Source organism: Vanellus vanellus (genome assembly GCF_965231255.1).
Source record: "Vanellus vanellus genome assembly, chromosome: 5".
NCBI classification, from domain to species: domain Eukaryota; kingdom Metazoa; phylum Chordata; class Aves; order Charadriiformes; family Charadriidae; genus Vanellus; species Vanellus vanellus.
In genome coordinates this window covers 71,044,967-71,325,355 of record NC_138910.1, presented here as the reverse complement: position 1 = coordinate 71,325,355, position 280,389 = coordinate 71,044,967, and the positions used below count along the sequence as shown (strand labels likewise).

Here is a 280,389-nt window from a genome sequence, read left to right as displayed (position 1 = left end):
TCTAAGGGCCTCCTGTGATTGTGGCGAGGGAGAGGGGGGAATTTCGGTTTCTCCATGCACGCCCTGGCCCGTTTCCAGGCTCCGGTTTAAGGCTGCAGCAGGCCCCGGTGGGCTCCTTCCTTCGCAGCCCCTGGTAGTGGCTGTTGCTTTTCCTCTGGGGTGGGTTTGCAGCTTGACAGACCAGGCCCTGAGAACGCTGCGATGAGGAGAGCCTGCCTGGCATCCCGCAGCCGCGTCACACCTGCGTGGGTTGGCCACGCCACAGCCAGGCAACAGGGGAGCCAGCAGCCCTCCCAAGCCAAAGTGATCTGAGGGCTCTGGCGAGATCACCTCTCTGTTAAGAGCAAGTTTTCCTAGCGTAGTTGGACAGTGTGCCCATCTGTGCTATACAACTCTTGTGCATATTTTTCTTTCATCATACACTGTTTGAAAGCCCCACCTTCCTGTGTGGGTGGATGCTGCTAACTAAAATAGTTAGCAAGGCCTCTGTGCTGATAATCCTTTCTCCATCCCCATCTGAAAGTGTGTGTTATTTGCAGCTTGTCCCCTACCAATACATTTGCCACATTGGAGACCAAGACTCACATTTGGATCTCCTTACCCTAATCTTCATAGCAGGCTAACATAATCTTTATAGTGCAACATTTTCTAAGCATTAGTCCTGTGTTTTATGAAGTCTCAGGACACCAGATCTGCAAGTTCTTGGGGTCAGAACTACTTCAGATATACGAACTTTTTTCTTTGTGGAGTTCCCTTCTGTCTTCTAGAAATGCAAGAGTTGTTTCTTATCGTATCCGAGCCCTCTGTAGGAGGAGGGCAGAAGGATCCTGTGTCTTATTTAGAATTAAGTGCTGTTCTCTCTAGGTCTCCCTGTATTTCCTGCTTATGAAGTTGAACCAGCCTACTAACTGTTTTTTCTTGAACTAAGTTGTTCTCACACAAAATCTGGTTTTGCATATCTACTCAGATCATTGAATCGCTCACTCGGTCTGTGAATTGACTAAAGCAGGACAAAGAGCTCCAGCAGGAGCAGATCAATAAGCTAGAAGGGTGTGAAGGTAAAGGCACTGTAACTGAAGCACGGAGCCTCTTACGCAGATCCCTTCTTGTCCAGGTTGCTGAGGTCCTGTTGAAGAAAAAACAGGCTGTGAGTGTAGCGCCATCTCTGTGCTAAACAAGTGGAGCACAAAATGTTGGATCCAAGGCAGGAAGGGCTTTTTCATTTCTTCCTTTGCCTTTTCTTTAGTGATCTGAAAATATGAGAATCACCTTTGCTTCCCAGAAGAGAAAACGGATAGTGGAAAACAACTTGAACAAGTTGAAGTGATTTCTTGGAGGGCCATGACCAAGCTTGGTCTAGGGTCAGGTATCCTCACATGGAGCCCTTTGCTGAAACCCTCGTGATGCACAATATTTAGTCAGCTGGCCAAGTTGCTTTTGAGGTTGGTTAGTTCAAATATTTGAATTTTTAATATGCTTCTTGTTTGTCTTCCTCAATATCGTGGTCCAGGAAAACAGGGTTTCTGTGGTCTGCTGAGCATACAGCATAGTGGCAGAGGGGAATTCTTGGGCTACTGCTGTACTCTGCCTCTGTCTGGGATTGGTATGGGACTGAACCTTGAAACCATCTTACTGGGTGTTCCTTGATCCTATTCTTATCCCTTCTGTCCCAGCAACTGAAGAGCTAGGCTGGGACCTTAATGCTTCCTGCCTTTCCCATTTGCTGTTACAGAGGATGCTGAGTGATTGCAGAGCAGCACTTAGAGCAGTTTGGAGGCCTTGCTGAGGAGGACAGAGAAGTTGAAAGCTGAATGCCATAATTAGTAACAGCAAGTGCTTCACCAGCATCATGGAGATCGTGCATCTTATTTGTATCCTGGTGCCAACAGTCCACGAGAAATGAATGAGAGAGTGCTGAGACCTTTGTAGATTCAGGGGTGGTGCAGGGGAGGTACTGGAGGAAAATGTAACCTTTCCCACTTTCGTTAAACAATGAAAAACTACTGTGACAAAATGATGAATGTGTGAGGAAAGAGTTGGAACAACTGCAGCATTAAGTCAGGGAGTGGTGGTGTGTTCTGCTCTTCAAATGGTCTGAACTGTGATTCTGCACGGAACAACCTGTTGCTGCCCAAGTGGTCTAACAGAAACAGCCCCTGGTGGGAAGCACAGTAATTTTCGTTATAGTTGAGGATCTGTGTTCAGGAAAACAAAACCAGGCAACACTGCTGACCAGGCAGCACTGGAGGTGAAGTAAAGAATACACAGGGCTGTCAAGCTGTGACTCGATGCTGTGCTCTGGGAGAGCTGTGGGAGGAGAACATGCGTGGGGTTGCCTGCAACCTCTGAATTCACCCTTTGCCTTGGGAGAGCTGTGGGTGGATATAGTTCTGTAAGGTTTTTCCTGGCAATAGAGAGATGGAAAATCAGGTGCAGAATGTAGTTTAGCCATGGCCTTTTTCTTGGTCTGTGTGACGTCAAGTTGCTTTACCGCACAGGTCGACAAGAGGAAGAATTGTTGAACAAAATGTCTGCAACTGGTTAAATTAACGGAACTCAAAGTTGACACTGCAAGGTGGGCTGCTTTATAGTCACAGCTCTTCCATCCAAAAGACACACTGGATGTTTTGATGGCCAGTGACAGAAGTACTGTTGGAAAGAGCAAGCTTTGCTACTGGGATCTTTGGAGGAGGACTGAGTGTTCAAACTGATGTACGGAGAGTTTACTGTGAATAGTAGCCAGACTGAAAAATACTGTTGCTGCCTGCAACAGAGGAATTATTTTTATTAAATATTGTAGTACCACTAGAAGGCTTTGCCTGAGACAGCCAGTGTGCAAGGTGCTCTGCAGGCACATTTCCTGCCTCAGAAGCTTGCTGAAACAGCAAGAGGCCTTTCTGTTCCATTGCTGAATGATGGAGGGCAGTTAGAAAGGTATGTTCAAAATATGTATGAGTGGGGGAAAAGATAAGTCTTTGTATGTATTCTGATGTAACAGGTCCTACTGCAGCCAGAATTAAATCAATAATTTTTTTTAGTTGTTGCAGAAGTGGATGACCTTTGCAAAACAGAGAATCAGAAAAGACTTGATGGGAGAAGAATAGGGAATGGACAGAGTGGAGGGGTAAAGGTTGAGATGAGAGTAGGGCTAACAACTGGCCTGTATCTTTTGCATCAAGCAGCATGTTACCATTCTTCTGGAAACCTCCTGCTGTGGGAGGATACTTGCACAGCCAGGGCTTGTAATCTGCTTCCCAAGGGAAGGTGGAAGCACACTCTCAACTTCTCTGTAGAGTAAAGTGATCACTGTGGGCAAAATACTGCTATTCTACCTGTAGCAAAACTTTAATTCCTGCAGAGGAGGGCTAGTATGAGGAAGAGATTACAAATGATGCCAGGTCGGGTGTCACTGTGATCCAGAAGAATATAAAGAAACAGAGTGTTACTTTTGGTGCTGGAAACATGTTCACCGATGCTGTCATGTTATATGTCCAGCTCTCTCCTTTTTCTCAGTTCTGGCCTCATCTGTACACGATGTTTCTGCAGGGTTTAATGGTGGTGTGGTGGGGGGGGCTGCTTCTGGGAAATGCTTGGAAGTGATTGTCCCCTCTTTCTCAAGTGTTAGATCTGCCGAGCAGCCACAAAGCACAATCTTCCAGTTTAGACAAACTCTGGATGGAAATGTGGAGCACCCAGCAGAAGCTTGGTCACATCAGCTAGAGGAGATATACACCTTCAGGAAATTTTGGGGATGCCCAGGTCTGTGCATGCCACATAAGAGCTGCTGCAGGGGCAAGTGCAGCTCTTGGGTTTCAAGGGGATTAACTGCTTGGGACCTGCAGGAGTGTGTCACAGGAGGGTGCTGCTGGCTGGTGGATGTTCAAAGCTCCAGCAGGACAGCTCTTGCTGTTGCAGCTCACTCTCACAGGGGCTGGATTGGTAAACTCAGAGGTGCTGGGGACTGATCTCTCATCTTGCTGTTCTAGTTTGCCAGCTGTTCTTTATACCTGCCTCGATAGAATATTTGTCTCGTGGGGCACAGTTCGTCTCCATGACTAGTATGGTACTGGCTTTACTGATGATGGAGGTAGTAGATTTGTCAGCTTTGTGAGGTGAGGTCTGTTTAAATCTGGAACTGGCAAAGCTTGAAGCTGGTATGGCTTAAGGGTCTGCCCTCTCCTGGAGATGCAGGCAAGGTGTTCAGTCCTTCTGAGACAACCAGTGAAGAGGGTGAAATGGCAGCCTCTCTTACTAAGACATTTGCATACTGAGAGTTAGCACCTTCAGCTTTGCTTTTAGGATATAACGCCCATGTGGGCGTTGAGAATGGGTACCTGCTGTTTCCTTCCCAGCTGTCCCTGGAGCTGAGCTGGCAGGGTCTGAGTGAGCTCATGGCTTCTGTGAGCCATCTCATCAGCCTTGTTTAATCAGGATTGTTGCTGTCTCCTACCCAAGCAGGGCAGGACAGTGGTGGACTCCACATTCTCTCCTGGTTGGACAGTACTTTACTTGCTTTTTGCTGAAATGACTGGAAATAATAATCAGTGCCTCCAAGAAGAGGTGCTCATTTGAATTGCCTAAGCTCTAATTCTTTCCCAGCTTCCCCAGTCACCCTCACTTTCCTTTCTCACCATGCTCGGCTGGTGGGAACTAGCTTTGCTTGTGCCTCTAACCTCCGCTAGCTTGGCCCTTGCTCTCCCCCCACCCCTACCCGAGGGCTCTGACCTGTTCCCTGGAGAGAAATGAGTGACGTTGGAGCTTCCTTGTTGAAGATCCTTAGATCTTTCTGGCTCTGTTTAATTGTATCCTCTGTTCAACCCCAGCTGCCCTCAGACAGCTGCCAGATGTCCTAACTGTCACAGGTTTAGCTGAGGATTCATGTCACTGTTCCCAGCATTCGCTTCCCCATACAGCTTTGTGCTCCAGTGAAACAGCATCCAGAGAATATGCATCGCTCCTCTGGGGGAAGGCAGTGATGTCTCTGTGAGGTGTCTGTGTTCCAGGTATGGTGGTTTGTTTTGTTTTGTTTTGTTTGGTTTGGGTTTTTTTATTATTAGGAAAAACACAACACTTCCATTCATCTCCCTTAGGCTAATGTTGATGTCACATGGGCTACAGCGTGATTTGGTGTCATCATAAAGTATTCTTACAGAAAGAATCTTTCATTCTCTGTGTTCTCCAGAACAGTAAATAAGAATCACCAAGCCACAATGTTGTACTGCTTATAACATAAGGGACTTTCCTTCTGCTTTCCATCCACAGCTCCTGAAACCTTTTTCTGACCCCGTTAAAGAACTATTGCTCTGCATTAGGTAGGAACCCGAGAGAGAGAGTCACACAAATTGTTTGAAGACTCATGGCAATTTGGTAACTGAAATGGAGTTAAAGGGTATCTTAATTCCTTGTCTGTTTTTCTGATCTTCCTCCCTCTTGACCATAAGCATATTAATGTCTGTCTTTATTAGTGGAGAAGTATTGGTGGACACTGAGTATAGAGGTCAATGTAGCTCTATTATTAGGTTTTCTTTGATAGCGGATATTGTATCAACTTGGTGAGATGTTTTCAATAATGGAACTTCATTGCAGTTCCCCTGTAATTAAATATCGATTCCCTATTTCTTTCTCTAAAAGCCTAAGGCCTTCCCTTATTATGTCACTCTCCCACCTATTGTCAAGCTGTGTTTTCATGAGATGTGTTTGTGCTGTCAACATCAGCTTAAAATGTGCCTACCCCTCTGCTTTTTCCTGCACTGGCCTCACAGCACATTGCCTCCTGAGTTTCTGCCACTGCAATTGTTGGCATGCTGTAAATCCGATCAGGGAGCCGAGCTGGTTCTAACAAGTGAATCATTGTTTTGGGTTGGGTTTTTTTTTGTTGTTTTTGTTTTTGTTTTTGTTTTTTTCCTAAAGTGGTGTGCTTCACAGTGCTGCTGCAGGAGAAAATTGTGCTGGCACAACTGAGATAACAATGTGAACACAGCTAGGTGGGGAGGCAGAGGTTCTGCTGCCAGACTGTTCATCTGCTGAAAACACAACTGAATTGCTCAGCAGAACTGCCTTCTGCTGCTACGTGGTGTGACTTTGACAGAAACCCCGTCGAAGTGGTTCCCACCCCATCCCCACCCCCAATAATTGTTCCAGTAGGCATTGCTAAGCTTAAGGGACTGTCAGTGTTATCCTTTTGCTTCAATTTCTACAGTTTCTGACCTGAAGGATCAAGTAAAAAAAAAGTCTGTTCTTGAAGGAGGTGCCATCTGCTGAGCCTGCAGGGAAAGACAGTGATCATAGGAACTATTCCCCACTTACTCCAATGTTACCAACACTCTGGGACATGGTATTCCAACCTCCCTTTGGTTTAGAGATCCCATGGTCAGGTCAAGTGTCCTGTTGTCCCTTTTCCAACAAACTGGCCCCTGTATTGGAAGGGTTTGGCATTGAGACTGTAGCTTTGAGCAGAAATGAGCTGGACGATTCTTTGTGTTTTAAACCTGCATGATTTGGAGTTGGTTGGAGCTGTTGGTGTCAAAGACAGATGAAATCCAGTGCCTGAACATTTTTGCCAATGTGTTTTCCTGCCTAGGTTTGCATATCATGGAACCTGTTTTCTGCTGCCTTGTGCCACTGCTTGCACTCATGCAAGAATAAATGCTATTAAATCAGAATAGCAGCAGTTTCTCCACATGGTAAGAGGTGTCACAAAAGGTAGACAGTGGAGGCTTAGGCTCAGCAAGGTCATTCTTGAACTTTTGAACTAACCTGCTGCTCGCTTATTTTCTTTTAAAGAGAAGTAAGAGCTAGCTGAGAGAGGCAGAGTGGCTTTGCCCATCTTTGTGTGAGATTTCCACCTCAGAGTTCGGCCTCAGAGGCTTCAGCTCTGATGAGCTTTCCAGCACCACAGAGATCAAGGTGCCTGAAGGTAAGTGTGGCTGGTTCCTGCACCCTCAGGATCTGAACACCCTACCTGGGTTTTCCACAGTGATGCAGATGACAGAGGTCTGCCGAACCTATTTATGACTGCTCTTCAGGGCATTCCAGAGGTCATATGGATAACTTGATTTGAGGCACTTGTCCCCAGTTTTACTGGTAGGGGTGAGTATTAGGCACCTAAAGGCAGGAAGGCAGTACAATTTGGAGTAGTGGCCTAGCACGTGGGCCACAGTTAAAACTTCGCTCTGAGAGCACTATTGCTACACCAGGGCAGAGGTAGCATGTGTGTGCCTGTCTGTTCTTTCATCCTCCCTCCCCGTCTAGTGTCAGGGTAATGTAAAACTGCATGTGAGGGCCAATTATGATACTTATCACTTCCTCTGACAGTGCCAAGGTACCACTTTTTAATGTGGCTCCATTTTTGTTTGGGTGTTGACACACAGCCAGTGAGATTAGGAAGGTGAAAATTGCTCTCTTCAAGAAGGCTCGTCTCTCAGCCTCTTTATCCTTTTGGATTTATGCCTTGCTTTTAGGATATAAAACCCCCTTGTGTTTGCATTAACACTTAGCATTAAAGGAAATCAGGAACAAAGGGCTAATGTTCCTTTAAAAGAAAAAATTCGTGCCCTACTTTAGTAAGATGCTTAAGATTCTTGTGAATGGAGGCTGTAAGGCATATTAAACTGCCCTGTGTTCTGTTTTTCCAATTTACTAATCCTGCTGATTCAGACTTTACTAGCAAACCTGCTACAATTAACTGCTTTGTAGATGCAGTCGTAACATGTCAGGTTGCTGTTAGGGCGATGCCTAAGGAGTCTTCATGTCCTGTCAAAGGGTTAAGTTTTTCTCTTTAACATTTATTCTGAGGCACATGGCAGGGAGGGACTCCTTTATAGAGCTTTACTGATCAAATGCTCAAGCAGTACTCCTCATTTTATAGGAAGAACCTAGTTACCTGTTGCTTAGTATTAGTAGTAAACATTTATATTATAGTAGCATCAGAAACCCTGACCAATACTGCAGTAGGGGCACCCAGTAGCTGTATTGGCAGAACACTTGGAACGATGATTCACTTATATGGGCACCTATTTTTATTTGAGCTTATGTAGCTTGTGACGATGCTTGTTGGTATTTCTCTGTTTCAGTAGAAGATGAATGAGGATGTTTTTGTATCAGAGTTTGACATGGATTGCAGTCCACACTGAACCAGTAGTGTTGGAGGGGCTAGGCATAGGCTGTCATTTGTTCTTAGGGCTGGCGTATGGGATAAGGAAGCTGGGGAAGGCTAATTCCTTGTTCTGTTGGTGTAGATTATAAAGATATCTCCATGCTGTGTTTTGAGCTGGAGGAGAGCAGCACTGGAGAAGAGGCTAGAAACAGCTGGAGTGGGTGACCTCAGCAGTGACCTGTCTGACAGCCTGCCTGAACTAAAGCTGCATGACCTTTAATGTTAACTAAAAGATACCCTTTTTACTGTAGGGAACAAATACAAGATGGAAAGGATATTGACTTCCCTTGGAAGCCAAGCTCGTCTTCTTGACTTGTTTGTTACCTGGATTTACCAGAACTGGAAGCTATGATGAGGTGCGTGGTTGACCCAAGGGAAGTGACTCAAGGAAGGGAAACAGCCATTTTGGTAAATCATTTACAGACCTGCCCAGTCCCACACTCTACCTGCGACTGGAACTGTTGGCTGTCATCTCCTGCACTCTTGCTTAGACCTACACCTTATACCTTTACAACACAGCTCTGGGTATTCTGTTCTTTCACCCTGGGTGACAGACACTGATGGAGGGCCTGATTTGTGGTGCCTCAATCAGCTTTTGCAGGCGCTGGCTGGCTTGCAGAGGGAGACAAGCTGTGGTGCTTGTCTGCAATGGGGGGGTTTCCTCTAAGGTCAGAGAATTCCTAGCTGCAGCCCTTTGCTTCAGCCCTCTCCCCTATTCTGGGATGGGATGTACGATCCTGTCTTGGATGGACCAGAACAAATTGAAAGAATTTTGTGTGTTGTCTCTACTAATGCCTTCAAATGTTTTTTTCCCCAAATATACTCCATGTTTTGGGTTATATTGGATATTGTTTTAACTGTTGGCTAGCTAAAACTCTGGGATATATAGCAGGGCTTAGATTGTGCCATTTAGGGAGACTCTATACATAGCAAGAACAGAACAGATATGGACTGACCATAAATATACCCTGTCTGACAAGACCCAATATGGAGCAGCTGACTTGACAAGTGCTGGTAAATTGCTTCCTCCTCTGTGGCTCAAAACAGGCTAAGAAATCTTGTTCTTTGAACAGAAACTTCCATGACCACCATAAAGGGGAGGTTTCTGGGTTTGTTTTATGAAAATAAAGTACCACAGTGGCAAAAAAGGGGTCTTGTGAAATTTCCTAATGTGGTTTGATTTTTTTATTCCATTTTCCTCTGAGAAAACTTAATTTTAGAATTGCTAGCTGGTGAAGGAGAAGGGAAGAGGTGAATGAACGACACTGGGTTCAGAAAGCCTTGGCGTATGGGGAAAGAGGACAACTGCCTATTTGATGGTGAAGGCTTTGTAGTCTAGCAGATGGGATAGTGCAGGAGATAGATCTGTGGCATTCTCTTTGCTGCCTACTTCTCAGTCAATACAAAGGAGCTTGGGATGTGGCACAGAGTAAGGGATGCTCTAAAGGGGGCCCAGAAGAGCTTCGTTTGGACTGGTTTGAAAAGCAGGCAGAGACTGGTAGTGCTGAGAGTAGCAGTAGGAGTCAACAAGTGAGGGCTTGAGCACAAAACAAGACAGGACACAGTGGGGAAGGCTGCTCCTGTAACCTTCACCTCATCCAGTTGCATGAACTGTGGGTTTTGCTTTGAAGATAAGTCTGAGATCACTTAGTTTTTCCTCTCAAGGGAACACCTTCTCCCCAGAGTTCAACTCTGCTTCTTAGAGTGGACCTAAATGTGTGAACAGCCATTGGTAGATAATGGTTAGGATATAAAAGCCTGCTTGAGTGGCTTGGAGCTGACTGGAGCTGAGCTGGAAAGTGACTTAATGCACCCAAGAAACAGACTGAGCAGGATGCAAGTGACCAATTCTCTATCACTCAGTGTCGGCCACCAGGTTACTCTGTAAAACAATGGAACCTGTTTTCCCAGTGCTTCTCTCAGCCCTTTTTGAAAACAGGTTCCCTTTCTGCTAGCCAGCCGCAAATAGTATTGTGCACCATTGCCTTCCATCTACAAATATTGAGATCCTTTAAAAAAAGTAGGCTAAAATTCTTATCCTGCCCCCAAGCTCATCAGCAGGGAAACTGAAGCAATGATCATGTTAGTGGCTTGGTCTGCCTGTGTGATCAGAAAGCATAGCCAGGATTAGCACAGAGGAAAACTTGGCTAATTTTGAAGTTGTCCCCAGTAAAACCCTTCTCAGTCAGAATCAAATGAGTGCCTAAATCTGGCTGAAAGGCATGTTCCAGAACCCATGAGCCTTGTCTTGTTCCAAAGCAGAACCTGTAATTTAGCATCAAAAGCTTCTGGAATTCGGACATAACAGCAATTTTTTAAGAAAATACTGAACAGGGCTGTCTGCTCATCCCTCTTCCTGCAGGTCCCAAGAAAGACCAGTGTGAAAGGGAACACTCTAATGCTTCTGAGAGTCATCCTGTGGCAACTGATGTGTCTAATTTCAGAGCAAAAGTGCTTCTGAAGGAGAGAGGATTAAAACAGGGGAGGGAAGTTACCCTGCGGGAGATTGTCAACAGATGTTCCATTATGGTTCAAAGAGCGCTAGCAAAAGGCTTCTGCTGCAGGGATATATTAATTCTGGGCAGTTCATCACAGGGAGACCTGTTTTATGACTGGGAGGATACCTCTGGTAACTTAGTTCTTTATTTGAACTGTGGGTGGGGGATTGGGTCTACCTGTAAAAAGAGTGGGAGCTGAACAGTAGGAACAAACACTTATTTTCTTGCAGCTGTGACCACTGTCCGTCTGATCAAGATCATGCTGGTTTTGTGGTTCAGGGAGTTATTTGGCTGATGGGTCTTTCAAAAGAAAAATTATTGCAGAGGAACTGAGGCTAACCATTGTTAAACTGCTAGTGCACGTGAAGCAGACCTGTGTTGAGTATGTCTTTTAAGTATATTTATTAGACAGGAAGTGGGAACAAGCACAAGGAAGGCTGTGCAGGCTGGCAAGCAGATGAACGCATCCATCCCTTTGTCTTTAAAATGCACAAATCAACAAGTTTAACACTGTCTAACACCCTATCTATGCTTCCTTCATGTAGTAGTTAATGATTGCTTATGAAAGCTTACTAATGTTGCAGAATCAGCTATGGTGGGGGATCTAGTTTGTAAGCCATTTGTCACCAGCCACAATTAGAAGGTCCTTTTCTGGGCAGGTCTAAGTGATTTACCTTCTGAGACTGTTTTTAAGTTGTGCTTTGGTTTAAGGTTGATTTTTCTCAGATCCGTGAGAAAACACGTCCCCTGCAACATTAAAACAGGGAAGAGTTTTCATTCAAATGTGTTTGGATGGGGAAGTTTGAAGACCTTGATTATCTTTCAAAGTTCTGGGGGACTTAAAAAGAAAAAACAAACACAAATGGTTTGGGGGGCCTAATACTGGTGGACACTTTTGTATTAGCAGACTTTGCTTATCATTTAGCCACATATGAGTAGGACCACAGATCGGGCTGTTTTATGGACAGGAAATGCATGATTTCTTTTTAATTTGTGGGGGATGGAAGGGAGGATTGGAGACAAGATCCCTCTCTCACTTCGATATGCAGTGAAGCAGAGGTAGCAATTAGATGGGAACATGCCTGGCAGAGGCTCAGGAGGTACACTTAGAAAAACTCTCCCCCTTCCCCCATGACAAATCCACATTTATACTGAATTGAATGTTGTCATAGAAAGATGAGTATAAATAATGTGGAGGCATGCAGCCTCCTGTTTCATTCCTAGGTGTTTGGGAAATGACAGTGAGCATTCTTCTGGGTATGAGAAGAACATTGCTTGGCTACTGGCTAAAAGCTTCCCCAGTTATGCCTCATTTTGTAGCCTTCATTACTGGAAGTTTACTGCTCTGCCTTCCTGGCTTGCTTCTGCGCTCCTGCTCCCTGGATCAGTGCAATGCCTTTTTCATTCTGCTTTAAGTGGTAGCGAGCACAGGGGACCATTATCCATGGGAAAGCCTTGTGGGGTTATTGGTCTTACCAGATCCACACGCTGCCTTGTCCACTCCAATGCTTCTCATGGTGGTTTCTCTGTCCCTGAACACTGTCTGTAGCCTTATTTACAGACTTGCAGTGTGACATGACACAGTGTCCAAAGCTAAACTACAGGCACTGAGCCATGAAGGACAACTGAGTGGGCAGAGAACTGGCATGTAGCACAGGTGGCCCTGCCCTTGGCACAGCAGCTTTAGCACCGTCACTTTTCAGCTGCTCAAATCCCCTTCCCTTCAAAACATGAATTTGGAGAGGGGAAGGCAGAGAAAGCAGGTGGATCTCAAACTCCACTTTTCTTTTATCTAGGTTTCTTTCCCTCCTATTTAGCTTTAAACATGATATGATTGAATCTTGTCCTCTTGCTAATTAATAATTTAATTGTACCTTAGACTAGGAGGCATTAAAACTAAACTTCATCAAAAGCGAGAGTTGTGTTCAAAGGGACGTGCAGAAATTGGCAACAGTTGTTTTCTGGTTCTGTCAGTTTGCTTTGCTGGATGGGAAAGATGGAGCCCATACAACTGGCCCATGGTCCATCTCCAAACCTCCCACCTCAGAGATTGCATCACTTCGCTGGGAGGTCAGAGCTTGGCTGGGGCAAAAGCAGTAAGCTTCGTGCCTCCTGAGGGTGGCTGCCTGCACAAGCCTGTCCTGCCGCTGCCTCTGCAGCTAACACAGATCTGCTCTGTGCTACCTCTCTAACAAGGCAGCTCAGCAGTTTGTTCTGCAAAGAATGAATCAGCTCTGAGTGGGGTGGTGGCAAAAAGGCAGAACAGAGGAAACTCCAACATAAACCACCAGAATAATGCTGACTTCAGACACGAGAAGACTGGCTTAGTTGTAGCATGTTTGTTCCGTTACTTAGTTCTTCTGACTTGTATGGTTGTATGTTGGGACAGGACTGAAATCTCTGCATGGTTTAGAGTTCACCCCCAAGTCATCGGATTACTCAGCAAGCACTTTGTTAGGCTAAGAAGTCTTTATTTGCTGTCCCCTTGCTCTAGATCTTCCAAGGAGTTGCTTTTCTATATTAATTGTGGGAACTCTTTCAAAAACAGCATAAGCCCAATGACCAAGTAGTTTCACTCACCATATTTTGCTTTTGCAGTAGAAAAATCTTGTAACACAAACAGTCTATGATATGAGCTGGATGATTTTGCCCAAATATTGTAACAGCTAGGAGAGACTATTAGCTCAGAAGAGACTCTTACCAGGTCTGTAGCAAGAGCTGGGATTTTGAAATAAACATGAGCGCTTACCTCTCTGTGGTTCTGAGCTCCAAAGGGAAGAGTTCAAAACAGATACAAAGCAAACCAAAAAGCACTACGTGCCTTTCAATTTGCTTTGTCTTCTGTACTATAGAAAGAAGCATGACACATGATGCTACTTAGGTTTGGATTAGGCTGGCTTTCAGGATATTTCTGTAAATAGAGTTTGGGGTTACAGTCGACAACAGATGAGAATAAGGCTATCTTCAATCAGAGGCAAAGGAAGAGAGTCTAAAGGTGTAACCACATGTAAAGGTCTCATGTGGTTCTCTAAGACAGATTCCATCTGATTTGACCTTATAGAATTTAATCTCCGTCAACCCAGACAGGGAATGACCCTGACAAGAAACAACACAAGCAGGTGGTGGTGTCCTTCTGAGTCCTCAGAGCTATGGTATATAGCTGTCTGGCATTTTCACTAGTATCAGCTCCGAGAGTCTTCCTACTCAAACTGCTGCTTTTTATCGATCACAGGATTCATTGTGATCTACAAAAGCTTTTCAGTTAGATGTTTGCAATGAAAATACGAGGACTGGGACACCTTTGGCATTTGTAACTTTATTGCAGAAAAAAAACCAATCCACTATTAACATATTTTACAAAGAAAGTTGCACTTTGGTGTTGGGCGAGTTTTCTTCCTCACCCCTTTCCCCTGGACAGTGATGCATGGGAAACTAGAACAACCAGCCCCTACCCTTTCGGTTGAATGCAGAGACACCTCCCAGCTATGCCAGCCTGCACCAGTTCCAGCCAGGATGGAGTTCTATTTTCCACCACTAACTTGCCTCTCTTTGTGCCAAAAAAACAGTAGCACCCTGCCCTCCGGCAGGGGAAACAAGTCTGTAGCTAGGGAGATTGCTCCATTGTGCAGACAATGCGTGATACAAAAGCTTTGGAGTTGTGACAATTGCCCTTTAGTTTTCATGCAATAATAGCAGGAGAGAACTAACCCTTCTTCCCTATTTTACTGGTCATCCTTACAATAAACAGATGCAAGGCCAAAGCCAACAGCTGAACCCAAACTGCACTGCAGCCATTTGTCAGCCACTTTGGAAGTAGTAATGCAGGAGGAAGGAGGAACTACCGCCTTACCCAGTTCATCTATTTGACCCAGACCGTTCTGCTCCATCTTTGGGCTTTGCAGATAATTTGAGCCCTGCTGATGGGGAATTCCCCTTTCCCTGCTAAGACAAGCAATAACAGCACTGGAAAAAAACAAAGGTACTTTTGCTAGCGAGGCCTGGTATCTGCCCTTTGTGAGGTCAGTGAGTGTTGCTACTGAAAGGAGAGACTGAGGCTTGTAAGAGCAACGTGGTAGATAATCTCTAGCCCTTGCTGTATCCTGAGGGAGCAACTGGCTTAGTCGAAAATTAAACACTCTAGAGAAGGTGTGTGTTTCTTTTTACCTGCAGTCAAATGTGAAAAGAGGAGCAGGTGTTAATTACATGAAGACTCACATGAAGCACATTCCGGTCTTTCTGAGGTGAGGGCACCTGAAGATCCTCAGACTTACACTCAGAGGCTCTGGTCCATGGGTATCCTTGAAGGACCTCAAGAGCCTTGGATGCAGTCTACAGCAGTGATATTTTGAGGCGAAAGTGCAGAATCTAATCAGCCTAAAACCTAGAAAGGAAAGGGGAGGAAGGCACCTACATCCAGGATCTGTCCTCAACGACAAGACACCAGCTGGCTCAAAGGCCAACATCAGAAGGTAAAGGACCTTTGACCTTGCATTAGCAGAGGAGGGAGAGTGCCGTACTGGTTTTGTACAACAACTTTCAGCAACCAGATGCTAGCAGCAAAATGGGAGGTACCTGAGGAAAGGCATGTATCAATCCAGGCAGGGAAATGGACTGAAACACTTACTGAGCCTGGGCAAGGAGTTTCTGGGAGACCCAGTTTCCTAATTTTGGAGACACCAAATTAGTGTGTCTAATTGGCAATAGACTGAGTCCTATCAAGCCCTGTTAAACTAAAATTACGTTGATTTTCCTCCCAGCAACTTCAAAGCAACATCAAGTAGCAAGGGCACTTCTCCAGTGGCCACAAAACTGTTTTCCCTGGTTAAAGAGAAAAGGTATGCATGTAGGAAGGAGGCAGAGCAGTCTGTTGTCCTCCTGGTAGGTGTTTCAGGATGGGCAGTGCCAATCTCAGGACTAAAGCTGAAACAGGAACAAAAAAAGTGCAAGAAAAAAAACAAAATAAACAACCTTAAAAATACAGAACAAGAGGGAGCCCAAGAGAACTGATCTCCACATCCTTGGCTCCCTCAGAAAACAGCAGTCTCCTTTGCTAGCACTGTGCTGACACCACCAGTGTTAAGAGCTCTTGTATGGATCGCTTGCCCACCTCCTTTGAAAGCAGCAGCTGCCAAGAGGCACAGAAGAGATCCATGCAGAACGTAATGGCAAAGGTTGTCTTTGCTAATTGGTCACCACACTAAAAGGAGGCACCTCTTCAGGGCATTGTTTCGAGGAGAGCCTGGAGGAAAGGGCCAGATGTGCGCTCTGATTCTCAGCGTAAAAACTTCAACATTGAACTATTTAAAATGTCTAAAACCAAAAGCCATCTGAAAAGGATCTTTCAGTTGTGTGCAAATCACAGCCCCTCATTCCTCAGCAGATCGTCTGGGGCCAAGTCCTCAAGGCCTTCTCCTCTGGGAAGTTCAGCCAGCCAGGCAGAGGACAGCCTGGTTGCCTAGTAGCTGTAGAGTGAGAGAGGGGTGTCCTCCATCATGTCATCCTAGAAGCAGAGAATATGAGATGTTTGAACAACGGCATACTGTCCCAGCCTGGAAGACTGCTGTGCAGGTAGCACAGCCATCTCACCCACACTGTCACAGTGTGGCCATCTGCTCAGCAATCCACCCAAATGCTGTCCTTGTGCAATTCCTGGATCTTTGGACTGTTGCTCTCCCTCCTGCTGCAGCATTTGGAGAGAAGAGGTGTATTCAGGAAGAGCCTGCCTGCTGCAGGGATGTGGAAAATCCTGTCTGTAGAAAACTCCACTCAGCTTCAAACAGCATCATCTTGCTAGCTAGCTGCAGAAGGGAATCGGTATTCCTCTGTCCCAGAAAGCACAGTGAGTTAGCTGCAGCTTCCTCAGAGCTAATGCAGCCTCTGAAACCCTCATATGTTTTTATATCCCCAAAGGGTCAAACACAGACAGACAGACAGACAACCTCCCTGGAACAGACCACAGAATCTGCTTTGTCATAGTCACAAAGCAAATATATCAGAATACGGGAGGAGAGGCGAGGAAGATGTTGTTTCAGGGAAAGTTTGGATGGAGGTCCCCTTTCTCTCTCTATTTAACCTCTTAGCATTCCCCTGCAGAGTGAGGGGAAGGCAGAGAGCTTGTTTAGTGGTCAACCTTGGGACTTGCTTTCTCGATTCAAACTCTGGATGGAAGGAGAGGGACCTAAGAGGGAACAGGAGTTGTGATCAGCATTCTTACTGCTGCAAATACCCAAAGCATTGTTAATGTAGTAGAAGGAGAACTGCAAAGCAGCCAGTGGCAGCCAGACCATGTCAGGCTGGAGTGAAGACATTACTCACCATGGGTAGGTCCTGCAAGCGCCGGAACTCCATGCGGCTGTTGTGCTGGCGGTATCTCAAGAAGCCCACCAGGCCTAGGATGCCCACCGTGACAATGAAGACGGAGATCACAGTGATTACCAAGGGATCAGCCCTCGTTTTACCAGCCAAAGGAGAACTGGGTAGCTCTGCAAGGATACCAAGGGAATGAGGCCAAAGGAGAGCCTTCAAGGGCTGGAGTAGCAAAGGCCTTTCTTCTCTGGTTTTGCTCAGTACAACCGAGAAGAAATTTGAGGTACCCCCAACCATTTGCCATGTTTTGTGAGATCAGGGACAAAACCAGAGCATTTACCTGGATTTTCGTCATCAGCAGCATCCAACACAGAAGCTTTCTCGTGGATGGGCTCTAATGGCTGCTCCAATGCAGATGTGCTGGCGGGCATGGCAGCTGTGCTGATAGTGGTGGAGATGGTCACAAGGGGTCTCGCTGTCATGGTACTGGAGGCAGTAGCAGGGGATGTGCTCTCTACGGTGGAGATGGGAGCAGAGGAGGTTCTGGGCTCCATGGTGCTCTCTTCTGTGGCTCCTGCAGGGCTCGTTCCTGGCCTGGTGTCAGACCTTGCTGCTGTGGTCTGCCCATCAGAAGGTCCCAGCTGAGAGCTGTTAGATGTTGCTGCAAGATAGGAAGAAGCAGTTATGTCAAAGGATAAAGTGCAAGTGCAGTGTTGTGTGGGACTGGATGAGGTAGAAGCAGGGCTGTAAGGAAGATTGCTGTGACTATAGGAAGAACAGCTTATTGACAACCCTTTGGAAAACAAGCACGTCCTATAGCACAGCCACAGCTGTGCCATGCTGTGAGCCACAGTGCTTAGAAAGTCCTTTTGGTTTTCATGTGCGCCAATCTGCAATGTCAGCCAACCTCAGCTGGGGCCACAAGGCCTGTTCTCTGGGGACAGAGGGCAAGCAGAGAAGCCTCAAAAAGCTCTGCAAAGATCTGGGGATCACCCCAGAGCTGGAGACTGGGAAAGGTCTCTCATCCCTCCTTATGGGAAGCACAAAGGGGGCTGCCCAGGGACTGTGTAGCAGCATCCCCTGAGGCTGTGTCTGTGCATCACAGAGCCGCAGGACCTCATGACACAGACCATGAAGGATGCAGTTGTGCATGAACACCATGCAAATCAATGGTCAATCAATATCTGCTTTGCATCAGGGGTGTGTGACAGCCTGGCAGGCTCCTAAGTGGGTGAGACTGGGATCGCAGACCCTATAGCCAGTCTCCACACTGCCCAGGGGGATCTGAAGGTAGGGTAGGGGTTCCCATGGTTGCCCAGGGATAGATGAGCCTACCTCCATGTCAAGGGAGAGCACACTGCCCCATTCTACAGGCAGCAAGGAAGGCTCCTGTCGAGCCCCCAGCCCTGGTGCAGGAGCAGCCCAGCTGGGCAGCACTGCTGAAGCACATTTGTTCGAATGAGATATACAAAGGACTTCCCTGCACATAATCAATGTCCTCATCAGAAAGCAGCCAGCACAATTAATTCCATAATTAATGGGGTTTGTAAAGAGGATGCTGAACTAACAGTACCTCTGCAAGTTAGTCCCACTGAATTGGTTGTGCTTAAGGGCTCATTCCCTTTTTACTCCTCTCTGGAGTTCCCATGAGAGTTCACAGAAGTTCCAAGGTTGTGCGTTCGTGGGGCAGGACTTTTTGCATGGACAGGAAAGGCAAAACCTTACCCGGCACACTGTTCAGAGGAGGCGTTGGGGTTGCACTGCTAGTGTCATCCATTTCTTCAGTTGTGCTGAAAGGCTCTACGACTTCATGGTTGGGCTGGTTTTCTTCCAGAGTACTGGCAGTCGGGGTAGGGGAGGGGATTTCAGTGCTGCTGTTGACTGACAAGCTTATGTTGTCATGCTCACGCTGTGTAACCGTGACGTCCCCAGGACTGGCAGTTGTGAAAGTCTGCAGTCTCTCTGCATTGGTGCCTACTGTGGGGGTGGTAGGGATGGAAACGTGCTCCATCTCTGTAGCATGGGCTCCAGTGGCATTGAGTGTTGCAGCAGTCAAGTTTTTCTCCAGGGTTGTGTCGGGAATGGCAGTAGTCACTGGACTGAAGTCAGAGGCTTCCCTTGGCTGATGCGAGGTTAGCACTGTGCTAAGAAAAGGTGATGGTGTTGCCGAGGTCTCTGCTGCGTTCTGTCCCTCTCCTATGGAACAGAGTTAAGAAATGCTGAGAAGTTTGTCAGAAATGCTACACTGAGAGAAGAAACAGAGAGGGAGGCCAGGAACTGAACCTCTCCATCCCCTTAACTCCAAATCCAGCACAGGTTCACACTTGGGGAAGGGGTTCAAATAGCTCCTTTGTCTTCCTGGCCTCTCTGAGGTAGGGACCTGCTCTAGGGGACCTGCCTTTACCCTCCTTCCCCTCAAGCCCTGTGCTCCTGTTCTATGGGGTCAGCATCACTAACCCCTCTGCCCTGGAGCACCTCTTAAACTTTTTTAGAGGATTTGGTTTTTCTAAAAGTACCACCTGAGACCTGAATCTGTGAGAAACTTAGATAAGTCTTCCTTGGTTCCTTAAGAAAGAATCAGAAGTGGTGCAGAAAAAATACAAGTGGGGAAAAAGTGGAAGTAGATCCTCTTATCTTCCCTGGCCCAATGAAGTATAGAAAAGTAATGTTTAAAAAGTCCGTGGCTGGCAAGGGTAAAGCATGCATTGTTAGTCATCTTAGTAGTAGCATGGTCTTGCTGCTAGAGGGAAAGGTAAAATAAGCAAGAGAGTACTACAGCTAACAGAGCTGGTGGTGTACTTTGGGAGCCGCCTTCATGAGCTATTTATGAACACATCACCACCATAAAGTGTGACTGTTGTCATAGAAATGGGGAGCTACTCAGCCTCCCACTACAGAAAACAGGGCCAGCTTCCTGCAGTGAACAAGGATCCCCCCGGATCCACAGCCACTAGACGGTGTGACAGCATGCGGGAGGAGGAAAACCACAAGGCTCTTACACTGCCTGTTCATAAACATGGATCCTGTAAGGGGTTTTTAGGGTGAAAACAGGAAGAAAACAGAGAAATGTAGCCACATCAGGATGGACCCTCCAGACAATTTAAAAACATCCCATGGTCAATATTTTGAGGATTTCTGTTCAAGTTTCTACCCAAGCCACAGAGGTGTGATGAGCCAACTATGGAAAAAAAAAATGTACTAAAGAAAATCCATCTTCATGCCCACTCTTTCCACAGTGGAGAAGCATCCGAGGCAGATGCCGTAACCAAGAAACACTCATCCACCAACAAAACAGCCCACTCTCATACTAAGACTCTGGGAAAATCTCAGCAGTTTTAAAAGCTCTTCAGAACGGACCTAGTTATCAGAGCTCTTCTCCAGCTACTTAACAGGCCCTAAAAAAAAAATACACAATACATCTCCCTCATGAGATCTTCACAGTACCCCAACCAGCTGGAGAATTCAAAACCTCGAAGCAGCCTGACAGAGCTGTGCTTCCCCATCCCGGGGCCCCCGTCCCTGGAGGGTTCCCGTGGGGGATGCACAAGCAGGCAGCACAACCCTGCTCGGCACGTTTGGAGAACAAGCTCTCAAGGGGAACCCCAGCTGGGGCAACTTAAACACGAAGACCGAAGGCGTAAGCAATGCTCCCTTTGGCCTCTCCTAGATCCAGCTGTCTGTAGCCAGAATGTGCCTCTAAACAAAGCAAGCGGCTCTCTGAAATGGAGCTAAGGCGTAGGATACACTTACACCAGTAACACCTGGAAGGAAAAGAGCTGTTTCCCAGGACCAGGCACCAAAGCTCACAGCTTTTCATGTGACAATTTCCAGCTCTGAATCCAGCACTGCTATTCAGCGTGCTGCCCACTGGGTGAGATCCCAGCAGCTCCGGAGCCTGTGCTGGGCAACACTGAAGGGTCCTGGCTGGGCATTGGCAGATACTCGCTCTGTAAACACCCGACTACCTGCTCATACACAGCAAGAGACACACACAGAGCTGCACTGTCACTGTGGAGTAAACAGGAAAGGTGGTGGCCAGGTGCCCAGCCAGCAGCGAGCCTGGCTACGTGCTGCTTTGAATAGCTGGCCTGTGCCCGGGGCAGCCTCCCACAGGGTGGCAAGTTGTGATCAGGGTCATGCCGAAGAAATATTCGGGGAGAGCTGGCTTGCACAAAGACCTGAGGTTGAGCCAGTTTCTGATTCGGAAAGGAAAGCCAGGGGGAAGGTTGATGAGCCAGGGTCCTACGTGCCAGGGCACCTCCCTGCAGTGTCAGGAGCTGGCATCCCTGCCAGGAGGGTTTGTGGGGACAAGCAGCTCCCCCCACCCTGCGAATAAGGATGAGCTGCACACACAGTTCCCCACTGTCTGCAAGAAGGAGGGCTAGTGGGAGTAATATTTCCCTAAGCTCTTCCCTCTGTAAGTAGCCACAGGGCTCCTTCCCGCAGAATTGCCCAGTGTCCGTGACCGCCAAGGAAGCAGTGCCTGGGCAGACGGGGTGCTCTGGCCCCGTGTCCTACAGAAATATAGCAGGGCATTGCAGAAAGGCTTGTGCTGTAGCGGCAGCCAGCCTGGGTCTGGCGTAACACAGCACTCCGGTGTGTAAAACCTGGTTTGGAGAGAATTGCAGAAGAGATGCTAAAATTGGCAAGTATGGCACAGGATGGGGAAAGGCTGGCACAGCAGGTGTTCATGTCACCTGGTTTCACACATCATCCAACCCAGCACAGCTCAGCACACCCAGCACAGGAAACAAAGGAGAGCCTGAAAAAAGGGAGAGCCTAAACCAGGCTAACAAAGACTCAAGCCATTAAGAGATGATGGTGGGAAGATAGAGAACAAGGCAAGAGCCATAAAATGGGCAAGGAAACAAAGGACAGTGAGTAAATCCTGATCACTCGGGGACAGACAGACAAAGGATCACCATCACTGTCAGCCCCTAAGGGTTAAGGGCTCATCCAAAGCCAGCACACAGTCACCAAGCAAAGCACCTGTGGAAATACTAGATAGGTGCAACTTGGTGCTGGTGAGTATGTGGGTGTTAAAAGCGCAAGCACTAATGACTTTTACTTCGGTTTTGTTCTAAAATAAAAATACCACCCCCTTGCATTAAGATTTGCTACGTTGTCGCTGCAATGCCACAACTTTGTTTCCCACGGTTTTCTCACCAAAACAGGTACCTACCGCAACCTGTTCCCACCCAGCTCCAGTGCAAACCCCGCAGTACAGGGGAGGGGGCGAGAGCACGGCCCTGCTGCGAAGCCACTTCAGCTGGCTGGGCTGGATGAGACCCAGCAAACCCCATGACAGCTGTGATCCTCCAGGGTCCATCACCCGCTGTGGTTTGCTCTGGATCCTTGGTGCCCGACAGGTTGGAAAATGCCCAGCTCCAGCGCTGTCGCTGCTGCTGCTCCAGTCGCTGAGCGATGATGTTTTTAGCTGTTTATCAGTTACTTATAGAGACGCAGGTCAGAGCTCGTTACTCTGACGTCTTCCTGGAGGAGCTCTGCTTCCTGCACCACATGCCAGGGAGGCTGTGGCTGCATTGCCTAAGGCATCACCCTCATCAGCTCCTGCAGACAAGAGGGAACCATGCCCCTCTTGTCTCCGATGGAAAGGGAAGGAGTTTTAGTGTGGATGCTTCACCATCCCAGGGATCCTCCAAGGCCTGACAGGTGCAGCACCCCAAGACAGCTGCTGAAGGTGCAGTCACCCTTGGATCTCTAATAAAGCAACTACAACCGTACTGCAAGTGAAGAAGGACCAGCTGCAAGCAAGGGCTCTGATAATAGCAGCATCTCTGTTTCCCTGACAGGAAACCAAGGGTGGGTTTGCTTCGGTTATGCTGTGGTGCAGAGCTGGCTGGTGGTCCCCTGGCTACAGCTCCACGTCTGTGCTAACCACCAGGCTCAGTCTGCGCGTGGTGAGAACCAGCGATCTCAGACCACATTAGGGCAGGGCTGGTGGATTTGGAGCGGCAGCTCCCATCAGACAGCGCTGACTGCAGTGACCTCTGTCTGGGAAACAAGAGGGGTGAAGGAAGAGAGCAGCCCCAAGGGAAGAGGGATGCAGCCAGCGGAGAAGCCCCTGCCTTGGACAAGGGTGGGAAACGCTCTCTGCTCCAAGAGGGAAGGGAGGCCCACAGCTTCGGCCCCTCTCCAACGCTGCATGATGACACTGAGGGACCTCTGCTCATCAACTTGAGCTCCCACCAGCTCCAGAGCAGACATGTTTTAAATATGCCATAACGGAGAGGAGTCAAGGAAGCCAGCTCTGCAGGAGACAGGGCCATTCCTGCTTTGTGCTCCCAGCCCAAGTTTCAGGGCTGGGGCCAAGCGAGGGGCTGAAGAAGGTTTGCAGAACCAGTCAGGGCAGCCATGCAGAGTGGGGATGTCTCCTCCATCCTCTGCCACAGCAACCACCCCACCATCTGTTTGTTTCTCAGAATAAAACAGAACAGCGGGACAGAGCATGGCCTCAGCTGGACCAGCCTGCGGACAAGTTCTTGCCTCAACCATCCTGCTCCAGTCCCAGCAGCATCCTGTGTATCCTCCTATCTCAGCCAGAAACAGCGGCCTCAGCTCCTCGAGGGTCAACACAAACCCCACTCCAATCCATGGCCTTTACCACCATTTCTAAAATCCTTTGGGTGAGATGTAGGACAGCCACAGAAGGTAAGGAAGCCAGGGGCAGGCTGGCTGCCGGGGCTCAAGGGCAAGCAGGGCAGCGGGGTGCAGGCTGCAGTCACTGCTGGAAGAGGCGTACGCACAGCCAGGCGAGAGCTGAGCGCAAAATGAGAAAGGATCCACCCGGATTTCAGAAGCGCCAGTGGGAGCAGGACTCCCTGGTGCTGATGTATCTTCCTGCGCAGGCTGTCACTGTCTGCGGGTAGCACCTCACTTAAATCATCTTCCTACAGAATGCATGTCAAACCACTGCTCTGATTCATTGAAAAGGCACCCAAACCCTTCTAAAATGCTATTTTTGTGCTCTAACTGAATACAATTTCCATTTAAGTGTAACAGCTTAAGTCACAAACAACCTAGTAAAATGCAAAGTTAATAGTATGTTCAAAAAGTAACAGCATAAGCTGTGACTTACATGTATTTAAGCAATTATATTATATCCTCTTGCTTAGCAAAGTACTCCATTAAGTGTAGAAATTATCTTTTGTTGCCAGTTATTACATTTTTATGGTTACCAACCAACGGTAATTAAACAACCTCTTCAAGGAAAAGGAGTTTGAGTATAAATGCAAATAGAACCAAGTAGTGGGATTTAAAACCAAGGCTCTTAATTTTATTTAAAAGCAGAACTGGAGTAGCTGCTGATTAGATACCAGCCCAGCCTGACCTCTTTTCCTTGACTCAGAACTTGGAAGAAAAAGAAAACCAACAAGTGGCAGAAGAGATTTCTGGAGCCCTTCAGACCGGTGCCAGATGCATCCAGGGATGCTGTAGAGCAAACACCCTCATCGTGACGAAATGAGGCTCAGAGACACAGATCTGGTACAAAGGGTAACTTCTTTGTAAACTCAGGCTCCAGTTTGGTACCTTGCAGGACCTCGATGGAGGCAGGATGCCACTGGGCTGCATTTGCCACAGGCTCCAGCGCTCTCCCTGCCAGGGCTGATGCTGGTACCGTCCCCATCCCTGTCCTGGCAGAGAGGCTGAACTGGCTCCGTCTGCTGCGAGGATTCTGGGCGTGCAGTGCAGAGACAGACTGGACCTCACAGCCCACTCGGGAACCACAGCGGAGCTCTTGTGTGGCAGCGAGTTAATTCACCGCACCCCACATGGCCTCTGCATGCTGAACCGTGCAGGCAGCAAAACTGGGAGGGGGCTGAACTGGGGGTGCCGAGTGGCCCTGGAAAGCTGCCAGGCCAGGCACACTGCAAAGCAAGGGCTGCGGTAAGGGACAGGAATAGAAACTGGGTCTCCTGACAAGCTCCTTCCAGCCCCATAGGCAGGTGACCATGAGCTGAGCACGAGACAGGGCTCAGATTAGATATGGGGCACTGAGCGAGCACAGCGCTGGGGAGGGACAGCTCAGCGTCCAGCCTCTGGGCAGGCAGGAGGACGCTTCCCCGGGGCATCTGCAGATGCCCGGCCTCAAGCTTGAACCCCTGGGGAGCAAAAAAGGGAGCTAGGAGTGTGCCAGTGCTACCGCCTGATTTGGTGGCACTGCATTTGGGATGGGGACAACCAGCTGATGGTGGCATAGCAGAGCCAGGCAGAGCAACTGTTGTGAGAACAGAGATGCGCAGCCCTGGAAAAAGCGCCATAAATGCCACACATGGGTTCTTCAGTACTAGGAGAAGACATAAAGCAGCACAGACATGTCCAGAGCATGCAGGGGTGCCAGAGCCTGAGCCAGGGAGGGGGACAGTGCCAGCCTGAGCGCCTGCCTGCAGGATGCAGCACCCCAGGGTGGCACGCTATGCCCAGCCCTGCCAGGCGAGCCCTTCCCCACCCAGCCGGGGTAGGGAGAGATGCAAGAAACTGTGCTTTCCCACAGGTTTGCATGAAGCCTCATAACCGATCCCCCATTTAGAGGTGAGGGGGTGTATCCCAAATTCCCGTGGCAGGGCAAAAAGGGGAGAGCAGGCTGTCTTGCTCATCCACCACTGTCACACCAGCCAGTTATTTTCCACTGGCTGTGTGCAGCTACAAAGCACCCTCCTTGGCAAGAAGGTGCCCAGGAAGCTCCTACATTGTTTGGTTTGTTCCTCAGTGAAGGAATTGAGCTGTGATGAAGACCCTCTTTGTCCAGAGGCTGCTGGGGACACACATGGCACCCAAAACCTGGGAAGCCTGCCCTTCTCTGGGGCACTGTAACCCCACTAATAGAGCAACAGCAGGGAGTTCTGGCATCAGCCAGCCCTCGCCCTGCTTAGCTTGGGAGTCACAGCTGCAGTGGAGAAATCACTCATGCCATTAAGAGAAAATTAATTAGCTAGTTGCCTTAATAGAAGCCCCATGTCAGCAGGGAACCTGGTCTCCAGTGCAGCGTGGCACGAGCTGGGAGGAATCTGGACATCAGGAAATCTGCCCAGCCCCGAACAGCCCCCAGGACCTTCCAGCTGTGAGGCTGCTGGTTTCGTGGACTGTGGGGCTTGGAGGACGCATCCTGCCCTGAGCAGCCACAGTTTGGGTCATGCAGGGTGAGCCTGTGTCCTGGCCCTGCCCTGAGTGGCCCTACAGGGCTCAGGATGTGGCCCCAGACCTGGGTGATGCTGAGCCTTGTGAGAGCTGCCCCACAGAGCGTGGTGGGGACGAAGGCAGCCAGCATCACCGCAAGGTGGCCCTGTGGAAAACCCTACAGCAAGAACTGCATCTGCCCACCCAGAGGGTCTCAGTGGAAAGGAACGAGGGAGAGAGGCTCCTGTGTTTTGGATCATCCCTGCTCCCAGAGGGATGGGGCCAAGGGAGCAGAACGTGGTGAGTGCTTTTCCCCTGCCCAGCAGGTCAAGCCTTGGAAGGGCAGCAGGGAGCCAAGATCCACCCCACACCTGGGACTGGGGGAAGAGCACATACAGAAATGGCATCGAAGACTGATGGCATGACACAACAGGCTGGGCAGAGTGCAGGGTCCGTGGTTACCCTACACATCTGGAGGTACCACCCCAAGGAGAGGACTGAGCTGTGGCTCAATTCTGGGTGCAGGAGAGCTGGAGCCATCCAGCCAAGGTGGGGTTGGGTCCACCCTCCCTTGCCCTGGGCAAACAAGGGGAAAAAAATCACGGCAAATTGGCTGCAGGGCTCTGCAAACAGACACACTGCCCGTCTGTGTGCGCAGCCCCGGGCGCCACAGATGGGGCTTTATGCCCTCATGCCGGTCCTGGCCCTGTGCTGTCCCCGCCACTCGCGAGGCAGCTCGGCACAGGAGGGGGAGGCAGCAAAATGCCCAGACCAAAACTACTCGGGGGTTTTATTTGTAAGACTAATGGTGCTGGAGGAAGTGGATTTCCGCAGGCGGCAAAGAAAGGCTGCATTGAGAGCCTGGGGTGGGCAGAGCACGGGGGACGCAGCAGCCCGAGCCCCTCTGTAGCCCTGCAGCAAACCCGGCCAGGGAGCGGGAGCAGGCGCTGCCGATCAGAAGGGGGCAAAGGGGATCTGTGCCAGAAGCAGGGCAGAGACCAGCTCGTGGAGCTGGGACAAGTCCGGCTTTGGACAGGTTTGTCTAGGGACTGTCGACTTGGGGGCCAATCTGCAGACAAACCTCTCCCTTCCCCCATCACTGTCCTGCTGGGATTCTCTGGTGTCTCATTAAGGGTTGTGCTTGCCATGGGGCATTTTTTAATTGGTGGTATCTCTTCCATGCCATCTATTTTCACAAAACATTTGCTCTCTCAACTGTAGCTGAAATTAGCTGGCGGATCGAAAAGCCATGAGGACAAGGGCCAGGCCAGCTGCATAGGTGCCACTTCCTGAGGCTGTGAGAGAACTTTGGGATTGGGACACTAAGCATGAAAGATCCCAGGAAAAGCCCAGTGCAACCACAATTCTAGTACATTCCAGCAATTTGAGTCTTGTACTTTGCACAGAGAGGGCTCTTACAAGCCAGCTGGGGCAGGGGACTCCCCGGGGATACCCCAGTGTGCCAAGGGCAAGAACCGATTCGAGACACTGAGACACGGGGCCAACACAGCCAGCAGCAGCCCCAAGCTCGAGCTCCTCCTCCTCCTCCTCTCGGCGATGGAAATCCTGAGTCGTTCCTCTGCCAGTGGCGGGTCACCTCCCCGCACCCCACCGCGCAGCGTTACCCAAGGCTTTGCCCACATAAAGGGGGTTGGTTTAGGACGGTTTCCCCATGCTCAGCCTCAAACCCAGGCAAACCGCATCCAGCGCCCAAAACCTCAGCCTGAGCGCTGCTCTCGCTGCCGGGGCTCAGCCCTGCAGGCATCTATGCTGGGGTTTTACCAGCCCAATTAGTTACTAGAAACTGATTTTCTGTGTGTCCCCCCTCGATCTCTGTTGCTGCCGCCACCGTGCTGCGATCTGACCAGGGTCTGGCCGCGTGGGTTTGTTTTTTTTTGTTTGTTTTTTGTTTTTTTTTTGTCTCAGCTGCAAAGAAGAGGAAACACGTTTGCTTCCCCAGCCTCTGGCAAGCCCCTAAATGCCAGCTCAGACTTTGTCACTGCCAGGGTCACGGGGGATGGCGGCAGCCCCCCGACTCGGGGCGCGCTCCCAGCCACGCGGCGGGGCTCGGTGGCGTGTCGGCAGACGGGGCTGTCAGCGCCACGCTGCAGACTGCGCCTGCCCACGTGGGGACATGTTGCTCGTGGAGCAGAGCCGAAATACAGCCCAAGAGATGCTACCGGGGGCCGGGGTCTGGCTCCTGCTCCGTCCCGGACACCGGCATCGCCTTCTCTCCCGCAGCACGACGGGACGGCCGCCCTGTGCCTGCAGGGAGGCGGCACAGCTCGGGCTTTGTCCGGGGTCCCCTCGGTGGGAAGCTCCGCAGCGGCTCGGAGGCACCCAAGAGCTGCAGGGGGGGAGCCGAGGAGGGGGGGGGGGGGCTCGCAGGGCTGGATGGCTGCTGGTGGGCGAGTGCCTCCGGGCTCGCTGCTCCCCTCCCCGCGCATCCCCTCGCGTTCCCCGCCGGGCCGGGGAGGTGAAACCGGCCCGGCTCCGCTGGCGGGGGAGCAGCGCCCGCGGGACCGGCGCTGCCTGCAGCTGCCTTGTATGGGCAAGGCCGGGGCGGGCGGCCTCGCTGTTGCCGTGAGCGCGGGGCTCGCCCGGCCGTGTACCCCCTCTCCGAGCATCTCTGGGGGCCCTTACCTGCGCGCCCGCCGGGGCCGCGGCCACTTCGCCCGAGTTTCGGGGCCAGGCCCGGGGCGCTGCTCCCCGCAGGTTTCCGTCTCCGGCGGAGGGATCCCCAGCCACTCTTTCCCCCCCGAGTCCCACCGGCGGCCGGAGGAGCCCGGGCCCCGGCGCTGCCCCGACGGCTGCCCCCGGCGCTCGGCTCCCCGCCGCGGAGAGACCGGCGGGACCACCCCCAGTCGCCCCCCCCCCCGGCTCCGGTACCCCTCGGGAGGCCGCCCCCGGTACCTGGCAGGGCGCAGAGCAGGCAGCAGGCAACGGCGAGGCGGAGCAGGACGCGCCGGGTCCCCTCCATGCTGGCCCGATCCGCGCTGGCTCCGCCGGCGGCACCGGGGCGGCGCCGGGGCGGGACGGCGGGCGGGGCGGGGCGGGCGGCACGTGGTCCGGCCCCGGCCCCGGAGGCGCGGGGCGGGGGACGCTGCCACCTCCCACACTCCCGGCACCCCCCGCATCCCCGTCCGGTCCGCTCCCGGCACCCCCGATCCGGCCCCGTACCGTCCCCGCCTCTCCCGGTCCGGTACACAGCATCTCCGTTTCGGGCAGAGCACTCCCGGGGCCGGTCCCGGTTCGGTCCCCAGCACCCTCGGTTCGGTTAGGCACCGCCCCCAACGTCGCCTCTTAGTCCCCCGCACCCCCGGTTAGGGCAGGGCACTCTTGGCCCAGTCCCGCACCGATCCCGGCGTCCTCGGACTGGTCAGCCCTGGTTCGGGCAGGGCACTGCTAGTCCAGTCCTTCCCTGTCCCCGGCATACCTGGTTCAGTCCTGCACCACCCTGCCACCCCATGCTGGTCCAAGTGATCCCAGTCCAGGCCCTCACCATCCTCCAATCTAGTCTCTGGCACCCCCAGTTGAGCCTTGCACCCCCACTTCTGCCTCTTACAAGGATGGGGACAGTGGCCAAGCCCAACATGAGCCGTCGTCCTGGGACCCCAGCACTGTTTCGGGGTGCCTGGGTCCATGGGCACAGCCAGGTGTGGAGCTGCTCTAAGCACCCCTGGATGCTGCCCTGGCCAGGGCTGAGCTGGGTGCTCAAGATGCCATGGCTGTTTTTTCAGGGCATCCTGCAGCCTGTGGGGTGCCCCTGTGCCCCAGATCCCTCCCAGCCTCCGGGGGCTGGCCAGCACTATCCAGGCATTGTGAGGGCTGAACCAGCAGCCATCCATCCTTCAGAAAGCCTGATCATTCTCTTCTGGTTGCCATTTCTGAAGAAGAACCCCCATTATGAAGCTGGTGGTGGCCCCAGATGCCTGGCCAGTCATCCTGTGCCTGGCCAGTCATCCTGTGCCTGGCTGCTCTCTGGAAGGACTAAAACTCCCCCTCCAAATCCCTTGTCATGGTGCTTCCTCCCCAACCCCAGCCCCAGCCTCATGTGGTGCAGCTGGCATGTGCCCTCCTGTCCTGCCCCATCAGCTCTCACAGAAACAATGGGAAAGTTTGGGGCTCCTCTGGTCTGGGAAGGTGCCCTTTGCCCATCAGGTGCAAAGAACATGGATCCTTGGAGGCATCCGAGGGCCCCACGTCATGGCATGGTCCTTGCTGACCCTCTCTCAGGCTGCTTTGGCAGAGGTGGGGCTGTGGGTCCCCTCCTCCATCCCGATACCTGTGTCTGCAGCACCATGGGACAGAGGAAGAAGGTGGAACCAGCTATTTTTCTTCCCTGAGAGGTCTTGCCTTCCTTCTTCAGTATGGAGTTCCTTGGTAGCTCCTGCCCTCAGTTCAGAGGCAGGTAGAAGAGAACAGAGTTGATGTGATGCAGAACCGATCACGTCTTTTGCCGGCTCTTAAAGAAAATAAATCTCAGCCCCTCATTGGAAGTGTGTTTCTAGCTGCTTGCTACTTATTGCCACCAAAACTGGATGTACCATTTTCTGGCATCCTGTTAAGGCAGAAGTAATCGGGCTTTTACAAATTTCCCAGTTCTAAGGGGAATTATTTTAAGCATATTTACAACTTTTTGGTAAAAGAGTCTTCTGCTCCCCTCCAGACACCACAGGGCTGCCTGGCAGAGCAAAGCCTCCTTTGCACCAGACAGGCTTGGGCTCTTGTTGCCACAGTGTGCACCATTTGACCCAGCACCTCAGACCCCGCCAAATCTCATCAGTGAGTGACCAGGGCATTTCCACCCCCCCACCCTGGCACCCATCTCTGGGGAGGACATGAGCTCCAGGGGACGTCGGTGCTGCTGGCTGCCACCATGCTTCCATGAGCGTATCCGATGCCTGCAAGCTTCTGACTCACTTCTCTCCTCTGAAGATGCTGAAACGATATCCATCTCAGCTGGCTTATAGATAGCGGCTCTCAGTTGTCAAGGTTACCGGTCCCTCTGCCTTAATTAAGTGTATAGACATGGCACAGTGTATCTTCAACAGCTGGGGGACAAGGAGAGCATTGGGCTGGCACTCCCCAAGGGGTTTGTGACCAGCACAATAAACCTGGGCAGATGAGCCCCCCTGCAGGTCACTGCTATTACTTTAGCTGATCTCCACACATTAGGACTATGATTAACACACTAATGAGGCACCTTTGGCTCTCATTAAGTGAGCAAAAATATTCCCCTCAGATACTAGGCAGCAGCCCCCTATGTCCGTGCGGGCTATAGAGGGGCTCTGACTTGCTCAGGGGGTAGCCGCCCCGGGCTGCTCCCGAGGAGGACTGAAAACACCCTTGCAAACCCATGCAGTGTGTAGACCAGACGAGTCTGGGTAGCAACGAGAGTTGAGGACTTTTAGAGTAACTTCTGAAAGAAAGTTTCGTGCTCAAAAAACACGGCATCGACTTCTGCCAGCGTCACGCTCTCCCTTGCAGTGGCTTTATTTAGCTCCTGTCCTTTTGTTTCTGGCTGGCGGCCAAAGCATGGAGCAGGCCAGAGATGATAATGTTGATTATGTTAATTTAATAGGAAGAAGCAGATAATAGAAAACAAGTGAGTGGAAAATAGTGGTAGCAAAAGGGCTGAGGGGAAGTGAGGGTATAGGTAGAAGGGAGGGAGGGAGGGAGATGTTGGCCCTGGGAGAGATGCGTAAGCTCAGTGCTTGGGCTGTGTCCCCCAGCCCAGGGTATGACATGGGTTGAGCATCCCCTGAATGAGCAGAGCAGCGACGCAGCTTTGGTCCCACTGCCACGTTCACCCCAGTGCGGCCCTGCGTAATCTGAAGAGCGATCCCCTCTTTCACACAGCCCAGAGGTGAGTGGTTGAAGCGGCGGGAGCCCTGGGCAGAGGGACGGCAGGTGTGGCCACCAATGCTGGGACGTGGGTGGTTCACCTGGGCTTTGGGGTCATGTGAATCATCCCATTTCTCATGCTTCAGCTTCTCTGCCCTTCGCCACTGGGCACTGGGAGCACCACTGGTGCACCTCGCACCCTGCCCTTGCAGGGAGCCCAGTGGGTCCCAGCCTTCACTGTGCCACCTTGCAAACCCACTTTTTCAGGAGGGCTGAGCGTGATCAGAGTTGGTCTTGGGGCAGATGAGCCAATATGTCACCCCCAGACAGCTGTGCTCTCATTCTCCAGAAGTACTTCACTGCAGGATGGAGAGAGAGGCTGCTCTTAAAGGGGGACGACTTGGCACTTGAAGGGATTTTTAGTTCTCAAGGGAGCTGGTAGCCAACTGGCTGGAGCGGAAGAGCTAATCCAAGGTGAGTCATTCCCCCCCCCCCAGGTTAAAACATTAAAACATTTTTTTATGAAAGGCAAATTAAATTCCACAAGTCAGAGCCAAGAAAAAAAGAATTTATCAAAGGGCAGAAGATGCTACTGGGTGACTTGCAGTCAGACAGAGAGAGCATTTGCTCAGCAGCCTGGGATATTACATCTCCTCCGTCGCTCCTCCGATGCAAAGAACACTGCCATTCATCTATTTTTAATAACAGTGACGCAGGCAGCGAACCTGACTTCAAGGCTGGGAGCTTGTCTTCTTCCCCCCGCGTATCTGTCCTGACTCATCTTCCTTTCCAAGGGCCCTTCACAGCTTTGTAACCCAGCGAAGGAAGAAAGGAAAAACAAAACCCAAGAAAAAAAAGCAGATCAGACAACAAAGCATTGGAGACAGAGAACTGTTCTGGGAGAGGAATAATAAACACTGGGACTTGGCTGGCTCAGGGAGCCAGGGAAAATTAAGGCACTGGGAGATCTGAATGTATACAGGGTCATGCTGGTCCAAGAGTGGTATCTCTCAGGCAGCCGCGCAGGGATCCGGCAGCAGTGGGATGCTTGTAGGTCTTGAAGCTCTGCAGCAAGCCCAGGCTGGAGGAAGCAGGGGCAGAACTGAGGGTGCCCGAGCACAGGATGGCCACAGGGACACACGTGCTGAAGAGCTCTGCTGTGGCAGAGGTCTCTGATTTCAGTGTCACAATGGGTCTCTGCGCCGTTGTAATTGCAGAGGTAAGGGCAGCAAGTGTGAGGAGTGCAACCAGAGGAGGGGTGGCTGCTGTGCAGCCCTGGGAAGTGAAAAAGTGTGCTTTGATCCCAGAGGGGAGTTAGCTTAGCAGGGAAGTGAGGACGGTGCACAAGGTAATGCAGGGACACTGGGCCTTGGCATGGGGCAGGAGAGGTGGGACTGATGGCCATGTGGGCTGGTGGCCTGGATCCTTAATAGGACTGTGTGGTCTCTTTGGACCTCCATCACAGTCCAAGCTAGCACAAGTCCATATTTCTGCATTCTGGTGGGTGTTACTGTGAATATATCTTTGTCAGATGTTTAAGGTTTTCCCCTACAAAATTGGTATTTTGGTATCAAACAAGCCAAAAGCTCAGGGGATGCTGAGAGGAGCTGTGCCCCAGGCCTGCCCTGAACACTGGGGTCTCACCCTTTGCTCCTCAGCTCCTGAGAGCCGGAGCATGGTCTGACGGGCTCTCCCCAGGGCTGAAGCTGCCCAGACACAGTGACACAGGGTCAGTTCTGCCTCACCGTCCTGGTGCTTGCACGGCCTCACGGCTGGGAGCATTGTGGAGCAAGCTGGCCAGCTCTGCGCCGCTCCATGCCCGCTGTACCACCAGAAGCTTGGCTATAGCCATGCCATGTCATGGTTGCAGTGTGGACATGCTCTGAATTGAAGCCAGGGCAGCAGATGGCCGTGACGAGCAGGCAGGGGAGCACAAGACCATGGCACCAGTCACGGCAGGGCAGCTGCCTAAATGGGAATATCCACCTGCCCCAGCACAAGCCCCCTCTGGTTCCCGAGGCAGGGTGTCTGGTGCTGCTGCCAGCCTCCTGCCTGGGCTCTGCACAGCCTCCTGGAAGATGAACGTGGAAGATGCTCTGGCAGTCCCACGGTTGCCAGATCTCATGCAGAGATGCACGGTGCCAGGTTTGGGCTGAGGCGGCAGCATAGCTTTGTGCACAAGGACATGCTGGTTGCCTTGTCTGCTCCAGTGGTGAGACAGAATCGTTAACCCTGTTCGTCATCAGCAGGCATGTAAATCCTCATCCAGAGGACAGCATGCAGGCAAACCCTGTGGAACCCTCCTTGCTGCCAGGAGGATGGTCATGACATGACAAGGAGCATGTGGTCCAAGTGCCACCCCAGCTGTGCCTTCCACTGCTCAGAGCAGTGGGAAATGCCCTCTCACCCATGAGCAAACCTCACCTTAGTCTGCAGAGGCCACCTGCAAGGCTGGCTGAGGGAGGTGTGGGTGGGAGGATGCTCCTCCAGGGGAGCCCCGTAAAGAGGCTTTTCAAAATCTAAGGGGTTTGGTGTGTGACTGAAAGCCTCAAGGGATCATTTTTCATGGCTGTCCTGTTAAATATTCACCGAGGACAGTGCAGGAAAAAGAACAGCGTTGACATTAGACAAAAGCAAATTCCAGGCGGTCCCGCTGAGACCCTCTCCTCTGGCTCCTGTGACATGACTCCAGATCTCCACTGGTGTAAATCAGAGCAGAATTTGACCAATCCTATCTAAAGAAGATGTTTTTCCTCTACAGTTTTCATTACATAAAGTTTTTCATGGGTTAAATCACTGAAATGCCCTATCTCATTACAGTACTGTGAAGTCAAACCTCTGTCTTGGTCCCCTGGGAGGGGAGAGAGACAGTCCTTGTGGCCTGACACTAATTTTGAAGCCCACAAAACCTCTCTGTTGGGGAAAACACCTGCTCTGCTACAGTGGAGGAAACTTGCGTGGCTACATTGCAGCATCTTTCTCCTTGGGAAGGAGAAATGTCCTGAACTTCTCTGCCTCCGGGGCATTTCCAAAGCCCAGAGGAAGGGAATTCCCCCTCCTGCCTGCTCTCACCCAACTTCTCTCATGTCTATTTTTATTGCCACCCTTCGAGTTAATGATTTTGCCAAACCGGTTACATTTAAAAAGCCAAAGTGATCTGTCTGGGGAGGAGAGTCAGAGTGAGAGCAGAGAGGAGCAAACCGCAAGCCACAGAGCTGTTTTCTGGAGTGGCTGATCTTTGCACGTGGCAGGAACCTCGGGGGCAGCTGGAGGAGAGGGGAATACTTACAGGCTGTGTGACCCTTCTGGGATGCAAGAGAGAGATCGTTAGAATGAAGTACGCTGTGACATCTGCAAGACTTTGCCTTTGATGACTCTCTTTGATGAGTCTTCTAATGCAACGTTCATTTTCCTCTCTCCGGGAAACAGAGGAAGACTAGAAAAGCCAGGCGTATTCTGCAGATTTTAAGGCCGCAGATTTTAAGGCCACTGATTTGTTCGTGTACTTCTGCCAGCTGTGAGGAGGGACGGGGGACTTTCTCAGACAAAGGTTCTGCTGTTGATGTACATACACACGTGGTTACCAGCAAAACACATGTTTTTCCGCTTTCAAAACGTAGGCCTTGCCTTTGAGATAAAGCCATAGGAGGCATCATAAGACTATCTTATTTCCGTCTCAAACCAGAGGTCATGAATGACCCACATCACAGGACCTCATGCAATGTTATATGAAACACAGTATGAGTGTTTCCAACTGAGATGTAACTTTACTGAATCGCGCTGGCATATTTTAATGATGTTACTTTGCACCAGCCCATGGAATAAATGCTTATTTCTGGATATTAGCAGTAAGACATTTGCAGGCCAAAACCAGAGACAACGAATATCTTGTTTGGGAAGCAGAAAAGAGGCGAAATTTGTGATGGGGAACTGGGGAGAGAGAATTCATTTGCTTTAGCGCTGGGATTAGCTCCCAAAAGGAGAAGTAATAAAAACCTACCACCAGATGTCATCTTGAAGCTAACGAATAGCTTCCAAACCAGCAGGGACGAGGGGAACCCTGAGACGGAGCGGGAAGGCACGGGGGTTTCTTTAACTGGGAACCAAGCCGCAGGGATCACCAGACCCTGGCGTAGCGAACGACTGCGGGGACGCGGGTGTTCCAGGGATGGCTTTGAAAAGTGTCTTAAACTTGCTTGGATAAATCCCAGCCAAACGCACAGCATTGAAATTTGACTTAAAAAAAAAAAAAAAGTTCTAAAAACTTACTTTTGATGAAAAGCGCAATTCTGGAGCTAAGTTCTGCTTGAGTGTCAGAGAGCAGAAGACACTGATGGATCTGAATAGTTCCATCTGCTTTGTCACTGATTAAAATATGATCATAACTGTTTAATGGCTTAATTACAAAAGCTTTGCTGCACCCTGTCTTTGAGCTGTCTTTAGAATAGATATTTGCATACGGTTGATATTTAGCATTTGGGAGTGTGGGAAAATTTTCTGTGCAGGAAATTGAGAAGGAAAATTAAGAAAACAGGATATTTTTCCTTCACGCAAAATACTTTTAATCTATTACCTGTGCAGAAATTATTACTTTTTCTTTTTTTGCAGTTAAATTTACAGAGAAAGTTTCACTGTAGACTTGGGTGAAATTCTGAGACTGAATTAAATCAATCAATTGCAGAGTAGAGATTTTAATCCAACCGTAAGGGCAAATCTCCGCTCAGTATTACTTGTACAGTTGGTGCTGATGTTTCCAACATCAAACACCCTCAAACACATTTTGGATCAAGCTGAAAAGATTAGACGTAAACTTAATAACAAAGGATAATGAGAAAACCTATTAGTAATATGGTATGGCAAGGTTCAGCAATGTGTTCTTGTCTGAGACCTTTTTTAGTTATAACTCCACTGGTTTTAACTGTTTGGGATACAGTAATTCTATCCAAGACTCTACAGCAAATGAACTTTGTTTTTTGAAGAGTTTCAGTAAAAATAGCTCAGCCTTTGCCAAGGATGAGGTCAGGGAAAAAAAATCAATCCCTTGCCAATGTAAAACAAAACTAAAACCCCCTTACAACCACTTAATGAGATGTTCTAGTCCTGCCGTGCTTTGGAATGGATACTTGAAGTTTGGCAGTGTGTCCTGTCAGGAAGAAAGGTATCTTTTTCTATACCTGTTACAAGCTGCCTACATGTGGATAAGCTATCGTTTGAAAAACACCAGTTTATATGTGAAAATCACAGACTTATTACAGCTTGGCAGCCAAAACCTCAGAAAATTTGAAATGCATTAAGCAGGCTACAGGCATGGACTCAAGGGGCTGAGCAGGATGTTCTCTGCAGTGTGCTCCTCTGCTGTGACTGACTCCACGAATCTAAAGGAAAAGTTCAATAGATTGTCTGTATTTATTGATGATGCTGTGTGGTTGGTTGTGGGTTTTTGTTTTTGTTTTTTTTTTTTTTTTTTTGCTTTGCTTTTTTGTGCCCATACTTGGATACCTTCTGGGTTTTTTTGTTTTGTTTTATTTTTCCTTATTCCCTTAAACTGGTGTAAGCTTTGTTGGAGTCTGACCTAACTTATTAGATATGTTCACAATAATGGCAATCTCAATTTCTTGTATTTTAGGCTCCAACAAGAGTAGGGAAGACAGCAAATTACCTAAGATGTGAGCAGTCATCCCTTAGCAAAATAAAACCTTGTTTTCAAAATGGACTGAAGTAAGCGGAATTCAATAGCAGGATTTCCACGCTTGGAGCGCGCTGAAGACTTTGATGGTGGCTCTGGAGGAGAAGGGCCCGTCTCCCAGATAGGAAGAGTTTGTACCTCTTCCTACAGAGCCCTGATAAGTGCCTTTTCCAGACTAACTCGTCTCGATGACTTCACATGTGAGAAAATTGGCTCTGGTTTCTTCTCCGAGGTGTTCAAGGTGTGTGTTTAGTTCTTTCTGCTCTTCACGTTGATTGCTTCACGTTTGGTGCTGAGAATGTACATGAGAGTGTACATGAGTAATGGCAGAAGTACTTTTCACCAAAATTGTGACAGCTGGAGGGAAGAAGAGACCAGAACAAGGGATGAATCCTGTGGGAAACGCTAGCAGGGGGACAGGTAATTAAGGGTAATTACAGCAGAGATGCCGTCACGGAGCCCAATTACGGTGACTTTAAAGCCGGGTGTCGCTCGTAGGCCCCAGGTGCGCGGCGAGGCCCCGCGGGCCGCCCCTCTCCAACGGGACGGAGGGTTCTGCGCTTCCTGGACAGACAGTGGGTCCCCGGCCGCTGGCGCACCCACCCACCCCCCGCCCCGCTTCAGCGGTGAGGGGCCGCCGGCTCCCCTAGGCTCCCCTCGGCGCCCCGGGTCCCCGTCACTATGGCACCCGCGCGCGGTCTGCCGCCACCCTCCACGCCTGCCGGGGTGTCCGTTCCGCTGACAGCTTCACGCCGTTCGCTGCCCATAAGCGTACGGGGATTGGCTTGTCTGCCCGTCCGTCACCACGCGCACCACAATTCTACTGGCTAACTCTCTTATTGATAGCCCGCCCTCAAAGGCTTGACCAGTAAAAGCGAGGCGCCCCTAGCAACGCCCCTCGCTCTTTTCTGCCACTGGCTCCCGCTCTTGTCTCGGGAGTTGTTGTCGCTCGTATGGTTGGTCAAACTGCCTGCCTCTCAAGTGGCTTATGACCAATTAGAAAGGGACACTCACGTGGACTACCTGCGCGTCCCTCAGCCTGGCTTCCCTTTCTCCATTGGCCGATTGCCGCCGTCCATCCAGCCTCTCCTGGCGTCGATTGGCTGCTAGGGAGAGGCGGTTTCTGGCCGGGTGCCTCCCCTGCTCTGTGGGCGGTTCGGTGGCGGCGCTCGGCGGGGGCGGGAGGACGCGTGAGGCGGAGGAGGCGGGGGCGGTGGGAGGAGGAGGAGGAGCCGTGGCGATCACGGCCCCGGGTCCCGCAGCTGGGTTCCCTCCTCACATGGGGCCCCCTCGCTTGCCGCAGTGGCGGGGTAGACCCTCGCTGGGTTGCTGAGCGGCCGGAGGTTGGCCGCGGGTAGGGTATGCGGCCATGAGAGCCCGCGCCGCCCGCAGGCCCTGCTGGCGCTGCCGCTCAGGTAACGGCCGGCGCGCGCGCAGCGGCGGCGGGGGGCAGACGGGGGTGCCCGCGCTTCTGCCGGGGAGGCGGCTACGGGGACGGTCCGTGCGGGTATGTGTGGGGGGGTCACCCCCTGATAGGCGCGGGGGGGGTCGCGCTCTGGGGAACGGCACTCACTCTTATAGCGGAGGGGGGTCCCGCCGTTCCCCCCCCGCCCCCTCGACCGGGCAGCGCGGCGAGTGATGCGTTTGGGTGAGCAGGTGTACGCGTTCAGTCCGGGGGCGAGGTGTGAGGGGGAGCGGGTGCTTGCAGGACACCTAAGCACCCGCTTAGGCGGGTGAAAGCCGGCTGCGGAAACCCGTGCCCTGATCCGGGGGCAAGGGTCTGCTTGAATGCGGTTAGGATCTTTGCCCAGCCACATGGGGATTACCTTGGAAATGGTCACTTTGCCAAGAGGTGTGAAAGCTTGGCTCGGGTTCTGCTATTTTAAGTGCTATAGCCTGTAAGAATATATGAATCATGTTTTAATGACAGGCTCGGCTGTTCAGGTGTATGTGCATATATGTTTGCTTTATAGCCTTCAGATGAAAGGTGCTGTATAAATGCAGATCGCTCTTAATATTGCATTGCTTTGATGGTGGGAACTGTATTTGCTTTAAGTATGGTGGACTTTCCACCTATTCTGAGAGATGGTGACCTTGATAGTTGAAAGCTAAAATTTCAAGAGTACTGAACAAGTAAATTTATACCTTTTTGTTTGTCCCCCTAAAAAAGACAGCTAGTATTTATGCTAATTTGTGAGAAGCATTTATACCTCGACTGAAATTATTATTATTCTTTTTAGTAGAGATCAGAGTTCTAGCATACTTTGTCTGCAAAATCAACAGACCTACAGTTCTATGGACTTAATTAGGCAGCGGAATTTACAACCAAAGATAAGATTTTTTTTTTTTTTTTACGAGAAACTCTGATATGCCCAGTGGACTAGCCATAAACCTTTCCATTTAGTCATCATCTTTGGAAATTATTGTTGCATACTATATCCTGATAGGCCAATAAAAATGTCATTTTCTGACTCTTGCAGGAGTATACTGTACAGCTGTAGACAGGGCTGTGTAATTGTGTGTTTTGGTTTGTCTTCATGTAAAACTTGCATGCAAAACATGAGTACCTTGAACTGAAGGCAGAGGGGTGTGTTCCCTGTACCTGGTGGGAAGTGTGTGCTCTCCTATGTTTTTTTTTTTTTGCTTGGAATTTGTTTTGTGCTGTTTCATTAGGATGAACAGCTAGGAGTGGGACCGGAGCAGAAGATAGGAACTGAGCAATCGTTGCTTTGGTGCTTAATATTTTTGTGACTGTGGAAGGAGAAAGTTGATCCAGATGAGGTGTTCTGGTGGCATAGGACTCCTGGAACCTAGTTATACCCTCCAATTCTGTACATTTGCTTTTGCCATTGTAATTCTTTATGCAAATGATTTCACAAATTCATGAAAGAAATGCAGGGTTAAAAGAGGGGACTGTTGCTTCTGTCTGCTGCAGAAAAGAATGAAGCTTGTGGTTCACTTGCATCATAGGTTCCCTTTCTGTATTCTTCCTATAGCTGAGAACCATGCGTTTACACGATGGCAAAGGTTTTTTACTGTACGCTCACATCATGGTATCTTGCAGTCTGGCACAAAAATAAGTGCTCTTCTAGGCAAGATCAAAAAATAGTCAATGTTCGTAGATTATTTTTTTTTTTAAGCCTTTTTCCTGCTTACTAGTTTCCTAATGTATTCATTTGAAGTTGTGTATTTTTCAGTAAGTACATCTAATAATTGGGAACTCTGTCACACTGGCTCCATCTGTTGTCTGTTGCCGAGTTCTCTTGCTGACTTAGATAGTAAGCTTCTTTTTGCATGGTCCTGTCACTTTTTCTTAAGTTGAACACATTTCTGGTAGTGGCTAAGCCACTTTTTTGTATGATTGTTCCATTGATTGCACTAGAAAACTGTAATAGCTCTTGCAACTAGGGGTGGAATTCGTTGAGATAACTTTGCTTTTGAAGGCTGACTGTACACTCCAGGTCTGTTCGCTCACAAACTGTGAGTTACATGTTTGCCCTTGGTACCCAGGGTCCTTCAGATTGAGATGTACATACTGGTGGACTTAATGTCTCCAATACCTTAACAACAACAGATTTGGGAAGCCTTGTTCTTGCTTCAAAAATTCATAAATAAATTAGTCAAGACTGTGGTGCTGTTCTGTTTGTGCAGCCGGTACCTGAAGTAAACGTGGTACTGGCTGTTTCACTGTAACATGAAACCTGTAATGCGGACTGGTGTTTCAGCTGTATTTTAAGGGTAGATTACAGAATGTGTTTTAAATATTTGTGGAGATGATACTTTTAGTTGGAAAATAGAAATATGGACTGCCTTGTGTGATGATGTATAAATGTAAGATTGTGTCCAAGAGTGGTCAGTCAGGTATGAAATTCAGGCTGCTTACTTTATCTTCATCCCTCTTTCAAGCATTCTTCTCTTTTCTTACCTTTCCTGTGCTGGATTGTCTCACTGGCTGCACTGAAACAACAGAAAGTTGCTTCCTGTCTCCTGTGAACCTTCCGCAGTGCTAACAGAGCTGTCAGCCCTCGGTCATAAACCTGGCAGAGAAGCTGAGGGGGAAATTCCTTGATTAGTGAGATGTTACAATACCTGTTGGTATTGGAAGGTTTTGATTCCCTTTGTTTTTCTCAAGAGCTAAGCAAATGTCAGCCTGCTGACACCTGGAAGGCATGAGCTGCTTCTTGGTGTCTTTACTGAGCTCTGCTTTGTTAGGCAAACATAATATATTAAAATTATCCATTTGAAGCAGCAGCTGTGTATTGTGCATGATCTACTTGAGTGATTATTTAACTCTAACGATGCTCTGTAACTAGGGTAGAGTCTGTCTGTGCTGTGGATTGGGATGACTAAAACCAGACTAGGAGAGGAATGGATTTTTGTAAGGTCCTTCTGTAGAGGTTTAGTTTTTTATAATTGGACCCTAGAAACTGTTGGCAATTATACTATGGGCATAAGGATCAAGTGGTTTTCTGCTTGTGGGTTTTTAATATCCTCCTCCCCCACCCGCCCAGTTATGTTTGTCTTCTAAACATGTGCCAGAATTTATGTCTATGGTTGATGCAAATATTTTTAAACCTACAACCTTGGCCCTCAATCCTGAGCTCTGCAGTAAGTTAATGGCTAGTCTCTCTTACTGTTTTCAAACTTGGCTGCAGTCACAAAATAAATGAACTGTTTGTTTCAGCTTAGCCTCTTATGGAGTTTTGTTTGCATTATAAAACCAGGGTGCAGTTTAGTAGATTTCCAGTTTCTGGAGTTGTGTAGTAGGGCTAATGCGGGTCTCTTCTGGGGAATGTCAGCCCTTGTGGGAAGCTTATGCTGTGGCAGTACTGGCTAGAGCTAGGAATTACCCCCTACAGGGGAGATGACATTAAAGCGAAATGTTACCTAAGTGAAAATATAAAATGTTGGGATTTTCATGTTCGAGTGCGGTGTCGTAGCTAACACTATAAACTGGAGCCTAAGACTTATCTGGTACAAGTAGTCAAAAAGACTTCAGCTTCAGGATGAGCTGGGCCAAACACAGTGCAAGCTCTGGTACTTGTAGATCTTTTTTCTGTAAATATTTGATAATATCTTTCTCCCAAAGAAAGGTAAGTTATGGACAAACTAAGTAACTTTCCTCTGTTAGGAAAGCGGATGACAGCAGTTGAGAGCAAAATTGTGGAATGCCTGGTTCTCTTTACCTGTTTAGTTTGATTTCTTGTTTTTCATTGCCAAACTTTTTTTTTTTTTTTTTTTCCTCTCTAGGCTAATGACCACAAAGTCAATTCAGTCTTTGGAAGATTTTGTTCTTTACATTCCTTTGAAGCTTTTATGAAATTTGCACGATACGACAGTGAATTCTTTTTTCCTTTTTTTTCCCATCAAGTTACTATTTTGTTGAGTGACACTTGCCAACATAATTCCTTCATGTTTTTGTAGTGCTGGGTTTTGAAGTTACATCAGACTATGAGTTTAAACAGTTAATTCCTGGCAAATGACTTATGTCAAAGCTTTGGCATCTTGTTCTTCAGAAAACCTTTTCAAATTAATAACATGCATCCACCAGATTTATTGCTTTCCAGGCTGAATGCCTAGCGACAGTCTTCTGTGTCTAAAAATGGTTGTTGTTGTTAAGGCCATCTTTTAGGAAATTGTGAGTTTGACATTTGAGTGCACATATGCACATATTTATAAAGATGCTGGTGACAGAAAAAGTCTTAGTAATGAATTGAAATGTCTTTGGAAGGATCTTATTTTATACCCTGAGGCATTAAAAGGATGCTGCTGAAGTTGAGAAGCTTTGCCCATTTTTGTCTGTGAAGGATAAAATGTTAAGTACTGGCTAATATATGTCACCTGCTAGTTTTACATTGATGTGTGGGGTATAACTTGATGTGCTATTGTGGGGTTTCCATCTTTAAATATTTGCAGGCTTAGGCATTGGTTTTGAAAGCCAAACCTCCAATTAACCAAATAAATGCTGATAATATTTGTATTTATAGTCATTTCTACAGTTCAAAAATCAATGCATTCATGCAGTGAAGAAACTGATCTTATAATTAGTATTAACATGATTTTTTTTTTTTCTTCAAGGTTTGTTTTTTAAACCAAGAAATTAGGATGTGGTAGGGCATGAAACATTCTGAAATTGTGCTTTTCAGTAATGTAGTAAATGGATGAGTAGGGGAGGTATGCATTTTGAGATACATATTTCTAAAAGATTTCTGTCATAGCAGAGTGGAGGATGTTTTTCTTGTGTAAGGGTGCCAGAAAGGCTGCGAATTTATCAGGAAATTATTTTCAGAGTGTTTAGTGTCTTTTTTTTAACTGGCTGTTGAGCACAGCTTAAGAGTTTTTAAGCTGAACTTTAATATGAAAAAAAATACGCAACAACCTTTTAGTTGGTTGCAGGATTTGCAGAATAGTCTTGGATTCTGTTCGGTGCACTTTAATTAACCATACAAGGTAGTAAATTAAAGTACCTCAGACTGACTTGACAGTCAATTAAATCTTGGTTGATTTCATTGAGAATGTGATCATTAGTATAATTGGCCAAAATGACAGGAGGCCCACTTGGAATTGTGCCCACTTGAAATTTTCCTCTAATTCTGTGTATGCAATCCTGGGCAGAATACTAGACAAATAGAGCTCTATCCTAATAACTTCCAAGGATTTCATGTAGCTGTCTGGAAAGAAGGCAAACTCTAGCAGGCAAAAATGAAGGAATGGGTTACTTGGGAATCCAGATGGCAAAACCTTTTGGGGTTTATGTTGTGTGAAGTACTTTGAATCTCTTCTTTCATTGTGGGATTTGTGTAGAGTTTTGCAGAGTTCACCATGTGATTTCAATCAAAAGGATGTGTATGTATAAGGGTGATTTTTTTATGTTGTTGTTGTTAAATAGATTGAGAGACTTTGAGAGCTGATCTTTTGTTAACAGTATCTGGATACTTAAAACAGGCTTTTCCTCCTGTTTAAGATAGCTTACCTAACTTGGTATCTTCCTCTAGTTAAGACAACAGCAGTCTTCCTTTTTTTTTTTTTTTTTTTTTTTTTCCTTCTAGCATATATCTTGCTTTGCCTGAGAACTTGAACTTGCAGTCCTGATTTACAAGTTGCTTTATTTGCTGGGGCTGCAGTGCAGATGTGTTGTTTCACTAGATTTAGCAGGAGTGTCTACAAGCTCCAGGGTCCACTTCATATGGCATTACTGTGATACTGGAGTGTCAGACTGTGCATTTCTGGGGCAATGCTTGCTTCCTTCATTGGAAGGTGTCTAATGTGTGTGGGTACTACTCTCATTCAAATAAGTTTTAAAAAATTGTTTCTTCAATTATAGCAGATTTTCTGGTCAGTCTCCAAAGATACTTGTGTCTCCTGTTCCAGAAAATGAATTGTTAACACCGTGGTTTCCCGTCTGTCCTCCTTCCATAGCCAGTTCTTTCTTTATCTCCTTGAAAAGTAACCAAAAGTTAGCTTGTCCCTTTCAGATCAAAAGGAATTATTTAAGCATGCCTTGGAAATTCCTGGGCATCTTCTCTATAGCTGAGGAGGTTCTTTGGGCTATTTTTTTCCGCTGGGGAGATATAACAGGCTTTATCTTCCCATGGTGCTTCTGAACCATTTCCAGACCCTCAAGGCTCATGGGGCAAGAATATGAGGTCAGAAATTGGATCCTGATCTTCTGTGTGGCAGTCGGCCACACCATAACATTAGACTATGTAGTACTATCATTTGAAAAGTACTGTAAGCTCACGCATGTGGGAGTCTGCATATAAAATTCTGTACGAATACCATGACGTGGGATTTGATGGAGATTAAATTTTCTTAATCAGGCCCTGGTAAGATTCTCTTATATCCACCTCTGCCCAAGTTTCATTTAGAGAGGTAAGTGTTAAGATGTTTGAAATAAACAGCCTTGAAAAATACAGGGTTGTTAGGTTTGGGTTTTTTTTTTAGTTTCTTTCTTTATTGGAGAGGACAACCTCAAATTAATTCCACGCAGTTCAACTTACTTCTGCCTTAGAACTTCAACTTAGTTCTGCCTTACTTCTGAAGGCAGGGAAGGACTATGTGTTTTCCTGATCTGTTGGCACAGAGCATCTCTAAAAGATACACTGCATACAAAGCATGGGTATAGCAGCACTACTATATATTCAGAGGACAGCTGGTGTGCCTCTGTTTTTGAGATGCTCTTCAAATTTAGTGTATTGTTCAGGTTCTGTACATCTGTGTAAACAGAAGTATAATTGCCTGGCCTGCTCCCTGCTTTGTGATTATTTTGTCTGCTTTTTTTTTTTTTTATAATTTTATTGTTTCCTTCCCCTCCCTCCAGTTTTTCCTTCACCCTCAGAAAAAAAAAAAAAAAAAGAGAAATCTATCCTCTTTGTGACTGCTCACTTTGTTCATGTTTTGTAGGGGCTCAACAAATTGCTGTAAATGAACAGTTAAGTGTGGAAAAGATGAATAACCTGCTGAGTCTAAGGCTTAAAGGAAAAAAAAAAAAGTAGGCCACCTGTCAGGTTTGCCAGTCCAAGCTGAATTTGATGGGCTCCAGAGTCATCCTGATTACTTCATCATCCTCTTAAAAATAAAAAAAAATTCCCTTACTGTTGTTCCCCCCCCTTTTTTTTTCTTTTCTCCTACTTGGCAAATGTACCTTATTTCCTGTGTTTTCAGTTGAACTGAAATTAAAATAGCTTTAAAAAATGTGTTTGTGAGGAGAATTGTTCTGTCAGCTTCTTATGAAAATACTTTGTTTTTGTAGCAGGACTGTTGATGTTTTTATAAATTTGGGGGGTAGCTGTTTAGTGGATATAAACTTGTCTTCTTACCAGTTAAGGAGTTGGTCTTGGAACACTCATAGGTGGAAGCTTTAAAAACAAAGGTTTTGGTGCTCCAGCTACTGTTATTGACAGCTAATAATTTTCCTTATGTCAACTGAAAGGTGATCTGTATTTTTAAAGTTAGGTATCCTCTGTTCAGTCCCCAATGTGAAACGGTTTCTTGCAATAGCAGTAGATTGGTCACCAACTACTGCTGAAGTAGAGTAGAACGTTACATTTTGTGGGTTTCCTCCTGCTTAGTTGCTTGCTTTAGCAACCAGAACTTAAGTAAAAAAGAAAGGGAGGGGTGAGGAGGGAATGGAAGTTGTTGCCAGTTAAATTTTTACTTCTAACCCTATTCATCTTGTAATAGCCAGAGCACAGGGTATTTCCATGAATCTAAAGGAAAAGTTCAATAGATTGTCTGTATTTATTGATGATGCTGTGTGGTTGGTTGTGGTTTGTGGGTTGTTTTTTTTTTTGCTTTGCTTTTTTGTGCCCATACTTGGATACCTTCTGGGTTTTTTTGTTTTGTTTTATTTTTCCTTATTCCCTTAAACTGGTGTAAGCTTTGTTGGAGTCTGACCTAACTTATTAGATATGTTCATAATAATGGCAATCTCAATTTCTTGTATTTTAGGCTCCAACAAGAGTAGAGAAGACAGCAAATTACCTAAGATGTGAGCAGTCGTCCCTTAGCAAAATAAAACCTTGTTTTCAAAATGGACCGAAGTAAGCGGAATTCAATAGCAGGATTTCCACCACGCTTGGAGCGCGCTGAAGACTTTGATGGTGGCGCTGGAGGAGAAGGGCCCGTCTCCCAGATAGGAAGAGTTTGTACCTCTTCCTACAGAGCCCTGATAAGTGCCTTTTCCAGACTGACTCGTCTCGATGACTTCACATGTGAGAAAATTGGCTCTGGTTTCTTCTCCGAGGTGTTCAAGGTGTGTGTTTAGTTCTTTCTGCTCTTCACGTTGATTGCTTCATGTTTGGTGCTGAGAAGTACTTTTCACTGAAGTAAACTGTTCTTGTATTTGCTTTACTCAGGATGAGTGAACGGTGGAGAACTTGCATGACTCAAATATTTCCTCTGTCACTCTTCCAGTTGTTTTTTATCACTTGTAATTTACTTGGGAAGTTGCAGAGGCTATTTGGGAGAAACAGTAAAATCTAAAAAAAAAATATTTTTTTTTGGTCTCTGCTGTGTATTTTCACATTCATGGAGTGGATTAAATACCAATGGCTATTGGTTCTTCCATATGTAAGCGTGAATGTCTTTAATTTAGCTAGTTTATTAGTTTTCACGGAATCACGGAGTTTCAGAGTTGGAAGGGACCTCTAGAGATCATCTAGTCCAACTCCCCTGCTAAAGCAGGATTGCCCAGAGCACATTACTCAGGACTGCATCCAGGTGGATCTTGAAAATCTCCAGAGAAGGGGACTCCACAAACTCCCTGGGCAGCCTGTGGCAGTGCTCTGTCATGCTCACCGTAAAGGAGTTTTTCCGTGTATTTGAATGGAACTTCCTATGTTCTAACTTGTGCCCATTGCCCCTTGTCCTGTTGCTGGGAACCACTGAAAAGAGCCTGGCTCCATCCTCCTTCAACCCACCCTTTAGATACTTGTAAGTATTAATAAGGTCTCCCCTTGGCCTTCTCTTCTCCAGGCTAAAGAGTCCCAGCTCTTTCAGCCTTTCCTCATAAGGAAGATGCTCCAATCCCTAATCATCTTAGTTCCCCTTTGCTGGACTTGCTCCAGCAGTTCCCTGTCCCTCTTGAACTGGGGAGCCCAAAACTGGACTCAGTATTCGAGTTGTGGCCTCACCAGTGCAGAGTAGAGGGGAAGAATGACCTCCTTCGACCCACTGGCCACACTCTTCCCTATGCAGCCCAGGATTCCATTGGCCTTTTTGGCAACAAGGGCACATTGCTGGGCCATGGATAATTTACTGTCTACCACAACCCCCAGATCCTTCTCCTCCAAGCTACTTCCCAGCCAGTCCGCCCCTAACCTATACTGGTGCCCAGCATTCTTCCTCCCCAGGTGCAGGACCTTGCACTTGCTTTTGTTGAACCTCATTAAGTTCTCCTCTGCCCAGCTCTCCAGCCCGTCCAGGTCATGCTGGATGGCAGCACGGCCCTCTGGGGTGTCAGCCACCCCACCCAGTTTGGTATCATCAGCGAACTTGCTGAGGATATACTCTGTCCCCTCATCCAGGTCATTAATGAATATATTGAACAAAATTGGACCAAGTCTTGACCCCCGGGGGACACCACTGGTTACAGGCCTCCAACTAGACTCTGTGCCACTGATCACGACCCTCTGAGTTCTGTCCCGCAGCCAACTCTCAATCCACCTCGCTGTCGCCTCATCTAGCCCATACTTCCTCAGCTTCCTAATGAGGATGTTATGGGAGACAGTGTCAAAAGCCTTGCTAAAGTCAAGGTAGATGATATCTATGACTCTCCCCTCATCCAGCCAACCAGTTATAACATCATAGAAAGCTATCAGATTGGTCAAGCATTATTTACCCTTGGTAAATCCATGTTGACCACTTCCAATAACTTCCTGTTCCTCAACCTGTTTGGAGAGGACATCCAGAATGAGTCGCTCCATTACTTCCCTGGGTCCTCCTTCTTGCCTTTTTTGAAGATCGGAGTGATGTCAGCCTTCCTCCAGTCCTCAGGCACCTCTCCTGTTCTCCATGACCTTTCAAAGACAATGGAGAGTGGTCTAGCAATAACATCTGCCAGCTCTCTCAGCACTTGCGGGTGCATCCCGTCAGGGCCATGGACTTATGAATGTCCAGCTTGGCCAAGTGGTCTCCGACCCGGTCCTTCTCAACTGAGGGAAAATCTTCCTCTCTCCAGACCTTCCCCCTTGCCTCCAGAGTATGGGATTCATGAGGGACAGCTTTAGCAGTGAAGACCGAAGAAAAGAAGGCATTCAGTAACTCTGCCTTCTCTGTGTCTTCCCCCACTAGGGCACCCATCTCATTCGTCAGTGGGCCTACGTTTTCCCTAGTCTTCCTTTTTCTATTGATATACTGAAAGAATCTCTTCTTATTGTCTTTAACTGCAGTGGCCAAGCTGAGTTCTGATTGAGCTTTGGCCCTTCTAATTTTCCCCCTACATAGCTTTGTTATATCTTGATAGCCCTCATAAGTTGCCAATCCCCTTTTCCAGAGAATGTAAGCTTTCCTTTTTTTCCTGAGGTCCACCCAAAGCTCTCTATTTAGCCAGGCTGGTCTTCTTCCCTGTCTGCTCTTTTTTCGAGACGGGGGATGGCCTTCTCCTGCGCTTCTGAGAGCACCTGCTTGAAGTATGCCCAGCCTTCCTGGGCACCTTTGCTCTCTAGTTTTGTGGGATCGTACTTATTCCTTTGGTAGTCTTTGCCTCCCAACACTAGATGCATGTCTTAGGAGATTTACACGTGATTACTGAATTTGAAACCACAAAATTTATTGCACTGAAGTTACAATACAATTAGCTGCTCTTCTGTTTCCTTTGCTGCTTGTTATGCCATGCCTCTAACTCAAGTAATCAGAGATTGGTTTGAAGTAAATACTATGAATGAGAAAATCTGATGTTGTCAGTGACTTGCTGTGATGAATCTGGGAAGTGGATAAGATCTTTGTAAAGCAATTTGTGAAACCATAGAGGCAACCCCAGTTTTATAGCGCTGGTGATATTTCTGCTGTTCTGACTATTCTTGTAAGGGTTATTGTAGAGGAATAGGACATTGAGTTGACTTCCAGGCTTTCAGGCATTGCAAAAATAATTCGTTTCCTTGTCCTAGTTCCTGACTCTAAATGAAGTCACCCTCCAAGTTATTTCCATTTCAGTGAAATGCCAGAAAACTTTATCTCACAGTATATTATGTCCATTCCATGACACTTCATGTGGTCTTTTATTTAAAAAGTTAAACAAAAAAACTCTTATGTTCACAGCAATAAAGCTGGATATGTGAATTAGAAAATGAAAATTATTTTTATGTTGCTTTAATACCCAAAGGCATTAATTGTGTAAAAGCAAGTAACTTCTTAGTTTTTTCTGTTTAGCTAGATATATGAAATTTAATTTCCACTGACACAAGTTTTTAATTTTTTCAAATGGGTGGACCTGAAGAATTTTATTTGGGGTGTGTAGGAGTCTTGGTACAAGTCAGTTCTCTATAAAGCTACCTTGTATACCAATTGAAAACAAGGTTTTGGGTTGTGTTTTTTTTTTTGTTTGTTTTTTTGTTTGTTTTTTTTCTTCTTATTTTCCTGTTTGGAAAACTTTCTGTAATGCACTTTGTAGCAAATGTCTTTGTATCCAGACGTTTCTTAATGTGAAATGAACTGATTTTTAAAGTTCTGTGTGCCACTTGAACTCATCTTTACAGCTTTTATGGTGAAGCTGCTGTGAAGCGTATAAGGGTACCAATAGACGTGGGTCATGTCTAAGTAATTGGGGAACAACAGACCTTGGTTTGCTTTTGTGAATTTCAGAATTCGTGTTTTGGAGTAGTTTTGTCTTAGGTTTATCTCATTGTTGCTGATTAGACATTGTGTCTTTGCGTATTCTGTAAATTCAGGATTTAGTCCTCTTTAATACTTGGATTTTACGGTGCTTAGGTTACAAGTTTATCCCGTAGTGGTATTGCCAATCATATTGATGTGTGAACTTCAAAAAGTTTTGTAGTCAAATAGCTACATACTTTGTGAATAGACTTACTAGGTGACACAGCTATAATATTCTACTATGGATTAGTGAGGAACAGCATGGAGAAGCACCATGAGGTAAGGTGCTTGCATGTCCAGCAGAAAGGCACGGTATTATTGATCGTTAGGAAACAAAAGTAAGTGGGAGAAAAAGTGGCTAAAAGTAAAGGTAATTTTCCAGCATTTATAGTAATTGATTTTTTAAGAATATTTTAAGAGAGCACTTGGGTTTAGTCAGGTACTGGCATACAGAGGTAAACAGCCGTTTGAGAACTTGATTGAGTTAAATCCCTGATACCCAATTTACCTTCCCGTGCATAAATAAGTCTGCTAACTCTTTAAAAACCTTCCCCTGCCATTCCCCCTTTCAGTAAACTAAACTAGACATCACATGGTGTCAGTCTGCAACCAGTGGCATTACTCTGAGACCCATGGTAGTAGGCTGAGTATCTAGTGTCTGTTTTCCCAGAAACAACCACAGACCTCCTGCAGGGACACAATGAGTGATAAAGCCTTTTCTTTCACATCAGTTTCCAACAAGGTCTCGCTTCAGTTTTGGCACAAAGGGGTGAGAATGCATTACGACCTTATCTTAGATGCAGTTCCATACTCACTTAAGCAGGTTTCTGTTCTGCTAGTTTATCAGCCTGACCACCTCTGTCATTAATCCTGCTGTGCTGATGATCAGATTTCATGCAAGAACCTTGATGTGCTTCCAGGAAGGAGAGCCTCATGGTTTGACACAGTTAAAGTTCAGTCTGCAGGCTCCCAGCTAAATGATTGAACTTGAGAAAAATCCAGGATAGTAGTTCTAAACTTACTGTGTAAGTAACTTTACAAGGGCAAAATTAACAAAGGTGTCTCCAAAAACCCCATGTCTCCAGATATTTTTCAATTATGTATTTGTCTGTTGTTATGTGAGTATCATACCTTGGGTTTGCTTGGACTGTTTTGTTGGTTTGGGATTTTTGTTTTGCTATGTAACTGACAATTGTTTTCAGTGAGTTCTTCCCCTCCACCCTTTTCTGTGGAAACTCCTTTTTAAATATCTGTGACAGTGGATAGAAGTTGCCTTCTCTTAACTTGGGAATAGGAGTACGTTACAGCTTAGATGTATACATTAATGGTCATATGTGGTATGAATGATCTTTTAGCATTTCTAGTGCACCTTTATTCATACACAAACTTTGGGTTTTATTCATCATAAAGTATTAAACTAGCATTTTGATTTTGTTAGCATCACCATAACAATTCAAATTCTTGTTCACCTGAATACTAAGTGTTATAGAAACTAGTTTAGAAAAACTGAACTTTGTCAAACTATTAGCAGTCTAGTTTGAAGCTGACTGACTAGTGCCTGTTCTAATTTTCAATGGCAAGTGCATCACGCTGAGGTTTGCTTTTGAGATTGAGCTAGGCAAAGACTGTTTATGTAACAATGCCCAGCCCTGATCCCAAACCTCTAAATTCCTAGCTGGGAAGGAGCTGATGGAGATGGAGCTCTAAGTAATTGTGGGGGAGATAAGCATCATACTGAAAAAAAAAAATACTGTATTAGGAAACAAATACTATTCATTGTAAAATGTGTATGTTGGAACAGCAGTCAGGCTAAAATTGAGGTTCTCTTTCTATTCAAAACATATCTTCAGCTTCAAAGCCAGTACTAAATATTCAAGTTGCTAGAAAATTCCTTCAGGTGTTCTTGTTGGCTCTGCATTCTGTAGCTGAACGTTGATGGAGACTGGAAATATCTCGACACTTTGGCTGAATGTTAAATATTGACTATTTGCAGTTTATTATTCATGTATACATGAAAACAGGGATCATTAATCCAATATAGAATTGTGTAAATTCAGTGTCCTGTGTGTTTGCATGTTGGGAAGGTCATGTTGCTGGACAGGTGTGATCACTGGGGAATTTGAAGGTTTTAACTGTTGAGGAATGGTGAAGTCTTCTGATATCCAGGGAAGAATTAATGGTTTTGTCTTCGGCAGTTCTGGATGCTAAAGTAGTTGTTTCACTGCAGACAGTTCTCCTGCTGTTTTAAATATGCCTAGCTATCTAGTTAGCAGTACTATCAAGATAATTCAGGAGGAAGAAAACAATTTTATGTTTGGGTCACTGATTAGTTCTGTAGTGCCGGGACTCCTTGCTGCTATTGTAATGATGGGCTGTTGAAAGCTCCACCATCTCCAGTAGTTAGGGAGTTGACATATGTATAACAGGGAGAAAAATAATTTCTGTTTGTCGGGGAACTTGTTCTGACAAAACTGCTAAAGCTAGTGCAGCCTTCCAAAGATTATCTTTGGGACAGGCAGGGATCAAATTTGCAGACGGGACTCAAGTCAACAGGGCCATGGTCTTGACCACCTTGAACTGTGGTTTTTACCTTGTAGGAGTCAAAAGATTCACTATTTGAAGTTAATCATCAGAGGAAAAAAAATTCCATCTTACGAAATATTATAAGCAATATGTCAGTATAATTTGTCTTAACCATAGATCTGAGAAAGTTATTCCTGTGAGCAGGGAAAAGGTGCGTAACACCTTAAAAAAATCAGTTAATAAAATACTTGTTTGATGGTGGATGGGCAAAGATGAGCCTATGAATATAAGATGTATAAGACACAATGCAAAATAAACTACTTTTTAGAGCCAGAATATTAAGCACTTGAGCATGGGCGCTTCTAAAGAAAAATTTTGAGATGAAAATCAGCCCTCCCATTTCGGCATACTTACTGAAAGCACTAAGCACTCAGTTTATGATCTCCTGTAACTTGAGATGCTTTCTGCAGTACTTCTGGCTACACAGTTTTTCTGGGTTTTCACTTGTGAAGCAAATTTTACCTACTGATCCCTGCTCGGTTAAAGGCTCTTTTTTTTTTTTTTTTTTTTTTTTTTTCTTGTTGCCCCCCCTCTGCAAGCATTTCTTAATTTTGTCATGATCATTTTGAATTCTAATCCTGTCTCAGAAGTGCTTGGCCTTCCTACACTCCCTCATTTAACTTCAGGCAGGTTCCTCCAGAATCCTACTTGACAATCTTAGCAGTTTACTTTTGAAACGCTAGTTACTACTTTGATTATGGTTTTACTTTGCTACTTTATAGTATTTCGTTCTAAATGACATTTGTCTGACTTATTTAGGAAGATGCCATGTAAGTTGCATCAAAGCCATATGAAAAACAAGATACGATGAATCTTGGTGCTGATATAGCGTGGATACCCTTGAGAAACAAATGCTGGAAATACATTGGTGCTGTTCTGTGATGTGTGGACTCCATAGCCTATGGAATTAGCGATCTCCAGGTGCAAGGCCAAGTCTGAATACAAAGAGAAGGCATCATACTTTTGGTTGACTTAACAAGATTGGTGGTGTGTGCAAAGGGGTCAGCATCCTCAGGGCATTCATGCTGTATGTACTTATGCTGTAAGGCCTCCTAGTTGAATACCCTGGAATGATGGTCCGCAGTTCATCAATTGGTTGTTAGTCTTTGTTTTGTATGGTCAAATTTATGTGCTCTGAGTTTCAAAAGTGCTGACTGATCAGGGAAGGCGTGCCTGTTTAAGTACATGCCTTATGCCTGAGGCTAGGATCCTGTTTCTCGTATTTATTTAACGTCTTTGAGGTGCCTTAAAGATAAGCAGCATGCAGCTGTCTGATGTGAAAGGAGAAACAGGGCTGATATGGAGTTGTGCTTATGAGGGGTAGTGTGAAGAACACTTATGTATAATTTTTTTCTGTCAAATATGTGTAATGTACTTAGGATAAAAATGGTAGTTCTGTTGCCTCTAATCTACACTATCTAGTATCGTTTATGTTTTGTATTGTTTATGGTACTATGTCTTTCAGGCACATTTTCATGCTGGTGGGCTTGATCTCTGGAAGAACTGGTAGATCTGAGAGATACTACTGATCTGGCTTTCCCAAAGTGACTCATGGAGAGCTGTCTTTTGTGCTTTATGACTTGATTACCATTCTGCTTGATTAACATCTCTGTCTATAATTTTACAGGCCTTGAGGAGTCCACTGCAGAACTGTTTGATGTTAAACAGTAGTCACTTTCTTCTTTTGGCCTCTGACCTAGGTTTGACAGAACTTGCTAACTAGAATAAACAATGCAGAGTAAGAACAGTACAATAGACTAAATGAGGGGCTAACTCATAGGACATCTCACACAAAGGTTGCGAGAATAGGCAGGTCACTTGACTGGAAAAAAAATTAAATATTTTCTGTCTTGGTTGGCATGAATATCTATTTTCATGTTATACTTTGCCAATTATGTCTCATGGTTAAACTATATGTTTAAAAATAAAGGCATAATGGACTTCTCAAACAGTTAAGGCTTGGAGGAGTTATTAGGTCATACACACTGACACATAATCAAAGGTCATTATATTTTACAGGTAACTGGTATTTTGTCTACAGCATATATTGGCACCATATACTACACAGTTTGATTTTTGCACCCTCCCTCTGCTGCTGTTATTGCTTTTTTAATTATGTTCTGAACTGAAGACTTCAGAGACAGGGTCATGGATTCCACTGCTCAGTGTGTAATCTCACTGTTGTAAATTTGTATCTATCTTGAAGTCTCTGGACCTGCTAGTCCACCCAGTTGGTCTTTATATTGTTTTGGCTGAGCCAATGTCTTTTTTAGTACCTCTTCTTTCCTCCCTATAAAACTAAAAAAAAAAAAAAAAAAAAAGGGTTTTGACCCTTTTGGTATGTTAACTAGTCCCAATTTCTGTCTTTTTCCTTTTCCCACCCCTACTCTGGGAATTACCTAGTTCTTGCAATATAGGTTTAAGTCGTTTCAACATCACCTCCAACATTTTTCTCTTTTTTTAAAGTGGACATCCTAACTCAGAATGCACTAGTTTTGTTCTTAAAAATGTCATGTAAAAACTCTCTTTTTGCTTTGCGTCACGCACTTTTATAATGCACACCACTTGTTGTCATAGCACATTAGTACCTTACGTTTAATGGGTGAGGGTCTCCTGTTCTGTACCCTTCGGTCCTTGTCTGTAGTGAAGTTTTTCATTTGAGTATGTTAATTTTTGCTCAAGATGGACCTAAGATATGAAGTGGCCTTCACTATTTAGTGAAATAATGCCAATGGGGTAATGCTACAAACTTAGAAGTTTCCAATTTTTCTGAGGGGCGACATCCATCAGTGAGCTGGAAGTGAATGCAGAATATTGAGTAACAGGAGGCCTAGCTCAGTTCCTCTGGAAGCATTGTTAAAAGACTTCCCTATCTTACGCTGCTTTGTCACGTACAACTGCATCTTGAGCTATCATTAGCCAGTCTTTAATCTAGTTGTAGTGGGTTGTGGCACGAAGTCAGATGTCTTACAGAAGTCTGTGTGTTCATGTATGTATATTGCTATTTTGAAACATTTATACAATTAGCTTAAATCTTACCACCTAATTTTAAAATTAATGTAAAGCTGGGAAGGGATGTTATGACAACCATTACAGTATCCTTAGCCGAGCCAGGCTCAAATATATGTGATTTGTTCTTGGCAGCTATTTTCGACCTGCCCTTTAAACACTCATTATAGAAGATTCTAGAACCTCCTTTGGTGTATCCAGGCCATATTTTTTTTTTTTTTTTTTTACTATCCTTTTATAGCTAGAACTTCCCAGTTTGAGTTGTTTCTACAGCTGGTCCTGTCTGTTTGCTTATTGACTCTACTAGCAACTCATTACTGACAGAGGGTTCAGTTTTCTTGTGGCATTTAGTGATATATCATGTCAACGGAGGCCTTCTTCCAGAAGTAAAATGTCTGTGAATATGTGGAAGAAGGGAAGGAGATATCTGAGTAGTTTTATAAATGAGCATGCAGAGAAGGGAATGCCAATTCAGATTAAAAGGAGAGGATGACTGCAAAAAGGACACGGAAAAGGTGTGGAAAAAATGGCAAGAGAATCTAAATTCAAGGCAAGGGAGCTGCTGCTTGGTTTTCAGCCCATGCTCAGCAAAATCCCACTGGAGAAGGTGTTGGAAACCAGTGGCTCAAAGTTTGCAGGAAGTACTTCCCAGAAGTGGAATCTTTATTAACTTAGGTTTTGACAGATAAGCACCACTGCAATATCTGACAAATATTTGAATGTTTGTCAACGTGTTTTAAATCTAAATGCAAGTCTGTGCATTATTGCCAGTCTTTGCAGGATGGCTGGGAATAGAGCTGGTATGGAGCTCCCTCCTGCAGGACAAGGCCACAGCATGCTCCCAGGACTCTACAAGCAAGTTCTTAACTGTCTCCTCTGTGTGCACCTGTTTGCTGCATAAATGGGATGTCAGTCTTCAGGACTGTCAAACCAATACCTTTCCTTCTGAATTCTTTTAAGGGGAAAGGGGTTAGATGTCAGCATAAATCAAGGAGATTCTGGGCATTCCAACTGGAGAGAAGCTTTTCTTAATCCTAGCATTCCCTCTTGATTATTATTTCAAAACTTTCAACATAAACACTGAAAAAGTTTGTTTCTTTGTTAATACCAAACTAAGGGATGAATTTGGCTCTTAGTACAACTCTGGCTTTTGCTTTTGAACAGTTTACTCGCTTTGTCACCAGATTTCAGGCCAAAATTATGTTCTTCAAGGTGACAGTAGTATCTGCATAAAATCACTTAATTGGGCAGAATGCCTGCGTGTTTTTTTATGTAGAGGACAATAGAAAGACTAACTGTGTGTAGGTGCTTTTCTTTATGGTAGCTATTGTATGAGAGATTTAGTGTTGCTGGAACTGTAGCTTGGTTAACACTGTGTGTGTGTGAACTTGTATTGTGTCCCCAGACTTACAGTGTAGTAACTAGTTCTTGCCTAGTAGGCATAACTGCTTTCTCTAAGTTTTGCTTACATCGAGCTTTGCCATTTTTATTACTGTTTAGGCCTTCCTACCACACTGTACATCTTTGTGTTTTTATTTGCTTTGTAGATTTGTGGAGTCAAAAGCATAGGGTTGGAAAAGACTTCATGTCATCTTGCTCTTCATCCTTTTGTCCCAGGGCAAAAGCAGCTTTATCTGTCATTCTTCATGAACATCTCCTTAACCTGTTCTTTAAAGCTTATAGTAGAGTTTACTGCAATGGAAGATCTTCACTCCCAGGTATCTCTGAGGAATCAATTTTATTGAGCAACAGAGGAGTGATTGCATCATAAGCCACACTGGCCTGAAAAACCTCCAACAGTAGATTAAGCTACTCTGACTTCCTGTGAAGGTGATGTGCACGGACAGCCCCTTCATCTGATTGAGCTGGGAGGGCAGAAGCTCTTGGCAGAGGGATGGTAAAGATCTACTGAGGAAGTGAGAAAGCATCTGGAAGATTTGCTTTCCTCATACCTTCTATTTAGGATGAATGTCATTTTGTCATAACGAACAAAATAGTAACACTGTCAATTTAGAAATTTGAAGTACAAAAAAAAATATCTTTCTGCGTAACTCTTAAGGAAGTATTTCTGTTATTCAGGTTATTCTGAAGGCAGCACTGAAGTAGAAGTCAGCTGATAATGTGAAATTTCACAGGAAACCTGAAGTCTGTCTCCTGTTTTTTCTTTGTCCTTACTGCTTCAGTTTCAAAGTTTTCTAATGTGTTGTTTTGAACATTGAGTGTAAGGTTTGCATTAGGGAAGGATCCTCTTTGATTGCCTCTGGAATTAGCAGCCTGAGCAGGGGCATGAACAAGTAAATGTAGGTGTTCTTCAAAAACTATGTAAAACGTTAGAGGTGAGATCACACAGGATCCTTGATATTTGTGGGACTATTGATGGGCTTAAAAGGTATTTTATTTTAGTTACCCTATGAAGTATTTGTAGGATATTGTCTAGTTGTAGGTATTAAATACTTTTTCAACATTGGATATTTGACTTTTCTAAAGCTGGAGAACATTTGGTCTCAACACATGGGGAAAAATAAACAATAAAAATTGGTTTAATAACTAGAAAAGTGATTCAGTGAATGAGTTCAGTCTTAATGTGTTTAATGTATAAAGGCTGGTGTCATTACAGTGCATAAACGATCTTATAATGAGAAAACAGTTGTTTGAAGGTACTTTTTAGCATAGTGAAAAAAGGGCATAATAAGGTCCCATGGCTAGGAGCTGTAATAATAATTGTGCTTATTTTGAAAAATTAAATGGCTGTGAGAACAGCCTCACCAACCAGAAATTGTCTTCTCTCTCTCCTGTTGGTACATTGGTGATATTTGTAGCCATCCTGTTTTTCTAGAATGTTCTTGATTAAGCGTGGCAAGTTGTTGAGAAACTTACAGCTACCACCAATTTAAGGCCACCAGTTTTGGAAACTAATGGTCTAGACAATTGAATTTTATTTTTTTATTTTTTACTGAAGTGTTTGGGTTTTTTCTCCTTGAGATTGCTGTTGCTAAATCAGGCAAAATGAGATACTTCAGGCTCTGCTTATGACATATAGTGTTGGAAGTCCTCCTAAGTTGGAAAATGAGTAGGGAATGAGTAAGTAGATTATTCTGCATATTGGTTATGCAGATCTAATATTTGGTCTTGTAGGCATGGGGAATATACCTTGTCACTGAGAAATGACACCCACTTGAGCAGTGCGTGTCTTCCCTCACCCAGGTGTGGTGTATTGTTCCTCTTCTAAATTTCTTCTTTCGTTCTGTTGCAGAGGGATAAAGCCATCACAGTTGTTGCTTCCCTCCCTGTGTGATGTGATGCCTGTTAGAAAGACAGACAGCAAATCTTCTTGTCCACACATGCCTTTTAGTCTCATTTCTTATTTCAATGGGATTCAATTTTAAGCTGAAAATCTTCCCTTTTTAACTAGTGGAGGAAACTCCTTCACCTTGCTCAAGATGAGAGAAGCGATATATTTGGGGCTTAAGGTCTCTTATGTGAAGTTACAATGTTAAAATACACCACTAATTGTTCACTTAGGAATACAATCACTCTGTGTATTGCATAAACTGGCCAAGAAGGCTAGAATAACTTTTAACTTGATTTCAAGCTCTTGAGTTATATCAACTAGATGATTCTAATCACTCTCTTCTATTCTGATACTTGTCAGGAGCAGGAAGAAGCACCGTTCTGGAACTGAGATAAGGCATAAATCCTGAGGGTGTTGGTGCTTTCTTAGTCAAAGTAGAAGTCTTCTACTTTAGATTTGTCTCACACTGATGTGTGAATTATCAGCCTTTTGGAACCCTTCTACTGGCTGCTAAGATGATTTGTATGGTAAGCACTAAAACAGTCTTCCTCTTGCTAATGATTTTTTGGTTATTGAGATGCCAAGTCGCTGTCATCCTAGTCCTTGTCACTTAATTAGCCAATGCTTTTATAGGGCATAGGCTGTGGGTAGGAGTAGTAATAGGCCTTATTCCAATGGTTTATTAATACAGGAGTTCAAAACCTCATCTGCATTTATTATTCTTTATGGATTGCACAATTGGGGCAAAATACTCAGTTCATCCCCACTCGTGTGAGTATCATTAAAATTCAGAATTACCTGTCTGACTTGCAGGGCACTCTTACTCTTACACTTATGAGAATTGAGAATGCTTTGAAATACAAACTACAAGGGAGGGCTAGTTCACATTTGTTATCTGAAATGTCCTGATTTTTATTTACTTATTTTCTGGCTAGAAATCTTAAGACGTGCATGTAATAATCACCTTATAACATCAGGTGAGGAAACAATGGGAGTGACTCAAAAGCTGCTACCAGGTAGTAGTTCTAATGAAAGCCTTGCCTTTTGTAGTGGTGTTGAAAAACTTTAAGAAATTTTCAAAATCATGTTTCCGTGATACCGTTTCCTACAGCCCTACTTGGCATCACTACAAGTAAAGCCTAAAACTATACTGAGTGAAGCAAAGTAACAAACAAGGGCAAGAGAGTTTCTCTTACAGTATATTTCACTTTCTCTGGTTTGGTCAGCCAGCTTCTCTGCTGAAGAAAGAAATCTTTGGAAAATATGGCAGAACTATCATTATATCCTGCAAATGAAAGATTTTCTTTAGTAAAAAGCCAGAACAAAAATCACTGAAACAAATATGATGCTTAAAGAATACTCAGTCCAAAAAAAAGAATGTAAAGTAATGTAAAGTTGTTCATTTTGAAATGTAGTTATCACCTGTTTGGAAACTTGGCCCCTTCTGACTCTTGTTAAGCAGCTGATATGTTGAATGTCTGAGGTAAGTCTTTGTTGTCCTCACAACTAGTGAGAATGCTCGCAAATTCTGTCAACAATAAGATACTCTTATACTGTAACAAGTGGGATCTTGCAATAAGAGATAACCCTCTGGCTGGATTTTGTGTTTAGTCCAGTGACTTCTGTAGTTCAGAGTCCTTTGGGCCTTTGATTTTTCTTCTGGAAGAAAAGTTGTGCCAATCTGAGTATCATTGTGCAGTTTCCCAGGGGCAAAGCAGGTGGCAAGATTCCCTTGGCACAGAAATGTTTGTGGGCTTTTTTGTCCTGTTTTCCATAATAATTTCTCAAGCACAGTTAAATGATCTGTTTAGTTTTCTGTTCTGGATGGAGATGTGCTGGGTTGGCAGCTCTGGGATTTTCTGTGTTTTGCCAGCTGGCAGACATGCACATTTGTGTAAGCTCATTCATAGCTGATACTGAGAGACAGGTGCTGATTTACTGTTCTTCAAATAACTGTGCTGGCATATGTCCAGTATTAACATGACTGCGCCCAGAGAACAGAGTGCATCACTTAAGATCATTGTGACACACCTCTCTGAACACTTATTTACTGGTTTTGGGACGGGGGGCAAAGTTAAATATATTTCAGTGATGGATTTCTCTGCCTGTGGCTGGAGACTGTGTGTGATGGTAATACACAAAAGTGCAAATTATTATTGATGGCAGTAACAGAAAAGAGATGTTGTTTACAGCCTTAGATCCATAGGGAATACTTCCTCATAGCCCCTCAGTAGCCATTGGTAATGATTAGAGAGAGGAACTCCAAAGTCTGCGTGATACAGTTTCTGTTAGTCTTGACTTCTCCAGTTGTTGGGAGTTCTGTATGCAAGTCATGCAAGATGTCCTTTATCTAGTAGGTGCTCAATCCATTCTCTGCCCAGACTGTATTTGTGCTTGGAATTGTCCCGACCTTGCACTTGGTCTTGTTGAACTTCATGGGTTCACACAGGCCCACCTCTCAATCCAGGTTCTTCTGGATGGCATCCCTTCCCTCCAGTCAACAGACTGCTCCACACAGCTTGGTGTCGTCAGCAAACTTGCTGAGGGTGCACTCAATCGCAACATCCATGTCACTGACAAAGATGTTAAATAGCACTGGTCCCAGTACCAGCACCTGAGGAACACCACTTGTCACTGCTTGCCACTTGGACATCGAGCCATTGACCGCAACTCATTGAGTGCAGCCATCCAGCCAATTCCCTATCTGCCGAGTGGTCCATCTGTCAAATCCATGTCTCTCCAATTTAGAGACAAGGACGTCATGTGGGACAGTGTCAAATGCCTTGCAGAAGTCCAGGTAGATGATGTCAGTTGCTCTTCTCTTATTCACCAATTCTGTAATGCTGTTGTAGGAGACCACCACACGATTTGCCCTTATTGAAGCCGCATTGGCTGTCACCAGTCACTTCCTTATTTTCCATGTGTCTTAGCAGAGTTTCCAGGAGGATCTGCTCCATGATCTTTTGGGCACACAGGTGAGACTGACAGGCCTGTATTACCCTGGATCTTCCTCTTTTTTTTTTTCCCCTTTCTAAAAATGGGTGTTATGTTTCCCCTTTTCCAGTCAGTGAGAACTTCAGCAGACTGCCACAACTTCTCAAACATGACGGATAGTGGCTTAGCAATTTCATCTGCCAGTTCCCTCAGGACCCATGGATGAATCTCATCAGGTCCTTGTGAGCTTCCTCTGCCTGGGAGTTGCCACGGCTGCTGGCCCGATCTTGCTGTGCTTGTCACAGCCTGAGAGCGTATCGGGGCGGCTGCATGGTCCTTTGTGTAGGCAGCAGCAACAGGCACTGCTCTGCACGGGTGGAGCCTTCTGTTTGATGGTCTTGTTGGATTAGGGGTTGAGGAGAGGACAGAGCTGTGAAACATCCGCTGGAGTAATCGATACTGAGACAGCATTGCTTTGTTAACTAATCCGTCGCTGACAATATGTCTAACCCTGAGTCACTAATGACAGTTTGCAACTTTCCCATCAGCTGCCTGCAGTTGTGTCGTGCAAATCCAATCCTTGTGCTTCCTAGCCTTTGCTGACAATGAGGAGACACATAAGAAATTGCATGGTATATTTAATTTGCTACTTTTTTTACTAGAACTTAATTCTTAAGAAGAGCAGTTCCATGAAGGCTTAAATAACAAGAAACTATTTAGAACTTTTCTTTTGGCTATAGCCTGAAAGTTATTAAATGTAGCAATTTATAAAAACTTAAGTATTCCCACCTAAGGAAAACATAGCTCCTCTGTACTCCCTGCTCTCTTCTTATTTGTGGTTGTGGTCAAGTCCTAGTGCTGCAACTGTGATTATAGTAGCAATAGCTGTTTGCCAGCGAGCTCTGTTCTGAAATGTGACATTGGCTTCCTTACTCATGCATGGTAACATTTGAAAGATTTATAAAGGAAAGGTAAGAAAACTATTTCTGCATAAAATAAAACATTCTCTCAAGGTTCCCATACAGATAATGAAAACGAACCAAACAAATGTGTTTGAATAGCGATGATGACATCATTGGTACAGTGGGGGGGACTGCATGCTCAGCACCAAATTGTAAAAGACCGAAGGTGCATTTACATCTCAGGAAAACTCAGCCTGAAGTGTGTTTTGCTTCAAAAAGATCTGCAGATGATGTAAATACTGTCATCTTTCATACAAGATAAACCCGTAGTAACATGGGAAATATTTAACCATAGGTGTTACAAATTCAATAAGAAAATAAGGACACAGATACAGTATCTGATTATGTATTATCCTTGGATGTTACAATAGTCATTTGCAGATGTCAAACTTCCAGTTTCCCTGGTAGGTAGATAGCAATATCACCTCCATTTTATAGACACAGTTAAAGAGGGAATGAAAGTAAGTGAAGTAGCATGCCCAGGGCTGTTCAGTGAGCTGATGATAGCTAACATTAAAAATGAAGAATAAGCTCCCAGTTCTGTACTTTAAACTCAACATTTCTTTTCCTTTCCAGAATATGACATTAGACTTGGGTATAAAGTACATACTTGAGCTATATTCTGAGGTTGTGGTATAACAATGTTCTGCATTTTCTTGCCTAGTACTTAAGAGGTGAGTCCATGTTCCTTCTCCTGGATTGCAAAGGAAATTTTATATGGTTACATTCTGCTGAACTGGCTACAAAATCAGTCAACTTCCCCACCCGAGCTGTGCCTGTTTATATCTCATCTCAAACTGTGGAACAATAGTCCTCTGATTAATTTGTGCTTTCTCTCAAAATAAGACTGTAGTCTCTTTTTGCCTTTATGATTTGATTGAGATCAAGTTAAGGGCAGATAGATATGCACAGATTCCTATCAGTAAATGGTTTATTTAAAATAAATGAATGCTGCATTTTGGGCCCTAGTTCTACATTACAGTGGGCCATGAAGAAAAACAAAATACAAAAGAAAAAATGAGGGGGGTTTGGCACACAAATGGATTTACAAAGTATCAGTGGTACTGCTGTCTCACTAATTGTAAATTCACTTTAGTTTGGAAAAAAAAAATTGGAGAACTCATTTGATTGTAGGTTTGGAGCATGCTGTAGTAATTGAACTTGCTTACTTTGCTGAACTGGTGATGCTAGAAGTTACTAAAGTTATTGAAGTAGGATCTTTGTTTGATGACCAATACCAAGCCTTTGTACTAAAGGGAAAATGGTAAAGGCTCCGACTTTTTCTGTGTATTTCTCACCACTGTTTTTAGTAATAGCAATTCAGGAGTATAGTCACAATTACTGTCAGGTATTTGAAAGGTTTTGGGTTTTGTTTTGTGCTGAGTTTCTGTACATCTTCTGAACCTGTGCTAAAGTTCTTGTAACTCATGCTGACTAGTTTTGTTTGGCAAAGTTTTGTTACATTTGGCAGGCTTCTCTCTTGCTACAAGAAGTTAGAGTGTAGTGACATTATATTCCACTACTATGAAAACAACCACAACCCATCTGACTCCCTAGCATCAACATAGCAGCTTAATATTATCTGGACTGATGTATTTCTTTAAGCTTCTATATGTCACTGCACATTTTCCTAGTGACATGAGATTTTTGACTTGATATAAACATCACTGCTATGAATATGTGTATCTGACTGTGGGTACATTTTAATGTCTAGAAAAACATTCGAGATTCCATTTTTACAAATGGTGTGCTCTGAACTGAAGAACAGGTTTGTCTTCTCGATTAAAGGGAGCTTTCTTCAGTCATTGAGTTATGCTGTATAGCATAGTTAGTGCAAATCAGCCTAGAAAGGTAACTAAGGTAATGTCTTCATCTCTTGTATCACAAGAGAAAATACTCACAAATCAGATGAAGACACTTAGACTGTTACAGGAAAAGAGGTTGATAGAGATGGCATAGATAAGTAAAAAGTCACTTGACCTTTGCATGGTATGTCACTAAATGAAGGCTGCAGGCTGATTGTGGAGGAAACATTGAATTGGTGACTGTAAGCTTGGTGAGCTGGTATAAGTAAAAATAATATATGCAGCATTTTTGTGGGTAATAGTGAGCTCAGAAACAGGAATCAAACTCAGGGAAGGTCATATATTTGGACTAGAGGGGGCTACTTTCAAATGATACTTTGGACACATGGCACAAAAGGTGAAGGTGAATGGCCAGATGAAGACTGAGGTGTGTAAAAGAATGAAGAAAGAATTGATGTGGGTGCTGGAGATAAAGAGGCAACATGATTTTATGCAGTAGGCTGTATAAGATCTGTAAATGTAATTAAGCATTGAGGCTGAATACCAGAAGAGGAAAAGGTAAGGAAAAACTGGAAAGCAATTAAATGCAGTTTTGGAAGAAAAGAGTGACAAAATACTTCCAAATTGTCATTATATAGTTGGAAAATAATGAAAATGCAGTGAAAAACTAGGGGCAAAATTGAAAGTTGTATTGGCGGATTTATAGCATCAATACTAGGAAATGTTCTTCAAATGCTCATTGCAAGCACACCTGGAAGGGTACAGTTAATAGTAAAGATCAAAAAGGCCTTGTGAAACATGAAATCAGACTACATTTCAGCTGTTGCTTAAATGCTCCTCCCCCTTCAGTCCAGGTGAAAAGTGGAAGTAATATAAAGGTTTGGATTTTCAGAAAGCCCTGACATATCTATATGACTTAAATAATAATTTAAATGATATTTAGGGAGTTTTAGTAATAAAGAATTCTGTAGCTAAGAAGCAAGCTGAAAATTAAACCCACCAATTTTTGCAGGATATTCCTCATGTGAGCTCCATACAGCATTTATATAGCAACTAGTTCTTTTAAATGTGAGCCCTGCTCAATCACTTTTACAAGATTTCCTTCAGATATATTACTATTTCTGCTCCTGGATCCATGACTTCCTCTACTTCTTACTTTCTTCTAAAGGAAGGGATAAGGTCCAGGATCAGAACATGGCTTGGAGACACAGTGAGCAGGCAGGCCATGCAGCTAGCCATAGCCAGGTCAAAGTACTTACAAAGTACTTTGATCCTGGAAGAATCAGAGTGCAAAGGGACAGTTTAACTGCCTGCCAGCAGTAAAACAGGGAGGCAATATCTGGTTTCTGTGACCCCAGAGATGGAGACACATAGGTAAGCAGACTGAGAAGTCAGGAGTGTGTGCAAAGCAGCATGGGAAAGCAGCTGTAGGATTGTCAGAATATTTCTAAGCAGACACACAATCATCCAGACATCACTGAAAGGTTACTTGCTCTGATATGCAAGGAACCCTAATTAATAATAATGTCAACAGCTTTAAAAGCTTTACAGCAATTTGCTAGTTGCATCAGTGACAGGTTTGAATTGCATGAGTGAGTCCCTGTTTATGTTGAGTATACAGGCAATGTATGTACAAACTGCCCTGTAAACAGGTGTTAAATTGGATCAGCAATATTTCCAGAATATTTACTAGTTTTCCTTCTGGAGCTGTCAGGTGGTTGAAACATCACTTCCATGCTTTCGTTGCACAGAGGTGGCCTGAAAGAAGATGAAGGAGTAAAACTGAACAGTTTGGCAGGGTTTTGGCAAGGGATGCCAAAATAGACCCAAATTTTTTCTAGGGTATGACTGACAGGTAAGTAGGCACAGAGGGTGGTTAACTGATAGCTCCTATGTAGATGATCTGGAGCTTGTCTGTTCCCTGTTGGCAGACCGTTCTTGCCACAGAAACCCTGTTTGCCAGCAGTGCTTCACAGGAGAGAACACAATTAGCCTTATGTATATTCCAAGTGATTAGCATTATGTTCTGTAATATATTAAATGGTATTTAATTTTATTCATAATATTGGGTATTGTCCTCTTGAGAAGAGGACACCTTCACTTCTGCTTATCCCTCCCTGCTTCAAAGGTAGCTAGCAGGAGAGGAAGAGTCCCTGTTTTCCTGCCTCTCCTTTTGTTTGATTAGGTAATTAGCTGTTTGATCAGAGTCAGCAGGAATACATTCTCCAACATCAGAACAGTATACAGACGTTCAAATAAAATAGCTGGTGTTACCTCACAGTGTCCCTTTAAGTGAAACAGAGCATAGCGCAGTGTTGGGTGTTGTTTAGAGACAGGTTACATGGGTAGATGCTAGAGATCTGAGCTACTTCCAAGCATGGGGAAAATGATTTTATAAAACAAACAAAAGAAAAACCCTCAGACCATACCACAGAACCTTGTTCAGTCTATCAAGACTGAGAAGACTCCAGGAATATCCTTCTGAAATGGAGGATGAAAACTTTTGTCTTTGCAAAATCTGCTCAGAGTTCTCTGGATGTGGAGTTAGTATGGTGGACAGTCAGACCTTTGAGAAGCAGTTGCTAATGACTTCCTCTTGCGTATCAGACCTGAAAAACCAGGAAGCATGCAGGACACAGCGCCCCAGCACTTACCCATCCTCTCTTCTGAGGTTTCCCTAGCTCAAGAAGAGCAGTCAGAACAAGGAAAAGGCAAAGAACAAGGAAGAAGGTCCTATGATAGAGTCTACTTTTACCTCAGAGTTGAGGCAAAAAGACTTGAGATTTTGGCATGGAACTGAGAGAATTATAGAAATAAGCAGGAAATTAAGAGGTAGGTAGCAGAGTTAATGAGAAGGCAAATACTGTTTAAGACCACACTCCATCTGAGTTCCTGCTCACCTTCTACCTCTATTCATTCCCTGTTGGCAGACCTTGAAGCTTCTGTGTGTGTGTAAAGATGATTTCTGAGGAAGCTCTGTTGAGAGCATCTCTCTGCCTCTAGGAGTCAAGTTCCTTCAAATTCTTTCCTATTCCCTGCAAACCCCAAATTACTCTACCACAACACCCAAGATTCCTAACCCTCCTCCCAGAGGAAGTGTGCTGATTTAGCTGCATGTATAGATTCAAAGCTTACAAATTGTTCTTTTTTCTTAATTTAGATTTGCATTGTTTGAACAAATCTTCCTTTCTTAAGTGTATGAAAGCATTTTTAAATTTTTTTGTTCCTCAGCCAAAGCATTACTGCTAATAAAACTAGTGTATAACTAAAATATGCATTTTAAGGTCTGTATATAGACATTGACCTGTCCAGCTTAGCTTGTTCATTCAAATTGGCTGGGTATGCAAAAGCTGCGTAAAATTAAAAATTAATGGAAGCACAATAGACACAAGAAACCTGACAAGTAACAATAAACCACATCAACTTAACATGCAATCATCCTGCTTAAAACCAATCGGCATGCCAAACAGGCAAGACGGGTTGTGCGCAGAAGGATTCTAGATTATCTTGTTATAATGCACTAAAGCTGTAGTTCAACCAGTTTTATTTTAAGGCCAGTTTTCCCACTGAAAGGAGGAGCCCCATGCTTATGAACTCAGCTCTCAGTGCTGGTTTCTATATCCACCTCCTTTCTCTGATCCTTCTTGCACTGGGATTACTAGGTGACTGGGGGTAAGGCATCTGAGGAGCTCCTGCAGGGGAGAAAGCAGGAGAAAAAGCATCTGTGGGCTATTTTTCTACTCAGTCAGTCCCTCAATGTTGTTTACCACACTTAACTGCCATGTTTCCAGTGCTACCCTATACTTCAAACTAGGTCTGGAATAGGCAATGCTGAAGTGCTAAACCAGGCACACATCTGAAACGTGACACCCTTTCCTCCCAGTACATCCTTGTGCTGAATTCATGGTGCTTTGTGTCTAGGTGAGAATGTTTAGCTGAAACATGCCCCTTGTTCTTGCAGATACAGTGTGCAAATAAAACTTGGAAATGATTATCACTTGCTGCCCCAGATCTACCAGTGAGCCTCACCTCCAAAAAACATACCCACCTTTCTTCTTGCATCTGCTTATCATGAGTTCAGCTGTTCTTTCTGTAACTCACATATCACAGCTGAAGAACCCTTTAATTAGAAAACATGAGCAGAGTCTGCTGGAATAAAAGGAGGCAGTTGCCATTGCTTAAAATGTAGGTAGTTTCTGTGTACCTACATCGTAATATTGATTTCTGTTTTAAATTAGAAAGCTGATGAGAGTTTTAAATTCTTGCGTCACAGACTTTTCTAAGTTAACCTCCATAAGCATGAATGAGTTTGCCATGGTGGTAGTTCAGTGCTTTGAGAAGTATACATTTTCTGTTTATGAGCTGCACATAGCGATGTAGGAAGAAAATAATGTGAATACAATTTCCATGAGTACTATCAGTATGCATGTGGGAATGCCCAACTGCAAGGAAATTCGGAAGATTGGCAAGCCTTACACTATCATGACAACTCCTTTCTAATAGTAGCACACATCTACATAATATTATTTTGTTTACTGATGACAGGTGGACTAGTTTGAGAGTATCAAGTTAGAAATGGCCATAATCATACATTTCTGACTGGGGAAGGTAACTCTGAACGGTGAGCTGGTTCTATGCAGTTGCTAGAGAAATCTTTTTCATGCTGACGCTCTGCCACTACTAACATGCTAGACTAGGTGATACTGTGTCCAGTAACCTCTTTGCTTTGCAGCAGGGGTTGGTATGAATGCTTTCTGTCCACTGAATGTATAATCTGGTTTGTAGTCTTTGTTTAGAAGTAAACATTGAATACATCTGAAATCTGCCCTGTAGCTGTAACCAGCAGGTCCTCTCATAACACTTTCTATGGGACAAAGACACCAACCACTGCAGTGGGAAAAGAAGGATATGGGTGGAATGAAGGTGAGTTTCATAGGTCTTGCAGTAGGAAACTTTCTCTCCCTGGACAAATAAGTGGCTTCCTTCACTCATATTAAGAAACCAATGTATATATATACTTTTTTTTTTCAACTTGTCAACCTTTCTGTCATCACCAGTTGGAAGAGAAGAGCAAAATACCTTCTTGCATTTGGATAGTATGCTTGTAGAAAGTCATCTGTGTGATAAAGACTACAGAAATCAGAGTATAGATTAAGTCATTTATCATGAAGGGTCTCTGAGTTGTGCCACAACATTACTGTTTTTTCAGTCTTGTGTTTCATATCCTTACCATTTTTTGCTTGTATCCTACAGGTAAGGCACAGAACTTCAGACCAGGTAATGGCTTTGAAGATGAACACGCTGAACAGCAACAGAGCAAACATGCTGAAAGAGGTTCAACTTATGAATAGACTCTCACATCCAAACATCTTAAGGTATACTGGCGTTTTTCTGAGTCGTATAGAGATAGGTTGTCTTTAGTAGAGCTTTCCTATTTCTAATTTTTTTTTTTTATTGTAGCTGTATCTGTTGTGAATGTGTTAGGATCAGCTTCTAATTTAATGGAAGAAGGGGAGGAGGAAGAAAAGACTTCAACAAATTGAAAATCCACATGATTTCAGTATGTGGAGTTTACCGTTAATGAGTAACTTATGTCAGATAAAAACAAGATTTCACGTTATAAATTTCTGATGAATCAGTAAAATGATATGAAGAGTGAAATTTGGCTTCTCTTCATGAATTTAAATTATTGCAAATTTAACACCATTAAAATAATCCATGGTTACTAATCTTGCAGATTAACAATGCAAAGTGCCATAGCTTCCTCATATTTATAGGTCTGTTATCTAGTTTTTAGCATTTTCTTATTGTAGTATTGCAAATATAAGGGACCGAAGAAAAGAAGGTAGAATTGAACTAATCTGTGTTACCTGCTCTTGAAAGGAAAAAGGTAGTTCTTGTTTTGCAATAGATTACTGGATGCAAATCCAAAATGTTTCAATGTGTATCTTGTTACTGCTTGAATCTTGGTTACTCTCTTATGATGATGTGACAAGCAATTAACATAATTAGCTGAAGCCATAACATTAAGAATTTTAAAGGTGTGATTACAGTGCACTAGGTAACAGGTTCTCCTAAACTACTGTTGCACAGCTGGTATCCATTTTGATAGTCTAAGGCCGTGTAGTTCTTTTCAAAAAGTTTTTGGAGACACAGTGAACTTCAGGTAACTTCATTTCCTCTTCTTCACTGGACTGTTAAATAGTACAGACATAGTACTGATTCCTGAAATCCTTTATAACCAACTTTTCTGATCCTTGAAATCCTGGCTCAGTCTTCATCAACTGATGTGTGACAATATTATTGTGTTTGTTTCCCTTGGTATTTGAGGAGACATATCAGAAGCATTTGGACTATCTGTAGGGAACATTCCATTAATTCATGCCTTTTTTTTTTTTTTTTTCTTAATCCCCCCAAAACCTTCAGACTTAGAGAATTTTTACTCATGGTAAACTATATTGGTCTTATCACTATATTTATTCAACTGTTCTAGTAATCTGTTCCTAATTAGAATTCTTAGTCTGTTTTCTCTGCTCCAAGGTGAGGTGAGTTCCCAATAACTACTCTGGCTCTTCTGTTTGTGTGTTTCTTTGTTTTTAATGATGTCAGATATGTGGCTTTTTAGGTTTCAGGATTATTAATTGTTTCTTATATCTATCCACCACTTCCTTTCCCTCAGAATCCTTAGATAAGCAGCTTATGATCCTGGGGACTGATACAGCTGCTTTTTTAGTAAAGTTTGTGGAAAGAATAATTTCATAGGCTCGGCATTGTCAGAATCATGAAGTCAGTACAGTTCATCAGTTTCTCTATCACCTTTGTGTGGTTTGTAAATCTTTATTTTAAAAAACATCTAGCTTTACAACTCTGTTCAAAATAAAGTATTTAATTTGTGAGGGAAAATAGGAAAGGGATAGTTTGACAGGCAAAAAGCATTCAGTTGAAGCTTAATGTAACCCTGCCCCCCCATGGAGTTACACAGGTGTTGCCAGGATCAAAAGTTATTGTATTCAGTTCTGAGTAATTGCTGAAATTTAAATTTATTACAATGTTTCAGAGATCATATTTATGATATACCAGTCCCCTCTGGCCTTAGAGCTTCTGAATAATTTGAAGTCAGTGGTGTTGCACAGATGGTCCTGAAGAAAGAACAGTAATGTATTGATTTATGCATGAAGCAGAAAAGGAATTCCATTTCGTATCCCAGTTATTACAGAGGATTGATAGAGAAGTCTTTTTTTCGGTGTGCTCAACTAGGCAGTTATGAGTGAATACATAAGAAATAAATGGCTTAAATAGAAATGGTTTATCTTTGCATAATTTGTTTTGAAGAATAAACTACACTTGCTTTATGAATTGGTTGATTTGAGGCTTCTTTAAAGAGAGGTGGTTCTCTGGTAAAAAATATTGCCTATTTCTTATGTATTAGGTAATTATCCTTGCTGCAGGCAGGAAGGACATTCCTACAGAAAATGCAAATGAGAACTGTATTTAGGTTTAGTTTATTCTTTTATTGAATAACAATAGACAGTAAAAACTATTATTTTTCTCTGTAGCAGATAACTTTGTGGGTTTGTGCGTTAGTTATGTGTCATTTTATTTTTGGTTTAAAACCACTTACTGCTGTGTTTCCAGTCCCTTTATATCGGGGAGAAGATTTTGCCCTTTTTAAATGTTACCTGCCTATGTGTCTATATATACCTATATATATATACACACACTTGTGCAAACTTCTGTATTTATGTTTAGAATCCTATAAATCACTGGTGCTTCTACTAGTCTTGTAAAAATCAGTTTAGGACCTATTTCCCACTTCAGAAACACATTAAAGATAGTATTTAATGGTAATTTGCTTTTATAGTAAAGTAGTGAGAGATGAGAATGTATTGTCAGATAAGGACAGCAGCAGTAGTATTGCTGAGAAGTCACTAGGAAAATGTTCTACGACATGTTCCTGTTGCAACGTTTTCTCGGATTATTTTTTGAAATTTGAAGCCTGATTAGTATTTAAAGGGAACGATCCTCTTCCAAGAAGTTCTAATGTATAATTTCCTCTTTCTAGGGACTATTGATCTACCTCAGTTTCCTGTTAAATGTTGTTTTCTTCACTTAGTTTCTGTCCTTTGAAGTTCTTCCTCTATATTACTGAGTAAACTGTTTTGTCACTAGCATCAAGTTCAATTATTATTGGTTAGTCACTGGATCTCCGCCACATGCCTTGAAGGTGTACTCTGCTTTTATGTAATATATACATCTGAGCTTCTTCATCTTCTCTAAGCTCTAGGACTACCTACTGTTAACTTATGCTGTAAACAAGTTACTTTCCTTAGTGATCTGCTCTTTGCCAGTAAGGATATTAGTGGATTCTTAGGCTGAAATGTTGAGATCATGTTGTGCTGTGGTTAATTGTAGCAGGTAGAGGGGCTGTGAGGTGGTCTGATATCAAGTGGCTTGTAAAATTATGAAACTGGATAGATACTGGCTTTACAGCATCTAAGATCTGCTCTCAACCTATTTCAACATGTGCCGTTCAGTTTTAGAAAGTTAATGTCAGATTCAGCAATGATGCGTTTATTTTAGGATACTAAATTCTTCCTTAATCTGGGTGAGTGGTTATGTTTTTGAAAGTCCTGATGCTTTTGTACCTAAAATTTGAAATTGAATCAATGTTTTTGTCCTAGAACTCTTCCCTGGTTTATATGAACTAAGTGATGTAGAAGAGAGAAGAGATTCCTCTTCCTAGTAGTGTATTTGGTAGCCAAAGATCATTATTATCCTTTGGGTGATTTAAAAAATCCATCCCTTTGCCAGTGCTCTAAAATACATAGAAACTTTACAATCTATCAATTCCAATGTGCCCACAGTTAACTTACAAGAATCTTTGCAATAACATCTTGATTTTTGCCATGGATTGCACTGATGTGAATAATAAATATTGCTGACTATTTGAAATGGCTTTTGGTTTTGTGCTGTCCATGTTGACTCATTTTCACAGTTAGAGATGCCTTTTGAGGTTTTTATCCTAGTGTACAATCACCCTTCTGAAGTGTGTGTTCATCAGTAGTTGCTGACTTTCTTCCATTCCTTAACTTGGTAGAGATTACCTAGAGGCAGGTCTGTGTTTTTACCTTAGTGACACTTTCGTACTACTTTAGGAGATGGAGTTGTGTCGAGATGTTTCCATTTCTCTACTTCTAATACTTGGTGAAGTACCAATCTGGTTATTTAGGCTTTAAAAGTAACTTGTGTTCTGGGCATGGAGTGAAAGGCTAACTTTAAATATCTCCACTCATTTCAGTATTTCTGTGCTCAAATTCTGCTCTTAGCCAGCTATGTAGATCCATCTTGATCAGAAGAGCTTATTTTTCACTTACCAAGTCCCCAGCAAGTATACTGTCCCCATGGTAACATCATTAAGATTCTAGTGGTCAAATACATATGTACATTAGAAAATGTTTTTTATATATATTTCCATCAAGAAAATTAGAAGCTGTCCTCTATTAGAGGGATTATTTTGGCCAAAATGGAACCTCTTTGTCAGTCTGTTGAGGATATTTTAGAATAGGAGACTCCAGCTCTTGCAGCTACATTGGCACGATGTTTAAAAAGTGCAGAGATTTAGAGGTTTTTTTGTTTGTCTTCCTCCCTCTTGCTTCCTATTTGAATTAGCAGACGTGATTCCTGAGTCAGAGTAGATATTAACTGTAATGTAGTAACTTTTTGTTCAGTCACTGTCTGGTGAGCGTAGGAAACTATGTATGATAGAGCTGCTTTTTTTTTTTTTTCTGTTTTGCTTTTTTCCCCAGGGACCAGCTTAGGGGCACTTTAGGAGTGGACAAGGCAAAAGCAGACTAATGGTGTTCATGGAGTATTCTGCTCTGTTTCTACCATCAACCTCATCTCCTATGTCTGCCTCAATCCTCTATGCAAGTAAACATGGAGAACTAAAATGCTTTTCTGTCTCTGATCTACACTTCTTCTCCCTGCCCTGGGTGTGGGATGTACTGGCTTTATCACATCTTCCCTCAAAACAGATGGTGCGAGCAGGAGTGGAAAAGTGAGCTGGAGTTCTGGTTTGCACCATGCGATGTTTACTGTAGCCACTTTAACACAGGTTGGCTGATACACGGCAAGACTAATTACTGGGGTTAGGGAAAACAGGTTTGGAGCATTTCTTCGCTTCTTTATTAGCTTGTGTCCCATTTAAAGCACAGTGCTGTTCAAGGCTTGGGTTAGATCTGGTACCAGGGTTGTGAAAGGTCTAGTGTGTGCTTGTACATTTTTTTTGTAACTCTTTGCTGCTTCTCTGAATGCTGATGTGCTGCTGTAGTCACAAGTTTTTACCCAAATCACAGTAAGAAAATAGGGCTGGAAAGGACTCAAGAAACCTCTGTCCTTGTGTCCTAGGCTGGGAGCCTTAGAGCTGCAGCCTGAGAGACCTGATACCTTTTCATTCTGGTAATGTCTTGCAGGTGTGTTTTTCCCATTTCCACAAATGAAGTGGTGTGCTAACACAGATTCTCCATCTCCGGTGCTGTCTGTTAAATTAGTGTATCTTCAATTTTGAGATAGAATTTCAGTCTTTAATATCACTACTGTTTGCATGAAGAAGTATTTCTTTGTTTGATCTGTACCTTGGGGACTTCATTTAGAACATTCTCTACACAGAAAGCCTTAGCTCATGCCTTAAGAACTCTCATAGGAGCACTTGGAGGTATTGCTGCATGTTTGGCACTGAGCATGCAGGCAGATTGACTCATTGATTAAATACACCTTCTTCTGTGCGCACGCACACGTGCAAGTAAGCAAGTAGTGTGCATATCACATGAACTTCTTTCAAGGAGAAATTTATTTCATCTTTCAGATAAATCTAGCAGCCTGGGAACAATACCATTTTTGTGTGTGTGCAGTTTTCTCCTGTCAACCTTCCTTTTTGTGAAATTACCTGTGATTAACTTTGTTACAATAGGCAGAAGGATGGCTTTTGTCTCTTAACATCCTTTGTATCGAACAGTGCTTTAACAGAAAAGAAAAATACTTCTCCATGTAATGTGGTTATCAAAAAAGGAGTATTTTAGAAATGCTGTGCACAGGACAGCAGAAGAGAGGCTGTATGTGTTGTGTATAACGTGTTACAAAACGAGTAGATGGAATGCCTTACCTCTATGTCTTGGATGAAAATGCAACTGTAGAAAACTTTATATACATTTTTAATCTAACATGGTGCCTAAAACATTAAGGAAGGTCATAACGCAGACTTACTATTCTTACGCACCCTCTTTGTTCTCCAACAGTCAGTGCAATGAAATAAGCATCTGTCTTTTGACCTTGTTTCTCTTTGTGGTATTGAGCTTGTGTGAGAGACACTTGCATTGGTGCGTTTGTTTTGGTTTTTGTTTAATGTTATCAAACTGCTGAATTTTCTCATACAAGCAGTAGATTTCAGAGGGCATCAATTTATTATGTTGGACTGTAGGTGCCACAGGTTTATCTACAGAACAAGAACATGTCCCATTGAAGTTCTTTTAATGGGAAGCATGTGTTCAATGTCTAGATGTCCACAGTGGCTCTATAATCTGGATATTAGTTTTGCTTGATTTATCAAGGAGGCAAAGATTGCAGGCTGAGGCTACAGTTCTTAGTCTACCCCTTCCTGTCCAATATTTTCTCCCTTGTAGTCAGTCTGAACTGAAAGCAGGGTAACTGCTGTTAACAGACTAAGAAGTATCCAGAATATCTTCTCTTGCTCTTGTCTAGGAGGACAGGTATTCTAGATTAATTGAGGAATAACCTAGTTTACGGAAAGACGCTTCCAACATCTGAACATCGCTGACATTTGTTAGAAAGCATTTTGTAGTGGAAATGTGCTGTGCTGTATTTAGTAGGGTGGACTCTGGCATCTTTCATATTTGCAGCTTCTGGGGAAACTTTTCCAACTACTAGTTATGATTTTGGAAGTGCTTCTGCTTTCCTGATAAGGCCAGATACACTGTCTTGAAAATAAACTTCCTTAAATCTGCAAGTGGTCTCCTATTTTGTGGATGACTGGCTCATTGAAGCTTCTTCCAAATAGAAATGCTTATAGGAAGTGTAACCTTTGGCTGACAAGACATTATGCTGAAGTTCACCTACAAGCACATTTTGGCTCTGGAGACAGTGCGTCTAGCCAACAGGAATAATCTCAGCTGTACTGGGCCAGCATGTCAGCTTCCTATCCACAGAACTTGGAATCTCATCTGGGGCAATCTCAGAAATTGAAATCGTATGTTAAGTCTTGCTTGGTAATTGTATTTCCTGGTAGCAGCTGCATGTATTATCTTTTAGTGAAAATGCTTTCCAACAGTGTTTTTGTAGCAGTACTTGGCTTAACCAAGAGGCTTATTATTGCTTGATACAGCAGCTAAGAAGAAGTTTTCCAGGAATTTGGATCACTAGAGGTCTATTCTATCAATCTATTTTCCAGAGTCTGAAAACCGAGATTCTTGACACAAAATTTAAATGGTTCCAGTATGTTGCTTGTAAACTCATTAGTTCTGTCTTTATCAGTGTATCTGGTTTCTCTTTTCCTGGGTAATAACTTCTAAATATGTGGGGTTTATAAATGTATCTTTATGTCCAGCTTTTTTTCCATGAGATCATGATATTGAGCTTTGGTTTTAATTTCTGATTTAAAGTTAGAAATGTATATCTGTTTCCCAATAGAAACCCTAAATGTTTCAGAATTTTTGAACTCTTACTCTTGGTGACTTGAGACAGTGTGCCTTTTCTGCCTTAAGTGTGGGTTCACAAAGGTAATGAGTGTTTCCATTGAGACTTCCCTTGGCCAAAACAGGTTGGCAGAAGTTAAGTTCTACCAGTCTTTGGGTGACAGTGATGTTTTTCCTTTTTGGTAAATATGAGACAAGAAATTTAATTTTGCCAAAATTTTGATAAATTCTTAATTGCATTCATATTTTAGAATTAACTCAAATACAATTAACTCCTAATTTGAAAGTAATTTAGTATATCTTTACAAAGGAAGAGTTGATATATAGATGAAAACATTATTATTTTTAATTACGTAGCCTCGTTTTTTGTTGAATGAAAATACTGCAGTACTGGGTAACCTTGTGTCATTAGTATGTTTCTTAAAAGAGAAAATAATACTTTCAAAAGTTGTCTGATAGTGGAACTAGTATCTTGGATTTTTTTTTTTTTTTTCAATTTTTGCTTGTGAATAAAGCTGTTAACGCCATGCCTGATAGCTCTAGAGACTTTCAGAGAATGCATTAAGGAAGAAACAGATTTCTGAGACTAAGAAATCCAGACTCCTCCAGAGCAGGAAGCTTAATTTGTCAATGTGTTTACAAAATTGTTCATATACAATTGCTGTATGAAGTGAAACTCAGAAACAGCAATGTTTTGAGTAGATGGTATATCTAGAAGAACCCTTCTTCCCTTTCCCGTGAATACCTGGTTATGCCCTATTGTTCTTTGTTAAACAAGAGGAATTGGATTTTCACTGTCTCTCAAAATTTGCATATTTAATTCAGGGAATATTATTTGAGGTGAGAGCAGGCAATGGATGTTCAAGTTCAAGCCCTGCTTCTTTTTTGGTTATAAAAACAGATTTCCACAGCTCAGCTTATGCAAAGGACCTTACCTGTATTATTTTTCTTTGGCTGCTTGTAATTTACCAGTCAGCTGTTAGACAAGGGAACAGAGAGGATCATTCATTTCTTCAAAAGCAGCTTAGTTGAACTAGTACTACATGTGTCTTGCATCATTTTGTTTTTAAATTCGGAAGTGATTCAGGATATAAAAGGTCCTTTTCCTTCAAATTGTTCTCCATAAGATTCCCCTGCCACATTTAATGAAACCATGCATTTCTACCTCTTGCTTGCAAAATGGAAATTTCTGAACATTGTAGAAATGACAGACAATGTGTTGTTACTTTTTGAGACCAAAATATAAATGATAAAACTGCAAATTAATTAATCTAAAAATAACCAATACTTTAACTGCACAGGGAGGGCTCTAAAGTGTGTGTAACTGAAATTTTACTGAACTTTCTCATGGGATATGTTTACTGTTAATTTGTATGTTGCCACTTTTATGGTGGTAAAAATGAGCTTTCAGTTGTTCCTTGTATGTTAAATGTATGGCACATTCTCTATGCTTTCCAGAAAAATCAAGGATGACAGTCATTTGTACTAACAGCCAGAGTCTCAACCTTGTGCAGTGTAGGTAACTTTTGTGGAAACTGTATATATTGGATATTATGGAAACTTGCTTCGATCCAAGTGTTGGAAATAGGGGGTTGGGGAGGGAAAGTATGCTGCACGTGTATGCCCTCATATTCCTGAGTGGTTAGAAGCGGGATAGGAAGAAGCATCTTTATGCTTAAGCAGCAAAATGCAAAGGGAAGTAATTTTCTGTTTATGCAGACCAACATCAGATTACTTGGCTTAAACTTCCTTAAAACAGAACTCTGAGACTGTTCCTTTCTGTGTAAGTCATTATATGCTGGCCTTTAGTAACTTTCCATTTCGAGTCTAAGCTGTCTCCTGTGCTCTCTTGGAACTCCTAATTCAAATTATATTGTAGTGTAGACACATGATTTTATTTTGTGCTGAGACTTTTAAATAATGGACCTTGAGGTATGCAGTATCTGTGGGGCTGAATTTTTTTCTTTTTCTTTTTCCTTCTTTCTTGGTATAGACAGTACTTCTTATTATCTTAGTTTCTTTAAAGCAAAAAAAAAAAAAGAGGGGGGGGAAAAAAGCCCAAACCACTTTTCTTCTCTTGTTTCTTGTAGGTTTATGGGTGTCTGTGTGCATCAAGGACAGCTGCACGCACTTACTGAGGTAAGACTATTTCATGATATACATACACAAAATGAAACAATTCTCAGGCCAGATTCTGAACTGCTCTTCACCTTGAGTTCTAGTTTCTTTTATGGTGACTAGTGAGTTAATCGCATGCTACTCACTATGCAGTGGGAAGACTGCAGAATCAGGCCTCAGAACTGTACTTCGCTCATAGCCCTTGTATGTCTTCTCATCAGAAGTGCTTATTAGGATGAAAAAAAGAATCACAGTAGGAACATAAAATTTCACTGATAATATTCTAAATGAGAGATGTGGATTATCGTTGAGCTGTCCCTAAATATTATTTGTTGTGGTGACATTGCATTGTATTTAAGTCTTATTTATACTCTGGTTGTGTGTACGTTTCACAGGTGAATCAGGGATGGTTCAGCAGGGTCATATTAGCGTATTCAGTCCCTACCACTTTCTTATTTGGAATACCATCAAGATGACAGCTTAATCTGGGTCCTATAAAAAGTAATCATTCCATTGCCCATATACCCTGACCAAGATCTAGGTATCAAATGAGAAATGGAAGTTTCCATTCATGTGAGTCTTCCCACCAAGTTTTACTGGGTTGTACGTTTAATCCCTCTGTAAACTGCTCAGGAAGAACAAGAAAGGGAGTATTCTTTTGCTAGGAATACCGTTGCCTGTTTTGAGTAAAAATCAATAAAATGTTTTTCCTGCTGTGTTAGTTTGAGTACAGATTGAGGGCAAACTCATGTTTTGTAAAGTTAGTTTCTTATTTACTTCTATTTTATTGGAACTGCTCAATTAAAAGATTAACCCTTTCCTGCCCCCCAAAGACAAGTATGTTATTAATTACCAGTTAAACCAGGTTTCTGGTATGCTTGCCAAGAACTACTGTAAAATGAGAAGACTGGATAGCTATATGCCAATTATCAGGATACGTGTGGCCATCACTTTCTGTAACTTTCACATGCAACTCTAAGACAAAGATGCACATATGTGGGCAGTGAAATTCTTCACCTTATGGGGTGACAATTCTGCAATTCTAGTTCTAGCTGCTGTTAGAGTGATGCACACTAGTTCAGAGTGGCTGTATTTCTAGTGTGAGAGCAAAAGTAAAGACGCTTTCAGAAATTTCAAGATACAGCATGTATGAGGGGTCCTTTGATATCCCCCACCCCTCCCCCCTGCATGCTCAGTAGAGGAAACGTTTCTAAGATTTGGCATCAGATGGCTGATCAAGTCCTTCAGGCAGGCTTTGCCGACATAATTGCCAGTTTCTTTTATACCTCTGGTTAGTTAAAACAGGGAGGTTTCAGGCCCTTCCACTCACTAAACATGTCCTAGAAGAGATGGAACTTCATAACGCTTTCTTGTACTACATCTTGGCAGATCTTCCTCAGTGTCTTTTTGGGGGGGGGGTTGTTTGTTTTTCTTCCCTTCATCCCAGTTGCTTGCTATTTAAACATCCCTCCCCACCCAGAAAGCCAAGAAAATGAAACCAGCGCAGATGCTTCCTCATGGAGTGCTAACTTTGTAGCTACTTGCTTTGTTCAGCTATTTTTGAGTTCTTGGCAAGCAAATAAATCTAAGAAAGACTTCAAAGAATAACTTTTCTGCTATTCTGAATTATAACTATAAAAAGATTCCTGAAACATCTTGAGACCAAAGAGGAAAAGTTTTAGACTGAAGAAGGTTGCTGAGAAACAGAATAGCTTTAGTGACATATTATGAAAGTACATGTAGTGATCGCTGCTTTTCTTATGTGGACCAAGGCAGACATTTAATGCCTTCAATAGGGGAAAAAACACAACCGGAGGCCATCATAAGTTGATGTTGTAGGGAATCCACATTTTTGTCCAATACAGTAGTTGTTCTTTGGTTTTACAGAGCTTTTGAAAATGAAGAGCTGTCTGTGTTCCAAGTGGTGGAATTAGTTGTGTTTTCTGGCAACAGTAGTGGCATTTTTCATCTTGAAGTGTGTGTCGAGTAATAGTTGAGTTCTGAAGACTTCTGGAGGTTAGCGAAGGGGGCTGAAATGGCTAGCTGAAGGAAATATTAGTAAGATGGACACGGTGAATCACCAGTTCAAATATAGCCCAGGAGGATAAACAAATCAGCCGCTGTCTCGTGGCTTTTTTCAGCTTGTGGTCCAAAAAGGTGGTCTCCTAGCTTCCAGTGCTCAACATAATTGATACTAGCCTGACACTACTAGCACTTATAGAGCTTATGCCAGGTTTCTACATCTTTGGAGATGAAACTGTTGATTCAGAGGCCCATTGCTTAACAGGCGTCTGAGTCACTGTAAGGAGAATCCTCTCTCCTGCTAGCCTATACTGGACCTGTTCTGTAAGGAGCGTAATTAAACTTCTTGTGTTTTGAGAGTACAGTTGATGATATGCCTAAGTAAAAGGGTTACAGCATCACTTAGAGCTTGTGTCTGAGGGCGTAATGGGAAATCGTGTTTATTTCTATATATATGTTTCCATGACAGAATAAGTTGATAACTTGTGGCAAACATTCGGTGAATGGATTTAGACAACTTGTGCTTTATAGCCTTCTGTGCTATTAACAGGGACGGCAACAACCACAAATGGTGTTAGAGGAACCTTGAGGATTTTATAAGTCTGCTAAGGGGCTACATTAGTAATATACAGCACTTTTATTAGAAGGCAGAGTCTGAAGTTTTACAGATTTATTTTTCATACACGTTTAAACCACATGGGAGGCTAAACACAGTGGATCATGCAGAGCAGGTTTTTTGCTTGAGCAAGGTGTTGATTGTATGTAGGCCTTGGGTTTTTCCCTTTGGGCAGCATTTTACACTGTTTTAAAATTGTCCCCTCTCAAGTGGCTTTTGTTTTTAAAACTGTTGGGCAAGAAGCAGTTTCTGTTTGTTTTTTTCAAAATAAGAATGGAATTATTTAATTGTAGACTGCACTGGGACTTTGGCCTTGTTTTGAATACACAGTCTTACCAGTTTTGAAAATCCAATATCGTTTTCAAAGTTCTACTCAAGCCACAAGCTATGGCATATGCTGCTTCTGAAGAAGGTCAGTATCTATCTTTAGTCATAGACAGGTTTAGCCTGGCAGGGACCTCTATCCTTGCACGCACATAGTTAAGAAACATTTAAGGAAAGTGAAGTAGATGCTTTAATAGGTGTATCACCCAAATGAGTTGGCAGATGTTAGACTGCCTCGCTAACTTTGAGCTGGTGGGCACATACTTGCTGTGCTTATTTTCTGTAAAACCAGGAACTTTGTATTCCTTTCTCAGTATTCAGCTCTAAACTGTAGCTAGTGGTTTGTTTCTGTAGCTACAAGAATCTGCAGTGCTTCCTGCTGTACTCGCATGCCTCTCTAACCTAATTTCAGCCTCTCCTTCAAGCCTCTCTCTGTTTTCCAGCCACCCTCCTAATCTGACAACTGTGCTTCCAGGTCTTAATTTCCTGGCACACAGCAGCATCCTCAGACTTGGAGAAACTTGCCTAGTAGTACAGGCTCTGATGTCAGTTAGCATGAGACGCTGCTGAGCTTTCAGAGACCACTCTGGGGGATGTGAAGCTGTGAGCCAGTTAGTGTGGAGCAGCCATGGCTTAATAGCAGTAGTGTACAATCTTATCCCATACTTGTTTACCATGGAATGGCTGCATGAATAAACATCCCTTTTAGATGGGAGGCAAACAAATTTATTTGTGCATTGCAGGTTCTATAGGCCTATGCTATTACACTGAAGCAGATAGCATACAGTCTGACATATAAAAGCCACTTAATACCTTCTTGCAGATCTTAAATTATTTGTTGAACTCTGTTAAGCAGGTTTATCTGAATTTCTAAGAGAGAGTTCAGGCTAAAATCTTGTTATAATTAGATGTATATATATGCACAGTATGAGTTGTAGAGCTTGATAATTCCTTCTTGAAGGCAATGAAAGCCCTGACAGCTATGTGTATAGAAGATGAGGAAGGGAGAGTTGTTACGTGTGATTGGGATATCTTGAAATTGCAGTGCTTCACAAACAATAGCTGATTGTTACAACAGAAATTTTATGGCTATTAATTCATACTGGATGATAGTAAAAGTGCACAAATGTTCTGCTGCCACAATCTGAAGCTGTAGCTTTACTTGCTCAGTGTGGGATCTGATGTGCACTGGAGCTTTCTCAGGCAGGGAATAGGGCCATGGCAGTGTGATAGGAACACACGATCTGCGGGGTGGACAGTATTGTTTTCACCAGCAGCTGGATCTGCTGTCTCCCTGACATGCCCCTCTTGAAGTCTTTCAGTTTTTGTCCTTGCTGCTGTACTACCTAGTCAGCCCTTCTGATTCCATCCCGAGTATCTGGTGTGGTATTAGATCTTTCATGGGTCTAAGAGTATATTTGGGCAGCCTTGATTTTAAGGTGCTGTATATGTGGCATTGGAACAATGGTGAGATAACTGCAAGGGGCGAGCCAGCCTTTCTGTGCACCTGGCTTCTCCAGTACATCCCATTCGGCGAGTTCTCCTTATCAGCTGCCTCACATGTTGCACCTTACAGGTGCTGTGTGTAGGGGTGCATGAAAGTGCCTTGAAGTCTAAAATGTTTCCTGGGTGCTCAGAGTGGTGTTGTCTGCAATAATGCATGCTGGTGATGTATAGTATGGACAACAGCGTGTAATGCAGCTGTATGTGGCAAAAAGTGCTATAAGAAAGATCTTCAGTTCTACTTTAACTTTTTTTTTTTAAGAGAATCCATAGATTTCTTTGAAGTTGTGCACATCTTCAGTTCCATTAATTTTTTTATAGCTGTGTCATAAAGCCCAGGAAAAATCTTACTACAGAAATCCTTCCAGACATGTTAATTTTTATCTTGGGCAAAATAATTGCTATTGGACAATTTTGACATGTTGCACAGTAATAGCTTACTGAACTTGTCACTGCTGTTTTTACCATCAACCACAATTCATTGTTTTGAGACAAGAATGCTGTTGTGTAGCAGTTTGGAAAATACTTTCTTTTTCTTTTTTTTTTTTTTTTTTTTTTCCTCCTTCCTCGTGCAGTGTATCCCTTCTGTACTCCTAGAGCTCATCTTAATGAAAGAGCCTGTGGCTTTTGGAGAGAGGCTTTTTTTAATAAGTTTCTCTGTGATAACTGAAAACTTTCCATCTCTGCTTTTCCTCCCAACAGCAACAATTTAAATAAACTCTAAATGCAATTAGTGGCATTTCAGGCCTTCAGAGACCCTTTTTTACTTTTGGAGATAGCAGTAATTGGGAAGAAAAAATATTAAAAGCTTAAAATTCTCAAAATTTTTACAATTGTGCTGAATTATCCTTTTACAAGGAAGGGAAAATAAGTTCTTCAAGCGGGAAGGTCCTTCTGATACACAGTTTTCACAAGCAGAATCGATCATTAACAATATTTAATTTTCCTTCTTTCTTTTTTCCTTCCCTCAGTTCTCAGGCACCTTTCTGTGGAGAGCCTTTGACCCTGGCATGGAGAAAACCAGACAGATTTCACTTAGGTCTCCTTTTCAAAACCTTTATCCTACAGCAAAAATTGTAGGCATACATTGCCTTCCAGATGGCAATTGCCCACTTTTGAGAGTTTTAAAAAGCCCTGGAACACCGTTCCTTCCTTGCTCCCTCCTCCACCCTCCGTCTCCTGTAAGATTTGCTAATCCCTACTGTTATTCCACCAGTGTGATTCATATTGTTTGAATAACTTAAGTTTTACTCCTGTGGCACTGCAAATATTTAACTCAGCTTTGGTGATCACAGTAGGCTAGCCTGGCAACCCTAGAGAAGAGTGTCTTTAGAACAGCAGTTCCTATTATCAGTCATTCTGAAAATCTTCCATATGACAAAGGAATTGTTCCCAGTTTAGGTATTGCCTGTTTACCAGGTCAGATTTAGTTCCTGGATAAGATGGCTCTAGTGGTTGTCCTTCAGAAAAGAGAATAGTTGCAGTGCTAAGTTGATTAACCTGCGCTTGGAGACAATTGAAGAAGAGATGAAAGTTGAGTTAAAGGTGATACAAAGTATAAAATTATAAGACATAAAGGAAGTCTCAACTTCACCCTGTTCGAAAATGTTACTCATCTGCTGGATACTGCCATCTGATTTCTAGCAAAAAAAAAATTCAGAATTATTAGGGAAGCCCCTTTACTTCATGTAAGTTTAAAGGTTGAGGTATTACCTAATGTGTACAGTCAAGCCATACTGATTAGAGGCTTTCAGATCAGTTTGTATTCTGTAATATCTCGTTCTTTTCATTAGCTACCCTTGCTTATTGAAATCTTCCTTAGGTACTTTTATATAGTCTTTCTGACTGTAGGATTGAAAAAACAAAACTAAAGAGGAGGAGCAAAAAAGCAGAGGGGTAGAGAAACTCTAGAGAACTGTTGGTCCCTTGTCTCTCCTCAGACTTGGTCCCTAATTCTGGTCCAATTTGGTCTCATTTGCATACATAAAGCATTTTACTTGAATGTATTAGAGGTCTCAGGCAGTATGTCAAGTTATTTACTTTATGGTCTTGTGGAACTGACAACAGCTGTGACTTCTTCAGAGGAACGAAGTGAGCAACTGTGCAAACTTTCTCTTGGATGTTTTTGTTGACAGCTCTGAGAATATACCTGTTAATTCTAAATGTCTTTGGTTTAGGGGAATGAGTCTTGATACAGAGTAGTGTAAAAACCATGGAATTTACTTTGAAATAATTTAAAAAAAGAATAGCATGCTATGATGACAAAGGTTATCTTTCAGATGGCTTTCAGCAGCCAAAGCTGGCATTTTTAAATGCCTCCTGGCTCTAGGATGCTGCGGGACTGCTGTTTAAACTTTGTAAGAACTCCAAGTATGTGTAAAATTCTGCAGATTAAATTGATCCTTATGATCTCTCAACCAATGAATAGCATGACCTGTGGATTAATACTGTAATAAATCTCTACTTGCGTTCTTTATTCTTTTTGTCCTTAGTTCAGGTATTTTTTTTGTAGCATTCATTAGAGCTACAGCTTCATTTTATATACTTCCCTGTGAACAGGAGTTCTTTCAGTGGTGCTGTGCTGGTGCTGGAAAGAGTAACGTGTAGAGGCAATCTGGGCCTTTGCAGGTATAAAACCCAAGTACCAGAAATGTAAGTTTAGCTTTAACAAGAGTATGTCAGAGGCATTGGGTCCAGTGCTATGGTTACTTTGTACCCTTCCTGGTATGGACTTGGGTATTAGAACTGAATATGTTTAATTCCAGGAAGGTATGCTTTGGTGACAAGAATGGTTATGTGGTATAAAACTGGAGTGCCTACTGCTATTATTTGCTTGCCCCTTTTGTTGCTTTCATTGTAGGACTGGAAGTCCAGCCAGCACACATCTGTGTTATTTCCGCTGTTAATTTGGTTGTTTGGGTTCATTAGCTTTTCCCTTACAGGAGTCATTAAGAGTCAGGCCTTGCATATACTTCCTTTGGGGTCAAGAGAAAACCATTCATCTGGACCCCAGGGATCTGACCTCCAGAGAAGAGTAATGGTAACCTTGTCTGATGCAGCAGTGGTTGCGCTCCCCCTTAATGCCTGAGGACTGTATGAGAAGTTCGCTGTGGGACCTGAGGAGAAGAGTAAGGGTCATGGCAGCAGAAGTAGCATTTAAAACAGAGCAGGAAGTAACTTGAGTGTTAGGAGGACGAGGCTAGTCTGTAATGTAAAAGGTGAGAAATCATTCCATTTCATTGCAACTGTTTTTTCCAGTGCTAAAATAGAATGAATGCATCACATAAGATGTCTATTAGGAGTGTTCACTACCTGCACAGTGCTTTATGTTTCAGTTCTTGAGAAAAAGCACTTCTTATGTCACCATAGAAAAATTGTGGCAAGCTAGTAGATGCTTTGAAATATCTAGTTAATTGTATCATCCTTTTTTTGTTTTTTAAATGTGTAGAACTGTAGAGTCTTCTACTTTTTACTTTTGGGAATAGAGTTAAGGTGTACTTACAAGATGCAAAAATCTCTGTTACTGTGTGCCTGCTTACTGGCACATGTGAATATTGGCTTAATCTTTTTGGCTTAAAAAAACCTAACCAACTGAATGTGTACAGAAAGACTAGTCTGTTGCCTGCACTTTCAGCTTCATTGTGCATGAACACCAGGGCTAAGTTAGGAAGAACTGAAAGTATCACCTTTGTTGTCACATACAGCAGCTATCTTGCTGAAAGGAAACAGACATAGGTGATAGGGACTCTTCTTAGAGCCAAAAAGTTAGGAAGTTTCTGTTTATATTCCAAGATGAATGTGCTAGAGACTTGTATTGCCATGTTATAAACAATTTCTTTTTTAAATTTTAAAGACCCTGAGTCTTTAAAGTGATAAACCTTGGGATGTCCTTCAGTTTTCTTGTATCAAAGTACAATTTTCAGCTTTTGCTTAAATTATTGTGACATTAAAAAAAAGAGATCGCTATAAATTTTAATATTAGGTACTTGTATGTGTGTATGTATCTGAAATAATCCTTTGTCCAGGACCACATGTAGACTTTGTGCTTTTTCTTGTTCCTGTGTAGTTTGCAAAATGATGCCTAGTACATCTTTGATAGTTTTGAAATGCAGTTATAATTTTTTTTATAAACTTGTTTCAGTGCTGACACTCCCTTACATCTCTTGATTGTTCATGATACAATTTTAAAAATACTTGTCAACACTTGAGCCATATTTGGTCTTAGTTTTGCACTCTTCACAGCATATGGACTGTCAGTTTCACTGTAACGGTTCACTTATGTTCTCAGTTTAATTTATAAGAAGTGGCTGAATGCACTCTTGGCAAATGTAGATTGATGCTTGATAACCAGCTCTACCTCATCCTTTCTCAGTGCTATACAAGGCACCATATTGTTTAATCTTCAAAGTGGTGTCCTTTTTTCTCATGGATTCATTCTGTTTAGAGGAGTACAGCATGTCTCTCTTCAACTTGAGAGATCCATGTATGAAAGGCTTAGTATGCCTGACACTTCCCAACTTGCAGAATTGTAGAGACCCATTCCTGTGCCGTTGATCTTTGTCAAAATGCACAGGTAGCTCTAGAAGCAACCATGCACTGATGCAATATTACCTGTAGAGTGCTAGACTAACCAACTGTATCGGTTTGGGGGAGGGTCTGCCCTAACTATATTTTTTTGAAAGGGTGCATGAAAAAGGAGAAAAAATAAATCCCATTTCCAGTAATGATTCGGTCTAGATTAGCAACTCTAGGAAGGCTGAGTGAGGGTTAAAAGGTTGTGAGCACCATCATGCTGTTTTAGCAGCTAAAGACATCTCATTTTTGTTGAAATAGTGCTGTAGGCACTTGTACTGAGCCTAGATGATTGGTTATTCCAGCAGCTGAAGAGCTGCAGACTCTGGTAACCATCACTGCACCTTGTACGTGAGATTTGAGTTAGGTTGATTAAGATAGAAGTAAACCTGACTCATCTGTATGCACCAGTGAATGCAAAATTAAATCTAAACATGGTACATGTAATAAGTAAATTAGACTATGTAGAGTTTAAAAAGCTTATAGAAAAGGGAGGGTAGTGTTGGTATTTGAAAAATGTCACACTATTTAAACCTTATGCTATAACTTTAAGTCTTCATGAATTATTTTGTAACACAAAAAGTGTGTCTAAGAGTGAAGTTATTTCACAGAAGTTAAGACAAAGTACATATTCTTTACTTTGTTTATATTATTTTCCTTGGGAACCAAATATTTTTTTGAATTAGTTAAAAGGAAAAAAACTTCAGTCTCAAACACAGCTTGATGTGCTGCACATACCAAAAGAGTCCATTTAAAATCACACAAGGGGGCCTGGCTTTCAATGACAGGCGGCAGGAAATTTACTGTTCTGGCTGAAATTCCATCTCCAGTTCATAGTCTCGCAGCCTGATGTTGTAGCATATGTGGTGTGCTTGACTCTTTAGTTCTTTCTCCGGCAAAAATGATACAGGCCTCCACAGGAGTTTCAGCTAAGCCTGTCTGATTTGTAGCTTTGCAATTTTGAGTGCTTAAATATCAAAAGTCAGGTTCTTGGAAAGCATGTAAAGGACCTTATTTAAGTTAGGTGATCTTTCTATTTTTTTTTGCTACATCTGATGGCTATTTACTTTTTCATGAATGTAAGCTAACCACTCTGATTGCAGTGATCAAAGACCTAGGGTTTCCAGAAAAACACTAAACAACAGAAGATATTTTTTTAACTTAGTTTTTGGGTTGGTTATACCAAGTGAGCCCCACAGAATTCAGGGGGCCCTGTAGCATGGCTTCAGTTTGATAAGAAGTTAAATGCTGCTGTACCTGGTCACAACTCTTGTTCTGAGGACAGGAGGAAGCTTTAATTACTGAATTTCTGTATGGTTTTTTGTGGCTGTATGCCTGATATGATTTGACTAAATCCCCCTAAATGCATCTTTTTAAAGAGCGTGATTTCCTACCATGTACATATGCAGAATTAGAATAATAAGTAAGAGAGGTTCAGGTGGGTCCTTGCTTTACAGAAGAATGGAACTGATTCTCGAAAAGCTTCAGTAAAAAGCTCCATTGTGGGAAACAGAAAGCTGACCAAAATGTTGGCTTATGGAGGACGCAAGCTGGTCTTCAGGCCTTCTTCTCAGGAGGGAAGTGCTGGCAGATCAGTTAAAGGAAAAACCTACTGTGGGTTGGTGGTGACCAGGTAAATTAAACACATTGGGGACAACTCTACAGAGAAAGTCTCTCCTTTTACCAAAAGGAGACGAGCAATGAAAGTTTTGCAAGCACTGCATTGTGCTGAAGGCACAGGGAAACTGCTAGATGCATTTGCAATTTGTGGTTAGGTGAGGAGAGAAGGGTGGGTTCTCACAGAGAAGAAAGTTCAGACGTAAAAAGTACTATAATCAGAGACACTAAAGAAATTCTCATGTAAAGACAGAAGCTAAGACTTTGAAAATATGAGTCTAACTTTAGGTGCACAGCCTATATTTATGCATGCAGGTGCTAGATCAGAAGTGATGAGCAACCAGTTATTTCAATGAGAACTTCTGGATGTGCAAGCTTTTGAATTCTAGTCTTGTTCTTAAATGCCTGTGTATGAGCTTAACAGCTCGTGGTTAAACCTCCCCCCCTGCCCCCTTCTTTCTTTTTTTTTCTTTTTTTTTTTTTAATCTTGGGTACACAGGCTGTATGTTGGATTTAATTCTTCTTTTTTCCCCTCTCGTAGGAGGATGATCTACTTGTTTCATCACGTCAGAGCCTGTAATAGTGCACAAGGAACCTTTTTTATTTATTATCTAAATATGTTGTGTTCTGAGGAAGGCTTGCTAAATATCTTGCTCGTCATGGTAACCTCTTCCTCCTTTGAATGTCTCAAGGATAGAAGAAAGTAAGATAGGAGACAGATAAATGTTGAACTGCAAACAGCAAGCTCCATTGTCTCATTCCTTTTCCCTTCCCTGTGTGTGTGTGGCACATGCATGCAGGTGGTGTGTGGGGTTTTTTGGGGAAGGAATTTTTAGTATCAGTGTCTTGATGCTCACTGTAAGCCTACTGGACCATTTGCCGTTGTCTCGAGCAAAAAAGAAAAACATTCTTGAACTGCAATCCCTGCAATTCTTGTATTGTTGCTTTCTGATGTCCTGGAAATATGTCTAGGTTGATCAGAATGAGAAGGTGCAAGCTTCTCAACTATTATTGTATGAGGAGGAAAAATGAATACTGTCTTGAGGACCAGATTTTCCTGTTACTTACATGTATGAAGAGATGCAGTCCAAATAGATACTGTGATGCTGGCCCTTTAACTTTTTGTCTGGGATTTTTTTTCTTATATATTTTCCAGTAAATTCAGTTTGGTTGTAGTGCTTTCTCCCTCCCTGCCCCCCACTTCACTCTGGACCCCAGGAAACATACTCTGGAATTAACAAGTGCTTTGTAGTTTCACTTCCTCATTTAACTTTACTTATTGGCCATCCAAACCATTCAGAAACTGAGTTGTACAAGAAAATTCCTTTAACGTTTGCTTTTGCACACCAGTATTAATAGGGGATCTTGGTGCGTTCTATAATTACCAATAAAGTGTTTGAGCACCCTCAAATGTAAATGGACATTGCGGCACAGCTGGAGTGCTGAGGCTTGGAAAAGCACTCTGAAACAGCTCAAACCCAGTATTCCTTGTGTGGAATTTATACAAAGCACTCTATGTGAGAGAGCAACTGGAATGCATCGAGCTCTCACTGGGGGCGGATGTAGAGAGGGTTGAAAGCTTATGGGTAAGGATTAAGGGCCAGGCAAATATGAGGGACACTGTTGTGGGCGTTTATTACAGACCACCTGATCAGGATGAGGTAGCTGATGAGGCTTTCTACAGACAGCTAAAGATAGCTTCCCTCAGGCCTTGGTTCTTATGGGGAACTTCAATCACCCAGATATCTGCTGGGTAGACCACACGGCCTGTCACGCACAGTCCAGGAGGCTCCTCCAGTGTATTGATGATAACTTTTTAACACAGGTGGTGCAGGAGCCAACAAGGAGAGGAGCGCTCCTGGACCTAGTATTAACCAACACAGAGGGACTGGTGGAGGACATTAAGGTTGGGGGCACCCTAGGCTGTAGCGATCATGAAAAGATAGAGTTCAGGATCATGGGCACTACACACAAAACAACAAGAAGCAAAATCACAACCTTAGACTTCAGGAGGGCTAACTTTGATCTCTTCAAGAAACTGCTTGGGGAGATCCCGTGGACTAGGGCTCTGGAAGGCAAAGGGGCTCAAGAAAGCTGGTTGGTATTCAAAGACCACTTCCTCCAAGCTCAGGATCGGTGCATACCGAAGAGCAAGAAATTGGCCAAGGGATGCAGGAGGCCTGCCTGGTTGAGCAGGGAGCTTCTGAACAAGCTCAAGTGGAAGAAGGAAGTTTACACTCAGTGGAAGAATGGCCTAACCCCTTGGGAAGATTACAAGAATGCTGCCAGAGTGTGCAGGGATGAAACAAGGAAAGCCAAGGCCACCTTGGAACTAAACCTGGCAAGGGATGTCAAGCTCAACAGGAAGGGCTTCTTCAAGTATATTGGAGGCAAAAGGAAGACCAGAGAAGCTGTGGGCCCACTGCTGAATGAGACAGGATCCACGGTGACGGAGGATGCGGAGAAGGCAGAGTTATTGAATCCCTTCTTTGCGTCGGTCTTTATTACCCGGCCGAGCCCTCAGGAGTCCCAGTCCTTGGAGAAAGTAACAGGGAAAGAGGAAGACTTCCCCTGGATTGAGGAGGATCAAGTGAGGGACCAGTTAGGTCAATTAGATATTCACAAGTCCATGGGCCCTGATGGGATGCACCTGAGAGTGTTGAGGGAGCTGGCAGAGGTCATTGCTGGGCCACTCTCCACCATCTTTGAAAGGTCCTGGAGAACAGGCGAGGTGCCTGAGGACTGGAGGAAAGCCAATGTCGCTCCAGCCTTCAAAAAGGGCAAGAAGGAGGACCCGGGGAACTACAGGCTGGTCAGCCTTACCTCCATCCCGGGAAAGATGACGGAACAGCTTGTTCTGGGCGTCATCTCAAGGCACGTGGAGGAAGAGAAGGCTATCAGAAGTACTCAGCATGGATTCACCAAGGGGAAATCATGCCTGACTAATCTGATAGCCTTCTATGATGGTGTGACTGGATGGATAGGTGAGGGAAGAGCCATAGATGTGGTCTACCTTGACTTCAGCAAGGCGTTCAACACGGTCTCTCACAGCATCCTCATAGGGAAGCTTAGGAAGAGTGGGTTAGATGAATGGACAGTAAGGTGCATAGAAAACTGGTTGCAAGGCAGAGCTCAGAGGGTTTTGGTTAGGGGCGCAGAGTCTAGTTGGAGGTCAGTGACGAGTGGTGTTCCCCAGGGGTCAGTACTGGGTCCAGTCCTGTTCAATATATTCATCAACGACTTAGATGAGGGGACAGAGTGCACCCTCAGCAAGTTTGCTGATGATACAAATCTGGGAGGGGTGGCTGACACACCAGAAGGCTGTGCTGCCATACAGAGAGACCTGGACAGGCTGGAGAGTTGGGCGGAGAGGAATCTTATGAAATTCAATAAGGGCAAGTGTAGGGTGCTGCACCTGGGGAGGAATAACCCCATGCATCAGTACAGGTTGGGGGCTGACCTGCTGGAGAGCAGCTCTGTGGAAAGGGACCTGGGAGTCCTGGTGGACAACAGGATGACCATGAGTCAGCAATGTGCCCTGGTGGCCAAGAAGGCCAATGGCATCCTGGGGTGAATCAAGAAGAGTGTGTCCAGCAGGTCAAGGGAGGTCATCCTCCCCCTCTACTCTGCCTTGGTGAGGCCGCACCTGGAGTACTGTGTCCCGTTCTGGGCTCCCCAGCTCAAGAAGGACAGGGAACTGCTGGAGAGGGGCAGCACAGGGCTACCAAGATGATTAGGGGACTGGAACACCTCTCTTATGAGGAAAGACTGAGGGAATTGGGTCTCCTTAGTCTGGAAAAAAGACGGTTGAGGGGGGACCTGATCCATGCTTATAAATACTTAAAGGGTGGGTGCCAGGAGGATGGGGCCAGGCTCTTTTCATTGGTGCCCAGTGAGAGGACAAGAGGTAATGGGCACAAACTTGAGTATAGGAAGTTCCACCTAAACATGAGGAGGAACTTCTTTACCTTGAGGGTGGTAGAGCACTGGAACAGGCTGCCCAGGGAGGTGGTGGAGTCTCCATCTCTGGAGACATTCAAAACCTGCCTGGATGCATTCCTGTGTAACTTGCTCTAAGGTGTCCCTGCTCTGGCAGGGGGGTTGGACTAGGTGATCTCCAGAGGTCCCTTCCAACCCTATGATTCTATGAAAGTTTGTACTATGAGAGGTGTTTGTGTGCTATAATTTTTGCACTCAGTAGACCCTTGTATCTGTTAACAGACTTCAAAAAATGAAGCAAACGGGTTATTTATCAGGAATCTTGCAGACATATAATCTGTGGGACGCTACTGCTGGTATCTTTGTGGGGAAGGTGAGAAAGACCTTATTTAAGTAAGAGGCTCCTTGTCAGGGGCTACAGCTTGCTTCTAGACAGAACTGAGTAGACAGTATGTTAAAAATGCTGTCGTTATGGGTAGAGCCTTCTGCTCTTAACAGAAGTGTTATTGTAGAGATGCTGTTTCGCTTGCCTGTGTCAGCAATAAGGTACATTCTTCTGTGCCTGTGTGCTAATTTATGCCATTACTAACTTGCTATATCCCAGATTCTTATCTGCACTGAAACTAGGCTCTACTTAGAATTCAAATGGTTGTGACTTCAGATTATAAATGCAGGGGTTTTGTTAGGCCTTCTTTGCTTTCTGTTTTTTTTCTACTAATATAATTACAGGAAAAATGGTTATCAAGGTCAGTTTGTATAGATATACTGGGAGTGTTTTCCGGTTCCAACAAACTAAGCTTATTTCCTGAAGTATTTCAAACCCTTCATATGTATGGGTTGCAATAACACCTTGTTGCTATGTGCCTGCAGTTGAAGCCTTCCTTACAGTAATCTGTTTCTAGCAGCAGGCAAGCAAGTGAACATTAAATTTTGATTGAATGGAATGACAGGAAAGGGATAAATCCAGCGTGCTGACCAGCGTGCTGGGCGTAGAGAATTAAAGGAAGACAAATCTTGCCATATTCTTTTCCATGACAGCACTTAAATATTTGGAATGCAACAAATGGTTTTCATTACAGCTCTTTCCTGAGTTAGTGCGTGTTAATTCTTGTTTGCCCTTATAAAATAAGCCATGCCTGTACATGCCTTTTTAGAAGGAGGAGCCAGTGAATCAATCAATGCCACAACTTAGAGGGAAGAAGAAACAGAGGTAGATCTGTTGCATTTCTTGGCTTTTGGTCCTGAGTTCCGATGAGTAACCATGCCATGGCAATGAGGAAGCTCGTCCTCTCCTCTGTGAATATCTGACACTTTGTAAAGCAAGATTATGTGAATCCTGTAATGGTTAACACTTCTAAAGAAAATACATAATTTTTTATTAAAGAACTGAATTGTTTGTATTTGTTTAAAAGCAGAAGAGAAATTGACTTTGCGTTACAGACTCTTTTCAGCAACTGAGGAGCAGGGAAGAAAAGTGGCCTTTAGAGGAAGACTTTTGGCTTTTCTTCTTTCAATCAGGCTATTTTTCCTAGCCACTTGAGCCCTTCTGGTGTCTCATGAAAATGTTTGAGTTTTGTTCTGAAATGTGCTTGCTTCACCTGCATGGTCTGACTCTTTCAGTATTTGTGGTGTGCTCCTTGGCAACATTAATTCACCTGCTGTCTAAAAATATACAACCAAAATTAAACATCCAACTTGTTCTGTTTTAATGTTTAATTTATTTTGTTTGGTGCAATCAATGTGTTAGATATTTAATGGACATGGAAGGTTACTGCTCAGAGGTACCTGGGTGAGGTGATTTTGTAGATTTTTTAAAACTTTTTGTTTGTTTGTTTGTTTTTTTTAACCAAGTGGAGGTCTATGAACTAACTTCAAAACCAACTCAATTTAATCTGGTACTCAGTCTCAGTGTATCAACTTGTAGTATCTCATATTGTAGTTTTGAACATACTGATACTGTCTTTTTTTCCAGTTCTGCACAGTTGAAGCTAATGAAAACAGCTGGGTGAAATGCGGAAATTTCCAGTCCTCCCACTGTAGCTAATTATGCCAGTTGTGGCAGAAGGGTACATTGGCTTGTTGTCTTGCAGCCAGAAGCCTTCAAATTAGTCACTTGGAGGGTGCAGGATGTGATAGATGACTGTTAAACATTCAAGAACTAAAGATTGGGTTGTGTCCTCCTAGAAATGAGTGGTTTAACATTTTTTAACTTCTGCAGAAAGCTGAGTGAATGAAAAGATCTCAACTTTCTTTTATTAGGCATGAGAGTTACCTTCTTACTTCTAGCATTAGAAATTATACAAATATGCAAGCTCTGTCTCTCTTGACACTGCTTCAGTGCATCTCTGGGTGATGTCTGCAATGTTATTATTTTGCTTGCCTGGACTCCCTTTAGAGTCCAACTATGTAGTCTGGCTTTTGCTCTGATATCTCTCTTCCTTTTCCACACTGACGGTGCTATGGCTGTGATTCTAGTTTCTCCATCCTCCTGCTTCTCTGCCTGCTTTCTTCATTGGGCTTCTCCAGTATATTCATTTGTTGCTATCTCAGTGTTTGTGTTGTAGTGTTCTTGGTCCCCAGAGCTCTTATGCTTTACTTGCCTTATTTGGTTTGTCATCCTAAATGCACTTTTCACACCTACTTTTCTTAACCACTTAATGCATTGCCTTTGGCAACATTTAGGCTACCATATAGGGGTGTCTTGTGGTTATTTGTTGCTTTTTAAATGGTAAGCAGTGACATTTAAAGCTGAGTAAATAGCAAGACAGCTTTTTTCTGGCTTTCCTGTGCAGTATCTGGTGGCTTATTTATATTAGACCTACATATTGAAAGAGTATTGGTTTTCATAGTAGCATTGAAAACTCTTTGCAATTCCCTTCAGTCTTCCCCCTCAGACTTGGCAATACTTGGAGTCTTTGTTTTTGAGCAATAACTGCTGGAAGCACGTGAATTTGATGTGCCTTTTGTTTAAAAGTTTCTAGTTCTCATATTAGTGTGTTCAAACCTGTATTTTGAGTTTTGAAGGCTAATATCTGACAGCTGAAGTTCAGTCTTGAAATCTCTTGAAGTCTCTTGAAATGAAGCATGTATAAGTACCATTATATGCTGAATTTCATTCCATTCCTCATTTCATATGCTTGAGTCAGATAATGTAACTGCAGGTGTCTCTTGCAAGGAAGCAGTCCTATTATCCTATCCTTAAATTAAAATAGCACGTTTCCCTGTGACCTGACTGTTGTGTGGGAAAGGGTTATATACTGCTGCTTTTGCATTTCGTAGCATTAAGCTATAACATCAGAAGCCTCCTCAATGCTCTTTGCTCTAGAAAGCACCTGTGCTTGGCTGAGCTTCTGGGTAACTTGTTCTTCTAAGAAGCTGCTGCCCTCTTTCCTCGTAAGGTTTGGGAGAGGTGTAACAAATACAGTTTTGCTTGACTTCTAGCAACAAAAGTATGAGCTCTTACCATGGATAAATTTGCAGGAAAAGAATATTTTTGTGAGGTAAATTGTCTTTTAAACCAGTGTTCAAATTGCTGCATTAAGTTGTAGTAAATGCCAAAATAAACAACCTAAAGCAGTTACTTTTAGACTCTGGCAACCAGATAAACTGACTGTTGGTGTCCTGTTACATGACAAAAAGCTAGCAGTAGGAATAATAGGTAGCTGTTTCACTGCAACCTGATGATACAGAGTTTGAAAAGGTCTAAACACTGCTCCATTTAGCTGTGAGGTCTCTTTATGAAATGTAGTGTCCTTTGCTTTCACTGTCGGAGCCCGATCAGGTCTCTGCTCCCATTGCTTGTACGCTTATGCAATGGCTGTTGTTGTTGTAGTAGAATAATGCTTTGAGATGATGTGTGAGCTGTAGCCTTACTGTACCAGCACTGAAATGTTTCAGGGACAAAGTAAAATCCAGTATTCTCTTTGGGAGAGGTGCACTTATTGTCCTTCAGGATATTCTTACCACACAGAGTTGCTTTGAGCTACTAAAAGATTGAGAACAAATATTTTTCTTTCAGTTGCATTGGCAATTAGGAAATAACGTACGTAATTTTGTGTCTGTTCCGAAAAGATGTTGTTGAAGGGCTCTGAAAAAAATAGGCCACCATGCTGGCTGTGTTTGCATTATCAGCCAGAATGACCAGAAGAACTGGATTACTTCTGTGACACTGAGGGAGCACTGAACTCTGTGGTGCTTGCCTTAGGGACAATTCAGGACTCTGCATGCAAATGTTACCTGCTGGCCAGCTAAAAACTGAGATCAACTAGAGTCTTAAAGATGTCTATAGGAAAATCTTAGTTCAATTGTTCACTTGATGATTAGCCTGCTGTGCTTCATAGAAGTACGCTAGAAAATACAGGCAAAACCAGAACTCACATCTCTGATAAATGAGGTCTGAGCACTTGCCAGGTGGCAGTTTTGGATAAGAGGCCTGGTGGGTTTTGTGTATGTGCTACAGTCAGGTTTCATTCTTGCTCTTGCAGCTCATGCATGCTGTCCTACATGTGTGTCAGCTTTCACCCAGCCTGTATTAGAATCCAGTCCTTGCAGTTAAGATGGGTGAATGACCCTGCAAGCCAGTTTGGCTGGAAGGGTGCTGGGGAAATAGTTATATTAGATGCACTTAACTAATATGGCAGCAATGGATCAAATCAGTAGGCTACTTTACTGAAAAGCAAAGCATGAGCATGCTCAAAATAGTAGCTAGCTACTGTCGCATTTCAGTATGTATGTCGATACTCTTATGGGTTGCTTGTTTTATTTATTAGCATTTCTGGACTAATTACTGTCATGGTATGGCACAGTTCAACCCTAACCAAAATAGAAAGCCAGGCCAGTGATTCCCTTCCCCCTGACATTCTCTTGCCAATGAATTCAAGTGTGGTCGTGTTAATATGGATGGTCTGTTATTGCCCAGTCAGAAAGGTGAAATGATTTGAGGTACTTGATGTGTCACTTTATAATTGGGTTATTGAGCTACGTGCTTTAGTGCCTTCTGTTCCAGGTTGGTCAATATTGTTCTAATTTGAACATAACTGGATGAGAAGTGCTGCTCACGCTGTTCCAGGGAGGCTGGGAATATATAAGAATTTAATGTAGAAACCTTATTCACTATTTTTTTCCTTAATCATTCTAGCGACTTGTGATTTAAAAAAAAAAAAAAAATTACATTGAGCAATTTTTTTTTTTTTTGAGTGCTCTATAAGGTCACCTAGCTCCCTTAGGGGTTCAAATAAAAGCAATGAGAAATAAAGATCAAAGTTGGAAAAGCTCAAAGCAGCATTGTTTCCAACATTAAGTATGGTTGGCTGCAGCTCTGTCTAGTTGGTCTTGAAAATCTCCAAGGATGGAGATTGCATAGCCTCTGAGTGACCTGTTCCAGACCTGCTCTGCTCTCCTGACATGTGAACTCCTAGCATAAGAACCAGGTTGTTTTGGGTCTCTGGCTTGCACCAGCCTGCAATTTCTAGTTTCCAGTGCAGTCATCTGATCAACTCCGTTCTCCCCCAGCTGCAGCGCCTGGGCTATAGCTGTCCTAAACATTTGATTTTTATCATTGGTGTGTTAAGTCTTGTTTGTCTTGATTTTGGACAGGGGCCAGCAGGTGTTTTATTTTGCAAAATGATAGGCACTAAGCACAAATTTGTGAGTAATTAAATTATCTTTACTTCAGCCCAAGAAAAGAGTTTGATGGAAAATTTTATTACTTAAGAATAGGACAGTGCATTTTAAAATGTCAGTCAGGTTACTCTCTAGAGTTCAAGAGATTTCCTTGCCTAATTGTAAAATACAAATTCTTTTTGCCTGGAAATATTCAACGTGAGGAAGCATTCTGTTTCTCTGTACTCTATTTTTAAATCCTTTCCTGTATATTATTGCACTCTTTCTCCTGCTGCCAGACTAATGCAAAAGATATGGAGCAGCATCTTGAAGTAGTCATAAGAACATGAAATTGCTGAAGATTGGAGCATTTCCTAGACCCAGGCACCTTTTGTGAGATTGCCTCCTTTGATATGAGAAGGTAGTTGATATCTAAAATCTGGGACAGATGGGAGCTAATTAATCATCTTTGAAGAACATCTGAGTACAAAGAAGTAACTCTTGTACTCGCCCTTTGCCTTGATTGTTGCTCAAGGACAAAAGGTGGATGCACAGCACCGTGACCAGGTTCCTATTTAAAAGGAGAAAAGCAGATGCTGAGGGTGAGGCTGCTTTGTGCCTGCTCTGTCCATGTGCTGCCTCTGCACTTCTCACCTTGTCTAGCAGTCGACAGAGCTTCTGCCAGAGAGAGGGGTCAGGTCCTGGACTGCCGGTGAGATGTGCTGCTCCTTGTGCATGGGCTGGCATGAACCCAGTTCCCGGGGATGTGCAGTGGAGCCGAGGGGAGCAGTGGAGCCCCCACGCTGCTTTGTGGTGCCCCCTCCCGGTAAGCTCTGTGACAATTAAAATTGGTTTGTGCATCATCTGCCCGAACAATTTAGCCTCTTTAAATAGTAACCTGTGAATCTTGGGTATCTGCTAAAAAAGTTTTTCAAAACTAACTGATGAGCTCAGAAAAAGACAGGGCTTGGCTGCAAGGAAGAAGCTGTTTCTTTGGAGACCATCAGGAGGTGAGCCATGAGCCCCTGATTTACTAGTAGAGTCCAGCTTATGTGTGCCCTTTCCTTGCTATAGCATAGTCTGAGATCAGCTACATCCACACTGCGTGGTGTGTGGTTCACCTGTGCCTTGTGCCCCAGGCTCTAAGACACAAAGCAGCCCAAAAAAATACAAGAAAGTTCAAACTTTCTGAAATAACACAAGCAGCAAATACAATTTTTATTTTAACATTATAATAGTGACACATGTTTTGTCTGGGTGAATGACACAAAGTGCAAAACCTCTTGAGAGAGATTTGGAGAGCTGTCTGGCACAGAGGAGCAAAGTTGGTGCAGCCTGCTGCTGTGTTACATGCTTGGACCAGGCTTGGGAGCAAATTATCCTGCCTGCTTCGATTGGATTTTCTTGAGCAAAGTCACTGCACTGCTGCCAGGTTTTCATTCCAGAATGAGCTAGTCTCTTTGCTTTGTTGCTGGTGAGGGGACTGGGGCTGGGAGTGAAACAAGAAGCTACTCAAATGTGGCGTAGCTGCTGCTGTGGTGTAAAGGATCTATACATAAAGCATAAGTCTATGAAGCAGTGGAACTGCCATGTCTTAACCCTGGGTTATATTACTTAGCATCATTTGGTTGTTGCTTTCTTTCACTGTCTCTTGTAGCGTTTATTTTATACTTAATGTAGGTTCCTTTTCATGAGGGCCACTGTTTGATGGAGTCGATGTAGTACTGACCGCAGTGGGAATCAGGTTGCTGATTAGGAATTGTAGACACGGCAGTGAAAAAGCATAACTTAAAGCAACATGTTGTAATATTTTTCTTTGATGCAGCTTCAGTTTAGGGAATTGATATCTGGGAACTTGATCAGGCTCTGTGACCTACACTTGGATACTTAGCCCTCTCTTTGTTGACTTGTTCTGCTTGAGAGCCAGCTCTTCATCCTTTTTGCCCTTATTTTCCTCACACTGAAATGAAAGGGTGATATTATATTGTAGGTGTGTTTGAAGGTTCTCTTTAAATACCAATATTTAAATACCATAGAGTTAATGTAGTGGTGGCTGTTGCATGCATCTTTAACACAAATGCACTGATACAGGTGGTCCAGCGAGACATTTTCAGCCTCTCTTGATCTGCAAACTTTGTGTTTGACTAACCTTTAAGAAAAAAAAAGTTTTTCATGTGTAGCTGAGCGAAGGACACTTGTGTAATGATGAATTTTACATTCCTGACAATATATGACATTAAATAATTCATTACAAATGTTGCTTTGTCTTTTCAGTATATCAACTGTGGTAACCTGGAACAGCTATTAGACAGTAACCAGCATCTGCCCTGGACAGTGAGGGTGAAACTGGCATATGACATTGCTATGGGAATCAGTTATCTTCACTATAAAGGCATTTTCCACCGAGACCTTACATCTAAGGTACCGTTTATAAAATGAAAGGAACTTTCTTATGAAGGTACTATAACTGGGTGTTTGATTATTTCTCCTCTATCCAGCAGAGAGCTGCTATTATATAAGGTGTGATCTAAGACATTTTGAGAAACAAATTGAAATGCAGTTTATAGCACTGAAACTTTCCTCAAAACACGTTGATAATTTATATGGGAACTAGAGAAATAATTATCCTGAAGGAAGGTCATTCCTTAAATGAGTTCAGATTAGGTTTTCTCAGAAAGCAGCTGCAGAGTTTTTTAGTTCTGAATTATGGTTCAGTAAAGTATTTAAATCCCTGGATAATTAAGCATAACAATCTAGCATTTGGAACAGGTCAATCATATAAAGAACCCAAATTGAGGAGATTACTACAAACGCACTTTAAAATCTCCTTGTTGTTTTTGTTTGCCCATGTATTTCATAAGTCTTCTTCAGTAGGAAGAGTGACCTTTCATTACTAATTCAGCATTGTGTTGTCCACAATCCTGGTTTATGTTTCTTTAATTTCTAAAGTCAGTAATATCAAAACAGTTTACCTAAAATTTTCAAATTTCAAAACTTCCTCCAGAATGATATTTCAGTGGCAGAGTTTTCAATGGATGCAGACTTATTTGAACTGCTTTGGTGACAACTTGTATAAATTTAGTTGGCTGAAGTAGCTAGCTAATTCAAGCTCAGCTAGAAATATTGACGTAGGAGCACTAAGCTCTGTGAACAAATTGCTCCAGTATTCACATTGGGTCTTGCCATCCGTTGCAGCCTGTGCTGAGGGCTTTGCTGTCCTGTCTGTCCTGTTGTCTGGAGCTAGTGAGCTGGTTTAAGCTCAGTGCGGACTTGCAACATGAAACTACTCCAAAACCGTTCTTGGGAAGAGTTCATAATGACACTTCAATCAAAAGCATACGGAAGAACATTATCTTAGCCTAAAGGAATGTTTTTTGGTTGGGTTTTGGTTTTTTTTTTTAGAATTAGAAACAGCTTTTAAAAATAAAAACACAGGACAGTGTGTTGACCAATGTGAGTGACTACTAGACCTCCATCCAGTTTTAGGGTTTTTTTTTAAAGCTACCTTAGTGCAGTGTTAAATAGATGAAGAATGTGCGTTTAGCCAAGGGGGGAGGACAGGGGAGGGGGGAAGTAGTTCAGCTGCTAAGAAGTATCTCAGTGAAGTCATAAAATACTTCCATGGGTGTCCTTTCAAGTGAAAGGTGCTGAATTCTGCAAGGAAGAATATCAAATTTATGAAAAATGCCCAGACTTTGAGTCATGTCACTTGGAACTTTCTGAGCATATCGTGTCAATTTCAGTCACCTTGGAGTGTCCGAATAGAGATGCGTAAAAATAACTTAAAAGATAACTTGCTTTCCCCCCCCCCCCTTTTTTTTTCCAGTTCAGGATATATTTTAGTACATTTAAAAGTGGGGAAGTAGAGTTACTGTAAGGAACCAAAGTAACTGAGGAGAACTCTGTGCCTGCAGGATTTATCGTAACATACACTGTGGTGGCTAGTCATATGAAAGTCCATTTCCTGAGACCTCTGTGAATGCCTTTGTTCAAAGCTTTACATAATTGTATGTCATTCTCTGGAGCTGCCCTACCAATGCTTCAATGTTATCTATTGTTGAATGTCAATTGTTTAGAAAACGCGCCCGCTGGGAGGAGTGTACGATTTCACTGCAATAGCAAATTCATCGGTGGCCACAGGGAGTAGTAAAGGTTATTTAAAAAAACCCAAACGACAAACCAAACCCTAAGAATTTACTAGCAATTATGCTATATTTGGATGGTTCTTAGCACTAAAGGTATAGTATCTGTGTGGGTCATGTTGGAAGCTGTCAGAGTAAAAGTTGTCAGCTATATTCTGTATTTTCCAGTTTCTTGTGGGTTTATGGGTTGTTTTTTGTTGGTTTTTTTTTTTTTTTTTTTCAATTTAAGTTTTTAAGTTTTTGAGGTGATATATGCACTTGCTTGTTCTTGTTTGGGAAGGAAAGTAGATGAAACACCTGGTCTTATATGCCTGGGTACTTGTGAATTTTATTATGTTTTTTTATTATATTTATGTTTTGATGAAATATATTTTAAAATAAAATCTGTTGGGCAAATGACTCTCCTTTTGGGAAAAAGTGTTTGCCCTGCTGTTTTAAAGAAGTCACTTTGTTCCAAAGCAAAAAAATTAAGATAACCATAGCAAAAACCTATCACCAAAATTTTCAACTCTCAGACTGTGGCTTTTAGCTACTGCTTGAGGAGATGCCTTATATTTTACCAGGTTTGTAAACAGGTCAGCGTGTGAGCGAGCTAAAGGAAGATGTGATGGGCTTTTTCCTTGGGAGAGAACTTGTGATCTGGATTGAACAAGGGCAGATTCAGTACTGTTCTATATTGTCCTTCTTTCTTTGGTAAACTTCAGTAATTGATGTGATGGCTTTATTAGTCAAATGAAGGCAAAGACAAGGATTTAGACATCTGCAAAAGTCGGGATGGACACTGAGTTTGCTGAGGGGAAGACGGAGGTATTTTTCTAGAAAACTTATTGGCCTTGGCTGAACTATGAACAGAATGAAAGTGAGACTCTCTGTGCAGAAATGTCACCATGCTTTAGCTATTCCGCTTAACACAATAGCCCGCTGCAAATTATCCCTCTAATGTGAATTTTAATATAAAAATTATATGTGTTTATGTACTGGATGCATAAAAACTTAAGCAAGGAAAAGTCACCGATCCCTACCAATCTAGGATTGAAAAATACATGGTTTTGGCAATTAGTATACAGCAAGGTGTTCTCTCTTCCTAGTTGTGCTGTGTGGAGTGTAGCAGAACATCATTGATACTGCAGAAAGCCAGAGGGAAGAATGGTAGAGAAGAGTAGATGTAGGTCATTATAGTCGATGTGGCAGCCCACAGGGGATGTCAGCCCTGACATCCCACTGGTGCACTTTCTGCTGCCCTTCTGTCAAAGAGAGAGACAGAGCTTGTTAGAAGAGAGTGTGCTGCCCAGACAGCCGGCACTTACCCGTGTCGTGAACAGTTCGGTCCTTGGGCTCTGAGCTTGGGCTGCTGTAGCTGATCAGGCTGATCTGCCCAGATCAACAGCAACAGCCTAGCTTGGATTTGTCAGAAGATAAGCGTGGTCAGATCGGCTGCTTTCAGCCTGCAGATAGTAGGTGTGTAGGCAGAGTGATGTCTACGTTTTGTAAGCCAATAAATGTGGTATCCTCACTTTTGACTTGTCATAAAGAGATTCATGCAGAGATTAAGCACACAGCCATAGATGGGTTATGACAGCCAGCCTTGCTGGCTCGTTCCCTGTCCTTTACCCATATCACTGCAAGCACTGTGAATTGTTTTTTATTTGGGTCTCACTGTAATATTTACAAGGAGAGTCTGAATTCTGGAATCGTGAGGCTTTTCTTCATCTTCCAGTGATTCTGAAGTAGGCTCGCTTATGAATTTTAACTCTGGCAGCCTTAGTCATAGAAGATGCAGTCATTAAAACAGAAAGCATAATGCAAAACATTGGAAGCATTTCAGTAGGAACCAGTGGATTGTGATAAAGTTTTTCTTAATCTGACTCGGTTTTGCAAAATTCTGTCTGTTGCTACCTGCAAATAAATAACTGTGTTGTGAAGGCACAGGGGAGTGGCAAAAAGAAAATAGCAAAATCCTGTTGAAAAAGAATATAGCAAAATCCAGTTGTACCTCACCCCTCAAAATAAATATCTTGCTACTACACAGAGAATTTCTTCAACACCTTGTTTACACTGTATTTGCATTGCATACAGACCTTGCACTGTTGATCTCCTTGGCATCTTACACCAGTGACTGCCCTAATATCAGTGAATTTATTCTTACAGTATCTCTGAGATGAGGGAGATAATGAGAATATGAGAATAAACTCTGTTGTACCAGGACAGATTAAAAGCAAGAATATTGGTGAATATTTGATATGTTTTAGGACTTTGTTTGGAGTATTTGGCATTTGACACATGTTTAAATTCAAGGCAATATTGTCACTGACCTCAGGGGCAGTTGGAAGCGTATAGCACTTAGTCAGGTTTGACCCCTGGAGGCAGAGAAAGCACAGGATTAGCAACAATCTCTGAAAGATTTTGTTAAACTAGCTTCCTTGCTGCAGAGTCCTCCTGTGATGCTGAAGAAGGCCAGAATCCAGATTCTGGGGCAGGATTGCAATGGTCTTAGCCACAGGACAGAGAAGACCTTCATTTCTAGCCCAGCCTTTCTTTTTCATCTCTTCCCAGCCTTTGTTTCAGCCTACTGTTTCTGTGGCAAGAGTGGCCAGAGTGTTGAAAATAGTGGTCCGAGTGTTTTATGTACAGTCCGAGTTCACTGTCAGTGTGAATCCATTGCATGCACTAAAAGGCATGGGTCCCAGGTGGAAAACTGTGTGATCATGTAATTAAGGACTTTACCATAATGTGTACGCATAAGAGGAAGAATGAAAGTTCTCACAAGAAGTTTTGCATCCCATCTTCTGTGCAATATTAATTTTGTGGTGTAGTGCATGTTGTGTGCAACTTCCTAGCAATTAAAAAGAAAGGCAAAAAAAAAAAGGCATTATGCACTTCATTTGCAGAGTTAGAATCTTGATATTCACAGCAGAGGCACCTGCTGCTTTAGTTAATATAGTAACCAATACATCCAGTATTAATTTAGTTCGACTGTTAATTAGCATTACTAATGCACATTGCCTGTTTTTGCTATGGAGCAGGAGCAGACAGAGGAACAAGAGAGACTCCTTGGCAGTGAGAAGCAAACATCTAGGAGTCTGCCTCTTTTTCCAAGACCGATCATACCTACTCTGTGACTATCCAATCCTTTCTGCTAGCGTACAACACCAGCCTCCAGTCAGGCTTTTTATCCTTGTTCCAAGGCTTTTCCTTCTCTTTTTGCTCCCAATTCCTGCCCCTGACCTTATTCTTCAGTCTCCTTGTCTGGCTGACTGTAGTTACTCTCTTCCTGTTGTTTCTGCTTGATGCTTTATCCAAGCTATCTTTCTGTGTTCTGGTCTTCAGTATGTTTAGCCATTTCTAGCTCTCCTCCTGATCTGGTGCTCCAGGTTAGCTCTGTTTCCCCACCACCACGACCTGTTTGCTATGCCTGCAGTTTTTACGTCCTTGTAATAGTCCCACTTGTTTTTTCCCCTGTCTCAAGAACCTGGCTCAAGACTCTGGTCTTGGTCCCTGCCAGCCTCTAGCTTGGACTCCTGCCCTGTCTTGTCACCTTATTCACTCTTTCCAATTCCCCACACAGCATGTGTCCGGTCCCAGTCTACTTTTTGCAGGGGTGGCAAGAGGTGCATCTTACACAAGGGTCTTGTCACGTTTCGAGTTGAGAATATGCCAAATCTAGGTATGACACCATAGTCTAATACTTTTGAGGATTTTTTTATTGTCATTACTTCAAAATTTGCTTGCAACACATACTCTAAGTTTGTTCTCCCAAGCAGCTGAGCTGTCTTAGCTGAACATCCCCCTCCCCCAAAACCCACTACAAAAGCTCTTGATTAAAATAAACCAGACAAACCCCCAAACAAATGCCTTTTAGTTTTGCAGAATGATGTACAATTGAAAACAAGGTCTTATAATCAATAGCAGGTTGTGAGCAGTTTTAGGAAACTTTTTGAGCTCCATTGATGATAAAATCTATGAAGAAATTCTGATCTTTACACCTCTATTTTTATATATATATATATATATATATACACACGTGTGTGTGTATATTCCTGCCAACATATGCTTTCACTTCACAGTAAATGTGTAATGGTTCACCCCTCTCTCATTGAGAGAGAAGTAGTCTCTGTTACTATGGGATAGAATCATGCATGTAAGCAATTACTGTGGATTATCTGATGTAACATAAATTCACTGCCTGTGGGCTTGAAAGTGACATACCCTGACTTCCTACCTTGTATGCTGTTTGGTTGTTTAACACAAAATAAAACAAAATAAAACCCAAGCAATGAACAGAACCTTTGTCTGATGAGTCTCATACTTGCTGCTGCTGTTTTAAGGTCCCCTTTGTGCTAGAGCAAGCTCTTGCCTGGATATTTTGCACTGCAGGAGAGGGCTTGCACTGAAAAAATTAGCTGTTACAGATGATTATTTCTAATGCTAGTTGCAATACTAAACTTTTACTAGTACTTTGGGACCCAAATGGAGCCTGTCCCTTAAACATAATGGATTTTGTTTCAAAATATATCTAGTATTGTAAACTTCCTGTTGTACATTTAATTGTTAATGGTGTTTCTCCTAGAGAAAAGCACTTTAAAAACAGCTGATCCATCTCAATTGGCCTTTAATTCAGTAACAGTTATCAGAGGGTTGCAAATGACACTGCAGTAGTGTTCCTGTATTTTCTGGACTGCAATAAAATCTCTGGGGAGTTTAGCTTGTATGTCATATTGTAAAATAAAACGATGGGGTTTCTTCATCTAAGCAACTTATTTTTAACTCTGAAACTCTTGAGTCTATTTTCATTTTTGTTTATGTAAAAGGGAGAGTAGAATATTGCATTTGTCTTAGCAGGATTATGCTGTGCAAAGCAGATGTTAAGCTCCTGTAACACACAAAGGGGGCTTTATGTTCTTTCACATCTGTCTCTGCATAAACAGCTCTGTTAACTCTTTAGGGCTCATGTACAGAGCTCCTTGCTTCTATTAAGAGACTGTGTCAGAAAGGAATGATGGGGTCCCCATTTTGGTGAGGAAAAAAAACAACCTTGAGAATCCAACTGAAGTCAAATACTGCCCTCTTTGATGGTGTGAGCTGCCAAAGGAAAGAACATCCCTGTCTGTAGATGTCCAAAGAGAAAGCTTGAGAGGGATGGCATGGCTTATTGCCTTGCAGCTTATACAAATACTGCAAAAGTAAGTCAAAAGTGTTTTCTTAAAGCCCATGTTGGCATTTAAAGCTGCTTGGCATTTCATCTCATGGGCAGTTCTAGAGAGGCTTGTTGCACTAGAGAGGGGTTTGAACTCTTGTGTCTCTGTGCCAAAATCCATTAATGAAACTTCTTCATACCAAACTGATACACATATTTTCTTTTTTGTAGAAACTGGGAAGTATCACTTTGTCAGTAGAAACAGTGCAGTATGCTCTATTGTACTTTTCCTACTGAGGTACCACCTCTAGCTTAAACTTAAAAGCTCTTTTCAAGCTTTTAGCCTCTAGTGAAGCTTTGTCCCTTTTTTTGATCCTGATTTATCTTGGCAGTAGAATGTGAACGCTTAGAAATGTCTTTCATTGAGTACACGTGAACTACCAGTTAGTGTGGGCTGTGTTAAGTCACCTTTTTATGAATTGCATCTTAAATCTGATAACTAAACTATCTGTGCTGTGTTTTTGGTGCAGCATTGTGTAATGGCTTTACTAGGGTGGGAAGGGTGGAGGAGGAGTATAGTGGTGCTGAAGGTTGGCCTTCAACACTTGGGAGAATCTCAGCACAGAACAAAGCATGGCCATGTGCAAAACTTTGTACTGCTCATTCAGGACAGGCTTGAAAGGTGACATCTGACCATGCTAGTATCTCTAGAAGAGGTTTACTACTGATTTTGGTAGGAATAGGCTTCTATCCTTTCTGGGTTCCAGGAAATTGGTGCTTAGCTACATAAAAATCTGCATCAGTTAAATTACGTCAGTTTGGTTTCATTACAGTGAGCATTTGTAGTGACAATGGCATTTTTTTTGTCTAGTGCATGTTACCTGCCAATGGCTGATTTAAGTGTGAATAAAAAAAGTCACTCTTGTACTGGAATATGTATCCTAATGAATTTAAATTCACACTCAGCACTTCATGTTCAGACAAAAGACAAGCTTCCGCTAATGAGAGATAATAGTTTAGCTTCCTTTTTTACGTCATTTAACATTGTGCAGCCCACCACAGCAGAACAATTGATCAGTACTTCATAGCAGAAATGTTGCCCTAGGCTTTCCCTCATTGCCTTGTCATGGTGTACTGGCCTCCCCTGCCGTACACGGCGGTGGGGTGTCTGCTCTGTTTGGTTTCTCGAAAGGCCTGTGCTGAAAGGGAGTCAGTCCAGCGTTGCTGCAGGCAGTCCCCGCTCATCAGGGAAGGAGCTCAGAGCTGTCAGGTAGCATTACTTGGCAGCTAGATTGGATGTGCTATTGGTTTAATTTATGATTTATATAGGAATAATCTACTTGTGTAACAGTTCAGTGCTGTACCTGAGAGCTGAGACTGCCTGGGCCTTGTTGGGGGGTAAGATTGTTCATTTTCAGTTGGTGATGTATTGCTGTCTAATGAGATGTGATTGTATACTGGTAAGAAGCTGAAGGAAAACTTGCTCTCAGGTTGATGTTGCATTTAAGCCTCCTTTTAGTATCAAAGCATCCCTGTAAATTATTGCAAATCTTAAGGTCAGTAGAAATGTTTCTACAGACTTTTAGTTATGTTGAAAATATTTCTTAGTCAGGATTTAAATGCTCCCTTGAAATTTTGGAGACATGGGATTATTGGAGAATAACCCTAATCCACAAAACCCCCAAGGAAAAATGAACTACTGCAGTCTTGCTACTCAAAATGAACAAAATGTAAATAGTCAAAGGTAATGCAAGAAGGAAATTCAGATCTTGAAACTAGTTCCTTTATATATCAGAGGGGTTTTTTTAATGTCAAATTACGAATACTTTTTAATTGCTGAGAAATCTATGGCAGAAAATAACCTAAGATTTTGCTGGATAAGCTAGTATCAGCATTCTTGCACACTGCAAAATCTCTGGTGTCCTCATAGGCTTGTTTCTGTGTAGTACACAATGAAATTCCATTTGTCTGAATCATTTCAGTAAGATTTTTCAGAAAAGTTTTATCCTTCTCAGTTTTAAGTCCACTTATAGTGACCAAATGTTTAAACAGAGGCAAGCTGAATGAATGTGCTCTTTGATAAAAGATAACAAAGCCCGTAACTGAGCAGCTTTGCCGCTCTTTGGGCAAGCATGGTTGATTTAACTTGGTACGTGTTTATGAATCCACAAGCTAACTGTACTTATTATACTTGAGTCATGCTAAACAAATAGAACTTTGCATCTCAGGAGCCCAGTATGTGTTTCAAGAAGCTGGCATGTGTTTTCTTTACATGATCGCAGGAGTGGCTTGCTTAACCTTTTAATTGGCAAGAAGAAAACTCACTTCATGGCCTGAGCCACAGTCATCTCTGAATAATATAAATGGAGATGACCTGAACTTGATCTTTTAGACAAGGGACTCGCTTTTCTTGGTAGTTGCATTATACAGACAAGCTAATGCTCTGGGGTCAGCGAGGAGCTTTTTTTACATCCAAGCACAATAAAGCTAGAAAGTGTTTCCTGCTGTTTAGCTAATTAATGCAGGGTACCACTCTGTAGGAGTCGGCAGTGGTTTTGCTGCCTGTCACTGCTATTGTACTGCCTGCAGAAGGATACAGAGCAAGGCGTGTGGTAAGGGAATGAATTCTCTGTCTTGCTCCACCTATTGCAGGACAGAAAAAAACCTTAGGGAAGTCAGCTATCAATTCGTTCAGTGAAAAGGGAAAAGATGTGGTACTGGAATGGTCAAAGCATATTTCTCAGAGCTGTAAATAAATAATAAAAATAAATCAATAAAACGCTGCATGTGATGTGATGCTACCAGACCAGAATTATCTGTGTGTGTCCTTAAATTGCCCTCCTTCCTGACGCTGGAGAGCACATCTGAAAGGAAAGGATTCACAGGATTTTCCCTATTAGACTTCTCCCTTAAATCATGATTTATGATGTAGTGTAGAATGAAGAATTTTGTTTGAGACTTTAAAAGCACATATAACTTTGTCACATTTTGTATTTTCTGATGAAAATCTACTGCAAAGCAGTGAGTTCCTTTTCAGTAGTTAATGTAGCAAAATATACAAAGGCATTTAGAGTCTGTTCTGATCTTGTATTCTGGTCAGGTACAGGGAAATCGTAAAGAGAAAATTTAGGGTGTCATAGTGAACAGCATGTATTGCATACTTAGCAGTAAGAGAGCTAAATCATCTTAATTCTTGCTAGAACCTAGCTGGATACGTGCTGCCTGTAGCTGCCTGCTTTCTCAGCAAGTTTTTAAGTGGATTATTAACTAAGTGTAAGGCTGTTTGCAGCATCTTGACAGACGTGATTGTGCAGGGGGGAGGGTAGGGGAAAAGGGTGGTAGCTTTCAGACAAAAGCTTCTCATAGATGAATGTTTTCCAAAAAGTTGCTTGCAGTCTTGTTCCAGATTAAAAATAAATAAAACAAATGGTATATGAGTTTTATGCCCAGACAATAACTTTTGGGTTTTTTTTTTCTTTTTTTCCAGAACTGCTTAATAAAACATGATGAGAATGGATACTCAGCAATAGTAGGAGACTTTGGTTTAGCAGAGAAAATTCCTGATCACAGGTATGTGAACTAATCAAAATACAGCAAGAGTTGCAGTGTGATTGCAAGTCAGAACCTCTAACGAGCCAGATTCCTGAGGCCATTACTGCATTCTGATACAAAATTTGCAAAAAATAAGCTCAGTCTTCAGTCTAGAACTGCAGGCTGGATTACCAAAATGTTCCAGCCTTAATTTCTGTCCGTTTTGATAGATTTAGTGGTGACATTTATTCTTCAAAAATGCTCCTGTGAGTAGAGGATTTACTCAAGCTTTTCAGTAGATCTTCTAAGCAAGTACTTGGGAATTTTGATTATTTAAAACAAACAAAAAAAAAAAACCAACAAAACAACACCCAAACAGCACAACAAAGGAAACGCAAAAATACTATCCAGCATTCTGGATTGGAATCATTTTTATAAATAGCTTCTTCCCATTTTCATAAACAATGTTCAGTGGCATTCCAGTATTATTCTCTTTAACCTCTGGGTTAGTTGTTAAGATCCAGGTTTATAACAAAGAGATACTAAAATTACTGTCTAACAGTAGCTCACCATTTTGCTCTCCCTAGGATGAAATTATAATCTTCACTCATTTGAGGAATGCACAGGTGACTGTCACAAGCTATTGTCACAATTGGAAATAGTCCTTTTGTCATCCCTCCATTAAGGAGATCAAGGACAAGCATTTCATTGTTTTCTCTGTATATTGACTTGTGTATTTCAGAGTATTCTGACTGTGAAATGTGCTGTCAGATATTCTCCAGTGTGTGCTTCTGTGTAACATGAATAAAAGCCTTCCAGCTCTTCTGGCTGCAAAGAAAACGATAAAATTGATCTCAGCTATACACTGTTTTTTAAACTGCACATATCCTAAAACTGTATCTTGGGAGGTCTGAAAGCTTGCATTAATGTTGATGAAATATTGATGTAAAAGCTTAACAAAGTGAACCTTTTAATTTCCAAACTACTGATAAGTACAGCCAATGTGTATCTTGTACGCTCTACCCTTTTAGGGTGCTGAAAACTTCAGCTGTGTTCATACAAACCCATCACAAAATCAGGAGCGTGCCACAGGTGCCTTAAGATATTCTTAATAGCCAGTTTTGAGGTGCCCAGAAAACGGAGAGTATAATAATAGTTAAGGTAACTCAAAACTAAAACAAACAACATAATAAAATTGTTACACTATCCACCATTTTGGTTTGATCTAGTCTTACCTCCATTTTCAAATGCAGTTTTGTTGTTTCCAGTTTGCTGGCTAGCAAGCCATGCTACTTGAGGCCTTCAGAGGCCTTTTTTTTTTTTAATAGGTATTCCTTCAAGGTCAGCTGGGTGGCAAGCTGGAGGTCTTTCTTTAAGGCCCCATTATTCAGCCATATGGAAACACTGCAATTTTTTCAAATCGGCTCTATTCCAATTACTTTTAATTTTTCCCTATTAAAGGATTTATCTGGTCAATCTTGACCTTTTCCTTTAAAAAAACCCAACACAACAGTTTGCAAGCAGGCTGTGCTGAATACTTTTCACAGTTGCTTATTGGTATACGTGTAGGGATGGGCACCTGCATGTCTTGCTGCATGGAGAAGGAGCCCACTCTGCCAACAGTTTGGAAGCCAAAACTGTTGAACACCTGTGACCTTCAAATAAAATAATACTTTTTTTATTTTTAAAGTGGCCAGGCACTTAGAAACTGGAAATAAAATATTAGCAACTGATTGAAGCTTTCTTTTTCTTTCCCCTTCTCCTCTTGCTATCGAATGTTGCAGTGACTCCAGCAGGAAACCCGTGTAAAATACAATATGTTATGGAACCCACTTGTATTGACTTCCCTCTGGTGAAAGTTTCTGCAGATACTTGGAGTTAAGGGAAGTTAGTAGCAATGCCCGAATCGGAGTATTTAATTAATGTTTCTTCTCTCTCTCCCACATGCCCCCTCTCCCCTTTCCTGCCATCCATCCCCTATCTATATAGTGAGAAGTTACCAGTGGTGGGTTCACCCTTCTGGATGGCACCAGAAGTTCTCAGAGATGAACCTTACAATGAAAAGGTAGGTACATGAAGAGAAGCATCTGGCAATTAAAGTCCATTTATATCAATAGCTGTATACAAGATTTAGGATTGCCATAATAAAATTATTGTTATTTTTATTTGTGACATTTCTGTATTTGGTAGGTCATTTTGACTAAGGGAGAGTATGATATTATATTATATGAGAGTATAATATATAATATTTTTAATTCATGGTGTGGATTGTTATACAGAAATAGAATCACCTTTAGCATAATTCACTGTTACGCTGTTTCCATTCTGAAACACACCACATGCAGATATGTGATAACAGGTTGTTCACCTAACACAACTTAATTTAATCAAGTCTCACGAGAAATGTAGTGGTTACTTTCCTGATCATACATTAGTGAACTCTGGGTAGAGGTAAAAGATCTGTATGTAAACTTGTACAAGTATTTTAATAAAAAAAAAAATCAAAATTTCTCTAAGTAAGATACCTTAGGTATTTCTAAGTTTTCTTGTTTGTGGCATTGGGAAATATTTCTTTCAGAGGAAGATCAGATCACACTGGATTTTAGAAATAGCATTTTCAGTCAAGCTCTTCTTTACACAGGTTTTTCTCTCCCACATGTAATATAGTCTACTTCAGCCCTGCAAGTGCAGCTTTTCTGCGATAAAGCCCACATCCTGTACCTTTTTATAGCTAGTAGTCAATAGTCTATTTAATGGGTGGTACTTTTAACTTTCAGGAAAGCGGTATCGACCTCAGTAATGAATGTAATAATTACCATTTCAAAGCTTTGTTAAGAGTTCCAATTGACCTAAATTAATAATAAAGTACCTAAATTAACAAGAAAGTACCCAAATCTGTGGTGCCACATTCTTCACTAACCCTAGGGCATGGAGGACTAAAGAGGAAACAGATCTCATACCTCACCAGCATGAAAGGTGACATATAAGCCTGCCTGATATCTAAGGGATGAGGGATGCTGGCTTCTGTTCTGTAGACTTGAATTCCGTGTTTTTCTAAATTTTATTACGTGATAAATTCAGGTGGCTGGAAATCTGAGCCACTGTGCAGCTCCAGGGGTAGTCAGATAAGTGATTACTAAGCATCATGGAAATGTCATTGGAAATGGATGCTGGTACACAGCATTAGATCTCTTAAGCTTTGGGAAAGACACTTTTCTCCATAGGTGCTGAACTGTGAGAAGAGAAAAATATATTTTTTCTTAAAAATAGCATTAATGTTCTGGATAAGCTGTGTTTATGTGTATTCTAGACCCGTCTTTCTAACCACAGTGATATATAGGCATGTCATGTTTTTGGCTATGTTTTTAATTACTCCCATGTGTAAAACATCAAACGCAACTTCACCATTCTTTGTGGAAGGAAGATTTTTTTTTTTTTTTAACACTGCTGAATTGAGTGGTTTGGTGTTTTTTTTCTTTTTTTCTTGAAAGAGTTTTAAAGTTGTTATTGCTATTTGTGCAACAAGAATGCTTTACTGTGAGCATGTGTTTCTTCACATGGAAAACGTTAGCTATAATGCAATTGCTTAGTGTTGTAAGCCTTTGGTGTTGGTCTAGTTGTTTCATGATAACCATTTGGGGCAAGGAGAAATTCAGTGGCAGATAAGAACGCTGAGTATTCATAGCTGAACCGTGTGGCTATTTATTTTTTTTCTCTCTCAGGCAGATGTGTTCTCCTACGGTATAATTTTATGTGAGATTATAGCAAGAATACAGGCAGATCCAGACTATCTCCCTCGCACAGAGGTAAGTGGTTATGTTTATAACATTGGTGGGAGGTGGTAAGTATGTCATGATAATGGCTGGCCTTTAGAAGTTCTGGCACTGCTGCCAAAGGTACAATGAATAGGTGTTACATTAAAAATAGCCTGTAAAAGGCTTTTGTTCTTCTGTGCTGTTGTTGTAAGAAGCTTCATTGAAGACACTTTCACACAGACTTTGTCCAGCTGCAGTCCTCATGGGAAATCCTTTCTGCCCCTAACTAACAGAACATTGAGAGCATTGCAGTCACCTCCCTTTTGTAGAGTGATAGCTCATGTAGACTTCTTGCCAGATTCAGAACAGAGCAGGTTTGGCACACTTGCATCCGCTAAGCAGCCCCTCCTTGTGAGAGGGGCAGGAGCTATGTTAGCAGCAGCTAAAATAAGCTCACTCTTATTTTGGATAGACTGTGCTAAGTAAGCACTGTGGATCTGAGCTAGAATCAACTAATCAAATGAGATACTTCTTACTTTCTTCAGTTGCCTTTTGGTTGAGTCCCATCTGCAGGGCAGCATTTGGCCCTCTGTGGGGGGCCTTCCAAATTCTCTATTCCCCTCCAGTTCTGAAAATGCAAAATTGCTTAGGTCTTGAACTGCAGTAAATAAGAGATCCTTTTGTTTCTCTGCCCTTCAGATTTTATAGAAGTGCATTTAAGGAACTGGATAATTTGTATTACCAGTTTACCATCCACTGAAAAATTAACCATTTTAATTGGCAAACTTTAATCATAGCAAAGCCTCTGTTTTTATAGCAGGCTGTTAATTTACACTGTGAAAGTCACCATGGTGAAACATCATGGTATAGGATATTGCTTCCAGATCCACACGGGCAACATTTCAAGTGCAATGAATTGTAGTTGAGTCCAGGAAGAAGGATGGGCTTTGAAGTCAGCTCATTCTCTTACAGGTATCTTGTATCAAGTAATCCCCATTGGGAATGCTGTGGTTCGGAGCATGCATGGAGCTTTCTCAAAATCCTCTGTATGTGGCTGCTGAGAGATGGTGTTCATGGTTATTCCTGATAACTCCATGTAGGGACCCTGTGAAAAGAAGATGCTTTGGGCCAGATAGCAGACCTCATTTATATTTCTATGCTGTGTTTTTGTTTGTACAGAATTTTGGATTAGATTATGATGCCTTCCAGCACATGGTGGGAGACTGTCCCCCTGACTTCCTCCAGCTGGCCTTCAACTGCTGTAATGTGAGTATCTTGAAGGGGAGATGCCTAAGCTGGAGTTCTCTAAATCCCTCTGGCTGTTGAAGATAGATCTTAAAGCATTTACAGAAGAGACTTGAAAAGCGTACCTATGAAGGCAGGGAAAAGTCTGATAACCCAGGAAGTCCCTTACAGATTTTATAACCCTTCCCTTTCCCTTGCAAAAAGGTCTATCTTGTGTTTTTGCAATTCTGTGTTCTGTCATGCCAAACAAACAGGTCTGGCACACTGAAATAGTTTCTTGCAGGCTGCTCAGGCTGATCATAACCAGTTGTATGCTATTGACACTGGCTGGCCCTCAGGCTGACAAAATCCAGCTGTTATTGTGTACAGACCTACTGAGCTGTGAAGAAAGAATTCCGAGTTGTTCTCACAGAGGGGACAAACAAATCAAGAGCAGGCACTAAACTACTCTGAAGTTTCTATATGCTGCCTTTTGGAAAGTGGGATAAACCTCCAAATCCCTAGCTTGTGTTCCAAAAAAACAAACTTGGACCCAAATGATTTGTTATCAATAGAAAATGTGCTGTATGGAGTAAAATTTCTGCCAATTATTCAAGTAAAATTGTGATAGTTAGTGCTGCGTGCCTTCATTGCTCCTCAGTGTGGAAATTCCAGGAAAGTAGATATCTTTTGTGGGTTTCCCCATAACAGAGGTTGCTAGTACCTTTGTAAAGTAAATTGGTTTATATCAAGTAAGAGAACCTGAGCTCCCACCAAATTCAGCTGAAGTTGGGAATGTCCAGTTGGCACAATTTAAGTTGAGGCAAGTTCTGAAAATTTTATTGCACAAAACATTGCCCAAGACCCCACAACCAGGTCATGCTGGAGCCAATACCAGCACTGTGTCCAAGTGAGTGTTTATAAGGAAAGTCTCAGAACAGGCTTTTTATTCCTGTCTGTTACTGATTTTTCAGGCTTTGTTTTCATGTCAACACTGCTGCTGAAAGAAGCAATCTCATCTCTTCATGCTCTTGATGCTTATTTTTGCCCCAAGCTCTCTCTTTGTATAAGTACAAATGCACATGCTCACTCAAGGAGAGAGTGGTATAAAGGTGAGGATGTGAGCAGGTGAGGATGACTGCTGCTCTTGACACAAGATAGCATAAATTAGCTCTAAAAATGTTTGTGGAACTTGTTCTGGACAAGCTACTTCATTCCTCTGATTTCACCGTAGTACAGTGGAGCTTGCTTCATCAGGACAGTGGTTCGTCTGACTCATGTTTATGAAGTGTTTTGACAACGTAAGCACTACAGGGTTTGGCTTGAGGTAGGATTTGACTTTGGAAATCTCGACTCCCACCTGTAGAATCCAGAAATCATACTGCATCCAAACACATGGTGCGTGATTCAAAGCAATTTTTCAGCACAGGTGAAATTCAGAGTAAAACTGTACTCATGAAGTAAGGGGAAGTGACTGATCTTATATTCTTATGTAAGAACTTGGTGTGTTAAGAGGAAAAGGATTTTCCTCCTACTGATTATTGTCAAATGCTGCTTCCTGTATAATATGTCCCTTCCCTGAATTGAAAGTGGAAATTACTGTCTTGTGATCAAGCCATTAATATGCTAATTTCATTGTGGGGCGTGCTGTAATTCTCTTACCTAGTAGAAGGAAAAAGGTGGTGAACATATAAGGCTTTCTTATGTCTTCTGAGCATGCTGTGCTTCAGTAATAGGTGATCTGTGTGATAATTTGCTCTTACACATGGCTGTTTATATAGCTTTTTATTATTTAATAGGTCAACAGTGTAAACTGTATAGCTCAGCTAGTTAGCTGAACTGATGTGCAAAGCGCTGGTACTTTCTACAGCCAGGAAAGGTGCTTTAGGGCAACCCAGGAAAACAAGTAAAAACTGACATGTATGAGTGGTGGATTAAAATTTCTTTAATTTGCTGTTACAAAGTTGTTTTTTTTTTCCATATAAGTACATGCAAGTCTAAAACTTAGGGCTTTCCAACAATTATAAGCCTACTTGTGCAAATGCTTATAAACATAATCCTGTATGATCATGCAAAAAGCTTACCAGCACGAGCTGCACTGTGGACAGCTGCTGTCTTGAGGAAGAACCTTCTATTCCATTTGAGCAGAATCTGGACTGCTCAGGGACAGAAGAGGCAAATGTTGTTCTGGGTCACTTTTCCATTGCTGCTCTTGTCCTGGATCTTACCTAGCACAAATTAGAATAGCCAGAGAGGAGTTCTTATTTTCTGTAGCTTGCAAAAGCTCTCTAAGCTTCCCAAATTAGTAAGTTTGTTGGGGTACAGAGCATGTGCTTTGGAGTTGCCCCTGCCCTACTCTTTCAGTGAATTAGGGAAAGCTGAAGAAGATGTTTTCCTATGCCAGGAAATTCCAGCTGCTGCATTAGAACAACTTTCTTGCTGCTCTTAAGCCTTTCAAGTTTGTTTGTTTTTCTATTACTGTATGTATGAATTTTTAGCCCTTTACCTTATGTTGCTAGAAGATGTTCTGGCATTGCTGATCATACCAGTTCTCTTCAGAAATATTCATTTCATAGGACCTGCAAGGCAGTATCAGGGAGGTCTTCGGGGGTTTTTTGTTTACAAAGCACCACTGTTCCCTTTGTGCTAGAGGTGAGATCTGTCTGGGCTTGTCTGCTCTGAAAAATCCTTTAGAGGGTTGGAAATGGGAATCAGGTCAAGCAGAATCTTTTTTAGTAATATAAGGTTAGCTTTCAGCTGCTGAATTAGACATTGTTACGTACAGTAGTTAAACCTGTAACATGTATACAGAGTCAATGTTCAAAATTATGAAATGCCTTCTGAGTTACTACTTAAATTAAGCTGCTTGCCCTCTAGTACAATTTTAGTGTTGGACTTTTAGAGATCCATTTCTACTAGGGTGAATAAATACATACATACATACTAATAAATACAAACTGAATACTCACTGATGACTGAGGGGGCAGTATTTTACTTAGGCAAAGATGGATTATTTTTTTTTACTGTATTACTTTGTCAAATTATATAATCAGTCTTACTTCCTCACAAGACAGACCAGTATGCCAAGTAGTAAGGCTAATTAACAGATGGAAAGATACAACGTTTTTAAAATTTAAAATCAGCAATGTCATTTAGGTGGGTTTTAATTAAAGCCACAAGGAGATGATGGAAGAGTTACAAACTTTTAAAGAATTACATAGGCAAGTTGCTCTGTTTAATCCTTATTGCTTCAAGCATGTTTTGAAATAGCATTGATATATAATCTTTGACTGATAACTGGAGTCCAGAAAGAAATCCTTGAACTATGAAAGCTATTTTACATAAACAAACCCCTCTCTGAAGCCCTGAATCTAACAGCTTCCCACCTTTTCAATTTAAAATGTGTCCTCATCATAGAATGTTTAAAACTTGATAATTAAATGTGAGAGGTATAATAGACATAAAATGGGACAGAATACTACTTTTCCCAGTTTTACTTAGGTTTTTTTTGCAATGACAACCCACTTAAAACGGTCTTGTATTTCCTTAGTTCTTTCAGATGGTCCCTCGGTCTGACCACTCTGTAAGTAGAATAGCATGGACAAACCCACATGAAGTTATTTGATTTGTGTGCATTCACAGATGGATCCAAAGTTGCGTCCTTCATTTGCTGATATTGTCAAAACACTGGAGGAGATTTTAAATCGCCTGAGAAATGAAGACTCGGAGAGAGAGAGAAAGTTTTTGAATCTTGACAACAGTGAAAGAAAACCCAAAGGTAAGTGTCTGTATTGTACAAACATAGCTGCAGGCTAACAGCAAGAGGGTACAATGCTTCATTTTTTTGAAGACTAGGATTTCAGATATATATGGTATTATTTACAGCCTCATGAATTATTTTACTCAAAGTCTGAAAATTATTCTGGATTAATGCTATATACTTTGCACTGCAGAGTGTCCTTTGGGAAAGAACAGCTGACTGTTTCTTAAAGTGCCTCACAAGATTCTGCCCACAAGCTCTTGAGGGAAAATCTAGAGTTCATTTGGGAATGGTTTTGTAATTTGCTAATAGTATATGAAAATCCATCAGTTTTTGCTTTCTCCCTGCCTTACTTAGAATACATAATTCCTTTGGTATATGTTACAGGTAACACTTAAGCTTCTTAAACTCCTTCAGGAGGAAGAGCAGAGAAAATGCAAGAGTATTATAAAGTACCTAGAAATAACTCTGAAAGACTGGGGGAAAGACGAATCCCAGATCTGCTTGGGAATGCTGGCCTTGAAGGGCTTTCTCTAAAGCTGTCTAGTGCCACCTGGTGTGCGGAGCAAATTGCAAGCAGTTCTTGCAGGCTGGGGCATATTCTGACTTAGATATCTTTTATGTTAGTAGACTTCTGGCATCGGAAACTTAAGAGTACAGTAAAAATAGTTTATCATATTGTGTACACAAATACACAACAAATATACATACATATCTATCTGTAATATGGTTATAGATTGAAATAACTTCTGTATGGCAAACCACATGGAGTGTGTGCATGTGGTAGTTCCCCCCCACGTGGAAAGCATCTAAAATAGGTGCGAGTTAAAAAGGAAAATTCTTGTTTGTTTGGAGTATTTTTGGTTGTTGAGTTTGTGGTATTTTTGTGGGGGGTTGTGGGTTCACCCACCCACCCCACCCCCCCGCCATTTGCCTGGCATTCTCCCTCTGTCAGATTGGCATCTTCTTGGAGATGTGTTACACAATGCTGTTCTTTGACTTGCATAGTCTTTCCTAGCTGGAGTGACTACAGTCTAATCTGTGGCAGTATTGAAAGGGAAAAGTGGCAACCTGTATGTGCTTATTCTGGAAACTGTATTCAAAATGAGTTATTACTTCTTTGTATCAGTTTGTCATTACTCTACAACAGCTCTTCAGAGGTGCCTTGAGAGCCAGTGGCAGATGCATGTCCCAAACACTCGAGTTAGCATCTTTTCCTAAAAAACTACAATTTTCCCATCCTGTTCTAGTGATACATCTTTTATTTTATATATATATACGTGTGTGTGTGTGCGCGCGTGTGCACAAATAAAACCACACACATGCATATGTACAACTTTAACTCCTACTCCTTAAACTCTCATATATCCCTAGTTTATTGGATAATGCACTGAACGAAGGCTGGGATGGACTGATTTAAACTCTTCGTGGTATCTGAAGGGGCATTTATTTTGGTCTTGGAATTTTTCCGTCAGGGTGAAAAAGTCCAAATTCCTTTGGCAACTATATTTTGTACTTGCTCTCTTTTATGGTCAGTATCATCAAGAGGTCTTGGGCAACCTCTGCTGGAAGCCGGGATGATAAATCTCGAAACATGCAAATTCTTCTTCAAGACCACCCTGCACCATCTCTGCTGCGTTAGTTTACTGGCAGCGAGAAGGTTTGAAGGAGCCCTAAAATACAGGGTTTGGATAGAAGCGGGACAGACTTCTTCTTTCCTACTGGATTTTTGTACAGTTTTCTTTCCTTTATTTTTTCTGAAGACAATATTGTCTTGCCAAAATAGCATCCCTTGTAATGTAGATGACAGATTTTATCATAAAATGATAAAAGAAGCAATCCAGTTTCACTGCCTAAGGAAGTAAGATGGCATTAACTGAATTTGCATTTCCTCGAGTCTTCAAGATGACTTTTAATTAGCCTGAGGCATGAGTAAAGAGGAGAGAATGTTTTAAGTTTAGTTTTGACTGCCTTGCATTTGAAAGGTCCTGTGGACAGGGCTGACAAATCTCTATTGTTTTGAAACCAATAATAGACTGAGGAGAAGTGAATGGTGTCCTTCTGTTTGTGCAGGAACTTGTAAGGAACGAGCAAACCTGCTTATGGGAGATACTTTGGAACATCGGAAATGCAGATTTTTCTTTACAGTTGTCATGAAGGCTCTGTGAGTTAACAGACATGCAGGCATATAGTTCCTTTAAACTAAGAGTATTTATTTTCTTCTACTCAGGTTCAATTGAAAAAGGACCAGGAGTAAAACGTTTGAGTTCCCTGGATGATAAGATCCCACCCAAGTCACCCCGTCCGCGTCGGAATATCTGGTTGTCACGCAGCCAGTCAGATATCTTCTCCCGCAAGCCTTCCAGGAAGATAAATGTGCAGGACCCCTACTATACGCCAAACAAAGGCTTAGGTCGGAAAGTTAATCCATTCAGTGCCCGGGAGGACCTCAAGGGAGGGAAGATCAAATTCTTTGATATGCCAAGCAAGTCTGTGATCTCCCTTGTGTTTGACTTGCATTCTCCAGAGGCAGGTGGAGGCCTGAAAGCAAGCCAGTCCCAGTTCCGGCAGGCGTATAGCACAGACTGGCAAGAATTTTCCCTTCTTCCTGGAAGAAGATGCAGATCACTTCCACTCTCTCCTGAATTGCCGCACAAGGAATATGGCCTTTTTGGGGGACTGTCATCAACTGTCAGCAGGTGTGACCCAACCCAGCTAGGTGCAGAAGTTCGGCAAAAACTCCTGAGTAGCAGTAAATATGGTGTGTCAGAGATTCCTCCCTTTCAAGCCAAGCCTCACAGGCCAGAATTCCTTCCTGCACCAGGACAAGAAGAGGATATGGACTGTTCAGATGGGCCAGTTGCCCAGGAGGAAAATGGGTTTTGCCCTGTTGAGAACACGTGTGGAGATCCAGCATGTAATCAACCATTAGTGCTGGCCCAGCCTGAGCTGCTATCTTACAAAAAGCTCCCCGTTGAGAATTCAGTGAACTCTGAGGGACATGGCTCCTCACAAGTGTTTGTGGGTTGTCTCCCTTCTGAAGAGATGGAGGTGGAAGACGACCTGCTGAAAAATATTCCGCTAGAATCTACAAAGCCTCTGTTCAGTGTTAGTCCTTCCACCGAGCTGAAGAGAGAGGCATGGTCCTTCAGGGAGCAGGACGGGGACAGCCCTGCCCCGTTGTCTCAGACCTCCTCCAACATCTCAGCAAGTGGCAGCACGCAGTCAACTTGTGACATATGAAGAGAGGGCTCAAACTGAATGTGTCCTTGAGGGAACAGTCGTTCCCAGTCACTTAAACTTTGTTTTTCTATAGTGCTGGTCTTCACATTCGGAAGAAACTCGGCAGATGGTAGAAACTGTTTGTCAAACAGACAGCTGCAGACAGCATCTGGAGAGACTGATTATTTTATTTCAAACTGTGCTTATTCCTTTCCCTGATTTGCATTAGGAGGTGGAATTACTCCAGCCAGAATGGCCATGTGGGCCCCACAGTCCTTCCAAGAGGCAGCAGCCAGAGCAGGCACCGTGTAAACAGTTTGACCTGGATTCCAGCATGGAGCATTTCAAGGCCTTAAGCTCCATGTTGGGTACAAAGAGTGACCCTTAGGTTTCTCCCTCTTCCTCTGACTGACCAGCTGCTTTAAAACACTGCAGATTTTGCATTAACATTCTGCAGCAGTGCAGAGTCAGAGCTTCTGTTTTAGAAATGGGCACAGAGATCTTTCAGAGCTATGTTGAGCAGATAGGAACGCTCTCTGGTCCCAGAGCTGCTGTGAATACTGTTGCAGCACTAAACAAGTTCTTTCAAAAGCAGCAAAACCAAAACTGCTCGTGCTGGTCGCAGTCTGCAAGCTGAATCACATGACAAGTATTTTGCGATTAACAAGAAGAATCTGTTCCCTGGTGTTTCATTTTCCCTTGGGATTTGGTAATGATGCGTAATACATTAGTGCAGGAAAGCAGGATGTGGTAAGCACTGCTGTCCGCCTTGCACGCCTCTTCACGTACCTCAACCCAAACGTGGAGGAAGATTTGCCCAGGGCACAAGAGGAGAGCCATATTCCAGGCATTGTCATTTCTGGGCTTCTGGAGAAACTGCCAGTGAAAGTACCAGTTGTACTGAGCTTTTAGGGGGGGGGGGGGGGCTCTTACCTCTGAAGAGCTGAATAGACATCATGATCTGTTTCCACAGAATATGTAATTGAATACAATATCTAGATCACAGTTGACTATTACCACTAAGCTAGAAGGGTCACATTCACCTCTCTCTGGTATGACACCCTATCTCATTGATATCACTGCAGTAACGATGGCTCCTTATTTAAAACCAGACTGCTTGATAGACGATAGGAATCCCCTGCTCGGGGGAAACTGCCAGCAGTGTTGCAGCCACACGAGTGCTCTTGGAGAGGGTAGACAGTAGACTCACAGAAGGGCTTTGAACTGTCAAACTGAAGAAAATTAGCTTGTCCCAAATTAACTTTTTTTTTATTCTACAGAAAGAAGCTGTTGTCTTCGTTGGCTTCTCCTGTCACTAAACAGGATGATCTTTTTCCTTTTTTTTTCTTCCCATCACCAGCAGGTACATATGAAAGAAGCAGTGGCATGAGCTTTAATGCTGCTTGCTGGAATCAGAGATCCCCGCTCTGGGATGTGATGTGTGGGAAAGTTTGTTCTGTGGTGATGTTTGTGCACCATCCTGTCCTTTTCCACTATCATTGTCCCAATGACATAGGATTTTAATTTTTTAATTTTTTTAAAACCTGTATTATCATTCCTAACTGAAGTATGCATTGCATGCCTGCTGAGCAGATGGTGATGCGGTAGAGACCAGAATTTCACTGAGGTAGCCTGTTACATTCTCTTCCTGCTCTCTTGTAAGGATGGAAAATGTAAGCTAGTCTCTGATGGAAGCAAGACTGTTCCTACTCTTTCCCTATATCAAAGAAAGGATGAAGGAGAAAGCCTTAGTTCTCTTTTCAGAGGTGTAGGTCACTATTTTGTGAGTTATGATTTCCTCGTGTGAAATATGTGTTCACCTGAGCAGCAGTTATCCCTTTGCAGTGGCTACGAAGAATTAAATGAGAAACCCAGTGTTGCTGAGTTAATTAGCACAGTCCATGCCAGATCAGGCAGCTGTTAGCAGTTTGGAAGAGAAAATGCCTATCCTTACCAAGATCACCCCTTTTGGCCAACACCTCCCTGCCTCTTGAAGGTGCTGATCTCTAGAGTAGTCTGTCTTGTGTATCCTGTCTGCAGGGCTGGTGCCTGCAGAGTGCAGAGCAGCTTCGATGGCTGGCACTGTGTGCGTGAAATTTCCTTTGAGGACAGCAAAACAGTCAGCAGAGCTCAATTGCCAGCTAGTTGCCTGCCTCGTGCCTGCTTTTTTTCTTTTTTTTTTTTTTTTTTTCTCCTCCCCCCCTTTCTCTTTTTATCTTTTATACAAATGTAATCTTTTGGGAGGGAAACCATCAGCACCAGCTTCTGTGGTCACAAGATGCATTTAGGTGTGTGACTTCAGACAAACAAGCAATAATAAGGAATAGTTTACTTCTGGATCGGCAGGCTGTGAGGAAGCTGTGCAGCATCACAGCTGCCCGCAGCCTCTTTGGAGAGCACACACACCCCTCTGGCTGCTCTGTGGCTTGTGTTAGCCCTGGTTGTCAGTGCTGACACCTCATCACAAAGCCTGTTGGTCCTCTCTGACACTGACTGCAAAGCCTGTGCAGTCAGGCTTGGGGTACCTCTGTGGCACCCATGACAGGGACCTCACCACTGTCTCTTAAAATGTTTCCCTGCTCCGAATAGCTCTCTTACAAAGCAGCATGGCTAAAATTTTATTTTCCTAAATGTCTGCTGTAAGCACAGCCAGCTGACACACATAGGGCACATCTATCAGCTTCTCTAGCTCTTTGTGCTGAGGTGGAGATGTCAGAAAGAGAAATGCCAAGGAATAGCAGCTCAGGCCTTTCCTGGATTCATGGTCTGCACAGGAAAAGAGGTGTGTGTGTGAAACTGGAGTAAAAAAGGCCATTTTAAAATAGCTAAGTGCTTGTTAAACCTCAGTGTTTCCAAGGGTCTGGATACAGTTGGCACTCACGACGTCTCATCCCTTTGGTTGTGTAAAGCTGAATCTAGGTCACACCTAGTAAATAATCCTAGGTTTTCTGCCTACCTGAGGGTGCTTTTCTACTGGGGGCCATTTTCTGACAGCTACTGGTGAACATAAATACGAACATGTGGTCAGCAGACTCCTGTTTTATAGTGATGTGACAGTTTTATTGTGATTGGATTTTATCATGATTTTTGACTTTCTTATGGGAGCAGTTCTTGCTCTTTTAAAACACTTTCTACACATTGTTAGGTTCCCTGAAGAGATCAAAAAATATTTTTAATTCACTTTAAATCTTTCTATGTCGAATACATTTAAAATGTCTGTTATAAGCTATTTTTGTTGAGGTTGCAGGTTGATAAAATGCAACTAAGAGAATGCATGTGAATTGCTGCCCCTCAAAAGCAGTGCAGACAAGGGGCTATAGTAGACTTATACTTGTTGGAGAGGCATTGATGTATTACGTGTAACAGAACATTGGTATTTTTTGCCAGTACAACTAAAGACACTTGAATAATTCCTGTTTGCACTTAATGCTATTGTTTATATTGCATGTCACTACATTTCTATGCAAAACAAATAACCTTTTTTTTGGGGAGGAGGGGCAGCCAGATATTTGATTAAGTATAAAGATCTTTGCGAGATGATCTATTTTCATATTTATGAAGGAGTTTTACGTCTTAATATTTTGCAGTCTGTAAATAGCTCAACTTGTAATTAAAGGCTTAGGAAGAAGTTTGTAGCCTGTGTATAATAGTAAGTTAACACTGCCAGAAAAAAAAATCTTTGCAAAACAACTTTTCTAATATTGTGGATATTTATGAATATGTAAAGAAAGCACGTCTTTGTTTTTATGTTGATTGACCTTCTGACTTTTTTTGAACTATAGAAATGGTGTATGTTTTATTGGAACTGCAATAAGAAGTAACCAAAGATGAATCCAGTTAAATATTTTCATAATTTTTTCTTGGTCAGGTTTTGTAAACTTTCCCAACTTGCTTTCAAAATAAAAATAAAATCAAGGCCTGAGTCTTGTGATTAAGAGGGCAACTCTAGGTTAAAAGAGCTGGCTCAAATGCTTAATTAAGCTATGGATGACATTAATACCTGGCTTGAGGTTGTATTCACTATTACTCAGTGCTGAATTGTAAACAGGGAGAACTGTCATCCTTATTCTGTTATTTCTCTCCTGCATCTTACTGAAGTGTTACACTATGAAATCTGTGGGACTCAAGGACTTTTGCTGCTCTGCCTTATAGCGCTCTGAAGAGTAGGCAGTAACTTGTTACCTACAAGACAAGATGGCTTTTGATAGCACTCAACATGCAGGGAGCTTGCTATTGCGGCTGTGCCATTCTAGCCCTAGAGAATTGCTTCAGTAGCACAGGAAGCAGTGCAGCTTGAGGACCGCATCTGGCTTTAAGTCCCACTGCATCTCCCCTTACTTAGAAGTCTGAAGACCTGCTGTGGCTTGGTTCTGCATGCCGTTACCCTGCACTAGAATTAGCTGGCCCATTTGGGAGGAGAAGCTTTCTCCTTCACGTATCTCCTGTAGGAGCAAAGGTCTCATCTATGTAACCAAGATTAAGGTAAAGTACAAATAGGAAGTGCGATAGCTCTCCAGGTGCATGTTCTAAACCTACTATGGTCAGCGTCTCTCTTAAAAAAAAAAAAAAAAAAACAAAAAACAAAAAACAAAAAACAAACCAAACCCAAAAAAAACAAAAAAAAAACCAACCCAAAAACAAACAAAAAAAACCCCAACACACTTTTTTCCTCCTTGACTTCCTTAGAAAGACAGGAAATAATTATGAAAGTTATAGGGAGTTACCATACCAGCAGTGACTGCAAGCAATCAAGAAGGGAAACCCAAGCTAAAGTAGCTAGCATACGTTTTTTCCAGAAAGGCAACCCTAGGTTGTTTTTTCAGAACCTTCTTTGAGTGCAGAGCACTGAACTAGAACTTGCAGCCCTGGGTGCAGCTGGAGAGGTGCACTTTTCCTCGCTCTTTGCCAGTCTCACCCCTGCCTTCACAGCCCAGCATTCTGCTAAGGAACAACAGGGGGAACTCCAATTGAGAGCAATTTAATCGGTCAGAAGTTAAAACAAAAACAAGAGTAACAAACTTGCTTCCCTTCTGGTCAGTTCTTGATGAACTAAAGAACTAAAAAACTCGAGGGGGAAAAAAAAAATGACAGTTCAGTGAGGAGTCGAGTCCTCTAGCTCTATCCACTGGCCCAGGCCAACTTCATCTTCTGGCTGTGAGCTTTGGAAGATTTAGAAAACAAGCTCTTCACTATTTGAAGTGGCACTGATTTCCCACTGAGGTACAGTTTATTGTGACAGTCTGGCAACCAGGGTCCTGTACCAGCGTCCGTGGTTTTTCCTTTCTTGAGCATCCAGACGTAAGCCATGATATAGCCAGTCATGAATGCATCAAAGCCAGCTCGGTGTGTGCCCCCTTGTGAAGGTGGACCATGGGTTTCCTTTTCCTTTTCCACAGCACATGCTGCTTCAGTCTCGGGGATGTCTGGGTGATTGACTGAGCCCACCCCATCGGGAACCTCTGACTTCCTCTCCGCTTGGTCACCGTCAGAGGCATTACCCTTGGCAGAAGGGCTCACAGCAGCTGCTACCTGGGCAGCAGTTCCTTCAGTGCTCCCCAGCTCCTCTCCCTGTTGTGCACTGGTGTCTGAGCTGACCTCTGGTTCCATGTCCGTGGAGTTCTCCAGTGTCGTGCCCTCAGTATTGGGTGTGATCTCTGCCAGCTTTGTAGCAGCTGCAGGCTCGTAGCAGCTCTGTTTTCGCGGTGGTCCCTCCTCCCCATTCTGAGCATTCTGCGCTAGCTCCATTTCTTTCCCTGAGCTTTCCTGTTCAAACGCCTTTGCAGACTCTTCTGTGTTCTTCCGACGCTTCCATTTGTGCTTCCGTTTCTTCCGCTTCTCCTCCCAAAGCTTGTCGTCCTCATCAATTATGAGGTCAATGTTATGAGACTGTGGACACTTCATCCCTTTTGGACACCAGCCATAGGCCTAGGGAGAAAGAGAGACGTCTGTAGCCACCAGCATCCTGGTCAGAGTAGCTTCTCATCGTAACATGGAGCAGAGCTAATTTTTCCCCTCTACTAAGGGCTTGTGAGGCTGTATCAGGAGCACTGTGTCCAGTTCCAGCCCCGCAACACACAGAAAAGGCACTGACTGCAGCAGGGAGCTGTCAAGATGTAACACACAATGTACAAGGAGAGAGAGGCCAACGAAGGTGGGTTTGTTCCACCTGGAGAAGACGAGGCTAAGGGTATGGGCTATCTACTTGCTGCCTGCAGCTACCTAAAGCAGAGGTTATACAAAAGATGGAGCTAAACTCTTCTGAGGGGACCATAGGGAAAGGTGACGTGGTAACCATGAGGAGAAATTCTGACTAGATATGCTGTGGATCACACTGTGCTACAGTGCCAGAAGCTGCAGACAGGTAATATTTTTTATACCTCATCAAGATATGGGGGAGGGAAGAGGCAGCATTTCTTGCTCAGAGGACAAGCCAAACAAATTTAGAACTTAAAGCCCTCCCAAGACAGCAATAGGTACTGTAACTCATAGCATCCCACTGCTTAGGGCCATATAATCTACTTCTGTATCTTTGTGTCTAATGTAGCCTGTGGAATTCACCGCCTCTGAACAGCGCATGCTATTGCCCTTTCCATCATGAAGCCACCTGAAGCTTGAAAATCTTCCTTGTACTGTGGAGCAAGCAAGGGAGAGTTCCCAGGTGCTTTCCTGCTGCTTCCTGTTCTGGCCAGACGTGGCTTTTTCTATGGAGCCAGGAAGGAAGCAAGCATTCGTGTTACTTACCGAAAATTTCTCGCAGATGGGCACCTTACTTCCCCCTCCCACGTTGTGGCTTTCTTCTTCCAGAGAGCAGTGGCGGTAGTCGATGTAATGGGACATATTGGCAGGGTAGTTGCAGAACTCAACGGTGAGGTGCTGGGCGCTGGAATCCTTCAGCTTGCAGTTCTCTCGCTTGCTGGAACAAACAAGAGTACACAGTTACTGCGGTTAACTCACTGAAGGTACCACGGCGCGGAGCTGGTACAAACATGCTGCTCTCCACCAAATCTCAACTTCACTAGTCTCCTGCTCTTCAGCTCTAGCCCCAGCTCGACAGCCTGCCGGAGAGAAACTCGGTCCTGGGAGAACAGCTCTAGTAAGTAGTTGCTTCCGTGCTGATTTAAAGCTTGGTTTCTCTTATGCTGACATAAAGGCAGAGACAACAGTGCCTCCGGTGAAGCTATGGGAGATGGGGACATGTAATTTGTTTTTTAAATATGAACGGCACTAAGATATGTGTTAGTCTTCATAGCGTTAACAGACAAAGAGGAAATACCCCCAAATGAGGTATGATGTAGAGCATCCAGCAGCCACCGCCCAGACAGGCTCAACCTGGGCAATGGAAACATTTTCCATCTCATGAGAAAAGAACTGTTTTGTTCCAAGAGCTGGCTAAAGGGCCCCAAACCTTTGGAAGTCTCCATGTAACTAGAATTGTGGGTTAAAACATTTAAGAGGTCAGTTGAAAAAGTATTTTTATCTTGTCAAAACAAAGCATTCTCATGTTTGAAAACAGCCATCTTGAATGTTTTCAGACCTGTCAAAATGGCATTTCCTGATATAAAACAGTCACTAAAAATACCATTTGTCCTCTGCACGGTGCGTGACTTCAGTTTAACGAAGATGCAAGGCGCTCTATCTCTGCCAGGGGCTTGTTTAGATTGCGTGGAGACTGCAGAACCAGGGGCCAGGCTGACATGTGAAGAGGACAGACATTTCTGCTTCTAACATGTGTCTGCCTGGAAGATCTCCACGAGGAGCTGGGGGCGGGGAGCAAGACATGACATGGAACAAGAGCACAACCTTCGCTTGGAAGGAAAGGGATGGGAGTTGTAGCTGGCCACATGCGAGTGTCACGTGCAGGATGCATGACAGCTGGTCAGCATCAGGAGGTGCAGGGAGCGCTCTTCTGTGTGTGTTTCTGCCACAGCCCTGTGGCACTGCTGGACCAGGGCCATGCAGCGAATCAATTACTTTTCAGTTAAATCAGGTCACTCTGTGGTCAAAACTGCTGCCAGCAGAAGACCGAAATCCTCTTTCAGCAGCTGCCCACCGAACAGATAAGGCGTATTACAAAATGCACACTTATGTGCTCAGCACCTGTCCTAGAAATGGGAAAAGCACAGGGCAGAGTCGCCTGAAAAACATCATTCTTCACTCATTGGGGTAATACAAAGACCCAAGCCCCTTGCCTGGAAAACCAAACAAAAAAACGCTGCCACTCCCTTTGCCTTTCCTCCCGTAACCTTTAAATACCAGAACGCTGCTCACCACTTCTTGTAAGCATACTCCAGGTAGGATGCTACAAAGCGAGTCTCAAACTCTGAAGCATATTTGGTGTCGTATATTCCTGCTGGAAACATTTCCGAGAGGTCAGCGGTGAAGGTGCTGAGGTTGTCTGGGAGGTGAGCGTAGAAGCACTGGTACAAGAAGACCAGATCGATCAGGCCGTTATGGAGAATGAGAGGTTTCTTCGCTCGTATGAGCTCCAGGAAAAAAGTCCGAACGCTCTGTCTCTGGTTCTCATTGCCCTGCAAGAAGGAGGATTAGTCAACGAGCCTGAGCACCTTGACCTGCCATCACCCTGGGAAGTCCTCAGAGCCCCACTGCAGCAGTGTACTGCCAACAGCTCTGACTTGCTCTGAACAAACAGAGGCCCAAATATTTGGAAAAGTAACCGCATCAAGTGACAGGCTTGATATAAAACAGCAAGGAGGTGAAAGGGATAATGCTGCACTCAGGACCCCAGTGTGAGCCCATCGTTGCTCAGCAGCCGCTGAGGGAGGCGCCGGGACCAGGAGAAGCCAGCAACCTCCCCAGCAGCCTGGAGCAGAGCAAGCTGAGGTGTCCGAAGGAGAGTAATTTTGTACCTTGTCGTTGCCCTTGTGGTAGGGAATCCCCTGGGAGTACTGCTTGTTGAAGTCAAAGCCGTGCTGCACCAGGAACTGCACCGACTGGGGTTCCACGATGTAATCCTCTGTGCAGAGGAGCGTCAGGTTGTAGATCTGGCAGAGATACGTGTTCTCGGACTGCACAGGGAGAGCGGGCAAAGCAATACAGGGATGGATGGATGGCTGTCACAGGGAGCTGCCGAAAAAATCCCAGGGGCAAGCCCACGGAGCACGGGTGGGTTCAGTCCCGTCTCCCAGCGGAGTCCCGGTGCCCTCAGAAGGCGGGAACGGCCGCTCTGCACTCACCTTCTCCGGGAGCTGCTTGAAGCACGCCACGCCGAGGGACAGGATGGAGCGGGTCCTGGCCGCGCTGCAGACGGCCTTGTACCGCTCTTCGATGCACCTGGCCGGCAGGAGAACGGGAGCTGACGGCTCCTGCCCTGCCCCGTCCCACCGTCCGCCCCCGGAGAGCCAAACCCGCAGGAAGACGGGAACCGGGCAACCGGTGCCGGAGGGGCGCGCCTCGGAGCACCTGCAGCCGCTCAGTGCGGCGGAGCGATGCCACTCCCCGCCCCCACCCCCACCCCCACCCCCCCGCACGACCGGGGCACTCACGGGCTCAGCAGCGACTTCCTGGCGCCGAGGCCGCTCAGCTCCTGCGGGGAGACACTCGTCAGCGGGCCCGGCCGCGCCGCCGGTCGGTCACCGACGCCGCCACCCCCCGCCCCGCCTCACCGTGTCCACGGCGACAAAGGTGGCGGTGCGCAGCGCCAGCACCATAGAGGGCCACAGCTCCGTGAAGTTGTCGCTCTGCACGTCCACCACCGGCACCCGCCGCCGCGCCATGGCTGCCCCGCCGCTCCCGAGGGCCTCCGCCGAAGCGGCTGCCCGCGGCCTGCCTGCTCCCGCCGATCGCACCGCCCGCCCCTGCGCCCCGCGCGGCCTGCCCGCGCGGGCAGCTCGGCTCCTGTCAGACGACAGAAGTTGTTTTCCGCTTTTTCAAAACCCGTTTACAAGTGAAATTTGGGGTTTAATTAAACGGGCGTTTAGCTCCGGCAGCCCGTTGGGGTCCTTCTATGAGGCCGCTGGGCCCGGCGGGAGAAGGGGCGGGGACAGCCGCACCCTCCCCTGAGCGCTGATTGGCTCCGGAGCGCCGAGAGATCCCGCCCCCTCTCCCAAGCGGCCTGAGGACGGGAGGGCGCGAGTCCCCCCTCGGTGCCTCGCTCCGATTGGCTCACTCCCGGAAGGTGGGCGGGGCCGCCCGCTCTGATTTGTCCCCCGCGCGGGGGCGGGGCGCTAGAAGGGCAACATTTTCCCGGGAAAGTCTCACGTGGGGCTGCGCCCATCCCTACCCCCGGTCCCCAGCTCCGCCGGGGAACGGCCCGGCCCCGCCATGAGCCAGCTCCGGGCGGCGGCTGCTGGGGGTCTCCGGCGGAGCGGCGGAAGGGCGGTCCTGCCCGCGAGGCAGAGCAGGAAGGACGCGTCGTCCCGCGGAGGTGCGCGGTAGCGGGAGGGCTGGAGGGAGGGAGGGTGGGGTGCCCTCTGTGGGCCACCGGGCTGGTAGCCCCAGGTAGTTACCGGTGCTCGCTGCGTCCTTGTGAGGCCCGGCGCTCGATGCTTGTCCAGCCGGCAGCGACTCTGTGGGGCTCTTGCCTTTACCCCCGTGGTTGGGGGTGTTGGGCCCCGCAGCCCTCCTCCATCCCCCTTCTCCCTGCCCCGACCCCGCGCCGCTCTCCCGGCAGGGACCCCGGCTCCGCCGCCCGCCACGCATCTCTTCAGCGACCCGGCTGAGATCGAGACCTTGCGCGGGAACCTGCTGGCTTGGTACGACAGGTGCAAGCGGGACCTCCCCTGGAGGACGCTGGTAAGGGGAGGCGGGGGTGCCCTCGCGGGGAACCGGCCCCTCTGCCTTGAGGGAGTGCCGGTGAGGCGACCACGGTGTCTTTCCCTGAACGATGTATCCCTAACTGTATGGAAGAGGGTGTTGGAAATGGGAGAGTGCTCCCAGGTGGTTCTGGCCGTTCCGGGGTGGGTGGTCTGTCCCCAGGTACGAAGGGCGCAGGGTGAAACCACAATTCCCACACACAGCCCTGGAGCACCTTTCTGTTCCTACGTGTTTTGGTTTGTTCCTGCCTCCGTGCAGCAGCGAGCGAGTGCTGCATGGAGAAGGTTTTCTGCGTACTTGCTTTAAACCTGCTGAATGCTTTTACTAGAGCTCCTACCTGCTCGGCCTGGCAACAAGTGGTTAGAGGGCAGTCGGGGTGCTGGGGGTGGTCATCAGCTTTACAGCAACATCTGTCTGAACGGTGCTGGGAACCGCCTGGCCCCTCTGTGGGATTTAAATCTACCCGCAATTCCTTCCCATGCAGAGGGCCTCAGGTCCGGGACAGGCCTCTGGTGGGATTTATTGAACCCGGGGGAAATATTTTTATGCAGGTCCCTATGCGACGTTCAAAACTCACCACAAGCAATCTTATTTTATATGCAGGTCCTCTCTGTGGTGGGGTCCCGTGTCACCCAGTTTTTCTCATTCCATCTTCCCCTTTCAGGCAGCAACTGAGCCGGATGCGGACAGACGGGCGTATGCAGGTGAGGAGCAGGGACTGCGCTGCAGCGTGCGCAGGGTGACCCACTGCATGTTGCCCCCTGACATGGATGTTCAATATGGACTTGTGAGGAAATATGGCTTTAGTGGCCATCCTTGGAACGAGCTGCCTGGGGTGGCCGCGAGAGCCACTGACAAAGCACTGGGAGGTCGGAGAGCCCACTAAGGTCCTGAAGGAGCTCCTGTGGGACAGCAAGCGTGGAAGGACGGGAGCGGGAAGGGGTCCTGTGTGTTGGATGCTGCTGTGATGCATGTAGCCAGTACTGTCGTGGCCGTGGCACGAGGGTTGGGTGGTGTTGGTGCTTCTACTCTGATCCCTGCCCTGCTCCCCGCAGTGTGGGTGTCTGAGATCATGCTCCAGCAGACACAGGTGGCTACAGTCATCGACTACTACAACCGCTGGATGCAGGTAACTGCTCCTCACGGAGTCCTGTGCCCACAGGCCGCCCCTTTCAGAGACCTCGTCCGCTGCCTGTGGCAGATCCCTGGCTGCAGAGCACGGCTCTGCTTGTCCCTGACTTGTCCCCTTCCCTCTGTACTGCAGAAGTGGCCGACGCTGCAGGCTCTGGCGCAGGCGTCCCTGGAGGTGAGTGTTGCCATGGTCAGGTGCTCTCCCTGCCTTCATGGCTCTTCTCACTCCCCATCCGACACTGTGTCTCTTGGAGCAGGAGGTGAACGAGCTGTGGGCAGGACTTGGCTACTACTCCCGAGGGAAGCGTCTGCAGGAGGCAGCAAGGAAGGTGCCCCGGTGTTGGGGTGTGGGGGACATTTCTGAAGCCCTCTGTGGCCTGTGGGTTGGTGCTGGCTCCTATCTGCCCTGCCTCGCTGGGGCTGCGTGCTGCTGGCACAAGGCTACAGAGGCAGGAATCCCGTCTTATTGTGGGTAAAATGGGTTGCATACACCTACCCCAGGTGCTCCACTGACCTCGGCCCCCTCTCTGCCAGGTGGTGTCCGAGCTGGCTGGCCGGATGCCCAGGACGGCTGAGGACCTGCAGAAGCTGCTGCCGGGAGTGGGCCGATACACAGCAGGAGCCATCGCATCCATCTCGTACGGGCAGGTGAGAGCTGGGTGTCAGTGGACACATCTCCCCTCTCTGCCACCCAGCCCAGCTCCTGGCAGGGTTCTGCTGGTGGGTGTCACAAGCTCCCTGGGGCTGTGTTTGGCTCTGGCTGTCCCCCGCTTTGCGGTGCGTCTCGCCCACTGCCCAGCTTGGCCTGTGGGTCAGCCCCGTGTGTGTCCCCCCCTGGGAGTATCCCATGTCCCTGACTTGCTGGGAGCACAGGGACTCTCTGGAGTGGTAACCCCAACTCCTGGTCCCAGGCTACCGGTGTCGTGGATGGGAACGTGATCCGCGTCCTGTGCCGCCTGCGGTGCATCGGTGCCGACTCCAGCAGCCCATCTGTCATTGACCACCTCTGGTAAGGGGAATGCTCCATCCCTGCTCCAAGCTACAGCGATCGTGTCTGTGCTTGTTGGTGGCCGAGGGCAGGATTGCTCAGCAGCCATGGGGAGCTGAACCTGCGAAGGGAGAGAGGTATGGGGTGCGGGAGCTTTTGGGAATTTGGTGCCGCTGGGAGTGGTGGAGAAAAGAGCCGTGTTGCCTCCGCCTACCTGGGAGCATCCCCCCTCGCAGGAAGGAGGTGGGCAAAGGTCCTTGGGCTCTCCCCCCGCCGAGCCCCGTGCCGCTCACTGCTGTTTCTCCCAGGGACATGGCCAATGCCCTGGTAGACAGGAGCCGCCCGGGGGATTTTAACCAAGCGCTGATGGAGCTCGGGGCAACTGTGTGTGTGCCCAAGGCCCCGCTGTGTGGGGAGTGCCCCGTGAAGCAGCACTGCCGAGCGCAGCGCAGGGTAAGTGCTGTCCCAAAATCTGTCTCCTCCCTGCCTGCAGGTGGCTGGGGGCTGCCAGCTGTCCCAGTGGGATGGAAAAAAGGTCACCCCAGGTCCCCTCTGAAGCTTCTTACGAGCCATCCCTGTGCCAAACCAGTGCTGCAAGCTGTTCTTGGCTGGGCATCGTGTCCTGCATCCTCACTGGGCGTCGCCCCGAGGGGTCACCATGCATGGGGACGAGGTGGGCTGGCAGATGAGCCTGTCCCCACTCCTGTCCTCTCTTGCAGGTGGAGAAGGAGCTGGCCTTTGCCTCTCAGAAGCTGTTTGGAAAACCCACCCCAGTGCCTGATGTTGAGGACTGTGGTAAGCGCCTGGGGTGATCCCTGTGGTGGCTCCGGGTCTGGGTCCCGTGGTGACTGTTACATCAGTGTTTGCAGGTGCTGGGGGCTGTCCCCTGTGCCCCCCCGCCACAGAGCCGTGGGACAGCAGTCTGGGAGTGACCAACTTTCCCCGGAAAGCAGCAAAGAAGCAGCCGCGGGTGGCGCGAACAGCCACGTGTGTGCTGGAGCGGAGGGGCTGCCACGGGGCCCCGGAGTACCTCATCGTGCAGAGACCCAGCTCAGGTAATGGCGCTGGGCAGGAGGGGAGTGAAGGCACTGCGTGGCCCCTTTCCACCTACCCGAGAGACAGAGCAGCCTGGGAGTGGCATGTGATGTCCCCAGATGTGCCTCTTGCCTGCCTCATATCCCTGTTGTGCCCCCTCCCCAGGTCTCCTGGCCGGGCTCTGGGAATTCCCCAGCCTCCCGCTGGCTCAGGGTCTGCAGGAGGAGAAGCAGAGGGAGGCGCTGGCAGATCACCTCCGGGCCTGGACAGGGTGGCCAGTGGTGGCAGGAGGCCTGCGGTTCATCGGAGAGGTGAGCCTGGCGCAGAGGTATGCAGCGCGAGCCCCCTGTGCTTGGCCGCAGGGGATGTAGCAGGGAGGGAAGAGGGTCGCCCTTCCCTGCTGTCATCTCTTCCAAGGCCTGCCCAACTCTGCAGAGCCCTGGCAGACTCGGCGCACTTGTGAGGCAGCTGAGCAAGCAGTGCATCCCCTGATGCCTGCCCATTTCTATGTCTTCCCATCCCCTCACAGGTCGTCCACATCTTCTCTCACATCCACCAGACGTATGTGGTCTACTCCCTCTCCCTGGATGGGGACGTGACCCTGGACCCTGCCTTGTCCTCATCCCGCTGGGTGACAGTGGAGGAGTTCAATGCCTCAGCTGTGTCCACGGCCATGAAGAAGGTACCAGGAGGAACCTGGGCCTTTTCTCCCTTCCCTTCATCTCCCTGGGGTCCCGGGCATCCCCCCAGCCTCTGTGGGCTGTCCTGGCTCTGGGACCTGGCTGCGGTTCAGCTCTGGGCTCTCTTGTGCTTCCTTCAGGTGCTGAAAACATGTGAGAAGCAGCGTGGGGAGGAGAGCAGCCCTGGCAAGGTGGGCATCGCTGGAGGGTGTGCAGCCTTGGGAGCCGCTCCATGTTGCGGTGGGCCCAGGTCCCGGTGTGCAGTGTGGGAGCCCCCCTGGGCTTTGGGGTCAGGACTGCACCCGGGGGATTTACCTGCCTGGCTTTGCCCCTGGATGTCCCTGATACTGGGGTACCTCCCTTGCCTTAAAGGCAATCCCTGAAGACCTTGGGGGCCCTTGGGGTTTGGCTTAGCCCCACCGTGTCTCTCCTGCAGGGCTCCAAGCGGAAGCGGGGGGCAAAGCCGCAGGGAGCAAGCAGCACCCACCCTGGGACGCAACTCTCCCTCCGTGCCTTCCTCCGGGCACCCACCTCCCCGTGATGGCACCTTCAACATCTGAGACACCAGAGACCTGCACTGCAGCGAGTCCTGCCCATGGCATTGGGGTGGTGTCCCCGGCACTGCTGTGCGCCCACAGCCCTGTAATGGTCTCCTGCTCCTCCTTGCAGAGTCCCCCGCCTTCCCTACCTCTCCTGTGGGAGTTGCGCCTTGATGGGACCAGCGTGGCCCTGGTGTGACCTAGAGCCAGGCTTGCCCTCTCTGCTTGGCTGGAGCCCTCCAGGGGTTATTTGGTCTGGTCCAGCCACCGCTCCGGCACTGTGGACTCGCAGCAGCAGAGGCTTCTCTCCAGCAGCAGGAAGGCTGTGACTGCACCGCTCCCCAGCCCCTGCTTGCCCCTCGGCCACCAGACAGTGACTGTGGATGCTGCCGTACCCTTCCCAGTCTCCGATAGCCCTTTTTATACACTTGTTTTTACTGAACCTGAGGCACAGGCTTTCTAATAATAAATTTCCTAAAGTCTGTGGGGTTTTTAAGTGATGTTCTGCCTCTATTGCGCTGTGCTGAGCTGGGGCTGCCAGGCAGGCTGAGGTTGCAGATGAGGATGGCTGTCAGGATGTGAATGTCCGGGCTGGGGACAGCAGTGATTTCTCGGTTAATGCACCCGGGAGCCCCTTGGCTGAGCATTAACTGCCTGTAACCCTGAATAAGGCACCCAGAACACCTCTCCTAGGAGTGCAGACATCAGCTCCCGCCTGTGGGCTGCTCCTCCGTGGGGGCCAAACAATTGTCCTGTGGGGTTTTTGTAGGGTTTTATCCCCCATTCTTACCTATGCCATCAGGCTGTTCCCTGCTGTGTTCACATTGTGGCTTTCCCTCACTGTGATGCACAGTAGCACCCGTGCAAAGGCACAAGCACGAGAGGCTCTTCCCATAAGAAGGACATGAACCTACTGGAGCATGTCCAGAGGAGAGCCACGAGGATGATCCGAGGGCTGGAGCACCTCTCCTATGAGGAGAGGCTGAAAGAGTTGGGGCTGTTCAGCCTGGAGAAGAGAAGGCCCCGGGTAGATCTTATTGCGGCCTTCCAGTACCTAAAGGGGGCCTACAGGAGAGCTGGGGAAGGACTTTTTACTAGGGCATGTAGCGATAGGACAAGGGGGAATGGCTTTAAACTGGAAGAGGGCAGGTTCAGATTGAACATTAGGAAGAAGTTTTTCACTTTGAGGGCTGTAAGGCACTGGAACAGGTTGCCCGGAGAGGTTGTTGAGGCTCCATCCCTGGAGGTGTTCAAGGCCAGGCTGGACGTGGCCTTGGGCAACCTGGTCTAGTGGGAGGTGTCCCTGCCTATGGCAGGGGGGTTGGAACTCGATGATCTTCAAGGTCCTTTCCAACCTAAACCATTCTATGATTCTAGGGTGGGACATCCTGCCTCGAGGGGTGGAAAAAGGGCCCTTTCATCTTCACCTGGCACTCGATCTTAACTGGGAGGAAACAAAACATCAAAGCGGTGCCTGCAGGTTAATTCTTTAATTGAGAGGAGCAAGAGGCCATCACTTGTCCTGCACAGGGTCTGACCATGCTCTGAGTGGTAACCGTTGACGAGCTGCCATGTCCATGGCCCCTGGCGTACCCACTCCCCTCTGGCAGCCCCCTCATCCCCTGCATCTGGGGCTGGTGGTGTGCCAGCAGTGTCCTTGGCCATGCTGCAGGCACAAGTCCCATTAAATTAAGCTGAAATTAAGGCAGACAGTTCTTCCTGTGAGGTCACTGGGAACCCAGGGAGGGGGAGAAATCACCCTTCATCCCAGGGGATGCTTGGACCCCCACTGGACCTGGCTCCAACCAACCTGCTGTCATGCTGAGTGGGCTTTGGGTTAACCTGGAGACCTCCTTTGGTCCCTCCCCACCTAAGTTGTGCTGCAGGCACCTGCTGGTATCACTACAGCAGTGTATTACCCCAGGGTTGGACCAGAGAGGACGGGGAGCTGAGGGAGGAGGATTGCAGTGTTGCCACTACTGCTGCTGGTCCATATAGACCTGCACAGCTTTCCACAGTGCCCGTATATTGCCCTCCCCGAAGCCTGGTGCTCCCCGTCGGTCAATGAGCTCCAGGAAGAAGGTCTCCTCAGAGAAGATGGGATGGGTGAAGATCTGCATCAAATACTCCTGGGAAGGGCTCTCTGTGGCATCAGCACCTGGCTGGCCCTTGTCCCCAGGTGCCGTGGTGTCCAGCAGGATGCCCAGCTCCGCCAGCATGCGGGGGTCCTGCCCAGCACCCCGGATCTCCTCTGCTTTGCCCCCCTGGCTGTAATATGTGGTGGGGGGTGTGAAGAACCGTGCACCCTGCTGCTGCAAAGCCCTGGTGGTGGTGACGATATCGGTGGTGCGGAGGCCGACGTGCTGGATCCCAGCCCCACCGTGCTGCTCCAGGAAGGTGTCAACTTGGTTGGTGCCATCCTCTGAGAGGGACTCGGCGAGGACAAGCTTGCAGCCGTGTGCCGGGGCACCCTGGGCGCTCTGCAGCGCGAGGAGCAGCATGCCCACCCCCTGTCCACCGAGCACGTACCCCTCAGCCGGCCTCTCCCGTGGGTTCAGCAGGAAACGGCGGAAGCCGAAGCAGCGCTGGTACCAGTCCAGAGCCGCCCGGGCACCACCCCGTGGACAGACGTATGTGATGTGGTCAAAGTGGGTGATCTCAATCCCATCCCCTGTGGCCGATGGGACTCCTTGGATGGGCTGGAAGCCAGGCAGGAAGGGTCCTCGGTAGTGGGATCGGTCCAAAAGGGTATGGCTGACGTTGCCCACGACGGAGCTTGCCACCCCATAGGTGACGGAGCCACTTTCATCCCTCACCTCGGTGGGGGGCACTGGCAGGGAGCATCCCCAGCTCTGCAGCTGCTTGCAGAGCCCTGGCACATCGTCCACCTCGAAGCAGACATTGGAGGCTGTGCCCAAGGTGGGCCGGGGATCCACATCGTAGAGGAAATCGCAGGAGGAGGCACTGGTGGGCGCTGGCGCCAGGCGCTTGTTGACGAGGAAGACGGCGGATCCCCGTCGCAAGGCCAGCTGCCGGACCCGCGGTGTCTCCCGTACAGCCACTGGCTGGAAGCGAAAGGTGGTGGCCAGGTCCTGCACCCAGCCCTGCCTGTAGGGCACGTGAAGGGAGATGAAGCAGGGGCGGCTCAGCAAGGCTGCCATGGCTGCGGGGAGGACGCACGGGGTCAGGGGGGGGTTTGCTGGCCGCGGGAAGGAGCCATTCCCCCACCTTGCACAGAGCCGGAGCGCATTTGCATGCACAGACACACACGCGTGTAAATTTGCACCCCTTAAATGTGTGTATTTTAAATAAGTGGGTCTCACAAGCCGATACGCGCTGTGCAAGGGCACCCCCCTTTGGGACCAGCTGCAAAAAGCTTCCCAAGAATGCCGAGCCGTCCTGCCCTCGGCTATGCTCCTCTATCCCGCGCCTGGGGTTGCAGAGGAGGAAAGCCTTGAGCCTTGGCCACAGCAGGTCCCCTCTGGAGCTGTGTGTCCCTCGAGGGTGCCGCAGGGAGGTTACCGGGGAAGTCTGGGTGAGGGAGGTGTGCTGCATGTGTAAGCAAGGCTATGGGGACAAGGGTTGGGTTGGGGGAGGAATGTCCTGTACCAGGAACATGGAGGTTGGACTGGTAAACACAGAGCAACGTGCTGGTTGTGGCTAAAAGGCTGCTGTGCTGCCCCAGCGCTTGTCAGTGGTGTCCCCACACATTGTCGGGGGGAGCAGTGGGGTCACAGCAGACTGATGTGCCCTTCCCCTCCCCAACAAGGACAATGTGGAGCTGCCACACTCCCCGCAACATGCTCGGGGCAGTGACCTTGCCCGAGGGGCACAGAGGGTGAAGCAGGGGGGATGCTGTGGGGACAGCAACCTCCCTCCCCTCCTACCCAAAGGATCTGTCCAAAACCCCACTTGGCATCACCTCTCAAGCGCATCCCACTGGGGGTTCCCGACCCCGTGCCACACACCAGCTGTCCCTGGCCGGACCCCACAGGGGTGTTCCGGGCTGTGTGGGGGGGTACACCTGCTTATTTATTCCCTTTTGGGACCCCCCAGCTGCTCCACACCAGCCCGGGGAGGGGTGTGGGGGTCCTTGAAGGGCCCCCTACCCGGGTGAGCACATGGGCAGGGGACGGCGCTCCCTCCCTCCCCCCCGCCCGCGCCCTGTGGGGTCAGCATCGCTCCCGCCACCGCCTCTCCCCCCCCCCCCCCCCGTCACCTCCAATGCTGCCACCCCCCACCCCTCCCGTGCCCGTGGGGGCCAGCAGGGCCCTGGCTCGCCCTGGGCCTGCGGCTCACCGGGGTCAAGGCTGCGGGCGAAGGGGATGCCGGGGCAGGGGCCGGCCCCGGAGGAGAGGCGGTTCAGTTCGCTCCTCCCCAGCATGCACCAGGCCATGGCGGGGAAGGGGGTTGGCGATGCCAGGGAGGCTGCAAAGCCACCTGACCCGCCATGGTGAAGCCTCCCCGGCGGGAGGAACGGGTGGGTGCTGTCCTGGGCAAGGACGGGGCCGGCACACATGGCGTGGGCAACGTGCCGCTGTGGCATGGGAGCTGCTCCGGCGTGTTTAAAGCCAGGGACGTGTGGCTGCCGGACGCTGCCAGTGCCGAAAGTTTGGACCGACCCCAGAGGTGCCGGGCTGTGTGTGCAGAACAAAAAGTTGCCCAGGCTGAAAACTGCTGGCTCGGGGATGAGCAAAGGGAGATGAAACAGCTGCTGGGAGGCGGCTGGGGGTCCCCTGGGACCGGTGGTGAAATGGCTTATGCCTGTGCTGGGTCATTCCCTGCCGGCAGGGAATTCCCGGGGCAGGGCATACACTGGGGGGGGTATGTGTCCCTGCACGGTGCTGGGTGCTTCCCGGTGCCCGGGGTACCCATGGGGGCTTGGGAGGAGCAGTGAGCGGATGGGGGGGGTGACAGCTCCGCAGAGGGTCCGGTGTCGGTTACGGGATGGGTTTGCTCCAGGCTGACCCCTGCACAGCTGTGCCCGGTCCCTGATCCTAACCCACAGCCCCATGTCCTTGCTGACATCCCTGAGCCCCTCCAGCCCCCCCAGCAGCGGTCCCCTCTCTCCCTGCTGCTCGTGGCTCTTTTCAGACAACCCCCCCCCCCTTCATATGTCCGGGACCATGTCCCTGTCCCCGCTGTGTCTGTGTCTGCTGCCCTTCCCCGCCTTATCATGTTTTTGTACAGAGCCCAGGTACGATAAACTGCTCAAATATTTGCGGAGATGTCCGTATGCAGCCGAAGTGATGAGGTCCTCTTGTTTGGTTGGAGGGTGGGAGCGTAATCCACCAGCGCTGTGATTTCCCAAGGGAACACGGCTCCTCACGCCACCACAGCCCCCCCGGCGCAGGGCAGGGCAGGAGGCACGGGACCAGACGCTGGGGGCTTGCTGTGGGGCCAAGCACGGCCTGAGAGTGGCCATGGCACCATGTGCCAGGACGGCATGGCCCTTGGGGTGACACACCATGGGACAGGGAGCTCCAGCACCCCAGGGGTGTGGGGCAGGCACCCATCTTTTTGGCTGCAGGGTGGCAGAGGCTGTGCTGGCGGCTCCCCCGGGACCTTGTGCACGGATGGCACTGTTTGATGTCACCCCATGGTGCCCCTGGCAATGCTGCCAGCCCTCCTGTGCCTGTGGGGGGGGTTCGGGTGGCCATGCCCGGCTTTTCCCTGTGGCACCGCCTGTCACCCTCCGTGCCAGCCCAGCACCAGGCACCGCTTTGCCCCAGCATGGCTTGGGCTGGGCTGCAGCAGTAGGACCGTGAAGGGGGGGGTCACTGATGGGGACAGTGCCTGCCTTGTTGCTGTCCCCAGAGGCAGGCGGTGGTGGCCAGGGCACAGTCCCAACTCCGCCGGGCTCTTCTCCTCCCTCCTGGGCGGGGAGAGTGGACAGCAGATAAAAGGGAGACCCGGGCCAGCTGGGCATTGCCGAGAGCCGCTGGGGCCCGGAGCGAGGTCTGGCCAGAGGACGGCAGTGAGGAGAAGAGTGGTATTGAGGGCTCGTTCTCGCGGGGGAGAGGGGTGGGGATTGGGGGTACATCCATCCTGACCAGACCCCACAGCCCCCTGCTCCCTCCCCACCTCCCTGGATTGTCCCCCCCAACCCTCCCCCTGCTCATAAAACGTGCTGGATCCTGGAGGGATGGGGCATATCTTGGGGTGGGCAGGGTTAGGGGGCTGTGGGAAGAAGGGGCTTCAGGCATGTATTGGGGGCGGGGGGGGGCTTAAAGGCTCTGTGCACCCCTTAAGTGCTTTGTGGAGCATCGAGGACTCTCAAGGTGACCTGAAGGTGAAACTATGCCTGTCCCACTGTCTCCTCGCTGGTGGCCAGCACAATGGGGGCTGCATCTCTGCACACCTCGGGGGCAAAGACAGACCCCTGGCCATGGCTGGGTCTGGCTTTTGGGGTTGGGGAGATGGAGAAGGCCCACGGGACCTTCATCCCCCGATGTGTGGAGCAGGTTCCTCGCTGCCGGGGCACACCGTGGCGCACGGCTGTCGCAGTGGTTGCCCACTAAAGCCGGCAGCAAAGGCGCAGCGCTCGTCAGGAGATGGGCACCCCGATTCCCCCACCTCACCCCCACTTTCCTCACACCCCCTCAGCGTGGGGGTCCCGGCTCCCAGTGCCATGCTGGGACCAGTCTGACACTGCCCATCAGTCTTTGTCTGCCCCAGAGGGGGATGTGGGGAGACGGTTTGGGGTTGCAGTGGGGCTGGGACAACCTTGCTGAGTTGAGCCCTGGGGCAGAGGGGACACTAACACCACATTTCCCCCCACCAGGGCCTGGGGTCCGGGATGGGGCTGCTGGTGCTGGCCCTGGCCGCCTGGCTGGGGCTGGCCTCGGCCTCCGAGGGGGTGGCCAACAGCAGCCGGCTCTGCCGGGAGGCACCGGCATGGAGCATCAACGGCTCGAACCCCATGGTGGGGGCAGCAGGGCAGGTGACGGTGGTGGCCCTGCTGAAGGCCAGCTGACAATTCTGCCTGCAGCAGGCCCACAGGTGAGCCCTGGTCCCCCCACCCCAAACCCAGCCCCGCCATCTTGGGGGACGGCATGGCAGCCCCCCACTCCACCCCAGCACCCCGCTCCCGGCACCTCCTTCCCTGCAGCCTTGGGGGCCTGCGGGAGAAGCTGGCCCGGCAGGGCACGGTCGACGTCCGCTACATGATCGTCAACGAGAAGGCGCCGCTCTCCCGCGCTATGTTTGGGGACCTGGAGCGCCAGGCTCCTCCGGGCGTCCCTGTCTTCCAGCCGGAGCCGGAGGAGCCCGACGTCTGGCAGGTCTTGGGGGGCGACAAGGACGACTTCCTCGTCTATGACCGGTGAGCATCCCCCATCTCAGCTGGGGCTTTCCTGGGGGGTTACAGAGCATTTGGTGGGCTTCCCAAAGCTTGCCCCTCAGCTGGGCCTGGGGGACCCCAAAACCCCCACCTCGAGCCCGGCTATGGCTTCTCCCCGCAGGTGCGGCCGCCTGGCGTTCCACATCCAGCTGCCCTACAGCTTCCTCCACTTCCCCTACGTGGAGTCGGCCATCCGCTTCACCCACAGCAAGGACCTCTGCGGCAACTGCTCCCTCTACCCCAACACCACCCAGGAGGTAAGGAGCAGGGATGCTCGCTGGAGCTGGGCTCCCTTCTCTCCCCTGGCATTGCACATCAGGAAAAAAATCCAACCTTATCTTCATGTCGGGGACAGGTTCTGGCTTGGCAGCCGCCCTTGTCCATGATTGAGAGGGAAGGGGATGAAAGGTCTGGAATAAGGGCAGTTAAATAGGTCAGAACTTTCAGGCTGAGAAGGGGGGGACTAAAGAGGTCATAGCCCAGATCTGGAAAAGCTCACTGGGGTCACTGGCTGTTCTGATATAAGAAAGGGGCAGGCGATGGGCCTGGAGGTGGCAAGTTCAGACCAAAAAAAAGAGTGTAGCTCTGGGCTCAGCAAGCAATTAATCACTTCCTAGGAGAAAAATCCATCCACAAATACTAAATGCAAAGCCCCTTCCTGGCTCAGGAATTTCCTGGACCACTCACAGCTTGAACCGAGGGATGTAGGTGCAGAGGCTTGTGCGCTGTGTGCTCCGGCCTCTCCTGTCCTCCCTGCACCCTGGGTCAGGGCTGGAGAGCCTTTGCTCTGACCCACGCAGCTTTCTGTATGCCGGATGCTGGTCTGCTTTCGTCCCAGCTCACAGGCGTGCTTGCAGGCTCGCAGCAAGCACGTGTGCGTGTCCACATACTGCACCAGCCCTTGTGTCACTTTCCCCAGGTTAACAGTACCACGGAGGTGCCTGTAACCCTCAGCCCGCTCCCCAGACAAGAGGGGAAGGAGTCAGAGAACCCCATCCACCCGCGCAAGCCCCTCCATTCTCACCACCACCACGAGGTCAGCAGCGAGAGAGCCACAGACCCGAGTGGGGACCGCAAACCTGCCACCCATGCTCACCACCACCATGGAGACCATGGCCAGCCCCATCATGAGGGGAAGAAGCAGAAGGAGGGAAATGAGCACTAAGCCAGGCTGAGCAGCCTCGCAGAACCCAGTAGTGTGCAGACCACGCTAACTTGCTTCGCAGAGGCATGAAAGGACTCGTTTTGGGCTGCTGGCCACCAGCAGTGTTGGTATAACACCCCCACTCCATCATCCCCCATGTGGGTCATACTCCCACGCTGTGACCAGGGATGAAAATCCCCCTCAGACACCCAGAGGTGCTGCATTTTTTGGCCCTGGGGATGAGTTCTGACCCTTCCTCTGCTGCTGCCTGCCTTTCCATGCTCAATGAAGCCCGTGGTGCAAACCGGGAGGTCCCTGGTCACTGCTGGTGGACACTGCATGGAGCAGCAGGGCAGGGGTGGAGGGGACAGAACTGGGACGGGAGCAGCACTGCTGGCATGCTTTGCCCATGCTGGCACCCCTGGGTGTCCTGGCACCCCTGGGTGTCCTGGCTGGGGAGCCAGAGGAGGAACAGCATGTGCCCCACAGGACGTGATCCCAGGGGATGGGGGCACTAGGAGTGGTGGGAGGTCGCAGCTCCCCGTGGTCCAAAACCTGTACCCCCATAGCTGTCACATCCTGGGGACCCTCCAGGCCTTGCACACGGGTATGTGCAGTGGTGATGGGTGGCCGCAAGATGGTGGCCTTGTCCCCTCTTGGAGACCTAGGGGCTGTATCCAGGGTCCCCAGCCGTGGGAAGATGGGGTGCGAATCCTGGGGGAGAAGCGAGATCGGGGGGTGATGCGGATATCCAGAGTGCAAATAAAACCTCTATGAAGCAAACCTTGCTCAGCTTGGCCTCTGGTGGTGTCCCTTCCCCAGAGAAGGTGGGGGGCTTGCTCAGCGCTGGGATGGCCCCGAGTGTTTCTCTTGGCTCAGAGAGCGACTTGGGGCTGGATGTGGACCCCATGAAGCAGTAGCTGCTGGTGATTTGCATTCCCCTGTTTAGAGACCTGGAGGTAAAGGGGTTGAAGACCCTAGAGACCCCATCGCTTCATACCTTCTGGTTACCTCCTGCCAGGATGTGGACCCAGGGCTTAGCCCTGTCCCAGGGCAGGGCATTAACGCTGCACTGCCAGGAGGAAGTTTGGCTCAGCACCTCGATCTCTGGCTTGTGGGTGTGATGTTGGGGCACCTGCCCTGAGATGCTATTATGGGGCCAAAGTTCCCACTTGCAGCCCAAAGTCATCTTTGGGCATCTTGTCCCCAGTGCCCACACTAGTCCCCATTGCAAGCATCTCATGGGGATCCCCAGCCTTCAGGTAGTTGGGCTTCCCCCATGCCTGTCTCAACCCAATAGCCCTTCGCTCCAGCTCCATCCATCCTCCCACGCAGCCCCACTCAACGCCTCCCCTGAACTCACAGCCCGAGTGGAGAGCAAAGAGATGTTTTTTCTGCTCAGCGTCGTGCCATGCCATGTGTGGTGTGTGTCCTGCTGTTGATGCCCTGAGCTGAATTTCTGCATCCCTCTGCCCTGTCTCTGCCGGGGGGATGCTCTGCCCGGTGACTGGGGCAAGAGCGAGGGTGAAGAGGAGCTGTTCCTCATGGGGATGAGGGCAACAGGATCAAGGTGGGTCTTTCTCAGCAGCCACAGGGTGCTGGCTGAGACCCTGCTCCCCCTCCTCCATCCCTTGCTCCCTCCCTCCTCCTCCTCCTCCCCCTTCCTCCTCTACCTGCTCCCAGCAGCCCACAAGGGCACCTCTGTCTGCTGCTCCTGCCATCAATATTGAGGTTATCTTTTTCTTCTGGCAGCTGCTGTAATTGAAACAAAGCAGGCCGGGCCTCACGGGCTCCACTTCTCTCGCTCATTTTGCTGGTGCTGCCGAGACAACTAATTCATCTTATCGATGCGTGGTTGGCCTCTTTTCCACCAGATCCAGACAGAGCCCTCTCCCCACCACTGCTGGTGGGAGCGGTCTGTGTCCCTGCAGTGTGCTGCTGGGTGCTGCTCTGACCCAGCCTCTGGTCCTCCGCTTGCAGCAGCTGGGTGCTGGCCACCAGCAGGAGATGCCGGGAGAGCCAGCCAGGGGGGAGAGGTGCAAACTGGAAGGATGCTGGTGAATTTTATTTCCTTCTTTTGCCTTCTGATGCTTCCTCAGCCCTTTTTGTTGAATTCCCCATCCCTTTCTTGCACAGCTCCTGAAGGTGTCCCTGGCAAGGAGGTGACGGGTGATGACTGGGGCATACACAGATTTACATTCGCTTGCTGACGACCGGATCTGCAATTAGCAGTGGCAGATAGAGGGATCACGTCTGGTGTTGCGTGGGTAGTCCAGCGGCACTGTGCTGCACTGCTACCGTTTGGCTACCACCCAGCAGGCAAATTTCCAGCCCTGAAGGCTTGGGTTGGTATTTTGCTTTGGGGAGAGAAAGTGAGGCACGGGAAAGAGTTGTGACACTATTTGGGTGAAGTCCTACGTGTCTGAGTAATGGCTCAGGTTTAGGGTGAAGCCGATGCTGCTCCATATATTATTGTCCAAAGGCCTGAAGGGTTTGGGGGTGCTGTGGCTGGGGACCCCATGGCATTGCTCCCCCCTGAAAGGTGCCAGAGACACGGAGATGTGCAAAACCTGTCTTGGTGTCTGCGCTCCTGCCGTGCTGAGGGAGAGCTTTGCTCTGAGCAGGGTGGAGGAGAGGTGTTTTAGGAGGGTTAACAGGTCCTTTACATTTCTGATGTCATGGGGAGCGATGCTGTGAGTAGGTGTCAGAGAGCCCCAAGGAGTGCTCGGCTGTCAGGGAGGATGGCTCAGCAGGGCAGGGGCCAGGGCAAGAAACTGGGGCTGACTTTGGGTCCCGGCAGTGGGGCACCGTGGTACCCTGCCATCCATGGCCGTGCCACCACCCTGGAGGAGGATGCGCCGTTGTACCCTGTCGTCCATGGCTGTGCCACCACCCCGGAGGAGGACAGATCCCAGTCCCACATCACATGCAGCCTTGGCCCTGCGTGCTGCTCCTGCTGAGGGCCAGGCAGAGCCTCTCGGGAGAGGGGGAACAGCCAGTCCTAATGTCAACAGAGGCCTCTTGTGCAGCGATGCTGTGTCAAGAAGAGGAATGGGTCCCTCCTCCTCCGCCCATTCATCTGGCAGCCGGGGCTGGCGTGCCGCCAAGCCAGGCTGCTTTGGAAACATTTCATTGAGGAGGCAGCTGAGCCGAGGAAAACAGAATGAAAATATACAGAGAGATCACTGTTGTTAGGCAAAATAAATGCGGGTGGCTGCATTTCTGTCTCCCCATGTCCAGCCCAGCCGAGCTCCTCTTGCTTCTATGGGGTGAGGGTGAATGCTGCTGCCTGGGGATGGTGGCCATGTAGCTCCATCATGGGTTAGGAGCTGGGGAACAAGGCTGGAGAGATCATCCCCGGCTTTGGCCAACTTGCTGACGTCCCTAGTGAGTAGGTCCAGACTCATCTTGGTGTAGCGTCACCCAAGGAGATGGGACAGAGCAGAGAAACAGCCGCAGATATGAGCCAGCCCCAGTGACTCGTGTTCCCCACATGGCCACCAGTGCTGGCAGCTGGTGAAGATGGGGCTGAGGAAGTGCGTCAGATTTTGGCCTCATTCATTCCTGCCTCCCTCCCCAACATCAATCACAGGTCCTGGCCGGGTGTAAGGCCACCGGCAGGACAGAGCCCAGCCCCCGGGTTTGGCTTTTCAAAGCCCCATTGCTTGGTGTGCCCCATCTTTCCTCTGCGAGCAGAGGGAGAGCGGAGTCATCCCAAAGCAGTACCCAGGGACAGAGGGTGGAGGCACCTCTCTGACTTTTGAGCAAAGGTGCATGCAACAGGTTTGCCTCTCCCTTGTTTCCCCCATAACCTCTTTCCTCCTGCCAGAGGCCACCAAGTCTTTCCCCAGCCATTTGCTCACCTACAAGAGACCCATCCCAGCTCTTTCCCTCCCTCCTGGTGGGTCCAGAGTGGTTTGGGGGAGGCAGAGCTGAAGCCCCTGCCCCATTGGGAAATCAAGACTCTCATGCCCACACAGGTACTCTCAGTGCCAGCACGGCGCAGCTTTGCATGGCATCCCCTCCTCTCTTTGTCCACCCAGCACAGTTTGGCCATCGCCGTGCAAGAACAAGACAGCCATTTCTCTGTGCTCTGGTTTCTAGCCTTTGCTCGCCATTGATGGACAATGGCACGGAGGGAACAGTTTGCTTCTGTTATTTCTGGTGTTGATATGGGGGCTGAAAGGAGCCCAGTGTGAGCAGACAAAGCCCAACCAGCAACCTAGGAGAGACACATCTCGCCAGCCCAACATGCACGGATTTGCAGCACGGAGCAGACGCCCAAGGCTGAGACCGGATCCCGCGCTGGTCCCTGCATTCACAGGAGCTTTGCTAAAATACAGGCTCCCCTTCTCTTGCCCTCCCACCAGGAAAGCCGCTAGCAAGATATCCTTGTAGCGCTGAGCAGCCACGTCCTGCTCTGGCATCGGGTGGCTTCGAGTGGCGCAGCCTCGTGCCAGGACTGCCGGCACCTCTGCCACAGCTTCGCCACCATCTGCTGCTGGCTCCTACACGGGGAGCGATGTATGAGGACACGCCGTCATGGAGGGGAGCTGGGATGGGTGGGCTGTTAAAGGAAAGGTCAGCATGGTGCAATATCTCCCCTCATCCCACCGTGCCCTGACTGACCAATGCTGGGGGCAGCACTGGGATCTGGCCTCAAGAGCGGGTCCCTGCATGGGTTCTCCACGCCGCGGGGAGGGGTACATGAGCATGCATCAGGGGGAGTATACCTGACCTCCTTGTAAAGGAGACGAAGGAAGAGGATAAACTCATGGAGCAACCTCTGAGAGAGACCACTGTAATGCCTTCCAAAAAGACACCAGTGCTGAGCCGGGCTGGGTGGCTCCCCAGCTGCTGTGAGACCCCTTACAAAGCTATAAAAGAAAAGCTGAGTTAATGATGTTCGTTGTTTTTTACTATGGAAGAGGTCCCCCATGCTGGAGCCTTTTTTTTTTTTTTTTCCCCATGTGGACATGCGCTTGGAAATGGCTTTGGAATAAATCGTTGCAATGGATGGTAAGGAATGACCCAGAGCAGATGTTCCAGGTGTCCGATCTCCGGCTCCTGAAACTTGCTGCTGAGCGTGGCCTAGGACGATGGCGGCTGTAATGGTGATGGTCCTACCAGCGCCTGAGGAACTGCAGCTCCGTAGGGCTGGCAAAATGGTGCAGATGGCTGTAAAGACCAGCAGCACCAGGCGCCAGGAGAAATAGTATAAACTGGAATGATTTGACTTTGGTCAAAGCTGTTTTTTCATTAGGTTGGGGTTTCTTTGCCCCTAGGCAGCCAGCCAATCAGCATGCAGCAACAGGGCCACACAGCCAACCAGCATCCAATGATGTGGCCAACCAGCCAATCAGCCCCGTGGCACTGTAGCTTCCCAGCCAAGTAGCCATGGGGCATTGTAACCTGCCAACCAATCAGCCACAGGGCATTGTAACCTCTCAACCAATCAGCCACAGGGCATTGTAACCTGCCGGCCAATCAGCTATGCAGCATTGTAACCTCCCAGCCAATCAGCCGTGCCGTGAGTGCCCATCACAAGTGGTGTGGACCTTCTCCCGGCCGGGCTGGCAACCGGTGCCCGGGTCTCCTGCCTTCGTCAGAGACGGGCTCCACCGCTCCCTTCTTCCACTGTTAATTACGCCCCATCGCTGAGCTTTTGTAGCTTCTCTCTGGGTCTGAATTTTTCCAGCTTTCAGCCTCTTCTGCGCTGTTTCTTAGCTTGCAAGCTCTGCATGGGACCTTCTCTCCATTACGGGTCTTTTTCTTATTTTCCAGAAAAAGTGAAGTTGGTTCAGCGTGTTGTTTCCCGCCGGTTTAATTTCCCCCTCCTCCCCTAGAAGACCATTCCCCACCCAGACTTATTTACATTTTAATTACCGTTTGCAAAGTGCGTCAAACGCGGAGGGTAGAAGGCTGGGTTATGGTGGGATCTACCGTGGGTTCTCTGCCCAGGGAGGGGAGCGGGACACCAGGTGACGGAGGCTGGAGGGACGAGCCCCAGCCCTGGCCTCCTGGCTCCAGCCTCCCACCCGGCCGGACCCTGTGACCCGCTCGCGCCTCCGAAGCCAGGGCAGACCCGACGCTAAAGGCTAACAGGAATGTTGTTTACGCCTCGCTTTGCCATCATTTATTCATGCTCTTGTAGCCTGCAAAATGATTCCCTGGTTATTTTAGCATCGCTAATTAAGGGGAGGGAGCTTCAGTGGCTGAGAGGGGGGCGACTGGGTGTGTGTGTGGGGGGGCTGCTTTCTGCTGAGCTCAGCATGGCGGCAGCCAGGCCGGCCGGGATGGACGTCGCTCTCCGGCGTGGGGCTGAGTAACTTTCTGGAGCGCTCTGCGCTTTTAGGCTCTGCGCCGGGAAGGCGACGGGTTTCTCCTGGAAGCCAAGGGTCTTTGCCCAGCAGCTCCTCCGTGCTTAATTGCTGGCCTGCACAGCAAATGCGTTTGCTGGAAGGGTGCAGAAATCTCCATGGCAAGGCAGAGGCTCAGCACTTTGCTAATCTTACGGGGGCTGGGGGAAGGCAACCCTGGCACGCCAGAGATGTAACGTCGTGGGGGGGGGAGAGAAGGAACAACAGCTCCTGACCCTCTGGTCCGGTACAAGGGGGAGTCCGGGTCTGCCTGATCCCAGCCCGACACCCGGTACTCAAGCACCTCGCTCCATTTTTCTCCCTTCCTCGCTGCTGCCCCAGACCATCTCCTTGTTCCTCCTGCCCCTCCGCTCCTGGGTGCCTCCTCTCCAGCTGTACGAAGGAGCTTCCCAACCTCCACCCTGCCCCACAGCCCCCATCGCCGCAGCAGGGCTTGGCAGCTCACATCCCCCCGAGCCTCCTGCTGAGGTCCTCCAGGACCCCCAGCGCCGCCAGATTCGAACTCCGTGTGCCCGCAGCGCACGGCAGGCAGAGGCGATGCGTCACAGGGTGCCCTGGGGAGGGCACGGCATGGTGCTGGGTGCAGGCATCCTTGATCCTGGATCAGGGATGGCCTGAGGTTTTTCTCAGGGAGTGCCATCCCCTTTGGCAGTAGATGAAGGGCAGAGAAGCTGCAGCGCCCCGCGCATCTCCTGCTTTAAACGTTCGCGTCCCTGAGCAGATAGAGGGGCGCACAGGCAAGCGGAGCTGTTCCTGTGGGTGAGAGCATCCATCCTGCTGCCGGTCTTTGAATTCAGCCCGCACTTGGAGAGGGGAGATGGTACTTTCAGTCCTTGCATTTCTCTTTTGAGTACACTGACAATTGCAGTCACACCTGCAGGAGGTCCCTGAGATTGTCAGTTCCGGAAAGTTTCATAAAATAACTGGCTGGTTAGCGAAAAGGAACTTTATTAGAGTCCCTGCTGAAAGACGAGCACAGCAATAACTCAGCGCTAATGAGTCAGTGGAGAATCCACGGGGGATTCGAACAGTTTGATGGCAAAAACCTCCAGCTCAAGCTTACGCTTTGTCGGAGACCTTACTAGGCACTGGAGAATCTAAATATGGGCTCAACTTTACAGTCAACCAAACCAAGGTACCGGTCCTCTTTCTTGCAAAGCCAAATATTTAATGAGGCAACACTCTCTGCCCCTTCCCGGACATCAGATCGCAGGAGTAACTGTCCTACGCAATAGATCCCTGGGCTCCTGAGTGCATTGAGGCAGGGGAGCTGCAGGCTGCGTTACTCCCCGTGTCCTTTCCCTCCTGCCTCTGCTCTGAGCACCACCAGCAACACAGGAAAGGCAGAAACAGCCACACTTCCAACGGGCCCCACTTCAGCTGCTTCGGAGCAGCAAATCCTCTGGGTGGCCAGAGCAGGAGTTTGGTGGCCACCTGCACTCTGCTATCTAGCTCCTTTTCCATTTTTAATTGGCCAGAAAGCCTCTGCTGCTCTTGTATATCTTCATCTGTCACCAGAGGACTTCCTTGGTGCTCACTAGGTCTTGCAAAGCTCTGCTGTCATCTCTGCAAGGCTCAGCCAGTGTTACCCATCTTAGTGAGGGCACAACATTGACTGTTCAGAGCCAAATCAATATCAAAGGGGTGTGGGAGCATGCAAGAGATGCCCCGAGAAAGGCAGTCTTTCCGCTGGGGATGGGGTTTAGGCATGGTGGGAAGGGGAGAGGAGAGCAGCTACACGAAGATGTGCAGGTGGGAGCAGCCAAGGAGGTGGCATCCCCTTGGGCTGAGATGTGGCACCTACCAGCACTTACCTTGTCTGCCACAAAACAAAGCAGAGGTGCCAGGAAACCCGCAGAGACCATCTCAGCAGCATCTTTTCCTCTCTCTTTTTTTTTTTTTTTGAGCTCTTGAATTCATTTTCTGGCAAGAGGAAAGCAGATTTCTTGCCCCACAGTGCCTGCAACTTAAAGCCAGACTTCTGACTGAGCTGGTACCCAAAGAAAATCCCAGTATATTGCATTGCGCTGCTGTCTAACCGCAGTGTAGAGCCGTGGAGGCTCCAGCCCCTTTGGTCGGTAAATTTTCTAGCCAGGAACTCAAAATAAAATGCTTTTCGGGGCCAGCATGAAAACCCGGCACCTTGTGAATAATACCCGCGCTCAGACCAGAAGGGCTGGAGCCGGTGGGTCGCAGCATGGGCAGACCCCGACCATACAGCCTGGAAGCCAAGAGGGGAACCGGGGCTGCCGGTGGTAGAGGCGCAGCAAATGGCTGGGCTCAGGAAAGCGTGCGGTGAATTATTGATGTACCTGGTTCCAGGCTCTGAATGAGCAGCATCAGGGGCTGGGCGGGAGGCTGACATTTCGCATCCTTCCCTGGGGAGAAGAGGTCTGTCCACATTCACTGGGAGGAGGAGATCTCCCCCCCTTGCAAAATTCAAGGCAGTAATGAAAAGGACAGGGAGAGACAGGGAGGAATGGGGAGCAACAAATGTTCAGATGAAGAGTGAGAGGAAAAATAGATTGATTTGTCTTTGAAATAACATGCTAACCCCCCAGAGACAGGCTGGCCAGCCACTGCACCGACCTTGCTTTGATTTCAGTCTGGATTATATGTTTTATGCAGTGAAAAGTCAGTTCTATGGGAATGAATAACGTCCCTGCTTGGGCTGAAGTCTAAAATCCTCTTTATTGGCACTGTCTGGGGACAACATAAGTAAGGACACTCAAGGTTGTCGCTAGGTGAGCTCTGCAGAGGCTGGTGACAGAGGGACCGGACAAGCTGGGGTGCTGTGTCCCAGCTCTCAGGCAGGGCCACCCCCTGCCTGAGCAGAGCCGGTGGCTGCAGGGAGACACGGGTGACAGCAGAAACTCCCCGGCAGTTGGTCTGCTGTAACACCAGAGCCCACAGCCTCCATCATCGGAAGAGCTTAAGATCCTGCCAGACTGGTCTCTGCCGGGAAGGCGTGCTCTACCTTGGGGCAGAAGAGTGCTTTGGGATGGCCTCTTGAGGTCCCTCTGTGCAACAGGGAGGGGCAGAGGTGGATGAAGCCCTTCTTGTCCCCCCAGGTGCTACTGCCACCGCAGGGAGCAGAGGTGATGGGCAAAACGCTGTGCTCGCAAGTGCACCCTGTCGCAACAATCCCTTAGGGAGAGCGAAATGCCCTTTGGGGTTAAAGAAATGGGGACGTGATTCCTATGGAAAATGTAAACAAATCTGTGTGTAGCTGCTGCCCCCGGCCAGACCGTGCTGCCAGTTAGCACTGATTATCTTGAACAAGACCAGCGGCAGCAAGGAACACCTCAGCCTTCAAGGAAAACCTCTTCCTGACCTTCATTGATCAGCATGTGGCTTATTCTCTAAAATGGAGATCTCTCATTGCAGTAGCTCTGCCTGCTCTCATTACCTGCCTGAGATCTGATTCCGTTCCTCCGAGTCCTGCGAAGGAGACCTTGGGCTTGGAGGTACCTCATGGCATAGCAAAGGTGCATAATTATTTCCTGTTCCCTAATTGCATCGCCCTGTTATTCCAGGAAATGTACTCTTGCTCTGTCAGTAAGAGTAAATAGGAGATCTCTGCAACAAGGGAGTAACCGGTAATGGTCTAGATGTGACTGAACTGCAGATAGAAAGGAATTGGTCTTAGATTCTCAAAGCACTAAGAATAACAGCGAGAAAACTGAACTCTGAGATCTGTGAGCTCCGCTCTTCCTCTGAGGTTTGCCACTTAAAATTAGACAGGACAAAAGAACGGGAATGTATCTCTGGGGAAAACCCTGAGATGGTGTCCCACTGGACACAGCAGCAAAGCCACCATCCCCGTCAGGGCGGCAGCGCTCTCCCCATCGGCCCTGGGCTGTGCTGGTCCCAGGGGTGCTGCCGCCACCCTCTGCTGAAGCGGAGGCCGGTGAGGAGTCAGCTCCCTGGATTTTGGGGTGCTGACTCAGGCAATATGCGCTGAAGGCCCTCGCTTTAATGCAACCCCACCACAGAGCACAGCAGAGCTCGCTGGGGGTCAGCACTGCCTGTGTGTCTTCATCTCCTCTCCCCAAGGCCGAGTGAGCCACAGGAGCCAGTATTTTCTCTGCACCCAAGGGTGCTGCAGTGACGTGCGGGACGAGCATCTTTACCACAGGGCTTTGGAGGAAAAAGCAAACCCCGATGCCCACTGAAGGGCAGGGCACCGCTGCCTGCTCCGCTACCCGAAGGTGGTTTATGGCTCAGGCTGGGTGTTAGTTTCGTGGGTTAGGCTGGGGCGGTGAGGACGGGTGTCGCAGGGCCCACCCAGACTTGCAGCAGGTCCCCCGGTCGCCGCCGGACACCTCCGGGGGAGCTGTGCCACGTCCAGCCCCGTCGTGCCCCTTCGCTGCCTCTGACCCAGCACAAGCTCCCCGGGCTCGGCCGCCCTCCACCCCCCTGGCCCCCCAGCGCCGTGGGGACTGCTGCTCGCCCTCCGCCCACGGGTACGCAGCGTCCCCCGTGCGCGTCCCCACTCCCCGCCTGGGGACGCAGCCAAGAGGGCACCGGGGCGGTCCCCCGGCGCCACCCCCGCCCCGGGGAGCCGGTCCCCCGCCATCCCGGCAGGTGCCCGTCAGAGCGGGGGTCCGGCGGGGGGCGGGCAGGGGGGCTGCCGAGCGTCCCGCCCCGGCGGGGGCCGGCTCCCGGCCGGCGGGACCACCCCCTCTAGTCTCCACCCCCGGTCCCCCCCTTCCCCGTCCTCCTCCTCCTCCTCCTCCTCCCCGTCTCTCCTCCCCTCGCCCGGCTCAGTCGGTCGCAGCCATGGCGGAGGGAGGAGAGGGAGAGGAGCTGCTCCGCCCGCCGCTGCCCGCCGGCGCCCCGGGCCCCAAGCGCTTGTGCTCCCGGGCCTGCCCGGCGGGGGGCACCGGGACCGCTCACCCCCGTCCCGGGGCCGCTGGGGCCGGCGCGGGGCCGGGAGCGGGGGCCAGCGGGGCCCCTCCGGCTCTGGCCGGTTGCTGCCCCGCGGCGGCGGCGGGGACGGCGGGGGCGACGGGAACGACGGCGGCGGGACCGGGTGGCGGCGGCGGCGGCGGCGGCGGGGGGGGCAGCCTGCTGCAGCCCGAGTCGCTGCTGGACGCGGCGGCCAAGCGGGTGGCGGGGAGCTGGGCCTTCGAGCGGGTGGAGGGCCGCTTCCAGCGCATCCCCGAGCCCGTCCAGCGCCGCATCGTCTACTGGAGCTTCCCCCGCAGCGAGCGGCAGATCTGTATGTACTCCAGCTTCCAGCCCGGCCGCGCCGCCGCCGCATCCCCCGCCAGCGCCGCCGCGGGGGGACCCTCCGCCGCCGCCGCCGCTGCCCCCGCCCCGGCCGGCGAGGAGAGCCCCGCCGCCGGCCCGCCGCCGCCCGCCGCCCCCGCCGCCGCCGCCCCCGCCACCGCGCCGCAGGGCGAGGGGCTGCCCTTCCGCCGCGGCATCCGCCTGCTGGAGACCGGCGCGGTGGACAACGTGCTGCAAGTCGGTGAGTGCCGGGACGGGGCCCCTCGGGGGCTTCTCTGTGTCCCTCCGTCCCACCCCCACCCCCCCCGCGCTTCATCCCCTCCAAACACTTCAGCCTTTTGTCTGGCGCGGTTGTGGTTTGACAGGAAAATCCTGCCCCGGGGGCAGGGACCGCCTTGTGTTCCTGTGGGAAGATGCCGGCTTTGGGTTTGGGGGTGGGAAGGCTGGGGGTGACACCCCCTCCCCCCCCTTTTCCCCCAGTGGTGGTGGTGGGGGGGGTGTGCCCGGGTGTCACCGGCAGCAGCCCGCAGCGTGGACGCCGTCCATCCAGCCCGAGTGGGAAAATAAAGCCAACCCCCCCTCCGTCCTCCCCCCCCTCCCTCCCTCCCCCCGCTAAAACGCCCGTCGGGGATTTGTATGGAGGGCACGCAGCCATCCCCCCCCCTCCCGCCCCCCCTCAGTCCCGCAGCCGGGGTCGCTCGCACCCCTGGGCACCCACGTCCCCGCTCCCACGGGGGTCCTGGCCCTTCCACGTATGCCTTTGTCTTCTCCATCGGGGGCTTTTCCCCCTTGGAAAATCTCTTGGGGGGGGCATGTGTTGTGTCCTCCCCCCCAGCTTTCCCCTTAGTGGGGTTGACTGGCGGAGAGCGAAGGGAAGGGTTGGGGTGACAAGTTGGGTGGACTGGTGGGTACCGCCGGCGGCCTGGCGCGATGCGCGTTTCGGGGACGGATGATGCGCGCGGCCTTCGTGACGAAGGGGCCGTGGGAATGACGGTGGGAATAATGGCATCGTGTTTTCTCTCCATGGGCAGGTGGCTTTTGTGTGCGCTGGCGGAGGAAGGGGATTGTCGGAGAGGAAACGTTGTTTCTCTTCCCCCGTCCTTCCAGTCCCTGCTGTCCCCATCCGAAATCCACTTTATAGCTGTATATATTTAAAGAGAAACAAATTGAGGTGTTTTACATAAAATAATCCGCTCCTCGTTGTTACTGGAAGTGATTGAAATGCGCGTTGCCATTAAAATGACATTAGGCTGGAATTTGTTTTGCAAATGCGAAATGTAAATTCATTTTGTGCCAGGGTATGGCGTGAATGAGTGAAGGGAGGGTGGTTTTTGTTGTAAGGAACGGTTAGTTCGGCTGTGTTTGTTTAAAGAGCCCTCCTTCCTTTTGGGGAAAAAACAGCTTTAAAAAAAAAAAAAAACCCACAACCCAAACCATTTGGTACAGTTTACATTCAGAAGAGCATTATCATAACATTTTCCATTTGAGACCTGAAAATAGGAGACAGCAGAAGAATTCTCCTTCCACCTCCGAGGATACGCAGTGAAAATTCCTGTAGCACAAAAGGTTTTTCTCTGAGGATATGATTATACCACCCTTTTTTTTCTTTTTTTTTTTTCTCCAGTGAATTAATATTTTCGAAGGTCTGCGTTAAGATGATTAATTATTCTAAGTCTGTTTAAAATACTTTGAAACTCAAAACCAAATAATTTTTTTAGAAGGAGAGGAATAGCTCTTCAGGGACTTTAAAATTAGGAGGCAGGGGAAAATAATAGCTTACTGTGGGGGATGCTTTGCTGACCTGCCCACCGAGGTGTGGATGCAGTGAGTAGCCGGCGTGGGAGATGGAGGTAACGGTTACCTAAAACCAGGGCTGGTTCTGTACAAAGGAATTTTCTTTTTTAATGAGGTGGTTTGTTTTTTTTTTTTTTTTTGATTCATTTCTCCTCGAAACCTGGCTCTCACGAGGTTTTAACCAATGGTGTGGAGGATCTGGGTGAGCGCTGGGGTCAGGTGCGTGTGGGACACGTAGAGCAGTCCCATCCCAAAGTGACGTCCAGCGCTGGCATCCGGCGTCATGCGTGCCTCGTCTCCCTCCACTTCCCGCTGCTGCTTTGGGTGAGCCGGAGGACGGTCCTGGCTCTGGCGTTTCACATCCCCTGACAAGTCTAAACCATCTCCCCAGCTTTGAAATCGGAGCTCGCTCCCATTGTCCTCTGAAACGTCAGCTTTTTAGATGAAGCAGCATGTTCTGGAAGCGCTCGCTGCAAAGTCGGCGGGTGATTTATCTCTTGTTTTTACAGCGCGGAAGAGACGCGGGATGCTCGCTGTGGGAGTTTGCCTTCAGAGACGGAGGGCTGGGGGGGGTTTTCGGGTCTTGGCTGTAGTGTGGCTCCTCTTCGGATGGGTGACGCGGGGTCGGACACCTCTGGTTTTGTCCCTAGCGTAACCCTGTTGCAGCAGTCCCTTGCAGAGCCGAGATGGAGGAGGAAGGTTTACATCAAACAAAAGGCTGTGAAGGGCTGCGTGTTTATCTGGGGTGGACGGGAGGCGTAGCGGAGATGTCCTCCGCCAACTTTCCACATCCATCCTGCGGATGCTGTTGGAAGGTGTGAGGTGGAAGAGCTCCAGCCACTGGAGACGCAAACACTTTGTGGCTGCGTGTGTGTGTTTGCAATTAAGATAGGAACTTGCTCCTCTGCTTATGTGGGAACCATTATGTCTTGGGAAAAAAAAAAAAAAAGAAAACCCCAACCCTGGCTTACTTGGTGCTCGCCAGTGCTAAATCAAAACTACCGTTCCCCTCTAAGGATCTCTCTAATGGCCACCGCCAGCTCCCGGCGTCGCGACCTGAGGTTTGCACAGTTGAGATTTGCTGTTAATAAAGATCAGATGTTTGTACAGTCGCGTTTCTGACTCAGACCTGCGAAAAAATAAGGATAGTGTGGATGCGAAATTCCTTCTCTCTGTGGTTGGAAAAATCTCTTTGAAAAATTGAAAACCAAAATCCAGGAGGAATGACCTTCTGGAGAAGGAAGATGGTGTGGAGGGGTGAGGGTTGTACTCGTGGGGACAAACTGCTTTGGGCTCCAGCTCCCTCGTGCTTACAAAGCTGGCAGGTCTGAAAAAGAAAAACCCATATATGCCACATTATCAACCAATAATTCCTTCATGCTTAGTAAAACTTAAACGAGGCTTAAACCCTGATCTCACTGGAGTCATTAAATTGATTTTTTTCTTTTTTTTTCCTGCTCAAAGAAAGATCTTGGATGTTGAACACAGGCATCTTTGTCTTCTTAAAAACTGCTTTATTATTATGTGTACAGATCCCGTCTTTGTGTGTGTGTGGTGTGTGGGTTTTTTTTTTTTTTTCTTTTAATTTTTAGACAAATGACAAAAGCATGCAGGAAAGGAATGCAGAAATGCCAGGCTTAATATAAAGCATGCAACTGCACTGCATGCCGGGAATCCTAAAGGATACAAAACCTTTAACGATGGCGGTTAATTTTTAACAAGTTCACTCGCATAAATATTTATGAACAAAAGTTTTTACACCATTATCTCTTGGGTTCTTGGAGAGAGAAAAGACCTTTGGTGGATTTTGACAGTAGGCTGTGATCCAGCAGAACAAATTCATGTTTCTCGTCTCTGCTCCCCAGTCCGGTATAACAGGGTTCGCCCTCGGGTTGTCACGGCCGCTGATGGGTGGGCGAGTGTCCGTGGCAGTTTTGGGTGGGAATTCTCCTTTTTCTGAAGCGTCGAGCTTTGTGTTGCTCTTGTGCCTTGTAACCAGTCACTTAGGAACCTATATGGTGTGCGCTGCCTATGGCTCCTTACCCACAGATAAGCCTTTGTGCCCCGATGGGGAGGTATGCGGTCCAGCCATAAGTACATAGCCAGAATTTACTTTTGCTGTTAGAGTAACAATGAAGCAGAGCTTTGAAACACGCTGGCTTTGTAAACACTTGGAGGGAGCTTGTTTGGCTGTGTGGTTTTTTGTTGTTGTGGGTTTTTGTTTGTTTGGGTGTTGTTTTTTTTGTTTTTTTTTTTTTTTTTTTTTTTTCCAATCCTGCAATTAATCCTGAATATTTTGCCTGGTGCTTTGCAGGTCAGTCCTGGGTACCTTCCTGTGGTTCCTGGTCCCATGATTAAGCTGGACATCCAGGTGCAGGGGATTTTCTGACCCTGCTTTAACAGCCTCCTGCCTCGGCAGAGGTTAAGATGGATCCGATACCTGTAAATAATACCTGGAGATGCATTTTAATTGGCGGAGTTCTGATTTGGATTTACTTTTTGAGTTGCTTCTTGTTACGCTGTGGTTTTCAGCCTCTGCCAGTGTATGTTTGTAATGATGCCTGTTGAACTGCAGCTTCAGAGGTAAAAATACCAATGGGTTCTTAGCGGGGTTGAAAATCCTTCTAGGGTTTTTTTTTCCATAACTACTTTTAGGTTTTTTTAGATTTTATTCTTTTTCCCCCAAAATGCTTGCTTTTAGGTGAGCCTTTGGTTTCCCTCCCCTGTGACGTGGTAGGGGGCAGAGTCTAAATTTGTATCCAGTTGTTTTTAAAACTCTAGGTGGTGTGCTGCTTTATAGAGCTGTTTATTTGGGGGAAAACACTTTGATGGGGTTCTCCAGGGCCAGTTGTGGCTGCTTTTGTTTTGTGTAAAGATCAGTCTCCTCCTGGCACTAGGTTTAAGGCTGTATCCAGCAGGAGCAGGTTTGGAAGGAACGCCATGGGTCATGGAACATATATTTTTTTCACGTCGCAGCCCGGTGTCCCGTGTCGGGGTGCTGCCGAGGGAGTTCAGGTTTTCTGTATCCTCTTAGTTTTTGGGTGGGGCAGTTGTTGTACAACGTGTTTCCAATCTGCTAATTAATTTTTACTTTATTTTTCTTGACGGGTAGATTACTATATCCTAACATGTATATTAAAATACTTTAAACCACATAAAAGGGGCCGGCAGAGGTTCATTAGCCCTATCCTGATGGAAACTGTTGAACGCTTTAAATATACATTAAGCCCTTTATGTTTGTAATTATTTTTTTCTTAACATATAATTAAAAGGAAGGATTATTAGGCATTAAAACTTATGATCTGTTTATTGCTGCTTCCCTCATAGGTGAGATATTTCTTGAGCATGTTCTGGACTGTATTACAGGAACTGGAATTGGAGATGATGAAAACCAACAGAGCTGCTTGCTGGTCGTGCAGGGAGAGCTGGGAAAACTTTGACAGCTGGAATTTTAACTTTTTTTTAGCAAATTTATTTATTGGCTTTTGAGTCTTTTAAGAGTATAAACAGATCCTCTGAAGCTGGGATGTCTTTTTAACTGGGTGGTTAATTACTCCAGGCAAAACGATGCTAGCTTAAAGAGGCTAGAGACCCCAAAAATAAAGCACCAGAAATTAAATATTTAGTTTTGGCTTTAAGAATAAAGAGGTTTGAAGTCTTTTTCAGAGAGAAGGTGTGACAAGTCCTGGTTTCTGGCTGGAGCAGGCAATGGGAGTTTGTTCCCAGCTTTTTGTTGAGCTTAGCGCAGGTGAGGCACTGACTTTCTCTGCTTCCAACACACGAGTCATTTACAGCAGATTTTAATTTTGCTGACATCTAGAGGGAATCTTTTAGGAAATATTTAACTGTGCTAAAACTGCAGTAACATAAACCACATGTGCCTTCGTGCTTTGTTTCTGAAGCTTTGTGCGAGGGAATGTGCTTTGCTGTGTCATTTGACGCTCACTTTGATGTTAGATGTTTTATGATTAGTCCCTCTAACCTCGAGACAGGACTTTTGGAAAACTTAAATGAGCTCGTCTATCTGATAGCTCTGTAAAGTCACATTCAGCTGTCAATCGTCTCTTGTAGTGTGTCAGATCTTAATTTTCTTTGGAAATACATATATTAAAAAAAAAAGTCTTGGTAGCATTAGGGTAGAGTTCGTAGTCTTATGTGTTTCCTTGGCATATATATGGACCCAGTCTTGGAGGAGGACTTGGTCCACAGGGGAGGTGGCCAGTCTTTGGTGGTTTTGGGGTTATGTCCCGCTCCCCTTTCCCAGCGGGAGACCTTCTCTCATCTGGGGTTAGCTCAGGGCAGGGTGGATGAACGGCATGGACAATGTTGTGCTTGCCTTTAATTTTTAGGGGTTTTGCATTTAGGTGGCACAGACAGTTCTGTGTTTTGCTGTGATGCAAGTTTTTCCCCTGCTGCCCTTGAGACTGGAGTAGGTTGTGTGGGTGAGGAGCTGAGTGGGGATTTTGGGAAGAGCGGCATCTCTTTGCCTTCTCAAGGCAGCTGAGCACTGGGATTTTCAGTGACAGACCAAGGCTTGTTGCTGCATGACAATGCTTTGTGCTTAAGGCAGGAGAATCTTCTGGAGATGTAGGGGAGGTGGTGTTTTTCCTGCGGGTGTGAGGTTTTGATTTCTGTTCCTCTGCCCACCTTCTGAGGAGCAGACCTTGCATAAAATCTTGGGTGAGGCAGTGGGGAAGGAGCCTTTGCTTGCTCCCCCGTCTTCACACTGCTTGTTTCTTCTGGTGGGGCTGTGGTGAGATTTGCTGGGGATCTGGGAAGGATTGTGCTAGGGTCCTGTCCTGGCTTTGCTCAGCAGGAGGCAGGTGATGGTTGAACCTATGTTTCCCCATTGATCTCCCCATCTGTGGCTGGTGTGGATGACTTTATTTTGCAAGGAGCTGGAGGTGTGGAATTAGCTGTCTTGAGGGTATTAAAATGAACTTCTAGTGTGTCTTACCTTACACTTTATGCTGTCTTGTAGAGGTTATGTCATGGGGTTGTCATACTCCCGGTCTTCTGAGAATGAGAGGAGGGGAGGAAAGTGGCTCCTCTGAGTAACTGGTTCTTGCCTCTTCAGAGTCTTGGATTTCTCCAGCATCAGCAATTGATCAGAAATTGATACATTTTCCAATGAAAACAAAAACTCAAAGACACCAAACCTTGGCTATGTTAGTAAGTGCCATGAGACAAGTCTACCTTTTGGCTGGACCAGTTTTGGAACCAGGACGTGCGATGGTGGTGGGGAGGTCTCCCTGTCCCTTGGCAGAGCTGCTGAGGCCCTGAAGATGCTCTACTGCATGCTCGGAGGAGCAGGACTGAGAACCACTTAATTTTTGACTGGGCTTTCACAAGGGTGGGGTCTGATGTACAGGGTTGACCCCGACTTCTTGTGCCTTTGCAATGGGAGTTGGGAAAGGGCCTGATAATATCTGAGAGAGGGGGACAAGTCCTGCAAAACCACTTCTTGAGGGTGTGTGTGTGGGGAAAGCATCTTCATGGTTTTACAATGAAATATCCCAGGAGCAAAAATTCAATTTTTTCAAAGGCTTTTTTAATCCTGATGTTTAAATATGAATAGATTCCATTTGGTTGGTGCGGTGGGTGTATTTTATTAAATGCCGAGGATTCACCTGTGCGCGACACCACCACATTTCTCTCCAAATGGATTTTCTAGCACCGCGTTTTAAGAGCATTTGCTTTTTTGTCTCAAGCTTAGGGCTTAGGATTTTGTGCAGGATTGGGGTTAGTCCTTGTAAAATGGTGCACTTGAAGTAATGCACAAATTAATAAAATCCTGGGCTTTTACTTGTCGCATTCTAGGTGCACGTTGCCAGGGATTTCTCTTTTTTTTTTTTTTTTTTTTTTTTTTTTTTTTTTTTTTTGGCATTTCTCACATCAGTAAAAACAAAGCCACGAATGTGCTTAGGAGGCAGATCTGCTGGGATGCCGGCTGGGAAAGGTTGCAGGCGGATCTGTTGGTCCAGCTTGTCGCTTGCAAATGCCCTGCTGCTGTCGCCCCTGGGTTACAGTGGGAGTGGGGGGGGGTCTGCATCCCCCTTGCGATGCCCCACTTGTTGCTGGATGCCTGTAACGAGCTGACTGCACCTATACCACCCAGCTCGTTTGATTGGGGGGGGGGGCGTTAATCATTATTGAGGTTCGCTCAGTGGGATGAAGCATGGCATCTGCTTGGCTGCTGTCTTTGTACCTGGAGACGGTGCGCATGTGCCCCCGCAGCTGCCTATGGAGAGGGATTCCCCGTGGGAATGCCGGAGACTTGGTGTCTGGGACCTTGGCAAGGTCAGGACAGGCTGCGTCAAGTAGCCCTGGCCTCCATCCTTCAGCTGATGCTGGCGTGTGGGTGACTGGTCGGCGCGCCAATAATAGCCATTACTCGTTATTGGTGTTATGTGGGTTTTTTTTTTAAGGGCAGGGCTGGCAGGAGGTGCCACGTGCTGCGCCCTGGCCGTGCGGCTGCCTTGATGAAGACGACTGCCCTGTCAAAGGGGGTGGCAGAGCAACAAACAGGTTCCTGAGATAAATAAAATTTGCATTAATGAACTACAATGGCTTTGGATGCCAAATTAAAAGAAGTGCGTCTGGAGGATGAAAAAGAAATGTATTTTCTGTCTCACTTGCTGGTTCTCGTCTCTTTTGATTTTCTTTATCATCAGAAAGAAATTTTTAATTTTTTTAAAGCCAGTTGTGTTTATTTTGGTAACAGTTCATTGGCTGCTCTGTGTACAGAAGCTTTCTCTTGAAAGTACTGAAACTACATTAAAAGTGCTTTTGGCTGTCATCTTTTATTTTGCTGCTCCTTCGTTCTTTTCCCAAAGCTGGGCCGTTGTCGTATCAAATGCTCTGAAACTGTCTGGTAGCGTTTTCCCTGCGGTGCTCCGTATAAACTGGAAATAAAAAGGGAAGAAATTGCAGGATTTGGATTTCTGCAGCTTTTTCTTTTTTTTTTTTTTTTAATTTTTTTTTTTTCCTTTCTCTGTGTGTGTCCCATTGAAGTCTGAGCAGCTGTCTCCATCCGCGCAGCCCGCCGATGGCATGCACAGATCTGTTTCTTGTGGTTAAAGGGAGAAATAATACCGCAGTGTTTGGGAGAGAGGATGGGGGGGCCAAGCAAGTGCCCGGGGAGCAGCACTTCTCCCCTCCTGCTTGCCCAGCCCAGGGACCAAGGGACCTGGCAGCCCGGCTGGTCCTCCCTGCATCCCTGTGGCTTTACGTCCCTGCGAAAGAAGCATCCCATGCCGTTTGGGGTGCGCTGTCCTGCTGCAGCATCTCTGCCCGGGGTGGGCTCCTCCATCCTGTGCTGGCGACCTGCAGAGGCCCCGGGGTTTTTTTATTGTGTTCTAAGGATGTCGAAACATTTTTGGCGGCGCTGCAGCCGCTCGCTACCGACACACTTCGAAAAATACCCAGCAAGTGTCGAGCATCTGTCTGGGAAGGGGGAGGAAATCCCCCCCCGTTATTATTTTCTCCCGATTGTCCTCGCTTGGTGTGGCTTTGGCTATTATGGGTTTGTAAAATAGAACTATATATGACCTTTTATCTTACAAGAAATAGGTTAAGCCATTTTTAAAGAAAGTGGTGGAGTCAGCAGTGCTGCTGAAGGAGCTGCTTTCGCATGGTTGATAGGCTGTGAAGCCGTTCAATGGACTTTGGTTTCAGAGACAATATCTGTTTAAATTAATCTTTGTCAGATACATGCCACTGCAGACAATTCAAATTCCATTTGCTTTCTGATCTCATAACAAAAAAGCACCTTACACTGGTTCTTTTATCATAAAATTAACTTTTGTCTGTGTGTCCTGGAAACAGGGGTGGCATAAAATCTAGTTAAAAGGCTCTGTTATAGGAGGATTCTGTTTCTTTGTACAAGGCGGACTTCCCCCCCCCACTTCTTTCCCCTGCGTGCATTTAAAAAGACGACGAGTGTTTGAGATGGATTAGGGAGAATGCCAGCAGATGGACCGATTCTGTTGTTGCTGCTGGCAACCATCTAAGCAGCCATTTTGAACAATGCTGATACCGGGGTACTGATAACACAAAGATGAGGATGGGATAAATATCCAGCTAGTCCCTTTCTCCCCGCCTGCTCCTCCTCCCTCCCTTTCACGCCGCCGCTGCAGCCCTGTTATTAGAGAACCCGATTGTTTCCAGAGAAATGCCTCATCCTCTTAGCTCGACTGGTGGACGTCTAGCGTTGCTTATCGCCTTGATTTTCCTCATGGTTGGTGGAGATGCTGGCAGATCTGGCTCTCCCAGGAGTGCCCGCTCCGTGGGTCCTAAGGGGAATGTGCCACGGTGATGCTCTTTCCTCTACCCTAGCAAAGCATGGGGGGTCTGGTCCTTCCCATGTAAGTGGAGACAATTTCCTTCCCTCCTTGTGCACATTTTATGTGTTTAATTACAAAGTGTGATGGCATTTGGTGGATGGATTCTAGGGTTTCGGGAGGTGTACCGTGACCTAAATGAGTTTGAGATCTCCTTTATGCCAAAACGATTGGTATGGGGCTGATTGCAAATTGAGAGTATCCCCTTTGCCCTTATACTATCTCCCCTTCCCCTTCTCCCACTCATGTTGTCTGCTGGCTCTTGGCTATCTGGGCCACGTTCATGTCCTGGACCTGCTGTTCTTGGAGCTTCTTACAGTCTGTACTGATACCTGTTTGGACTCCTGGATTTCTAGCACTGGAATCAGTGGCCTTCTATCTCTCTGTCTCTTTGTTTCCTATCTCTAGCGAAATAACACTTTCATGGATCAAGAAACCCCAAACAGGCTTCATCTTTTCCTAGGAAATGACAAAAAGGCTGTTTTGTGTTTTGCAGGAGAAGTTGGCCCAGGATGCGGATGGGGTTGTTCTGGGAAACCCTCTGGGCTTCGCCCTGAGCTCACTGTAGCATAGTGAGGTCCTGAATGTGTGATCCACAGAGCTGGTTGGGGGATGCTGTGTAGCCTTGGCTGTTTGGTACAACAGCACCCGTGGGGCATGAAGGAGCTCAGTTGAGCTGCAGGTGTCTTGGATGGACGAGGTGCCTTTGGGAACTGAGGTTTGGGGTTGCTGTAGGAAGAGCTGGATACTGAACCACAGGTGTGGTGGGGTGGGCGACAGTTAGCAGGTAGTCCTTGGTTGTGGTTTGGTATCTGAACATGCTGTGCATAGAGAGGGTCTGTCCCCAAGTCCCCTCTAGGTAAAGCTGGCACGTTGCCTGCCGCAACCCCCCTGTGGTGTTTCCACCATCTGGGAGGGTGAAGTGTCCCAGGCGGGGGCTGAGCCCGGCAGCCAGAGCAGGCATGGTGACAGCAACACCGAGCAGTACTTATCCTGCTGCCTCTAGTTCTTGGAGAATTGCTTTGGGTCAGGGATTTGCAACTGATTTCCAAATTGTAGGTCTTTAAAATGTTTCTGGAGCTGAAGGCGAACAGCAGTAAGCTGGTGTGTCCTTGCTGCCTCCCTTCCGTGAGTCTGCAGACCATGGGCTGAAACCTTCGCCTGTTTACATTGCAGCATCTCTGAGACCTTTATGTCTGAGGTGATGCTATTCCTTCTCCCATAGTTGCTCTTCCTGCAGCTTTTTTGTCAGTTAAATTTTCTTTGGGGTTAAAAACTTTACAGATAAATTTCAAATAAATCTGTGTATACACATATGTCTAATTACACACAGTAGGTGAAACTTTACTGTAAAATAGCAGATTTAAGAATTAAAAAAGGAGTTGGGTAAGAATTTCACGGTTACTTTTTTTTTTTTCTTTAATTTGTCCCCTGGATCTGTTACATTTTGAGGTAAATCTTATGTTGCATTTCTTTTTTTTTTTTTCCTGTTCAGAAGTATCTTCTCCCTCTTGAGTCTGTCCTCATTAAACCTTCCTTTTTTGATCCATAAGCTACCCATATTTGATATACTTGCTAAAATAAGGGGCATCTGGCCTGCAAGTTGAAAAATCAGGCTGTGAACTCCACTTGGGAAATGTTGTTAAGAGTGTGTTGGGAAGTTGTTGAGCTCTCTGAAGACTTGGGCTGAGAGACTGGGGGTCTCAGCAGGTTGGCTGTCTCTGAGGTCAGCTGGCATCGTTGACAGATGCTTTTAATGTGCTCAAAGAGCTCCAGTGGCTGGTGTGGTCCCGAGCCACCTCCTCTCGTGGTGGCTCCTGCTTTGTTGCTAGACCTGTTGCTTTAGGAGATAGATTCTGGAAACTGGAGGATGGGTGAGGAAAGAGTGAGGAGATACCTTCTGCTTTGAAAGGTTGCGAGTGGGACAGTGAAGGGTGCTCTTCTGTGCCTTTGGTTCATGATGAGGTTGGACCTTGAAAGCTCCTGCAGGTTTTGATGGAGAGGAATTGTGACTAACGTGGGACCAACTAATGTGTGATGGTGACTTGCTTCCCACTGTAGAAAATATTAGTCACAAACAGGTGCCAAGCAGGTGCTTGTGAGGATGACCAAGAATGAACAGTGGGGTTTGGAGTGCTTTTAATCTATGGTTTCTGAAATGGTGCAGAGTGGAGCTTAGCCCCTTGGCTCTTTTCTGGAGCGTCCTAGATAGCATGGAAGTGTGCTTTGCCTCTCCTTCTGAGAGCTCTCTCCCATCTCTTGCTTGTTCTGAGTTTGACTCAGTCTGCTTTAGCTTCATGGACCCCATCCCACTAAGTAAAATTCGGGTTCTTTGGCTAAACCCCCCTCCGGTGTCCTTGCTGGCAGCTAGATTTTTGAGATTGAGGAGCGTGTTCAGACACTGATTTGAGGTTGCTTCTTTCAGAGCTAGGACAAAGCACAGTGCAATTAAAACCGACCCGCAGCCCTCTGCCATGCGAGGACAGCAGCTTCTGAAACCACCTCACCAAATGAACGGTGAAGAGCAGCACGCGTCCTTGCTTTCTGCTGCTTTAGGGTCTGGGTGGATGAGGAGGTGATTGGCAAGGTCAGGCTGTTCCCATGCAGGTGAGGTGGATGGGCAGCAAATATTTGCGTCCCAGTTTGGAAGTTACTGGTTATTTGGGAAAAGATGGTTTCTGGTCACCTCCTGACCACGCTGCTGGGGGCATGTGGAAAGAGTGGGTATCTTCAGGTGCGTCACTCTGTCCACTTTGAGTCAGAGCCCTCATACAGCGCAAACATCCATTATCTTTAAACTTCAGCACAGTGAGGTGGTTTGAAAGATTCCCATGCCTTGCGTCTTGCTTAAGCTGGAGGTTATTTGCCGGTGGCTCACGGTGAGCTGCCTTCCCCATGGGGTACCTGAGGGACAGAAGGTGAACTGGAAGTGTGTTATAACTGGTGCTGTGCTTGCTGGGAGAGGGGGCAGAGGGAAATTTTGCTCTGTTGCCTTTCTGTCTGTCTTGTGATTAAAAATCTGCTGTTACGTAGGCCCTGGAAAATCTTAAAAATTTACAAACACTGGGCAGGATAGAGAGGAATGGTCAGATGTTCTTAGTTATGGCTCAGCTCCTCAAGTTTCACTGTAGAAGAGAAGGGGGGCTGCTGAAGCGGAATGACTTCATGGGAATTGTCCAAATTTGGTGCTTTTGCGTGAAAGCACTAGTTTTTCAAGAAGGGTGAGGTTCTGGGTACTGAGGGCTCTTCCTGAAATGACTTACGCTTCATTATTATTTTGCACTGAAGTAATGCATGTGAAATAAGGGGTAGGCAAAAAAGGACCAAGCCAAATGAAGTCAGGGCAGGGAATCGGTTCTGTTACGCTGGAGACCCGCTCCCGGGCAGACGAGGAGTTCGGACGTCGCATGTTCCCTCTGCTGACGGTATTGTCACCCGGCGCTGCTGGTGCAACCCGGCACCTCGGGGGATTTGCAGCGGGGCTTAGCAGGCACGGGTGCTCCTCACGTGGGGACGCCGTGTTTTGGAGAGCATCCCAGACGCTTGGATGGATGCTTTCCATGAGCAATTGTTTGCTCTCTGCGTTCCCTGTATCCAAAAGAGGCACAAGGCAGTGGTGAGGTTTTCCCTTAGCCTGCCTGCCTGCCTGGTTTTTGGCTTGTTTCTGGTGGCTCCTAGCTCAGCCCAGATCGTGCGGTTTCAGCGCTGTGGGAAGGACCGATGCCCAAGAGGGTGTGTGTGTGTTTTTTTTGTTTTTTTTTTTTTTTCTTTTCTTTTCCCCCACCCGTCCCCACACCTACACATTGGTCAGCCACACTAAGGTTTCCTGGACTGTGAGGTTTGATGAACCATTAACCTAAAAATGCCCTGAGTAGGAAGAAATGTTTCCAAGGTCTAAAAAATCTTCCAAAGCTTCTGAAGTGGGAACGGGAACTGTGGTTTGCTGGAGTGGCTTTTCTTGCTCCTGGCTCTGCTGTGAACTGGCTTTGCTTTGCGGGTACAAGGGTATGTTTGGGATCTTGCAGAGACGGGAAAGCAGCCCTCCAGGGCTGGGTCAGCCGGAGGGGCCGCCTTCCAAGCAGATGTCCTCCTGGCATGAGGCTCGGCAGGTTTAAGACAGGATGTCCCTGTACTTTGGAGAGCTGAAAGCATTGAAATAAGTAACAGGCTGGGAATGTCTGCATCCAGCTATGAATTCCTGGGGAAGAGGATTTGGCAATGGCAGGCTGTATCAGCGGGCAGGCTCCATGTTGCTGGTGGAGGACAGCACCTCACTGTCCCACAGCCTCTGCTGGGTGCCAAGCCCAGCGTTAACGGGGCAGTGTGGCTGTATGAGCCCCCTCCCCTGCAGGGCAGTGCTGGATCCAGCTCCAGTGCTGAAGGAGACCACCACCATCCTTGTCCCTTACTCTTGTTATTGAACAAGGGAAGAAGCAACTAACTGCAAAGGGCAGGAACTCTTCATGGTGTCGGCCAGACGCTGCTGCGTAGGACTGCAGTTGTGAAGCCATGGTTGCGATGTGGTGGTATAGCAAAGTAGGGGTCTGGTGGCCATGGGGATGGCCCGGAGGAGGACCTGGTGGATGTGGTTGTGTGTGAAACTTGTAGATGGGGTTGCCCAGGGAGGTGGGCAAAGAGATACCCAGGTGGGAGGAGGTTGGTTTTATTCCAGAGTGGGGTTAGTGGCTGTGACTCAGAGCCTGTCCATCATTGAGTCCCAGCAGTCCTGTTCCTGAGAGCTTTCCTAGAGCTGCCACCACAGCATGGGTGACGTTACAGCTCAGCAAGGAGCTGACAGCAGGATCCTGATCCTATTTTCATAAACAGTAACAGCATCTCTAAAGGTTTTGAGGGCTTGGTTGGGAACAGAGTGACCGGATTCCCCTGTGCCGGGCAGTGGTCAGCAGTGGATGCTTGGGGAGCAGATGAAGAAATGGGGCCAGAGCAGAAGGATGCGTCCCTGGTGGTGAGCAGTCTCTCCAGCCAAGGGCTGCCCTGACCCTCGGCTGTGATGTGGGTGCAGAAGGAGACGGTTTGTGACAGCCCTGGCCCCGCATCTCCTGCAACACCGGGATTATCCCCAAGTGCCCTTGGGGACCTGGCAGGGACTGCTGGCACTGCTCTGGGAGGCAGCAGTGACACAGAGCTGGTGGGACTAAAGAGGCTTTTGGAGAGACCAGTGCTTCTCCACCCCACTTCTCCATCCTGGAGCCGCAGGCTGAGGTTTGGGAGAGGGAGCAAAGCTATTAAAAACTGGATTTAACAGGGTGTGAGAAATGTGCAATCAAAAAAAAAAATCGTGCTGTAGCACAAGACTCTACTCCTTTCCTTTCCCCATCATGATCTTCTCATGGGTTTGACTTTGCTAAATATTTTAATGCTTTTCTAATTGCAGGCCGAGTTAAATTCCCCATGCTAATATCTGAATAGGGTTAGTGGTCTGGAGGCGGCGGCATCTCTCTGAAGGGCTGCCTCATCTCGGTGTGTCTGGTGCGTTGTGTGGCCCTTTTCGAGATGCTCAAAGTTATCCGTTGAGGAATAGACCCTTGTGTAGGGATATTTGCTGGAAAGATGAAGGACGCTTCATCCTCCTGGCTATGACATCTTACCACGTGTCTTGTTTGCTGTGGGCTGCAGTGGAGGAGTTCATAGCCTGCGGTAAAAGGTGCATGCAGAGGATGTCCCATGGGCCACGTGGGATGAAACCCCCACTGCTTGGTAGCTTGTGATGCCACGTCTGCGAGATCTCTCTGCGGTGTGGGTTTTGGGCAGTGTTTTTGCATTTGGAGCATGCAGCTGTTATCAGGAGGTTGGGTGAAAGGTTTTCCTCGGAGCTCAGGAGAAAGCGTTTATCATTTAAAAGGGTAACTTGGGGTGAGGGGAAAAAAGAAAGAGAAGCAACCTAATCTTGCAATTTAAATATATTTAAAGATTCCCTCTGTTTGAGTTTGCTTCCTAGCCTTGATCAGAAGGAAATGCTGTTAGCTACAGAGTGGAATAAATCGAGGGCACCCTTATCTGTGCAAGATAAATTACTATTGTTTAGGAAAGACACTCCAGGGATTGAAGAATTTAATTAAATACACAGGGATTATGAATATGCATGTAAATTAGACAATCTAGATATGACATGGCTACAACTGCAGGGAATTGTTCGAACTTAAAAGTGTAATCATTCTTTTTATCGGGATGTGGGGATGGGTAGCAAATGAGAAGATTCTCTTTCCCATTTGCCTCCGCCTCGGCTGGTCTCAGGTCATTAAGCAGTGGGAATTACCCGTCGCAGATCAGCCCTCGACAAGCCCGCAGAGATGATGCGCCCGAGCCTTTCTTCACCCTAATGAGCTGCTGCAAGAGCCACCGGAGAAATGGGGGTCGCGGTGAGGGGCTGCCATCGCCCTGACCCAGATAAGGGGTTTGGGAAGGTGGGGGGATGCGGTTTGCCTTCTGCTGGGAGAGGGGAGGAGCGGGGTGCATGCTGCTGGCTCGTCTCCTGGTGCTGCCACTGGAAAGGAGGATTCCCTCTGAAGGGCTTGGAAAGATATTTGCTGCGGTTTCAGAGCGTCTCCCTAAAAATCGGGGGGTGCAAATATCGATTGATCAGCTCATCTGCCATTTTTCCGCCGCTTTTACGGGGTGCACCCCTCAGGGTTGATTGCCGCTGATTCGAAAGCGTTTTGGAAATCACAAAATGCTTTTTTAGCGGCTAAGCTCTAGATCAGTGTGAATGAGAGGCAAAATTGACATGTTTCGTAAGAGTCAAGACTCCCAGGAAAACTGGAACGAAGTGCGGGAATGTGCTTGCGCTGCCCTCCCAGTCAGGTCTGGGCTCCTTGTAACAACCTGGTGTCTGTGCTGAGCCAAGGCAGGTCCTTCAAAGGACATTAACCCGCAATATACGCTGCTGCCTTGAATGTCTTTAATTTGCAACTCTTAGAGGTGGCATCTAATGACAATGCAGAGAAATATTCCCCCCCCCCCCCGTGTTTCCTTTGTTTGACTTCACCGCCATCCGCTGGGTTTTCATTGTTCTGCTCAAATCGGATTTCTCTATAGTTTGAGTCCAGAACCTGCAACTGAAGAAATAAATTGCTACAAGCCTCCCAACCTGTAAATTATTTTTAATTCTTAAAATAGGCAGCGAGACGTGGATGTGATCTGACTTTAAACTTGACTAGTCATTAAGAAAAAAATAATTAAGGAGAGGCTGGATCTTGACTAGATGTTTCCTTTTTTTTTTTTTTTTTTTTTTTTAATTGTTGTTGTTTCCCCCCATCTTTCTGTGTTTTGCTTTTCAGTTGGCTGGAGCTGTATGAGATGGACCTGCTCTAATGGGGGGGGATCCCATTGAGGCCCCACTGCTGACCAGGGGCAGGGGCCTGGGGGTGGTCTGCAGGGCCAGGAGGTGATGCTGCCCTGGCTTACCCCTCCACGGGGCATTAGCTTCCCCCACCTCCTCTGCCCCCTCAAATCGAGGGCTTATGGTAATCGGGAGTTGAGTCCGGTCCTGTTCAATACACGTGGGAACAATTCCTATTTATCACTTTGAAACGTCAATGATTTTCCAACCTCTGGCTTGTGTGTTGTGATTAAAAAACAAAACAACAAAAAACCAAACCACAAAACAAACAAACAAACAAAACCCCACAATAATAAACCAACAAAACCCCCATATCTGAAAACATGAAATATGTAAAACCTCCATAATGCACATTTTTTCAAAAACCTCGGAAGACCTGCTTTTTTTTTTTTTTTTGTTTGTCGAGGAAAAATGTAATAGCGGGAGAATATTTGTATGGGTGCACAAGCGCATGGAGACAGGTTTGAACATTTGTAATAAAGTATTTCTAATAAAAATTTAATGTCCTCAAGACACTGTTATGGCAGCTCATTACTATTAAAGGTCATTTGAAGAGTATTGATCCTAAATGTTACAGCCGAATGTAAACTTTGACTGTTACAGTTATTAATGTATATTTATGATCTATGGGATATGTGTAAAAGGAAAATGAGAATATAAACGGTATGGTGAGCTCATTTGTTTCAGGATTGCCAAAAGCTGAGTTCACGCAAGTCACGTCAGTTTTAAACATGTCTGTCATCTTTGTGTTACGTAGATTGAACCCTATTTATTTTTTTTTTTTTAACTGGCAAAAATCTTAGTCCTGCCCAAGAAAGGGTATGCGTACCTGGGTTTCTGGTCATGCCCATGCCACGGCCTAAGCTCTGTATCTGTTGCTGAATGTATATCAGGGAGCAATATTTTGTACCCAGCTTCGATCCAGGCACAGAAGTACCAAGGCCTGAATTTTGTGTGTGACCAAATTGCTACCCTAAGTAGGAGCTCGGAGAAGCATCCGTCTACTCTGACGGTAATTCGAAGGTTATGCTAGTGAAAAGCCATTGTGTTTTGTTTTTTTTTTTTTTTTTTTTAATTAATTAAAAATGTTAAGGTTGTTTACTGAGGGAGCAAGTGGTACTATATATTTTTGCTGTACTGTAATGCACCTATGTTTGCACATCTGAGGCAGAAGGGCTGTATTCACAGTGAATTTTAAGGCTCTTTGTATTAAAAAGGAAAAAAAGAAAAAAAAAAAAAAAAAAAGACAAGAAACCTGTGGTGGCAGGAAGAAGATAAACAGTGCTTGTGATATTTCAAAGTCACATTAATCTTTTTTCTCCCCCCCCCCCCTTTTTTTTCTTTTTCCTTTTAATGTATGACTTTCTCCAGGGAAATTGTCTCCTCATTGACTGCAGCGGATTAATGTGCAGAGATCAGCTCCTGCATTATTTTTCTGTTTTGACAAGAGTGGTGATTTTTATACGCGCTTCCCTTTCTGCCAAGATTACAGCTCGTGTTCTTGGAGTTTGGAAGAGTTCCCTGCCAAGAAGTGGCAAGGAATGGGAAGCTGCCTTTCTGATGCACAATGCTAGGAAGAAACTCTCTGTGGGTGTGGAAGCTGTGGTTTTGGTGATGAGGTTGGGAGCCTACCAGAGGCTGGTGAGGGTGAGTGCCTGGGGCGGCCAAATCCTGACATACGTGCTGGGACTTGTCTTGCAGGGTGCTGTGTATGGTGGCATGAAGGTGCTGATGTGGTTGTTAGCCTCCTGGTGAGGGTCTGGCACTGGAACCAAAGTGCAGGCATCCAAGTAGCATGGAGGAGCCAGCTTTGGGTGGGCTTGTGACTGCACTGAGAGTTCTTCAGAAGATCTTGCTGTTCTCCAGGCTTCTTGTTGTCAGCTTATTTATTTTAAATTGCAGTTAAATACACATTTTTTTCTGGTGAGCTTTGGTAAAGTTCCCCTTAAACAAAAAAGCGACAACTGAGCCAGCTCTGGCCATCCTATGTGAATGGGACAGATTTGGCTTTTTCTTCCCTCCCTGTGGCTCCCGCAGTATCTCTGGGCACGAACTTGACGTTGCATTTCTGATGATCGTTGCATCCTGTTTTTAATGGTTTGTCTAGACAGTGCTGACATAACTATGAAAATAGTTTGGTGACCTAGTCTAGAATTAGTGTGCATAAAGAAATCAACCCTCGCTTCTGATGTTTGCAATCAGTTTGAATGACTATATTGTAGCGCAACTTAAGAGGGAGGCAGATTTGGAGTTACTCCAAAGAGCAAGTCGTGAGCAAAACACATCCAAACAAACCCATGTGGTAAATACAAAATGGGTGTAGGGAAAATGCCTAAATGCAGGTTAGCCTTTGGGAGCTGCGTGGCAGGTTTATGGAGCCTGGTGTAAGGCTGGAGTTCCCCCTTGGTTGACCCGAAGTTTTTCTGGGAAGCTCGTAACCCAAACTCTAAACTTGGTCTGTGTGTTGTCGTGCCCTGTAGTTGGAGAAGCTTTGTCAGCATAAAAATAATGTGTTCCATGCAAACGTCAGCTGTGTTATTGAGGGTGCCTTGGATTAGGAGTTTGTAGACTTTGGGATTGGTGGTGTGTCCCGTCAGTTAGCTCCGAAATACCTGGCATGGCAGTGCTGGTGACCCTCAGCAGTGTAATTGTACTGAACTTCTACTCTGGTCCTGGATTTGAGACCAGTTCTTACAGCACTTGACTACCACCCTAAGGAGCGTGTGACCTGCCTGCTTAGATTACTCATCCCAGGTATTTTAAAATACCATAGATCTTCTGAGCTCTAGGGCTTGTGTGGATGTCTCTACAGACCACCTCCCTCCTATCATGGGGTTTGTTGTTGTGGTAACGACTTGGGCACCCTGGAAGAAGAGTGCAATTTGAAATGAGGTCCTTGCTTGTAACGTAGCAGTAACGAAGCTTTGGGACAACCTTAGTTTTGGCAGGGGTATGCGGAGCGTGGTCTTTGTTGGGTTTGGTAGCCTTTGAGATCTGGCTTGTTGCCCTTGGAGGGGACAGCAGCGCATCCCCCCCGTTCTTGTAGTGTAAGTGTGGGGGGGGAAGGGCAAAACAGGAAATGTTGAGCTCATTTGCAGGGAAGTAAATGACATGAAAGGGAGTTGTCTGATGGTCATTCAGTGGTTCTGTGCTTCATACATAGGTAAGGTGGCATGTGGAGGCACTTCCCAGATGTTTGAGAAGTGGCCTCTGCCATCAAGACCTCCCAGTCTGTGTGGGGATGGGAAGAGGTTTCCAGGCAGCACAAGCAGAGGAGGAGGAAGGGGACAGGCAGGGTGTGTGCAGGGGTTTCACTTGCTTTAGGGTGGAAGGAGAGGGAAGGCATTGCAGTTGGAGCCAGGAGCAGTGCCTTGTGCCAAGGCTCGTTGTGGGTTTGTGGACATTTAGGCTGGAAAAGTCCCTCTAGGTGGCAATGCAGCTGTCCATCCTGTCAACCTGAGGCTTTGCTTTCTTCACCCAGCGGTAGCTTTTATTGTTGGATTTTGATGTGGAAAACACTGGAGCTGCAAGTGTCTTGGTGGAGAGGGGCAAGAGCAGGAACCCATGAACGAGGCTGCCCCAGGCAGTGGGTGTAGGGTGAGGGCTGGGGACAGGTATCGATCTGCCTGGTGTGCATTGAAAAGTCTCCCCTCAAGTGTGCTGTAGGATTTATTGGTGCAAACACCTTAAAATGCTCCTGTTCCTCCTCTTTCCCCTGGAGAAACTCCATGGCAAGCAAGAGCAAAGAAAGGCAGCGAGTGAAACCTGTGGATGTGGCCTAAATCTGGCATTGAGGAGACCTGGGAAGGTCTCCCAGGTTGATATCTTCAGGAAAGAGCCAGGTTTGGGCTTTATTAGGGAGGAATATTAAGGATTTGAACAGCTTTCTGGAAGTGGGAGACTTCTCCCACCGCTGTCGCGGATGGATGGGAATTGTGTGCGTGGGGCAGTGCCAGTCCTGCATTGTGCAGGGAGGATGTGGTGGGTCCAGGACCCTCAGGCTGCTTCCCTCCCTGCCTGCATCGGCTGCTGCCCATGCTGGGGAGAGGGCAGGGGGGTGGAGATGGTGTGCAGCTGCCTGCAAGACTGGGTGTGCAAGGGCTTGGATGCCTGATGATGGTGCCGTGACTTTCCGTGCCCTTGAGCCTTTGCAGAAACACCGTTGCGATAACCAAAGGGAACCGGTCATGACATTTCCAGACCGGTGGGGAGCCTGGCCTGCCTGCTGCCATTGGAGGAGGTGTTTCATGACTGCCATTAGTTACGTGCTTGAAGAGGGAGGAAACAAATCTTTACCAAATTGGAAACCTTGTGAAAAGGTCACACTTCTGAAAAGCTGTGCATTTTAAGACTGCTCAGCTCTGCAAAGCTGCCTTTGAACTGGAAGAGTGGGAGTTTAACACCCTTGCGACAGCTCTAGGCGTATTAAACCCACGAAGCAGGAGCTGGAACCAGCCGTGAAGTTAACTCTTGCCGTGCGCATGGCCTTGGGAAGGGAGGGAAGACCATCCTTGGGAGGTCTCCAGGGGCAGGCTGCATCAGTGTGAACCCAACCCTTCTACCAGGCACCAGAGTATCCACTTGGGATGGAGATGGTGCAACTGGGGGAAAGTCCCGGTGTTGGTCAAATTTTGTGGATGTCAAAGGGGTTTGTGAGGGAGCGGTTCCCAGGGAACTGCTTCCCCAGTGCCTGCTCCTTCCCTGTTCCTCTAAATCACCAACTTTCCAGGGTGCCAGCATCATCTCTGCCTCTGTCTGTCTTCTCTTCTCTGCAGTGGCAAGATGAAGGTTCGCTCAACCCAGATGAACACTGATAGTGAAATTGCTGTTTATCATCCGCCCAGCTATTAACATAGGTAAAATCCCTTCATTACAGGCTATTAGTTTGAGATTGTAGGTGCTAATGGCCCCATTCGGGAGAGCACCAGGCACTTGCAAAACCTCGCTCATGCGCGGGAATTGATTGCTATCGATCAGTCCCTGAGCACTGGCCGGATGTTTTGAAGAGGCTTTAATACTGCTTACAAGGCAGCCCGTCCCTCCTTGTCTTTTGGACCTTTTTGAAGTTTATAGGTAAAGAGGCCAGATCCTGTCCAGCTGCGACGTCGGGACCCAATCGGACATGTTGGGCACAGGTGCCCTCGTCCTCTCAGCTGGAAGTTGTCCTCTGTGCCTCCTCCCCTTGTGCAGGGCTGTGGACATGTCAGCCGATGCATCCTGCATCCTAGTCAAGGGGATGGGACCAGCCTCAGCTGCCCAAATTCCCTGGGCTGCAATTCTTTGCCTGCGTCCCTAGTGCAAAGTGAACTGGAGAACTGCAGGGAGAACGCTTGCTGCAGTGGATCTGGTCCGTGGTGACATCTGGAGAACTTGGTCGTTTGTGGCTGTGCTCTAGCTGAATCTGGCTGCCTGCTCCTCACTGCTCCAGGTAGATGCTTTGGGAATGTGACATGTGTTTTCCTGATGGATGTCTCTGTGCAACCCTTGATCTGCAACTGACCTGGAGTCAGGCAATGAGCCTGCAGGCGGTTTGGGTTTTAGGATCAGTATCTGCACTGCAGGCAGTGGGAGAACCTGCAAGTGCTTAATTGACCATCTGAAAAACCAAAGTGTGTCTTGTAGACGGTGGTCTACTCAGGCACAAAGGCTGAGTGCTCTTTTGCAAATGCGGACTCCCATCTCCATGATGTGGCTTTTACTTCCATGGCTAGCCCAAGAGAGATTTTGTTGGGATTCCCAGTGTGTGTAAAACATCCCCTGCAGCGCAGAGAGCAGTGCGCTGTGGTTCCTTGCAGCTGCTGTACCCTCTCTGTTCCTTCTCAGCTGGGAACATGCCTCAAGGTCCTGAAAGAGTAGAATGGGATTGAGAGGGGCACTGCAAATAGGGTATGCTGCTCCTAATATAGCCTGATGGTGTTGGCGAGAGCTCAAGGCACTGGGAAGAGCACATGGGAGGGTGTCTGGAGTAAAGACCTACTTAAAACCAAGAAGAAAGAAAAGCAGCAGCATGGACGGATGGAGTCCAAGCGGGTTTGACCTTTGCTAGTCTCTGCTCAACATCTGAGCCACTGGGCACCATGTCCAGAGGGACCTCCGACTCCAGTGTTGTGAGCTGACATCATTTTAATTAAATTGTGTCTACCTGGCTGGGTTCCTGCTGGCGTAAGGGATTATTTTGGAGAGTCAGCTGGGCTGCATAGGCACCAATCTCACGGCTTCTTATATCCAGCATAGGTTTTCCTATGACATGTTTTCACCCCCTCATCGTTGGCAGTAGCCTTATCTTTTTCCTGCATCCCAGTGAGTGAGGTGGGAAGCAGATCTGGGGAAAGACAGGGTGGAATGCTGGGCTCTGAACACCCCAGTAAATACCCAGACTATGGCTGTAACGTGCTTGTGTCTGTGTGAAGCTGGGACCGCTGCGTGAGGGCCAACCCGTGGTGGGTGAAAACTTCTAGCAAGTTAATAAATCAATCAGATGCCTTTCCAGGCTGCATGGTGTGAACTGGGGAGGAATTCTTCATGGCGATGAGTCACCTGTTTGTGGCCTGTTGGCAGACGGACTGCTGCGCTGCCTCCAATCTGCAGTCCTCCCCTGTTCAGACACCATCGGCTGGAGAAACTGCTGATGCAGCCTGCAGTGTCTGAAACGCGCCGTTGCCATCTGCCTCCCTGACGGAGTTGGAGCGGCTTCTTTTTTTAACCTGAGTTTGCTGAGTCTTAGTGCTAATTAGCCGCCTTTGGAATTTGTAACGTAGAAAAACGCCTGCTAAGTTTGGGATGGAGTGGGGGTGCTAGGGCACTGTACAGTCACAGGTTTGTTTTTTTTTTTTTTTTTTAAAGTCTAATTTGAGCGAAAACACAGATATGCGGTAGTCTGGTTTGCTTGATTTCTAAATTTGAACTCTGATGGCTTTGCTGTTTCCAAATGTAGTGAAAGCGGACATTTCTTTTGGTTACAACCTTACCCCGTGCAACAGTTCAGCGTGTTTGCTTAGGGGAAGGAGCTGTAAGTCATGTCCTCCTGCTGGTTTGTGGGGTGGCGATGAGCTGGGGGAGCCCCACACTGTGCCAGTTTTGAGCAGATTTGCAGCAAGATGGGAATGGTGGGGGAGGTACACGGGGATGTTCATGGTGGATCCCAGGTGAGACCTGGCTGGAGACCTGTTTCTGTCTTGGTTCCCTTTGCTGAGGAAGGAGATGGGCACTCTGGTGGTGCTCTGACTGGAGAGGGAAGGTGGACGAGCAGTTAGGTCAGAGGGGTTTGCTTGAGCTCAGAGTAGGACAAGATGAATCCCAACCGAGATGGCTCAAGGTGGTTGATCTTGGAAGACTTTTTCTATCTGAATGACCCATGAGGGTTCAAGGACCCATGTCTGCTCCATTTTGTGATCCCTGAGTAGGAGTTAGTGATTTGGAGTGTGGTAGGTATGTTTCTAGGTAGGGTAAGAAGTCCAGTTGCTGTTGGAAGGGAACACCATTCACCATCGTGTTGGCCCCAGGGTCAGGTGAACACTGCGCTAAGTAGCCTTTATTGCTTTGGAAGGAGATCCGTGTGTGAGGTTCATCCGGGACTTTAAATGAGTACATTTATTTCAAAGTGAGCAGGATTTTTTGATCTTCGGGGCTGAATCACCTGCTTGGACCTGCAATGATCCTTGGCGCTTTATCCCATTTCTCTAGAGCTGCTGCTGCCAGTGGGCAGGAGGGCACTTGAAACAAGGAAGGTAATTGAATTCATTTTCTTCAGGTCTGGGCCTCCTGTCTGCTCTGGACATGCTGCCAAAAAATTCATCCAGTCTTATCTTAACACATCTTCATCTCGTAAACTGGAGTGACAATTAGATGATGCCTGGGCAGAAAACCTAATAAGAGGTGAAACAGAGCTGATGCTAACTGAGTAGCAGACTGGCTAGCTGAGACACATCCCTTCTCCAAACAACTTTGGCATCCAGACATTTCACAGTAGCTAAAACAAATAAGCCCTTCTCCATTTTGTCCATCAGGAGAGGTCCTTGCTGTGCTGGGGGAGGTATCCTGGAGCTTGCTTCCCTGGGAGAGCTGGCAGTGAGCTGCCTGTTAGATGCATATCCCTGCTCCTTTTCTTGCCGCTGCGGTTTACAGGCAGAGGGAAAGTGCTCTGCCCCACTGAAGGCTTGAGGAGAGGAACACTCAGTCTTCAGAGAACTGTCCTCTGCCTTTCCTGACTGCATTTCCTAAGGCTTCTCTTTCTCTGTTTTTTAAAAATCTGCTCCTGGATTTCTTTGAATAGCTTATTCTGTTTGGGAATGGGCTCTTAATCGTCATCCTTCTGTCTCTCTGCCTTTTGGTATTGGTCTTTGGGTTCCCCGCTGAGCCTCCCTCTTGCAGTCATGACCCTGTATTTCAAGAGAATCTATTTTGATGTCCCTGCTTGCCTGGCATCTCAGGAGACTTGGGGAGTGGGAGAACATGGCCATTTGCTTTCCTTAACGCTTGCCTGTTTGCTCCTGTGAATCTCCTGCAAGCAGCACGATGAAGGATGAATTGGTGGGATCAGTGGAGCTCTGTGCCCTGATGCTCTGGGAGGGTGCCCTGCTGAAATTCATGGGGGTTATCGGGGCTTGGGCTGCTGTAGAAACCAGGCTCCGTTCTGATTTAATGCTCATTTGATGTTCAGATGTGTATTATTAATTGCAGCTGCCAAAGACTTGGGGGAGTGGACTTTGCCCTCCAGGACTGGGATGTTTGTGCTGTTGGGACTAATTTGTTCGCACAGACGGAGCATTGCCTTCCTGTCTGTGTCTGAGCTGCTTTCTTCCCTGCCAGGTGAATAAATAGGATGGGAGAGGCAGCCCGTTCCCTACAATCCTTAATTGATGGATTTCGCTCTGGAGTTACGTTCTGTGCCACCGGACAAAGAAAGGGAGCCTGTGCAATTGCTAAATGAAAAAAAACTCGTCTCCTGCTATTTTTGAGAACTTGCCTATAATTGTGCATCCCTGCTGTGGCACGTTAACTTAAACAAAACCTGTACCTGGCAGGAATATTATAAGGCAAGAAGCTGCAAATGCCTCCAACATCAACCTTCTGCAGTTCCTTTTAGCTTGGCCTGTCAGCTGTTGAGTGGCAGGAGGTATCAGAGGAATGCAAACATGTTTTGCTGATCTTCTTGTGGCAGGGATTTAGTATCCTTCCTTCCTTCGTTTGTATTTTTGTAGTTTGTCATCTTTTCCAAGTTCCCCCTCCGTTTTCCTTTTCCATTTTTGCCATCTTTATCTCTCTTCTCCTGTCCAAGTGGCTGTGGTCTGAGGGCCCGGAGGTTAGAGGATTACCCTAAAGAATCTGCAAAAGTAGTCAGGCTAAGAAAACCCAGCCTGTTTTCAGGAAGCTGATGTTCATGCTATGGGGTTGCATCTCCAGTAGAAAAATACGTAGAGATCTGCAAACAGAAAAGGGTTGAAGATGATGTGCTCTTGTCTCCTTAGCTTCCCATCGTGTCCGATCAAGCTGGGTAGTGCAGAGGATAGCTCTGTTGCAAAACTGGAAGGATATGGGCAGTGTAGCCAGAAGGAGCACAGAGAGTGAAGGTATTCAGCATGTGTGAAATGCAGCAAAGCTTTTTTTTCTGAAATCATTGTGCTTTAACGAAATAGTGACTCCCTGGACTGATATATTCTTCAAATTGGAGAAGCTCAGAAGATGACAAAGCCTCCAGTTTTAGGGAATATACGGATGTAAGATCTCAGGGCTACAGGAGAATCTCAGCTTTGTTTTAGCTGATGGACTATGCACCTGATTTCACCCCATGATGACTAGAAGCGGTCTGTGCCAGTGGGATGTTGCCTTCCCAGGTCTGTGGCAGAGACCAAGGGCTACATGTTGGAAGGAGCTGCGTTCTCCAAAGCGGTTTGTGGAGAGCCTCTACAAGTCACATTGGTGCTCATGGTGGCCACTTTGGCAAGGCTGGTGGCAAAGCCCCTAGTGGGAATGAAAGTAGAAGATACCAGCTCCTCTTTTCCAAGTATGCTGGTATCGGGTTGTTCCAGTTCTCAGGATTCCAGAAGCTTGGCTTTCTGCTTGTAATGGTTAATTCTGCTGTAAAAATCACATTTTTGGTCGCTTGGGAGTTGTGCTGCAGAAGTGTCTCCAAAATAATAAATGGCTTTCAAACTCAGAAAGAACAAGTGTTATAGATTACACTTCTCCCCCACTTTCTTCTTTTTGTCTAAACCAAATTCATATTGCAGAACTTTAAAAATATACAGTCTAATCTCTCTGAAACCTAAAACCATTGATCTTTCCTGTGGGGCTTCGTGGATGTGTTTCATTTTAGGAGCGTAGCTGTCATCTTGAAGATCTGTGATTAAAATAAGTCTCTCTTCCCTCAAAACCCATTTTCATCTGCTGGTGAAGCTGTGGTGAAGAGTTGAATTGGTGCAAGATTCATAGCAACTTTTGTATTAGGAACCAGAATTTACTAGTGCTTGTTTGCCACTAAGTACCTACCTCACAATCAGGGCTCTTGGTAAGGTTTAGGTTACGGGACCATAATGTTCTGGGGTTGGGGGGAAAAAAAAAAAACACTTTTTTGGGATGAAAAAAGGGCTTGGTTGCAGATAAATTGTGTGTGTGTGTGGTTTTTTTTTTTTTTTTTCTAAAGCCCATCGAAACAAAATTTTTGAGCTATTTTGGGCTGTGAGAAAGTTTGCTCTTTTTCTGCAAAGATGTAGATTGTGTTATAATACTCAGCTAATGTCTTCTTTCCCAGTGATTTGGTCCCTGTGAGGACAAGTCTTCAAGCCAATTAGATGCTGGAGTGAAAAACCACTGGAGGGAGAAGCTTTGCCCGTGTGGGATGCTAAACTTCTGTAAAATATGTAGAGGTATACTGGCAAACAGAGAAGGATCCCACTTGAGGGTAGAGGAGTGGGTCCATGCCATTTTGTGCTGTCGGGATGTCGTCACACATGCGTACAAGTCTGCTCATATGTCATGAATTGGCCTGTTTGATCCTTTTTCTTTCCAGGAATCTAAACAAACGCGTGTATCTTAACTGCGAGTGAGAGAAATGTGTTTTTGCAGGGTTCTTGTTTCAAGTTATGCCTTTCTGGTGAGGTGCTGATCTCTGGCCACAGCTCCTGCTGTAACTGAAGCCACGTAGGGGCTTGTTTTGGGGTGGGAGCATCAGGGGCTGGCCTGTGGGTGGCAGTGCCAGCGGTGCTGTGCAGCATGAAGGTGTACAGCACTGTCCTCGTAGCATCAGCAGTAGAGGAATCTTCTCCCAAATGAAACTGTTGCTTTGAAGTCCCCTTTATACCTCGGAGACCTTTTGCTTTTGCAGAAAGGAGGTGGCACCACTCTGCTCTCCATCAAAAGCTGCTTTACTGGGAAGTGTGGCCGAGGCCAAAGTTTGATGTGGGATCTCTCAGAATTCTTCTTACTGAGCATTTCGTATGTACAATAGACTTGGTCTTAAGTTTGCATGTTTGACACTTGGCATCTGCCTAGCATACAGCATGGCTCTGTAAGGCTCCTGGTTAATAACCAGTGGGGAAAGTAGCATTAAACTCAGCCTTCCATCCTCTTGGCAAGGAGACAGGGCATTTTATCCCATTAACAGGCATGCTAATGTTTGGTGGCTGCAGGGACTTTCTTCTTGACAAAGCCCGTGCTTTTAACCTCAAGGCAGAAGTTTGTGAAACTACAGATTTACTGTACAAGGATTTTGCTTTATTGGGCCCTCTTGATCTTCAGCTTCATACCTGAATTATATGGGCGTATGAGGATTTACAGTACAGGGCTAGAGAACCGCTAGGCAGGGCAGGTAGGACACTGGTTAAATGCGTTGTAATGATTCGTAGATGTCACCTAGCTTTTCAGGTATTTACATAAGTAGAAATCAGAGTAAATATTTGCTTTAGGATAGACCCTACCATTATGCCAACTGATGTATGGACTTGGGAAGAGGTGATGTCACCTGCCAGCGTCATCTTGGCAATGTAAGTGGGGGCGAGTGTTCCTATTTACCCGCTAGGTCTTGCGGTAGATTTCTTTTTTAAATGTTGTTGAATCAGTTGAATGTGGGGTGGTTTGTTTTCTTTCTTTCAACTTTGAGATCAGAGTTATCTGCCCTCCAGATTAAAACGCAGCTTCCAAAACCAGAGTGAATTTATGGAGTGTGGTGCATTTTAATTAGAACATTTAATTAGGAGAGAATGCATGAGAGTGGGTCTTGTTTTAAAACGATCAAAGATGTTAAATGAAAACAAAAGTGAAAGAAATTATGGAGAAGCATAAAAGATCACTTATTTTGGGTCTCTTCTCTACCCATCAAAGGCGATCACTCTCTGTCCTGTGCTTTTTGTTCCAAAAATAGCTAAGGTGCCATCTGATTTCTGCAGGTCGATGTTGATCTCTCTTTGTAATTAACTATGAAAACAAATTGCACAGTTGGGAGAGGAGAGATGTGAGTGTCAGCAGGCTGCTGAAGATAGCTCAGGTGTGTAAAATGGCTACTCCATCTCACTGCTGACTGCCCTGGAAATAAAGTGGTGGATTTCTCGCTTGTGTTTAATGTCTGTGTCATCTCCTTGGCCTCTTGCTGACGGTCATTTTGCACATGTGGCAGATTAATCTCCTGAGACTTCTGCCGATCTCCTCGCTGACCTGTGTTAACATCTCCTTGCTTTTGGTATCAAAGCATGAGCAGCCAGTGTGGGTATCATTTTTCTGAAAGTCAGTGAAGGAAGCAAGGAGGTGGTTTTCCTGACAAACTACTTCTGTCTTGCTATCTCCAAGCAGCAAATCATGCTAGGTACTGATGCCAGGGTGAAAGACTAACCTGCAGGTCCATCAAAGGGTTTGCTCTCCTGATTCCTGCTCAGGTACATGCCTTCTCAGAGAAGTTTAAAACCCAGCATCCTTTTGTGGACCTAAACTGTATTTTTAGTATAACAAGATCTGATGTCCTCAGGAAATGAAGTCACCAACTTCACTGCATCACCCGTTTCTGCCATGGAAACAGTTGGTGAATTAATGCAAGTTTTGCACAGGTTTAACAGCCATCCTCCTCTTCAGAGTGAGGGGTGGGAGGAACATTTTCTATTAAACTCAGAATTGTTGTCTTAAGTTATTAATTCCTTGCATCCTAATGTATTTATCTCTGGCTGCAGTGAGGAGTGGAGAGCTTTGAAATCTAGCTAGCTCAAAGGATGCTTTCTGCACTAGGGAACAAAGCAGAAACATCGCTTCAATAGGACACTACGTGAATTTAAAGGCTACTTTACATACTGTGTGCAAGCAGCATAGCAGAGTCTTGCTGCTGGTTTTGAGGGTGTGCAGGTCCTTGTGTCCTTCGGGAGATGCTGTGTGTGATATGGGTTCTGTGTAAATGGAGTGTGCAGCTCCTTGTGCTTCATGCAGGTGAGGTCAGGACCACCACTGGCAGTCACCAAGCTGTCCTGGCCACTTGGGACTGAGACAAAATGAAGAGGCACTAGGATGGTGGCAGTGGAGGCTGTAGACCCTCTACACCAACATGGTCTCCTCATCTGTTTTTTTTTTCCCAGGTGTTACAGCAGGAAGGAGAATGTTTTGCCCTAAAAATCCAGACTTCAGGACCTGGTTTTGTCAGGAGCAGGATTAGATTGGGGATATTTGTGACTCTTAAATGGTTTTTGCGCTTGACTTGTCTCTCTGCCAGCTTTGCAGTACATCTCCCGTGATAACCCTGGGCACACAGAAGCGTGTTGGAGAGTGCAGCATGTGTCTGAGTGTGAAGAGCTTGCCTGCCTGCTGTCTGTGGGGTGCGTGGGGGTGAGCTGCAGTGAAGGGGCGCTGGTTTGGCCGCATGGCTGTGAGTGCCGTCCCCTTCAGGACCTTTTCAGCCCGTGTTGTGCAGTTGGCCAGGCTTTCTGAAGCTGTTTCCATCTTCAGTTCCTTGGGCTCGCTCTTGGCCAAGAAAACATCAAGTTGCTGAAATTATAAGTCAGGATCATACTATTTATGTTGGAGGAACGGCGCAGTTTACATAGACGGGCTCTTTGCAAAATCAGCTTACGCTGGCTTTTAGGAGTTGAAGTGAACAGCTGTAGCAAGTTAGAGATGTTGAAACAGAGTCCAGCTTGAGAGCGGTGTACTTCTCCATCACGACCATGGGCTCTCAGCGGGGAGCAGATGTCTCTGACCGGCTTTTGCTGGGATTCGAAGCAGGAGCAGTTTGGGACGGGGCTGAGCATGACGTTCCCCATGAGGAGCCAGGATCCTGGAGGCCTGTGGGGTTGTTTACCCCCGTTCCGGCTCTAGGCCTGGTGATGAATTAAAAGGCAGGGTCCTTCTGCCTCCATCCAGCTCATGTTGAGCAATACTGTGGTGCTGGCTTGATGTTTCCGGCCTTGCTGGAGACCGAATCTCCTTGGCGTGGGTTTCTGAGCTTTGCTATTTCCCCGTCCCCTGTTACGTGTGAGCCTTGGGGTGGTCCTGCTGCCACCACAGCCTTGCCCCCCACTGCGAACCCCCTGAACTGGGATCAAAGATGAGTTTCAGCTTGAAAATCCATGGGAGTGAGTGGGGACTTGGAGGCCAGTTTGGGTGTGGTGAGGGAGCTGGGGGAGATCGGGCTCCTTTCTGCTCTCTGCTCTGGTCTGAACAGGTTTTGATGCACTGGTCTGGTCTGCCAGCAGGGCCTGGAGGGTGTTTGGCACATCCCTGCCTAGGCATGGCATCTGGCAATGTGTGGGAAGGTGATGGATTTCTTGGTCCATGTAGGAGCTAGAAAAAAAGACAACTGTTGGGCAGATGTGTCCTCTTTGAAGTGGCTTGAAGGGTCTGTTGGCCCTCAAAGAGGGAAACTCTCTGAACACAGCTGCCTTGTCTCACTGGATGTGAACGGTCCCCAAACCTCAGCGAGTTTTTGCAGGGTGAGCTCAACCTCCAACACCCAGACCCTAAATGGGCCTTGGTACTGCTGGAGGAGTCAGTTGCCTCCCACCGCTGGTGCTTCCCATGGCCCAAGGGCTGAGGAGCCTCTCACTCTGCTTTCCCTTCCAGCCTCAGAGCTCCTTTAGACAGGACTGACCCTCCACGTCCTCCCGCTTTTCTGCTGGCACTTTTGCCTGGCATGGGTGGATGTGTTGAGTAGGGAGGGAACTAGTTTCTCGTATCTGTTGGCATGTTTTCTTTGTAGAAGTCATTTCTCAGATGGGCACTGTAGCTGTGTTTGTAGGGAGCAGGCTGGCTGGGGTCTGGAAATAAGCATTTTTAAGGCAGCAAGGGAAGGAAGATGTTGCAAATATGATTAATGGCAGTGGGTGTGCAACTTAAAACTTCTTTTTGTTGTTATTTGATCTTTCTCCTGCAAACTCAGCAGCTGACTTCTGCAGAAGATAAACACATGGGAGGAGAATGGAGAGGGGCTCTTTGGTCTTCAAAAGTAATTAAATGTTGAATGTCTGACTTGAGACATCTTGAAGAGGCCCAGATTTCAGCAGGAGGGTGTTCATCCTTTTCTTTAAAGCAGGCCCCATTTAAGGGTTCTCAGATGGACAGCAGCAGTTGCAAGTCACTTGGGCAAAGCGCGATTTCTTATGGCAGGGGCTGTGTGGAACTGTGCTGGTCATAGGCAGCTCACTTCAGGGCTGTGTTCTGTCATACAATCTATATTTTGGTTGTGTTTTGCATTCACCACTATTGCTTTAAAATAGCTTGAAATATAGGTGATGTTGTTAGAAGTTGATGGGTGTGATCAGAGGTTTGGGTCCAGGTGACCATGAGATGTTCTTGGTGCCACAAGGTTTCTGAGAAGGTTGAAGTGCTGAGATGAGTCAGTGGGGTTGTGTTTTTTCTGGCAAGTAGATGAGTCTGGCTGCCAGCGTTTCTGTAGCACTGAACTGGCAACGGTCAGCTCCCAGAGGACCCTGTCCAGCTGCTGCTGGTCAGCTGGTGCTTGAGCTGTTCCCAGAGGCGGCCCTGGATGAAATTCGGCATTCCTTTGAAACACGAGGTGGCTGCTGCATGCTGAGGTGGCTGGCAGGAGGTGAGAGCAGAGCATAGGCCAGAAGATCTCTCTGCTTGGCTGGACCCAGTTTCCGATAGCATGATCTGGCCAGAGGTGCTGTCTGTCTGTGCAGGCTTGTACTAGCTGTTTGCCATTTCTGAAAGGGGTCCTCCCGTGTCTCGTGCTGCCCCACTTTGTGATGGTCCCCTGTTGTTCAGCCTAATTTGAAAAGGGATCCAAAAAGACTTATTAAAACAGTGACTGAGTCCGTCAGCTGTGTCTCTGTGTGTGAAGGACAGCCTGGAAATCATCTGAAGGAATGTGGACATAGTTCTTGTTTGCCTGCTTCCACGTGCAGGGAAGGTGAATGAGGGCCAGGCTGCTGCATCCCCTGAGACCCTCTGCCTTCCAGTGTCTGTGCGACAAAAAAAGTCTTAAATTCAGTCAAAGCTGAGGAACTGGGCAAAGTTTAGACAGAGGCTCAGTGCAGACTCTTGTTCCTGGTCCAAGGAACATGGTATCTGCTTCTGAAAACAGCCAGGGGCGAATTGTCTCAGATCCAAGTCGGAGGCAGAACAGCAGGGCCTCTCACCAGTGCCAGTGAACTTTTGATACGCTTACTGCCTGAATCCCACATTTGGAAGGTAAATCCTGGGGGGGAAATTGCATCTATTACCCAAGCAAATGCTGTTTGAGAGGGATTCCTCTTGCCTGCTGTCTGCTGTCTAAAAGTTTCGTGTCTTTATCAGTATAGTCCTCCAAGATCTCTGTTAGTCACTGGAGAGACCGGTGCTGCCTGGAGGTGACGCTAATCCAGTCTTTTGGGGTATGTAGGTGATTTTCTTGCAGTTGATGGTAGAGGAGCCTTGTCCGCTGGCATAGACCCTCAGCAGGTAGGAGATGAATCCCACCATCAGCCATGCCAGTGGGAAACAGACCGCTCCATTTTGGAGTAGGTTTAGTTAAATTGGCACAGTGTTTCTGTAGACATGAGTCCTTCCTGCTGGTTGTCACCCTGAAGCCGGAGGTGATGTCCCTCCTACATAAGGACTGTGCAGGCCAGTTGAATCTGTGGCCCCTGTTTGAGTGTTGGTCATGTGCTCTGTAACACACATGAGCATTAGCATGAGCAAACCTTGAAAGTATACAGTCTTACAGAGCTAGGGGAATATGCTGGGAAACCTGAGGAAGAAATGGGTGACTTATTCTTTGGGAACATTTTTCATCTCCCCACATCTGTTATTCTGCCTTCTCCTGCCTTTTCTCCCCCAAATTTGCACTTTGTCATTAAAACCAGGAAAGAAAAATCCCAATATGCATATGACATTTTACAAAAGTGCTCTCTGTGCTCTTAAAATCCAACAGTTTCGCTGCACGGTGTTCATCTGTAATCAATTAGAAGGCTTTCTGATCAACAGAAGCTGGAGGTTCTGCTCCCTGGAGCTTAGCACTCCGCACGAGGAGGTGGGATTGCCTGGCACTTAGTCTGCTTTCACCTGAAGAAGGAAATTGAAGCAACAATGAATAGAACTCAGTGAGGCAGAATGAGATCAAAAAGCTCCGAACTTGCTTGTTAGCTGTATTCCAGTCCCATTTCAGTGGTGTTAAACCAGATGGTCCAGATGCAGCTTCCAGCTCAGGAAGTCCTGAAGCTGCTTCTTGCCAGAAGCAGGGAAGAAGTTCTCACTGTGTATTCCTTGGGGCTGTCAGCCTCTGTCAGAGACAAGATAGAGGTGAAAGCTGTGCTCCAGTGCCAACTGGCTCATCGTTTTGGGGTCCTCTGAGATGTGCTGCCAGTGGTAGGATTTGAGACCTCAGGTACCTAAGTGAACCTAGCCTCATTTCCCCCCTAGACCCATGAGCTGCTCACCTCTCCCTCCTGAAACCATCCCGTGTTGCACAGATGCCTGATTATAAACCCCGGGCAGCAAAACTTTCTGCGGACGAAACTTTGCTTTTGCCTTTCCTGGAGTCTGCTCTGGCTACTCTGCAGCGTGGGGACTTCCATAAAGGCCTTCATTTCTAGTGGCCCCATGGGCTTTGGAGAAGACAGTGACTTGGTGAAGGGGAGGAAGGGAAAGAAAAGTTAAGCTAAATACTAGGAGGAAAAGAAATCTCTCCAAGTGGGGAAAAATTATATGAGTATTTGACTTCTTAAAAAGAGGGACTGAAACCTGCTGAGATGTCAAAAACTAGGTTGGGCCAAAACTGGGACATGCAATGAGGGATCAGTTCTGGATGTTCTTGACCACTGAAGCAGGTCTCTTCCCTCCATGCTTCTAGGAGAGCTGACTCCATAGGAAACCTGTCCAAGGCCGGCTTCAGCTTTGCCGCGATTGAGAACAGCAGCAGAAGCATCATCCTGTCCAGTGGCCTGGGCATCGGGATGTTTCCCTCCTTGGAAGTGGCATGGGCATAAAAATTACAAATAAAAGGCAGAAGGGCTTTCAAGAGGGTAATAGAGTGTAAGATGGAGTATTAAGCCCATCTCCAACCATAATTAAACCTGCAGTTGGAGGGTCTGTCACATTGCTTCAGACCCTTGGAAAAAAAAAATACTCAGTTGCTAGCTTCATTAGTAATTAAATGTCCAATTACTGTATGTAATGTTTCTGCTTTGCTGAACTCCACAACTGCATTCATAAACAGCCCTAAGGAAGGCCTCTAATCTGTGCCATTGTTCTTCAAGTGGTTTGCACATGCAGAAAAAGAAAAGAAAAATCAGGCAGACATTTATAATATGGAAAGGGAAGGGGGAAGGGGTGGGAAGAGGAGGAAATCAAATCAGCGTCTTCCACCTCCCCCCCCCCCCCCCCCCCCCCCCCCCGAGGTAGGATCTCTGCCAAGCCCACAGAGAAGCCCTCAGGCCCCTCGAGCATGCAAATGTAATTTTCTATCCAGACAACACACTATTTTTTTTTTTTTTTTATATAAAATGAAGTCCACCCCTGCCTCCCCCCAGAAAACCTCCTCAAATCCCTGAATGCACAACAGAAGCAAGGAGAAAATTACAATGAAAGGAGGAGAGACGGGAGGGGGAAAATAAAGCAGCAGCAGCAGCCCACAAACAGAAGGAGAGATGGAGGGAGAATTGAGATGAATATGCAGTGTCCAGAGTTTAAATAGACATAAAAGATAATGAAGGTGGGGAAAGGGGGGAGGAGGGAGGGGAGATTGTAATCAAACAAAATGATTTTGGTCCTCTTCAATCATCCCTGGTTTGCAGGCTGTCATTTTATACAAATTAGAGCCGGGGTAATTTTATGAATATTCACTGGGATTGAAATCACGTTCATTAAAGGGAAGGCACCCTTCTCGGGGCCCACTGCGCCGCTCCGGCTTTTGTTTGCCTGGAACAACAGGAAAGCCACTTGCACGGTGGATGAGCACTGGATCCGTGCCCCCCTCCCCTCCTTGCCCCCGGAGGGGCCGGGGCTGGGGTCCTGGGTGGATGCTGGAGGCGGCTGGACCCTCCGAGGGATGGGTTCCTCTCCCCACCCCTCCCCACCCCACCCCTGGGTAGGGTGGCCCTCGCCTTTGGGGCAAGAAGTGGAGGATGGGGTGGAAATGCCCTTCTGGGGGATAAGAGCCGTAGCCTGGGAATCGGCTCTGTGGCGGAGGGGGAGGGACTGCAAGTGCTGTAGCCTTTAATTTCCAGGCAAGCCCTTGTTGAACCAGTAATAGCTTGAAACCATTCGGGATGAAATAATTGCCACATTTTTACATTATTATTATTTTTATTCCCCTCCTCCCCCCCCCCCCCCCCCCCCTTCAAGTCTGGCTGCTGAATTGAATTCTTCTTCCTGCTCGCGAGTCCAACCCAGGTCTGGGTTGCACATGTCTGGCACCATGCTGGGGTCGGTTCCTCTCATACATAACCAATCAAAGATGTATTCAGGGCCGTTGTGAGGAAATCGGGGATGATTATAAATTGAGAGATCCAAGCCTTTTGCTGACTGCTCACCCTTGCATATTATGAAATTTTTCTTAGAAGGGCAGACAAAGCCTTTTGAGCCTGTGTGTGGCGATGGCCTCACTTGGATGTCTGGCTTTAACTGCTTCACAATGTCGGCCTCTCCTTTCCGAAAAAAAGGCCAACGTATTCTATTGTCGCACGTCAAGTACCCAAACTCTGCCATTCAGCAGCTTGGCAATGGCTGTAACCCATCCTTGGGTTGTCACGGTAATGCAAGGAGATCGCTCTGCCACTTGGTAGCCGCTGGCAGGAGGAAGGCAAAGCTGACCTATAGAAGAAATGTTCATTTAAATATTTGATAGCGTCTTAGTCTGGCAGTGGGGTGGCTTGTCGCTTCTCCAGGACAGCTGGACTGCAAGCGAAATTGGGGTAACTGGGTGTCATGTTTGGTTATCATGGATGAAGCCATCTGTAATAAATTGCTGTGTTGTGCTGGGGTTGCCCAGGGAAAGAGGTGTGATGGCTGGGGGTTGTGTGGGACCATTTTCCTGCTGCTGGTGGGAGCAGGTTCTCCATCAGCCCAGGGCTGGTGGTGCTGTGCATCTGTGTGCTAAACCCAGGTGAAAGCAAGAAATCACCTGGTGGGGACCAAAGACATTTTTTTTTCTTTTTAAACCTTATATTTTTTTCTTTTCTTTAGAGCTAAAAAAGATTAATTCAAATCTGAGGCAGGCAGCCAGCCCTGCCAATGCAATGGTTACACAAGTAGTCAGAGTCTAGCTTGAACCTTACAATAAGAACAGCTAACTTAACCTAACCAAAGGGAATGTTTGGGGTTTTTTTGCTGAATGTGGGAACATCACTGGGGCAGAGTGCAGAAAAGTGGTTGCACATGTAGCGGCAGAAGTTTCCTTCTGGAATTGGAGTGACTGTAGCATCTGCCTGCGCTGTGGAGGGTCCTGCCTTCTCCAGATGATAAACCAAACGTAAAGGGCTGACAGATACTCCCTTGGTTTAGGCAACATTTTCCCAGTGCTCAGCTGAGGCCACAGGGTTTTGGTTAGCAGCATTGAGTCTACAAGACCAGCCCTGGCAGAGTAAGGAGTTGGGTTCTGCTCCCAGCGGTGGTTGTGTGTTGAGCTGGGACAACATCTCAGGTCCCTCTGCCTGTTGCTTGGCCGAATAAAACTTGGCTTTCGTTCTTCTGTCTGTCCTACCCAAACCTTCCCATTGAAGATATGGCCCCAAGAGTGCAGTGGCTATTCCCCAGCCTGGTGCTGTTAAGGGCAGGGCCAGTCAGGTCATCTCCACCGTGAGGGGAGGCCAAGTATATGTTCCTCATCAGAGCCACAACGCTACCACTGTCTGCCCTGATTCAACACAGCCTCATATACAATTAACCCTTCAAGGCTTTCATGTGGGCGGCAGCGTGTGCTCTTTGGGATTTTTGGGCCATGTGGTTTCTAGCTTAGCACCCTTGCTGAGGGGCCCTGTTCGTTGGGTGCTTGGGGCTGTCCTTTGCTTCCTGCAGGCCTGATGTAGAGCAGTAGAGCTGCTGGTGTGTTTTTTATCCAGGCTTTTCCTGTTCTGGCAACGTTTTGTCTTTGAAATGCATCCCAAACCCCCACAGACAGCTTCCCCTTGAACTGTGAAGTGCTGGGGGTTGTGCTTAGGGAGCCTGTTAGAATCAGAGGCTCCCTACGATGTTGGGGGCAAAGAGGAGGAACAGTCTGATGGCTTTAAGACACAGCGTGAAATGGTTCCCTGTCTATTGTCATCCTTGTTGCTTGGATTGGTGTATGAGTGCTGGCCAGACCCTGCAGACTCCAAAATCCAGATAAAATGGAGCCGATGCTCTCCTGTGTGATGGGGGTCCCCAGGGACCCACAGGTGGGTGTGAAGCTGAGGTTCTTGTAAGGTGAAGGATGTAAAGGTCAACCCCACAGGTAGCCAGGTGGCAGCAGCGTCTCCACTCTTAGATCTTGTTCTCCTTGGTGTGTGTGTTGCCTCAGTCCTCTTGGGCTTTTCCACCACAAATAACTTTGCCAGCCAGGCTGGGCTGGTTTTCTTCTCATTTGGATCCAGGGACCTTAAAACTTCTGAAGTATATTTGAGCTTCTAGAGACTCACCTTTTCTGACTGCTGGGATGTATTGGTGAGGAAACTTCAGCCTGGACCTGTAGGATCTAGGTTGCTTTTGGGTCCTCTAAATTGGAGATGTACAAGGACTTCTTGAGTTGGGGTAAGGGAGAAGGGGCTGTTTGTTAGGTCTGTGTTGAGAAACCATTTTCAGTCTCCGCATAGGGAAACAGAAACGTTTTTGTTTTGTTTTGTTTTTCTCTGAGATCAGCACTTGTTTGTCATCGTCCTAGTTTTTGAGCAAAGCTAAGAAGAAAAGTTCTCAAATGGTTCAATATTTTGTTATGATACCAGGAATGAGGAGTCTTTCCAACAGAAAATCCCTTGTCTCATTGAGTTTATGACTAAAAAACTCCTGCTGGCCGTTTTCTGTGGGGACCATTCTCCGAGGCAGCTTCTTGGGTTTTGAATGGTTTCATACCTCAGCGCTTCTTTTGAGTGGAAAGTTTAAAGATGCATCATCTTGCTTGAGCAGGGTGATAAACTGTAAAGCAAATCTGAAGAGCCTTAGAAAAGGGCTGTACAAAATGCAGATGTAGGGGATTAGAAAACAGAACTGCACTACATCCAGCGATAACTAAGGTCGAACTCAGCAATTTTTGAGCTATTGCACCAAGGAGGAGTCAGGAATGATTGCTTTTTTGGCTCCCAGCAGCAAGAGCAGAGGCAGAGAAGTATCTAGTGTTGGCTTGTGCCTTGGGTGCTGCACGTTGTCATGGTGGTCAGCAGCATTATCCTATAAGGGTTGGGGGCAGCAGGGAGGGGACTTACATAGCAGTGTGTTGTTGGGGGCTGTAATCTCGTCAGCTGTTACCCAGACAGGGCAAAGCAATAAATACATCCCACTGGTGTTGTATGCTCCAAAATGGTTGGCATTTCCATGGATGAAACATGGCTCCTGGCAGCTGTCCATTGCTGCTGTTCAGGAAATACAAAGGGAGAGGAGGGAATTCTGAGCAATAACCACGCTTTCAGGTAAGGAAAATCCAGTGCGCAGCTAGCAGGGAATGTACCCAAGCTTTCAGTCTTGGAGGTCAGAGAACCCCAAACCAAAACTCAGAAGTACGGCTTTCACCGGTGGCTAAGATAAAATCAACTCCTGCCTGGACACATGACCTCCTGGAGCAGGGGAGGCAGGAATGGAAGCCCTGGTCCATGGCTCTCATGTGTTAGTCCTCTGACTTCTTTTCTCCCATCTCTCTTGGCCTAATCGAGGCTTGATGTTTTGCAGTTTCCCCAGGGCTCAAGTTGCTCAAGTTGGCTGAGGGCATCATGCATCTTGAGTTTGTTCCTGGAGGGCCTGCCTTGCTTTTGCACTGCTGATCATCATCTGTCTGAGCAGCTTTGCAAGGTTTTTGTTTTGCTCAGAAAGTAAGCTCCTGTTGAATATTCAGCCCCAGCCTCTAGCTCGGGGTTTCCTGCACAGCTCTTTCCCAATGGGATAGCTTTCGTGCCTTCCACTTTGGCTTGCTCATCTTGCTGGAGAAGCAAAGCTGCCGTCAGTCCCTTGTGCGCTGGGGTAAGATCTGTTGACGTATCCTGAGGCTAGAGTTACTTTCTGTTTCCTAGTAGTTCCCAGGGCACAGATTACACGTGCGATGATAAAAACGTTGAGTCGGATGTCTTTATTTTTTATCTGCTGTGATCAGGTCTTTCATCGCTTGCCTTTTGCTAACCAGGGAGCTCTGAGAATTGGGTGGGTTTCCAAATTTCCATCTGCCCCAAAAGCTGCGTAAATTTAGTCCAGTGCAGTGCTTGCCATTGGCCCAGCCTCAGAAAGCTTAAAGCTCTTTGGCTCCCTTTGACTTAGGGGCTAGCTGTGCAAGCACACCATCTTGCTGGAGCTCGTTGGAGGACCAGAGCAGCTTCCAGATCTTCTTTTTGCTTGAGATGAGCCTGTATTTGCATTGACTTCAAGCAAGGTCAAAGTTGCAGCATTCTGGTGCTTTTCCTCTCCTACCACCTCTCGCCACTCGTTGCTGTCATAACACATGATGAGAACATGTCTTGAGTGTACAAAAGAGACAGTGTGAACAAGCCCCAAGGGCAACATACCTCTGTGAAATAGATTCATTGTAGGTGTAAAGCTGACGAAAGGGATCGTTATGCACTCTTAAGAAGCTGCTGTGTCTTCTCTATCAAAGAAAGTGTCTTCCGGGAGGTCTGGGGGAGTGGGGACTAGTCTGTTGTGACACATGGGATATCCTCTTGCTTGGGATGCCTGAGGTGCAATGACACCTGCATGCCCCATCCTATTCCTGCCAGGTGCATCCCACCAAGATAGGAAGCCATGGATGTGGGTCTCCTTTCCATTTCCTGCTTCTTGTGGGAAGGCACAGGGAATCCTATAAGACTGTTCTGCTGGATCTCTTTTGCTGTTTCTTTCTTCTAGTTTCCTTTCTGAAGACTATCCAAAAACATGAATATTTTGTGATGGACTGTGAAGGATTTGAGATCGAAAGCTGTAAAATGCGCATCAGCTGCTCCATAAACGTCAGAGATGCTGCGCAGAAGCACAGCTACTTCAGTTTAGCCAATTCTGTATATCAAGTGATCCCTGCAGATTTATTAGATGTTTCAAAATGGATTTGAAATAACTGGATTTAGTGTTTCTGGCGATTCCTTGAACTGTCTTGTTTTTCAGCCAAGTTGCATAAATGTGCCAGTCATGGGCTGCGGTGTATCAGCCAACTTAGCAAATGGTTTTATTTATAGCTGAAAGAGTAAAGCCAAGGAGTATAAATCCTGAAAAAAGTATAAACTGTATCGTGGAAATAATAAACTTCAAATTCATGGAATTTCTAATGTTTCACTGATGGCTAAAAAATCTGTTTAATGGCCGCTGAGTGATATTTGGCTGCAAAGCAGAAACCCCAAAGTTGTCTTAACTCAACAGTGATATTTTTTAGTGTTTCTTTATGTGCTGGCACTGAGTCTCTTTGCTGAATGATGGAAAGTTGACCTTCTCCGCTGCATTTCTGCAGGGACCAGATAAGATTTCAGATCACACCTTTGCTTTTTCTGTTGATGATCTACGGCTGTAGCTGTTAGATGTCGGGCTGTTTATCTGGAGGATCGGTTGCGTGCCTGGCTGACGTTGGGGGTGTGAAAGGTGTTCAGTGCGGAAAGCAAGTGCAAGGGGAAGGAGCTGATGATCGGAGAGTGGATCCTGTGCTTTCAAGGCATGGCTGGCCAGCCGAAGGAGGTCCACCCACATCTTCAGAGATACCAGTATGTGTTGGATCTTGAGAGGTAAGATCTGTACTGTTGAAGAGGCATCCTCCTCCTTCATCTCTCCTCTGCACTGAAATTGCTAATGATAGTGTATTTTTAAGCTGGTGACTGTTGTATTCTTTTTCGAGGTGATTCATTTAAGGACCTGATTGCACATCCTTTCCTCCTAAGTCGCTGTCAGAGCAAATGTGTGGCAGGGGCCTCCTTGCTACATGGATTATTTAGGTGGGAATGTGTAGGACCTGTGTGTGCATTTAACAGGTGCTGGTTGGCAAATTTGCATGTAGGTGCATTGTGTTGGGCAGTGTTGGTCAGGGATGGTTTGCAACAGCCTGAGCTTGGGGTCCCCTTCCTGGGTTGGAGGTATGGAGGGAAAGGTGACAGCAGAAACCATTGAGGCTTCCTGGTCCCCAAGGAAGGAAGTTGCTGCCTGATAATGTTTTGAGCATGTGGGTGCTGCAGTGAGCTTGGGGTGCTTGTGGCTGTTGTCCCAGCCCAGCTGACCAGCGCTGATGTAGTGCTGGTAGCCATGGTGTGTCCATGCCCCCTGTATCTCCAGGTGGTGGTTGAGTTGCCTACCTGACTGTGGGGTTCTTCATGGTTGGGTGCCCCTGGCCCCAGGCAAGAGCTCTGCCAATGCACCAGGGTCATTCTTCTTGGTTGCTCATCTGTTCTTGTGCTTTGTCAGCCTGAGCCAGCTGGGCATTTTGTGCATGTGGCTGCAACTTCCCATTCCAGAGATAGTCTCTAAAAATTTAGTTCTGTTTTATTTATTTAATTTTCTTTAGTTTATTTTAGGGCCGAGTTCAGCTAAGCAAGTTTGAAGTTTCTCTGAGTTCTGGTGATTGACATTGTGTTTGAACACCGCATTCAAAGCTAATACTTCTTGCAGATGCTGAGATAAGTATCTGTAAATCTTTGCATTTACCGTTATCCCCAATTTTCTTGTGCAGTGCCTGCTGTCACCGTATAAGGGTATTTATCCTGCACATAATCTGATTGGGAAATAAGGCTTTGAAACAGAAAGGAAAATACACATTTCAGGTGGTGTTAGAAATGTCAGTTGTGGATGCTTAAACAGTCCTGATTGCCTCCAGGCTTTGGGGCATTTGGGTTTTCAGCCCCCTATTGTTAGATCTAAAGCTGCTTATTGGAGTCCGAACAGGTTAGAAAGACATCTTGCTCTTCAGATCCTCAGAAGTCTGCCTCTCCCCCACTGCAGGGGATGGCTGCCTTACATCCCAGCCAGTCAAGTTTTAACCCTTGGCTTAGACGGCGTGGGGCCGAACAAAGAACCGCTGCTTTCAGATGGAGCAGAATAAAAGGCTATTATTTCATAATAATACTCTGCTCTTCCCCTCCAAGGATTTCCGAAGGACTTTACAAATATTAAGGCCTGGGCAGTCACCCTGTGACTGAGAGCTGGAGAAGTGGCTGTGTGTGGGCATCTGAAGGGTTGAACACGGGGCCTAACCTCCGCACTGGGGTGGTTTCAAGCCTTGAGGTCCCCTGTGAACTTCATACCTATAAGAGGCCAAGGTGTGGCAGAACAATGAGGACATTCAGGGCGAGAAGAGCCTCCTGATTTGCATTGCTTTGTACCCAGTTCTTAGCTCTTTGTTCCACCTCCTTGGCCCTTGCCAGTTCTTGTTGGTTCTTACGTTTTGCTGGTGGCTGTGGGATCAAGGATGCTGTCGGCACATCACTTCAGGGATGGCATGAAGGAGTTCATCTGGGCTATGCAGGGAAGGGGGAAAGCTTTCACTGTTGGTTTACACACCACTATGGGGGTTGTGGAAATCCAACTGATGTTTCCTGGGCTAGTTATACCCAACCATCTGTCTCTGCTACCATCACAACATTAGGTGGGTGACGGGGTGGGATTGAGGTGTCTTTGTATGGAGGCAGGTGCTTGCAGCCCTATGTCCCAGTGATGGGAGGAGAGATGGGGGAACAGGAGGTCTTCCCTCTAGTATCTGGATCTGATGGGGTTAGACTCCTTCTCAAGTTAAAGATGGGAACTCCTCTTATGAGTGAGATGGAGAGTCCTTGCTCTTTCATCCATCCTTTCCTGCCTCTGTGCTCCTCTGGGGCACAAGCAGGAGCTGGTTTAGGCTGTGGGTTTTTCTCCCCACCCTTCCCCCTCCCCCCCCCCCCCCCCAAAATTGGTCCTCAAAATTGGCACCTCGAGGGATGCCATGGACTCTCAGCTCAATGTCTGGCACTTTCTGCCTAGCCAGGAGCCAGCTGTCTTGGGCAGTGAGCAGCAGCAAGTGCGGGATGCTGAAGACCTGTTCCCATGGATGTGGATACCACCGCAGAAGGAGCTTGTGGCACTGCCCTCTTTGCCCATGCATTGTCCCTCTGAAAAAGCTGCCTCTGGCCAGCACCTCAAATGGGTGGAAGGATCAGATGCCATTTTCTCCCTCAAACAGTGGCAATAAGTCTTTTTCCTTTGCAGGGACAATTAGTTTCTTTCCTTTGCGAGAAGTTTGGTTGGAATGGGCTGACCTCCCTTCGTGGAAGGAGAGCACTTGTCCCTTGTGTCCCTGGGAGAAGCCGCAGCATGGACCGTTTATGGTTTTTTCTTTTAACACAGTGACAGCGGCTTTGTTTTCTACATTTAGTTTGCATCTAAGACCAGGACATGGCTCATGCTGTGTCCCTGATCCAGTGTTTAAAGCTTTGCTGTGATTTAAGTTTGGCCTGGGCCCTGCGGGGTTTAGCTTAATTTTTAAAGCTCTCTATGTGAATAATTCCTCACTGAATGCAGATCGCAAGAGGGGATATTGATTTAAAGCTTTAAAGCTGGTGGTTATGGATTAAAAAAAAAAAAAAAAAGAGGAAAGAAGGAGATTTACTGTAGTCAGAGCTGGTTGCCTAAATGTTAGTCCCTTACAGACGGGCTTTTGCTGAGCTAGGTGTGGGAGCGGCAAGGGAGCCCGGTGATTTTTTTAGCTTTAAATTGTTGGCTGCTGAGAATTAGCCCTGGGATACACTCGATTGCAGTTCCCTGTGCCAGGGGAGTATTTGCTGTAACTCCCTGGCCCGGACTTTATGTGGGTATGGATGTTGCTGTGGTGTTGGCAGCAGCTGACCCAAACCCTTCCCCAGGCGTGAGGGACCAGGGGGAGGATGTGCTGGGTTGGGGTGATGCTGCCATCCGTCCGCACACAGGGGTTTACGTGGGGAGCAGTCAGCAGAACATGGGTGTAGGGACTCAAAAAGAAAATGAGAGGGAAAGGAAGCTTCGGTAGAGAAGATGGTACAGAAGACGGAGAGAGAATTAAAGGCAGGGAGTGTGTCCAGTTAGCAGGCAGGGCTCTGAGGTCACTAATGCTGGTTATTTGGATTTCAAAGAGGATCCTATTAGCCACTGTGGCGGAGAACCATTAATCAGTGGGGCGGGAGGCAGGAGCTTAGGCTGGCCGGAGAAATCAGTTTCCAATGTCCTTGATGTCCTGCCGGGCTGGCGCTGCAAAGCTTCCTGCACAATGATGGGTTTGTCTCGGACGAGACGCTTCCAGCCAGAGGCAGCGGGCGGGATGGGGAACACTGAGCCCCTCCGCCTGTGATCAGTGTGGGGACGTTGTGTCCATGCGGACCCCTTGCTGCTGCTGTCCCGGGAGGTGCTGCTGAGCTGCTCTTCCTAACGGGTACGAAAAGTACATTACTTACCTTTGGCAAGAGCCCCGTCAAAAGTTTCTTGCTGTCACTACCCCACAAGCACTAAATGGGATTTGGAAGAGGGTTGGGGGAAAAGACCAGTGTTTCCAGGTGTGACTGTTTGTGATCCCTTGGAAATAAAATCGCTGGCCTGCCTTTTTGTTCCGATCAGGAGTTTTCACGCGTGCCCGGGAGTCATTTCTAAAGGAGCTTTACGCACAAGATGTAAAGTCACACTGAAAGTTTGTGAATTGGACTTGTTACAGCAGCCTTGTTCTCCAAGTCTGGTGCTAGAACCGCTTTAAAAGCCTCTGAAAAAAGCCTCTGACTGGTTGGAAGAGCCATTTGCTATAGAAAGATAATGCAGAAAGAGACTTGTTAGTTATCAGAGGTGGGGTCAGAGAAGGGTTGCTTAGATAAAATTAAGATGTGGGCATGGTAGTTGAATCTCAAACAAAATGGGTTTGGGCAGTTTTTCCTCAAGGAAAGTGGCCGAAACCTCCTTGCTTGCAATATTTAAATTTTTGCCAAAAGCTGTTTATCTGGGATTTGATCTAACACTTCCTTTTTATTTAAATCCTTCGAATGTCATTAGGAGAAGATATTTACCAACAGTTGTTGCATCCAAACTCCAGAAACCCCACTGATTTCTTCTTCTACGTTTAGATTTAACCCCCTGGTCTGACCCATTCAGACTTTGTAGGGACTGATAAGCAGAGCTTTAAAAAAAGGGCAATAAAAATGGTCTTGTGGACAAATAATGGCCATCGCTCCGAGAAACTTGATTAAGATCAGCAAGATCAAGTCTCCGGCTGGACTGAGTATGCTTAAAATCCCTAATTGTCTGGCTTTTTGTCTGCAGAATGGATTTATAAGAAAAAGGAGAACCCAAGCCTGCTATTTCAACACCCCTGGAATTCATGAGTAGAGCTGGGTTTCAGAGACTCCCCTGTCTTGTTTTGGCTAAATCCTTAAAATGGAAAGCTGGAGATTAACATGGTAGGCCTGGGGTCATCTTGTTGCAGAATATATAGTCTCACACACACAAGATCCTTTTCTTCAGACATCCCTTCTGGTTGCAATGTTTGAGCCTTTGCTTTGCTCCCTGGCTAAGAGCAGCGTTAATCATAGGACTGGAATTTGTGACTTAACCGAAGAGGCGTTTTAATGCTTTTCCTGTCATCGATCAGCGGGCTGGAAGCCACTGTCTCAGTAGCGTTGTCACGTTGACCTCTGTGATGGTGCTTGATGGGTTCCCGTCCTCCTGGGTGCCTCCCAGCCCAGGAACGCCTTCCAGTGTCCCTGCCTTTCTCCTTTCAGGAGGGATGCTCTGAACTTGGACCCTCCAAAGACAGAAAAGGGGCTTTTTGTGCAGTCTGCAAAGGGCCCTTCTGTCTGCAACAGGGCACAGCAAGAGACCTTCCTTCTGAATCTGTATTACTAGAACCAAAAAAAAGCCCTTGCATCAGAACTTGCTATTTATATTTCTAGCTCTGAGACTCCTCAGCTGCATTATTAATGAAGCGTTTACCAATTAAGATAGATGAGTCTGCTCTTGAGGGTGTTTGTTAAGGTAAGGTACCTCATTAGCATATCTGATAGATACAGTGCCAGGTGCTGATTAAAACCCTGTCAACTCCCCAGGGACAGAAGTCTTGAGGAAATAAGGTGGAGAAAGTTGTCCTGTTTCCTGGCTTTGGCCATGCTGGAGCAGGAAGAGGAACTCGGCATCCCTCCCCAAAGGCACATCCCGGACCTCGTGAGCAGCTTGAAACAGGCATGGGGAGGAAATTAATCATCCTGGATCAGAAATTCCAATAGCTGGAGCGATGCAAGTGTGATTAATGCCTCCTGAACGCAAGAGGTGGAAAGACGCTGGGTTTGCTGCTCTTGCAAGGCTAGCAGTCTGTCAGGCGAGGAATTTGTTTCTGATGTTGACCCTATGGATTTCGGAGGTCTGGAATTGATGCTTGCCTACGTTACAGTGTTTCAGCAGCTGGCTAAATTAGGTTTGCAGGCAAAACGATGCTGCTGCGTGGTGCAGTCAGCCCGCATATGAAACCAATTTCCCTTTGAAATAACACTAAGGAGGGCGACCAGAAGAGAAACGAGATCATCCTTAGGTCTCTCGTGACCTGCAGGAGTCGAGAAGTGTGTATTCACTTTCCATATTTATTATAATATGGCAAAGGAACTATATTGTAGGCTTTAATGATCCGCATGTGAAGAGCATCCTAAAATAGACTTAAGATCTCCTTGGAACATACATATGTGTTTATAATTTTATGGCTATAAAAATATATATTTACTGAATACATGTACTTTGTTTCTCCATCTGCTAAATATAGTCACGTATGAAAGCTATATAAAAAAAAATGTAATTTTCCCCTAAATTATCCCGCTGTCAGTCTGCTTCAATTTCAGCGTCGGCAGAGGCGAGGAGTGAGTTGAGATGGGCGCTGTCATGCTGCCGAGCGGGTGTCTGGAAGCAGTTTGCCTGAGGATCGGGATTACTGGAGGCAGGGTTGGTGGCACCAGCTATTTCTAAGATTTGCCCAACAGTTCGTAAGATAAGACCCTGTTTTCGGTTTTGCTTGTAATTTTGTCAGGGTTTTAACCAACTATGCTTCCAATTTCTATCAAACTGATTTCGGGGGGTGGGGTGGGGGGAGGATGAGTGTAAAATAGTCCTGCCATTTCGGAGTGCAAGCTTGGAGAAAAATGCTGGGTTTGCACTGCTGAAGAAGTCCAAGGAGCTTTTCTTGGAGCTTGCTGTGAAGCTCAGTGCAAAAGGAGGAGGAGGTGCCCATTTTGCGAGGCGTTGTTGCCATCCCTCTGCAAACGTGGCCAAACCGATGAAAAGTTGGAATTTGCATGCGCTCAGCAGAGACTTCTTTGATTCCAGTGGCTGGTAATTACCCGAGTCCCTTCACAATGGACAAGGCTCCTTCCCACATGGCTCCCCAGGGAGCCAGGGCTGGATGCCGGCCATCCCGATCAGCCAGTGACTCCCTGGGGCTAGCTGCACCAGAGCAGGCTGTTCCTCTGACAGCTTCTTTGGGGAGCAGACGCGGAGCGGGGAGCTTGTCCCTAGTCACAGCTGGGCAGGCAGGTGGGACAGGGGCTGGCAGGGAACACAGAAAAATAAAGATGCTCTAGACAAGGGCAGAAAAAGGGATAGCGACCAGAGGAGGGAGACCTTCCAGGGCCAGGGAGAAGCATGGGATGGTGTTGCACAACAGGGACACACCAGGTCACTTTGTCTCACGCTGATATTTCCTAATTGTGCAGCTTGAGTAATGGCCCTTCGCCGGGTGCTGTTGTCTCCAGTGTGCAGTCCTTGCAGAGGTCTGCAGAGATGCTTGCGCCACGTTTGGGAGATCAGCAGATGGTTTCTCCAAAGAGCGCCTGAAATGTAACTGTTGCTAAAATCAGTTTTTACAATAACCACAAGCACTTTAAAAAAACCCCAGATCGTTCCTCTTACAAACTCCAGCTCAAATAGTCATTTTAAAATAAATACACTTCTGTAGCGTCTGCAGTTGGGCCTGGCTGGAGAGCTTGGAGTCTGCCTCGTGAAAAGTGTCATGATGCTAGAGTTTGGTTTTGTGCATTTTTTGGAGTGTTTTGTTGAGAAGGAAGGAGCCAGACAGCCAGCAGAGCAGTTGCTGGGTAGGATCTGGGATGGGGGACTCCACCGTTCCCGTTTCCACTCTGCTGGGCTTGGAGCAGGAATTTGGAGAGCCCTGAGAAACCAGTCACCAGCAAAGTGTCTCCGGACAAGAGACTGTTGAAGAAGATGCTGTCTCTTCATTGTTTATTCCTGTCTGCTCATCCTGGACCAAGTGCTGGATGCTGGATGCGAGTGCTCCTGGTTCGCTTCTGCAGCAGAGTGAGCAGGTCAGTTGAGCTCTCTTGGACCTCTTTGCTTCCTGACTCACTGCTGCAGAACATGCCGCTGTCTGCAGTGATGTGGGAGGACACCGTTGCAGATATGCTGAAGCTCCAGAAGTGACCATGGTCACACCAGCATGCAAAGGGAGGTTTCATGTTTGCACCCCTAAAATGCCAAGGAGGAACCTGCTTTTTTGGATTTGAACCAATGCTGTGTCCAGCTCCCAGGGCAGAAATGTATAGCCATGGGGAGTGCAAAGGTAACAAAGGATCAACTTTAAACAGTGTTAGTGGGTTTTCCTTTTAGAACCGTGGTTTGCTGTCAAAGGAGCATCACAGTAAAGGGCTGCCTGCATGCCGCTTTGGCCCATCTTCCCCTGCCACATGTGTGCCGTTGGTGGGGTTGGATGCTTGTGGGAGCAGGTGGGTCCTGTGTTTGAGACAAGTTTCTTTCCTCAAGAATGTGATTTACTGAGAGGCAGAAGGAAGGAGAGTTTGTGGGAGAAGCCTGCGTGTAGCGGGACCCCATCGTGGTCCTCCCGCTCTCCCCGTGGGGAGCTGGGTGGCTGGCTTGTTTGCTGGTGTTTTCAAGAAGGATTCCTTGTAAGCGTTTGGGGAACATTTGCTCTAAATTCACAATCAAATTCTTTCTTCTGTTGTACAAAAATGCTACCAATGAAAATAGACAAGCTCTCTGGGTCATTTCCAGATGCCCTTAGTGAGGCAGAAGTGTTTATTTTTTATGGGCCAATTTTTGTAGTCTACCAGAACGTCTTGTACTGTCTAATGCCGCATGGAGCAATAGCTCTGCAGAGTGTGTTTAATAAGAGCAATGTGCTCTCAGGGATATTCAAATCAGAATTAGTTTCCTTGCATGTATGCGCTTGATAGTGTGTGTTATAAAACATCTGGGTCCAAAATTGCACTAAAGAAATCAAATGGCCAAGTCAACCTGAAAGTCGTACCAGGGCTCTGCCTGGGGAATCACCGTGTGCAGCCCTCTTCTCTGCTGCAGGGACCTTGAGCAGATGGCCTGGCTTTTTTTATTCCTGTTCCTCCTCCTCAGGATCTGCAAGTCAGAAGTAAAAATCAGCTTTGAATTTTTTGTCAGTATGAGGAACCGCAAGTCAAAAAGGGGCTCTCTGGCCATGGTTCCACAGCTGCGTGGGAGGTGAAGAGTCCTTGGCTCTCCTGTCTCTGCATCCGCCCTTCTCCTGCTGCAGTTTTTGGCTTCACCTCCCAGGTCTGGCCCGCCTGTTGCCAGTGGTGCTGGAGCAGCGGGTGGCTGGGTAGGAGGACATTGGCGGCAGCAGCTCCACCACAGCATCCTGGCTGCCTTGCGTGCCTCCAGCCCAGGTTCCTGCCTCTTGGAGCACTGTCATGCTGCCAGCTGCCCTGTTTGGCGGCTTCTTGCGCCTTCCACCTGGGCTGTGACCTGCTGGGCAGGTAGCTGAGTGTCATGCCTCCAAGGTGAGCACTGGCAGGTGCCTAGAGGAGAGTATGCATGCAAGGAAAGCCTGCACAGATACTTCCCTGGAGCCCTTGGTGTGAGCCCTGTTGGACAGCAGAGTCCTGGCAGGGCTTTTCCATCAGCCCCACAAGGCGTGGGGCTGTTCCTCTTCAGAAGGACCCTTGTCTGTCCTCTCTCCTCTTCCTGGGTTCTCTGTGCATTTACCGTGGGAAAGGAGAGCGGTGTGACAGGCAGCGGTTGGAGGACTGTGCTACCGTGTTGGGTTTGGCAGTCATGGCACCAAAGGCTGGGACGTGGTCCTTTGGGTGAATTGCCTTCTTTTGTTTGACCTTAAAGCCAGTCTTTCCCTTTGTGGATGAGTGTGTAGGGGAATGATCCTCAATTTAACAGATTTAACCTTTCCAGTAGGACATCTGTTCAACAGTGACTTTCATCAATGGCCACTGTACTTTGGAAACGTCCCCTGGCATCTCCGTCTTCCTGTCTGTTGTGCCTTGCTTAAGAAGACTGCTGTGGGGATGGAAGAGCGCCGTAAGCAGCTCCATCTCACTGAAGGAACTGGCAGAAAAATCAGCTGTTGGGGACCCGCGGTACTTTGTCTTTGCTACATCAAGGAAAGGAAGACCAAAGAGTTTGACTTTAGGGATTTCTGAAATTGCAGACTGGGAAAACATCTCCCCCTTGGCTTGGAAAGGCAGCGGGTTGTGTTTTAGATGAAGCCTGCTCAGTGCGGGTGGTGTTGTGCTACCTTCAACAGGGAAACCAGCTACCTCCTCTGTTAAATAAGGATGGGAGATGCAGTGGGAATTGGCCCTGGAGCAGGCTGCTTATTTTCGGTGTGGGGAGTTTGCCTGTGAAGCGTGTCAGTGTGGATGAGGGAGCCAGGAGGGACTGAGAAGCTCGTGTCCAACGCTCACATAGGGTTGTTGCCTTGGTTCCACACCAGTAATTTGAATGACATCTGAATTACTTGCTGTAACCTGCTTGCAGATGCTGTAGAGCAGTGCTAAGCCCTTTCAAATGTGGCTTTCTGAAGCAATCAAGTCCCAAGGATCTGGGACCCTTCTGCCATTCACGTTTGCTCTGTACACTCTCAAGCTATGTCTGTGCACGTGGGACGGGCTGTGTCTGCAAAGAGCTGGGCTTAAGTCTGAGCTACTCCAGTCTGCGCTGGTAGGCTGGGACACCTGGAAGGGGTATCTCATGCTCTCGTACATGCTGTGTGTGCTTCACGGGGGTGCTGAGAGGAGCACACTGAAAATGATGGGCTGACCAGAAAAAGCATTTCCCCGGGATGCAACACCTGTGTTCCCCCACCCCATGGCTGATGCAGAAGAAACCAAGAGCCCTTCTCTGTGCTTGTACATCCCAGCTGCCCTCTCCCCATTCAGCAGGAGAAGGACAAAAATCAGGGTCCTGCTGGGGGAAGCAGGGGAACTTGCTGCTGAAACAGGTCCCTGTACCAGCACAGTACAATTCCAGACTGCAGTGCTTTGGTCTAATTAATAATATACAGGTGGCACGGTGGACCGTACGCAGCACTGCTCAACCACACAGCCAGGTCTGCGGTGTGGAGTGGCGGAGCTGAGTCTTTTCTTGCCCATGGAGCTGACAGGGAGGAGCCATGCTGACTTTTGTGAAGATGCAAGGCTTGGTGTGATTGCCCTGCTTGGGAGGCGAGCCCACCCTTGGGTCTGATCCACTTGCGCTCACCTCTGCATGGACTGTCTGTGGGAGCGGAGGTGGTGCAGAGCGTGAGATGGGGCAAATGTCACAGAAGACTTCACATTGCTTCCAGAAGGGCTTCACGCTCACTGCAGCAAGAGACTGTGTGATACGTCCCCTGCTTCAGCTTGGGTCATTTTTTGTACAGCTCAGGTGTTGCATACTGAAGCTAAACTCAATGTAGACAGAAATCATATGGAACATGGTAAGACCATGCTTTACCATGCAGCATAGGTACAGTCAAGGGCTTTCTTCAGGAGCTGGATGGTTGAATAACACTTGAAGGAGAAAATGTTTGTGCTGAGCCCTGGTGCTGGATCCCCTGTACCGAACAAACCCTGCAATTGTCTTTGTTTTTTGTATGTCTGTCTGCAGAATGAGAGCGATAATTAATGCAGAATTGCTCTCCTGGGTTCTGGCAAAGCCAATACTAATTTTCTGAAGTCAGCTCAGAAGTACCGAAAGCGTAATTTTAGGCAGGGCTGCGGGTCGAATGTTTCTCCATTTGGCTCCTGCTACTTTGATTGTCAGACATCACTTGAAGCTTTTCAGTCAGCATTAAAGTGAGAGCATCAGTCTAAACCAGGGAAGTCCTGGACATCAGATGATTACATATTCCAAAGAATTACCTTAGCTTGACCTTGGAGGAGGGGGATGGCCAGCATCAGATTTATATTTTTTTAATGCATCTTTTCATTTCTCACTTCTTTCAAACAGTTTTGGGTTGTTTTTTTTTTTTTTTTTTTCCTTTATAGATCTTACTTTCCACAGCATTTTGCAAATGCGCTGGTCATTTCCTAATGAGCCAAACAACTTCAGCCTGCTCCTTAAAATACCCCTGTGAAGCCCAGAAGGGACATTATCCCAGCTTTGGAGTCAGGGAAACCAAAGACCAAGAGGTGCTGGGCAGTGACAATCCTCATTACAAGCACTGCAAACGGGGGTTGTTTTCAGCAGCGTTGAGTCCTTGGCCCCTGTGTATGCCCAGAGGTGTCTCCTGTCTCACCCAAGCGCCATTCGCCAGGAAAATACTCATCTTGGAGAAGCACCGGCGGGTTTGGTGGAAGGGACCGTGTCTGGGACTGACGTGGGCTGGGTGGGTTGCTGCCACGTCACCTCCCCCGTGGCTTGCAGCAAAGGCGAGAGGGCCACTCAGAAGCGGTGCTCGGAGGCTGCCAGCCGGTGGGACCGGGGAGAGGTGGGTGTTTTAGTGGGGGGCCTGGGTTGTTTGACAGAGCTGAGACCACACAATAGCTGGTGGTTTCGCGTGTGTCTCTGGAGCGGAGGGGGGTGATGAGATACATACCGTTCGCATGCCTGTGCTTTGGCTTGATGTGGTCTCGCCGAACGAATCAAAGCTTTTGCTTTGAAGGCAGCAGAGGGGGAAGGGACCGCCTTTGTTCTGCTCTTTGGAGAGCGCTGGAAATCCTTCAGCCCAGAAGACTACACCCTTCATTACCCTCTGGGTTATTGGCCCCAGATTGGAAGTATGGCTCTGTCATGTGAAGTATTTGATTATTTATACAGTTAATGTTTAACAGAGTCGGGGTATTAGAATTAAACAGGGGACGAGCTTCCAACTTTGCATGGTTAAGGGCTAATAAAACTTCTCTGATCCAGTGTTGTCCTTTCACCAGAGGGGATTTTTTTCATTAGCTTTGGAGTGTTAAAAAGAGATCTCTTGTATTTGAGGCAGATTGATCTGTTGGCTTCAGACAAAGTGAACGTGCTAAAGTGTCAGCTTAAATATCCAGTTGGTGCAGATGCAGGTGGCTGAAGATTTCAAGGTGAGTTTAATTGACATCTCCAGTGGAAGTAGGTGGGTTCAGCAGCATCTGCCTTGGAGACTGCGGGATATCCACAGCCTGCTCTGAGTGCGAAGGAGCAGAACGCAGGCTTGGGTGAACGATGGACTGGAAGGTGGAGGGTGACCAGAGGCTGGACCACCCGGTGTTGGCTTTGCTGCTTGCATCAGCCTCTGCCCCACTGTTTTGGCTGTCGACTAACTGCAGGACGGCCTGGAAATGTCAACTGGCGACAATTTGGTCATTGCATCTTCTGGAGGTGTCGAGCTGGGATAGCGTTCCCCAAATGTTTGGTGTGGGGATTGCAAAGGTGTGCCTGGGGCAGCCCCTGGGGCTGGTGTGGTCCAGGGGACGGTAGGAGAATAAGGGATAAGGGCTTTGTGGCATCCCAGAGGTCCCACAGGGTAGGGTGGTTGCGATTGCCCCAGAGGTTTCCTCAGTGCTGTTGCTCAGCATTGCTCACTTAAAAATCAGGTTGATTTTTAGTAAACCACCAGGACTGAAGGCAGCCATGACTGCAGACTCACTGCTTATATTTTAGGTGTCCTGATTATTTGCTGTGCAGTTTCTTTCCCTCTTATCTCCCACGCACTCCTGCCTGCACAAATGCTGAGTATACTGGGAATGTAATTTGCTTCTACTTTGGGACCGGTGTACCGATGCGATTGATAACGCACATTGTGCCGGTGACAGCCATTTTTAAGCCTTTCCTTATGACTGGAGGAACAAGGAGGGATGTATGAAAGCAAGGCTGTTGGAGCGGCTGTTGCATGGGTGGAAGATCCACAGATGACATTTTGCCTTTGCAAATGTACATTGTGAGCGTGATGGGAACTCTGCTCCTCATCACCTTTCCAACCATTTCTCCTCACTGTAGACAATGCGAGAAACTGTGCTGAAGTGTTTTGTGCCTCCGGTTCTACCCGGGAGCAGCACCTGCTTGTAGGCTGGATGGAGTGAGACCCTGCTTTCAGCTCTCCTGAGAAGTGTTGGTCTCTCCATCCATGATGAGTTCATCTGTAGGTTTAACGGACTGGTTTCTCTGAACAAGGAACCGAATTGATTTTAAAAGAATACACCTCTTCTGTAAGCTGTTAAGGGCATGATCTATGAGAGCAGCCTGTAGACCACGTTTCCAGATGTGTTCATCACTAAGATGCACTTAACTTTTATTTCAAAATTTCTATTTTTATTTACATTTCACCTGCTAGGTCCTAAATTTGGTTCCTCCTCCCCTTGCTGAGCCCTTGAGCTGCCTGTGGGGTTTCCATCTCCTGCGGAGGAAACACATAGTGTGGAAATTGGCTCCTAGGGGAAACAGCAAGTGGAAAATGTAATCCGACATAGAAGTATTTATTTTTTTAAAGACAAGTGGCAACCTCCTGTCCCTCTGCCGCCCTGTGCACTCCTCATCCATTTCCGATTTTAAGAAGTTTCTTGTTTATCTTGAGGAAGTAAATTAATAAGTAATGGCAATTGCTCTTTAAAGAAGGCTGCAATCATTTTAATTTGGGGTGTGTGTTGTCCTAGTTGCAGGGACTGTTTGCTGTTGAGACCACCTCTGACACCGCTGTGCCTGTGAAATATGACTGTTCCCTGTGCGCACAGGCATTGGGTGTCAAGTTTTGCAAGTAGGTCTCCAAGCAAGGGCACCCACAGCTGTTTTCACAGCAGGTGAATTAAGCTGATCTTGCTGGGCGTTTTGGGGCTCCTGGGTGAGCACCGGGCCTCCTGTCTCCTTTAGCCCTGGGTAAGTTTGAAACCCAACATGACTGGACGGACATACCTTCCCTGTGCATTGCCGGGCAATCCCAACATTGCTCTTCCAGGCAAGCATCGTTGCTTGATGCATGATGCTGGTCAGGTCTCAGCCCTCTTTAGATGCCAGAAACCCAGAGCTGCTTCCCTCAGACACCTGCCTGAGCTGATGCTGTATTTGGTTCCTTCTGTGGGAACATGGAGATGATGGTGGAGCCTGGTTGTCTGTGGCAGGGCAATGTTAACATCACCCAACAACTAAACCTAAGTGCTTAGAAGCCCTGAGCCATGACAAGAATGGTTGGATCGGTTTAAAGCGTTAGGAGCTTTGGAAAGAAAACTGAGTTTCATTTCTGCACCTTTCTGTGTGCTTTCAAGCTCATACTTGCATCTTCTCAAAGTTCCTGTGGTATCCAGGTTTTTCCTGTGACTCCACAGGTTTGGGCTTTTACCCCCCAAATGGTCTTGATGGTCATTGCTCAGCGGCATGCACCGTGGGCCGGCATCCTGGTGGGGCTTTGTAGGAGTCCAGCTGATGCTGAGATGGCACCTCTTGGAGGAGAAAATGGCCTCTGTTTTATCTGCTGGCTGTTCCTCATCTGCAAAACCCAAATGTGAGGGTAGGTAACGCCTGACGCGCAGCTGGTGCAGCAAACTGTGGGAGTTGCTAAGCAGCCCTGGAAGCGGGGTGAGCAGCATCCCGCATCGGGGCAGGATGGAGTCCACCTGCACGGATTCATTTTCAGGTGTTCACCTCGACGAGGACGACGTCATGAGGATGGAGCCAGGCTCTTCTCAGTAGCAACCAATGATAGGACAAGGGGTAATGGATTCAAGCTGGAACACAAGAGGTTCCACTTAAATTTGAGAAGAAACTTCTCAGTGAGGGTGACAGAGCACTGGAACAGGCTGCCCAGGGAGGTTGTGGAGTCTCCTTCTCTGGAGACATTCAAAACTCGCCTGGACGCCTTCCTGTGCAACCTCATCTAGGTGTTCCTGCTCCAACAGGGGGATTGGACTAGACGATCTTTTGAGGTCCCTTCCAATCCCTAGCATACTGTGATACTGTGTGACTTTCCCAGCATCGACCCTGACCTCTCTCATTACAGCAATTTAGTTTGCAATTACGTGCTATATTCAGCCCGGTGGCTGCGGTTCCTGGAAAGCCTGACCGTGGGAGTTTACCCAAAACCTTGCAAATATTCCAGGTTGAGCCCAAGGAGGTCGCCTGGGGGGAAGGCAGGGATGGAGGTTTCCTTCCTGGGGAGGCAGTGGTGGAGCGTGGGCTCCTTACATCCCTTGCTTGGTGCTTCCCAGCCGGCTGTCCGCCTGCACTTGCCTTTGCTGCCAGACCCCGCTGCCTCAGTTTCCCGGCTGGGTGAAGAGGGTCCTGCTCCTGGCTCAGCGCAGGGTGGGGAAGGTAGTGGGTGCTACTCTCGGGGGGGATCCCCAGTGGGGTGCAGCTTCCCGGGTGTGCTCTGCTGGCTCCCGGGTGAGACACCCCCAAGCCAGGATGTGTCACCCACGATGTGGGGCTGCTCCCCCTTTTCTGGGGGTGCCTGTGGACCTTCTTTCAAGGGTGAGGGAAAGATTTCCCCCTTGCTTCCCAGTCTGTTAAGTGGGAGCGCTCTGTAATACTTGGATGATGTACTGGTAAGTGTGATTCCTAAAAGTCTTCGCTGAGATTGTGGGTAAAACCGCCTTCTCTCAAATTACTGGCTTCCCTTTCCTAAGGGAAGAGAGGAGTCAACTCCCCAGTTGCTCATCTGGTTTTGCTTTTTACTTTGTTTCTGTCCCATTATGCTGAGCTCACTGTGTTTTCGGTTGCTTCCAATTCCAAATTGAGATAAATCTGCTGATAACCCTCTGGCGTGCATGGTGTCCGCTGCCACGGAGCCCCACCAAGGACTGGGGGAAACCAGGAGGTGGAGGGGGCTGCAGGGGTGGGGTTCTGCTCTGATGGGGCTTTCAGGTTATATTTCAGCCAGACGGCAGATAGTTGGCTGAGATATTGCAGTCCTTTCCCCTTTCCCAATAGGTCTGTGGTTAGAGGAGCTGGAGACTCTCCATCCAGTGCCAGAAGGGCCTCGTGGCACATAATGGGAGAAAACCACCGCTAAATATCTCGCATCACGCTTTTCCCTTTGGTCCTTTTGTTTCCTTCCCAGGTTTCCTTTTGTTTTAATTGTGATGAATTCCAGGGAGAAGGAATGGATCGCTCCGTCGTTTTTCTTTCTACTGTAGCCCCAGCCACCCCGATGACAGATCTTGTCATTACGCGGTGTCGTTTTAGATGTTTGCACTGCACCAAAAGCAAACGGAGGAGCCTGCAGTCTAGGCTGTGGATTGAATAACAATGTTTTTCCAGGAAAAAAAAAAAAAAATCTGTGAAGTTTTTAATCGGAAACACGAGTTTCACAGAGGCAGCCTGTACACCGCTCCCGACCCAACAAAGCGATGGCTTGCGTCTCTGTGTCTATCAGCTTTTGTGGCCCTCTGTGTTTCTGAAGGCTGAGAACCCATGGAGTCATCCTGAACTTGAAAAACAGGAGCGCTTGTGTTTTCCCATGTGCAGTGGATCCTCTGGGACAGCTTTCCAGTTGCAGGCTCCTCACTAAAGCAGAGATTGGTGGCATGCTGCTAGGAGATGCTGGGGACAACACGTGTCTGGAAGGACAAAGGGTAGAGCTGAGGAGCTAAAAATCACTGCACGGGAATCTGCTTTTTGTGAAATGCGTGCGTGCTAAAGATGGTGAAAACTGCTGATGCAGGAGAGCGAAGCATCTTTGTCAGGCATCTGTCTCCCAACCGCCTTCCTTTCAAGCAAGGAGGGCTGCTGGGGAAGTCTGCGCTCCGCAGACCTCCCGCTGCCTTCCTGACTTCTCAGAAGGGTCATGTGAAAACTAATGTGATCAAAAAGGCTTTTTAAGTGTTATTTAAAGCATGATGACTGTTCTGCAGAGGGTTTTCGTCGTGCAGAATTGGGCGATTTGACTACTTGTCAGCTGTGACCCCAGAGTTCGCTGTGGGGTCTCACCAGAGAGGAGGTACTGGCAACTGAGAACTTGTATATGGTAGCCGCGCTTGAGTTGGTCTTGTCCCTCTTTGATTTTTCTTACAGTGCCTTAACATGCTGCCTTGCTGTTGCCCTCTGAAGTGTGTTGAGCTTTGTGGGCAGCAGTGGACGGTGTGTCAGGGATCCCTTTTGTGAGGCCTGGGGAAACAACCATGCTCAGGAGATGTCAAGGAGTCTGGCTGCTGTGGCACAACCTGTGGGTTCCGTGGAGCTGACTCTGTAGCTGTGTTAGTAATTTTGGGTGTGACATATAGTTTGATAGGACTGGAGGATACCCAACAAAATCCCGGTCCTTGTGGATGAGTTTTCTGCAGGTTGAGCTGGGCTTGGGAGCTGCCACAACACACTTGGATGCTCTGCAGGTCTCTCCGCTGTCAGAGTTGATGCTTCTCAGATACCCTCAACACACTTCACGCGCACAATGGAGGAAAGCCTTGCGACTTCCCAGGGATGTATGTAAGTGTTGGTCCCTCCTGTGAGGGACCAACAGGGGATGGAGGACCCCAGTGTGCAGGCAAGACTTGCGCAGAGCCAAGCTAGAGATATGGGAAGCATGACATGACCAGCAAGTGTTCTCCCTCTGAAGTGGGGTCCTGCTGGAGGTCCCCGTGTAGTTTACCCTGTGCTGGCCCTTCCCCACTGGGCTCTGTGCGGAGGTCCCAGGACAGAAACAGCTTGCCGCTTTCCCCAGCCCTGCGGGGCAGATGGTACATCTCATGATGCATTGTCCTCCAAACTTTTCACTGGACTTTCACTAGTTCCTCTCACTTTGCAGCTTATGGGTTGAAAGAAAGCTGGAAAAATGGTTTTCCCACATGAAATCAAGGTGTGTGTTTTTCCCTCACTTCAGTTTTTGCTGGACATTGACATTCAGCATCAACCTTCCCACACTTGACACCCCCTCACCCCCCCACCCCCCCCTTTTCTGGGGTTGCTCTGGTCAGAGTTGTCACCAAAGGCAGGTGACCAGACCAGCCACTGGTGTGTGCCTGTTATTTGAATGACTCCCTGTCCTGGAATTAAAAGTCCCTTCCTTCAGGAATAATTAACACACTCACAAAGTTTCCCCAAATTATTTTGGAATAACATGTCCAGAAGAGGCTGATCTGGGATAGCAATTGCTGAATAATTTATTCTGCAATGAGTAGTTAATTTCCCTATATGAAGCAGTGCTAATAAGCTCCCAAATTCAAGCTTTATTGGTTTGGGGGGGGGGTGGTGGAATAAAGGAAACCACTAAGTTTTTGTGAAGCTACTGAAGTGAGCTAAGCCATTTAAGTATAGTAATTCTACAATATAAAAAAATGTTTGGCAGTGGTGGTCTTAGTGAAATTCAATAGCAAAAGACAAAAAAAAAAAGAGGTGGGTTTATGATAAATGGGGGCTATAAAGGTTGGCAGGAGAGGGAGGTTGTCCTGGTGCCTGCTGCAGGTGTTTGCGCCCAACTCCTGAATGGGGGATGGAAAACAGAAACAGCAAAATGGTATTTTTCCACTTTGGGGGGAGCAGTTTCAAGGCAGAGCCCGTTTCTGTGCTTAAAAGCGAGGTTTTCAGAAGGAAGTTAATTGACCTTTTCAGTAAATCTGTTGCTGAGGCCATTACCACAAATGCTGTTGAAACACTTTGTAAATATAATGTTTGTTTAACAACATTGCCAGCAACTTAGAAAGTCAGACTTTATCCTCCCTTTAAAAAAAAAAAAAACAGAGCTATTAGTGGAAAAAATGTCTTTTTTGGAAAGGATTTGGAGCAGATTTTCATAGTGAATCTAGGCTGCCTCATTCCCTCGGAAGGCTTCTGAGGGCCAGGAAAATCATCACTAATAACTTCCCTATAAATTGTAGAGCTGCTATTTTAAGGTCTGGTGTCTCAGGGAGGAGCAGGGTGGTGTCCTGCTTCCCTCCATTGCTGCGTGATGCCCTGGTTTGATTCTGGTCCTTGTTAAGCTGGCTGCCAGTCCTGCCCCATGCAAAACCAAAACACGGGAAGAAAACAAGTCAGGAGGGCTCTCAGGCTTGGTTTTGGTTTTGATTTTCCGTACTGATGGGTTGAGTTTGGGTTTTGGTTTGGAGGTGGCCCACTCTGGAAGTGGCTTTAGTTGCAGAATACGAATTGAACGTAATTTATCTTTGCGTATTTGGAGACAAAATCCAAAACTGCTCCTCATCCCAAGGCTAAGACAGACCTGGAGAAGCTGTCAATGCAGGAGGGAGGCCATGTCTTGGAAAAGTAGGTCAGCAAGGGGAGCAGATATGTAGAGAGAAAAGGATGTCCCTGGCTGTGGAGCAACTTCTTGCCCAACCAGAGGATGCCCAGGGATGAGCCTTAAGCCAGGAGCAATGGGTTAAGGGCTCTGGCATGGGAGGTGCTTCACTTCTGGGGGTCAGGTTTATGTTTTTGTGGAGCTGAGAGTTATGTGAATTGCCACATAAAAAAAGACAACGAAGGGAAGGGTGCTGCTCTGCTCATTTTCGACTGTGGTGAAGATCAGTGATCCCATCCATCGTGGTGACACTTGCGTAGAGGGATAAGAGGCATTTCCTAATTATAAGCTTTTTATGTACTAGAAGTCAGCTTCTCAGCTGTTGGAAATCTGGGTGGCTCCATTGAAGTCAGGAGGTGACCCCAGCTCAGCCTTGCGTGTGAGTTTTGGCATCTCCCATCGGTTTCCTTGAGGCAGCCGGGGTGGTGACAGCACAGGGCTGGGTCTGCTCTGTGGCAGCCTCCACTGATGGGACACACGAGCCCGGAAACTCCAGCAAAAGTGAATTTCCTCCCCATGGATATTTTCTTTCATGCTTGAAAACAACCCTACATCTGCTGAGAAAACACCTGAGCTACAACAAGGAACCGCGTTGCTCCTTGTTCAGACACGGCTGCTCATGAACACAGAGAGGAGGGATGCTTTTGGGATGGTCAGAGATGTGTTGCTTTTTCTCCCTTGATGTAGACAGAGATAGATAGTACATTCACCGCTTCTGCCAAAAAATGTACTGCGCGTCTTCATCCTTCTATTTCTCATGGTTTTAAGAAAGCTCTTTATATTAAAGCTTACCACGAGGTATGCTGTAGCAGTAAAGAACAAAGAATTGACAGTATTTTGCCACCCATGGTTATGTGGGCAGCACGTGTTAGCGAAGATGCAGTGAACCCCTTCTCTCTTCAAGCCCTTTCTGTTGCTTATGGTGCTGCAAAAATGGCATTCAGGTTGGTTTGCATTAAATCTGAACTGCTAGTGGAGGAATTCAGCTTGCAAGGCTGTACCTTAGCAGAGGAAATCAGTCCAAGCTTTAAAACCGGTCATATTTTTTTCCTTCTTCCCCCCAAACCATATGTCTTCAGAGCAAGGGTTGTGCATCTGTGTAGATTAAAAACCCATTTGCTGGCAGGCTGCGGAAGGATGTGGAAGGTGATGCTGGGAGGGGTGGTCTTTGCTTTGGAGCTGGCAACAAAAACCTGGGTCTTAAAGTTTTGATGGGCAACAAAGAGCACTGCAGGCCGGGGAGAAAAGGAGGGAACAGTTTTGAATATTTGGGGGGAATTTGACAGAAAGGGACCAGCCTGCTGGAGCACCGCCTTGGTCCAGCCACCCCTTGAGCTGGGGAGGGGGATGGAAAAAAAAAAAACACCATTTCAGGCTCCTAGATAAACAAACACCAGAAATCTCGTAAGGGTAATAATGGAAATCACTGGGAAATTGAGTTAATACAAGGGCATCTGTGTAAGTGAATGCTCGGGACAGGGAAACGGCTTTGTCCTTTTAACTCTACTAATGCTGGAGCAGATGGGAAGCGCGGTGTGCTTCACGCATTAGCTGGCTCGGATAAAGAGCCAGGCAGAGGCCGGTTCTCGTGGCTGATTAGAGGTTAACAGGGATAGAAACCAGTGGATTGACTCTTCATTTGCAGGAGGTGTTGTGGGATCAGAGCAGATGGCAGAGAGAGCGTCCCTCCAGCTTACTCAGCTGCTCAGAGGAGCTTACGGCTCCCTCCAGCACAAACAGCCCCACTTGCATCTCCTCTGTTTACAGCTGCAGCTTGTGCTTCTTCCCTAGCCTACCTAGAGACACAGTATTTCTACTAAACCCGTGGTAGTTGGTGTTTGAGGCTGTGGGTGCGTGTGGGGACACTTGCAGGCGTGGTGCATCCTCTCCAGCTCAGCCCTATCCCTTTGTTACGGCTCCTCCAGCATCAGCCCAGCCCCGGGCATGGCTCCTTACCAGGGGCTTTTAATGGTCTTCCTTAGCTCTGCGAAGGCCAGAGGTGCTTTTCCAGGGTGGTAATGACCGGGCATGGACAGGAGCGTGGCGGGGACCGGGGAGGAGGGCTGTGAGGGGAAAACATGCAGCAGCAGAAGCCCAGCTGCGTTCTGCTGGGGCAGCATCCTCCAGCCATCCGTCGCCTGTCCCCTCCATCCCTGCCAAGGTCTTGCTCAACAGCAGCACCTTTGCCTGCGATCACAAAAAGAAATCGCTTTGGGGAGGAGGGAGGATGTAAACTCATACCAGCTCCGCTCACTGACTCGCTGGAAGCCTGGATTCCCTATTTTGCAAGGGAGAAATGGCAATTGATTCAGCCTTACCCTCTTTCTTTTTGTCTGCCAGCGCTCTGAAAAGGCACATTTTATCTGTGTGTGACAACACCTGCCTAGGGTGCCTCTCATTGAGCCGCGCTGAATCAAAAGAGCAACAAGAAAAGTGGGTTTAATTGCACACATCTTCAGCGGAGTCTTTCTTGCACTGGCAGCACAAAAGGCCAGCCCCGCGCTGGTTGAATGGAGCCCGGGAGGGCTGGGGCGCGCCGTACTCTCCGTTACTATCGGAGGCAGATGATTCACTTTGCTGGAGCATTGTCATGTGCAAATGAGTTCATGAGCCCATCTCCTTTCCAACTGCAAGGTCAGGGACTGAGCAATTGTCAGCATCAGCCGGCTGGAGGAATTGATCTAGAAGCTGGAAAGCTTTGGGAGATTTTACTAACCCCCGCTTCCCACCGCACAAGCACACCGACACCTTCCTCCCACGGGTGTTGTCTACATTACAAATATTGACCGATTTTTGCGTTCACGTTTGGAAAGCTGCTGTTTTGAGGCACGGAAATGTGACCAAGAATGGCTTATAAATAACGCTCGGTGCAGCAATTATTATTCATTGATAGTTATGGCTTTCACACAGTGGAAAAACAAATGGTTTTTCCACTAGGAGCTGGAGCTGCAGTCCATTTAATCACTAAAGAGCTTGGAATTGCTTTAGTTTAAAATACCTTTCCGCTGTGGTTTGGAAATTAAAAAAAAATAATATTTGGGTCATGTTAACCTAGTGTATACAACTTGCGCTGAGAATTTCAGTATACCTCGTCTACATCTGCTGAGCCCCATAAATAGCCGTGTATTTGTTCCTGTTGGGTTTTGCGGAGCTCCTGCCTGCCTGAAGGCAGAGCTGCCCAAAGGCGGATTTGACTAGAGATGGGGTCCTGGGGGCTGAGCACCTGGTGCGAGAGCGTTGAGGAGGGAGAGCTGAGATGCCGTCTGCCACAGCCACCCCTCTCTGGCCAGGATGCAGGGGAATGCGGCTGGTGCCTTTGGGAAGCTGCGTGGATGGACTTTCCATCATCTTGCTCTTAATGGAGGCTGCCCAAAATATCAGCCTCAGTTACTAGGAGGTGGCTCGAAGTTTTGGAAGCCAGATGTGGGGGTCAGTTCTTTATGTACAGCATCCGACTGCATCCCACTGGTGGTACTTGCTCAGGGGGGTGGATGCGGTTGCACGATTTGCTCTTCAGAGCTGTTCCTTACCCTACTTCAGGGTTTCCACAAAGACCAAGAAAAGCCTGTGGAGGAGGCAGAGGAGCCACAGTGATGTGAAGAAATGCTCCCTGCGTTACCCATGTGTTACTGGTCCCCATCCTCTTGTACAGCAATACCAGTGCAGCAACCTCAGATGGCTTCTAGTTCTGCTGGTACAGGGCTAAGTTCTAGAGAGGGCTTCTCTGGTGTGAAGGCTGCCTCCCCGGCAGGATTGCACTGATGCTTCGTGAAAAGCAAGTAAGTGCTGCGTCTGGGAAGAATAAGCTAATTTTTCCAAATGGCACAACTTTGCGAATGACAACTGTGACTTCTGCCTGGGCTGCGGTGTGAAATCTGGGGGATGGCTGTGAGCAGCAACTGCCAGAGGGAGCAGAGCTGAGCTCTCGAGTTCCCGACTAGTGTTGTAGCCGCAGGGTCCTCTTCTCTCCCTCCTCCTCCTGATGAGTGTTGGAGGCCTTTTGATTACGCAGTTATGAGAAAGGAAGGAGTTGTGCGATTTAAATTTCCACCTGTGGTCTGCCCATCTCTGAACTTCAGGTATTTCGATGCAATCAGCTTGAAGGTTGACTTTACCTTCTGTGGTTTGCTGGAGGACCCAAGACTAGGGGTCTCCAGAGCCGGCCCAGTGGTGGATTGGAGTGGCAAGACAGGCTAGTAGTTTCTCCTGATGGGTGGCTTGTGGTCAGCTGAATTAAAAATGCCCGGCTGAAAGGCTCTGGTTTACAGAACTGGAAGAGTTTGCAAAGCTCCTTTTGGTTGAGTAGGTTTAGACATGAAAGAATTCTCCATCTTGGTTAAAGATACTTCTGTTCAGGTCTTAATGGTCTTGTTTTAATTGCAAGGTCTCCTGCGCTGAAGCTGCTGCTAAAGGGTTGATCCTTCGCAGCCATTTCAGAGCCCAGGGATGTCTTGTGGGTTTGTACTCATCCCAGCCTGCAGGGTTTATCAGCTCCAAAGAGGAAAGTGTTGCCCAGCTGATGAGTTTAGAAGTGCCACTGGTGTGGAGCTCACAAATTCCCAGCAGACATTTCTAGGGTCTGTTTTAATTTAAATCAGAGCCACAACGTCCTGCGGTGCTAATGCAAGGTCCTTTCTCCGGTGTTTTGTCCCCATTTGATGGTTAAGTGGGATTAGAAAGGAGATGTGCTCATCGTGCCCCGTGTGCCTGTGAACATTCCTGGCACCTTTCTGTGCTCTTTCTGGGGCAGGTATGAACACTCGGCTCCTTTTGCAACCTGAATCAAAGAGGCATCCACTGGGAAGCGTCCGTGGTTAAAGTAGGGGAGGCTGTTCTGGGGCAGGGAGGAGGCGACGTCGTTCCTGGGACGGAGCTAGGCTCTGATGGGGCATAATGAGTCTGTAGTTACAAAGACGGTATTTAATTATTTCTTTTCCATGGTTTTCAAGCCCTGGCACTGTCACTTTGCTGGCAGCAAATCAAACACCGAGTTAGCTTATGTTAAGGAACAGAAGATGAAGTCCTAGATAAGCACTCGGCTGTAGGAACGTCTTAAATTGAAACGTGCAGGGGGGATACGGAGGAGAGTATGTTTTTGCTTTCAGCGCTATCCAGACCCTGTGTCTGCAGCCGGGGTTATCTTTCTCTCTGCTGGAGTTCCGGTATCGCCTGCCCCATGTGCTTCTAGGATGCGAGATGAACGGAGAGGAGAGTACAGTGTCAGCTGTCCTTCTCCAGGGTGACCTGTAGCCTCTCGGTGACTGTAGCATCAGGGTTTTGTGTGGACCAGGAGACAGTGCTTCAATGGATGATGGAGTAAACACACCATAACCTACCTTTTAACCACCACTCTCTTCTGGAGCAGTGGTACCTGTCACTGCTGAGGTGGCATGGTCAGCACCCACGGGTGCTGAGGTGCAGACCTGGCCGCAGAGCAGGGCGCAGCGTGGTAGCTGCAGGCTGACCTCTGGTTAATGTAAATATTCCCAAATAATGCCACTGTTCCCGCCAGATCCCCCCTCTCCATGTTTAATTTCTGATGAAGCTTTTGATAAATGTTTTGTATAGACCTCGTAGTTTATCTTAAATAGACCTGCTGCCACCACAGCTAAAATCTAAACCAACACTTGACTTTGGGCTCGAGTGCAAGATGAACTTGGCAGTTGCCGACTTGCAGAACGGTCGTGTTCTGTGTGCAGACCCCAGCGACGAGTTGTGAGGACTGGCTCTCGCAGAGGTTGGGGGACCACGGCTTTTAGGATGCCTGAGAGCAGCCTGGGAAGTATTTGGACAATTTTCCTCTCTCAAGGGGGCTGGATTCAGACCACAGGTGATATATTTTCAGGCTTAAACCTGTCTGTAATAGGTTGTTTGGTTAAATAAGTTCCTCCAGCTTTACACCAGTTAGCCCCAAGTGGGGTCTGGCCCATGATCCTACTAAAGTAAGCGTTTCAAGGCAGTGTTTATGGCTAGTAATTTGTCTTGGAGGGTTTTGTATATGTGTGTGTATGTGCCTACGAGTGTACGTATGCATATATACATACATTCTTGCTCAGGAACGTGGTTTCCAATCCTTTTAACTTGTTCAAAAAGTAAACTAGGGAGAAACTGGCAGTGAGTCGGAGCCGCCTGCCAAGCATCGCAGACCAGAGAAGTGGTAAAACATAAACACTTTGGAGTTTATCCTCAGGATTTATATAGTTTGGCTGCTGGGGGATGGACTTGTGGAGACCGGGGTGTGAGGGGGGCTTGTCAGCCCCTGGCTGTGCTGCTCCTGCAGCGCTGAGCCCGACACCTCTGCAGACGTGCTTCTGCTCCCGGCAGCGTGCGAGCGAGAGGGTAGTGCAGGGTTGTCCATCCCTCCCTGCTGGCCACATGGGGTGGGTTTTGGGCGATGGCAGCCGAACAGGTCTTCTTTCCCCCTCCCCTGCACTAAAGTGAAAGCAGACCTCCTTGACGCTTAATCAGATTTGAATGTGGTTTTTGGCGTGGCTTTAAAGAGACTGGCAGTGAATAGCTGGTTTTGATGCCATTTATTAAAAACCTCTGGTAGAATTTGTCTCGGAAAGCCTTTGTGAGAGCTGGCAAACGCACAAGGGTTTGATGCAGTTAATGTATTTTAATCTTCACCCCCCCACACACCCCTTCTCCTTTTCTGTCGCTAATTGTAGGGCTCTCAGCTGTCTGCCGCCTTCTCTGGGGGGATGGCAGGCTCCGCAGGGACCTCTGTACAAACACGGGCTTAAAAAGGTTGCAGTGGCACGGAGAAAAGTGAGCATCCTCTTCAGGGAGGAGGGCTGGGGCGGGCGGCGCGGGGTGCCAGGTCCCAGGTACCACGCCAGGCTCTGACACGGGGGCGCCGGGTGGCCCCAGCCACGTTAATCAGCCTCCTGGTGTGGCCTCATTCTCCTCGAAGCAACGAGGCAGACGGATGGGGGAAACAAAGATGTCGCTTTTCTAGGTGGCTGGGCAAGTGCAAAGTGTTGATTGATGTTGGCAGCCAGCTCCTGGGAAAGGCTCCCTGGGCTTTCCGACTGAGATTGATGGGCACCTAGTCTTTTCTCGCTGATTTTATCCCTCGCTTGCTTGGTGCATCCACCTTCCTTGGACCCAGAGGACTTTCTGAGACTGTTTCTTGCTCTTCACCCTCGTTTGGGACTTGTTGGGACTTTTTTTTTTTTTTTTTTTTTTTTTTTTTTCATGGTTTGTGCCCAAAGGCGCTGCAGCCACCGACAGCAGAGCGGTGGCTGTAGGGAGCACCGTAACATTCGTGTGAGCGATTTGGGTTGTCCCTGCAGCCCAACGCACGGATCGTGCTGATGAGCGGCTGGCTCCCTGGCAGCAGTATTTCGGGGAAAGCTCAAGAGCTTGCAGGGAAGCAGCAATTATTGTGGAGCTCAAGGAATAAACAGTTTCCCCCCAAGCCCACGGTTGAGGCTGTGCGTTGCTCCCATCCCTGCTCCTTATTCTGGCTGCGTGGAAGAGCTCAGAGCTGTGGCCGTGCCCCGGAGTGTTGCACCTGGTTGAGGGACTGAAGTTGGGGTTGCATTGCATTTAATTCGTGGGTCCTTTTTTTTTGCCTGCCTCATCAAAGAAAAGAAAACTTGGCCTTTTTCTGCCATCCCTCGCTCACATGAGTTGCAAATTCAGCGAGAGGGAGGCGTGGATGAAGATGACTCCCGAGAGAGAAACAGTCTGAGAGACTCTTAAACAAATGGGAACTGAGCAGCTTTGCTCTTCCCCTGAGGGTTCGGCTGTTAAATAAACTCGCCGATGAGTCTGGCTGCACATGTGTGTTGGTGCAGAAGTGTCTTCATACACAGGCTGGGTGTTGCTGGGTGTAAGCCACCAGGATGGTGTGTGTTGGGTGGTGTGCTCCTTGACAAAGCGATGCATGAGCAGCCCTTGCTGATCTTGTCCTCCTTCCAGAGTTTGCATGGGTGGTCGTGGTCCGAGGGAAGCTAACGTGGCTTTTCCTTCTTCTCCTTTCCCTCTTCAGGGTTCCACCTCAGCGGGACGGTGACAGAGCCGGCGACTGCAACAGAACCAGAGATGACCTACAAGGTGGCCATCAGCTTTGACCGCTGCAAAATCACCTCAGTGACATGCGGCTGTGGGAACAAGGACATTTTTTACTGCGCCCATGTTGTGGCGCTTTCGCTGTACAGGATCCGCAAGCCGGACCAGGTCAAACTCCGTCTTCCCATCTCAGAGACCCTTTTCCAGATGAACAGGGACCAGCTCCAGAAGTTTGTTCAGTATTTGATCACGGCACACCACACCGAGGTGCTGCCCACCGCCCAGAAGTTGGCTGATGAGATCCTGTCCTCCAACTCGGAGATCAACCAAGTGCATGGTAAGTCCTCCCTTCTCCCCGCGTGGCTCGGCACCGATTCACTGTCAGTTTGGGGATGGGCTGGTGGTTTCATATGAACGGTGTTGACCTTTGTTTTGCCGTGTTTTGTCTGTTGCTGCATAGAGAGAGGTAGCAGTGTCAAACTGATGTTAATGCATGGGTGTTGGGACCACATTGATGTTGACCACGTGTCCCCATTCTGCCCTCTCTTCTTCTTTGTGTGTTTGTCACAGCTCAGAGTAGGCTGGAGAAGCCAAGGGTGGAGGAAGGGAGCACGTTTAGTCCCCAGCCCAGAAGGATGTGGTGCTGGGACCCTGGGGAGCAGGAAGTGCAGTGGGGACATGGCTCCCCCACTGTGTGGGGACACGGTGTCAGCCCAGCCTTGCACGTTGCTAAGTCAGATGCGGCTGAGCCGGCGGGAGATAAAGCTTTAATCTCTATGGGCGTTAATTTGCCCATAATAAATGAGTGCCTCTGTCCTGACCTACTGCACAAAGGCAGCAGAGATGAGTCCTGGGGCTGTGTGTTTGGAAGGGGCTTTTGACTTCCTCCCCTGGAAAGCACCAGTTGTGGGACGGTGGCCATCCCAGCCCCGCTGCAGTTGCCTAGTGGCCCAGGAGGTGGCCCAGGCTCCCTGGGGAGTTGCTCTGAGGCTCCGTTCATCAGCTCAAGCCGGACGCTCCTGCTGTGTCTTTCCAAGGAGCCCAGGAGCTGAGGTTGCCCAGGGTCTGCAACAATGAGCCGCTCCCCACCGCGCCTGTCCCACCAGCTGTAGAGCGGAGATAATAAACACTTATCTGCCACGGAAGGGCGTTGCGGGGATTAACACATGCCTGTTAAGTGCTCTGAAGATGAAAAGCCCCATATGCAGCCTAAAATAGGATCTGAACTGGTTGAATCCACATGTAGAGGTGAGGCCAGGGGTCCACCTCCACCGCAGGGGTGATGGCAGCTCTGATCTTAGATATTTTCCCCTCCCTCTATCTGGTTGTTCCTGCTCCTGCCTTGGGAGAGGCTTTTGTCTCCTCCGTTGGGCCACATCTGCTGCGTGTGTGGTTGTGCTCTAAATTACTGCCTTTTGGGGAGGGTTCCTCATTTTTTGGCATTAAAAAAGAATGAGGAGCTGTGGTACTGCAAGAATCTGGTGAGGTCCGTTCCCTCCCTGAGCTGATCCACTGGAGCCGAGGTTGGGCAAGATCCCTTGCTGGCCATTGTTTGAGGCTGCTTTCTCCTAAGAAGATTGAAGAAAAGCTTTTAAGGCTCTGAATATTTATTGCTCTAGAGTCAGCAAAAGGCTGGTGATTGAGAGTCTTACAAAGATACAGATGTTGGCTCCATTTCAATATCTGCCTCTTGTTTTTACAAGTGGTTATAAAAAAAAAAAAAAAAAAAAAAAACCAAAGCAAAAATTCTCTGTCCCTTCAGACTTGTGCAAATTCACACACTCCAGCATGCGATTTTGAACTGACAGAGACGTGCTGACTTACTCAGCAGAAGGTGACGCCTATCTGACACCTGCGTGGCTGCCTAGCCGTGGTCACAAGCAAGTGAACTCCTCTGCAAGTGGGAGAACAGCCTCGTCTTGTCCTTAGGGAGGGTGCAGATCAGCCTTAGGAAGATGAGATGAGCTAAAGATGATCTGAGATGATCTAAAACTCATAGATGTAACACCCTGTGAAAAGGAAGGCTCAAAAAAAGTCCACATTCACATTCAGAGTGGTGTCATCCAGGGCTTTGGCTCTTGATCCTGGACAGCGTTGCAAGCTTTGCCCTCCCTGTCCTGCCAGTGAAGCACAGCCATAGTGCAACTGCATCGCGGAGATACTTCAGTAACGAGCCCAGGGTAGGGAAGGGCTTCAGACGTGTGGGACTGTGTATGCGAGAGCAATCCGGCAGCTCCTTGGGAGCTCCATTTGAAAGGCATCCAAATTTTTCCCCCATCTTGCTCTTCCCAGCTGCAGTTCATGCATTCATTGAGGGTCCCAGATCTTGGGGTTTGAAATTCTTCAAGGTACGCTTTACATAGGGCTTCACAGGCTTACGTGTGCATTTCTTGGCCATGTCTAGTTCAGACCCTTGGGGTCACACCTTTGTTCACCTCAGGGTTGAGACCAAGCTGGCTTTTGGCAGGCCAACCTCTGCAGCCCAAACAGTAACCCAGCATGTGCACTGGATGCCTGAGGTTATTACACTCTGAAGCAAGAACAGCCTCTCCAGAAGTCCTTTCTTCCCACCCCCCACCCCCATTTTTTCCAAGGAGAGGTCTGTTGAGCTTCAGAACTGCACTGGGTCTTCCCCACCTACCTCTGGTCACCCAAAGGGCTGCTCCTTCCATGTCGATGGTGAGGATGTGGGATGGAGGAGCTGATTCTGTACCTCGGGAGCACGCCAGGCTCTCTGGGGAATGCCGCTTGTGCAAGGGGATCGCCTGGTTTTGTAAAAATAAGGCTTTCAGGGCTGCTTCTTCTCCCCCTGCAGAGCCTGAAAATAAAATTACAGGCCGTTGCCTGGCGTGCTGATCTCAGGGCGTCAGAGCTTTGTTCCTTGCAGGAGTCTGTAGCCGCGGGCTGCGCACCGCATGCCGATCTTCCCGGCCGCCTTCCTAGAAGGAAATGCAAACTATCCAGTAATGATGGAGTCTCGGAGCGCAGCCAAGGCGCTCATGTGTTCCCGAAGGATTCAATCTGAGCGGAGAGCCTAGGTGTGCCTGCCACTCTGCTCCCCGCTTGACCTCTGCCAGCTTGAGTGGGTCACGTTTCTGCTCTCATAGCCGGCCGCAAAGGGCAGCGGGGCTTGCGGCGAGAGCATCTCACGTGTCTGACACCTCCGCGCTCGGCGTCTGAAGTGGCAGCTGGAGTGAGGAGGTCGGGGTGGGTTTCAGTGCTGCCGTGTCCCCTCCCCAAATGTGTTCCTGCTTCTTGGGGACAAAGTCAGCAGCGTGACGGTCCGGCACGGAGCAAGGCTGCAGGGTTGTCATTGCACCAGCAAATGTGACTGGCAGCTGCTTGGCCTTGCCTGGTGGGGTGGCTGCTGGGGGCGGCCAGGACCTGCAGCTGGAGACCTTAGATCCAACAGCCAGGCCTCTGATGGAGTGAGGAGCGTCTGGTGGTGGCCACCTTGTCACTCTGTTTCCCTCCTCTCTTCCAAGAGCATGAGCCCAGGGCTTGTGTTGGTTTGCTGCAGGGCCAGCCTGACTCGGGGCAATGCTAGCTGAGAAAGTGGCCCAGGGCCACCAGCTGTGGTGGGATGTGCTGGGGATAGGTGCAGCTTTGCCATTGGGGGGGATCCATGCTCTACCACCATGAATCATGGGAAAAATATGTCCTTCTGAGGTGCAAATAAGGAAGAGAGAGCGATTGCTTTGGTGTGGTAAGCAATTGCAGGGAGGGCCAGGACATATCGGAGAGGGCAAGGCTGAGAAAAAGAGCTGAAATGGAAATTGTAGATGGAGAGGGAGATTTCGGAGGCAAAAGCAATACAGAGGAGGAGGAACTCAGAAGCACCAGTGAGCCCCAACAGCAGCGCTGGGTTTCCCGCTCTCACAGCGTGGATCCAACTTCTATCAGCAGTGAGCGCGCAGGGCCCAAGTCAACCAGCAGACTTGGGAGGTGGCATTCATCTCCCCTTGTGTTTTGGTTCATGGTTGTAGGGAAAAAATTGAATTTATTTTAAGAGAAAGACAGGATCAGTGTGGCGTGTCCAGGAGGCAAGTCGCTGTCTCAGATACATCCTTTGAGCCTGATTGGGATGTCTGGGCTTTGGAGGCAAATGTTGGATTCTTCCTAAAGGCAAAAGCAGTCTGTTTCCAAGGAAGGAGAGGAGGCTGGTGGAGACCACTACAGGGACAGAAACAGTGGTCATTAAAATCTTTAATTAGAAGTTTAAAGACAGGAAAGGCAACTCTGAAGAGTGAGAGTGCCTGTGGGCCCAGAAGATTTGGGGCTTAGAGGTATCCTTCATACGTCATTGGTGAAGTCTCCCCCTTCCATGGGTGAGGAGCAGGAGGTTTTGGCAGTCCTGGTGTTTGCGGCTCAGTAGCAGCCTGCTTGAGTATGCTCAGGCATGGCAGGGAGACCTGCTGCCCTCAGCCCAGGAGATGTCGTCGGGGCGTCCTGTCTGCCCCACAGAAATGCCAATGGGTGATAGTGTCTGTGGTGCTCAGCTGATGCCATCGAAAGGCTTGGGATGGCCTCCTCAGCCAGAAGGTGGAAAAGCCACAAAACCTCCATTGTCTCACAGTGCAGAGGCAGCTCTCTCCAAGGACAAGCCAGCAGATAGTCAGTGTGAATCGCCAAGGGGCCTCTGTGGTCCTGCAGGGTCTCAGGAGCTTCCTTGGAGGAAAGGACCTTCGGAAAACTCTTAGTGGGTATGGTCCCTCAGGCTTTGGCGTGGGAAAACCAGATCTGCTCATGCAAAAGCCATAAAAAGCCCTCTGTCTCATCTTCTCACCTTTGTCCCAGATGTATTCTTGCCCACCTTGAGCCCATCCTTCAACTCCTGGGCTTATACTGTCCTTCACCCATTGGCTCATTTTGTTTCTTGTGCACAGCAAGTCAGCTGCCAGGTCGGCCATGTGGGAAGTCCCTGCCCGCTTGTCCTGTCGCATTGAGCCAGGGCTAATGTTTTGAGGAGTCCTCAGGCAGTCTTTAACTTCGAGGTCATCCCGCGACAGTAAATCTATTTGAAATTCTGCCTCCCCGCTGGGGAGGAGGAGAAGGTCAGGTCTCCAGGGGATTCGTGTTCCTGGTTGCTGAGCTGATGTAAATTTAAGGGAAAATAACACACCTGGGTGCTGAAAAGAAAGGCTCTGCCGGCGGCTCTTCCCCCTTGTCTTGTAGAGCTGATGGGGTTGCTGAGTAACCCCAGAGCATGGGTGAAGTGCTTGACAAGGGCCTTCCAAAGATGACCAGACCCGACACCAGTACCAGCTGAACCAGAGAGCTCCCAGCCATTGCGCTGGGGGCTGGGCTGGTTTCGCTTGCTCCACTGCTGTCGGATGGATATGAACCTTCAGACGCCATCCAACCTGCCTTCCCTTGAAAACGAACCGGGAGCCTTGGCGGAGCTTGACTCCTCACTTTGCTGCTATTTTTAATCCCTCGTTAGAGTTCATTTCCTTTCTGGTGGCTGGTTATTTTCTCTCCGAAGTTTTCTGCTGTTTGTTTATTTGTCCGTGTCCTCTCCCCACCTCCCCGGCCCTGAGCTGTTCCTTTAATGTCTGTTTTCTCTCTGGACGCTGCAGAGGCAGCCTGGAGGCGTTCAGCCATGCCACCACGTGCAGTCATAAGATGGCCCTTGTGAACTGCTGCCGCGACGGCCAGACCTGCTCCTGGCGGCTGTGGCTCGGCTGGCTGGCAGAGCCCTCCTCAGCACCACCGACCCCAGGGCCAGCACAGCCAGACCCTGAGCCACCAGTGGGTACCAGGCGCAGTTGGCCAAGATGACCATGACAGAGATGCCAGGGCGGCCACCTGCGTCCCTGGGTTGCTTTTGCCATCAGTTTGTCAGCTCCAGACACTGGTTAAAAATAGTAATTATCCCTTTTCCTTTGTGCTGCCACTCCTGCTTTGGGCGAGATGCTCTGGGAGCGCTTCCCACGCTGCCTGGCTGATACATCTCCCCTTCTTGGGTTCAGGAGCTTGGGTATGGGGTGTGTCGATGCCTTGGCATGACCCCTGAGGTTTCACCACCTCTTGACTCCTGGAAATCTGCTGCTTTCCAGTCCAGGAACGCCTTTTGTTTTCTTCATGTTGGACAGCTAGTTTCTGAGCAAGGTGTTGAATTTTCCATGCTTGGCTTTGCTCTGTTTTCTAATTCACAGATTTTTCCAGTCTTATTTCTTTGTATCTGCCTGGAGAAGTCTTGGTTGGCTGTCAAACAGTTAAATCCTGATCCCTGCCTCTCATTTAATGGATTGCATTTTTATCTCTGTTTCTACAGCCAGTGAAAACGGGCTGGTGAAACCCTCTTTCCACTCAAGACGTGTGGTGGTGTTTCCTTAAATCTGAATCCGGCAGGACCAAGATCCAGCGCATCTGAAACAGGGCTCTTTGGAGCAGGAATGCTGCTATATGAGAAACGTGTTACGCAGGCACCGGGCTGTTTTACATGCCGTTCCCTGCTCCTTTGGAGCTGAGACATGGAATCACTCATCAGCTGCGTCACGGCATGCCGCTGCTGAAGCCCCCACGGTGTGAACACTGGCAAGGGGGAGTGGACAAATCCTGCCATTAATATTTAAACCCGGCACAAATCCCGTTGTTTGCTCTTAAATGTTTCCAGTTCCCCGGTGTAATTGGGCAGCCCGTTATCTGCCGGGATGCGTTGCACGTGTGGGAATCTCCTATTACAACCCTCTCTCTGAATCTTTTATAGGAGAGCAAAATACATTTACAAGCAAATTTGGGTTTTATTTGGAGGCGCGGGAGGCGCGTTACTAATTTGGCTACGGCCCGAACCCCAACGTGCGAAGTGCTCAATGTGTTGCGTGGGAGGAGGAGGTTTTATTTAGCTGCGCGCTGCTGTCGTTGCTGCATGGGCTTTCCATCACTCATGCTATGTGTGAGCAGCGAGTGCCGAGGGTAGCCCTGGGAACCCCACAAAAATGCAGCCACTTTTTGCATCTTGCTGACTCCTCCACCTTTATCCGTCACAGCAGCTTCGGCGAGGGACCAAGGATGGGTTGAGCTTAGGTGGGATAGGTCACTTCAGGCATCCACGCCTCCCTGGTCCTTATAGATGCAGCCAGGTGACCCTATATAAGCAGCTGAGACAGCCTGGCTGGTCTGGATTGCTGCAGCTGGGAGCGGCGAGTGGGATGGTGGCGAGGAGGATATTAAGAGTGCGATCAAGCGTCTGGGATACCTCAGCGATGGGGCCGGATAAGCACTCGTGGTAGACAGATTAGTCATCGGTTCCTGATACGGGATAATCGCTGGCTTGTCTGCTCTTTATCTGCGAGATAAGGACTGGATTGGGGGAGGGAGAGAAAAAGCACGGAAAAGCTGAGACCTAAGACGGCCAGGCTGGACGGTCCCTGGTGTGGTGGTCCCTCGTGGCTTATGGCAGGGCTTGGCCAGCAGCACTGAGGGAGCAGGATCAGGGCACGCGTGGGGCTGTAGGCAAAAGCCCTCATGCTCATCCAGGGGTTGTGATTTCCTTTCTGCTGCTTCAGCTCCCATCCCAATTACGTGGTTGTGTCGACTGTAAATTATTCTGCAGAGGGAGCATCCTCCTCCTTTCCCTTCAGCATGGTGCAGGCTGCGCCTAGAGCTTGCTGGAACAGCTCTCGGGCAGCGACTGTTAGCAGAAATTAAAGGAATTTTGTAAAGGACATTAAATACAAATAGCTGTATCTTATCAGGTCAGGAGCATTCTCAGCCTTTGCCGGAGGAGCAAAACCCCTCGGGTTGATGTCTTCTCACTTACAAGCCAAGAAGAGACAGTCGCTCTGCTGAGCAGGCATCCTGGAGCTTGATTTTCATGTATTGCATTTGAGCTCCTAGTTTAGCAACGCACGGGGCTGGGGCGTACACAGTGTCCTAAGCTGTCTCTGCGCGAAAGCGATGTCTGCTCCCCAACCAGATCCCAGGCAAGCGGGGAAGACATCGTTAAGATTTAATTAGGAACGTGTCAGCTACAGCATCCCTTGGCTGTCCGTGCAGCGCCTCGCTCTTCCCACGCTGACCCCCTTCCTTGCTCGAGAGGGAGATGAGATGGGAGAAGCAGACTCAAGTTGAGCAGAGCATCTTCTAGCTGTGCTGGTCGCTGCTTGGCACCGGCTTTCCCTGAGGAGTTTCTGCCAAGCAGGACTCAAAAGTGGGGAGACGAAAAGCTGAGTTGCTGTTCCCTTTTGCGCTCCTGAGTGCTCGCTGGAGCCCTGCTGCTGCCTGCCCTGCGAGCCCGGGGAGCTGGGGCATCGCTGGGTGGTAGGGCAGCACTTGGGGGGGGAAAAATGGGAATTGAAAGAGGCAAAGCAAGGGGAGGTGGATCCAAGCTGTTGTTTAGAGCTTGTGTTTTGTTTTGGTTTTTTTTTCTTCTTTTTTTTGTTCTCTGGAAGATGAGACACAGCCTGTGAACTCACGCGTGTGCCTGCCAAAGGCCCTGCACTGGTCACAGTTTGCTCTTTGAAGGATTATTGATCCTTTGTTCTTTCCAGTGGAGGGTCTCTTCTAGGCAGGTACACTGATGCACAGGGACTTGTCCCCTGTCCTAAAGCAAATGAGGGGCAGGACCTGGTGTTTAACTCAGGGCTCTGGAGCCCCCATGCAGTGGTACTTTTGTTAGACTGTTGTTAAAGTGGGGAAGGGCTTGCAGGAATTGCAGTTTTACTGATGCTTAAATGAAGTGGTGATGTGGAGCAGGAGGAGCATCCCAGGCGATCCCTGGAGCCGGGGAGCACTCTGGGCTCTGCAGCTGCAACACCTGCACCCCGGCACTTTGAAGGAAGGCAGGTCCCTGCTCTTCCTCAGCCTCACTTCACGTGGGGCGCGGAGGGAGAGGGGCTAGCCAGACATTAGCCCTGTGGTCATGATCCCTCCTGACGGCTGCTGCCACTGCCGTGGAAAGAGATCATGATGCTGCCATCTGGGGCTCACTGCTTGGGAACCTGGTTGGTTTTCCCTCGCCGGACCTGATAAAATAGAAGTGGGTCCATATAAAATAAAGGTAGGTCCACTTTTTGCTGGTGGGACTGCTGACCCTGCAGCTTTAAACACAGTTGTCTCTTTTCTTCTCCCTCCCCATCTCCCCCAGGCGCTCCTGACCCCACTGCTGGGGCCAGCATCGACGACGAGAACTGCTGGCACTTGGATGAGGAACAGGTCCGAGAGCAGGTGAAGCTGTTCCTATCTCAGGGAGGGTACTACGGCTCGGGGAAGCAGCTCAACTCCATGTTTGCCAAGGTGAGGAGGAGCCGGCTGCTCTCTCCCCTCTCTGCTCGGCGTGTCACGTAGCCGGCAGCTCGCCGGCTGCCCTGGCAGGGTGCCCATCACAGCTGGGAATCTCTGCTCCAGTGCCTTCTCGCCCGGTCGCGGAGCAGGCAGTTGTAATCCAGGCTCTGGGTCAGGCCTGGGTTGTCTCACCCACTCTCCTGGCAGGTCTCTTCCTCCCACGCGATGGGCTTTCCACGATCCCTGTGTGAGGGAGAGCTTTGCCCCATCTCCCCATCAGCATGGTGGAGGGAAGGCCAACTCTGCAGAGCCTACCGAGACCATGGAGAGGGGGCATCAGCCTCCAGGCTCTTCTCTTTCTTTGCAGAAGGGCCTTGTTTTCATATTCTTGGTTGCTTGGTCCTTTACACAGTCTGGGCTGTGGCTGTTACTCAGGTGGACTCCAACCAGCCAGGTCGTAGCCGTTGCATGAGTGTTATAATGTATGACTACTCATTATATGCATATATGTGCGTGTGTGTATATTGACAGTCTGGGCACCCAGGCTGAGGGAGCTGTGGATTGCCAGCCAGGTGACCATGTTTTAAACACCTCCAGGGGACCGTGGTTTGTCTCACCAAAGACCTTCTCTCTATCCTTTCCAGGTTCGGGAGATGCTGCGCATGAGGGACTCCAATGGGGCCAGGATGCTGACGTTGATAACGGAGCAGTTCATGGCTGATCCTCGGCTCTCCCTCTGGAGGCAGCAGGGGACAGGCATAACAGAGAAGTGCCGGCAGCTCTGGGATGAGCTGGGTAAGAGTCAGCACCTTGCAGACAGAAGCAGCAGGGTTGCCTGGGCTGCTGGGCCAGCAGACATCATTCCAGAGCCTTTGGGGGCTCTTTTTTTGGAAGCAGAGACCCTGAGAGATGCCAAGAGCTTGCTCTTATCCCCTGCTGGGGAAATCCTGCTGGGAGAGCTGGATCAGGCCCCAGCTGCACAGTTCAATGCCTTAAACCAGGCCTTCTCCTGCAAAGGAGTAGAGGATGATGAGTGTGCAGAGTGCGGCTGGTCCCATACTTGCAGCAGTCTGGTGTTCAGTGTGGTGCCCCAAAGCCTTTGCGAAGGAGGACACAGGGGCTGGTGAGCCCCAGGGGCTGGGTGTAGCCTGGATGTGGAAGTGCTGTTCCTGGAGGAACCGTGATCCAGAGGCGGAAGGGCAGGTTCTCAAGTCTCATCCCGTCTAAGAGATTTCTGCCTGCTCTGGTGCAGGTTTCCAGGGTGAGGGCGGGCAGGATGGCCAGCACAGAGCCTGGCTTTAAGGGAAATGCAATTCTGGGTAATTCTAGGTAAGCACCTTAGACACCAGCTCGGCTGGCTGACACCGTAATATCATTAGAATAAAACATTTAGATGACGTGGGCCTAGGGAGGTCGGTTGGGTGGCAGAGGTAACTGAGCAATTCTAGGCTCTCCTGGACATCTGGGATCTTGGGTGAACAGTTTGACTTCTGCCATAGTTTCGTGATGAGTGAGTTTGAGCTCCTCTGCAGCCTGCTGGTGGGAGATACTGTGTGAGGGCAAGGGCTCGCGGGCTGGGACTAAAGGAATGTTGTAGAACTGGAAGAAGGGTAGTCCAGGGTCTGGAGCACCTGAAGCTGCAGCTGGGATCGCAGACCCTACCAAATGCCCAACAAATGCAAATGTAGCCATGAGACTGGAGAGCCTGGCCAAACAGTGCAGACAAGAGACAGGCAGGGGTGGGATGTCTCGCTTCTGTGTGAAGTTCCATGGATGGAAATAACCACGCCAGCTCTGGAGAGCTCATCTGTGTTTGCTTGCCAAGAAGATATTTCCAGGATTTCGGAATGCTGCAGCTAGATGGTTGGATACGCAAGGATCCTGGAAAGATGGCCAAATCCACCAAGCCAGAATTTCCACATGGAAGAAAGCAAACACATCGGTGAAACGTGGATGGATGGGTGTCTGGGCAGGCCTGGACGCAGGAAGCAATTTGCCCAGAATTACAGATTTTTTGGCCAGATTTCAAACCCACTATCCAAGCTGAGAGCCCTCCCTCCCTTCCTGCACGTATGAGGAGGCAGTGGTTCTGTTTCAGTCCTGGCTTAACCATGCAAGGACCAGGTTGGTGCGTGTAGTTTCGGTTGGCAGAGCGGGAGGAGGCGACAGCACATCCCCATCAGCAGATGGCAAGGTGGCTGGGGAACGTCAGGGCCCTACCAAGGCTGGGTCGGCGTGACAGCAGGTGAAGCATGGTGCCAGCCAACACACGTCAGAACAAGCAGCTCGCCTGGTGTAGGCACGTCACGCGGGAGGGATTTGGGCACCTTCATGCTGAAGAGAAGTCCCTGCCGAGGACACAGCGATGGTCCAAGAAGCTGCTCCAGGGCAGGTGGTCATGGACCATACTCAAAGCAGGGATAATTCCCCCCATCTTACAGAAGCCTTTTGGATTTGGACCTGGGCAGCGTTTGCTATAGGAACAGAGCATCCCTATGAAGGAAGGGGCCAGGCATGGAGGGATCAGAGCTGCAGTGAGTTGGTGGTGTTCACCAGTAGCGAACATCAGCAACGCCGAGAGATGTCCCAAACCATTGCTGGGCGGGTGGTGGTAGCTGTGGCATGTGGGGCAGTGAAGGCACGTTGTCCAACCGCCTGTGAGCTGCGGATGCCAAAGCTGCCCAGCATTACCACTGCTGCCAAAGGGAGGGATGAGGGGCCCGTTGCCAGCTGCCACGGGAAGCCCCAGCACAGATCGTGTTCTCTTACCACGTGGAAGAGAAAAATGGGCCTCGCAGAAATTATTTTGGGCACGTGTTTAATAATTAATCATCGATTTTAGCAAAGTCTGCAGCACAGACTTGCGTGGGATTGGAAGAAGATCAGCCTTAAAGAAGATTGTGGATTTATGCCGGGGAAAATGTAAAGGATTTTGCAGGATTTCAGAGTTAAAAAAAAATAAATAAATAAAAAGGGCATCATTTGCTTGCACATGTGCTGCCAACTGAACATCTATTGCCCCGTCTGCTGGGGAGCCAAAGGAAAGACCTGCTGGATGGAGAGCTCTGCAGCGTGGGAGTATTTGCCCTGGCGCATTAGTACTTACGATTAAAGCCTAATTACAAAAAATAGACGAAAAACCAGCTGAAGTGCAGCCTGACCTTAATCTGCCTGGAGACGGGTTTATTTATCTCGGCCACTTGTTTACAGTGGGGAATTTCAGCAGATTAAGCTGGGGAGCGACCCTGTGGGAAACGGGAGAATTTCTTTGATGGTTATGAAACTTGGGCGCGGGACCGGAGCGCCTGTCCTCTCTGGGGCCAGCAGCTGGGTCCGCTGGGCTGGGAAGGCTCCAACCCCCCAAGTCCCTGCACCCAGCCTTGTCATCAAAAAGCATTTTTGTTTAGAGGCTTAGCTTAATCATGATCTGCTGCTTTGTTCCCCGCTTAACCTCCTGCTATCAGAAAGTTCAGATGAAGGTTTCTGCAGCATGTGAACAGACAGGGAGTCTGACCCGCCGTGGCGTTTCGGCTCAGGACAGGAGTCACTTGTGCTGTCAGCTGATGTCACTTGACCGTAGGGCTCAGAAAACCCCTCTTTTCCATCTCCCAGATAACTATCGCGGCCAAAACAGATGTGAATCCCTCTTCCTTCCTTGTCTCCACCTCCCCGACACATCTTCCTTTCTGCAGGAGAGCCCTGGGGCACAGCGTTTTGGCAGGCAAAGGATGCCTCGGAGGGCTCCCAAAAATAGGCTTGCGAAGTCATGAGGCTTCCGAGGAGCTGTGTGAGCCAAAAATCCAGCGGGTGCATCCCATTCCTGGGGGTGACAGAGCCGGGGCACCAAGCTTTGTTACCGCCTGTCAGCCGAGCCACTCTGCTCACCATCAGAGGTGTGAGCCAAAATTGCCGGGGGCTACTTTTTGCACAAGCAGCCTGGGATTGGGCAAAGAGGGGCACTGGTGGAAAGCAGATGCCCAAAACCAGTTGGAACCCCTGGGATGCCCAGCACCAGGAGCTGAGCACAGGATTTTAGCCCATGCCTGCCCGAGGAGGCTTAGCTGAGGGGAATAACCAAAGCATTAAGGAAGACATATTTTCTGGAGCTGAGACCTGATTTTTTCAAAGATGCCGTGTCCGTGCAGCCCCCATGGAGCCTGCAGGAGCCTGGGAGGAGTGGGCCCCAAAAGCCTCTGAGGAGATTGCTCTTCTCTTGCACATGCGTTAATCATTAATGTTGCAGCTCAAAAGTCTTATTCCCCCCTGTTCATCAGAAAGGGCTGAGCTTTTGGTGGGGTTTTCTGGGAGAAGCAGAGCCGAGACATGGATGGAGCTGGACCAGGCGAGGGCTGCTTTGAATATTTGCTGATCTATGGTGCCTGCGGTTGCTTTTCCCATGCCTGTTCCTGGATGCAATGCTGCTGCCACCATCTCCGTTGTGACACTGTGACGTCTGTCCTGCTGAGCCAAGCCGCTCCGAGGAGCCAGACGTGCACAGCCTTCACGCCTTGTTAATGATTTGAACCAAACATGTCCACAAGTCCCAATGGGCAGAGGACAGGTTCCGGGAGATGCACCCCAAAACCACCACCAAAGCGCAGCTATAACCCAGAGGAGCAGGGAGACCCCAACGTGGAGCCGGAGTCAGAACATCACTGCTGAGCCTGGTTTTGCCTCACACCGCCTGGAAAAGGGACCGGCTGCTGCAGCTGCCTGTGTCGGAGTCACAGCCCCGCTCGGGGCTGTTTGGCTCGACAGCGCAGCTGGGGAGCTGCCGCACAGCAGCGAGGGAGGTGGTTTGGGTGCCTGGAGGAATCCCCTCACCACACAGTGGAGCTGTGTCGGGTGATGTCCTGCCGCTGGCTGTCATTTTGGGGTGGGATCTTTGGCTCTGGGAGTGATGGAGAGGTGGGGGAGAGCAGCTGGCTGGGTGGGGAGAAGGAAGGTGCTCCAGGTCTCCATGGAGGAGAGACAAGGGAGGGTGTTTCTGCGGGAAGGTGAGCTGTCCTGCACGCGTGGCAGGATCTGACACGGGCAGAGACAGGAGTGGCATGGGCCGCTTAGCCCAGGGAGATCCCCAGGGACACAGTGCACTGCAGCTGTGCCCGCACGCAGCCGTCCCACCCCACGGGGCAGGCACAAGGGAGGGGGCATGCTTTATCCTGGCAGCTTTGCAGGGAAATTTGGGTAGAAATGCAATTAGCTAAAGGAGAATTCACAGTTTTGCTCTTATTTGGGTTTCTACAGCCCTTTTCAGAGCCGTGGGTGACCCAGGAGATTTGGCAAGGCTCGGTTAGCAGCACCAGCGTCAGTCCTGCCTTACAAAAGGATGCGTTGGATTTTAATGACAACAGGCGTCCTTGGGCCTGGTGTTGCTTCTTGCATAGCAGACAGCATCATCAGGCTTGTGAGGTCCTGTGGTTGACCTGGAGGGTGTCAGCATGGGTGTCCTACTGATGGGCACCTCTGCTTCCGAGATCCGGAGGCCTCGCACCTTGGAGGGCTCTTTCCTGCGAGACATCAAGCCAAGCTCTGGGTTCCTCTGCTGGTTCCTCTGCAGGCTGGGGGCTACTGGGGATTAAAAAAGAAAAAGAAAAAAAAAGGAAGAAAATACACCAAATCTCCTTTTTAAATAGTTGAATGCAAATGGCCTGAAGAACAATGGCAGATGAAATAGCATTCGGAGCGGGCTTTAAAGTGCTTGGAACGTGGGTAGGATCAAAATCAGGTTAGTCTTTGGAGATACAGACTCTGCAGCTTGCCAGGGTGTTTTTAAGCATGCTTTGATGTGTAGTTCAAACACTAGATTTGTCCTGGCAGACAGAAGCACTCACAAATTCATAAACAGCCGCTCTCTCCTTCCCTCCTCCCCACTGTCCCCCATCTCATGAGATTATAATTTAGCTTCATTACGGAGGAGTTTTACTTTTATTTAAAGGCTGTCTAAATCCCCCTCCTGGGTCCGTGCATTATGCTGAAATGAGTTTACAAACGCTGATGAAACCTTGCAGGCTCTCACGACGAGCGTGGCAGCAGAAGAGCTTTGCCCCACGAGTATGGTGGTGGCACCTCCTTGATTTCTTGGCTTTATTTAGGGGCGCTGTGGGTGTGCGTGGTTTTAAACCCACACTGCAAGCTGGAAGAGAAATCCTGCTGGCTCCGGCAGCTGCGCAAGTGGGGCGAGATGGACGTCTGTCCCCTGGAAGATGGCAATTACGGTAACGAGCTTCCCAACATCACCAACGCGCTTACACAGAGCTCCGGTCACAACCAAGGTGAGTCTGGGCAGGGAGGGGAATTCCAGCCGATGGCCACAGAGGTTGTGTCTGGGTCAAAACTCATCCCAAAGTTGAGAGACCTCAATTCACCTGCTGGTGCTGTCTCTGGGAGTCACAGGAATACAAAACACGTCTCTCTACAGCTTCTGGTTTTAGATACACTCAGTGATGTTTGGCTCTACTACATTTTGGGTGAAGTCACCTGTGTTTTAAGCATCAAATTAGGCTATTTTCAAGCAATTTGACCTTGGGGGAGTTTAGAACCCTACGGTCTGTGCAGGTTTGGGTATGGAGTTTTACAGAAAACCGGCGCTGCTTGAATTGGAGCGGAGCTGAGCTTGGAAGCCCTGGCTGTAATGTGAGAGTGAGGAGTTGGAGATGATGCAGGGCCTCTTTCCCAGCCCTTGAGCTTTGCCTGTGGGCTTTGATTCAGGTGATAGATAAGTTATTAGCCAGGAATGTTAAACACAATTCAAGTGTGAAGCACAAACAGAGCAATGCAGTTACGGGATTTTCCTTTGTGCTAAAATATTTTCTCAACCCCTGACAAAGCATTTGATCCCTTTAAATTCAAGCACTTTTCCCCCATCCTTTTGCCTGAAGTAGACATTAATTGAAAGTTACTGCTCTTACCATGCCTCCATCTGCTGCACTGGAATTGCTCTTTGGTGTGTTACGTGTGGCCAAAGTGGGAAAAGGAGGGGGGGGGCAGCAGCTGTGCTGCAAAGGAAACTTCACTTTTCTGGGTGGGATTAGTCCCTCGGCCGTGGTTCAGGAGCGTGGCCGTCCTGCCGGTCCACGCCATGGCTGGGGTGGGCTGTGCACCCCGGCTGCCTCCCCATGCACATCCTCAGCAAGCAGCTTAATTTAAACCTGGCCTTGCTCCATGCCCTGCGCCGGCCCCGGGACTCCCCCCTGGTGTTCCCAGCTCCGCTGAGGATTCGCTCTGGCATTTGGGGCAGGTCACTTTTTTAAGATGTGCAGGGAGTTTCCGAAGCACGTGCTGGGGACATCCCCTTGTCCCCACGCTCCTGGCTCTCCAAGAAGGGGACTAAAAGCAGCACAGAGCCCGGAGGTGTCCCGGGGTTAAATGTTTGTGCATATGCAAATACTGCTGCAGATTGTTGCCAGCCTCTTCTATTACCGAAGGAGAACAGCTGATTCCTGAAATCCTTCCTGGTAAAGTGAGCAGGCTTGGTTCTCTACGTACAAACACCTGTTTAATTTCTCCCCACCTCGGGGTGCCTGCGGCTTTCAGGCTAATTGCTTGTTGCCATCGTTTCCGGAGCGTGTTTACCCAGCCTCCTGGCTCAGCTTTGAGCAGTGCCTTTTGTTTTTCCCCCTTGAATGCATTTAACTCGGCCGGTCTTGCGGGTTGCAGGACCTGACATTCAGTGTTGCATCCCCTTTGGGGCTTCCCATTCTGCTGCCCACTGGCTGTGCTTGGCCCTCATGATCTGGCATGGCTGCAGCGATAGCAGGTTTGCTCCAGACAGGCCCTTTCCTCCTGACGAACCACTTGTCTGATCTGTCTGGATGGAGTGAAATGCTCCTCCAGCATTCGATAGCTTCAAAAATGTCAGTGAAGTTACAGAGCAGCTCGGGAGAGGAGCGCAGACATCTGCTGCAGAGCAGCGATGGGGTTTCAGACGATGCCGTCTCCTCCCTTCCAGTCCTCGCACACGGCCAGCGGAAGCTTCTAGAAGGCGATGGTTCCCCCCATCGCCCGGAGGCGGACGAGACACGCTCCTGCGGTTCCCTGTGTTGCTTCAGGTGCCGCTGATGTAAGCAGCTGTGGTTCAGTGAAGCTGGGGCTTTGCGTTGGAGCAAAGGAGGAGAGCTGGTGGTGCTTGTGGGGCAGTGACACTGAGGAAGCCCAGTCCTGACCCCTGGCAGCTGCCCGCACGCTGAGCACCACGGGGCTGGGAACGCACTGCCGCATTTCGATGCGTCAGCCTCGTGAGTGACAGTGCATTATTGTCAGAAATCAAACGGACGGGCAGTCCCTGCCTCTTTTCTCGCCTCTGTGGCCAAGGCAGCTGTTCTAGCAAGTTACTTAGCGATGCTGTCTAAGGAGACAGCAGTCTCCATCAGAGACGGGATGGGCAGCAGAGGTATCTACAGGTAATCTGCCGCCGCGCAGGAGCCACAGCCCCTGTGCTCCGCTTGGAAATGGCTGTGATGGGACCAGGTGGGGCTTTGCTCTCATTGTAAAGACATTGCTCTGCCCAGGGAGGTCATGTCTGGGGGCAGGAACAGGCTGTCCCTGCCCCACCAAAGCACTGATGGTTTTTCTCTTTGCAGACTCACTGGCCAGGCCCAGACGAACCGTGTTCACCCGGGCGATCGAAGGCTGTGACCTCCACTGGCAGGACAGCCACCTGCAGCGCATCATTAGCAGTGACTTCTACGTGTCTCCCTCCTACCAGCGGGAGGGCGAGAGCCTCCTCTTCAACTCTCAGGGGCAGCCGCTGTGGTTAGGTGAGCATCCAAACCAGCAGCCCCTTGCGTGGCCTGGGTGAGTAGGGTTGCTAGTGGAGAAGAGCCACCCAAGGCATCAAAGAAGCTTTGTTGCCTTGCATCCTTGCAAGCTTCTGCATCCTCAATTCAAAGTGCCTCCCTGGCCCTTGGCCTGAGGAGTGGGACGAGTAGAAGGACTTGATGCTCTCCCACACCCCAGCCGCAGTCCTTATAGCAAACCCCACATCTTTACAGTGTGGGTTCCCCTTGGGCAGCTTGGACCAGGCTGGTTGTGTCCTCTGTTGTCCTGCCAGTGTGTTTGGCTGTCCCCAGTGCAGGCTCTCACTGTTCCCAGTACAGGGGGACAGTTTAAAATCCCTTGAAAGTTGGCCAGGGAGCACAGCTGTATCCTTTGGATTTTTTCTTCCCTGCTCTCACCTTTTCTTTAGTCCTCCCTTAAAGGCAATTAGCAGACGGTACAATTAAGCCTTCTACGACCTTAAGGCATACTGGACCAGTCAAGCCCAATATCCTCCTGTGTTGTAGACCTTTAGTCCATTTACACAACTTCCCTACTGCAAAGTCAAGACTCTGGGCAGATCTGCAGACCTTTGACAACTACATGGCCTGGGATGAGAGTGGGTGAGACAGAGGGCTTGGGGATGCCTGGTGTGGCTGTCAACCTCAGACTGACTCCAAAAAGGGAGATGCAAGCCCCGCACACCTCCAGGAGGGTGGATGCCTCATCCCCACAGCCAAAGAGGTGAATGTATGGACATGGAAAAGGTCAAAACCCACCACTGCTCTGTCATCCGCTCCAGGTGATGGGGTCCCAGCCAAATGGGAAGAGAATATCTACAGTACCCCAGAGATGTGGTTTGTGGAGCAACGGGCACCAAGTTTCTGTTAAGGCCAGGAGACAAGTTAAAAAAGGCCCACGGTACATCTGTTAAAAGGGCTGCTGATACATCTGGCCTAGTGGGAGGTGTCCCTGCCCATGGCAGGGAGGTTGGAACTAGATGATCCAACCTAAAGCATTCTGTGATTCTGCAATCTCTACTAGTTTAGCTGGAACAGGAGAGGACACTTCTACTCTAGAGGAGTTTTGTGTAGCTGCAGGCAGCAGGTCTCCTCCCCGTGCAGCCATAGGCAGCAGTGGTGGGCTTGTGCTTCTGGGGACTTTGTCTAGCAGGGATGTGGTGGCCACAGCTCCCCTGTTCCTAGCATAATCTGGGCTCTGGTGAGCCCTTTGGCCCAGCTGGTTGCTGCACATTATTTATCTGATGTAGTTGCCTTGATTTTCGGATTTTGCGCTTTCATGGTGCCCCTTCAGGGACACAGTGCTGGGAGAGGAGTGTGATTTGTCAGCAACTTCCAGTGATGAATTCAGCGAGATGCTGAGTATTTCATCCATTTAGCAAATGAATAGAGGGAGCAATAAGAAGCTCTTCAAAGATGCATTTGTTCTGAAACCTCTTCCTTGTGTGTTCCTTGTGGGTGACCTTTGGGACATGGAAACCCCATTTGTGGAGGTGGTTGTCTGCATTTCCAAAGTCGAGCTCCTCCAGGAGTAGAAATTATCCCTCTACCATAATTTTAGATCTTCTGTGTTTGCCTTTTTTATTTTTGTTTCCCCCTTGGTAGGACATTTTGCAAGAAAATAGGATTTTCGCCGCTTGTTATGCGGCATGTCATGTCATCTGCTCCTGCTAATTTCTCGCTCAGTCATAATCCTCTCGACAGTTGCTTGTCATTTCAGGTGAGCAATGAGCAGCAGGAACAGATGAATTCCTAAGCAACTGTGAGTCTTGGGGGGCGATTCATGTAACCATTCCTAGTAATGAAACACCAGGTAGGAGAGCTGCAGAAGAGATGAGGTGTCTGCAGAGCTCCCTTCACAGAAGCGTTAAGGAAGCAGTTCAAAACATCACCCCAAATCTGCCAGTGCCCCCAGCACAGTGCTGGATGCGCAGCCTCACCCCATGTATCATTGTCTGTGTGATGAGAGCAGGGAAAGGTGCTGGAGGAGACACTAAGAAGCGTTTGGGTGCACAGCAATGAGAGAACTCACCGTAAGCTGTGCAGAGTTTAGGAGGAGCGAGTGGCAGGGTTGTAACAGCCTGTGGTTGGAGCCGTTGTATTGCAGCAACGGCATGTTAGAAATGCTTCCACTACAGAAGGTTTGTGGAGGTGGGGATTTAGATCCTGACGTGGCTACTGTGAGTTGAACGTGGTAGGAGTCGCATTAGTATTCCTGGTAGGCATCCCTGCCAGGAGCAGGGAGAAAGGGGTGACTTGAAGGCAGGGAGCAGTTTAGCTGGGGCATGGGGAAGACCAGTAGAAGAAAATGCCCTGAAGCCTGGTGCTGTCATGTTCTCTCCCCCCATCAGTATAATCCCGTGAATTTCTGTGCTCCTCTGGCTCAGCCATGCCCCTGCGTTTGTCCTTGCCTTGCAGAACATGTCCCGACAGCCTGCGCTCGGGTGGATGCCCTGCGCTCCCATGGCTATCCCAGAGAAGCTCTCCGACTAACTGTTGCCATTATCAACACCCTGCGACTGCAACAGCAAAGGCAGCTGGAAATATATAAGCATCAGAAGAAAGGTATGAGTAGAGCTATGGGAGAAGCAGCCCGTGAGGTCTAGCTGGGGTGTCCCAGCTGGTTGAGAAACTTCTCCATCTCGGAGAGTAGTGCTGCCCCATCCAGAGCAGCAGAGTTTGACAGTGGGCAGCGCTGTATCAGACAAACTGATGCATCTGATTGCTTGAGCCAAACTGCCTTGATACCCACCTGCTAAGGACAGAGAGGTGCCCACATACTGTCTTGGGACTGCTGGAGTAGAGGTGTTCTTGTTCCCACTGTCACTGTGTCTGATTGCCTTTAAGGCTTGCACAGGCGATGGTGGGTGATGCCTGCATTAAAGAGGAGCTGCTTATCTGCAGAGCTGCAGTAACTTGCTGTGTGTGGCATCTTGCGTTCACTGAGTAAATTGTACCAGGAGACAAGACCAGTGTTTCTCCTTTTGCAGTTGCGGTTGGCAGAGAGCTGGGGTCAGTTACTGCAGTGCTGCTGGTGGTCAGTGAATCCTGGGCCTTGTTAGCTCAGCCAGCTTGAGATCATCAAAAGATGGAGCTTTTAAGACTCGCTGGGAGTCTTTGTCATCTCCAGAAAGATTTCTGCTTGTGTTTCCAAAATATTCAGGCTACCATTGCAAATGAGTCCATAAGCTGCAAGTCTGACATTATAGACCCCATCTTGGGACTCTGCAGCCTCTCATGTCCTCCTGGAACAGAGAATGAACCGCTGCATCTTATGTGACCTTAGGGGCACCGTTTTTTTTTGGGTGTCTGCTCTCTCTGATGTCTGCAGCCTGTGGGGTGGCTGCTCTGAGCTGCTCCTTGCCCTCGCAAGCTGCCATGCCCGAGTTGGCCCTGGAGGTCCCCATGTCCCAGGCCCATGGGGTAAGAAAAGGCCTGTGGTCTCAGACCTCTCTGGGTGCAGAACCTGTCTTTAAATTCCACACTTGTAATGTCTTTCTGTTCCATTTTTTGCAGAGCTGCTGCAGCGAGGAGCAACAACCATCACCAACTTGGAGGGCTGGGTAGGCCACCCTCTGAACCCCATCGGCTGCCTCTTTCTCACCCTGACCGAAGCTTGTAGATTAGAAGAGGAAAATTGCCTTGAAATTTCAGGTACCGAGTGCTCCTTCTGGCTCCCTTCCCAGTGGCTGCGGCTGAACCAAGCCCAGCAGGCAGACCCTGCATGCAGGTCTGGAGCTCAGGACTCCTGGGCTCCAAATCTCCTCTCTCTCTGTCTTTGCAGGAGCAGCCAGGGCAGAGCTGCAGTGCAAGGAGGAGGAGTTAGTGTCCTGAGTTTTCCTAGCCTCTAGTTTGTAGCCAGAGCAGAGCAGGAGGGTGGCTTACCAGAGCTTGGCCAAGGTGTGCTGGCCCATGGGAAGCTCTGGTGTCAGCTGTACACCCTGTTGCACGGGTCTTAGGTCACCTGCATCTCCTAGTGAGAGCAGGAAGGAGAGTGAAGCCCACATCTCCTGTAGGGAGCTTTTATCCTTCATCTCTGGGTGACCGAAGGCAGGCAGCAAGGGAAGGATGAGTCTTGCTTCTGAAGTTGAGAGTTTTTTTTCTCTGCTGTGTTTTTTTTTTTTCTCTGCTCCCCCTTTAGGGAGACTCTTCTAGGAAAAAAAAGATGACTGAGGGGGGATCTTATCAATACTTAAAGGGAGGGTGCCAGGGGGATGGAAACAGTCTTTTTTAAGTGGTGGCCAGTGACAGGACAAGAGGTAACAGGCACAAACTTGAGCATAGGAAGTTCCATCTAAACATGAGGAGGGACTTCTTTACTTTGAGGGTGGCAGAGCACTGGCACAGGCTGCCCAGGGAGGTGGTGGAGTCTCCCACTCTGGAAATGTTCAAAACTCACCTGGATGCCGTCCTGTGCAACCTGCTGTAGGTGACCCTGCTCTGTCAGGGGGGGTGGACTAGATGATCTCCAGAGGTCCCTTCCAACCCTGACCATTCTGTGATTCTAACCTTGCTGCATCTCTCCCCCTTCTTCCAGATGCTGGGGACTCCAAACCCCCAGTGTATCAACATGTGCCCATTGCAACTGGCAGCCAAGACAACAGCGAGTCATACCTGTCCCTGGCCTTAGAGGTGGCCCTGATGGGGATGGGTCAGCAGAGAGTGATGCCTGAAGGTCTCTACGCCCAGGACAAGGTGTGCCGCAATGAGGAGCAGATCATTGCCCGGCTGCAGGACCTGGAGCTGGACCCGGTGCTGGTGCAGACCCTGCGGAAGCAGTGCATCTTACTGCTGGAAGGTGAGGGCTTGGTCCATCTAGCTGACTCCCATGTCTTAGCTGACTGCTGGCAACATCTCCAGGGTGCCCTTTTCAAGGTTTATGCCTGGCTGACCCCATCCTGGCTTCTTCCTCTGTGGGTGTGGTGCTGAGTCTGTAGGATGGCTGCTCTGCCACATCATCTGGCAAAGCAAAGGTTTGCTGACATCCCTGGAGCGAGACCACCTCAGAGGCATTACAGAGATGGGTGCTAAGCATGTGGCCTCAGTTTCTGAGGGATTTTGACCTGAAAGGGTTTTTAGAAAAGGAAAGAACAGCCCTTTGCCCTGGATCCAACTTGAGTAATGCACCGGGGAGCTGCTGAGGAGATCCTCAAAGCTTTGAGGTGGTGCAAACCCCAGCTACAGATCCTGCTGTGCTAATTATGGCTGATGGGCTCTGCTTCTGCCTAGGTGGTCCCTTCAGCGGCTTGGGAGAAGTCATCCACCGTGAGAGCGTCCCCATGCACACCTTTGCCAAATACCTGTTCTCTGCCCTGCTGCCCCATGATGCAGATCTGGCGTACAAACTGGCTTTGCGGGCCATGAGGTTGGTGCATGTTTTATTCTGTCTCTGCCCCTTGTTTCACCTCCCTCCTCTGCTCTGCCGGGAAACCAGGATGCTTTGCAGCCTTAGAGCAGGGATGGGAATGGAGGCAGGCTTGGAGCTTGCCGTCACTGGGATCATCCTGTGCAGCATGTAGGGCTTCCCAGGCATCAAGCAGCAGTGCAAAGAGACTCCTGCTCTCTGTTTGGGTGATTTCTGGTTTTCAAGCCCCATCCTTAGGGATTTGCATGGGTGTGGTACTGTCTGCTGGTCCAGCCCTCTGCCCAACCCTTTGCTCCAGGCTGGACTGCCACTGGCCTGTCCTGGTGACAGGTGTCCTCTGCCGGAGCAGGTCTCAGGCAGGATGGTGCTGTCATCTGCCTTCTGTCTGCCGGGCCTCGGGCACCCTGCAGGAAGGGCTGTTATCCCGGCACAGATGGGCAGATGATTTGCCCCGGGCTCCAGGATGTCGCAGAGCCAGGCAGGGAGCATAGTCGCACTCTGTTCTCCATTAAAGCCCGGCTCTATCTCTGGGACTGGAGGCAGGACCGATGCTGAGAGCTGCCCCATCTCCCTCCCCAGTGCATGACACACCTCAGACATCAGCCCATGTACTGCAGTTTTTTGGCAGGGGATGGATGGGTCTTGAAAAGGCTGGAATTTCCCAAATGGGTCAATGCTTGAAGGACCATCAATCCCAGAGGATCTCAGTGCCCTCTCACTCTGATACCATCTTTCTTGTGGCATTTCCTCGGTGAAGCGGGCCATCTCTCCCCCACGCCGAGGGAAATTTTGAAAATCCCCCTGTCCTGGGAAGAGCTGCTCAGGAGGACAGCCAGACCTAAAAGAGCAGCCGAGGGGCTCTGCAGTGCATGGGGACACCATGTCCCACCAGACTTAAGACCTCCAGCCACCGAGCAGGAATGGAACTGAGTTCCCTGGGGGTGCATGTTGCTCCTTTGTCATCTCTTAGTGCCCGTCCCCTGCTCCCAGCTGGGACCTCCTGTGTCAGGGTGTCTCTGACCTGGGCTGGGAAGGTTGGGCTTCTGCTGCCCTGTGGGTACCCCAAGCTTGCCAGCAAGGAAAGCAGAGACAGTTGGATGCTCTCTGTGTCTTGGGGAACAACTTCCCTCCTGCGCGCCATGGCTGGCCATTGGGTTAGTGACACCAGCACCAACTCAGGAGTTTAAGAGCTGACATGGTTTTGGCACCATGGCTGGCGACATGAAACTCCTGCTCCACTTCCTTAGGCTTCCTTCTTCCCTAGGCTTTCCAGGCTTTTAGATAACCCCACAATAGCAGGTAACCCAAACCAGCTGCGGAGGCCCTGGGGAAATGTGCCGCTGCTTCTGATCACAACCGGGCATTTTAAGAAGAACCAGATGATAAAGGCAGGAGTTCTGCTGGGCGCTCTGACATGAAAGGAGTGGGGAGGGAGAAGAGATTTTGCTTTTTTTATTTTTTTTTTCTTTTTTCTTCTGAGACTTGTGCTTTTTCTTACAAGTTTATAAATCACTTCACGGATCATTCTCCTCCTTTCAAGTTGGTCTCAGATTGATCCCCGTGCCCATGTGTTGAGCACGCAGCCTTGGGAGCCCCCACACGTGCACGGCAGCAGGATGCTTTCAAAGGCAGCGCTGCGGGCAGCTGCCTGCAGGCAGCCCCTGCCTCGCCTCACCAGCGCCTCGGGGAGAGGGGGCAAAGCCAGGGCTGGGCTGGGGTCTGATGTTGCCTCCCCCTGTTTGCCCTTCAGGTTGCCTGTCCTGGAGACCACGGCACCGTCTGGCGATGTGACTCACCCCCACCACCTGGTCTCGGTGGTCCCCAGCAGATACCCACGTTGGTTCACCCTGGGGCACCTGGAGTCGCAGCAGTGCGAGCTGGCCTCCACCATGCTCACGGCAGCCAAAGGTTGGTGAGGGGGCAGCTCTGCGACAGGGGTGATGGGACAATGCCGCACAAGAGTATCGAAGGGATTTTCCTGGAGAAAAGAGGGAGCTGCTGCTTCTGCTCCCTCGAGCACTGGCAGAGACCAGCTGGGTGCCCACTGGCAGCCTGCCATGGGCAGGACATGGTCAACTGGCCTGGGAGCAGCCCACCAGAGTCCGAGATCGCCATGGCTCTTGTCCCAAGGCACCTCAAGGCTTGTGGTCTGGCAGGGCAGGCCAGGAGGTTCCCAGGAGGTGCAGACAACCCTGCAGGGATGCCAACCACTGGGCAGTGCCCCTGGGTGATGCTGGACCATCCCTGCCCTGCAGCTAGCTCTGCAGACATGTCATGAGTTCATGCTGTGTTTTAGTTTGAAGCTGCTTATCCTTTTACCTCTGCTTTGTGTTTTCCTGCCCTGTGGTAATGATCTTGCACAGGCTGTAGGAGGGAGAAGGCCTCCCTGCACGCCAAACCATGTGTGGAGTTTGGCAGGGCTGGAGACGGGGAGAGCTGTGCTGGGTGGGACACCTCCTCGCAGGTCTCTCGGACCTCTTCGGTTCCTGCCCAGGCACAATGACAAAGGCGAGCACAGGCTTTTCATTAAACATCCCTCCATGCAGAGGATGGCGAGCACCTTGTGCTCCATGAGGGCTGGCGAACCGAGCGGTTACCACTGCCTGCTGCTGTCCCACACAGTCTGCGGCAGCCTCCAGCCCCCGGCATTGCCAGCCTAACGGGGAAGGTGCTGCTTCCCTGGTGAGGTGGAAGGTAAATGAGCTGTCTGAAAGCTCCAGCCTCTCTGCCTCGGCAGCCTCTTCTCTCACTCCAGCCCCCCTCCTCTTGGCTGCTTTTCCAGGGCTGATGGTGGTGGTGTCCTGCACCTGCCTTGCAGTGCCCTGGTGGCAGCTGGCTTATCCTTTACTTTCTCCTCCCTTCCAGCACCTAATGGGGATGAGGTTTTTATTCTGGGGGTGTAGGGTGGTTGGATCGCATCTGTTTTTCCCACTGTCCCTTCCCCAGGTGTTCTCCCAAGGCAGCATGTCCAGATGTGATCCTGCATCCTCGCAGCCTCTCTCGCCCGTGCCCCCATGAACTGTTTTAAGGAGGCTTGGCTTTTGGTGGCGATGCAAGCAGCTGCTGTGGGTGGCAGGCGATATCTAGCTATTAGTCACCCGAGATGTCTCTGTGTGCCCAGGTGCAGCGTTAGGTTTTTCGCACTGCTGTGCGTTATTTGGTTTTCTTTGTGTGAGGTTCATCTGCTCAGTTTATGACTATGAGAGTAGAAAAAACAAAGCAGAGGGACCTGATGTGGCATGTTGGCATCTCTGGTCTGTACCCACCCCAAAGGTCCCTGTGTCCCACAGGGGTTGACAGAAGGATTTCCCAAGCAGGGATCATGATAAATATATTAATATGCCTTGATGGGTCCCTCTTCCAAGATCCCGCCCCATCTCCCAGTGCTGTCACGTATCCTTCTATCACCCATAGCCTCCTGTGGCAGGAGACCCACAGCATCACTGGGTGTTGTACCAGGAACCCCCTTCTTTGGGGGTATCTCAGCCTGTCTCAGTCATGAAAGCTGCATGCCTGACCTGGGACATCCAGGACCGAGGTGCAGTGAGTCTGGGTGACCCTGGCCCAGCCTTTGCTAACTTTGCAGAGAGAAGGGACTTAGTGGGTAAGACAATATGTGTGCAGCAAACAGCTTTTCTTCTTCTTTTTAATGCTCTAAATGAAGACTAATGTTTCTGCAGCCATTCAGCACTGGGCATCTCCCCAAACCCCTCCTTTGTTGGGAAGAAGTCTGCTTTACAGCTGTCAAACTTGAGCCCAGGGTAGAACATCCAGGTGCCTGGAGATGTCTGCTAATACTCCAGGACGTGTCTGGGATCACTCAAGGTTGTTTATCCTCTCTGTGAGACGATGAATCTTGAGCGAGGATGGGTGCTATAGGATGTATCATCTCCTGGGGAGGACACCCCATATTGCTGTTGGACTGCAGGGCTTGATCCAGCATCCCTGTGCTTCCCTCCATGTGTGTGTCCAGAGGGGCTGACCATGCTGTTCCCCACCCAGTGCAGGCAGGAGATGGGGCTCGAGGGCAAGCTGGGGGGAGGCCAAGTCATCTCACTGTTCTTGCCTGCACCCAGGGGACATGCTGCGCCTACGCACAGTATTAGAGGCCATCCAGAAAAACATCCACTCCTCCTCCTTGATCTTCAAGCTGGCCCAAGACGCGTTCAAGATTGCCACTCCAGCTGACAGCAACTCGGACACAACGCTGCTCAACGTGGCACTGGAGCTGGGGCTACAGGTATGGGATGGTGCTGGGGATGCTGGTGGCCCTTCTGCCCCATACGCTGTGGCAGCAGCACTGGTGATGGTCTTCCACCAAGCAGGTGGTCCCCTGTGGAAGGAGTAAATTCATCCTGGTGTGGCCCTGAGCAGGGGAGCTCAGCCCTGGTAGGCCCCTGTGCCTGCTTCAGTTTGGGTGGAGGCGAGGCAGTGCTGGGGAGCCGGTAGCCAGCTGAGCCAGAGGGATTTGAGGGTGGTAAGGCACTGGAACAGGTTGCCCAAAGAAGTTGTGGAAGCTCCATCCCTGCAGGTGTTTAAGGCCAGGCTGGATGCAGCTTTGAGCAACCTGGTCTAGTGGGAGGTGTCCCTGCCTCTAAGGATGTCCCTGCAGGGGAGTTGGAACTAGATGATCTTCAAGGTCCCTTCCAACTGAAACCATTCTATGATTCTATCATTTTGGGGAGAGCACCACTGTGTTGGGTGGCTTCGTTGGAGCCCTGTAGGGCAGCCAGTCACCCCAAGTTTGCCTCGCAGGTGATGCGCATGACCCTGTCCACCCTCAACTGGCGGCGGCGGGAGATGGTGAGGTGGCTGGTGACATGCGCTACCGAAGTGGGTGAGTGCCTCGCTGTGCCGGGGGGATCCGGCTCGCACGCGGTAGGAGCAGAGTGGGCACAGAGGTCCTAGGGTCATTTGTAGCCCTGGGCCTCTGAGCTCTCCTGGGTCTCCCATTTCTTCCTGGGTAACTGGATGCGCCTCAAAGCACCAGCTGGCAAGGCTGGGGCCACAGCAGTGGCCGGGTTTGGGACTGGGAACAGGTCCCCTGTACCTAAGCCAGGCCAGTGGTGTTCACTGTGCCCTGCAGCGTGGCAGCGCAGCGTAGCCATTGCCTGTCCCCCTCTGCCCTGTCCCCGTTGGGGCAGAGGCAGCAGCTCAGCACTGCCATGGGTTGGTTTTGCCCTGGCTCCAGGCACCTGGGGACTTGGAGGAGCCCCGTGATCTGAGCTGGGCTCCAGGGCTGTGCCATGACCCTGGTGTTTTCTTGCAGGGGTGAGGGCCCTGGTGAGCATCCTGCAGAGCTGGTACTCGCTGTTCACTCCCACGGAAGCCACCAGCATTGTGGCAGCCACGGTGATGTCCCACAACACTATTCTGCGCCTGAGCCTGGACTACCCGCAGCGGGAAGAGCTGGCCAGCTGTGCCCGCACTCTGGCCCTGCAGTGCGCCATGAAGGACCCGCAGAACTGCGCCCTGTCTGCCCTGACCCTCTGCGAGAAGGACCACATCGCCTTTGAGACTGCCTACCAGATTGTCATCGACGCTGCCTCCACTGGCATGACCTACACCCAGCTCTTCACCATCGCCCGCTATATGGAGCACCGGGGCTACCCACTCCGGGCGTTCAAACTGGCTTCGTTGGCCATGACACATCTCAACCTGGCCTACAACCAGGACACGCACCCGGCCATCAACGATGTGCTCTGGGCCTGCGCCTTGAGCCACTCTCTGGGCAAAAATGAGCTGGCGGCCATCATCCCACTGGTGGTGAAGAGCGTGCACTGTGCCACAGTGCTCTCGGACATCCTTCGCCGCTGCACCATGACGGCCCCAGGGCTGGCCGGCATCCCCGGCCGCAGGAACTCGGGGAAGCTGATGTCCACTGACAAAGCCCCGCTGCGGCAGCTGCTGGACGCGACGATAAGCGCCTACATCAACACCACCCACTCCCGGCTCACCCACATCAGCCCGCGGCACTACGGGGAGTTCATCGAGTTCCTCAGCAAGGCCAGGGAGACCTTCCTCCTGGCGCAGGACGGGCACATACAGTTCGCCCAGTTCATTGACAATCTCAAACAAATCTACAAAGGCAAGAAAAAACTGATGCTGCTGGTGCGGGAGCGGTTTGGGTGAGCCCCAGCCCCCACCGTGCTCACTGGCAGGGTCTGGCCACAGCATGGGGACTCGGGAGAGAAGAAGGAAGGAAAGCGGAGATGACCTTCCCCCCAATGGCAGAGGCTGCTCTGTTCTGGTCTTCTGTTTCTTTTTGTTTGTTTGTTTTCTCTTTTTTTTTTTTTTTCCTTCTCTATTTTTTCTTTCTGGGATTTAACCATTTCACACGCTGAGAGGATCCAGAGATTCCTTGGGCACAAACCAAAAGGCAACCACGGGGAAAAAGGATGGTTCGCTCAGCCCCCTGCCCTCCCTTGCCAATACCAAAAGCTAACCTGGAAATCTAATACCTCTTTCCTGAAGGAAGCGGTTGCTGGAGGGATCTGAAGGTTGCAAAGTGCAAAAATCTTTAAAGTTATGTGGGGATTAAAAAAAAAAAAAAAAAAAAAAAAAAAAAAGGAAAAAAAAAAAGAAAAGAAAAAAGAAGAAAGAGCGAGCAAAGAAACCCGCAACACTAGAACCTCATGCGTCACCAAAAGCGATGGCTTTGCAGAGCGCTTCTCCCGCCCGCCCGAGACATGCAAACTCCTCTATTTGTGAAGATACTTCAATAAAAACAAGTTAAAGTAACTGTTCTCAGGGATTGCTTACTAAAAGTAACACACAAAAAAAAGCATTTATGATACTGTAAATACTATAGTATATGTGTCAATTATTAAATTGTAAAGTTATAATTATTTATAATTCTGTCTTTTATTTGGGGGATACTTGAAATTGTTGTGGGCTGGGGCGATTATTTTTATTATTGCTATTATTATTATTATTATAATAACTATTATTTAAAAAAACCACACAAAACAAAACCACAGACAAAAAGAGGAGGAGGCACGCGAACATTTCTCAGGTTCCCACGGCATTGTCGGCAGCGAGAAGGGTGTGGGGGGAGGCGAACGTCCACTCGACTCGCAGCCCTGGGACAGACAGATGGACGGACGGAAGGAGGAGCCACAGCCCAGCGCTTGAGGACAGCGAAGGGACTCGGGACGCTCGCTTGGACACACATGGATGCTGGCGATGGAGGACACGAGCCCATCTCCTCGTATGCAGCCGTCTCCTGGTGGGCGCAGGGGTGCGAGGTGCCTCGGGGGGCATGCGGGTGGGCACCAGGGCTGCCTGGCTCCTGGGGAAGGAGGGAGGGGGGGGACAGGCGCACCCGTGCCACCTCCCCACACCCTTCTGCTTCCACGCTCCATGGTGCAGCCAATGCTCAGCCCTTCCCGGCTTCACCCCGCAGCAGGGGCAGACTCTCCAGCCCCGTGCCGGCGGCTCTTTGGTTTTGGTTCATTTCTTTGCCAGCGGGTCGGGAGGGCTGGGGGGGGCCAAGGGCTGGTCTGGACAGTGACTTGGAGTTAGAGAATGTGGGCTAGTTATCTGCTGTCTGGTTTGACTTTGAATTTTTTGGCAAGTGACTTGTGTCAGCGCTCCAGCCAGGAAACCAATTGTACTCAGTCTCTGTCACCACCGAAATAGCGGTCTTCAACCAGTCTGTTTCTCTCTTTTTTTCTTTTTTTCTTTTTTTTTTTTTTTGCGTGCGTGCGTGTATGTGTGTGTGCGACCTCTTCATCTGATGTTTAATAATAAAAGGGATGAACATTAACGCCTGTATTTTTACTGCCTTTCTCTGAAGTCAGAGCGGTCACCACACTTGCTGGGGACAGCCTGGTGTTGCCGGTGATGGAACAGGGCAGAGCCCCAGGGAGGAGGCAGTATTGCAGCCCCCCTGTGGTACCCAACTCCTGTGCCCCAAGGAGGGGGATAGAGTGTTGGCAAGGCACCCTGGCTGCTTCAGGGTGCAATTCCCTGCCACGCTCAACATCAGCAGGTCCCTGCCCACCCTGGTGGCACTGTCCCATCCATGCTGGCTAGAGCAGCGTTGGTGCCCATGTCTTGTCCATCCTACAGCCAGCCTGGACCACAGTGAGCGTGCTGCAGCATGGGATGGGGTGGCACAGTCATAACTTGGGGTTCCTGGGCTGCTTTCTGCAGGGCTTGCTGAGGCCCAGGCAGACTTGGCCCTGAGGCTCAGAGAAGGTGGGGAGGTGTAGGGATGATGGCACATCTCCAGGACCAGTGGGATCATCCCAAAGAGGCTCTATGAGCTGGAGAAAGGTGGTAGTGGTAGGGCCATGGTGTCTCTGCCACCATCCCAGCCAGTGGGGCATGGTGCTGGTGGTGCTAAGTGTCCAGAAGACTCTTGCCACGTGGCTGGCTGCCCCCCTGGTGAGTCCTGCTAGGTGTCCCACCCATTTGGGGATGCCCTGGGTCAATGTCATGTTTCCCGTTCCCACCTGAGCAGGACAGTGGTACAGTTCACACTGAGCCTGTGGCAGCGGTGGGCTGCGAGCCCCCAGCTCCCAGGCTGTCTCCCTGCCAGCCTCAGGCAGCCCATCTCCCCACCAGGGCCAAGGACATCCGTAGTGCCAGGAGATGCCTATTGTGCTCTGGGTTCACATCCTCTCTCACAAGCCCTTGGCACAACATTGTGCAGCCTGGCAGGGAGAGGCATCCCCCCACTTTGCTGGCAGCCCCATTTCCCCATTCTGACCTGCGGGACGGGGCTCAGGAGCTCCCCCTGACCTCACATGCCCCACTGCCAGGCTGCCATCACAGCCCATCTCTTCCAGGACTGTCCAGTTCCCCATTCCCCCCAGCGAGAGCCACACGGCTGCTGTGGAGAAGGTGCTGGTTTAATGCTGCAGCACAACCTGGAGCCAGCCCTGTGACAACACACTACTTGGGGGGACTGTGCCCAAACCAGAGTTCTGTCCCCAAGCCCCCAGGCTCAGCTGTGCTTGTTGATGTGGCGGGAATGAGCATGCACGGCCTCCACGAAGGCACCCACGTGCTCGGGGTTCATGTCGGGGTAGAGGCCATGGCCCAGGTTGGCAATGTAGCGTTGGGTCCCGAAACCCTCCAGCATCTTCTTCACCAGCTCGCCAATCTTCTCCTGCAGACACGGCGGGAAACCACGTGTAAGACCCACCCAGCCCAGGTTACTCCGGTCCCCAGCCATCCTGGGGGACTGCTGGGACAAAAGCCACCACTGCAGGTGGGGAAACTGAGGCAGGAGGCCTTTAACACAGGCTGGAACTAGCCCCCGTCGCTGGCAATGGCCACAGCTCACCTTGGGTGCGTAGAGAGCGCAGGGATCCAGGTTCCCTTGCAGGGTGACATCTTTCCCTGTCTGTGCACTGCAGCAGGGAGGAAGCAGGTGAGTTGTTGGTGTGGTGCAGAGGCTGGGGGCAACTGGGTACCCGCAGCCCCCGCCGCAGGGCACACGGGACCCCTCAGTGCAGGCCCTGGTTGCTGTGAGCTCCCTATAGCATAGGGGCCCAACTATCCACCTCTGGAGCAGAAGTCTCCAGGCCTGGGATGGCTCAGGGCAGAGGTCAGGGAACCCAGCCCAGGGTGCAGCCCAGGCACCTGAGCACTCTGCCAGACTCTTACCGAGCTTCCTGGGGCCGGATGGTCCAGTCGAGACCGACCACCTCGTAACCAGCATGTGCCAGGTCGTGCAGCGCATAGTGCGCGTCCTTCGCAAAGATGATCTGGGGAGGGAAGAGACGGGCAGTAACTCTGCTATGGGTCAGGCCCCTCACCACGGGCTAGACTGGGGGAGGTAGGTACCCAGGTACCAGGGGATGCACCACTCTCCCACAGCCCCCAGATGCCAGGGACAATCCAGGCAGCCCCAACTCACCATGGGCACCAGGGGCAGCGCCTCCTCCTTCAGTTTGCTCTTAACAGCCTGGGCGATGTCTCGGATGTAAGGCAAGGCGAACTCCTGAAACTGCTCCGGGCCCAGGTGCCCCGCATGGGACTCAAACAGCTGGAGCGCCTGCCAGAGACATGGGGCTGGGAGAGCCGCACCTCAGTCCCTCCTCCTCCCCCCAGAAGCTCGACCCTCTCAGCTCCCTGTCCCCAGTCCCATGCCCTCCTGCCTGGCCCTGTCCCCATGCCCCAGGACACACCTGCGCTCCAGCAGCCACCTGCCCCACCAGGTAGTCAGTGACGACATCAGCCAGCAGCCGCAGCAGTCGGTGGCTTGCCTCGGGGTGACGGTAGAGCCAGCTCTTGGCCTTGGCCATTGTAGTGGAGCCACCACCTTCAATCATATAGGACATGAGCGTCCACTGTGGGAAAGAGAGGAGTGGAGTGAGGATGGTAACAGAGACAGAAGAAGACGTGAGGGGCCAGTCACAGTGCTGGAGGTAGGACCTGTGAGCATCCCAGAGCCTGGGGAACAGCTGTTCCTACACTGAATGTCCCCCACCTGCACACCCCTATAGCACCCACAGCTCTGGGGGTGTCATGGCTGGTATCACCCCAGAAGAAAGAGCACAGAAGCTCAGCTGGGAAGGAGGAGCTACATCACTTACAGGCGCCCCGGAGAAGCCAATGAGGGGCACCCTGCCCTCTAGGCTGTGTCGGGTCAGCGTGATGGCCTGGAAGACGTAACCCAGCTCCGCGGTCACATCCACTTTCTGTCGCAGTTTTAGCAGATCCTCCACTTCCTTCAGGGGCTCTGTGAACGTGGGTCCTTTGCCAGGGACCATGACAACCTCCATGCCCAGTGCCTGGGGACAAGGGAGAATGGAAGCAGCAGGAACAGGGTGGCCCTGAACCCAGCTCCGTTCCCAGCCACTGCTCCCCACCACCAGCCATGGCTCTCACCTGGGGCACCACCAAGATGTCAGAGAAGATGATGGCAGCATCCAGGGGGAATCGTCTGAGTGGCTGCGGAGGGGAAGAAGCAGCGTCAGTGGGGGCTGGGACCTCCTCCCCATGGAGCACATGGACAAGCACATGGGGCAGTGGGGTCCCCAAGGGCTGCACAACTTGCTGGAGCCACCCATGGTTGCCACACCCGAGGTTTCTCCTCATTCCCATCTGGGCGGGGAGAGGGGACACACAGACCAACCCTGGGGGATGCTCACCTGCAGAGTCAGCTCACAGCACAATTTGGGGCTCCGGCAAGTGGCGAAGAAATCCTGTGCCGCCCGGGTCTCCCGAAATTCTGCAAGGGAGCAGCACGAGCATTACAGGGTGCACGCCGAGCCCCCCCCGCCATCCCTCTCCCCGCACACCTCCTCTGCCTGCTCACCAGGCAGGTAGCGCCCGGCCTGCCGCATACACCACACCGGGGTGTGCTCTGTCTCCTCCCCACGCGCCGCTCGCAGGAACGTGTCATTCTTCAGCTTGGGGAAGCCCTTGGGGCTGTGGATGAAAAAGCAGAGATGGGTTGTCACCCACAAGGGGTCTGGTGCCCTGCCAGACCCCCATGGCTGGGGACAGGGGGTGCCAGGGCCAGCGGCTCATCCCCACTCCCTGGACGGTGACCACAGGGAAGGGTTTGTGCCCAGCTGTGACAAACATGACAGACGCTCCCCATCATGGTCCAGGGTCTGCTCGGGATCGCGGGGCCCCACCAGAGCAAGTTATCAGGGCCAGCAGCTGCTCGTGCCCAGAGAGATTTGGGGCCACCAGGGTGCTGGGGGTGGGTTGCCCTACCACCGGCATCCCTGGCCCCTATCTGCGCCGTGCAGCCCCCAGAGGCCCAGGCGCCAGCCAAGGTGGCAACCACATGTCCCCAACTTCCCCCCTGCAGTGTCACTGCCAACGGGGACCCTGGAAAACAGGGGGGGACAGCCAGCACTGTCTTGGTGTGATAGGTGGGAGCCATGGGGACAAAGTCCCCAAAACCTCCAGTGTGGGACCAGTGACTTCACCGCCACACCAGTGGCGCTGCTGATCCACCCCAGTGCAGGATCAGTATTCCCAGTGCCTCACCAGTGACCCCAGTGCAGCATCCTGGTGCCAGCACCATGGCCACACTGCTGCCTCACCAGTGTCCCCAGTACAGGATCCCAGTACCAGAGTGCCGTCCCCAGGACCACAAGTGTCCCTAGTGCCAGGGCGCTGTCCCCAGGGCCACACCAGTGTCCCCAGTACAGGACCCCAGTGCAAGAGCGCTGTCCCCAGGGCCACACCAGTGTCCCCAGGACCAGAGCGCTGTCCTCAGGGCCACACCAGTGTTCCCAGTACAGGACCCCAGTGCAAGAGCGCTGTCCCCAGGGCCACACCAGTGTCCCCAGTACAGAGTCTGTTGCATGCCCCCCCCTCACGGCACTAGGAGGCCGAGCAGGGCGATGGGGCAGAAGGAGCACAGGCCTACGCCCCCTCTGTCCCGCCGCCCTCTCCGGCCCCGGTTACTCACACGAGCCGCTCGCCACCCTCCATTCTCCTGCGCCGTTCCTCGGCCCCTCCGTTGCCTCACGACGCAGCCCGCCCCGCCCCCGTCCCGCCCCGCCGACGCCGCCATCTTGCCGTAGTCCCGCCTCTCCGTACGTCGCCATCCTGCCCAGCTTCCCGCTCGTCCGTACGCCGCCATCTTGCCCCGCTCTCCGCTTCCCCTCAGGCGGCACGGGCGCCGCCATCTTGCCCTACGTCCGCCTCATCGGGCGGCGCCATCTTGCCTGGTCGGCGGGCGGGGTTTGCCGTCAACTCGCGAGTAGCGACCCCGCCGGTGCGGGGCTCGGCCGCTGCCCGCCGTCCGCGGTGTCTCGGTACGCCATGCGTGCGGGCGGGGAAGCGCCGCACCAGGTGCTGGGCCGGCTGCGGTTCCTGCTGCAGTGCAGCGAGTGCTTCCGCCGCGCCCGGGCGCTGCCCGCCGCGCTCTGCTACGTGCCGCGGGAGGTGCAGTACAAGATCTGCAAGGACCCCGCCGCCGCCACCGCCGCCGCCCGCAGCCTGCTCAGCGTCTGGGACAGCCCCGGGCCGGCGCGGGGCGGCAAACGGGCGGCGCGGGCCACCATCGAGGTGCGGAAGGGCGGCTGCCTCCGCGCCACCGGCGAGGAGTACTGCAACGGCGCCGGGCTCTGGGTCAAGCTCAGCAAGGTAACGGGGGGGGGGAAGGAGGGCTAGGAGGCCGTTGCGGCCTGGGCTGCCCGCCGAGGGACCTGTCCGCCCCGCGATGGGCCTGTCCGTCCCCCCTGAGGAGAGCCGCCTGTGCCCCGCAGGAGCAGCTGGAGGAGTACCGGAGCGGCTGCGAGCTGGAGGAGGGCTGGGTGCTGGTGTGCAAGCACGCCGACGGCGGGGACCGGCTGGTACCGGTGGAGTCCACGGAGCGGATCCAGCGGCAGCAGCAGCTCTTCGGGGTGGACTACAAACCCGTCATCAGGTGCTGGGCCACCACCTTCTCCCGCTAGGTTGCCATCCCTGGCTTCCCCGGCTCCCCCTTGCACAGCAGAGAGCAGGAAGGTTCTCCCCTCCTTCCCTGCTCCCCCCGCCCCAGTTCACCTCAGGGTCTCGGCCCCGCGGCCGTTCCTGCCCTGCACTGAGGAGCCCCAGCCCGCTCGGCCATTTCTTCCATGGAAGCGAGGTCCATAGGGATGCCAGATGTACAGTTACCTGGTTTTGGCTCGGTCACTGTGCTTGTCACCTGCCTGGCGGGGTGTGGGGCTGGAAGAAGTAGAGGTGGTTAGAAAGGAAAGGGTGGTGGATGATGCTGAAGGTGGTGGCGGATGGAGCGCAGTGGGGCTTTAAACCCAAATCTTCCCCTTCCGGCTACTCCTCGACTACCAGCTCCTTCTTTCCCCTGGGTTTTTCTCACTCTCCCCTTCTCTGGGTTGTTTCAGATGGGAGCAGGTGGTGGACCTGACGTACTCCCTGCGCCTCGGAGCGAAGCCCAAGCCCATGGAGCAGGATGAAGCCGCTGTAGAGAAGCTTCGGTATGAGCTGTTTCCCGGCTTCTGCTGTGGTTGGGTCCAAGCCAGTGTCTCTCCCTGGCTGCTCACACAGAGGTCTACTGCAGACGGGAGGGCAGAGGGGGGAAGACAGGCAGTGGGGAACAGCTCTGCTCAGCACAGTCTTGTCCTAGAAAAGCCTGCACAAAGCAGAAAGCAGGGCAAGACCAGGGAAAGCAGGACATGGACCTGCCTTCCCTGACCCATTAGCCTGGCTGCCCCTGGATCTCCAGACCCATTAATCCCTTTTCCCTGGTAGGTTTGTGCCCCCAACGTGGACTTATGAATGTGACGAAGACCTGGTGCATTTCTTGTATGATCACATTGGGAAGGAGGATGAGAACTTGGGCAGCGTTAAGCAGTACGTGGACAGCATCGATGTCTCGTCCTACACGGTGGGTTAAAGGGGTAAGGCTGCATCAGCCCCGCTGTGCCACGGACCTGGGGAGCATGGATGGTGCTTGGTGGGCTGGGCTGTGTTTGAGGATGTGAGAGAGAAGCCTGGGAAGCGTCATGCAGCATATTGTGTAATGTGGCCCCCAGAGGGGCTGTGGTTTGAGAAGCAAATGCTAATATTAGCTGCTAAGCTGATTTTAGGGAGAGTTTGACATTCTGTGCGTGACCCTAGAGTACCTTAGGGGATGAGTCCCAGTGTCCTGTGCGTCTTGTACTCCCTGTGTCTACCCACAGCCCAACAAAGGGAACAGGCCAGTTTGACGCCCTCTGGCTCTAAGATTCACGATGAGAGTAACCACTAAGGGGAAGTTAATCCTACCCCCATCTGATCTTCCTTTCATTCACTGCCCTCTTCCAGGAGGACTTCAATGTGTCATGCCTGACTGACAGCCACGCCGACACATACTGGGAGAGTGATGGGTCCCAGGGCCAGCATTGGGTGCGACTCAACATGAAGAAAGGCACCATTGTCAAGTGAGGCACCTCTCCCCTGTGCGCTGGCTTGCGACTGGGGCGAGCCCTTCAGCCCCCACTCTCTGCATGAGTCTGTCATGGCCCAAGTTTGCCCTGTGTTCCCTGCCCCTCAACCCTTGCTCTGGCTCTGGTCTTGAAGGGGTCCTGGCATTGTCACAGGTATCTGGTGATCCCAGCACTAGCTGCATGTACTTGATAACAAGTGTGGCCAGGCAGGGAGAGGGAGCAGCAATGGGCGTTCAGATGCAGTTACCTTCTCCTCATTTTATGCTTCCCTTTGCAGGAAGCTCCTGCTGACAGTGGATACCACTGATGAGAACTTCATGCCCAAGCGAGTCGCCGTTTATGGGGGCGAGGGGGACAATCTGAAGAAACTGAATGATGTCGGCATAGATGAGTGAGTAGATGGACCTGGAGAGGGTAGCGTGGCCCTTGCAGGGGCTGGAGGTGCTAGACACCCTGACCCAAAGCAATCATGCTAGCACCAGCCTGGCTTAAGAGGCCCAGGGCCTTGGGACAGGCATTTTCTATCTGAGCTGTCGGTTCACTCTGCCTACAACTGCAGATGGCACAGTCCTCAGGGCTCTTCTGATCCGATTGAGGGACCCATCACGGTCATGTGGCCTGGACCTGAGGCACCAGCAGGTTCAGGCATTTGGCATAGGCTATGTTGTAGGCAACTGAGTCTGGGTTCCTGCCGCAGGCTCCCATTTCAAAAGATGCAAACCCTCTTCCCTTACAAGCAGCTGAGTGGATTTTGGCAGGGTGGGTGAGGGAACAGCTCTGCAACCCTCATCTGTGCTGTGTTTGCAGGAGCTACATTGGGGATGTGTGCGTCCTTGAGGACATGACAACACACCTGCCTGTCATCGAGATCCGGATTGTGGAGTGCAGAGGTAGGGCTGGGTGTTACAGCCACATCCATAATGCACCTGTAAGATACTGTACATTAAGAGTTTGTTCCTGTGGTTTGTACTTCTTGGCCCTGTGGGCTGTTTCAGACAAGATGCAGAAGAACCATGGGAAAGTCCAGGGGGACCTGGAGGTTTGCAAGCTCTTAACTTTCATTCTATCTTTCTCTGCCTTCAATTATTTATTTATTTATTTATTTTTTATTCTGTAAATGCCCTGCTACTTCTTCACAAAATTATTTCAGGCTCTCAGTGCCCAGCCTCAGTGCTGGTGGAGCTGGTCACATTCCTAGTGCTTTTACTTATAGACCTCCCACACTGGAAGGCTTGCTTTCACACGGTCTTAGCATATCATCTATGGTCTTCCTTGGCAGATGATGGGATTGATGTTCGCCTCCGAGGCATTAAAATCAAATCCTCCCGACAGAGGGACCTGGGGCTCAGTGCTGACATGTTCCAGCTGCCCAATTTAGTGCGCTACCCTCGCCTAGAAGGGACAGACCCTGACCTGCTCTACCGACGGGCTGTGCTCATTCAAAGGTACTGTATGGAGCGGTGCAGACAAGTGGGGTGGTGTTTGTATGCAGGGATTGTTGCCATCTCCAGCATGAGTATGGTTGGAAGCTGTAAAGCTGTGTGACTCCCCCTGGGACAAGCATCCTGGACCCTGGAGAAAATAGCAGTCATTTGGGAACAAAGTGGGCTCTCTGGGGCAACTCCCCTACATTTTCAGAGGAATTTTGCTGCTCAAGTTCAGTGTCTTTTGTGTCGCAAGCACAGCATATTTGTGCGGTGTGTGGGGTAGGTGCATGCAGAGTCCCTTGCCAGGGGTGCAAGGTCCCTCCAGTGCCCAGGGAGTGGGAATTTAGTACCAAAGGCGCTGAGATGTATAAGACTACTGGGTTGGGTTTGGATCAGTTGCTTTTCTGATTGTGTCTGCCAGTGTCTGGTATGGAATAGGCTTGTGCAGATTCCTGTTCCTCCTGTGTTGCAATACCTTCTTTGGGATTTAGGTTCATCAAGCTCCTGGACAGTGTTCTGCATCACTTGGTGCCAGCCTGGGACCACACTGTTGGCACGTTCAGCAAACTCAAGGTGAGGGATTCCCTCTGTGCCTTGTGGCGCCTCAGTCGGGCAGGGTGATTGCGTTTGGGTTGTGGCAAAGGAGGCAGTCAGTGTTTGTTGCCTTTAAAGCAGCTCAAGGGAAGTACCTGGCTGAGCTCAGTTCATTAAAGCTGTGAAAGGTGATACTGTTTAGAGGCTGGTTTCCTGCTAAAATACTGATGTGGAAACGTGTAACTATGGGGTAACAAGTAGAATCAAACCAGAGAATTTTACCTGGAAAAAGACTTGGACCATAGCAGCACCAGGCATGTGAGCTGGACACACATCCTCTCCAAGATTTCAGCCCAGGACACTCTGTTCCCGCACTTGCTGCCAGCAGTTTTGAGCTGGTTGTGTCCAAACAGCAAGGCTTTTATTAACAGCTTCTTTATGTCTTTAATAAGGTTTAGATTTCCATCTTTCTCATAAAACTGAGTTTGTCCCTGTAATTGTCTGTTTTCCTTATATCCTCTCCCAGAATACATGTGCTGGATGTTGCCAGGGTAGTCCCATTCTGTGTGTTTCCAGGCCTGGTTTCAGAAAGCACTGTAATTCCTGTGCTGGCTCAGCACAGGATCCAAAGGGTTTGAGGATTCTTTTTTGTTTAGAGGAGCTTGCTTTGATTACAAATAGGAGGGATAATAAGACTGATGTTTTGGTGAGAGTGAGGGTGAAGGAGAGTTCAAGCAACACTGGAGTGTGAGCATCAGATGACGACTTACAGAGAGAAGACTGAGCTTGCTATCTCCCTTAAGCCAGAAAGCAAAATCTTTCAGATGCGGAGCAAATATTGTGAAGCAGAATGTGTCTGTGTGTGGAAGGCAGTGGCCCTGGGAAGGGGAGAGACCTGGCGGTGCAGTGGCTTCAGTAGGAAGCAGGTAACCTGTTTTGGACACTGGGTGCTTCTGACGTTTTGGACATACCTGTTGGCAGCATATCAAGCAGTTCTTGCTGCTATCCAAGAGGCGCACAGCTCTCATTACCCAGTGTCTGAAGGACTCGGAGACCAGCAAGCCCAATTTCATGCCGCGGCTCTATATTAACCGACGCCTGGCTATGGAGCACCGAGACAACCCTGCCCTGGACCCCAGCTGCAAGAACGCTGTCTTCACTCAGGTACTGTACCTCCTGGAAGGGTCTTTGCTGCTCTGGGGAGAGTGGAGCATCCCAAAGCCAAAATGTACCACGTAGAGGTGGGTGGAAGGGACAAGTTGGAGCTGAGACACCTGGAGTCCTCAGGGCCTCTTCATATGACTCATGGGCTCTACAATTACATGTGCTGATGATCCTATATCCAGGAACAACATCTAGGAGGGATTTGGGATCTCTGAGTTGAAGTCTCTACTCTATCCTGGATGCTCTCTGTGGCGTGTTGCTAATGCAGAGCATAATAATCTCGTTGTGCTAAAAGGGCAGCAAAGAATCCTTGTGTGACAACAATAATGCAGCTGCATACAACCTGTATCATGGTTTTACAGCAATGCTGATCTTCCTGTTGTCATTATCCCCCCACCTCCAAAAGATCTGTTGCTCTATGTGTGCACAAACAGCCCAGACTGCTGTGGGGTTTAATATGTGTTGAATGTATTTCCGAGGCCAGAAAGCTCCATACAGTGGTTAGCACTGTAATTTATGTTCACTTCCCAAAAATGAAGGGTTCTAGACCAAAGAGATCAGCTTTGGTCAGTATTTAAAGGCTTGGAGCAAACCAGATTTCTTCCAATTTCCTGCCTTCACCTGGCACTGATTCCTTTGGAGAGGGGATACCAGCCTTGATCTTCTCTGCTTGTTGCAGGTGTATGAAGGCTTGAAGCCCTCGGACAAGTTTGAAAAGCCTCTAGATTATAGGTAAGCAGTGTCTGGGGGAAGGAGGAGATCATCCAGTGCTGGGAGCTATGTCCTCTGTCACAGCGGGGTGTTTGGGAAGCCTGTGTGTGTCCTGTGCTCTGGAGAGGGTTTGCTAGGGCAGGAGCCAGCTCAGCCATGGGATCAGGGCCTGTTCCCCAAGGTGTCACCTCCCTACTGAGGATGCAGCTGCCTCTGAAGATTGAGGTCTTGTCCTGTCCTAAGCCCAGGCTGGTCCACCCTAGTCTCCCGGTCTCTCTGCTGTGCTTGCTGCCTCCCCAGCATCTCCGTGGCTTTGAGCAGCACCTCAGGTGATGCCTGGTTCTCCGCAGGTGGCCGTTACGTTATGACCAGTGGTGGGAGTGCAAATTCATCGCAGAAGGCATCATCGACCAAGGTAGGAGCTGTGTGAGGCAAGGGCTCCTCTGGACCAGAGTTGATGGGGTGACTCTGTTGCTGTAGGGGCTCTCATTTGCTCCCAGTGTTACTGCCCATGGAGCAGAGAGGGATGGCGAGCCTTGTCCTGCCACCCCCACCATGTCCTGGATAAGGAGTGCTGCATGCTGGGATGGGGCTGGCCCTCCATTAGTCGCTAACAGCAGCTCTGACAGCGCCAATGCTCCCTCTGGCCATCCTCCACAAGCCAGGCAGGGATGGTTATTTCTGCTGTCTTATTTCCTCCAGTGCCATAAGGCTCAGTCCTGGACCAGGTTGGACCAGAATTCCTCATGTTTGCTCCATAGCTCTGAGGGTTAGCACATGTGGAGTTCACATCACTAAAAATGTCCTCCTCTTGGGGTTGCAGGTGGTGGTTTTCGGGACAGCCTGGCAGACATGTCAGAGGAGCTGTGTCCTAGCTCGGCAGACACCCCGGTGCCTCTGCCCTTCTTTGTGCGCACGTCCAACCAGGTACTGTGGGTTGGGGTATTTGAGGCAGATCTTTCTGTGCCTGGTAACACAGTGCTGTCCCTGTCCTCCGGTGTGCCAGGGACACACTATTGGTCCGAAGCTTCTCATCATGAAGGTTGGGTGGATTACTTTGTGGCATCTCGTTTTAGGATATGCTGACAAGTGCCTGGATACTTGTCTCTTACTAGGAATATTGCCAAGGAGGATGAGGGGTTTATCTCACTTCCGTTGTGAGAAGTGTCCAGAGGCACTGCAGAAACTCAGTTTGTGGTGCTTCATGCTGTGCTGAGATCATGACTTGGAGTTTTGCCTCTCACTCTTGTAGGGTAACAGTACTGGAGAAGCCAGGGACATGTACGTCCCCAACCCCTCCTGTAGAGACTTCCCAAAGTATGAGTGGATTGGGCAAATCATGGGAGCAGCTCTGAGGGGCAAGGAATTTCTGGTAAGCTTTCAAACCCGTCCCTGTGTGGAGGTTTGCCGCAAAGGAAGTCATTAGCCCCCTTTTGCAGCCTGACAGGAGCATGGGAGGGGTCTGTGATCACACACTGGGTCAAAAGGTGTTTGGCAGGATTTGGGGCTGAGGAGTTAGGAGAACTCACAGGCTGAGTTTTGGGAGATGCTTCTCAGAGCTTGGGAGAGATTGTCTGGTCTCTGCTCAGCTATGAGGAGTTCTGTGTATAGACAGGGAGGAGGGAACCTCCTTTCTGTCTGCACTGTTGAGCCCTATCTGCATCTTTGGGCATGTCTCCTTTACACAGATTCAGCAAAATCCCTGTTCTCCTTCAGGTCCTGGCTCTTCCTGGCTTCGTATGGAAACAACTAACAGGGGAGGAGGTCAGCTGGAGCAAAGACTTCCCTGCTGTCGACTCTGTGCTGGTGAGAGGGACTGGGAGGCTGGGCCTGTCCTATTCCTTGTGGCATTCAGCAAGGTGGTGATTTGTGTCCCTGTCCTCATGTTGCACTTGCTTCCTCCTGTGATGTGTCAAAGAAACACACACAAAAAGGGCAGTCTTAGTATTTAATGCGTCCTGTAGCTAATACAGAGATGTAGCCATGCTGACTACTGCTTCAAGCATGCAATGCCCCAGCGTCTGCTAAACAGCTGTAGGGCAGCATATCCCATCCTCTGCTGCTGTTGCAGTCACTCCAGCCCTTTTCTGGGAAGGGAGGAGATGGGGGCTCAGGCACACCACTGCCTACAGGACATCTCTCTAACAAGTGCTCATCTGGGGTCTGGGCAGGTGAAGCTCCTGGAGGTGATGGAAGTAATGGACAAAGACACCTTTGAGTTCAAATTTGGGAATGAGCTGACTTACACGACGGTGCTGAGTGACCAACGCATGGTGGAGCTGATCCCCAATGGCAGCAGCACCGTGGTGCGCTATGAGGACCGCAAGGAGTTCATCCGCCTGGTGCAGAAGGCTCGACTGGAGGAGAGCAAGGAGCAGGTAACGCTGTCCCATAGCATCAGTGATCATTGAGTTCCCAGAGACATACCTCTCAGGTCTATTGCTAGTAAAATGCATCGTGGAGTGTCCCTGTGCTCATTAGTGCAACAGTAGGCAGTCCTTTTTGGTGAGGTCTTGGACCCCATGAAGTTGTTGAGAAGCAAAGTGGCTTGTAGCAGCATGGGAAACAAGGGATTTTATTCCCAGCTCTGACACAGGCTTCCTGAATGAACTGGGATGCATCTCTGTGGGATTCTCTTCTCTCCTTCAGGTTCCTTAGAGCATTTGCTGAGCAGTCACATGGCTTGCATCCAGTCGAGTCGCTGGGCTCAACCATGAGCCAGGGAAATGGGCAAGACATGCTGCTTACCTGCCCTGTCTCCTTTTCAGATCATGGCCATGCAGGCTGGGCTGCTGAAGGTGGTGCCCCAAGCTGTTCTTGACCTCCTCACCTGGCAAGAGCTGGAAAAAAAAGTCTGTGGAGACCCTGAAGTCACAGTTGATGCCTTGAAGAAGCTCAGTAAGTGAAGGGCTCTGCTGAAAACTGTCCCTGAAAACAAGACTGTCTTCTCTCCATGCTGGGACAAGGAGAGGTGTGGGAGGCCAATATTAGCCTTTATTACAGTGAGAATGTGGGCTTGTATACTTACTGCCTTTAGCTGGTTGCTGATGAGGGCAGGAGTCTCCCTTTTCTCCATGCTGGGCTTCAGAACAGAGGCTGGGGCATCCATAGGCTGCCAATATCTGAGCCTCTGTTGAGCTGAGAAGTGGATCTGGATGTGCTTTCTGGGAGGGGCCTGACTGCATGTGTCCCTCACACCCTGCAGGCACCTAGAGGTTTCTTCCTGAGCTGGCAAAGGACCCCTGGGTGAGCAGGGGAGGCCCTGCTCTGATTTATTTAGGAGAAGCTTGGATCTTTAATAGACTTCTTTCCTGTATCCTTTCTGCCAGCTCGGTTTGAGGACTTTGAGCCACTGGACACCCGTGTTCAGTACTTCTGGGAAGCACTCAACAACTTCACCAATGGTGAGTGGTTTGCTCTATCTCTGCATATCTTGTGCCATGACACCACATGTCTGCATGATGACTGGGAACGGAGGGTGAAACCACCCTCATTGCTGCCTGGGGAACAGATGGGAACCAAGGAGAGCAAGCAGCTGGGCTGAAGGAACTGCTTGCTAATGATGGGCATACGTGGAAGTGGCTGTACTCTGTCTCACATCCCTCTAGGGTCTGCTGATGTCTTTGCTTTTCCTTCACAGAGGATCGCAGCCGCTTCCTTAGATTTGTCACTGGCAGAAGCCGCCTTCCAGCACGCATCTACATCTATCCAGACAAGATGGGGTGAGTCCATTCTTCTGTAGACTGCAAGGCTGACAGATCCCACACCAAAGGGATGTGTGGCCTGGTCTCCCTGCCTTGCTGGCTAGCTGATTATGACGAGTTTGTCACTTTCTCTCCAAGCTCTGAGACAACGGATGCTTTGCCGGAGTCGTCCACCTGCTCCAGCACCCTCTTCTTGCCCAACTATGCCACGTAAGTTTTGGTGCTTCCCTACATCTGGGAGACTGTGTGTCTGGGCTCTCTTCTTAACCTTGGTGCTGAGCCACACTTTGCCACACTTATGTCCCCCTTCCTGTACCATGTGGCTGCTGTGATTTTCTCTGTGAATGGCTGGTGAAGCATAGCCTCCATCTCAGAAAGCATCTTGTCCTCTTGGCTGGCAAATGCAGCAATGGCAATTCCTCCTTGTCTTTTTTTTTTTCCTCCCCTCCTGCCATCCCTAGAGCCAAGGTATGTGAAGAGAAGTTGCGCTATGCCGCCTATAACTGCGTGGCCATTGACACAGATATGAGTCCATGGGAAGAGTGATGTTGCAGCCTGACCAAGCAGCATGGACAATCATTTGACAAAACCGTGCAGTGGGAAGAGCTCCCTTATCCCCCCAGGATGTGTATATAAAATAAACATATAGGTGTGAAGCCTGCCTCCCAGCAGTGGTAACCAGCACCTCTTTGGACGTGGAGGTTTGGGTCTTCAGCAAGGTGGGAGCTAGCCTGGAGTGTAAATGTGATTGCAATAATGAAACCCTGGCCCAGCGCTCATACATCAGAAAGGTCTCGTAGGCTTTTGTAATGAGTTTCTTCACATGTCCCTGTTGCAGCTCCACAACTCTTGTTTATTCCAGGCTGCCCTCTGCTCCAAACAGAAGTGGATTAGGGCCACAAAGCAACATGGCAGGTTACAGCACAGGACAGAGAACTGTGAGCTGCTGCTGAAACTGTGGGAATGCTCAGAGATGCTTAGTGGGTCCTAGCCTGAGTGTGCTGACCACATTCTCTCACCAGAGGTCAATGGAAATGATATCATTCATCTAGGTTTAAGAAGAAATAGGTCAGGCTGGTGGCAGGTGCTGCAGGGGTTCCTCTGGCCACCAGGTGTCACGACAGACCAGCACAGCAGGACCGCGGTTGCTATCAGGAAAGGGCTCCCATGCTTTCACAGCCCACTAAATCCCAGTTCCTGTGACCACCCGTGTTTCCCTGCACCCTTTGCACAGCGGCGACTGCTGGGGGAGCTGCCCTCCTACGGGAGGTGGGAAATGTCTGCTTCCCTCCTGCTCTGTAACATACAGTTCTGCATCCGGCATGCTGGTGGCCTAGCAGCTGTTCTCCCAGGCTCTTTGAGCCTTGGTTTTCCCCTAAAAGTCCATATTACAACTAATCTGTTCTAGTTCTTATGCAGATGTGCAGGCAGGGCCAAACTCTTCTCCCACACAGCAGGGGTTAGAGCAGTAGCAGGCATGGCAGTGCCGGGCTCTGCTACCCTCTGCCATGAGGAGATAGGTGGAGGTTTCAGGCAGGCAGGGACAGCCTTTGCCCCAGGGGAGTGGAGACAATGTGTGTGCCAAGGGTTGGAGCTCCTTGAGCAGATGGACATGCAGTGTGCGAGCAAGGAATGGGAAATGAAAGCTTTACAACTTCAAGACCACTGAAAATGTTCCTTGATCTTTCCAGACCTGGGCAGGGCTAGTCATTGCCTAGTACCGTGAGCTACCAGGTGTCAGGCCACTTTCATACCCCCCAGCTCCATCTTCAGCCCATGTGGTCTGTTGGATCACCAATACAAAGAGCCACTGTGTCACTAGGGTTTCACTGGAGTGGGACTAATGCTGTCAGTTAAGATTTATCCTGTCTTAACGCTTCATGCCTTTTTCTCTTGAAGGAGTCTGTCATCCAGAAATCACTTCCAGTTGTAAATGAAGTCCTTCACTTCACCATTTTCCTTTGAAACTGCTGTATTCCCAGACTTGCTGAGGGGTTTGTACTAAAAAGGATGTAGGACCAGGAGAGAGCACGTGCTGCCATCTCCTGCGTGATGGTGAGTGGAGGGAGTATAGGGTGAGCTGGGGAGCTGTTTCTGGCAGCTCTTGCCTGCAGCAGAGCCTTCCATGCTAAGCTGGGTGGGTGTGAAGTCCCATTTGCTGGAGGAGTTTTTTTGTAAATCCTCAAGTTGTCTCAGAATTGAACTCTGTATCTTTGTGGCTGATTTCAGCAACCAGTGTGACAGGAGCAGAGCCAGTGTGATACCTTTCCGTGCTGGTGGCTGAGTCACTTCCTAGGGTGTCTGTTTTAAATGGGCATGAGCAAGCTGGTGAAAGGACTTTGATCTGCTGGCTTGGCCTCAGTCAGGAGTGCTGGGGAAGGAGTCTTTGGCATCAAACTGGGATTTGAAATGAGCCATCCTAGGTCCTTTCTGGCCACTGACATTTTTGGGTGGAATCAATCCTGCTTTTTCCAGCCTTGTCCTCTTGTCTCTAAGAGAGATCAGCAGGAGGTCACATTATTTACTGAGCAGAACTAGAAGTAGCAAGAAAAATTTACTCCTTTCTGGTGCTTTATTGCCAGGCAGGGGATGGTTGGTTGATGAGTGGCTCAGGGCGGGATGGATAAAATGCCCCTAGTCTTTGGTGGAGGGTGAACGGATGTCACCTGTGGGAATGAGCAGGCTAAGAGCCAGTTGAGGCTGCTTGGAGTGACCAGCTGTGGGGGAACCTCTGGCTGAGACATCTCCAGCAGGTGACCGCTGGATCGCCTTGGTGGAAGCAACCGCAGCTGTCAGAGGGTAACTGAGGTAATTATGGAGGTACCCAGAGCTGTTCAGGTTTTTCACTGAGGTGTGAGGTGCTTGGACAGCTCTATTCCCTCTTGTCATCCATGTCCCAGCCTTTCGTGATGAAGGGAGAGCTGCCGTGCAAAGTGATGTTGAGAGCAGAGCCTGGCTGAAGTAGTGGGGTCCTCCCCTAGAAACATCATAGCATCTCCCTTCTTGGAGATGCTCAAGACTTGTCTTACAGCCCTGGGCAATCTGATCTAACTTCCAGTCTCACCCTGCTGGCTTCAGGTCTAGGTCTTCCCTAACCTGAAGCACTTGATGACTTTGGAGTTACTAACTCTAGCTTTTTCCACATTTCTCTGCTCTTCCTCCCAGCAAAGCTTTTAGCCTATGACCTCTCACACTCTTGGGTTTATTTCTTGCCATGGAGAAAAGAGTGCTGTCCAAGGGCTCGCTGGAGCTCTGGGGAAAGAATCTAGCTGGTGGTGGGGATTCCTATTTAAAAAAATACTTGTAGTAACAGAACCCTGGCCCTAGCAGGAAGGCTGTCGTTGGGAGCTTATTCAGGATGGTCTGGTTTTAACCCCTACAAGCATATTGAGAAAAACATTGTTTTACCGTATATACCATCGTTTTACTGTCCATTTTGTGTTATGGCTATACACATGTTGGAGAATGGCAACAGCGGCTGCTGTAGTGTTATACCAGGGTGTAGAAACCTGTGAAAGCCCTTCCAGTTGCAGGAAGAGCCCATGCTGCAGCGAGGTCTCAGCTGAGGTCATTTAGTGCATGGTCAGAGAGTAGACAAATGTGGCTGCTGAACAAGAACACCAAGA

The 280,389-nt window shown here is 48.3% G+C and overlaps 8 protein-coding genes across 8 annotated transcripts; 5 read left to right on the top strand and 3 right to left on the bottom strand.

Moving 5' to 3' along the window:
- The first annotated feature begins 47,099 nt into the window (after positions 1 to 47,099).
- TESK2 (testis associated actin remodelling kinase 2) lies at positions 47,100 to 125,475 on the top strand. The gene is made up of 10 exons (XM_082483331.1): positions 47,100 to 47,384; positions 70,783 to 70,904; positions 80,327 to 80,375; positions 102,823 to 102,969; positions 113,312 to 113,394; positions 115,345 to 115,420; positions 117,078 to 117,161; positions 118,290 to 118,376; positions 121,977 to 122,112; positions 124,325 to 125,475. The coding sequence occupies exons 1-10, from the start codon at positions 47,163 to 47,165 to the stop codon at positions 125,335 to 125,337; spliced, it is 2,019 nt and encodes a 672-aa protein (XP_082339457.1). The 5' UTR covers positions 47,100 to 47,162; the 3' UTR covers positions 125,338 to 125,475.
- Positions 125,476 to 130,282: 4,807 nt separating this feature from the next.
- Positions 130,283 to 135,066, bottom strand: TOE1 (target of EGR1, exonuclease). The gene is made up of 7 exons (XM_082483592.1): positions 134,940 to 135,066; positions 134,820 to 134,860; positions 134,511 to 134,607; positions 134,184 to 134,342; positions 133,585 to 133,844; positions 132,058 to 132,229; positions 130,283 to 131,241 (listed from the first exon to the last, which is right to left on the bottom strand). The coding sequence occupies exons 1-7, from the start codon at positions 135,048 to 135,050 to the stop codon at positions 130,435 to 130,437; spliced, it is 1,647 nt and encodes a 548-aa protein (XP_082339718.1). The 5' UTR covers positions 135,051 to 135,066; the 3' UTR covers positions 130,283 to 130,434.
- A 2,095-nt stretch (positions 135,067 to 137,161) lies between these two features.
- On the top strand, positions 137,162 to 140,662 carry MUTYH (mutY DNA glycosylase; the record flags this gene model as incomplete). The annotated part of the gene is made up of 12 exons (XM_082483527.1): positions 137,162 to 137,218; positions 137,354 to 137,395; positions 137,478 to 137,549; positions 137,755 to 137,868; positions 138,132 to 138,229; positions 138,517 to 138,661; positions 138,928 to 139,003; positions 139,069 to 139,263; positions 139,409 to 139,554; positions 139,773 to 139,925; positions 140,064 to 140,114; positions 140,360 to 140,662. The coding sequence occupies 12 exons, from the start codon at positions 137,162 to 137,164 to the stop codon at positions 140,462 to 140,464; spliced, it is 1,254 nt and encodes a 417-aa protein (XP_082339653.1). The 3' UTR covers positions 140,465 to 140,662.
- A 1,305-nt stretch (positions 140,663 to 141,967) lies between these two features.
- On the bottom strand, positions 141,968 to 143,715 carry HPDL (4-hydroxyphenylpyruvate dioxygenase like). Its single transcript, XM_082483330.1, has one exon. The coding sequence runs from the start codon at positions 143,621 to 143,623 to the stop codon at positions 142,439 to 142,441; it is 1,185 nt and encodes a 394-aa protein (XP_082339456.1). The 5' UTR covers positions 143,624 to 143,715; the 3' UTR covers positions 141,968 to 142,438.
- A 3,546-nt stretch (positions 143,716 to 147,261) lies between these two features.
- On the top strand, positions 147,262 to 149,006 carry LOC309672624 (selenoprotein Pb-like; the record flags this gene model as incomplete). The annotated part of the gene is made up of 4 exons (XM_082484172.1): positions 147,262 to 147,464; positions 147,574 to 147,786; positions 147,926 to 148,061; positions 148,724 to 149,006. 4 exons carry the CDS (start codon positions 147,262 to 147,264, stop codon positions 148,967 to 148,969), a joined length of 798 nt encoding a protein of 265 aa, XP_082340298.1. The 3' UTR covers positions 148,970 to 149,006.
- An 11,104-nt stretch (positions 149,007 to 160,110) lies between these two features.
- On the top strand, positions 160,111 to 262,760 carry ZSWIM5 (zinc finger SWIM-type containing 5; the record flags this gene model as incomplete). Its single annotated transcript, XM_082484291.1, has 14 exons — positions 160,111 to 160,804; positions 230,982 to 231,338; positions 240,093 to 240,241; positions 240,874 to 241,024; positions 246,325 to 246,504; positions 248,812 to 248,988; positions 251,425 to 251,571; positions 252,523 to 252,660; positions 253,544 to 253,804; positions 254,236 to 254,371; positions 256,122 to 256,279; positions 258,448 to 258,611; positions 259,127 to 259,208; positions 259,641 to 262,760. The coding sequence occupies 14 exons, from the start codon at positions 160,111 to 160,113 to the stop codon at positions 260,501 to 260,503; spliced, it is 3,657 nt and encodes a 1,218-aa protein (XP_082340417.1). The 3' UTR covers positions 260,504 to 262,760.
- Positions 262,761 to 262,762: 2 nt separating this feature from the next.
- UROD (uroporphyrinogen decarboxylase) lies at positions 262,763 to 266,803 on the bottom strand. Its single transcript, XM_082484292.1, has 10 exons — positions 266,760 to 266,803; positions 265,647 to 265,759; positions 265,480 to 265,559; positions 265,217 to 265,279; positions 264,922 to 265,119; positions 264,514 to 264,675; positions 264,243 to 264,380; positions 263,990 to 264,090; positions 263,667 to 263,733; positions 262,763 to 263,489 (listed from the first exon to the last, which is right to left on the bottom strand). The coding sequence occupies exons 1-10, from the start codon at positions 266,780 to 266,782 to the stop codon at positions 263,325 to 263,327; spliced, it is 1,110 nt and encodes a 369-aa protein (XP_082340418.1). The 5' UTR covers positions 266,783 to 266,803; the 3' UTR covers positions 262,763 to 263,324.
- A 125-nt stretch (positions 266,804 to 266,928) lies between these two features.
- Positions 266,929 to 277,644, top strand: LOC309673001 (E3 ubiquitin-protein ligase HECTD3-like). Its single transcript, XM_082484676.1, has 21 exons — positions 266,929 to 267,439; positions 267,562 to 267,722; positions 268,180 to 268,272; positions 268,547 to 268,682; positions 269,102 to 269,217; positions 269,501 to 269,614; positions 270,031 to 270,113; positions 270,503 to 270,668; positions 271,142 to 271,223; positions 272,166 to 272,348; positions 273,028 to 273,080; positions 273,410 to 273,474; positions 273,883 to 273,986; positions 274,312 to 274,431; positions 274,776 to 274,865; positions 275,231 to 275,437; positions 275,828 to 275,957; positions 276,389 to 276,463; positions 276,700 to 276,781; positions 276,902 to 276,973; positions 277,225 to 277,644. Exons 1-21 carry the CDS (start codon positions 267,116 to 267,118, stop codon positions 277,307 to 277,309), a joined length of 2,541 nt encoding a protein of 846 aa, XP_082340802.1. The 5' UTR covers positions 266,929 to 267,115; the 3' UTR covers positions 277,310 to 277,644.
- The last annotated feature ends 2,745 nt before the right edge of the window (positions 277,645 to 280,389 follow it).

Bases quoted from the DNA above. Each gene is read 5' to 3' on its own strand.
- LOC309673001 (XM_082484676.1), top strand. From the start codon at position 267,116: ATGCGTGCGGGCGGGGAAGCGCCGCACCAGGTGCTGGGCCGGCTGCGG. The intron at 271,224-272,165 runs GTGAGGGATTCC...ACCTGTTGGCAG, and splicing joins GCACGTTCAGCAAACTCAAG to CATATCAAGCAGTTCTTGCT. The intron at 276,464-276,699 runs GTGAGTGGTTTG...TTTCCTTCACAG, and splicing joins ACTCAACAACTTCACCAATG to AGGATCGCAGCCGCTTCCTT.
- TESK2 (XM_082483331.1), top strand. From the start codon at position 47,163: ATGGACCGAAGTAAGCGGAATTCAATAGCAGGATTTCCACCACGCTTG. The intron at 102,970-113,311 runs GTACCGTTTATA...CTTTTTTTCCAG, and splicing joins ACCGAGACCTTACATCTAAG to AACTGCTTAATAAAACATGA. The intron at 115,421-117,077 runs GTAGGTACATGA...TTTCTCTCTCAG, and splicing joins ATGAACCTTACAATGAAAAG to GCAGATGTGTTCTCCTACGG.
- HPDL (XM_082483330.1), bottom strand. From the start codon at position 143,623: ATGGCAGCCTTGCTGAGCCGCCCCTGCTTCATCTCCCTTCACGTGCCC.
- TOE1 (XM_082483592.1), bottom strand. From the start codon at position 135,050: ATGGCGCGGCGGCGGGTGCCGGTGGTGGACGTGCAGAGCGACAACTTC. The intron at 134,861-134,939 runs GTGAGGCGGGGC...GTCTCCCCGCAG, and splicing joins CCTTTGTCGCCGTGGACACG to GAGCTGAGCGGCCTCGGCGC. The intron at 132,230-133,584 runs GTGAGCAGCGTT...TGTTTGTTCCAG, and splicing joins GAGTATGCTTACAAGAAGTG to CAAGCGAGAGAACTGCAAGC.
- UROD (XM_082484292.1), bottom strand. From the start codon at position 266,782: ATGGAGGGTGGCGAGCGGCTCGT. The intron at 264,676-264,921 runs GTAAGTGATGTA...TCTTTCCCACAG, and splicing joins TTGGCTTCTCCGGGGCGCCT to TGGACGCTCATGTCCTATAT. The intron at 264,381-264,513 runs GTGTGTCCTGGG...TGTCTCTGGCAG, and splicing joins AGGTGGCTGCTGGAGCGCAG to GCGCTCCAGCTGTTTGAGTC.